The 283,282-nt window shown below is 48.2% G+C and overlaps 7 protein-coding genes across 29 annotated transcripts; 2 read left to right on the top strand and 5 right to left on the bottom strand.

Moving 5' to 3' along the window:
- Nucleotides 1–8,851: 8,851 nt before the first annotated feature.
- Nucleotides 8,852–31,770, bottom strand: SEMA7A (semaphorin 7A (John Milton Hagen blood group)). Its single transcript, XM_059180407.1, has 14 exons — nt 31,520–31,770; nt 18,719–18,870; nt 18,167–18,208; nt 17,719–17,811; nt 17,419–17,503; nt 17,190–17,300; nt 16,409–16,548; nt 15,605–15,789; nt 14,578–14,686; nt 14,295–14,493; nt 11,398–11,525; nt 11,047–11,201; nt 10,778–10,839; nt 8,852–10,548 (listed from the first exon to the last, which is right to left on the bottom strand). Exons 1-14 carry the CDS (start codon nt 31,695–31,697, stop codon nt 10,187–10,189), a joined length of 2,001 nt encoding a protein of 666 aa, XP_059036390.1. The 5' UTR covers nt 31,698–31,770; the 3' UTR covers nt 8,852–10,186.
- A 9,688-nt stretch (nt 31,771–41,458) lies between these two features.
- UBL7 (ubiquitin like 7) lies at nt 41,459–55,039 on the bottom strand. 2 transcript variants are annotated; one of them, XM_059180406.1, is made up of 11 exons: nt 54,953–55,039; nt 53,250–53,462; nt 52,426–52,545; nt 48,082–48,164; nt 47,225–47,309; nt 46,441–46,498; nt 45,585–45,718; nt 45,282–45,331; nt 44,882–45,049; nt 44,213–44,335; nt 41,459–41,706 (listed from the first exon to the last, which is right to left on the bottom strand). In XM_059180406.1, the coding sequence occupies exons 2-11, from the start codon at nt 53,431–53,433 to the stop codon at nt 41,569–41,571; spliced, it is 1,143 nt and encodes a 380-aa protein (XP_059036389.1). In that variant the 5' UTR covers nt 53,434–53,462; nt 54,953–55,039; the 3' UTR covers nt 41,459–41,568. The 2 variants fall into 2 exon arrangements, with proteins under 2 accessions (XP_059036389.1, XP_059036388.1); XM_059180405.1 differs by lacking the exon at nt 54,953–55,039 and adding an exon at nt 53,619–53,757.
- Nucleotides 55,040–63,511: 8,472 nt separating this feature from the next.
- On the top strand, nt 63,512–179,444 carry ARID3B (AT-rich interaction domain 3B). Of its 3 annotated transcripts, XM_059180380.1 has the most exons (13): nt 63,512–63,855; nt 103,992–104,145; nt 106,823–107,103; nt 111,330–111,670; nt 113,601–113,982; nt 127,119–127,750; nt 158,920–158,991; nt 159,197–159,269; nt 171,542–171,725; nt 172,801–173,078; nt 173,184–173,438; nt 174,842–174,940; nt 176,995–179,444. In XM_059180380.1, exons 5-13 carry the CDS (start codon nt 113,934–113,936, stop codon nt 177,156–177,158), a joined length of 1,806 nt encoding a protein of 601 aa, XP_059036363.1. In that variant the 5' UTR covers nt 63,512–63,855; nt 103,992–104,145; nt 106,823–107,103; nt 111,330–111,670; nt 113,601–113,933; the 3' UTR covers nt 177,159–179,444. The 3 variants fall into 3 exon arrangements, with proteins under 3 accessions (XP_059036363.1, XP_059036365.1, XP_059036364.1); XM_059180382.1 differs by lacking the exons at nt 63,512–63,855; nt 103,992–104,145; nt 106,823–107,103; nt 111,330–111,670; nt 113,601–113,982 and adding exons at nt 124,429–124,585; nt 126,239–126,310; XM_059180381.1 differs by lacking the exons at nt 63,512–63,855; nt 103,992–104,145; nt 106,823–107,103; nt 111,330–111,670; nt 113,601–113,982 and adding an exon at nt 124,429–124,585.
- On the bottom strand, nt 118,997–124,279 carry LOC131835785 (small ribosomal subunit protein eS4-like). 2 transcript variants are annotated; one of them, XM_059180403.1, is made up of 2 exons: nt 124,129–124,279; nt 118,997–119,871 (listed from the first exon to the last, which is right to left on the bottom strand). In XM_059180403.1, exons 1-2 carry the CDS (start codon nt 124,262–124,264, stop codon nt 119,078–119,080), a joined length of 930 nt encoding a protein of 309 aa, XP_059036386.1. In that variant the 5' UTR covers nt 124,265–124,279; the 3' UTR covers nt 118,997–119,077. The 2 variants fall into 2 exon arrangements, with proteins under 2 accessions (XP_059036386.1, XP_059036387.1); XM_059180404.1 differs by having other exon boundaries at nt 118,997–119,876; nt 124,129–124,269.
- A 2,888-nt stretch (nt 179,445–182,332) lies between the features above and the next one.
- On the top strand, nt 182,333–209,026 carry CLK3 (CDC like kinase 3). Of its 5 annotated transcripts, none has more exons than XM_059180385.1 (13): nt 182,333–182,520; nt 198,650–198,801; nt 199,405–199,621; nt 201,392–201,488; nt 201,764–201,830; nt 204,157–204,273; nt 204,964–205,130; nt 206,272–206,366; nt 206,462–206,591; nt 206,845–206,927; nt 207,440–207,519; nt 207,796–207,886; nt 208,537–209,026. In XM_059180385.1, exons 2-13 carry the CDS (start codon nt 198,650–198,652, stop codon nt 208,711–208,713), a joined length of 1,473 nt encoding a protein of 490 aa, XP_059036368.1. In that variant the 5' UTR covers nt 182,333–182,520; the 3' UTR covers nt 208,714–209,026. The 5 variants fall into 5 exon arrangements, with proteins under 5 accessions (XP_059036368.1, XP_059036371.1, XP_059036367.1 ...); XM_059180388.1 differs by lacking the exon at nt 182,333–182,520 and adding an exon at nt 194,913–195,047; XM_059180384.1 differs by lacking the exon at nt 182,333–182,520 and adding an exon at nt 195,102–195,234.
- LOC131835783 (uncharacterized) lies at nt 182,727–196,162 on the bottom strand. Of its 15 annotated transcripts, none has more exons than XM_059180395.1 (5): nt 195,546–196,162; nt 191,284–191,398; nt 187,649–187,973; nt 186,750–186,803; nt 183,995–186,101 (listed from the first exon to the last, which is right to left on the bottom strand). In XM_059180395.1, the coding sequence occupies exon 5, from the start codon at nt 185,072–185,074 to the stop codon at nt 184,112–184,114; it is 963 nt and encodes a 320-aa protein (XP_059036378.1). In that variant the 5' UTR covers nt 185,075–186,101; nt 186,750–186,803; nt 187,649–187,973; nt 191,284–191,398; nt 195,546–196,162; the 3' UTR covers nt 183,995–184,111. The 15 variants fall into 15 exon arrangements, 12 of the variants coding, with proteins under 12 accessions (XP_059036378.1, XP_059036374.1, XP_059036379.1 ...); XM_059180391.1 differs by having other exon boundaries at nt 187,649–187,947; XM_059180396.1 differs by having other exon boundaries at nt 187,649–187,917.
- Nucleotides 209,027–209,362: 336 nt separating the features above from the next.
- On the bottom strand, nt 209,363–271,013 carry EDC3 (enhancer of mRNA decapping 3). The gene is made up of 7 exons (XM_059180383.1): nt 270,860–271,013; nt 252,178–252,359; nt 248,236–248,555; nt 231,841–232,176; nt 217,149–217,302; nt 214,645–214,862; nt 209,363–211,741 (listed from the first exon to the last, which is right to left on the bottom strand). Exons 2-7 carry the CDS (start codon nt 252,339–252,341, stop codon nt 211,407–211,409), a joined length of 1,527 nt encoding a protein of 508 aa, XP_059036366.1. The 5' UTR covers nt 252,342–252,359; nt 270,860–271,013; the 3' UTR covers nt 209,363–211,406.
- Nucleotides 271,014–283,282: the final 12,269 nt, after the last annotated feature.

Genomic DNA, 283,282 nt, shown 5'->3' with positions numbered 1-283,282 from the left:
GTAGAGAAAACAGCCCCCGTTGCAGGAGGCCAGGTGAGAACATAGAGTGGTATAACCCTGTGGAGAGCCGTTTGGCAGCTCCCCCGAAACGAACCACCACGTGATCTGCAACTCGACCCCCAGGTCGACAGATAACCCCAGAGAATGGAAAACCTCTGCCCGCAGGAAAGTTTGCACACCAACATCCACACAACTCTACCCGCAAGAGAGTGGGAACACCCTGGGTGTCGGTGAACCGATGATGGGTAAAGAAATGTGGCAGGGGGGGCGCCTGGGTGGTTCAGTGGGTTAAAGCCTCTCCCTTCGGCTCAGGTCATGATCCCAGGGTCCTGGGATTGAGCCCCACGTGGGGCTCTCTGCTCCACAGTGAACCTGCTTCCTCCCCACTTTCTGCCTGCCTCTCTGCCTACTTGTGATTTCTCTCTCTCTGTCAAATAAATAAAATCTTTAAAAAAAAAGAAATGTGGCAGGGGCACCGTGGGCTATTACTCGGCAACAAGAGTGGGAGGAGGGTGCGAGTGACAGATACATGCTGCGACGTGGGGGAAGTTTGAAAACAATTACGGTAAGAGAAAGAAACCCGGGCTCAGAGGCCACATCGTATATGACTCCATTGATGTGAAATGTCCAGGATGGGCAAATCCCTGGAGAGAAAAGTAACTTCGTGGGGGGAGGGGAAGGGGGAGTGACTGCAAAGGCACAGAGTTTCTTTGGGGATGATAGAATGTTCTGGAATTAGATGGTGGTGATGGTCATGTAACATTGTGAATACACTGGAAAGCACGGGATTGTATACTTAAAATGTGATTTTTTAAAAATCTCAGTTAAATATACAATAAAATAAAGGCAAATGATCTCCCTAGGGATGAGTTGGAAGGCCAACTTGTCTGGCTGGCTGGTTTGTATCTGAAAACATCACCCCATGGGAGACTCTCTTTGCCCTTGGAGGGCCCCACTTGCTCACCGCACCCCTGCTCCCACGTCTAGCCTGGGAGGGGTAGGTGGGCAGGGCCCAGGGAGACCCAGTGGGCCTTGTGGTGGCATAGAGCCCTTTCCTTGTGTCTCTGGCTTTAGGACAATCACCCCCAAGGTGAGGGGATTTGAGGCATGGCTACAGTCTCCTCTCTGACACCGGCCCTGTCTCCTCCTTCAGGCAGCAGCAGTCTGCCTCACACGGTAGGCGAGGGTGACTGAGCCTGAGGACCGGGCCAACCCCCACACAAACGCCTCCCTCTGGCCTGCGTTCCAGCCGTATATGGACCCACAGTTGGAAGTTCTTCCTTCGGTCTGGCTGTGGTATCTGGCTTGGAGTCAGCAGTGGGCAGAGGTTTCCAGTGAGTCAGTCTGACTCAAGGTTACTCAGCTCAGGTCCCTATGGGGTCCTCACCCCACAATGTTCACTTCACCGTGATGGAGCAGGATGTGGGCTCCCTTCAGCCCCCTTAGCAGCTGCTTCCTGAGGGGGTGCTAGTGGGAACCATCGAAAGGGGAAGGCCAACCCACCCACCTGCAGCAGCCCCCCAGCCCCGCCCTTGGAGGATTCGCTGGCGGGTGGCCCTCCCCTCTCTGAGCCTCTTAGAACAGGTGGTCCCATCATCTTCCTCTGATGGCCAAGCCTTGGGTCCAAGCGGATGTCATGCGAGAGGTCCTGGCCCACTGAGGCTGCTTCTGCCCCAGGCGTGACCTTTATCATGTCACCAGAGGGACCCCCGTGTCTGCGTCTCTGCTGTGTACATCCTGTGTCAACCACAAGCCCAGCAAAGCAGAGGAGTTTAATAAGCAGCTACAGAATGTATAAGCGAGGTCAGATCAACTGGAAAGCATTTCTTTGGATCCCCAGAGGTGGATCCCAACCTCTGACATGCAAAGCAACTGAAACCCATTTCTTCCTTTTTTTTTTTAAGAACCATCTTTTTTAAAAATTTTTTAAAAAGATTTTATTTATTTATATGACAGAGAAAGCGTGACAGTGAAAGAGAGAGAGAGGGAACACAAGCAGAGGGAGTGGGAGAGGGAGAAGCAGGCTTCCCACTGAGCAGGGAACCCGACGCAGGGCTCGATCCCAGGACCCTGGGATCATGACCTGACCTGAGCCGAAGGCAGACAATTAACAGCTGAGCCACCCGGGTGCCCCTGAAACCCATTCCTTGAGCACAACACCCAAGGGCATGCTTTTCTGTGCAGTGTTAATAAATTACTTACCCTCTCTGTCCTTCAGTACCTTTAGCAATAAAATGGAAATGATAACAGTATCAACCTCATAAGGCTGCTGAGAAAATGAGGATAATTTCGTAAAACTTCTAGAATCGTCTCAGGCCTATGCATCAGAGATGATCTAGGGCCCCCACTATAACTGCCCGGAACACTGTCCTCGTGCGTGGCCTTCCTTGTTGAAGCTGAGCCAGGGCGCTGACTGACCAGTGCCTCTCTCCGGCAAAGAGGGAGGATAGAGGTAAGTCACACCTCTCAGAAGGACCTCTGGGCTCCACCTGGTCAGTCCCAGGCCTTGGAGGTGCTTTTGCTCCTGCCCCAGCAGGAACAGGGGCCCCCCTTCCCAAGGGTCCAGCCTGGGCTCCACCTGCCCCTTGCAGGTCTCCTCCACACACAGCCTGTGCTTAATGGGTGCTCAGGAAGTGGGCTGCTCCCCAGAGAGACAGGCCCTGGGGACCGCCGGGGCCCAGACTCCAGCATAGAGCAGGGCTTCCATGACTCCAGGGACTTCCTGCCTGCCCAATGTCCTCTCCCCTCCCCCCATGGGATCACTTTGACCCTGGGAGACCAGGGAGGCTAGGCATTCCAGGAAAGGCCTGACCCGCCCAGGAAACCCACGTACCTGGTAGGGCCTCTTCTGACCCATTGTCCTGAAAGGAGGGAAACCAAGGCCTGGGATACCATGAACCTCCCTCAGGGACTCTCTCCATGGGTGGGGTACATGTTCAGGCTTCCTCCCTGCACTCTCCTGACCCTGGGCCTTCCTACACTCCAGTGTTCCTCTGTTCCCAGCTCCCAGGTGGGCCAGAGGGCATCTCAGCAGAACCCCAGGGGAAGGGACATAAATGGGGCTGGGGCTGGGGTCCCTCTGGGCCAGTGTATCATTAATTCCAATGGCATCTTTGTGCCCTCTCTGCCCTGCTCTCCTCCAGGGCAGTCTCTCTGTCTCTCCGCAAGTGACATTGGCCCAGTGATCCCCACCTCTGACATTCCCCAGAGCTGGAGACGGATGTCCTAAAACTGACACCTCATGGTGGCTGATGTGCACTGAGGAGGGCCCCCATCTGCGGGGAATTGAACATAGCCGTGCGAGTAAGAAAACCTCAAGAGTCTCAAAACATCCCCAACACCTTTACCTTGGCCAAGAAGCGTCTAGATCACACCCACCGCTGCTTCCTTGCGGGCAGGTGCCATGCAAAGGTGAGAAGAGGCAAAAGTCTTTGGTTCTGGGCGAGGCTGTCATGGGCTATGCAGCTCTGGGCAAGAAGCGCTCCTCACAGCCTCATCCTCCCATCTACGAGGAGACAGTAATGCCTGCCCTGGCAATCTGTCTCCGAGGGCCTTGACCAGCCTGTCAGGAGAGGCTGGGGCAAGAAGGGGCTTTGGTAATAGGATTCCCGGAACTGGCTATGGGAAGATCCACCCTATGAACTCAGCATTTCCCCGATAGTCACTTTTCAGAAGAGCAAAAAGTGACTTCCGCTGCCTCTACTTCCTGTAGCTGGGAGTGGGGAAACCGTCGTGGGCCAACAGCGTCACCTGCTCACTCACTCTTGCCACCAGGAAGACAATCCTCAGGGTGGGCCCCGCCCCCCCCCCCCAGACTCAGAGCAGGTGTGTCCCCAGCAGCAATCATCCCACCACACAACGGACTGAGGGGCTGAGGCCTGGCAGGGCATCAAGGCACAGAGGTTTGGATTTTTTGGTTTTGGTCCCAGCTCCCGCAGGCACCCCCGATTGCCTTGGGGACCACCTCTCTCTGGGCCTCAGTAGGGAGTCCAGTCTCCCCGCCTGCTGCTTTATCAGCCAGCAGGACCCCCAGAAGCTCAGAGTTGGAAGGCATGCCCCTTCCCACAATCATAGATATGCATGGCCCAAATGCGGAGATGGCCCTGGCACTGGGAGCTCCCCCTGGGTTCTACACACAGTGGAGCCAGAAGCTACCCATGGGCTGCCAGATCTGAGAGGGGCAACCCTCTCAGGAGGGCTGGAGCGGGACAGGGACAGCTGGAGGACCCATGCAGGGGGGAGGGGAGCCAGCAGACTTCCAGTGCCCAGGCCCCACCACTCCAACCTGTTCAACCAGTCCTTCCATACAGCTTACCCTTTCCCCCACAGTGTTTTTGCACACTTCTTGTTTTTGCACCTGCTGGTTCCACTGTCTGGAATGCGCTCATCTTGTCTCTGTGTCCGGCCAAAATGCGTCCCCTCAAGAACGGGCAAGTGGGCAGGACAAAGGGTTTGGAGGTCCAGGGGGGTCAGGGCCCAGTCCGCATGGGAGGGCAGAGCCATAGGCAGAGCCTAAGCAGGCCCAATGGTGGGAGCACTGAGCTCAGGGTCCCCAGGGGCCAGGCTGGGACCGAGGCCGAGGATCCGGGTGGGGGGGTCAGTAGCTGGGGCAGCCTGCAGACAATCTGGGCTGTGGAGGAGCTGGCGGGCGCAGGGCCCGGCTCAGCGTGGGCGGCTGTGGGGGAGGCTGGAACGGCAGCCTATTTTTAGGCTCCTGCTGGATAGAGACACAAGGATGCTCCAGGCTATAGGCCTTGCTCACTGGGGAAAGACGAAAGTGGCCCCAGTTGCCCCTGGAGTTCCAGAGCTTCCTATTTTGTCTCTAGAGACCAAGGGCTGGGGCCAGGAAGTAGACTGGAAGCATCCCCTGCACCCCAGGGAGGCAAATTACCTCTAAGAGGTGATTTCCATATCATTTGCTTGTTGCCCTGCTTCTTTATCAGAAGGAACCAAAAGTTCCCTTTCAGAGGACAGTCAGTGGTGGGGAAGAGCTATCACCCAAGTCCACCTCTGGCTGCCACTTCTGGTTTTGAGAGAGTCCAGAGAAGGTGATCCTAGCTGTAAAATTGGAAAGCACCAATGGGGATTTTAGCACCCGGAGCTGTTGCGTAAGCTCACGGTGGCAAAGGCGTGCCATTGGATTAGTTGGCAGTGATTCCCTGAAGAGCAGGGTTGACAAGGATTTATTTGTTCATTCATTCTACAATTATTGAGCACCTACTATGTGCCAGACAGTCATCTAGGTGGGGATTTAGCTGTGAAAAAAACAAAAAGAGAGAGGGGTGCCTGGGTGGCTCAGTCGGTTAAACATCTGACTCTGATCTCAGAGTCACTGGGTCAAGACCCGAGTAGGGCTCTGTGCTCAGCATAGAGTCGGCTTGACATTCTCCCTCTCCCTCTGCCCCTCCCCCACTGGTGCTCGCTCAAATAAATAAAATAAAATAAATCTTAAAAAAAAAAAGATAACGTTCCTTGTCCTCACAGAGCAGATACTCTACAGCAGTGCTGTCCAATAGAAATATCTGAGCCATGCAGATACGTTTCAATTTTCTTGTAATCACATTAAGTAGAAATTAAGAGAAACAGCTGAGATTAACTTTTACAATAGATTTTATTTGAACCAATATAGCCAAAATGTTTTCACTTCCAAGTGTCATCAGTGTCACAATGCATTAATAACTTTTTTCCCCCTCTTACATCTTCAAAACCCATTATGTCTTTTAGACTTACAACACCTCTCAGTTCAGGTGAGCATCCCTAGGGCTCGGGAGCTCTTAAAGAATGTCATTCCGAGGTCACTGAGCTCAGGAGAAAGAAATGCCGCCATTGATTAGTAATGTCTGCTGTGAGCATGAGTCAGTGGGCATGAGCTGGATAAAATTGCAGGCTGTGCTAGCCCACATGTTCAAGGTTATAGGTTGAACCCGGAGCCTGTGTTCTGCTCCACCTAAGCCCTCTGAGCCCATTCTCGGGGCCCCACCTAACTAAACTGCCCGTGTGGGAGGCCAGGCCTTCAGGGACCTTATTCAGGTGCTGGGCCTGCAGTCCTGGCCTGGGCGCTGTCCTACAGAAGGGCACCAACCCGCCAGCAGGACAAGTGCTTCCCGGGTGTGGTTCTGTGCTCTTTCCTCTTGCGTGGGCTGGCCTATGGCCACTGTCAACCCTGGGAATGTGGTTCTGTTTTTGTTTTCTTCCCAAGGACTCTTCCTCCCAGAGTTAACCAATATCAACATTAAAGCGTTTCCGGAGCCTGAGTTAGCCACAGCAGCCCCACTCCACCGGCCCACGCCCACAGACCTCCTGGCTGGAACCCCAGCCGGGAGGGCCCCGTCCAGACAATGAAGGACTAAAACTGGGCTGCGGAGGCTGCTGGAAATGGCTAGGGATGGGAGAGGGGGTGGGAACTGGAACCCCAACAAGCCCCACTGATCCTCACCATCATTAGAGACATCATCACCCTTTCCCTGTTCAGAATCCTTCAATGGCTCCCTAGTACCTTCAGCGTGGAGCTCTAGGGCCTTAGCTCCCAGGAACTGACACTGAGAGAGTCATTCAACTGCACTTCCAGATACTCTCTCCTCTTATCCACAGATTCATCAAGAATGTGTTGCAGGCACTGTTCCAGGCACTGGAGACACAGCTGTCACCCAAACTCACAGAGGTCTCTCTGCCTTCCTGGAGCTCACACTACTCCAGCCGAACCCAGGACATTCTGGGCCCTTATACAGTCCCAGGCCTTTGTGAATGCTGTTCCCCCTTCCATTCTTCAGTGACGCTCCACCCTAGGGACTTCTACTTGTCCCCTAAGGCCCACTCAAACCACCTCCCAACCACGACCATGGGTTAGCTACCTCCTTCCTCAGATCATCGCCATCCAGCCCCACCTCGGCCTCCCCTACCAGGCGTTGAGGGTCTCAGGGGCAGGGGCTGTGCCTTCCTTATCCAGGACCCCAGGGCCCAACTCACACTAAGGCTTCATCTGCCCCCTCCCCATCTCGCAGCTCAGGACCAAGCAGGCTGAGGCATCGGGGCTCTGGTGGAAGGAATGGTTCAGGACCCCTCTGGAGAATTCTAAGTCGTTCTGAAATCTCTGCCTGGAATCACCTTACCCCTGGCATTCCAAGGGAGAGGCTCACAGGAGCAAAGGTGGGTAGAGGACTGAAGGAGGTAAGGATAGAGAAAACAGGGGTGCGTGGGGCTGTAAATGGTGGGTCAGGGACATCAGGCAGCAGAGAGACCAGAAGGCAGCGGCCTTCCTACAAGGGACATAGGCCAGCAGGGTAAACTTCAGTGGCCCTTTTGAGTTATAAAGGAGTCTCTCATTCCCTCTAGCTTTCCCAGCGGAGCTGAGCTTAGGTCTTTAACAGTCTTTAGTCTTTAGTCTTTGGTCTTTAACAGAAGAACAAGCCTGGCTCCTGCCCCCCAGCCTGGCCCCAAGAGGCTGATGTTGGTGCCCCGATATCATGGGGATCTCCATGCCTCTGGGCCCAGGCAAACAGCCCTATTGGTCCATAACCATCCACGGCTTGCTGTGCTTCTTGCTCGTGGAGTGAAAACAGGTCAGGAGCCTTGAGCCTGGCCTGCCCTCTCTCCACCAGCTCATTTACATGGATTTACAGGGGCTCGTTTCATGCCTCCATGCACACGGCTTCCTCCTGTCCAGCCCTGGGGGGTTCCTCTATAAAAACAAAAGAATATGTTCTGTCCCTCCAATCTTCTCCCAGAGGCCCATCCAGGTACTGAGAGCATCCTGTCTGGAAAGAGGGAGCCCACTGAAGTCCAGAGAGAACAGGGGCTTGAGCCCACACTTTCTGCACTGCCTGCTCCTAAAACCCACTCCTTCCTGCCTTCCCCCCATTGTGGGGCAGGTGGGCTTCCTGAGGGGTGAGCTCTGCTGCTAGTGCTGCTTGGCTGTGAGCTGGGAAAACCGACAAGGCCAAGACATAGACTCTGAGGTCCTCCAAGACAAAGGAAGTTGGACTTAGAACCCAGAACTGCGTGCAAGAGGGGTCCCACGGAAGCCCTGGCCCAGCCCGTTCTTACATATGAGGAGAATGAGTCTCGGGGAAGGCAAGATCTCCCCAGATCACAAGGGTAACAGCAGATCCACGTCTCTGCCCCCAGCATGGAGCTCTTCCGGGTCCCCCGCACACTCCCAGACTCCTGGCCCCAAACACCTGCTGTTGCCTTAGTCATCCTGGGGAGGCTGGGTGTGGGGAGGAAAGAGACAGGCAGAATCTTCAGTCGGGGGAGATGGCCCGGGAAAGCACAGGGCAGACTGACAGGGAGGGGGTGCCATGGGTGGTGGGTGATTCTAGTCCTGTGAGTGTCTGCCAGAGCCACCCCAAAGCAGGGCTCAGACTCAGAGAGGGGACCCGTCCCAAATCTGCCATGTCCCCCTTTCCAGCAGTTATTGCTCGGGACAATCTTCCACAGACCCCAAAAGGCCTGTGTCCCTACCTCCAGGGACAGGCGAGAAAGGAACGAAGGGGCAACAAGGTCCTGGGAGGGCTCCAGGTTTCCTTCTCTCTGCATCCCTCCCTCTGGGCGCCCCCATTTCTGGTCCTGCCCTTGTCTGGCCCATTGTCTCTCTGAAGAGCTGCCTAACTCCCTTCAGCAGCTTGGCAGGCAGGACGCTGCTCGGGAGATGTGGGTTCGGATCCCGTTTGTGCCTCTCATTAGCTCATTAGCTAGGAGCACTGCTGAGCACTTCCTGGGCTCCAAGGACAGAGACAGTAAGTGTGTGTGATGCTCACACAGGCAGGACATACTGGGTCCTAAACAGAAGCTCCACCCCCCACACCCTGTCTCCCCGACCAGGATGGCTTTGCAGGCAAGAGGCAGGCACAGGTAAATAAATAGTCTGTTTATTAGTAATATGTTACATTATTAAAGTGCATTGAGAAGAGATGCAGGGGCCAAAGCTGGAAGGCCGCCAGCCCCAGGCCCTGCCCTGAGCTGGCCAGACACAGCCAGAGAAGGGCCCGGCTCTCTGCTGAAATCCATGGACAGGGCTGGGGGCAGAGCCACGCACCTAGAGAGCTTGGCCCAGGCTGTCCCCACCGGAATTCACAGTTTAGCCTAAGTTATAACATGTCCTGAGCTGAAGGTGGGAGACTAGGAGCATGGAAGCACAGCCCCTGGGGAAGGGGGCTGAGGGGCGGGGAAGGGACCCCCCCACCCCCCAACCCCCAATGCCAAGGGCAGAGTCCTGGAACCTCCCCCTGAGGACCCGGCTCCTCCTTCTATATGAATGTGGTGAACCTAGGGCTCAGTTTCTCCTTCGTTCTCCCCTGTCTCCCTCACCCTACCCCCCCCGAACTGCCCCCCATACCGGGGGACTGGGACCATATTCCCCTCAGACTGGGATCCCAGGGCAGAGCCAGCTCATGCCACTCTCCGCAAACCCATGCCTGTCCCTAGACTCTTATCCCGTCCCCGGAGCCTCAGACTGGGACCCCCCACCCCAGCCCATGTCTTCCCCAGTCCCCTCCCTGTCCCACCCCACCCCCAGCATGTAGTTTTGGTATTTTCATACAGATGCAGTCAGAATTAGCTATACATGAAATAAGCCTAACATAAAAATAGAGCTTTTTCCGTCCTTCCGTCCGGAAAGCAAACATCCTTCAATAAACATGCAAGGCCGCTGCCTGGTGGGACCCAGGGCGGGTGAGGGAGCCGCAGAAGACAGCCCTGGGCCTGTGGGAACAGCGGCCACCCCCAGCCCACAGCAGGAGGAGGAAGGAGGGGGCAGTCGGGATATGGAGAGTCCAGAAGGACTCAGGCCTCAGCCCCAAGGTCCAAAGCCAGGGTCCCAGCTTCCCTCTCCAAACCCCGTTCTCTGGCCCACGGGCTCTTGGGCTGGGGACATCACTGCATTTAGTCAAGTTTGAGGAGGGGGTGTTGGAAAAGTATTCTCCAGAAGATAAAGTCTGAAGTCCTCAATGCCCCAGCTTCACAACAGCACCTTCCTTCCATAGCCCCCAGCCCCCGTGCCCCATGTGGGCCTAGCAGCCGCCTGCGGCTGGCTATCTCCAGGCCTGGTGTCCTTCATCAGGTGACGCAGTCTCCCTGGAAAGAAGTAGCGGGCCAGGAGCTCGCCGGACCCGGCCGGCTCCGGACGGGAGACTCTTCTGGGGTCCCCCGAGGCTGCAGGAACCTGCACCATGCCCAGCCCCAGGAGGTCCTAGTGGACCAGCAGGCCAAGAGCAAGTGTGGGCAGGACACCCAGCCAGAGGGAGGTGGCCAGGGCCCGGGCACGGCCCAGCAAGTGCTCGGCTGTGGCGCCATCCTCGGGCAGCAGCTCCCAGTGCTGAGCCTCCCGGAAGTAGGAGCCCTCCTGGGCCTCGCAGCGGTAGTGGCCGTACTGGCGGGCTGTGAGGTTCTCGATGAACAGGATGCAGTTGGGGCTCTGGTGGCCTGGCTCGCAGCTCTGCTCCACGTTCTGCTCATGGCGCCACGAGTAGGTGGCATGACGGGACTCCACAGGACAGCTCAGGTAGTAACGAGAGTTCGGAGCAAGGGAAACCTTCTGCAGTGGGGCACTATCTGGAGAGGGATGGGGGAGGCAGCTGTGAGGAGGGGGCCTAGGGCTCCCAAGGCAGACTGTGTTCTCCTCTGCTGACGAGGGCTCCAGGGCCAACGCTTTGAAATGAACACCTCCTCCCGACTCCCCCCCGCCTCCCTCACCATTCCCCTCTCCACAACCAGCCCAGACCAAAGGGTGCCCCCTCTGCAGGACTGTCCTGCCCCATCTCGGACGGGCCAGATTGGGTACCTGGTTTGGGGTTGGGGCACTCTGTGTGTGGCTCATCTGGATTAATGGACTGCAACACTGGCCTGGAGTTGGAAGGGGGAGAGAGGCTAAGCAGGCAGGAGGCCACAAGTCCGGCCCTTTGCCCATCCTCGTCCCTACCCAGGATCAGCAGCAGTGTCCCCCCGCCCCACCCCACTCACCCCTTCCTCCGCACCTCTTGCAGCCCACCAACACCACCCCTATTCCCGTGTTCACCTGCTCCCCGGGACAAGGAATTCGGGCCCACGTACCCTGGAGAGCTGTAGATGGAGACACAGCGGCCCTGGTCCCAGCCGCAATAGGGGTCTCGGGCCATGAGGCAGCCATGGCAGCCCCCACTGTAGACCTCACACAGATCCAGAGGCACCTGGCTTACCTCCCACTGGGAGCTCACGTAGAGCTTCCGCTAGAAGGAGAGCAGGACTCACGTCAGGCCGGGGTGCCCAGCCCCAGCACCGACTTCAAAGTCACCAGGCCAGCCCTACCTTGGCAGGCCCTGGGGCCCAGAGGTTCTTAAAAGGACGTGCAAATCACATGCAAAGGAGCTCTGTCCCCCATCCCCCAGGTAGCCTGGCTGGTTGTAGCGGGCAGGGGAGGCTCACCCGCTCGGTGTCCAGCGACATGGCCTGGATGGCAGCCGGGTGGTGAAAGGGCTGGATCTCCATGATGTTGAAGACAAGGCTGCGTTCCCCCTCCCTGGACTCCACCACTTTGTGGATGGTGCCCCTGTCTGGGGTGAGGGGCAGAGGGTCAGTGGGCCAATGGGCGGGCGTTCCACTCCAGAGCCGGGCAGCCTCCCTCTGGGCCGGGCCAACCAGCAAAGACATGTGGAGGATGGCTGGGCAGTCGGGGCTCAGGTGAGGATCACAGGAGTGGGCCAGGGCGGGGCGAGGAGAGTATGACTGAGGAGGGATGTGGGAGTCTGGGGGTGACCCAGGGAGCTTCGGAGGCTGGGCCGCAGAGGCCACCCCAGGAGGCCCAAAGCTCCCCAAGGCTGCAAGGGCAGCTAGGGCATGAAGAACAAAACCTCGGTACTGTCCACGGTACGTGTGGATCCTCTGTGCCTTAGCCTCGCGCACTGCTCAGTCCTTAAGATCAAACACCCTTAAGAGGCGGGTATTATCTTCCCAATTCCGGGAGGAGGAAATGAGGCTCAGAAAGGCTGAGCAACTTAGCTCAAGGTCACACAGCGGTGACTGGAACCCAGAGACGTCAGCACCCCACCCCTCCGCTCCTTCTATGACTCCCCTGCTTCCTGGACTCGTTAGGGTTGTTTGCTTTAAATACACTTTTCATTTTGGAATATTTTTAGCTTTACAGAAAAGTTGCAAAGATAGTACAGAGTTCCCGAATACCCTTCACCCAGTTTCCCCCAATGCTACTATCTTACATAATTGTGGTACATGGTCACAATGAAGCAATTGAGACTGGGACATTAGGATCACCTCAACGACAGACTTTATTTGGATTTTTGGGGTTTTTCCACTAATGTCCTTTGTCTGTTCCAGGATCCAATCTAGGACTCTACATTGCATTTAATCTTTGGGGATTTTATTAATTTTTATAAAATCCTTCATCGGAAAAGGATGTTAGATGCCACATGGAGATTCCCAAGGTCAGAAACAGGCTGCCTGCCTCTGAGGCTGTGCTGTCTCCATTCATACCTTTCGGGGACTAATGGGCATTCTGACCCCCAGGTCCTCCCATTCCCAACTCACCTTCTGTCCCAGTTTCGAGAATAGCCTCCCTCCTTCTCCCTCCTTCCCAATTTCCCAGGGCATCACTTGCCCCAAAAAAGCAGTCAGATGATCAGATGATCACCCGCCTAGAATGTTCCTCTATGTGTCTATGATCCCCCTCTGCAGGCTCTGAGATGTGCCCAGACACTGCTTTGTCCTGACAAGCCCCCAGCCTTGCCGCTGCCTTCACGCCCACACTGCCCTCCGCCGCCTCCGTGGCAGCCCCATGAGTGCCTCCCATAACTTCTCCCAGTTGTGAGAGCCTCCCACTCTCTGCAGAGGGCTCAGAAAGTTCTATTTCTTATCTGGCCCCCATCCTTCTTGCTGTAGGCTCCAAAATGGTACCTCTCCAATGGCCCTCACGGATAAACTGGGACAACGGCCTCATCCTGGGTCTGCAGGAGAGGAGTCCACGGCCCCATGCAGCTTTCCTTGTCCTGTCTCCTGCTCTCAGTTCTGCACTGTGTGACCCTTCCTCTCCTACACCCCAGTGCCCTGCCAGCCATGGCTGAGCAGAGCAGGGACGGGGTGCATGGGTACAGCCAGAATGAAAGGAGGAGTAAAAGAAGCGGGGTCGTAGGACCCAGAAGCCAGGCCCCTTGGGGAATTCCTCTCCCTGAGGCTTCCAGAAGTCAAACAGCCACGCAGGGCACCTGAGAAAGCCACAAGGTGAAGCAATAGATAGAGGAAGCCACGTGGGGGGGAGGTACTGAGGGCGGGCGCCTGAGGCCCTGACTGTGTGGCCCCAGAGGTGTGAGGCCCCTGGGGAGACCCTGCCCTTTCTCATGGCATCAGCACTCGGTCTCAAGGAAGGCCGTTGCCCCTGCCCACACTGATCTCTGTGCTTGTTCCCAGGAGCCCATCTGCCCACAGACTGGGACCAAGAAGTTGCCAGAAACTCAGCCTGGGCCTGGCTCGTTCACAGCTGGTGACTTCCCAGAAAACAGGGGTATCTCCCAGGGCTTCTGGGGTCAGCAAAACCCTGAGCCCCACAGAAGTTCCCTCTGTGGTTCTCTGCAAGACTCTGCATAGGGGTAGTGGCGCCTAGGTGGCTCAGTCAGTTAAGGATCTGCCTTCAGCTCAGGTCATGATCTCAGGGTTCTGGGATCGAGCCCCACATCCAGCTCCCTGCTCAGCCAGGAGCCTGCGTCCCCCTCTCTATCTGCCATGTCTCCTGCTTGTGCCCTCTTGTGCTCTCTCTCAAATAAACAAAATATTAAGAAAAAGGAAAAAAAAGCAATCGACTCTAAGTCTCTGCTGTCTGTAAGTCCTTTCTCGTGTCTCACCAAGTTCTTGGCATCCACCATCAAATGTTTCCCTGCACCTGCACAGTCCCACAGACACGGAGAGAGTCCAATTTCCTCATTCTGCCTGGCAGAGGCCCCACAGGATACCAGTGACCCAGTCCTTCCTCCTGATTTTTCCACATTTCTTCCTACCATCTTCCCTGGGTCAGACATCTGGACCAAAGCTATACCCATCTTGGCTCAGACTTGTTACATTTCTGCCTCTGAACCCTCACACTTGCTCTTCTCCCATCCTGGGAGACCCTCTCCTCTTCCATCTTCCCCCACCTCCTCCAAGAAGCCCTCCTTGCCTGACTCTTCCACAGCCACACATACTAACCCCTGACAGCTGTTGGTCAATCAATTCTCCCTTCCAGGTGTAAAGATCTAACCAGATGTTAGTTATGTTATTCTTTACGCCCTTCATACCCATTCTTACAAAGCAGGCCCGAAGGTCCCAGGGTGGCCCCTCACCTGTGGTTAGGTAAAGCACGTGGAAGGTCTCCCCACGGCTGGCCTGCATGCGGTGAACGACCACTTTCTGGTAGTGGTACTTGGAGTGGAACAGTGGCGCTTTCGAAGGCCCCATGGGCTCCACCCTCTGTGCCACCTCAGGGTGACTGTCAGCCACCTGGAAGGTGTCCGTGGGGATGGGCTGCCGGTCTGGGAGACACTGGGCAAAGAGGACAGGTCCAGGTTAGTGGTGCAGCTGGGAGATGGGTCTGAGGCCCAGGCCATTGTCGGGGGGTCAGCTTACCTTGCCAGGCCGAGGGTTGGGAAGGCTCGCATGGTAGCCCTTGAGTGAGGAAGTACGGAAGACCTTGTCAATGTCCCCAAGCGAGTACACACAGACGGCCGAGTAGTTCCTGGAGGACAGAGAGAACACCTCAGTGGGGGACCTGGGCCCTCCCCGCCTCCACGCACCCGGGCCAGCCCAGCCCCAGACAAGGGCATAACCAAGTCCCCCAGGCTGTGAGCTCTGGGAGGACAGGGACTATCCGAGGGGTCAAGCCTAATGCCTGAGATTCTCAAACACCAGTGAAAGGAGGGAGGGAGAGCAGGGGCGAAGGAAGGAGGGAAAGGAGGGAGAGAAGAGAGAAGGGAGAGGGGCAAGTTCAACCACGTTTCTTTCTGCTGTAATCGAAGACCCCAACCTGTGTTCTGTCACAGAATCACCAGGTTCAGAGGTTAACCCCCCACCCCTCGCCCTGGGCCATAGAAATCCCAGTGTGTGCCTTCCAGCTGGGTGGTCCTCCAGCCTCTCCGGGCCCAGCTGCAGCCTGCTGCCACCGGAGAAGGCCAGACTCCCGTCCCCTGCCCAGCCAGGCCAGGTCTACCAGCACCAGAGCAACAGAGCTTCGGCCTGGGCTTCCCAGCTCAGCCAGCACACACCCAACCCGCACTTGCGCCTGCCTGCCTTGTTTTCAATCAACCAGAGCGATTAAGAGGTGTGAATGATTGGGTGCAGGCCATGCCTGAGAAGGCGTGATAGCGCCCAGCTGCCTCTTCCCAGTGCCCCAGCCCCCACTCTGAGCACACGGCGGGGGGACACACAGGCACAGGTGCGACCATAAGCACGCCCACAGCACGTGCACGCACACCTGCATGCACAGACTCACAAATATGCCAGCATGCACCTCTCCCTGAGCACGGGCTCTCCCCTACCCGCCGCCCAGTAACAGCCCTGTGCACTCTTGCCCCATGAGCCTTCTCCTCAGCAGGGCCCAAGCCTTCCAAGCCCCACTGGCCGCTTCACCGGCCCGGCTCCGGCGAGGGTCACTCACCAAGGGTTGGAGAAAACGCCGTAAACTCGAGTGTCCCTCCACTGGCCGTTGGGGTCAGGGAGCAGAAAGACGTCCTGCAGCCTGTTAAAGTTCTTGTTCGTGGACGCATCGCTGCACACCAGCATGGCCTTCAGGAAGGTGTTCCACTTGGAGACCGACAGGGAGCTCTCACCACCCTGGTCTCCCTGAAAGGGTAAAGAGGAGGAAGAGCCCCTCAGCCCCAGCTCCGGCTGCCAGGAATGCCGGCATCCAGGCTTCAGAGCAGGCACGGAAGCCCTAAGAGGGGCAGCGACTCCATCCCCTGCCAGGGGCCCAGGCCTAGATGGCCTGTCCTCTCCAGCCGGGTGCTGGCACCAGGCGCCAGCCACAGGCCTTGCTGATCCAGGGCACAGGGCTGGCGGTGCAGACCTGCAGGCTCCAAGTGCCAGGTCCCCATGGAGAAGAGCAGCTCGGACATGTGTTTGTTGCACACACACACACACGCGCGCGCACGCGCGCTCACACGTGTGCCCCAGACACACATCCCAGCACCTTCAGTCACAGGAAACACACACATAAATGCACTTCCACACTCACAAACATGCTCACTCTCCACGTGAAGTCACACGTGTATGCTCCGTCAGGCGTGCACACAAGCCCCACCACCTCCCCTTCCCTCCCACCTCCCACACTCCTTCGTGCACCTTCCCTCCCACGCTCCTTCGTGCAAACATGTATGACCCCTGACCTGGGTGTGTTTTCACACAGTCGCTCGCTTCTCCATAGGCACAGACACACACTCTGCCCACTCTGCCACCCACTCACCCTGCACAGCTGGGCCACGCGGGACACATTGAGAGGGGCCTCGGGGTTCTTGTCAGGATTGTCCTCCCGGAAGAAGTAGTAGATCTTGTCATCGTAGGCTTGGTCTTGGTGCACAATGGTAGCCTTGATGAACTGCGGGTCTGCCAGGGACACAGGCGAATGGGTGTGAGGCTGGGGGTCTACTCGGAGGACCCACCCCTGTGTGCAGGTGAGCACACAGCTCCCCTGCATCTCTACAGACAAGCCCAGGGCAAATCAGACCTAGGAAAAAAACTCAGAACAGCAGGTCCAATAGCCCAAGGGACCTAAGACTACACCCCCAGCCCACACCTGTTTTGCCCTCTCCTACAAAGATGTCATCGGCCCGAGAGCAATGACTTCATGCCTGGGGACTGGGGCGAGGTCCCTGGGGGCCCCTATGTCACTTCTGCCTAATTGGCAGAGTCCTAATGAGGAGGGAGAAGGTGTCGTGCCCCAGCATGAGCTCAGCAGAGGGATACACTCTGGCTCCTGGGGACCCCACGCTGGCTCTGTGGCTTCCTCCGTTTTGCTCCCAGAGCATACTGGGCCCACCCCGCCTCCACACCACTGTCTCTGTTGTTCCCCTGCTCCCTTCCAGGTCAAACTCCTCAGCTCTGGCTACTCAGGCCCCTGGTTTCTTAAGTGGGCTGTGGCCTCAGCGGCCCTCATGGAGCCCTCCAGGGGCACAGGAGGACCCCATCTGCCGCCCTGGGTGTTCACACCCCTCCAGCCCCTCCAGCCCAGCCGGAGCCTGATTTACTTTGCATGACGGTGTCACTGGTGTACAGCTCGATCTCGCCCTGGATGCGGCGGAACCGGGGGATCTTCCCGTTGTATTCCTGCTTCCGGATTGTGGAGTACACCTCGTCCCCTGGGCATGGTGGGAGGGCCATGGGTAAGGGCAGACAGTACCCAGAAGTCCCTCCTCCGAGCCTGGGATGCTGGACATGGAGCTGTCCACCCTCCCCAGCCCAAGGCAGCAGCCCTACCGTCAAACAGAACCAGTGAGTTCTCATCTGGGCTGAAGGGGGCATAGCCTCTCTTCTCGCCAAGCGACTCCACGGTGCCATTCACCTGGGGGAGGCCAAGGAGGGTTAGACAGCCACGTGACCCCATGGCCACTGCCACTCACGGGCGCCAGCTTCCTAGCCAGGGACCCCCTCCTCCCAGGGATTCTACACAAAGTGGGGCCAGCCTCAGAGTCCCCCCAGCTCCTTCCTGACACAGAGGGCAGAAGCCCACCCAGACAGGAGTGAGCTGACCAGGTCTGCGGGGAGGGGCCCTCTTACCAGTCTCCAGCAGCTGGGGCGCCGGGCGTTGGTGCCACAGATGAGAAGCCCCTCGGCCTGCCTCTCCAAGAGCGTGATGTAGTTCTCGCAGTCCTGCCCGGGAGAAGGGGAGGGAGACAGGTTGGCTGGAGGTCCTGGCAGGCCTAGCACTAGGACCCTCGGTCTTGGGGAAGGAGTCATCAGAAGTCTGACTACAGGAGGCAACCTCCAAAAGGAGAGCCCAGAAGGGGGTGCTGCTAACTCCAAGAACAGAGTAAGGGCAGAGAGGCCTCAGAAAAGGACCACGTCTGACCCTCAGAACTGGGAATCCTGAGCCAAGGTTACCTCTCTCCTCCCAGACTGTGGCTCCCAGGGCAAGGCCAGGCCTCCTTCCTCAGACTCTCAGGGACTCCCGTCCCTTTTCCAAGGGAGTCAGCCTCCCCTCTGTATTGCCTCCCCCCCCACTCACCCGCTTGTCCAGGCAGGACCCCTTCGTGGAGCCAATGTTCACCTAGGGGAGAGGGGAAAGTGTCAGTCCACTGTCAAGGCCAGAAGCCTGTAAGTACTTTCCATGCATGTCTCAGGAAGAGTTCATTCTCTAGATGAGGGCCCTGAGAAGCTGAGTGATTTACCCAAGATCACACAGGCTGTCTGGCCTGATTCTCGAAGCCAAAGTCCAGAATCAGCCCAGAAATCTCAGAAAACAGGAGTGCTGGGGTTGTGGAACCCAGCTTCCTGTCCAGATCTCCCACAGCAGCCCTACCCACTTGTCCTGGGGGGCTAGTTCTAGGCCTTTCTCCTCACCACCCCAACACCCGGGCCAATCTGGAACCTCTCAAAAGGACTGTATATGGGATATCACAGGGGCTGGATCAGTTTAGGAAGAGAGCTAACGTCCACAGATTCCCTGAGATCCCAGAGGGGAGATAAGGAGAGAAATAGGGGGAGGGAAGAGAGAGGAAGGGGCTCAGCTCTGTTTCTGGGGCCAGCAGAGGGATCCGACAGAGGAGTCCAGGCTCACCGTGCGCACGGAGGCATTCTTGCCCTCAGGGAAATCGAAGAGGTAGACCTTGCCACGTCCGCCCACCCACACGGCAGAGCTGCCCGGCTCGTGGAAAAGCACTATGTGAGGCTCCGACAGGCCGAAGTCAACCCAGTCCTGTCCTGCGCGGCCTGGGGAGGAGGCAAAATGGGCAGAAACATTGAGGCTGCGCCCGGGGCAGCAAGAACCTTCCCCCTTACCCCCTGCCACCCCCAGGCACATCAGCACCTACCTGACAGCTAGTGTTTGGGTCTAGACTAGGGGACCACCAGGACTCAGAGCCATGAATAGAAGCGAAGGGTCCCCTGCTGGGATCCAGCAACCGGCTGTCCTTGCCCCAGAGCCATTACCCCTATCCTACAATATGTGTAATCTCAGAATGAGGGTAGGATTTAGGGGCCTCTGGGGAAAACAGACCACCGTCCCCCAACATACACACACATATACACACACACACATGCACACAGAGTCTGCTACTCCTAAGAAGCTGGGCTCAGGCTTTGGGACTCAACCAGGGCTCCCTGACTTTGGTCTGTGTGGCTCACCGCTGCCAGGACAGAGCCAGCAGCCACCTCTGTCCCCTGCGGGTAGCAAGGCCTCAAAGCAGTCCACCTAGGGTCAAGGTTTCCAGAGATCACATTGGTCACAACCCCAACCCCTCCTTTGGGAAGCCCTCTCCAACTCCCCACCCCTGGCCCTCCCTTTAGGGAGCAGGCCAGCTTAGATCAGAGCTAGAAAGGAATCTGAGTAGCACTCCTCCCCATTTCTATACATGGGCAAATGGAAGTCCAGAAGGAGGCAGGCCAAGGTCACACGGTCAGTGGCAGGCACTGAATGACAGCCCACGCCTCAGCCCCTCAGCTGCCCTCGGTGGCCTGGCCTGCTCAGGGCTGGCTTCACAGGGATGCAGGCTGGCCAGGGGCAGGGTGGGGGGCAAGATTGGCCCTCCCTCCCCAGCAGTTCTGGGACAGGGAGCCCTTCACAGAGCACAGCCTGGGCCTTTAAGCAGAAGGGCTGACCAGGGCAATTTTGCCCAAAAAAGAAACTGTAGCCACTACCTCCAGGGAGATGTTTCATCTCCGGTGACATTGCTGAGGTCGGCCCAGTTGCAGGACTAAATTACAGAGATGGGATGGCCTGTGGCTGGTCTTCTGCCCCGACCACTCTGGGGCTCACCCCAGAGTTCAGCCGACCTGCTATTTATTCAGCTGCAGCGAATTCTGGGGCAGCCAGCTTCCCAGGGACACAGACGACGCAGGACACAGCCCAGCCCACATGGAAGAGGGCTGCTGTTTCCTCCCTCGCATCTGCCCAGGGCCCTCTCTGTGAGCCATCCCAACTGAGGTTGCATTCAGCTGGGGTGGGGGGCACACCTTGTAACCCGAAACCCATGATCCCTTCCCTTAGGCTAGCACCCTGCACAGTCAGGTCAGTCCTGGAAGTGGATCTTCTCTGTCTTCACCTCCGTGGCAGCCTGAGCCACAGCACAGAGGAAAAACTCAGGGCCCCCAGGGGACACACTAGCCCAAGGTCACGCTAGGAGGGAAGGCAGACTGGCTCACGATACTGGTGCTCGGAGATGCCAGCACTGTGGGCCAGCTGAGAAACCGCTGAGCTTGCAGCCCTCAGGTTCCCCTGGCTCCCCTGGAGTGCTCCACGCACAGCCTGAGCACCTTGGCAAGTCAGGCCTCATCAACCCCCCCCAGGGTCCCCCTCTGCAGCCCTGGCCACGCAGGCCAGTGCCGAGAGCCCAGCTCTGCTGGGTTGGTGGCCGAGGGTAGGGCATTGCACAGCTAGCAGGTCCCAGCTCCCGGGCTCCCCCGCCTTTCCAGTGGGGGTAAAATTAGAGTGCTAGGGTCAGCTGCCCGGCTCCCCTTTCACAGGCAGCCAGCCAGGGATCCAGACAGTCTGCGGCTGCTCCCCCTTCTACTCCCCTGACCAGCTGTGGCCAGGAAAGGCTGCAAGTCTGTGTCTGGAGATGGGCTGGGGCCTGAGAGCTCAGAACCCTACCCCTCACAGAGGGGCCCGCGAGGCCCACCACAGCTCTGGTAGACGGGAAAGAGGCACCAGAGTGGTCCCCGGGGACAGTTCTTGTCTGGGGGCCAGGGAACAGTCCTACCCTGGGGAGTCAAGCCTGATAGGAGAGGAGATCTGGCTCTACACTGAAAACCAGACAGAGTGAGACTGTCACCGGAAAGCAAGCCTCCCCAAATCTCACACACAGAACTGTCCCAGCGCAGAACTCAGGGCTGCTCATGAAGTATCTTTGAGAACACAAAGGGAAGGAGGGGGAGGGCTGCCACGGCTGGGGTACAGCATGGGGGGCTTCCGTGCCAGCCCCAGGACAGTCCTGCACAGATTGGGAGCCTGAGTCCCACACCCTGCACTTCCCGGCTGCAGCAGCCCAGGGTAGGGGAAGTGGGGACTGTTCACCCCATTCTGCAGAAGAACAAGCAAGGTCCAGGCCACATGGCCTCCCTTGACCCCTAGGCTCCTGCCCCTCCCCAGTCTGCACCCGGTATGGGTAGGACGGCACCAGCTCAGCCCGAGGACGAGGACGAGGCCTTGGCCCATTCTCTACCCCAGCCCCAGCCTGGCTCCCGAGCTGCCCAAGGCCCTCAAAGGGCCTGATTGTGCCGGGGAAGTGTCTGAGCGGCAGCAGCTCGATGAATACATGAAAGGAAGCTTTGTTCACGTTGCCGGAGCGGGGGCTCGGGGGCTCAAGGGCAGGAGGGCTGCCTGGAAGTGAAGGCAGCACCAAGCCTTCACAGCCAGGCCCCGTGGCCCCATGGCACCATGACAGAGAGCTGGGTCGGGGAGGGGGCGGCCTTCAAGGCTCTGAGCAAGGCCAGAGTTCGCCCCTATAAAGGCCCAGCCGGGTGACGAAGTGTCACCTCCTTAAATGCGTCTTTTTGCTTCCCATCCCAGTGAATCCAAAGGGCTGGGGGAGGCGATCAAAGCTAGATGGGTCAGGAAGAGGCAGGAAAAGAATTCCAGACAAGGGCAAGGGCTGAACCAAGGTGAGGAGGCTGAATGGGGGGTGCCTAGACCCAAGGGCCCTGAGAGTGATGCCCAAGGATACTGCCCATCAGTCAGCAGTGTTGCCCTCCCCCCTCTAGGCAGGGCTAGGATCCGGAGAGCCTCCTCTCCTCCAGCATCCCCCCGGCTCTCCCTGCCTGACCAGCCCCCTCTGTTTCCCATCCTCGATGTCTAAAAGGAGCACCGTCTGGCACCGTGTCTCCCCCTTCACTCCCCGGCCTGACGCATTAGTGGCTGACTAAGTGGTAGCTAAAAGCTCCCAGAATAACCAGGGGTTCGGGCAGGGGAGGGGGCTAGGGGCCCAGGGCATGGCCCCAAAGGTGGGTCAAGGCATAAGACCCCCACCCCCCACCCCCATGTGATACTGAGCCAATCCTCGCTCCTTCCGTACTAAGAGAAAACACACTCAGGCTGTCCTGTTCCCAGCTGGCCTCCATGGTCCCCACCCTCCCCTCCTCAGGGAGGCAGGAGCTGCAGGGTGAGCCCCAGCCAGAGAGGAGGGTCAAGAAGATGGCTGGGTATGGGAGGTCAGATGCCATGGATAAGAATCAGACCTGACTGCTCTCACGGACACCACCCTTGATCCATTGTCCCAGTGGCCTAGTGGCTAGAGCAAGTGTGGGCCGCCAGAGAGTGGGTTTTCCTAAAGCAGGCTGGCCTGGAGGGCTATCATCCCTCCTCTCCTTCACTCTGGATGCTGTCACCATCTGGTCCCCACTGTCCCCGCATCCTCATTGTTAATGAAAGAACAGGGCAGCCCAAGGGGGGGATGGGGAATGGAAAGGAGGGGATGGTGTTGACCATGAAGGCAGAAACAAGGACAGGCCCCGCAGTCTGGCCTGGGCAGGGACAGCCTTCCAACCTGACCCAATGAACCGATGGGCCTTGAATGATGACCTCAAGGAGCCCTTTGAAAGTAGGCATTGAGGCAGGCTCTAGGAATGGCAGGAATGTGGGCACCCAGCAGGAAATGCCTGAGTCAGGCCACCCCGGGGAGGCCCAGGCACAGGGCAGGAGCCAGGCCGACCTCAGACTGGGGACCCAGCCTCATCCTCCCCCATCCCCATACCCCACCCTGCATTGCATTGCTGGGCCCCCCTCATACCACACCATACCCCCTCTCCTACCACACACACCTGGCTGAGAAAGAGGAGGGAGGGCCCATGTGTGACCCAGGAATTAGGGCGCAGCCTCTCCACCCTTTGCAACCCATACCCCACATGTCAAGGTGGAAGGGAGAGGATCTGAACAGTCACTGAGCTGAGGGGACACAGAGGCCAGACGGACTCTGCTGCTGACCCAAGGAAGCAGGGAGGGGCCAGGCCCCAGCATAGGACTTCTGCTACCCATCACCAGCTCTAGCCCTCCGGGACCGTATCTCGAAAGCCTCTTGCTTTACAAAACACTGTATGTGATTTCTCTCTACTTCCCTGGGTCCTCTCCTGCTCCCCATCCTTCCCTCCCTTGCCCGCTAGGTGACAACTTGCTGGGCTGAAGGGACATATCCTCCCACTGACCAAGGTCAGCTCTGGATGGGAGGGGAGCATGCCTCACAGGGGGGCTCCAAGAAAGCCTGTGCTCCTTGTGGCAGCCAGGTGGCTGGTTGGTTGTGACCAGGGCCTTCCAGGTTCAGTTTCCTTCTCTGTGGATCGAAGGGGCTGGTACCCGCTAAGGCCCAAGTTTTATGACCCAACCATGGTTCTTAGGACAAATCACACACATGATGAGTCCTGGAAGAGTCACAGACAATTTTCTGAATGGAAGTGGGGGCAGCAGAAGAAGCCAACATCCCCCTCAGCCTCCACCAACTGGCCTGCAAATTCCCCAACCACCCTGCCAAAAGGCAGGACAAGTGTCTGTATCCCATTTTATAAACAGGAAAACTCTGGCCCCTCCAAGTCAGCAAGGCTGTGTGCTCCCTTCATTCTGCCACTGTGCCCAAAGGACCAGCAGCCTGGCTGGTGGGGAGACCAGCAGGCGGGGTAGGGGGGAGGTGGGGGGAACGACGGTGAAGGCTCTGGGGAAAGGAGCAGTGTGGATGGCAGGGGCACTGGGGTAAGCCAGACTCAGGGGACTCTGTGGGGGAAGGCCCCCCTCCCGAGGCCCATGTGGACTGGGAGGAGGTTCCAAGGCCAAGGGAAGGCAGGAAACCCAGGATGGACAACATGTCCTGCCCACCTTCTGCCTGTTCTTCAGGCTGGGCAGGTTCTAAAAGCCCCAGAATGAGGTCAAGGTCAATGGGTAGCTCCTTCAAAGGAGAGGATGGGCGGAGGGGCAGGGCCTGCCTTTGAGCCCAGAGCCAAGGCAGAGGTGGGGGAGAGGGCAGAGGATGCCTATACCACCCCAGGGGAGGAAGAGAAGGCCCCCCAGCTTGGCCTTCACTGCGCCAGCACAGCCGGTGAGGGAGAGCGGGCAGGGCCCAGGCTGCCAGGTCTGCATCTCCCCAGAAATCAGAGATGACGAAGGAGGAGGTCGACAGCGATGGTAACGGTGAAATTCCAACCGCCTTACCCTTCCACTGCACTTACTATCTACCAGGCTCTAGTCTGAGTGCTTTTTAGATTCACTAACCCACTTCATCGTCCCTGAAGTCTTCTAAGGTGGGTTGTCTTAGGACCTGTATTCTACAGTGAAGGCAGCAAGACACAGAGGACTCGAGGAACTTGTCCAGGATCACTCAGCTATACAGTGGTGGAGTGGCGCTTGACGCTGAGGCAGATTGATTCTGGAATCTGTGCCTTATAGCACTGCGCTCTGTAGAAGGGCCCTTGGAAGCGTCCAAGCCAGTGTGTCCCACACAAAAGAAGAATGGGGACCAGAGAGGGTGGAGCCTGGGCAGAGGCCTCCTGGCACAGGAAGGCCTGACCTCTATCCACAATGCCCTAAAGAGGGTTTGTGTAAGTGAGTGTGGGTGTGCAGGCCTGAGGCATGAGGAGTGGGGGGTGTGTGTGTGGAAGGGATCTGGGGGTGCAGCACAGCACTGAGTACTGATCAGCATGACTAATGAGGAAGACAAATCTCTTGAGATCTCTGTCCAAAATAAAAAACACTGTGGCCTGGGGCAGACCACAGAGAAGGGCAGGATACACTCATGAACCCTTCCTCACTATCTGCCCAGCCAGGTTCTTACCCAACCAGCATCTGCCAAGGCGAGACCTCCACCTCTGACTCCTCAGCTCAAGAAACCACCATGGCTCCCAAATGGCCATCCCGGCAGGGCCCTCCCCCTCGACCTGGCAGTCAAGGACCATCTCTGCTTCTCTCTGCCAGAGCTCCTTCCCTCCTCCTCAACTTGGCTTGTGCTCTCCTTTCCCTTGATTGCCCTTTCCCCTTCTGTCTGTGCACACGGTCTTACCTGTCCTTGAACACCTGGCCTCTACCCCCCACCCCCAGGCTTTAGGAAGTGCTCCCAGCCGCTCCAGCTCTCACTGCTCCGTCCTCCCTCTGACCTTGGGCTACACACCATCTGGCACACACCATCTTCTCTCAGATCACACTGTCTGGTGGGATTTTGCCCGAACTGTGGTAAGGTAAAGGCCAAGCCTCCTCTCGCCCCATGGGCCCTGCCAATCCAAGGCTAACAATGGGCAAGTAAGGACAGCTCAGATAGTAGGGAGGGGTGGACGGGGGCAGGAGGACCAACCGCCATATGCCACGGGCGCAGACCTCTTGGAACAGGTTCCTGGGCCACTGACAGGGCACCGAGTTTATCGCCACAACCTTCTTCCTTGCTAGGGTGGGCTGAAGCCCTGGGTCCAGAAGATAACAGCATGAGTGGTTCTCCATGCCCCACTCTGCCTCCACCCCACACACCTGCCCTTCACTCTCGCCTGGCTCTTCTCCTTCCAAGGACATGTCCCCCACTTGTGAAACCCCACACTGACCTGTCACAGTCTTTGGCTACAGCTACCGGTTCCTGATCTCCCAAGTGACCTCTCCAACCAGGGAGCAGGTCCGCCTCTCCAGGCACCTGTGTGCAACCCAAGGGCAAACCCAAGCCTCCTCCTGCTCTCTGCCCTACAGTTGCTGAACACAGACGGTCCCAGGCATGGTGGCCGGTGCTGGCTGCCCTCCATGATGAGAGCTGCCCCTGAGGGCGTTAGCACAGAGCCCGATCCCCTGACTGCAAGCCAGGGGAGCAGGACGCAGGGCAGGATCAGCTTAATCCCAGGCTGCCATGACGGTTAAAACCAGATTAGCCCCAAGTCCTGACACAGGTCAACCTGCCCTCGAGACCTGAGGTCCAGCTGCCCTGAGAAAAAGACCAGAAGAGGTACATAGAGCCAGCCCAGCCTAAGGTCCTAAAGGGAGGATGATCATGGCTGGTGGAGCTCCCGGGAGCAGAGAGCACTGGGGCAGGAAGAACCTGGGCTCAGCTGAGGAAGGAAAGGCCAAGGAGGCCAAGGAGGCCAAAGAGGAAAGGGCTCAGGGAGCCCCAAGCCTGGGGAAGGAGCATGGAGGCCAAGAGCAGGCTTGGGCAGATGATACAGCCCTGGTCCCAGCTCTGCCTGTGTCATTGGATGACCTTGGGCCAGCCCCTGTCATCCCTGGCCTCAGTTTCCCCATCTGTGGAATATGTGGTTTGGTCCAGCTGATCTCTTGTCATTTGTCTTCTGACGTCCTAAGCTGTGCCCCACTGGGCTGTGGGCTGGAGTTATCCAAGGTTTGCTGGAGGAAGTGAGACAGAAATGGCAGAAAGGAGAAGGGTGAAGGGAGTGACAACCAGCAGGGCAGGAAAACGTGGGTGCTGAGGAGAGGTGAAGACAGATGGACAGAAGATAAGGTGGGTGCTGGGCATGGTCACCATGCCGTACTAGGGAAAACGGTAACTGTCACTGTGTGTTCAGCACAGTGACATGGAGGGGTGCAAGGGGACAGATCTCCCAGTCTCCCGTGACCTGGGCTAGCCAGGGGAGGAAGCGCCAATAAGGGACAACAATCCTCCAGGCTCTAGGAGGACCCCTTCCTCCCCCACCCTGGGAGGGAGGAGGCTTCTGGGGACAGACAGGCCTGGCCATAAAAGGAAACTAAGAGAAGGGGAAGCTTTCTGGCCCCAAAGCTACCCACCAGAGTAGAGGAAGTATGGTCAGTCTCTTGTGACATAGCCAGATGCCGTGCGGTGGCTGAAATGAGGGACACGGGGCTGGGGGTGGAGGACAGGACGTCAGATGGGACCTCAGCTGTCAAACTCCAGGACTACCCACTCCCACCACTGTCCCCATCCCCGCAGGCTGCTGGATTCCTTCCCCTGGTCCGAGCCTTGGCTTACCACCCATATGTTAGGGGCCCTGGCCTGGCCCTTTGCAAAGAAGTTTGCCCAATTCTCCCTGTTTCTCCTGAAGTATGCAATGAGAGAGGGGTGTAGAGCTTACATAAGCATACCAAACTCCTGCCCTCACCTGCAACCCACCCCCCCCTTGGCCCCTGGCCCAAGGAATGATCTACATACACACACACACACCCCAGTCGCAAGCAGGTGAAGGCTCCTGGAAGGGGGAAGCTAGTCACAGAAAGGACATCTGCCCCTCCCCCACCAACACAGCCTAGATGCTGCCAGCAGAAACTCTTCCCCACCATGGAGAGTCTCTGCTGAGATACAGGCTGCCTTATCTGGGGCACCCCGCAGTCAGGAGTTAGGCAGAAAGCTCCTGTCTCCCCAAACCCAGCCCTGGCTTCCCATCAGGGAGCTATGACACACAAGAGGCCTCCCCTGCCAGCCATGGTCCTTCCTCCCACTGGCTGTGTAAAGTCAAGTGGCCCAACTCAGATGTCCCCTCCTGCAAGAAACCTTCCTGAAGCCTCCAAGCCCTAGCTAACTCAGTGTCTCCTTCCTGGCTCAGAGCACCCACTCAGCTCCTCTCCTTTCCCTGGTCCTAGTTGCAAGTTTTTGGGTCTGAAATCCTGTCACACCAGGTACTTCCTCCTGTCCTTCCCCTCCCCAGCTGGCTTCTACACCTCCTGCCATCCCAACTTACCACCTCTTCCAGGAAGCCCTCCTTGATTAGGTAGACTGGGTTCAGTACCTCCTAAACCCCCATAGCTGCCCTCTGTTACAGGTCCTGCCGCATTTTATTGTAACTGAAGGTTGATCTGCCTGTCTCTCCATCTACACTGAGAAGTCTACAAACTTGTCTACTTTCTCATCCCTGGGACCCCAAGCCCTGCCCTGGGACCAGTACAAGGTGGGCCCCAGCAAATGTCAAATGTCAAACATGCTAAATCACCTCTGAGACTACAAATTAATGAACCACTTCTTCCAGCTAATCTTAGTCTTCAGCTCATGAGACAAAAAGAGAACACAACACTCAAGGATTTCCGCTGACTTCCCAGGTTTCAATTTCTCCTCAATGCTAAGGTTTGAACTGGCCACCGCAGCTTCTGCCCGTCCCAGAGAGGCAGGAATCCCAGGGAATGCATGCTCTGGTAAGTATGAGCTCACCCCCTTCACCGGCTTTGGACGTATGAGGAAACAGCCTTGGAAAAAGCAAGTACCTGTCCAGAGTCACACGGAAAAAGAGCTAAGACCTGAGCCAGGCGCCAGACCTCTGCTCTCTTTTCCCCACACCATGGATGTCTTAGGCCTATGCCGGCATCCATCCCACTCCAGCCTGCTCTCAGAATCTTCACAATCCAGGACAGAGGGGTCACACAGCTTGGCCGGACGCTCCCAGTGACGTCACCAGCTCAGGAAACCCCCTCTCTCCTCCTGGGAATTACCCCCCCTTCCCTGGTTCTGCAGGGGGAGTTCACCTTGAAGGTGATGAATACATCTAAGTCCCCCAAGAGGGCAAGGATTTCCACTGGAAATGCTGATGCTTGGGGAGCCTCAGCTGTGACCTCATCCCCCGGAGGAGGTGACAACAACACCCCCCTGGGGGGAGTCACCCCATAATGGCTCCCCCAGCAGCCGCCAAGTCAACAATAACATCCTGTTGTTTAATTGGACAAGAGAGAGGGCAGAACCTGCTGGGCAGGTGGAGATCAGAGACTGGGCTTTTTCTCCTTGTGGACACGCTGGCTCAACTCTGATCCTGGAGGTCAGGACTTTCCTGGGCTTCTCCATCTCCTCCAAGCAGGGATGGAATGAGAGAGGGGTGCCCAGCTTACATGAGCATGTCAACCCTCTGCCCTCACCTGAAACCCACTCCCCTCCAGTCCCTGCTGGCAGGGAGGTCAGGCCCACACTTTGCATCCATGACTGGTCCATGTGTCCCTGACGCCCTCAGAGAACAATCTTCAGAGCCCTTCCTGATCTGGTGGGCTCTGAGGGTCAAAGATAGGTGCAGAGTTCAAGGGCATCCGGCAGGTCAGTGCTGACACATCCGTCTCTCTCCGCGCCAGGCTTCATCAGGCTGGAAAGCCATCAACTTCCCCAACAAGCGCAGGCTGGGAATCTCCCAGAACTCTCTGATCAAATCTTTCCCTGAGGCTTAGGAGTCTAAGCAACATAAAACAAATGACAGAGAAGAGCCCCCTGTACCTACTCCCATCCCGAAACCTCTCCTGGCTGAAAACTAAAACCCCAATCTATGCCTCATGGAAAAGCGGCTCCAGAAACCCCATTATCTTTGGTCTAGTGGTTGCTGGAGGCCCACCTCACAGCACCCCATACCCTGGAAGATGGGGACCTAGGTCTACAGCAGGGCTGGAGGGTCCTCTTCTCAGCCTACTCCCCAATTTGCCCTGCCCAAGCCCATTCCTGTCCGACTGCCATGTGTCACCCCACAGGAGACAGGAGGCAGCTGTCAGCCAGGCATACCATCACCAGCTGGTGGTCCTGGGGAAGAGGCTGGTGGCAGGGTCTGTCTGGCCAGTGGGGCGCCTGGCACTGGTGAGGATGAGCGAAGACTGCCTTTGGACAAGATAGGTGAGGGGGTGGCAACTCCCAGCAGGGATCAATAGCGCATTACCAAGCGGAGGGCACGGCCAGTGCGGGCCAGCGTGGCACAGTCGTGAACTGTGTGCAGTGGAAAGAAGAGGTGGAGCTGGGTTGGGAGCTTTGAAAGTGGGTAAGAGGGCTGAAAGCATCTTTAAATAGCCCCAGGGTGGGGACTAAGTGCCCTGGCTGTGGAGGTTCACATTAAGTGCTCAGAAGAGGCTGTGCATTAAGTATGGGGGGAGGGGTCTTGGGAAGACTTGGGGGTAGGGGCAAGCAGAACCAAATGCAAGCAGTTTGGTGCAGGGGGAGATTCCAGAACACTCAGATATGGCCATGTGTCCTCTTCAGAGTGCCCAAACGCTGTGCTGTCCAGGACAGCCAAAGGGACTGAGGCAAGGCAAAGATAGCGGGAATGCAGAGAAAGCCTGGGCTGGAGCTGGTATGAGTGAGGGTGCAGGTGTCCACCATGAATAGATGGCCAGTGGGCTGCCTGCTCTACTCCCACCAGAAAGACCTCTGGCTGGGTAGCATAGCTGGCCCCCAAAGTCCCTCCTTTATGGCCAAAAAATTTGCTTAAATCCTTCTCCCCTCCCTAACTCAGAACTAGCTCTGGTCCTGTGCCAGTTCAGAGCCCCCAGTCCGCACTGTGAGCTCACACACTGCAGAGTGACCTTGGGCAAGTCACATTCATTCCCTCCACTGCAGCTGCAGATCGGGCCACTCGGTTTGTGTGTGGGATTTTTTTCCGCTCTCTGCTAAGAATACCTGCCCCAGATAATGCTCAGGCTCTGGCAATTCCTGCAAACCGCCTCAGGCATCAAAGGCTGCTGGCAGGGCCAGACCAGACCAGTCCCCCAACCCCCACCGGGAATCCACCACCACCAAAGGGGGCCGCAGTGCCCGCCAAATTTGGGAGACAGGGCCCTGATGGTCTAGGAGCAGGGAAGCATTTGTGTGCAATGCAGGGGAGGGGAGCTCGGTCCCTCAAGGCAGAAAGCCTCAAACCCCACCTAGCCCGCTTTCTGACCCATTGTACAGGGGTCTAAAGTGAGGCGACCCTGGGAGAGACTCTTCACATATCCATCGCCGCCTAAAATCTGCATTTCCGCCCGAGATCCGCCGCCTGGGGGTCCCAACGATCGTGCCCCACCCAACGGGCACTGCCCCCCACGCTGGTGCCGATTCCTGGTGACAACTGCCACGTGCGGACAAGGGGGGAGCGGCCGGTCCCGGCATTGCAGAGGCAGCGCCCGGGTGCCCCAAGCCTCCGCACCGCACCGTGGCCCGGCTCACCACAAGGTGCCCACCCCTTTACCCGGCCCGCGCTCAGGGCCGGGGCGGGGGCGGGGGCGGGGGCAGGCAGCGGGGTCTTTGTTCCCGCAGCCCGAGCGCAGCGGCGGCGGCAAGGGGTCCGCGCCCCCCTTGCCGGCCCAGCCTGCGCCCGGCGCGACAGCCGAGCCCGCCGCTCAAGAAGAGGAGACGTGGGTGGGGGTCCCGGCCAAAGAAAGGGTCCTGTACAGAGGTCCTGGCGCTGAAGGACCGAGAACGCCCCTCGGCTGAGAGAGGGGCCCTCTCCCTCCCCTGCGCTCCGGCGCTGCGGTTCCCGGCTGGGGGCGGACTTGGAGCGACTTAGCCGGGGCTCCGGCCCCCGCCGCTCGCTCACCGCAGCCCGCAGCGTTCCAGCCCGCTCCGGCGTGCCAGCGCGCACACTCACATACACTCACCCAGACCCACACGCTCCCCGCGGGGACAGCCCGGGACCCGCAGACGCGCGCACGCACTCCCTCCCGGGCCCGCACACTCCGCACACGCCCGGCGCGGCGTCCGATCCCGCGCCCCACCGGCCGCGCGGCGCCACCTACCTTTCCAGACAGCGGAGATGCGGGGTCCGCTCTTCGGGTGGCCTTGGGTGGCAGCGGCCGTCCAGAGCAGCAGCAGCAGCAGCAGCAGCCGCAACGGGAGCCAGGGCCGAGCCAGCGGACCGGGGACGCGGGTGCTCTGGGCGCCGAGGGAGGCGCATCCGGGCGGAGGCGGTGTCATCCCGCAGCCCGGGAGCGACAGCGGCGAGCAGCCTAGTCTGAGCCAGCGCCCCACCAAAAGCAGAGCTAAGGCGAGGAGGCGGAGTCAAATGCCTGACCCCACCCTCCCCCCTCCCCGCCCCCCCCCGCCGCCGTTCCCGCCTCCCTGCTGGCCAAAAGGGGCGCAGTGCCCACCGGCAGGGCACCTTCGTCACCCCCTCCTCGGCAACTCCAAGGGGAGAACCCAGGCTGCCAGGGACTAGACAGACTTGTGGTTTCCTGTGATCGGTGGCAGGCTCTGTCCCCTCTGAGCCTCCTCAGATCCACTTCCCCCTACTCCATAAAAAGGTTGGCCTGGAAGGACCTCTCCCAGGACACAGACAAAGTAACCTCACTAATGGCCAGCTAAGTGGTGTGGACCCTGAAAGCTGTGGTTCTCAAGAAGACAGGCTGGCTTGAGCAGACATAGTTCCCTCTGAGCCTGTAGGGAGGAGCAAGATGCTTTCCCCTAGGGGCAAGGTGGCAGAGGGTAGATGATCTATGGGGAGCACTCAGCACCCCATCATTGCTCTGCTGTGAGAACATGGAATTTTCATCTTGGCCTGACTCCCTCCCCTCTCCCTTCTCCTCCTTTCCCCAACCAGCAGCCTTCTGGGCTGCCTCCCCCCAGCCAGCTGGTGTATGCTCAGAAAATCCAAACTCATTTCCATGTGAGTGGAGGGGGATATAATTAAGAAGGTCCCTTTCCCAAGTAGAAGGAGAAGGGAGCATCCTGCGTTCCCAAGACTCAGTGTCCTGGAGGCAGGGTCAGACCAGCTGGAGGGAGTCTCTGGCCACGAAGTGTACCGGGCTCGGCCATGCAGGCAACCCACGGCCATAGCTGCGGCGCCGGGCAGGATCCAGACCCAGTCCCTCTGCAGTTCCGTGAACAGTCCACGCAGCTGTGCCATTAGCTCATCGCCTTGGAGCCACATGCCTGCCCTTTGTAAAGGAGTCTCTTCTCCCTCAGGCCAGAGAGGTCCCAGCCTCTTCCACCTCTGCTTGTGCCTGAGGGAACCACAGATGGGAATTTCACTTCTCGAGTGCTTACTGGATACCTTCTCCAGGTGGGCTGCAGTCCCCGCTGCCCGTCCCTATGCCTCAGTGTCCTGCCACATGGGCTTCTACCCTCTCCCTCAGTGAGGTCACTCTATGATGTGCGGCCTCCTCACTCTAGCTCTGCCCACCTCCCCATTTTCTAAGGTTTGTGCTAATACTCAGCTCCTTTTGCAAATAAGAAAACCGTGGTACAGAGAGGGAATGCGATATACACAAGGTCACACAGCTAGTTGGAGAGGTTTGGAGTAGCAGCTCGGGCCATCTCCCTGGTGCCTCCACTCATGTTCTAGACCATAATGATTTCCGTGCTCTGCCCACTGTTGCTGCTGCCTGTTGTGTATGGCTGGAGTCTGCAGCCAAGTAATCCTCAGAAAGACCCAGACAGGGCCCAGGTTACCAGGTGCCGGGCAGAAGGGCAGGCCAGCGCAGCCGGGCTCAGCCTCCCAAGCAACAGGGCAGCAGATGGAAACCGGGGTAGATGCCAGGTAAGTTTTTTTTTTTCCAGGCTGGGGTGGGGAGGACGGGGGTAATGCCGAAGACCTCGTGTCCCAGGGTGGGCCTCTGGCTGGGTTTCTCCATGCCCAGCTTAGCAGCTGCTGCACTCATGGGCACCCCCAAGCCGGCCAATCTAGGGGCAAAGGGCCAGATGGCAGCCCACTCCTGGTGGGCTACAGGCAGCCAGGGGAAGTGAGAACTAGGCCTATGATTGGGGCAACAGCTCTGTAGAAGGAGAGAGCACCTAGACTGTGGGCATAGAGGGGGGAGCAGCATAGGGAAAGCACAGGGCCAGGACTGGTGCTTAGGGATGGACTTCACTGCCTCAGGCAGCATAGGGAAATCCACTGAGAATGGTAAAGGTGGTGACAGGAGCCTGCCTTCCTCAGTGGGGGCCTGGAGCAAACATGGGGACATAATCCCCACTCACAGCAAATGGTGGGAAACTGACCAGCAGAAGCAGCCACAGATGGGAATGCTCATGGGCCTGAGGGAGGTGCGTTCCTGTCCTCCCGTTTCCCACAGCTCCCCATATGGGGGATAGGAGCTGGGGGGAGAAGGCTGGGACAAAGGAATGGTGCAGGGGCTCCTATCCTGGAGGAAAATACCTTGAAGAGGTGTTCCCTGTGGGTAGCTGAGGCATAGCCAAATCCACAAGGCCCCTTGGGGAGTCAGAGTAATGGACACATATAGACCTGAAGTTCAGAGCCCCGAAGCAGCACTGGGACCCCTCCCCAGCCTTCCAAGCCAAACCTTTCACAGCCCTACTCAGAGCATTCCTGCTCTCTTGAAGCTTTCTCTGTCCCCCTCCTCAGTCCTGATTCCACAGCTACGATTGGTCAAAGGAGTGACCCACCCCTCACAAGAGGGCAGCGGTAGGCACAAGGAGCCCAAGCGCCTAACATCCCACCATGCTGTGAGGCCTCAGAACTTGGTGTCCACCCAGGCCTGCTGTCAGCTCACCACAGCAGCTCTTACTGTCCCCTCTCCCAACACCACTAGCACCCATGGTGGGGGGTGGGGAGGCAGCAGAGACCGGGGAAGTCTGGAGAACAGTGAAGCAGACGGGGTGGGGAACACTGAACGGGCACAGGCTCTGTCTACTCAGGGAAGCTGCTACTCATCCCCGGTCAGAGGGACCACGGGAAAGCACACCCAGTCAGACAGGTAATGCGATATTTCAAGAGAAGCTGAAAATTAAATTTTTACTGAAACGCCCAGTTTTAAAACATTGGCAGAAACCTCAAAAGTAAAATGTTTATGGACATGTACAGCATGTCTGGAAATTCCAACTTACTGTGTGCTCACTGTCTGGCAGGCTTGTGACTATCTCACAGGCACAGGCTAGACACCACAGCCTTAGCTTCCCCTGGACCTGCTCAGCCCAACCCTCTGAAGACCATGTCAGGGCTTAGGGCTGGGCCATGTGAGGTACACACAGGAAACCCTTCTTGGCTTGTGCGGGCCCTGGTCCCACAGCTCAGCTTTCCCTTCGTGCTCTGCCTGCCCCCTAAGACTCTGCCCAGATGTGCAGGGTCTCCCCACCTATCCAAGCCCGACTCCTCCTTTCAGGCCCACTCAGAGTCACGACCTCCACATCCTCCCCCAGAGGGTCAGCATTTCCCAGCAGGATCCCATTCCTGCATCTCTGTTCTCTATCCTAGCTATTCTAGATGCATTTTTATTCATTTAGCTCTACCCTAAATTGCTAAGACTGGGGTCTGGCTTGCTAAGTAGGGACAAAAGTAAAAACCCACAGGGGGCTAGTCAGTGATGGTCAGGTGATTGGCAGGTAAGAGCTAGACCTTTTCTTCTTCCGTCGGGGCACTCAGCTCACCTAAAACATATCAGGTCCTGCCATGGCTTCCAAGGGGCAACCCAGAGTCCTAGCCCCAAAACTCTGCCCGCTGGGCACTGGGCCTGGGGTGGTAGTGCCACCTGGTGGCCACTTTGGAACAGAGCGAGTCAGCCCAAACTGCAGCTACAGATCGTCCCAAGACTTTCTGGAGACAAACTCCTCCTCCCTCTGCCCCACCATAACCCCACCGCCACCCCCATCTCTGAGCCTCTATTCTCAGTGCCCAAGGCCTGTGGTAGAGCAGGATCTCATGGGAGTCATGTGGCGCCCATCCAGACCAACGAAGTCTCCTGACTCGAAGTGGCTGGGAGGTCAGAGAACAAATCCCGGCATGGCCACTGACTCAAGTCAGGCAAGGCCTTGCCCCAGCCTGAGCCTCTGCTCCTGTTTACAGAAGGAAATAGCAGCTATGCTTCTTCTGGTTGATCTCCACTCTAGGCCACAGACCAGCAATGCTTTCCCATCCTACTTTCTGCCTGCCCTTCTTGTTTGTAGGTTGAGATGCACGTGCTTTTAAAACTAGCTCTGTAGGACAGGCGTCCCAGGACCCTCCCAGCTCTGATGTGATGTCCGAGCCTGCTGTGGCCACCTGAAAAAAGAAACACTTGCAGACATGTGGTCTCCCACAAACCGTGCCCAGTCTTCCATAGATACAGTGGTCTAAGAGTCCCAATTCTTGACATTTGGTTTAGCCTGGGAGTGCCTCACAGCAGCCCTGACAGAGGTCACACAGCCTCTCACATACCCCCAGCGACCATGAGCTCACCTCCAAGGCAGGCTCGACCACCTTACTTAGCTCTGATGCAGCCGTCTCCCCCAGGGGAAGACTCCTGCCCAGTGGTCCTAAATCTGTCCTCCACGTCTAATCCCTCTCCCTGGGATAGAGCCAGGGGATTTCAACAGGGGATTTCAACACGGAGGTCATGCCCTTCTAAATCTATTCTTTTTTCAGGGTAAATAACCTCAGTTCCAATTCAGTCCTCTCATGGGGTTTTGAGGGTTTTCTGTCATCCTGGCTGACTCCTAGGACATCGGCAGTCATTTAACAAATGTCTACAGAGAAGCTCTTAGGTGCTGGGGAGCTGGGTTTGTGCCCACCTCCTTCAAAAATAGGGTGGCAGATCAGAACACAACATTCAGGGAAAAGGCTGAGTAGCAAAGCGTTGGAAGACTGACTTCCCTCTTAACCAATCCCCTAAAGACACTGCCTTATTGGGCTGAGTGCTAAATGCTACTGATCTTAGCCCAGAGTCATCCTTGGGCCAATTCCTACCCACCAGAAGTGGCTTTCTGGAACACTGGTTGAGAAAGATGGTGAGTCTGAATCTGGGCCCAAGAGGGGGAAAAATGAGACCCCGTCGTCTTATGTAAGAGCAATTGGTTTTCTAGTCCCCACCACAGGACCTTAGACCATGCCTACTCCTGTCCCTCTTTTTAAAATTTTTTTATTTTTTAATTTTTATTTATTTGACAGAGAGAGAGAGACTCAGTGAGAGAGGGAACACAAGCAGGGGGAATAGGAGAGGGAGAAACAGGCTCCCCACTGAGCAGGGAGCCCGATGCAGGGTTGGATCCCAGATGACCCAAGCCGAAGGCAGACGCTTAATGACCAAGTCACCCAAGTGCTCCTATTCCTGTCCCTCTTATCAGGGTTGCCTCGTCAGAACGCTGACTCCATCTATCATCTAGAACATTCACTAGCCCAGTTCTAAGAGCCATGCCAGCTCTGATTCGCACATTATCAATCTCCACTCCAATCTTAGCAATTTAGATAGGAAGAAAAGATGTCAAGCAGGACACAAGGGAGCTCCAAGAGGTTAGGCTGTCTGTGGAAAAGACCCAACCCTCAGCCAGTCTCATTTAGAAGACTGAATCCCTTCTAAAAAGCAAGCTGCCACTTCCTGAAGGGATGAGTGCTGAGCAGGCCCCGCGGTGCCTCCCACGGGCTTCTAGGCCTGGCACTAAGGCACGAGACCCCAGGATATGGACCCCAGGAATCATGCCCATCCAGTCCCACCCCAGTCCTAGAAAGGTCAGTCTCCCAGCACGCCCACATCCCGTGACCACAGAAAGCCCTCATGTGTAAAAAGGGGGAGTATCTACCTCTCAGGGTCGTCATGAGGTTCAGCTGAGATGGCATCTGTGCGTGCCTAGCTCTGGGACTGGCACAGAGAGGGGGCTTGATAGATGAGTACTAGTGTTCCGCATCGCTGTCAGCCGCTTTGCCAGGGTACAGGAGGGCAGTGCCTAGATCTCTGCACGAGGCATTTCAAGCATACAGGAAGCTGAATTCTGTCAGTAGCAACTGTAGGGCGTGAAGGAGCCAGACAGGGCTGGGCCCAGGGAAACCAGGGGCATAGCCAAGCCGACCTAACCCCCACCCAGGCCCAGAGGGGGCTTGGAGAGGCTGGGTAAGCACACAGGGGCCCGGAGGTTGGAGAAGATTTAACCCCCGCCCTGACTTTCTCAGCAAACATGCGATGCCATGGCCTGTGGCAGAGGTGACAAGGGGCAAGCACAGGGTAGGGCTCTGAGAGCTTGGTCTGGGGCCCAGGCCAGATGGGGCCCATGTGCCCAGCAAGCTGTGCCAGCCCAGCCCATGCCAGCCCAGCCAAATTTGAGTTATATCAGGAGAAGGGATCTGTTCAGAAAACTCACCCATCTTTGCATATTTACATATTCTATTTTGGGGTCCCTTCCTTTTTTTTTTCTCCCCTTAGCTTCCTAGAAAAGTTCTCGTGAGCAATTCCAACTTCACCTCTGCTGAACTGCAAAAGCTCACTCTCAGTCTCATCTCCCCTCCAACTGCCAACCATCTTCCTCCAGCTACTCTGTCACAGGCGAGGTTCCCCCAGAGCTCTCCAACTTCCCTGCCTCTGCTGCCCCCATCTGTTAGGGCCTTGACCCCTACCGATGGGCTCTGGGTCCATGACAATATCTCTACAAGGTTGCCGTGGCTCAAGTTGACAAGACCAAGGTTACAAGCCCCGGTTACCAGATCTCTCCACGACGGCCCATAGCACCTGACCAAGCCCTCTTTTGTCCAGTTCCTTCCACTCTGGCAGCTATGACAACTCCTGGTCTCGTATTCCCAGAAGTGGCAGACACCCCCCTTCTATGTTCCCTGGCCACCCCCCTATACGGTCTAACTCCTTAGTGGGGATCCCTTTCCTGCTAGCTATCCCTAAAGAGGTGCATTCCCTCGTCACGTAACACAGTCCCAGTCTTCAACTTAAGACTTCCTGATCATTAGTATCTTCAGCCTCAGAACCAGCCAACTGTTTGTTCCACAAGACATCCTCACCTGGCTGCCCCACAGCACTGTGAGCCCAACATGTCCCCTAATGTGACCTGCATTCCCAATCCCACCCCTTATTTGCTGCCCCATCTACCCACGCCAACCCTGTGGTCCCTTCCCTCTCCCCCTTGTCCCCACAGCTAGCCTGTCTTTCACATCTCCCTTCCCTCCCCGCCACTCAGCCCCCCTGCTGCGGCTCTCCTCGAGGCCCCCACTTGAGTCCCATCTGCAGGCAGCAAGCCTCCTAGCTGGTCTCCTACTGCCAATCTCACTTCCCACAAATCCAGCCTCCACGCAGCTGTCAGGTTACCTCACAAGAATCTGGCTCCCCCACTGCCCTGCCTAAAGCCATCCAAGGAGCTCTCTGGTGTCAGGTGAAAGCCCAAGCTCCTCAGCCTGGTCAGACCCTGCAGCACCTCCCCCGCTACCAACACACAAACACACACTCACTCACCAGCCAGGGGCAGCAGTGGGAGGTACACCAGCTTTGGAATAAGACAGACCTGAGTTCCCAAGGCCAACTTGCCCAATGCTTAACTGAGACTGTGGACAGATTACCTCACTTCTCGACCCCGGTGTCCCCAGCTGATAACTGGGGGTAATTAAGTATGTTCCCCTTTCCCAAGATGCCATATGAATGATGATTCCTTGCTGTTAATTGGCTCTCCACCTGCCCTCCCCTCACACCGCCACACTGCCCGGTAAACCCATGGTCAGTGTAAGTGGATCACAGCTTCCTCACTGGCCTCCCTCCTGCAAGTCTGCCCTACTCCCCCACTTGTTCACACACAGCTGCCAGTGACCTCTCTAAAATGCAAAGCTCACTCTACCCTGATTCGAAATCTCCCACAATGTCCCAGTGTCCTTCAGAGAAGTCCAAACTCCCTATGACGTGGCTTACAAAATGACCCAGCCTCTGCCTGCCTCAAAATCCACCACCACATAGGGCCATAGGACCCCTGTTCTTCCCACTCCAGCCCACTCAAAACGTACTCCTTGGCGCCCAGTTCCTCCTCCCCCTCAGCTCTAGGTCGGGCACCACTCTCTCCAAGCAGCTCTCCCTCACACACATATCCCCACTCTAACCCAAGTGAGCTCCCCGTCCTAGGAGCCCCAAGCCCAGGGGACCTGCCTCACCAGCTCTCCCCAGGCCTTAGTGTAAACATCTATTTTTCTGTCTTCCCAGTGACGTGGCTCTGTGACAGCAAGGACCCTGTCAGGTTTACCTGGCACAGAGCAGAGGCTGGATAAATGTTTGTTGAAAGTGTGGAAGGAACAATGATGAGGAAGGAGGCCTTGGCCCATGGAAAGCCCCAGACTCCGTCGCAGCACTTATCAGACTCAACATATATTATTTAAAATGTGGCCAAAGGAAGCAAAGCCAACTTGCCAAGACCCTGGAGAAAAGAGCTGACAAAGAAGGGAAAGGGAAATCGTGGAAACAGTTCAATTCTGGGAAGCCCTACAACTGGTATTTCGGGGTCAGTTCCAGGGACAGAACAGGGTTACCCAAATGTCTCACAGCATAAAGGGGTAGGGGAGCTCCAGCACCTCTGAAGGCAGTCCCCAGGGGCAGAGTATGACTTGCCACAGAATGAAACTAGCTCTAGGCAGGCAGTAGCGTGGGGAGAGGTAGGGCTGTGTCAGGCCCATTGACCAAGTGGTCCCACGAGGATGGAAATGACCTTTGTTTCCACCACAAACAAGCCAGGGACACCGCGTGCAAAGACAGAGCTTTGTTCCCAAGCACAAGGAGGCAGATGGGCTCCAAGCAGACCACTGAGGCACAAAGAGGCCCGGCACCAAGAAACCGGGGTGAGTTCCGAGACTTTGCAGCCAATGCGAACACTTCTCAACTAGAACAGAGAGGGGAAGGCCGCAAGACTTCACATTTTCTGGAGGAGGGAAAGAACAATGTGCTATTGAGGCCATATCTGGAACCATGGGTCCCCCCTGAGTACCTCCTTTAAGAGCATCACTGATAAACCAGAAAGCATGCAGAGAGAACAGGACGCACCAACACTAGCATAAGCCAAAGGGCCAAGTGACTTGCCGTTTGTCTCCCTCACCAGAGCCCCACTAGCAGACCAGAGGGATTGGGGACTAAAGGCCAAACGCTCGGAGAAACAAAGGACAGAAGAAGCAATCCTTAGGAGCGGGGACACCTCTCGTCCCAGGAAGCGACAAGCACAAGCTGAATGACCATGACTGCAGATGCCGCGGACAGAACGTCTGCCAAAGGCCCAGGGCAGGAGCAGACTCCTGCGCTCCTTTCCACTGAAACACCATCTGAGGGGAAGGATGTGACAAAGTATTCAAAGCACACGAAACCCACTCGCTCAACTTGGACGTGTCTGCGACGCGGTAGGGAACACTGTGCCAAGGGGAACGAGAGCTCAGGCAGATGGAGCAGCAGCTTGGGGGTTGGTGCCCTCTCTTCAAGATGAAAGCTGAGCCCTGTTCGTGTTGGTGTTGTTGTTTAGTATTGTTATTTAACTGCTCTTGTATTTATGCCTTCAGGACAGAGAAGAGGGCCCTGCCTTCTGGCAAGGCTCTGAGGCCTGCAGTCTGGCTCTGGAGTCATTACAGCATCAGTGGCAAAGACTGCCTGAGGAGATGAGGCCAGGGGAGGGAGGCAGAATCTTCTAGAAGCATGTGGGAAGGCAAGCTGCCCTACCTGCTCCCAGTAAAAGTAGCCCTGGCTAATCCCCAGCCTGGGGTCATGTCAGAAGCACACGCCTCTTCTGGCCATAGCAGCCACACAGCAGCCACCCTGGACACTGGGTGGCAGCCTTGCTCCAACCTGGGGCATGTCGTGAGGCTGCCACACTCCAAGTACCAAAGGGTCTGGGGCTAGCATGGGAAACTTCTCCCAAAACAGAGTCTGGGCATCACACAACATCCTATGACTACAAATTTTCCACCCAAGGCTCAGAAGCAGGGCCGAGCCACACACCAAGACCCATACGCCCTGCTTGCCCCCCTGCCTCCACCAGCTCAAGTCAGCCAGACAGGCCACGCAACGGACAAGGCAGAAGGTCAACGATCAGATGTATTGGGGAGAGGAGAGATGAGGCACCTTCAGGGTGTCTCCCGGGGGCAGCCACCTTGGCAGTTTGCTGGGGGGTGAGAAGGAACAGGAGTTCATGGGGCTCCGCCGGCAAAGATGAGCTCCAGGGCCGCCTGGATGTCACCGCCCGTGGCCTGCAGGGCTCGCAGGCTCAGCTCGTCGTCCTGGATGCCCATGTCACGTAGCTGCTGCAGCTGAGGCTGCCACTGGCTCTGAAGAAAGAAAGGAGCAGGCAGAAGCTGTTAGCTGTGCTCCTCTGCAGACTCGCTCCGGTCTGCCCTCGCGGCGGGAGTCGGGAGAAGAACGTGGGTTCCCACGGCTTTCAGCAGAAGGGCAGGAGGGTTCAGAGAACGAACGAGCAATTTTTCCCAATTAAAAAAAGGGAAAATGCCACCGTAAAGATCAAGAGAAGGCGCAGATTACTCATAGTCTAAATTTCGAAAAATTAAACAACTTTCTTTCTCCTGCTCTATGTATAGATCAACAGACATGTACACATGGAATGGCGGGGGGAGGGCATACATTTTTAAATTAGTTTTATTTCTGAGCACAACACAGGGTGAAAAGTCTCACTCTATCCATTCCCATTCCCACCCCAGAGAACCTATTTTACTTTGAGAAAATACAAATATGTATTCTTAAATCCTTTTCTGAGACCCTTGTTCTACATTCAGCAACCCCTCCCACTTTTTTCCAACAAAGTTAATGCATCCCAGTGATCTCTCTATGCCACTAAGACCCTTTCATTTATTTTTAATTTTTTTTCTTAAGATTTTTATTTGAGAGAGCACGTGAATGTGCACATAGGATGGGGGGAAAGGGCAGGCAGAGGGAGAAGCAGATTCCTGGCTGAGCCAGGAGCCCAACTCGGGGCTTGATCCCAGGATCTTGGAACCATGACCTGAGCTGAAGGCAGATGCTTACCCAACAGAGCCACTCAGGTGCCCCTAAATAAAGATTTTTTTAATTGTACAATATTCCAAATCATGGACGTCCTGAAATGTATCATAACCAAGCTACTTCTAGTCTTCTGCCATCACAAACAATGCTACAGTGACTGCCTCTGTACAACTGTCACTTTCTACACACATTACCTCCATCTCCAGGATAAATTCCAAGAAATGGGGCTGTAAGGAATCACACAGCTTTAAGGCTAACAGTATTTCCTTTCCACAAAGAGTCTGCTATTGCCCTTTGCCCCTTTTTCTATGGAGTTCTTAATCCCAAATTACTAGAATTCTCCATACCAGGGAAGTTTTGCCCTTTGCCTGATACATGTTAAAGGTTTTTTTCCCAGTTTGTTCGGCTTCAGTCTTTGCTTGTTTTTTGTTTGTTGGTTTGGTTGGTTGGTTGGTTTGGTTTGCAATGCAGAAATCTTCACTTTTACAAACTCAAGATCTTTTACTCTTCATGTAATGGCTTCTGGATTTTGACTCTCAGCTACAAAAGGTCTTTCTACTATAAAGGTTTAAAGAAATTAACCCAAATTTTCTTTTAGTACTTTCAAAGCTTAATAATATCTCTACCTCATGAAGGAGGAAGTGCACGACTTAGGGGAAGACAATGTGCTCACCCGTGGGAAAGAGAAGGCAGTGGGGATGACACGCAAATTCAGAGGCGTGGAGAGCTTTTCAAAAACCACACAAACCAACTTGGCCTCATTTATGGGCCAGGTGGAGCCAGTGAAAGCTCCTGAGCTGGACAGCAGAGTGAAGAGGCATCTAGCTAGGGAAGATGAAGGAACGGAAAGGACAAGCTGTCCACGGGCCTGCTCCTGTTCCCCCTCACTGTCCAGTTTAGAGTTTAGAGAAACTCTGAAACTGTCCAGTTTTAGAGCTTAGTCCAGGTTTAGAGAAAACCACAGGACCTGGAAACCTGTCTTTCCCACTGGATGGCTTCATGAACCTGGAGAAGTTCCAGAAATGACACTCACCCCCAGATTCAAGTGAGGAGCAAAGGAAAGAGAAAGCAACAGACAGCTCACACATGCAGATGCGCAAGCAAACAATGGTACCTAGGACCTTCCACTTAGCTGCTAGGGTGACCTGCCCAGGAAGCAAAGCAGCAATAGTATCCTTCCTTGCTGAAAACCTTCCATGGCTCCCTGGTGATCGCAGAATCCAGCCTGGTCTCCTTACCCAGGAACTCCAGGCCTTCGTGCTCAGGCTCCTGCTCCCTTTTCACTGGCTCCATCTCAGGATCTTCTCCACAAGGACATTGCCCTCTGGCCCGCAGGCTTGGATATGCCACGTGTACCTCCACAAGTGGCTGCCTCTGCCTGGATACTGTCCTCCCACCTAAATACCTCCTTCTCCACCCGGCTAACCTCTAACCAACTCACTGACGATCACATCTCCTTGTTCCCCTCCATGGCAGGGATGATAATGGTTTGTCTCTACCCCAGGAGCTGGACCCAGGTCTGAAATATATGTACTCAACATTCAGTCAGTGCTCATGGAATGAATGAATGGCCCCTTGACTCAAACTGCCCTAAGTATCCAAGCCACACAGTCATGGAGGCAGACCACAATCACAGGGTCTGGGAGCGGAAGCCATAGGGACAACTACCCTTGCTGGGAACACCCTCTCCTGTCACACCACCATGCCCCAGCTGTTTCTGGAGTGAAGAAATCCCTCTGGAGAGCAGAAAGAAGCTGACTACCCAAAGTAGCTAAGAAGCTGCCAGTAACCAGGACACCAGGAGTAGGGAAAACTGACCTGAAGGCTGGGTTGCCCCGAGGCCTGAAGGGCATGCTGTAGGGCTTGGCTGAAGAGATCGTTGGTGATGGGAGTCCCTGACTGGACCCCAGAAGACATTGGCGAGGTCCCCGAGGAATGGCCCTAGAGACAAAGCAGCGGTCAGTGCCACCCTCAGAGCCACCTGAGTCTTCCAGCACATTACCAGCTGCTGTCCCAGCACCCTACTGTGAGGCCCTCGGGGACCCAACTATTGCCTCCCAAAAGAGACCTGCATGAGACGACCACAGAGGGGTACCTAAAAGCTCCAGGAAAGATTCCATCCTCTTTTGCTCCAGGGAAATGGAATCAAGCCCCTGACCTAGCCTAGGGCCCCAGCACTAGGAGAGATGCCCTTGGCAGCTACAGTGACCATTACCAGGAACGCTTAGGCCACATGGCTGAGCCCTGTCAGGGATGAAGAAGGGCACATTATGTGAGCTATGAAGAGAGGAATTCTGGACTGTACTGAACCCTGGAGGCTAAGCCTTAAAGCCTAGGGGTGAAGGGGAGGTCGACAGAGCTGTCCTGAGAACCCCACCATGGCTCTAGGCACACTTCAGCTCAAACCAGGTGGAGTACCGAGGCCAATACCGCTGGGGCGCCTCTCTCCTGGGGGCCAGCCTCCCTCTTCAGGCCCTCCCTTCATACCTGGGTGCCAGGAGTCGGTGTGTGAGAGCTGCTCTCCGGAGTGCTGGCCAGGGCTAGGGCGGTGGCCAGCTCACTCTGGGTGATGGGCCGGGGGCCGGCAGCTCCACTGTACCCCAAGGAGGCTGGGCGTGAGCTGGGTGTACTGCTAGAGGGCGTGGACCTGGAGCTCTGGAGAAGGGAGGCAACCAGAAGAGTGGCAGTGTAGCACTGTGACAGTCCCACATGGGCCCCGCCCCTGCTACAGGACCTGCCTGAACGGCTGCCAGGCTCAGAAGGGAAGAGTATGCCACAGATTGGCCACCGAAGGGGTTAAGACCACCTCCCAGCTTGGGTGTGCCAAGTCCCAGGGAGAGGCACGTCTCGGGCACCCTCTCAAGTGGCAAGCAGCCAGGCCACTTACTGGGTGAAAGTCGTCCTCGTCATCAGAGAGCCCTTCGAACAGGAAGCCACCTGGAGGAGGGAGAACAGATTTGGGGAGGAAGAACAGAAAGGCACAGGCGTAGCTCCAGAATCAGATACTCTCCAAATTCACATTTTCGTCTCTCCCCTTGGAAAATTACAGGACAGATGCACTCCCTGACTCAAACCGAGAGTTCCCAAGGAACGCCCTCTGCCAGGGCTATACATAGCTGCTGAGTAAAGCAAATCCCTGGGCTATTGCGGGCTCCCCAGGGGGCCGGCGTTACGCCGCCCTGGGGCCTACCGGGCATGTCCCGATATGAGCTGGAGGGTGCGCTCCGTGAAGAGGAGTCGGCTCCCGGCAGCGGGGTGCTGCCAGCCACCGAGTGCAGGACCAGGACGATGGCATTGACCAGGGCTGGGTGAGCAGGCACCAACCTGGGACAGAGGCAGAAAGAAACAGAGGGTGACTGGGAAGGACCGAGTACCCTCAGCATGACAGAAGTTCTGGGTGCCCTCCAGACAATCGCACTGCCTATACCCGCCTTTCAATTCCTCAGCACCTCCCAACGGCTGCCTTTGTCCTCCTACTGCTCTGTCCCCAGCAACAGCAGTAGGCTCTGTGCTCTGAGGGTCCCCTGCCGATGCTCCACCTGCCCTCCAGCAAGGCATGATGGGACATGCGCAGCCTAGGAGGCTCAGAGGCCCTTCTCCAGTCTCAACTCCGCAGAGACTTTCTTCCAGGAAATCTCTGGGAGGTCCCCTCTCTTCCTTCATGTGCAGAATAAGGGATAGGACCTTTACTGTATCCCTTCCAAATTACTCTAGAATTTTAGTGATCAGTGCACCTGCTTATTTCCCCATCCTAAAGTATTTCCAAGGCTCTCCAATATCTACAGAGAGAGCGGAACTGAACCAGGCCCGCAAAGCCATCGCCCTCAGAACCCTGCTTGTCTCCACATCTCCATGTGTCCCTGCCCTTGGACTTTGTCGGTCTACTGGTAGCCCCTGCTCTTTCTCACCTCCTGACATACTTCACAGGTGGACTCAGGGATAGCCAGGATCAGGCTCCAAAAGCAGAACCCAGGGCGACAATGAGGTTTCTGGGCCAACCATCTGGGGAGGGATAGGGGACCCTTTAACAAGATGGGTATACTTGCGTATCAAGCATGCTGGGATCAGCGAAGACAGAGAAGAGGTCCTTGTCCTGGAGAACACCTGAAGGAGAATAGGCCTCACCTCAGAGACTGGGAATCCAGCCAGATCCAGGAGGGCAAAGAGACTGTAGGCCTCAGAACAATCGGCTCAACAGGGACACAGGATCACAAAGCAGCTTCCACGAAAAGGTGGGGGAACAAAGCTCCAAGAAGCACAAGTCAAGTGTTCTCCATCTTGTGCCCCTCTCATTGCCTCCACTTAGGTCACATGCCTCAGACTAACAAGCCAGCCTCTCCTCCCCATATGTCTGCGTTCTTCCCTAAGCCACCAATGTGTCCAGGAAGTCTTTCCTGCAGGGGGCTAACTGCTGCCCCCCATTTGGCATCCTCATGTCTCATTTCTTTTTTTTTTTTAGATTTATTTATTTATTTGACAGAGATCACAAGTAGGCAGAGAGACAGGTGGTGGGGGGTGGGGACAAGAAGTAGGCTCCCTGCTGAGCAGAGAGCCCGCCGTGGGGCTTGATCCCAGAATCCTGGGATCATGACCTGAGCCGAAAGCAGCAGCCCAACCCACTGAGCCACCCAGGCGCCCTCATGTCTCATTTCTGATGTTAGGTAGGCCATGACTTCTCAGTGGCACTGACCACTTTTGGAAGACTAGGGACAGGGGGCGCATCTTGGTCTCTCTTTTCTCCCCAACAAGACCAGCGATTCTGGATAAGATGGGAATTGCCTTCCCCTGGTTTCTCCTTCTCCAACAGCTCCTATTTCTTCCGGCACTTACCAAGAGCAATAGGGTCACTGCTGAGGCCCGGCGTGGCCACAATGATCTGATCCAGAGACTCCTTATTGCCAAGCATCTTGAAGACCTGCAGGAGAAATGGGGAGGCTGGGCACTCTACTGGCCCAATCCACTCAGCAAACACCCACACGCTGCTGAAGGGCTTCCTCCCTCTACAAGCTCATGCCCACACACCACCTCAGTGGAACAGTAGCCCCAGGAAACTGACAAACCTCTTTTTGCTCTAACATTGTGGCTTACTGGAGGGTAAACAATTTAAAAAAAAAAAAAGGCAAGATCAAAGTAAACCTTCAATTTCTATTCCTTTCCCTCATCTGAGGTTCTAATGTTTCCAAAATAAAAGCTCTCTTTGTAAAGCCTGTAGCAAACATTCCTCTAGGTCCCAAAAGCCCTTTTCAACCTCTATAAAATTATCATTTTGTATGCATACATATGGGGAAGTTTGCAGCTCTATTAATTTGGCCTATCTATTCCCCTACAGAGACACATTAGCGTATCTGCCCAGTGAGGAAATCCAGGTAAGGCACGGTGGGCAGGTGACTCAGCAGCAAGTCCCAGAATGAGTTCCCGCAGAAACAGCATGTGGATCCACTGGCTGAAACTACATTCATTCCATGAAGCTGCTATCAGGAGAGGCGGGATCATTATCATTAGAGGGAATCAACAATACCTAGCTGAGAGAGCCCCTTTGGGGGATGAGAGGGCTCTACTGAGACCCACAGGCATGACAAAAACTCCCTAGGAACTCTCGGTAGCCATGGCGATGGGCTGCCAACTCCCACTCTACACCCCTCACCCACTATCCCGGGAAGAGGCTCCCAGCACAAGCTCGCACTCACCGCCTCCCTGTAGGACGAGCTGCTGTGCAGGGCGGTATGCAGCACCCGGAACTCCCTCAGGGCAGCCACTTTGTCCACAGGTTCTGGGATGAGACACTCAGTTACCCACAACCCAGCCTGGCCCTGTGATAGAGGCACAGCAGCATTTCGGCGCTTTCCCCAGCACCCCACCAAGTGGACGAGGGCCCCCATGCAGAAACACCACTGGAGCCCCAGAGGTGAAAACCACACTCTCTTTTAAGCATCTCTGGCACATAAAATGAAGAGCTTCCAATTTCCGGCAAAGGTGACTCTTGCCACACAGAAAAGAGAGCTCTGATCGGTCTCCCGCTGTGGGAATTCTAGACTTCTGACATTTGCAAGGGGGAAGGTATGATCAACTCAGCAGACTTTTTATACAGTGGTTTAAAATAAGTACCGAAAGCCATCTGAACAATATGGAGCGATGCTGACACAGTATGGTAAGGGAGAGAAATAGAACACAAAGTTGTACATATGTTTTCTAGTAAAACTGCGTAAAATGTGTCCATGTACACGTGGTCCCAGACTAGAAGGGTACAGAGGGAAGAACAGGACTTAGGTAGGGTGGCACAATCAAAGCTGATTGTTTCCTCTTTGGTATCTTCTTCCAGGCTTCTGTAATATTATTCTGGATTTGAAAAAGTATATATAAGAAGGACCAAGGAAACACACTGTGCTCCTAGGGTTCTTGATAACCTTGTATTACACACCCCATAGCAAGTGGCTCACTGAGACTCAAAGCTCCCTTCTGATCTTTGGACACTATGATTCAGTCCCATACATGGGAAAGTATAGCAGTTGTCTTAGTTTTCCTTGATTTACTTTACTATTGAGGACATCAGCCCATTTCATAGGGGAAGAAATCTGGATATAAGGAGAGGGAGAAGGTAGGAAGTCCACACTGGATCACACTTTGAAGTGTGGTTCTCCTCACCCAAGACAGCTACTTGTGATCTTACACACTGTGTACTGCCCAACTCCAGGGCCATCGGTCCCAAAGCAAGGGGAATAGCACCCGGGGTCTGGGGCAGCAATCATGTCCTTCCCTCTACTTCTAATCAGAGGTACCTTTCAACAAAGATTCATCTTAAGTGAATTACCCAATTTATTCATTCAACAAACATGAAGTAAGCCATTTACTCCAGGCCTGGTTTGGGGAAAGGCAGAGGAAGGCACAAAAATAAGACTCCCTACCACAGCAAGGAGCTCTTGGGACAGGAGAAGCAGCAAGACTAGATCAAAGCCACAAACACACAAGGACAAAGTAACAGGCTGAATGCTCCACAGAGATGCAGGTCCCAGTTAGGGCATGCGGAGCAGGAAGCAGACAGCCCTCACGGAGAGGGCGGGCTAGAACACAGAGCCGTCTCCCAGGGGAGACCATCTGAGAGGGTGCTCAAGGCCAAGCAGATGTTTACTGGGGGAGAAAGTCCTAAGCTTAAGTGAGAACATGTGCAAAGCCACAGAAGCCTAGAACAATGAAGGGCTTTGACAGAGCAGCAAGTTGGTTTTTTTTTGTTTTTTTTTTTTTTAGATTTTATCTATTTATCTGACAGGCAGAGATCACAAGCAGGCAGAGAGGCAGGAAGAGAGAGAGGAGGAAGCAGGCTTCCCGCTGAGCAGAGAGCCCGATGCGGGGCTCGATCCCAGGACCCCATGATCATGACCTGAGCCAAAAGCAGTGGCTTTAACCCACTGAGCCACCCAGGTACCCCAGCAAGTTGGTTTTTGTTGCTGGAGCTCAGGGTACACGTCGTCGCTGCTGGAACAGCAGGCTGAGTGAGATCCTGAGGAGACTGGTAACCTGCCACAGAGAACCATTAAAGAGATCCAGGTGGGAAGGAAGGGACTGAAAGGTTCTCCTCCTACAGGCGCTAATTGAGTGGGAGATCAAGAAATGTGCTTCCTTTTTTAAGAGCACTCAAGGATAAAATATCCAAAATGCCATCATGATAGGATTCCTTTCGGATATGAGTTTATTTTCACTCACAATAAAACGTGATTTTGTTTCAAAAATAAATCTCTAGGCCAAAGGGAGGAGGAAATGGACTCTTAATAGATTAAGCCCGCCATCAGCAAAGAGTTATGGTTGTCTCCAAAACATTCCGGAGCTAATCTCAGTCTCACTCTTTGGAAGTGGGAGACAGCCAGCCCGATGGAAAGAACGTGGGTTCTGGAGCCAGGAAAACCTGATTCACATCCCAGCTCTTGCACTCACTTTCTAAGTAGATGACCTTGAATGAATACCTTTTCTTTTTTCTTTTAAAGATTTTATTTATTTGAGAGAGAGTGAGAGAGAACGCAAGAGCACCGCCCACGTGCATGCCTGCAAGCAGCGGGAGGGGCAGAGGGAGAAGCAGGCTCCCCGCTGAACAGGGAGTCGACACGGGACTTGATCCCAGAACCCTGAGATCATGACCTGAGCTGAAAGCAGATGGTTAACCAACTGAGCCACCCTGGCGACCCAATAAATGCCTTTTCTAATGCTCCTTTTCCTCATCTATAAAACGCTAACGCTGTCATCTGGCTGGCAGGCCTAATGATGAAATGCGGTATCAAAGAGAAACAATCTAGCTAGAAGGAGCAACATATGTTACTTTCCTTCTGGCAGTGCCCTCCAGCCAGAAGACCAGAGGGGCACACCTGGGGTGGACCACGTTGGGGTTACAGCTCTGTACAGAGAGGAGGGTGCACACCATGGGAAGTGTGGACACCTCAATCAGATGACATCAGAGAAAACTGATAGGATTTGGGCTTTGGCTGTGATGTGGGGGGACATTTAAAGAAGTATGGTTTTGTTCTGGGTTGAAGGCTGTCAGGAAGTGGGGAGGACTTTATGACTGGGTATCTTAACAATTCATACTTACGGGCACCTGGGTGGCTCAGTGGGTTAAGCCTCTGCCTTCAGCTCAGGTCATGATCTCAGGGTCCTGGGATTGAGCCCCGCATCGGGCTCTCTGCTCAGCGGGCAGCCTGCTTCCCCCCCTCCCGTCTCTGCCTACTTGTGATCTCTCTCTCTCTTTCTCTGTCAAAAAATAAATAAAAGTCCTAAAAAAAAAAAAAATCCTTACCTAGAAGGAAGGAAAACTAGAACAAGGCCAAAGCTGTAACTGGTAAAAATGAAACAGTCAATCATGACAGCTGGACACAGGGGTATGTGGTCATTTTTGTGATGTGGACCATGTTCAGGGCTCTGTCTCTATTCAGAAATGAGAGGGATCTTATTGTTGCCTTGATCCATTACTTTCTCAGAGTGAGTGGCCTTATAGATGTTGGTGATCTGTTTCAAGGCCTAGCTGAGGGCCAGGCCAATCTCTGAATGTCAAAGACTGCCTTTCTCTTTCTCATTTCCCACAAGTGGACAAAAGAAGATCTTTTGGGGGCATCTGGATGGCTCAGTGGGTTGAGCCTCTGCCTTCAGCTCAGGTCATGATCCCAGGGTCCTGGGATCAAGCCCCACATCGGGCTCCATGCTCTCTCTCTGCCTGTCTCTCTGCCTACTTGTGATCTGTTTGTCAAATAAATAAATAAAATCTTTTAAAAAAAAGAAAGAAGAAGATCTTTTTGTCCTTTATGTTTAGAATTGAAAAGAGGAGAAATTTCAAGCTTATAATCAATCACAGCCATCATGAAAGTACAAAAATATGTCAAACTGCTAGTTTCACAAAGCTAATCTTTTCACACAGCTTAGTTTTATCCTTGGAAAAGCTTTTAAAACACAGATAGGAAAATTTAAATTATGAATTCTAAGCAGCGCCTTTTATTAATAAATCAAAAAGGCATTAAAGGTCTTGTAAGTTTACTCCAAGAGCTACTTTAATACTGTTATTCTCAAGCTTCAGGAAATTACACTACCAGGATAGCAGGAGGGATCGGGCTGAATAAATCACCACCTAGGGCCACTTGTGGGGAGATTTGCTAACAGAAGGACAAACTACATAATTACAGGAACACAAGGTGTCTCCAGCTTTTTTCTGATGAGAACAACAACAAAAACAAAAGATACAAGGTTCACTGAGAAATCCACTGTTAATCTAAAGGAGTTTAAAGAGACACACACTCCCCATTCCACTAGGAAATAGTGGGTAATGGACTTAAAAAGTAGAGCAACAAACCCCTTTCTGTTAGTGGTGTTGACAGCAAGTAGATCAAAACTGCCCTCTATTACCAAAGGGAGACTAATCCAGTAAGTAACAAAGATATCCTCCATCACCACCTCAGTAAATTGCCTCTTTATTCCACCCAGGCCATGCCTCAAGAACACACAGACCCTTTCTTTGGAGAGATTACGGAGGCTCTCCCCATCTACGGACCCCTACTCACCTGGTTTCTGATCAGGCTCGGGCCAGGACTTCCGCAGAACATGGACTGTGGAGCCAGGTTGAATGCCGTAGAAGTCAAGGGTCTGGTCATCTTTAAGCTTCCGGCCACAGTATATCAGATCTAAAAAGAGAATGGTCCACTTATATTTTGCTCCTCAAAACAATGTAGATGGTTTCTGCTTCTAAGAAACTTATCTTGATTGGACAGACAGCTGGAGAATGATACTTGCTTTAAAAAGTACTCTTATGTATTACATACATTTTAATAAAAATCATTAGCAAGTACCAAGTCCTGGAGACTGCTCAATTTAAACGAATGGGAAAATAAAACAACAAAAAAAGGATGAACCAATTGGATCCCTCAGCTATAACAAATTATGTTTATAATCTAATTTAATTCCTTCTTCCTCCACCTTGAATACCCTTGCCATCCTCCTTTCCTTTTTTATTACCTTCCCTCTAACCAACCAGGCAAACAAAAATCCTTCTAATCATCCCTCAAAATCCATCTGGAATACCATATACTGCGGGCCTCCCCCAACGATGCGTTCCTCCGTCTCTAGTCTACCCCAAATTCTTGCTCTTCCAAGTCATAGTTAAGGAACTCTGTGATAAGGATGCTCAGTTTAACGTACAACTGAAATGACAACCGACAGTTTTATTGCACAGTTTGTGTTTCTATTCACCCAACAACATTCACTTCCCTGGACTGTTAACATGATGAGGCAACAAATCCCAAACTCTTAACTTACCCTTGCAATTCCAGAAGTATCTCCCCAGAAAGAGATCAGAGTAGCAGCCCATTCCCAGTCCACAGAAACTCACCAATCAGCTCAGGGTCTGGAACTGACTCCTGGAGTTTGCCAGCAATGAGCTGTTTCAGAAATGAAATACTGTAGCCCCCCAGAGAGTATTCACCCAGCTCAGACTCTGGCAACTGGAGAATAGACTTTGGGGCAAGTGGCTGGTCAGCCAGCTTCACCGCCAGGTGCCAATCTGAGAGAGACATCCTCTCTCTTTCGCGCTCTCTCTTTCTCCCTGTAAAGAAACAAAGGCTCACTGGTTAAAGGGCCTACACCATCCCCACCCCACCAAGGGGTTGAATGAAAACTAATTCAGTCTGACACTGCTGGAAAAACACAGGATGCAACATTGGGAGGCCAGAACTAGAATCGGAGTCCTCTCCTTACTCACCCTATGATCAACAGCACAGAACTCCAGCTCTCTGGGCCTCAGTTCCTTCATCTTTAAAGTGGACATAAAAACACCATCTCATTTAATAGGAATGTTGTGAGGTTCAAATGAGATCATCTTTATGCTCCTTATTTCCAGTTTTCTTCATCAAGTCTTCTTGAACTGCAATAGCTTTGTAACAAGCTCCCTGCCTCTTGTCTATCTCTCTATCAAATACCCATGCTGAAAGCCAACGAATCCCTTTCTTTTTTTCAACTCAGTAGAGTTAACATACAGTTGAGTATTCCTTTCAGGTGTCCATTTAGCTATTCCACAATTCTGTACATTACTCACTGCTCATCCTGATTAAGTATACTCTTAAGTCCCATCACCTATTTCACCCATCCCTCCACCCAACTCCCTTCTGGGAACCATCTATTTGTTCTCCACAGTTAATCATCACCTTAGAACACAGACCTTACCAAGTTATTCCTCTGCTTAGAACCCCACCAATGACTCCAAACCACTGCTATGAATAAGTCGAAACTCCACAGCCTGGCATGATAACATCTTTTCTGTTCCCTCTGCCAGTCTTCCTCTCCCCAACCCCCCAACAGGGCCCTGCCCTACCCTAACCTCCCCAGCACTCACACTGCATATAATTCCTTCTCCCTTAGGTCTCTTAGCAAACTCCTAACAAGATCAACTCAAATACAACCTCCTCGACCCCCTCTCCCTTTCCTCTGAGGTTCTCATGTTCACTCAAGGCAAAGGGTAACAAATATCTATTTAATTCTCAACCCTCCACCCCAACCCATTCTAGGAGGCCCTGGAAAGCAAAGACTAGAATTTTTGCCTTTATTGTCCCACTGCTTGGCAAATGTGCCCAGAAAATGCATCAGGAACTCCGAGGGTGGAAGAATCTCATAGGACCAGGCAAGCCCTCGTTATAATCATTCCAAAGAGCATAACCTGATTCCAAAGCGGCCTCTAGTAGGCAAGTTAAAAAAAAAAAAAAATGCCGTGTGGCTTTGAGGCTGCACAGCAGACCCCAAGGCATCCTCAAGGTACCGATCTACTTTAATACTGCTCAGGTTTATAAGAATAAATACGTCTTTTTATATACCATATCTCATTTAATCCTCTCAATTGTTTCTTGAGGCAGGCATTATCATCCAGATAATACAGACGAGGGAACTGAAACTCGGAAAGGTGAAGTTGCTGGCCCAAGGTTATAGACAGCTAGTAGTGGGGCAGGGACACTATCTTTAGGTGACGACCCCACCGCTCCCACGGGACCAGCTAACTAGTAGACACACGCCTAGCCCGCGCGGCCCAACACCCGGCGCCCTCACCCGTCCCGCGGAAGGAATCCGGCCGCAGAGCCGCCGGTGTAAACACACTCCGGTCCACTCGCCGGAAGCCGGAAGCCCTGCGCTGCACTCTGGGAGTTGCAGTTTCTGAGGCAGCCCCGCCCCTTCTGAGGGGCCTGTAGGCTGGTGGCTCTGCTAGTGGCAAAGCTTCCGGTTGACGGGGAGGGCGTGGCTTCTAGGCCACTTGAAATTTGCCGCGCGAGGGTATCTACCGGGCTTTCGTGGGCGAGGGGCCTGGTACTTGTCTGCCTTCCAGGGTGCGAGTCGTGGGAGGTGGGCCTGGCGGCGTTCCAGGAAACGTGCAGAGTCCGTGGGCTACGGCGAGCTTTCAGGGCGCCGCCAGAGGGAAAGCTCGCCCGCATCCCCTCTCCCTCCTACCCTGGTCCCCCTCAGCCCCGAGGGCGCTTTCCCGAGCGGCCTCTTCAGACACAGCCCCGCGGTACGTCGCGGTCCTCACCCTAGAAAACGGCGTTCACCCGGGTGAAGTCAGCCTCTTCGGTGTGCCTCTCGTCGCCAGCCTGCCTACCTGTGGAGGCAGATGGGGAAGGGAAGGACGCCTCCCTCTAAACCATGGAGGGTTGTTACTAAGTGGAGTTCCTGACACCTCAGCACGCAGGGGCGAGGTTTATCTAACAGTCATCCATAGAATTCGGGGAGAGGAATTTCCACTGAACTGTCACAGAGAAACTGCATATTTTAGATGCACGGTTAGAACGGGATTGTTTGCACAGAAGTTAGAATTAGCGCTAAAATGTTGAAGAGGGGCAGCATCTAATTGGACTCCATTCGAGAATTAAGGACTAAGGAAAGCAAAAACAAACCAAAAACCAGGTGAAGTTAATGAGGTTGATCGTAGCAGTTGAAGGCTGATCTGGGGTGCACGAACGTGGAAGTGTAATTCCAGAACATTCCAACGTAGGCCCAGGGAGTGGGGTAGCCACTGAGCAGGATAGCTTGACTGAGGAGAGCAAACAGACTGCATGGTCTGAGAGGACCAAAGCATTGAGCCCCTCAGAGATCGCCCCTGACGCCACTGCATGAAATGGAAAACTTTGAAAAAAATTGCACCCTATGTCAAAGGGCAAACTGGAAAAACAAAACAAAAAACGATGCATCAGCGCTCAGAAGACAGGAAAAATTCTCTCTGCTAGGTTGGGCAGGACCATAAAAAGGGAGTTGGTGGTGTGAAAGAATAGTCTAACCTGAGAATCTGAAGACCCAGGTCTATACTTTGTGCAAGTTTGTGTTCAGACTTTCCCAGAAACATCCAAAATTGGTCCTAGGATCTGCGTTTTAACATAAACAGTAGGATATAATGTCTAAAGAATGGATGCAGAAACTGAAGCACTATTAGATTAAAGATTCAGTGGCAGGAGAAAATGTGTAGCTGGGTGGCTTTTGTGTGAGTTAAGTTGTTTTGGCTGAGGTCTGCTATGTAATAAGCTGGGGGAGAGGCAAATAACATCATTTGAGTGTCTACAATTAAAAATTTTTTATCTAATTTATTCTTCCACAGAGAGCAACAAAACCCAGGTCTATATGAATTAAAAAATATAGAACTGATGACGTAAGAATAAAATCAGGTAGAATGCTCAAAGTGTTATCGTATTAGTATTAGCTCGTTTTGTTAAATCCACTTTATTTAGAAAGAATTTATATATAATAAAATGTACATTTTTTAAATGGTCCTGGGGCTCTTGGAAGCAAATTTAAATTATTAAAGACATTAAAGAAGATATCAAGCCTTTAAGACATGATGAAAAAAGAATTTGAGAAGAGCCAAAAAGAACTTTTAGAAATAAGTATTGTCACTGAGATTAGGAATTGCACAAATGTGGGTCCTTGTCAAGAATGTATATTGTTGGGGCGCCTGGGTGGCTCAGTGGGTTAAGCCGCTGCCTTCAGCTCAGGTCATGATCTCAGGGTCCTGGGATCTAGTCCCGCATTGGGCTCTCTGCTCAGCAGGGAGCCTGCTTCCTCCTCTCTCTCTCTGCCTGCCTCTCTGCCTACTTGTGATCTCTCTCTGTCAAATAAATAAATAAAATCTTAAAAAAAAAAAAAAGAATGTATATTGTTATTCTCTCAATTAGTGGCTTGCTTTTTTACACTCTTATTGGTGTTTTTATTTATTTATTTATTTTAAGATTTTATTTATTTATTTGACAGATAGAGAGTGATCACAAGCAGGCAGAGAGGCAGGCAGAGAGAGGGGGGGAAGGAGGCTCCTTGCTGAGCAGGGAGCCCAATGCAGGATTAAGACTCAGGACCCTGAGACCACGACCTGAGCAGAAGGCAGAGGCTTAACCCACTGAGCCACCCAGGCACCACCTAATGTTATTTTTAAAACATTTCTTAGAAGTCTAATTTATGAAATTTAATATTGTTGATTGGTGCTTTTTATGTCTCATTTAAGAAATCTTTGCCCTGGGTGCCTGGGTGGCTCAGTGGGTTAAGCCTCTGCCTTTTGCTCTGGTCATGATCTCAGAGTCCTAGGATTGAGCCCCGCATCCAACTCTGCTCAGCAAGGAGCCTGCTTCCCCCTTTCTCTCTCTGCCTGCCTCTCTGCCTACTTGTGATCTCTCTCTGTGTGAAATAAATAAATAAAATCTTTAAAAAAAAAAAAAAGAAAGAAAGAAAAGAAATCTTTGCCCTAATTTTGAGTTATTTTCTTGTGTCATCTTCTGTAAGTTCTATCTTTCACATTTAGGTCATTAATTTTATTAATTTTTTTTCATGATTAACTTTAAATTAGTTTTTATGTACAAAGTGAGATAAGGAATCAAGGTTTTTTTTTTTTTTCCATATGAGTATCAGTTGATCCAGCACTCCTTTTTTTTTATCCTATCCCCACTGAATTTGTCATAAATAAGGTGACTCTTTTATATGCATCAATTTCTGATTATTCTATCTCAGTGATATATTTTTCTATTCCTGTGCCGATACCATACGACTTGATTTCTGTAGCTTCAGAATAGGTCTTGATATCTGGTAGTATACATCCTCCAGATTTGTTTTGTTTTAAGATGGATCTATCACTAATAGGTGATGATTGTTAACTTTCTTTATACTTCTAAAAATATAACTATATTGAATTAGATAAATGCGTGTATTCAACAAGATTTAGATTATACTGCATATGTTTAGTAAGCTAAATATTTCCCCATATGCTCATGTTTGAGAACATGACTTTTCTAGTTTTTTTTAAGATTTATTTATTTTGTAGAGGGAGAGAGTGCAAGCAGAAGTGGCAGAGGGAGACAGAGGGAAGCCGACTCCCCCCTAAGTGTGGAGGGTGATGCAGGCCTGGATCCCAGGATCCTGAGATCATGACCTGAGCCAAAATTTAGTCTGACACTCAACCAACTAAGCCACACAGGCACCCCTATTTTTATTTTTAAATAATTTGAAGTTTACAGTAAAGTTGTAAAAATAATAGAAAATAGCTCCCTTTTAACCTTCACCTAAAGCCCCAATTGTTAACATTTTACAACATTTACCTTTTCATTCTTTCTCACCCTCTCTAGATGTGGAAGCAGAGAGCCTGATGCGGGGCTTAATCCCAGGACTCTGGGATTATGACCTGAGCCGAAGGCAGAGGCTTTAAGCCACTTAGCCACGCAGGCGCCCCTCACCCTCTCTAGATGTATTATTCTTCTCCCAACGCCATCCCTAAGCCATTTGAAAGCAAGTTGCTAATACAATACCCCATTACTCCGAAATATTTCAGTGCCTCTTTACTGAAAACAAAGACATGCTCCCCTACATAGCCACAGTATAACCTATCAGAATCAAGAAATTAATATTTATACAATACTACCGTCTATTGTTAATCCACAGATGAATTTCAAATTTCAACTGCCCCAGGTAGATGGAAACTGATCATCTCACTGCTGTTTTGCTTTCTTTTTCTTTTCTTTTTTTTTTTTTTCTTTTTTTTAAGATTGTATTTACTTATTTGACAGAGAGAGACATAGCAAGAGAGGGAATACAAGCAGGGGGAGTGGGAGAGGGAGAAGCAGGCTTCTGCTGGGCAGGGAGCCCAATACGGGGTCTGATCCCAAGACCCTGATCTTGACCTGAGCTGAAGGCAGATGCTTCACTACTGAGCCACCCAGGTGCCCCAAGATTTGTTTATTTATTTGAGATAGAGAGAGAGTGATGCGGGCACAAGGGGGTTTGGAGGGAAAGGGCAGAGGGAGAGACAGAGGGAAAGAATCTCAGGCAGCTGAGTGAAAAGCCAAAGCAGGGCTCCAACCCAAGACCCTGAGATCGTGACTTGAGCCAAAATCAGGAGTCAGACACAACCAACTAAGCTACCCAGGTCCCCCCTCACTGTTGTTTTCATAAGTGATGAGGGAAATTTTGACAAAGTCTGTCCTATTAGTCATTAATCCAAACAGCTTTTTTTATTTTAGTAGAGAATCGTATTTAGGATCCAATCTGGATGCTAGGTGTGTTTATTACCACTGGGGTGGCATTATTTCCAGTCCATCTCAGTGGATAGACCTAGGATATATATGAATGTTTACACACACAAACCCATTTATTTGTATTTCTATTTTATACATATATAAAATATGTAAATATAAATTATACATGTTTTAACACCAATACTTCGAATTCTAATCCAACACCACAATTTTTTCTAGTCTCCTCCTCTATAATTTTACTGCTCTTCAAAATGGCTCCCATTTTCCACAGTATATTTACCTGTATTTGCTCATGTTGAAATTCATGGTACTATACAGTGAACCGTCTTCAACTTGAGGCTGGGTTCTTTTAACATATAATCCGGGAAGTTTTTGCTCTTTTCCATACTATCTGGCCTGAAAAGAGTTCCAGGCTCATTTTGTACATTTCCTGCCCCAGACACAAGAATGAACCATTCGTTCAAGAAGCTCAAGTGGTTTTTAGCGGGAAATTGTATTTCAAGACCACATTCGGCACTAGAGATGCTCACTGCTACCAGACTGATCATTATTTCTAAGCCGCTTTTGTGGTCAGAGCTAGAGAGAGATCTAGATATATACCTAATTTATATCTAGATTTATATTCATAGAGATAAAAAGTTTATATTGCTACTTCAAATTTAAGACGAACTGCAGGTTTTTTTTGTTTTTGTTTTTGTTTTTTTACAGTCTTTTTTTTTTTTTAAAGATTTTATTTATTTATTTGACAGAGAGAGATCACAAGTAGGCAGAGAGGCAGGCAGAGAGAGAGAGAGGAGGAAGCAGGCTCTCTGCTGAGCAGAGAGCCCGATGCGGGACTCAATCCCAGGACCCTGAGATCATGACCTGAGCTGAAGGCAGCGGCTTAACCCACTGAGCCACCCAGGCGCCCCTTGTTTTTGTTTTTAAAGATTTTATTTATTTATTTGGGAGAAAGACAGAGAGAATTTGAGTACAAGTACGAGGGAAGGGGCAGAGGCAGAAGGAGAGAGAGAAGCATATTCTCTACCGAGCAGGGAGCCTGATGTGGGGCTAGATCCCAGGACCCTGGGATCATGACCTGAGCTGAAGGCAGATGTTTAACCAACTGAGCCACCGAGGAGCCCTTGCAGGGGTTTTCTGTAACCTTTTCTACATTGCATGTTTATTTCCTGTCTTCCACACTGAGCATCCTAGTTCTCAAGAACGTAGTCAGGGGGCGCCTGGGTGGCTCAGTGGGTTAAAGCCTCTGCCTTCAGCTCAGGTCATGATCCCAGGGTCCTGGGATAGAGCCCCACATGGGGCTCTCTGCTCCCCAGGGAGCCTGCTTCCTCCTCTCTCTCTGCCTGCCTCTCTGCCTACTTGTGATCTCTGTCTGTCAAATAAAAAATAAAATCTTTAAAAAAAAAAAAAAAAGAACGTAGTCGGGATAATCCATAATTACTCATTTACTTTAACCTACATTACATAAATAGTACTCTCCAAAAACAATACAGTCATCACCAATGTAATTATTAAGAAATGTTTTTTTAAAAAAGAAAGAAATGTTTAAGGGGTGCCTGGTTGACTCAATCAGAACAGTTTGTGACTCTTGATCTCTGGGTCGTGAATTCAATCCCCACATTGGGCGTAGAGATTGCTTAAATTAAATACATAACTTTTAGGGGCACCTGGGTGGCTCAGTCAGTTAAGCATCTGCCTTAGATTCAGGTCATGATCCCAAGGTCCCAAGATTGAACCCTACATAGGGCTCCCAGGGAGCCTGCTCTCACTCTCCCTCTGCCTGTCATTCCTCGTGTTTGTGCTCTCCCTCTCTCTTTCTCTTGATCAAATAAATTTTTAAAATCTTAAAAAATAATAATAATAACTTGGGGCATCTGGGTGGCTTAGTCCCTCTCTTTTTCTCTCACCCTCTCACTCTCTCTCTCTAAAATAAATAAATAAAATTTAAAAATAAAATAAAAAATAAGTAAATAAATTAACTTTTAAAATTAAAGAGAAAAATTTTAAATGCTTTTGTATATACTTTTTTTTTACCGCTTCAACTCCTCTCCACTTCAACAGACATATTATATATTATTTGAATCTATATCATTAAATACTTTACCTTCTTCCTTTCAACACTTTTATTTTCCAAAGAATTCTGTGTTTTTACAGTTGCAACTCATTCTCTACTGGATTTCCTAGGAAGGGCTACAATATTCCCTGAGCTTTTTCATATCGGGAGTCTTTATATGTGAAAATCAGTTTTTTAAACATAAAATTCTTGGCTCTTGCTCATATCTCATTGGTATGCTTTCACTGTCTATAGGTCTATAAGTCTCCTTATTCTCTTCTTATAATAATCTTCTTTGAGATTTGACTTTCTTTACTGTTTTTATTATATATAGCTATCAATGTTTATGTTAAAAAAACAAGAAAGATCTCAAATCAGTAACTTACTTTACAACTTAAAGAACTAGAAAAAGCAGAATAAACTAAACCCAAAGCTAAGGAAGGAAATAATAAAGATTAGACCAGAGAGAAATGAAATACAGAAGAGAAATATCAATGGAACCGGAAGTTGGGTCTTTGAAAAAATCAACAAAATTAACAAACTTTTAGCTAGATGGACTGCAAAAAAAAAAAAAAAAAGAGAGAGAGAGAAGACAAGTTACTCAAATCAGAAATGAAAGTGGGGACATTACCACTGATTCTATGGAAATAAAAAGACTGTAAGAGAGTACTGTGAACAGTCATACTAACAAATTGAATAACATCGATGAAAAGGACAAATTCCTAGAAACAAACCCAAGACTAAATCATGAAGAAATAGATCTGAATATAACTATAACTAGTAAGGAGACTGAATCAGTAATGACAAATCTCCCAACATCTGACAACTAGATGGTGCTGAGAAGTTTTGAGTAACACACTTTGCTTGAAAAACAAATAAACCAACAAAGAAAAGCCCTGAACTGGTAAATTCTACCAAACATTTAAAGAACTAATACCAATCCTTCTCAAACTTTCCCAAAAAACTGAAAAGGGATCACTTCTTAACTCGGTTTACAAGGGCAACATTATACTGTTATCAAAACCAGACAAAGTCACTACAAGAAAACTATAGACCAATATGCCTATGAGCATTGATGCAAAAATCCTGGAAAAAATACTAGCAAATAATTCAGTAGCATATTAAAGGGATTATACCATGACCAAGTGGGATTTATTCCTGCAATGCAAAGGTAGTCAACACGCAAAAAAAATTTAATTTAATTTATAGCACATCAATAAAAGGAATTGGAAAAACTACATAAATACAGAAAAAGCACTGACAAAAGTTGACACTCTTCTAAGATAAAGACGCTTAACAAACTAGCAATAGAAACTACCTCCACAAAATAAAAGGGGGCCTTCTTAATTATATCCCCCTCCCATCACATGGAAATGAGTTTGGATTTTCTGAGCAAACACCAGCTGGCTGAGGGGTGGCAGCCCAGAAGGCTGCCAGTTGGAGAAGGGAGGAGAAGGGAGAGGGGAGGAAGTCAGGCCAAGATGAAAATTCAGTGTTGGGGCGCCTGGGTGGCTCAGTTAGTTAAGTGGCTGCCTTGGGCTCAGGTCATGATCCTGGGTGCTGGAATTGTTCCGCACTTCCGGCTCCCTGCTCAGTGGGCGAGGCTGCTATTCCCTCTCCCCCTGCCTCTCCCCATTTGTGTGCTCTCTTTCTCTCAAATAAATAAAATCTTAAAAAAAAAAAAAATCTGGGTTCTCACAGCAGAGCAATGATGGGGTGCTGACCCCTGCCCTCTGCCTGCCTCCTGAAGGGAAAGCATCTTGCTTATAGGCTCAGAGGAAGTGATGTGCACTTAAACCAGCTTGTCCTCTGAGAAATAAAACTTCCAAGATCCAAACCATTTAGCTGGTCATTAGTGAGATTCCCTGGTACTAGACTTGTCTGCTAGTCTGTTAAGACTCCTCAACTTCTAGGCCAGCCCTCTGGTGGGGTGGGGGTGAGTGGATCTGAGGCTCAGAGAAAGGACAAGGCCTGCCACCCACCACAGAAGTCCACAAGTCTGTCTTGTCCCCGGCGGCCTGGGTTCTCCCTTTGGAGTTGAGGGAGAGCCGACGGCGAAGGTTTTCCGGGTGTGTGTGTGGGGAGAGGGGGTTGCACCGCGGACTCATGGCGTGAAAGGCTGCGAGGGGCGGGGTGAGGTCAGGTGTTCGACTCCGCCTCCCCGCGCCGAGATCTCGGCTGCTGGGCTGCTGGCTACTGTTGCTCCCGGTCCTACGGATGTCACCGTCTCTGCCCAGATGCGCCTCCCGGCCTGCTGGCCTAGTCCCGGCTCCAGCTGCGGCGGCGGCGGCGGCGGCTGCTGCTGCTGCTGCTGCTGCTGCTGCTGCTGCTGCTGCTCTGGACAGCGGCCGCCACCCAAGGCCACCCGAAGACCGGACCCCGCATCTCCACTGTCTGGAAAGGTAGGTGGTGCCGCGGGGCCGGTGGGGCGCGGGATCGGACGCAGCGTCGGGCGCGTGCGTAGTGTGCGGGCCCCGGAGGGAGTGCGTGCGCGCGTCTGCGGGTCCCGGGCTGTCCCCGCGGGGAGCGTGTGGGTCTGGGTGAGTGTGTGTGAGTGTGCGCGCTGGCACGCCGGAGCGGGCTGGAACGCTGCGGTGAGCGAGCGGCGGGGGCTGGAGCCCCGGCTAAGTCGCTCCAAGTCCGCCCCCAGCCGGGAACCGCAGCGTCGGGGCGCAGGGGAGGGAGAGGGCCCCTCTCTCAGCCGAGGGGTGTTTGATTGCCTGTCTCCGTGCAGGAGCTGTCTGTTGCATTCTGTTTCCTTTGCTCCTCACTTGAGCCTGGGGGTGAGTGTCATTTCTGGAACTTGTCCAGGTTCGTGAAACCATCCAGTGGAAAAGACAGGGTTCCAGCTCCTGTGGTTTTCTCTAAACCGCGTGGCCCTGGCGGACAGTGAAGGGGAACAGGAGCAGGACCGTGGACAGCTTGTCCTTTCCGTTCCTTCGTCTTCCCCAGCTAGATGCCTCTTCACTCTGCTGTCCAGCCCAGGAGCTTTCACTGGCTCCGCTTGGGCCATAAATGAGACCGAGTTGGTTTGTGTGGTTTTGAAAAGCTCGCCACGCCTCACCCTTGCGCGCTCGCCTCTCTGAATTTGCGTGTCATCCCCACTGCCTTCTCTTTCCCACGTGTGAGGCCCTACTTGGAAGGAAGTCCTGACAGGTCAGTTTTAGGGTCCATACTGACTAGACTGCTCCAGTCCCTTCAGACCTAAAGTGGACTCCTTGCCTTTAGCCACTGTTGGAATGGGAAGAAAAAAAAAAAAAAAAAAAAACCAACCCTGTTTCAACTGCTGTTCTCAAAATGGTTAGACTTTACAGTGAATATTTGCTGACTATTTATACGAATTCCTATTCTCAGATCTGTGAGATGTCTCCTTACTTCCTTCTGCTTCTTTCTGCACAGATGCTAATATCCCGCAAGTCTGTGGTTACCAGTAGTTTGTCCTCACCAACTTATACTTTGGAGTTCATGAAATACCAGCACTTCATATATAATTCTCATAATGCTGCCATGAAAAAAATACTACAGACTGAGTAGCCTAAACAATAGAAATCTATTTCTCATGTTCTGGAACCTGGAAAGTCCAAGATCAAAGTTGAGCAGGATATGGTTTGTAGGGAGGATTCACTTTCTGGTTTCACGGTGTGCTCACCTGGCCTTTCATTGGTGTGTGTTCATGGAGAGAGAGAAAGAGAGAGATTTCTCTCTGATAAGACCACCCATCTTATTGTATTAGGGACTCATGACTTCATTTAACCTTCATTGCCTCCTAAAATCTCTATCTCCAGATGATGTCATTTTGAAGTTTAGGGTTCACTGTATAAATTTAGGGAGCAAACTGTTCATAACACCTAGTTTTGTTATTAATATTGTCCTAGGGTTTTTGGCTTTGACCCCAGTTGCTCTGTTTTTAATTGGGAATCCAGAGAGATTAAAAAGTGTGTCCCCCATTATGCTAACTGAAATAAGCCAGTCACAAAAAGACAAATATATGATTTCACTTATATATAGTACTCGCAGTAATTAAAATCATAGAGACAGAAAGTATAAGGGTGGTTGCTAATGTTTGGAGACGAGAGAATGGAGGGATATTGTCTGACATAGAGTTTCAGTTTTGTAAGAAGAAAATAATTCTGGATATGGATGATGGTACATCACAATGTGACTGTACTTAATACTGCAAACTTAAAATGCTTAAAATTTTATGTGTTTCCTGTAACAATTAAAAAAACGGGGCGGCGAGGACCTGGCTGGCTCAGTCATTGAAGCATGTGACTCTTGATCTCAGGGTTGTGATTCCAGCTCCATGTTGGGTGTAGAGATTACTTAAAAAAGTAAAATCTTGGGGCGCCTGGGTGGCTCATTGGGTTAAAGCCTCTCCCTTTGGCTCATGTTATCATCCCAGGGTCCTGGGATAGAGTCCTGAGCCCACCCCCCCACCATCCACATCTGGCTCTCTGCTCAGTGGGGAGCCTGCTTCCTCCTCTCTCTCTGCCTCCCTTGTGATCTCTCTGTCAAATAAATAAATAAAATCTTTAAAAACAACAACAACAACAAAATCTTACAAAAACTTTTTTAAAGGAAAAAAACAGGGAAGAATACCATCACCACCATCATCTTCCAGAATCCTCTCCAAGTGTCCAATCTTTATTTTTTTTAAAGATTTTATTTATTTATTTGAGAGAGAGACAGAGATAACAATAGAGAGCAGCTCGAGCAGGGGAGGAGAGGGAGAACCAAGATCTCCCCCAGGTTGGCGGGGTGTGTCCCAAGACTCTGGGATCATCTCCTGAGTTGAAGGCAGAAGCTCAAACGACTGAGCCACCCAACTTCCAATCTTTAAACAGTGTTCCACATCAAAACCCAGGAGCACCTACTCTTTACATCCTTTTTAACAATGAGTATTATCTTTCTTTAGTCCATGCCTATTGGATAGATTTAAATAATGAATTACATTAAAGTTTTAATTTGTCTTAAAATAATAACAAACAAAGGTATGTCCCTGTACTCTACTGGTCAGTGGTCTTGGTTCCAAACAACAGACATTAACTCTGCTTAACCTTAGCAGAATATATTATATATTATATATTATATTCCTAATATATTAGGAATATATTAGAATGGTGCTGTGAAGCTCCCAGAATCAATGAAAGTGGACATAAACATGAAGGGGACAAGAACCAACCTTAGAAATATCTTATGTCAGTCTACTTATGGCCTTCCACCCACAAGCCTAGTTTTGAAATCATGGTGCTTGCCACAGTCTGGATATTGTTCTTGAGGTTAATAATGAGGTTTGGCTTAATGTTTTATCCTGTTCCTAATTTCCTGGGCAGATTTATCCCCTCAGAAAAATAGTTCTTTTTTAAAAGTTAATTAATTATAACTAATTCATTAATTAAATTTTAAAATTTAATTCCAGTAAAATTAACATGCAGTATTAGTTTCAGGTGTACAATAGAGTGGTTCAGCAATTCTATACATTACTCCGCGCTCATTATGATAAGGGAACTCTAATTCCCATCAGCTGTCACCCAACCCCCCACTATCTCCTCTCTGGTAACCATCACTTTGTTCTCTATAATTAAGGATCTGTTTTGGGGTTTGTCTCTTTTTTTGTTGTTCATTTGTTTTGTTTCTTCAGTTCCACATATGAGTGAAATCATATAGTATTTGTCTTTCTCTGACTGACTTATTTCACTTAGGATAATACTCTCTAGCTCCATCTATGTTGTTGCAAATGGCAAGATTTCATTCTTATTTTATAGCTGAGTACGATTCCATTGTATGTAAACATCACATCTTCTTTATCCATTCACATGTTGTTAGACATTTGGGCTGCTTCCATATTTTGGCTATTGTAAATGATGTTACTATAAACATAAGGGTACATGTATCTTTTCGACTTAATGTTGAAATGTATTCTTTGGGTACATACCCAAGAGATGGAATTACTGAATCATAGGGTAGTTCTATTTTTAATCTTTTGAGGAACCTCCATACTGTCTTCCACAGTTCCCACCAACAGTGCACGAAGATTCCTTTTTTTCCACATTCTTGCTAACACCTGTTGATCCTTGTGTTGTTGATTTTAACCATTTGGACAGGTATGAGGTGATATCTTATTGTGCTTTTGATTTACATTTCCCTGTAATAAGTGATGTTGAGCATCTTTTCCTGCATCTGTTGGCCATCCGGATGTCTTTTACCCATTTTTAATTGGATTGTGAGTTTTGGTGTTGAACTGTTCTTTATATATTTTGGATACTGGCCCCTTACTGAAAAATGTCATTTGCAAATATCTTCTTCCATTAAGTAGATTGTCTTTTAGATTTGTTGATTGTTTCCTTTGCTGTGCAGAAGTTTTTTATTTTGTTGTAGTTCCAATAGTTTATTTTGCTTTTGTTTCCCTTGCTTCCGGAGACATATCTAGAAAAAAATGTGACAGCCAATGTCAGGGATATTGCTGCCTGTGTTCTCTTTAAGAATTTTCATGGTTTGAGGTCTCACATTTAGGTCTTTAATCCTTTTTAAATTTATTTTTGTGTACGGTGTAAGAAAGTGGTCCAGTTTCATTCTTTTGTGTGTAGCTGTCCAGTTTCCCCAGCACCATTGGTTAAAGAGACTGTCATTCTCCCATTGCATATTCTTGCCTCCTTTATAGAATATTAATTGAGCATACAAGTAAATCATGTGTTTGTTTCTGGGCTCTCTATCCTGTTTCATTAATGTATGTGTCTGTTCTTGTGCCAGTGCCATACTGTTTGATTACTTAAGCATTGTAGTGTATCTTGAAATCTGGGATGTGATACCTCCAGCTTTGTTCTTCTTCAAGATGACTTTGGCTATTCAAGGTCTTTTTTGGTTCCATACAAATTTTAGGATTGTTTGTTCTAGTTTGGTGGAAAATGCTGTTGGTATTTTGATAGGGATTGCATTCAATCTGTAGATTGCTTTGGGTACTATGGACATTTTATCAATATTTGTTCTTCTAACCCATGAGCATGGAATATCTTTCCATTTGTTTGTGTCATCTTTAATTTCTTCCATTGGTGTTTTATGGTTTTCAGAGTATAGGTCCTTTACCTCCTTCATTAAGTTCAGTCCTAGATGTTTTATTATTTGGCATGCAATTGTGAATAGGGTTGTTTTCTTAATTCCTCTTTCTGCTAATCATTATTAGTGTATAGAAATGTAATGGACTTCTGTATATTGATTTTGTGGCCTGCAACTTTATTGAACTCATTTATCAGTTCTAGTAGTTTTTGGTGGAGTCTTTCAGGATTTCTGCCTTTATGTCATCTGCAAATAGTAAAAGTTTTTTTACTTCTTCCTTGCCAATTTGGATGCCTTTTATTTCTTTTCATTGTCTGACTGCTGAGGCTAGAACTTCTAGTACTATATTGAATAAAAATCGTGGAAGTGGACATCTCTGTCTTGTTCCTGACCATAGAGGAAAAGCTGTCGGATTTTCCCCCATTGATGATGATATTAGCTTTTATGTACGCCTTTATTACATTGAGGTATATTCCCTCTAAACCTGCTTTGTTGAGGATTTTTATCATGAATGGATATTGTACATTGTCAAATGCTTTTTCTGCATCTATTGAATGATCATCTGGTTTTTATCCTTTCTCTTGTTGATGTGATGTATCATGTTTTATGATATTGAAGTATGTTCTCTCTAGGATCTTGATGAGAATTTTTGCATACATGTTTATCAGGGATGTTGGTCCATAATTCTTCTTGGTGGGGTCTTTGGTTTGGGGATCAAGGTAATGCTGGCCTCATAAAAAGAGTTTGGAAGTTTTCCTTCCATTTCTGTTTTTTGAAACAGCTTCATGAGAATAGGTATTCTTCTTTAAATGTTTGGTAGACTTCCCCTGGGAAATCATCTGGTCCTGGACTCTTGTGTGTTGGGAGATTTTTAATTACGGCTTCAACTTCTTTGATGGTTATCAATCTGTCCAGGTTTTCTACTTTTTCCCATTTCAGTTCTGGTAGTTTATATTTTCCTAAGAATGCATCCATTTCTTCCAGATTGCCTAATTTGTTGGCATATAGTTGCTCATAATATGTTCTTATAATTGTTTGTATTTCTTTGATGTTGGTTGTGATCTCTCCTCTTTCATTTATGATTTTGTTTATTTGGGTCCTTTCTCTTTTCTTTTTGGTAAGCCTAGTTAGGGGGTTATTGATCCTATTAATGCTTTCAGAGAACCAGCTCCTAGTTTCATTGATCTGTTCTACTGTTCTTTTGGTTTCTAGTTCATTGATTGCTGCTCTAATCTTTATTATTCTCTTCTCCTGCTGGTTTTAGGCTTTATTTGGTGTTTCACCAGCTCTTTTGGGTATAAGGTTAGGTTGTGTATTTGAGACTTTTCTTGTTTCTTGAAAAAGGTTTGTATTACTATGTACTTTCCTCTTAGAGCTGCCTTTGCTGCATCCCAAAGTTTCTGAGGAGCTGTGTTTTCATTTTAATTTGTTTCCATGAATTTTTAAAATTCTTCTTTAATTTCCTGGTTGACACATTCATTCTTCAGTAGGATGCTCTTTAGCCTCCAAGTATTTCTGTTCCTTCCAAATTTTCTCATGTGATTGAGTTCCAGTTTTAAAGCATGTGGTCTGAAAATATGCAAAGAATAATCCCAATCTTTTGGTACTGGTTGAGACCTGATTTGAGGCCCAGTATGTGATCTATTCTGGAGAATGTTCCATGTACACTCGAGAAGAATGTGTATTCTGTTGCTTCAGGGTGAAATGCTCTGAATAAATCTGTGAAGTCCTTCTGGTCCAGTGTGTTATTCAAAGCCCTTGTTTCCTTGTTGATCTTCTGCTTGGATGATCTGTCCATTGCTGAGTGGGGTGTTAAAGTCCCCACTACTGTTGTATTATTATCAATATGTTTCCTTAATTTTGTTATTAATTGGCTTATATAATTGGCTGCTCCCAAGTTAGCATAAATATATACAATTTTTAGATCTTCTTATTGGACAGACCCTTTTATTATGATATAGTGTCCTTCTTCAGCTCTTATTACAGTCTTTGGTTTAAAATCTAATTTGTCTAATGTAAGGATTGGCACTCCAGCTTTCTTTTGATGTCCATTAGCATGATAAATGTTCTCCAGCCCCTCTTTTTCAATCTGGAGATGGCTTTTGGTCTAAAATGAGTCTCTTGTGGACAGCATTTTCATGGGTTTTATTTGTTTGTTTGTTTGTTTGTTTTATCTAATCTATACCCTGTGTCTTCTGTTTAGAGTGTTTAGACCAATTACATTCAAAGTAATTACTGAAAGATATAAATTTAGTGCCATTTTATTACCTGTAAAGTCACTGTGTCTGTATATTATCTCTGTTCCTTTCTGGCGTTTGTTACTTTTGGGCTCCTTCTTCTCTGAAAGGAGCCCCTTTAATATATATATCATATTAAATATAATATATATTAAATATATATATTAAATATGATATATATATTTTAATATTTTATTTATTTATTTGAGAGAGAGAGCACATGAGAGAAAGCATGAGTGGAGGAGAGGGAGAAGCAAGTTCCCCACTGAGCAGGGAGCCCCACGTGGGGCCTGATCCCTGATCTTGGGATCATGACCTGAGCTGAAGGCAGACACTTGACCAGACTGAGCCACTCGGACACACATACCCCCTTTAATATTTCTTGCATGGCTGGTTTAGTGATCAGAGATTCTTTTGTTTTCTGTTTGTCCTGGAAGTTCTTTATTTCTCCTTCTATTCTGAGTGGCAGCCTTGCTGAATAAAGTATTCTTGGCTGCATATTTTTCTTATTTAGCACCTTGAATATATCATGTCAGTCCTTTCTGGTCTGCCCAGTCTGTCCACAGGTCTGCTGCCAGCCTTATGTTTCTACCCTTATGGGTTAAGAACCTCTTGTCCTGAGCTGCCTTCAGGATTTTCTCTATCTCTGAAATTTGCAAGCTTCACTCTTATATGTTGAGGTGTTGACCTATTTTTATGGATTTTGAGGAGGGTTCCCTGTGCCTCCTGGACTTGAGTGCCTGTTTCCTTCCCTGGATTAAGGAAGTTCTCAACTATAATTTGTTCAAATAAACCTTCTCTCTCTTTCCTCTTCCTCTGGGACCCAAATTATTCTAATATTGTTTTGCATTATGGTATCACTGATCTCTCAAATCCTCCCTTTGTGATCCAGTGGTTGTTTATCTTTCTTTTTCTCCACTTCTTTATTCTACATCATTTTTGTCATCTATTTCACTGACCCTATCCTCTGCCTCATTTATCCTAGCAGTTAGAACCACCATTTTTTATTGAATCTCAGGAATAGCCCTTTTTATTTCAACCTGATTAGATTTTAGTTCTTTTCTCCAGTAAGGGATTCTCTGGTGTCTTCTATGCTTTTGTCAAGCCCAGCTATATCTTTATAATAGTTGGTTTGAATTCTAATTCTCACATCTTACTTGTATCCATATTGATTAAATCCCTGGCAGTGAATACTGCCTCCTGTTCTCTCTTTTGGGGTGAGTTTTTCCATCTCATCCTTATGTCCAGAAAAGAATAGATGGAAGAGAGAAAAATACAAAAACAGCAACAAGACATCAGAAAAATATGCACTAAACAAATCAGAAGAGAACAGAAACAACAAAAAAGAGAGAGAGAGAGAGGGAGAGAAATTAAACAAGAAGTAGAACAGAACATAACAATAAACTAGATTCTGGGTGTATTTTGGTCTGTTTGTTAGAAGAAACTAGATCTCAAAATAGGAGAGCAAGAAAACTTACACAAAAATAAAATTGAATACAGTGAAAGGAAGCCAAAAATGAAAAATATATATATAAAATGTAAATGTAAAAATGAAAATTAAAAAAGACTTAAAAAAGAATTGATAAAATTAAAAAATAGCTGAAAAGAAAAAAAAAGGAAAACTGAAAGAGTAAAGAATAATGAGAAAAAAACCCATGAATGCTATATACTCTTTTCCCCAAGAGCTGAGTTTTCCAGCTTTCTATGATCAGTAAACTTGGTATTAGCTGATGTTTCTGCTGGTGTTCTGGAGGAGGGGCCTATTGCACTGATTCTCAAGCGTCTTTGCCCTGGTGGAATTGCACCCCCTTTGCCAGGGAGCCAGGCTCAGTATAAGTGTCTCCCTCCAGATTGCACTATATGGCTGTTTTGCTCTCTGAAGCAACAATGGCGGGGGTCGGGGGTGGTTGTGGTGGTGAAAATGGCGGCGTCCTGATCTCTAGCCCCAGAGCTAAAAGTTTGTGCCCCCTACTCTTCAGTGAGCCTTCACTGAAAAGCAATCACTATTGTCTCCCTGGTTTCTGTCAGTACTCTGTGCTTACCTAGCCTGGGACTGAGGACTTCTAGCTCAGTCACACGACCCTACTTCAAGTCTCCAAACCCTGCAGACTCCTGCACAGCCCACCTGTGCCATTCCTCCCGGGGGGGGGGGGTGTTTCTCTGTGGTTCTGCCTCTTGCTGGGCCCCTCCTTGGAGACCAGTCACCCCACCCTGCAGTGGTTTGCAGTTTATGACAACACCAAGCAGAAAGTTGGCACCTGGACTCGCTGTTTGCAGCTGGCTTCCCCACTCGAGTGCTTGGGAACTCTGCTGCATTCAGGCACCTGCATTCTTTTTGTGACCCCAGGGACCCTGAGACCATGCTGTCCCACTGGGATTCCATCCACTTTACCCCCTGAGCACTTTTCAGAGAGACTTCTAAAAGTTAGGATTTTGTGCTTCACTGCTTGTAACACTTTCTGGTACCCCGTTTATGGAGGCTTCCTCCCCCCCCATCTTTTATCTTCTGATATATTGTTTCAGTTTCATGTCTATACACCTCCTACCTTGCAAAAAGTGGTCCCTTTTCTATTTGTAGAACTGCAACAATTCTTTTCTCAGATCTCTGGTTAATTTCACAGGTGTTAAGAATGCTTTGATAACTTTCCAGCTGGATTCCAGGGACCAGATGAAATTAGGGTCCCTTATTCCTCCAACATCTTAACTCCTCCCCCTATAATGGTTGTCCCCTTGTTAGATTGTTCCCTTTATGAATACATAGTTTCCTCTGTCTCATTACAGTTGTCTTAGAGTCTTTTTTTTTTTTTTTTAAGATTTTATTTATTTGAGAGATAGAGCATGAGAGAGGGAAAGGCAGAGGGAGAAACAGACTCCCCACTGATCGGGGAGCCCAACGCAGAACTCGATTCTGGGGCTCTGGGATCATGACCTGAACCAAAGGCAGTTGCTTAACCAACTGAGCTATCTAGGTGCCCTCTTTTTCTTTTCCTTTTTTTTTTTTTTTTTTTAAGATTTTATTTATTTATTTGACACAGAGAGAGAGAGAGCTCACAAGTAGGCAGAGAGGCAGGCAGAGAGAGAGGGTGTAGCAAGTTCCCTGCTGAGCAGAGAGCCCGATACAGGGCTCGATCCCGGGACCCCGAGACCATGACCTGAGCCAAAGGCAGAGGCCCAACCCACTGAGCCACCAAGGCGCCCCTAGAGTCTATTTTTTCTGATATAAGTATTGCTACCTTGGCTTTCTTTTCACTTCTGTTTGCGTGTTAAATGCTTTTCCATCCTTTCCCTTTCAGCTTGCAGGTGGCTGTAGGTCTGAAGTGAGTCTCCTGTAGGCAGTGCGTAGATGGGTCTTGCTTTTTTATCCATTCCATCACCCTATGTCTTTCAATGAGCACTGAGTCCATTTACATTTGAAGTAATTATTAGTAGGTATGTACTTATTGCTATTTTGGTACTTGTTTTGTGGTTGTTTTTGTAGTTCTTCTCTGTTCCTTTCTTTTCTTACTCTCTTCTCTCACAGTTTGCTGGATTTCTTTAGTGATATACTTGGATTCCTTTCTCTTTATCTTTTGCATATCTATTGCCAATTTTTAATTTGTGGTTACCATTAGATTTAAGTATAGCATCTTATACATATAGCAGGCCATATTAAGTTGATGGTTGCTTAAGTTTGAACCCATTCTAAAAGCACTAAACTTTTACGCCTGTCCCCACCACATTTTGGGTATCTGGTGTCATAATGATTCAGGAGACTTTCAGCTACTATTTCTTCAAATACATTTTCTGCCTGTTTTTCTCTCTCTTCTCCTTCTGGGATCCCTATAATGCAAATGTTATTATGCATGATGGTGTCACTGAGTTCCCTTAATCTGTTTTCATTTTTTGTTATTGTTTTTTCTTTCTCCCATTCAGCTTGACTACTTTCCATTACTTTGTCCTCCAGGTTGCTGATCTGTTCTGTTTCCTCTAGCCCACTAGCTATTCCATCTCATGTATTTTAAATTTCAGTTATTGGTTTCTTCATCTCTGATTGGTTCTTTTTCATTTTTTCTGTCTCTTTATTGAGGGCCTCACTGAGGTCCTCCAATCTTTTCTCAGGTCCAGTGAGTATCTTTATGACCATTATTTTAAATTCTCTATCAGTCATATTGCTTATCTCTGTTTTGCTCTCTTACTGCAATTTTGTCCTGATCTTTCATTTGGGACATATTCCTCCGTCTTCTTCTCTCTAACTCTCTGTGTCTGTTTCTATGTGTTAGGAAAGTCAGCTACATCTCCCCTTGCAAGTTGTGGCCTTATCAGGCAATATCCCCTGTTTATCAGAACCTGGCTCTTCTGGGCTGTCTCCTACATGTGTTGTGTGTGCCCTCCATTTGTGGTTAAGACCCCTTTGCCTCTGGTCCAATTGTCTGCAACAGTTCTCTTTGCCTGTTGGGGGGCAAGGTTTGGTCCCTGTGTTGTTAGTGGGCCAGTCTGGGGACACCTTCGGCTTGAGTTGAGTCAGACCAAGTATTTCTCAGAGATGCAGTAGCACCAAACTTTAGAGCAATTTCCCTGTGTTGTCCCCCTGAAAATCTTTCACTGGTTGGTGGGGCCTGCAGTCAGACCAGATGTCTGCCCCCCAGCCCACTTCTAGGGCTACAGTTGAAATAATGTATGGTTATCTTCCCCCTTCCCATGGTCACGTGTCACTCTCCTCTAGTGCTGGCCCACCGAGGCTGCTTGCACACTCTCCAGTTTGTGGCTCTGCTTTGGATGAACTCCTGCTGAGGACATGTTGGATCAGCTAGGTCTGCAAGAGAATGTGGCTGTGGGGCACCTGGTGTTAACGAGGTCTGCACAGTTTGCTGTGGGAAGGGACGGATTTTGGAAAATTTCTTCCCAGGACATGTTGGATGGGGCAGGTCTACAGAAGAACACGGGGCAGGGCCTCCTGTTAGCAAGCCAGGTGAAGAGCGTTCATGTGGCACTGGTTCCCATACTTAGTGGAATTTGTTTTGCAGGTAAAAGGAGCCCATCACTTCACAATAGCCAAAGGTAAAGCAACCCAAGTGCCCATCGACAGGGGAATGGCTAAACAAAATGTGGTATATACATACAATGGAATATTATTCAACCTTAAAAAGGAAGGAAATTCTGACATATACTACAACATGGATGAACCTTGAGGACATTATGCTGATGAAATAATCCAGTCACAAAAAGACTGTATGATTCCACTTACATGAGGTACCTAAAACAGTCACATTCATATAGACAAAAAGTAAAATGGTGGTTGCCAGGGGCTGGGGGGCAGGGAGACAAGGAGAATGGAGAGTTATTGTTTAATGGGTACAGCGTTTCAGTTTGGGAAGGTAAAATTCTCAAGATGGATGGTGGTGGTGGTTGCACAGTAATATGAATGTACTTAATGCCATTGAACTTCACCCTTACAAAAAAGTTAAGATGGGGCTCCTGGGTGGTACAGTCGGTTAGGTGTCCAACTCTTGATTTTGGCCCAGGGTGTCATCTCTGGTTCAGGCTCTGCACTCAGCATGGAGTCTGCTTGAGACTCTCTCCCTCTACCCCTTACCCCCTCCCCTGAATGCACACATCCTCTTTCTCTAAAATGGATAAAGAAAATCTTTTTAAAAAGTTAAGATGGTAGTTTCATGTTACATATATTGTACCACAATTTTAAAAATTATTTATTTATTTGAGAGGGAGAGAGGGGGAGGGTATGCATGCTTGATGGGGAGGGCCAGAGGGAGAGGGAGAGAGAATCCCAAGCAGTCTCCTTCCTGAGTGTGGGGTCCAAGGTGGGGCTTGATCCCACAACTCTGAGATCACGACCTGAGCCAAAACCGAGAGTCAGATGCTTTTTTAAAAAAAGATTTTATTTATTTTTTTGACAAGGAGAGACATAGTGAAAGAGGGAACGCAAATAGGGGGAGTGGGTATGGGAGAACAGGCTTCCTACAGACCAGGGAGCCAGATGCAGGGTTCAATCATAGGACCCTGGGATCATGACTCAAGCCAAAGGTAAATGCTTAATGACTGAACCACCCAGGCACCCCCAAGAGTCAGACACAACCAACTGTGCCACCCAGGAGCCCTTATTTTATCACAGTTTCTAAAATGGAGAAGACCCCCCATCACCACACACCCATCCAAAAAAAGGAACACATCAAAATTTGAATGATCCCGTCTGTCAGTCACTGGGCTGGAACTCCTCCAACCCTTCACTTGACAGGAAACTATTCTATGAATAGAGATTATGAGCTCACTGAAATGACTATAAAATATAAAGATAGGTATTGCTGTGCATGTGGGTCTCTTCCTTCCTCTGGAGCCTGAAATAAATAGGACTACCTTTATGGCTGAACATTAATTTCACAAATGTTCAAGCGCCTATTTTATGCAAGGCATTATGCCAGCAGCTGGGGGAAAATGTGAAAATGAAGCACATACAAGAAGTTCATAGTCTGGAAGGGATAGGTCCATGCATAAATTTTTTCATGAATAATTTGAGTATGAGATAAAACATGAAACGTTCCCTTTTCTGTGCCCTTAAAGCACCCTGTACTTCTCAGTTATGGTATGTGTTCCACTGTATTGTCATTAGCTTCACGTTTCCTATTCCTACACTGTCGGAAGATTGTGTTCATCATCATCCCTGTCCCCACACCCTTCACTGCGGAACTGTGCAGCCAGTGTCTGCCCACCATGAGAAGCGTAACCTGCCAGCCCCTTGATTCTGGTTTCCACCATCTGACTTGCTTTGGCCAGGGGAATGTTAGCAACTGTGATGGCTTGATACGGACTTGAACATCAGGAGCTACCCTTTGTGCCTCTCTGCTGTCACTGTGAGACCATGCCTGCGCTGGCCTGTGGTGGACGACAGGTACACATTGCAGAGCTGAATCTCCTGAATTGCCCCCGCAGAGGCCAGCCCAGGCAGCTGAGTGCCAGATGAACCTCTAGACGTGTCGGTGAGGCCAGCCAAAAGAAGTGTACAAATGATAATTGTACAGCTTGATGAATTTTCACTAAGCGCATATGTCCATATCATCACCTCCCAGATCTAAAACCAGAACATTCACCACCGCTTGGGAGCACCTCCTTTCTAGTCATTATCCACATCTTCCTCCAAAGATAATCATTATCTTGACTTCTAACCCCAAAATTAGGTTTTGCCTGCTTTTGAACTTCTAAACGGAATCATACCGTGTGTAGTCTTTTGGTCTGGCTTCGTTTGTTCAACATTATGTTAATGAGATTTTCACTGGTTGCTGGGAACAGCAGTGGTTCCTTCATCTGCATTGCTCTGCAGTATAGATGGACTGACTGTATCACAATGTGTTTATTAATTCTACTATTTGTGTGTTTCCCAATCAAAGCTATTAGGAATGGTGCTGCAGTGAATATTCGTACACGTCTTTTTGGTGAGCGTACGCGTGTGTTTCTCTTATATACATAGAATTGCTGGGATATAGGATAAGTGTGTGTTCAGCTTCATACATGCTGCCAAACAGACTTCCCCAGTAGTTGTACCAGTTTATTCTCCCAGCAGAAATGTATGAGTCCCACTTTCTCTACTTTCTTGCAAACACTTGGTATTGTCAGTTCTTTTCATTTTAGTCATTCCAGTGGGTGTGCAGTAGTATCTGATTTTTGGCTTTAATTCACATATGCCTTATGACTAGTGAACATGAATACATTTAACTATGAGCATTCGAATGAACAGACACTTTTCTGAAGTGTCTGTTCATGTAAGATTCAAGTTTGTGCCTGGGAGAGACTTCTGCTACAGGATCAGAAGGACAGCTAGGCAGGTCATAAGGCTTTTGGCAAGAAATCCTGAAGATAAAAAAGAACTTTGCATCAGCTCACACCCAGCCTTATATACATTAGGAATAATACAGAGAGATTCCAGCATAAAACACTGAATGCTATGAAACTTAAATCAATACCTGAGAAGGAGGTGATGGGTTGGACACATAATAATGTGGGAGTCTTCAAAGGAACTTACTGGCTGGTTGCTGATAGACTCACATGTTTTTAGACATCTTGGAAACACCAGGACTTCGGGGTCTGATTCATAGCAACACAGGCTCAGAAAGGAGCTTTTGTCAACACAGTGGGTCAGAAATTAATATAAAAACCAGAAGGCTAGAAAGCCAAAGTTGGTGTCATCACAATTCCGGACTTTAAGCTCTATTACAAAGCTGTCATTATCAAGACAGCATGGTACTGGCACAAAAACAGACACTTAGATCAATGGAACAGAATAGAGAGCCCAGAAATAGACCCTCAACTCTATGGTCAACTAATCTTCGACAAAGCAGGAAAGAATGTCCAATGGAAAAAGGACAGCCTCTTCAATAAATGGTGTTGGGAAAATTGGACAGCCACATGCAGAAAAATGAAGTTGGACCATTTCCTTATACCACACACAAAAATAGACTCCAAATGGATGAAGGACCTCAATGTGAGAAAGGAATCCATCAAAATCCTTGAGGAGAACACAGGCAGCAACCTCTTCGACCTCAGCCTCAGCAACATCTTCCTAGGAACATCATCAAAGGCAAGGGAAACATGGGCAAAAATGAACTATTGGGATTTTATCAAGATCAAAAGCTTTTGCACAGCAAAGGAAACAGTTAACAAGACCAAAAGACAACTGACAGAATGGGAGAAGATATTTGCAAACGACATATCAGATAAAGGGCTAGTGTCCAAAATTTATAAAGAACTTAGCAAACTTGACACCCAAAGAACAAATAATCCAATCAAGAAATGGGCAGAAGACATGAACAGACATTTCTGCAAAGAAGACATCCAGATGGCCAACAGACACATGAAAAAGTGCTCCATGTCACTCGGTATCAGGGAAATACAAATCAAAACCACAATGAGATATCACCTCACACCAGTCAGAATGGCTAAAATTAACAAGTCAGGAAATGACAGATGCTGGCTAGGATGCGGAGAAAGGGGACCCCCTCCTACACTGTTGGTGGGAATGCAAGCTGGTGCAACCACTCTGGAAAACAGCATGGAGGTTCCTCAAAATGTTGAAAATAGAACTTCCCTATGACCCAGCAATTGCACTACTGGGTATTTACCCTAAAGATACAAACGTAGTGATCCGAAGGGGCACGTGCACCCAAATGTTTATAGCAGCAATGTCTACAATAGCCAAACTATGGACAGAACCTAGATGTCCATCAACAGATGAATGGACCAAGAAGATGTGGTATATATACACAATGGAATACTATGCAGCCATCAAAAGAAATGAAATCTTGCCATTTGCGATGACGTGGATGGAACTAGAGGGTATCATGCTTAGCGAAATAAGTCAATCAGAGAAAGACAACTATCATATGATCTCCCTGATATGAGGAAGTAGAGATGCAACATGGGGGGTTAAGGGGGTAGGAGAAGAATAAATGAAACAAGATGGGATTGGGAGGGAGACAAACCATAAGTGACTCTTAATCTCACAAAACAAAGGGAGGCTTGCTGGAGGAAGGTGGGTTGGAAGAAGGGGGGTGGGGTTATGGACCTTGGGGAGGGTATGTGCTTTGGTGAGTGCTGTGAAGTGTGTAAACCTGGCGATTCACAGACCTATACCCCTGGTGATAAAAATATATTATATGTTTATAAAAAATAAAAAAACATTAATTTAAAAAAACCTTTAAAAAAACCCCAAAACCCAGAAGGCTGATGTATTAGTTTATGCTGTGAGTGAGAATTGCCAAGCATTCTGGTCTCTGATTAGAGTACTCTCTCCCTATAAGAAAATAATTTGGGGGACGCCTGGGTGACTCAGTTGGTTAAGCCACTGTCTTCGGCTCAGGTCATGATCCCAGGGTCCTGGGATCGAGTCTCCTGCATCAGGCTTCTTGCTCAGCGGGGAGCCTGCTTCTCTCTCTGCCTCTGCCTGCCACTTTGCCTGTTTGTGTTCTCTCTTTCTCTAATAAATAAATAAAATCTTCTAAAAACAAAATTAAAAAAAAAAAAAAGAAAGTAAATAACTTGGGAGGTCGAATGCAATCAGAAGCCTGCATAATGAGCTGGAATCAGAGCACCAGAATGAGAGATGGGGGCTGGGAATAACAGGAGAGTGCTCCCAAGTCCTTCACAGGAAAAATGGACCTGCCAGTAGACCTGGACAAGATATGACCTTGGACCAGGCTTCTCTCTTCCCCTCCAATGCATGGATGGATGAATGCTGTCGATGTTACTTTAGAGACTCTCTCTTTTCTTGCTATTTCCAGTGCTAACTAATCCACTTTTTGATTGATTCCTTCTTTCTTTAGCTGTCCTGGTAGACATTTGTTGATTGTGTTCCTATCATCCATTTCCCTACCTTACTCCCCGGAGGCCCCCAACTCCTTTTTAAGAAACCATAGTTTCCATTTGGGAATCTGATCTGTGTAATTCCTGGGATGAGTCCACCACAAAACTCGGTTTAGAGCTTGCTACCTAGGCTGAGCAAATGAGCACATTCCATTCTCCAAACCCCGTCTTCGGTTGGGATTGTCAGCTGCAAATGCTGGGACCTGATAACCCTCTATTTGCTATTGGGCACGAATGACAAATCTTGTAGCCCTATGAGCATCTGAGGGTCAAAAGGGGAGTCAGCCTCAGATTATTTGGACACACAAGAAGGCAAAGTGGAAAGCTAGAGAGAAACCAGATTCTTGGTGATTTCATTAAGCTGTTGGATCAAGCTGTTGGACTTTTCAATTACTTGAGCCAAGGTATTCCCTTCCTTGTGTAAACAGTTTGCATTGGTCTGGCAGACCCAGTTGACTATCCAAAATCTATTCTCTTCTTCTTCCTTATTTACAGATCCTCCAGAACCTTCTATGACTAATAATATTTAGCTTATGGGACCCCTGCATGGCTTAGTCAGTTAAGCTACTGCCTTCGGCTCAGGTCTTGATCCCAGAGTCCTGGGATCGAGTCCTGCATCACGCTCCCTACTCAGGGTGGCAATGCAGCCAATAAGATGCAAGTGAAACTCACTGGGAAAATTGATTCTATAAAAGTGACGAACTTCCTGACTAAAAAAAGAGCGCAGATTCTCTGGCGCAAGCATTTTGCCTCCCTCTATCCCCTTCTTCCGGCCTGCAGAGCAAATACAACATCCAGAAGTGGGACAGAAAACTTGTGATCATAAAGCCAAAAGACACTAAGGATGGCCAAAGAAGGTAGAAGGAGCCTAATTCTGTGAACAGCTATGCCAACCCGGACTGCATATGCCAGACTTGTCCTAACATGAGAAAAGTAAAGTAAAAAAAGTTAGTCACTCTGTTGGGTTTTTGTGAAATGCAGCCAAATGCAATCACTTGGAGAATTCAGCCCATGAAACATGGACTTTGCTGCCTGGTAGAGATGGGGGCTTGGGCTGTGAGGGTGCAGACCTTACAGACTGGAACACCCACAGCCTCCTTATGCAGTGGTGAAACATTGGGTCCCTTTGTTCTCCGATGAGAGATACCCTACATGCAACCAAGTCTGTTGTGTCGGGGAGATAAAACTGGAATAATTCAGAATAATAGCACGCGCAGGCTGCTTTGCTCCACTTTACACCGAGTCCTGAGAGACATCCGTGCACTAGAGTGATCTAAAGGAAAAAGGGAAGGAAGTACTTGTTTACTGAGTTTCTTCACTAAGGAAAAACACTCCGCCTAGGGACCTTAAATCTTTGACGGAACCTCATAATTTGGAGATTTGCAGGGTTGGAAAAAGATTGTTCTTTCTCTTCTCTAAATAGGAGTGGTGGCTGCTGAGCAGTACCTTAGAAGAAGATAAGACTAGGGCGCCTGGGTGGCTTAGTGGGTTAAGCCTCTGCCTTCCGCTCAGGTCATGATCAGGGTCCTGGGTTCAAGTCCTGCATCAGGTTCCCTGAGAGCCTGCTTCTCCCTCTCCCTCTGCAGCAACCCCTGCTTGTGCTCTCTCACATACATTCTTCCTCTCAAATAAATAAAATAAAAATTAAAAAAAAAAAAAAGAGGACAGGTGTTCTAGAATTTTCCTAACCACCTTCCTTTAAGAGCCACCACTTGACAGAAGAAGTGAGGTCTGCAAAGCATTCTCTTCCCACTCCAGTCTTTTTTTTTCCCATTTGTCTAAAGTCAGTAAACATTAAGTTGAGGGCTTGAGGCACAGGCAGAACACAGGGGCCAGAAGGTTATAGAGGAGGACTTTCAGGTGTAAAGACCAGGGCTATGTGATGCCTGGGTGGTTCCTTTGGCTCAGGTCATTGTCTCAGGGTCATGAGATTGAGCCCCATGTCTGGCTCCGTGCTGGGGTGTGGAGCCTACTTGAGATTCTCTCTCTCCCTCTCTGCCCCTCCCCATTTGTGCTCTCTCTCTTTGAAAAAAAAAAAAAAATCGTGGCGATATAGGAACTTTGGCTGTGGCTATTCACACCTAGGACTGAATGAGAGGCAAATAGACTAAAAGCCTACAACATTTTTGAGGGAATCATATCATCAAAAATGAGAATTTAAGAATCTGGCCAGCAATACCTTATCATTTTTCAGCCCATTCTGCTGTGGGTGTTCAGGTTCCCAGAGTTCACTTCTGATATGCTTGAAGAGGACAAAGAACAAGAAGTCCTCTCCAAAGGACTTCGAGGACCGCAGAGCTCAGTCAAAGAGGCATATCCTCCCAGAGAGTAGGTTGGGGAGTAAGGAAATTACTGTCAGGGAGAAAGTCCTGGTCGCTCCTGTCTAGCAGAATCCGGTGTTTGCGGTGGATGTACCTCCCGTTCTTCCCCTTCCTTTGTGGGAGCTGTATTTCACTCCTTTTCCTCTTCTATATGGAAAATGCTGGGGGAAAATAACTTGCCTTTTAGTTTGCAGGTCACTGGACTCCGAAGCTTCCCATCAGGGTTACGTGAAGGAAACTACTTCCTGACTAGGGATCTGGGCTTTTGAGATGAATGTGATATCTGGGTGAGACCTCAGCACTGTCTCCATTGTTGTGGGAGTGGGTGTATCCTACCTGTGGGAGGACGGATAGCCCAAACGGTGGTCTGTGGCAGTCACTGCTTTTTCCTACCCAAAACAATTCTCCTTGTCTTCTTTATGAGCAGAACCTTAAATTTGTTTGGAAAAGCAGTATGCCTAGCTAAAAACTACACCAAGGTTTTCTAGCCAACGAGACATCAGCAAAGTTCTGCCAAGGATATCTGGAAATGCTTTGCTTTCTGGCTGGAAGTATCATTCCTTCTCTCCTTTTCACTTCTTCTCTTCTTGCCTGGAACCAGATGGAAATTTGAATCCACAGGAAGGAATGAGGAGCATTGGAATTGGCAAATATGTGGATAAATGTCAAAGACTACTTACTTTTCTTGGTTTTTGTACGTGCATGTGACTAGTTAAAAATAACGGAGGAGTTTCCCTTTTCTCTGCTCTGGAATATTTTAAGTAGCTTGGAAGGTTTAGGAGATTCTCCTATGAATCCATCTGGGTCTCGTGTCTTTTTGAGGAGTAACCCGTTCATGTTTTATGCTTACTGGGGTCAATTTCAGTGAATAATATCCTCCTGAAATCACAATTGGTTTTTTAATGTTTTGTATCTAGACTTGGGAAAAGTAGTATCTTAAGATTTTTCATTTTTCTTCTGTTTCAATGGCCAGTTCCCCATCACTTCTTATCTTTCCATATTTATACCTTTTCTTTTTTGTTCCTGATTAGGTTAGCTAATGGTTTGTTTGATTGACTGGATTGGATTGATTTGATTTTTTAAGAACCAGCTGTTGAATGGATTTATTCTTTTTAGATTTTTTTCCTGTTCTCTAACTCTTTAATTTCTGCTTCTATCTTTATTTTATTTTATTTTTAAAGATTTTATTTATTTATTTATTTGACAGAGAGATCACAAGTAGGCAGCGAGGCAGGCTGGGGGGAGCGGGGGAGCAGATTCCATGCTGAGCAGAGAGCCCGATGTGGGGCTGAATCCCAGGTCCCTGAGGTCATGACCTGAGACGAAGGCAGAGGCTTTAACCCACTGAGCCACCCGGCACACCTCTTTTTCTTTTTTCTTTTTTTTTTTTTTTTAAAGAAAGTAGTTTCTTTCTTTCTTTCTTTTTTTTTTTTTAAGATTTTATTGATTTATTTGACAGAGAGAGAGTGAAAGAGGGAACACCAACAGAGGGAGTGGAAGAGGGAGAAGAAGGCTTCTAGCTGAGCAGGGAGCCTGCTGGGGGGCTCCATTCCAGCACCCTGGGATCATGACTTGAGCTGAAGGCAGACGCTCAACCCTCTGAGCCACCCAGGCATCCTGCTTTTATTTTTAATAGTCCCTTTATTCTGCTTTCTTTTGGTTTACTTATTTTTTTTTAAGCTTTTGAATTGATGTTTAATTTTACTGTTAGAGGTAACTTCATGTAATATATTTTCTTCCAACAACCATTTTTGCAGTATTTCATAGCTTCAATAAACTTTTTTCATAATTGTTATTTCATAAAATTCTGCAGTTTTGGTTTGTATTGCCTTATTGGCCCACAAGCTTAATACAGTTGTTGTTTTTTTTTAATGGGTGGAGGTATCTTTTTGCTCTTAATTTTGTTATTACCATTTTTTTGACTTGTGATAAGAGAATGTGGCTTACATTATTGTTTGTTTGTTTGTTTGTTTGTTTTAAGATTTTGGTTTTTTATTTGACAGACTGAGATCACAAGTAGGCAGAGAGGCAGGCAGAGAAGGGGGGCGGTGAAGCAGGCTTGCCGCTGAGCAGAGAACTTGATGTGGGGCTCAATCCCAGGACCCTGGGATCATGACCTGAGCTGAAGGCAGAGGCTTTAACCCACTGAGCCACCCAGGCACCCCCATCACTGTTATTCTTAAAGTTACTGATGGGGCGCCTGGGTTAAGTGGCTGCCTTTGGCTCAGGTTATGATCCCAGGGTCCTGGGATCGAGCCCTGCATCAGATTCCTTGCTTGGTGGGAATTCTGCTTGTTCCTCTCCCTCTGCCTCTTCCCCCATTCTTGCTTTCTCTCTTTCTCTCTCTTATTCAAATAAATAAATAAAATCTTTTAAAAAAAATAAAGTTACTGAGATTTTCTTTTGCGATCCATTTTCACAAGTGTTCTTTTCGATTACCCAGTAGCCAGTGTTCTGATCCACCAGACTTCAGACCTGTCCTTGGTGCTTCCCCTCGTGGTATTGAGCCCTCTCCTTCGGAGGCTAGTTGGAGCTGATGTTGTTGGTATTGGCCTCCTCTAGGACCAGCTGTACTCCTCTCCTCTCTTCCACGCACCATCCCTACCCTCCCCCAAGTCCCAGTTCTGCTGTGAGCTCTGGAGCTGGCTCTGGAGTTCCAGATATGCATCTCCCCATTTACATGTAAATTGAAGTGTGAGGTATTCTCTGTCTCCTAGGATGCTGTAGGTGAGAGCTGGGGTGATTTCATTTGCTGTCATTGTTGATCTGTACGGTTTCAGGAGGATTGTGAAGGGATTTAGGTATTTGCCATTATTCTATGGGAATCAGGGAGCTCTGTGCTTTCCTTTTATCATATCTACCTTGCTGTTTCTTCTTCCAGTCCCGTCTTCCACTGGTTTACTCAAATATTCTCTTTTGCCCATTCCTTTTCCTGAACATTGAAGTCACAGTTCTATTTCTGTCCTCTGAGTGGTAACCGCGAAAAGTGTAGCACGCATATTCAGCTTAGCAAAGTCTAAAGTTAACATTACTGCCTTCCTTTCAAACGACCTAAGGACCTTGGGAGGCTTTGACTCCTGTCATCTCCCTCTCATGTTGCTTCTATTCTTGCCAGACAATTTGGAGTGCTTACCATGTGCCAGCTTGATACAATAATGAACAAATGGGGGGAGGGTAGAACTCCTGTTCTAAAGGATTTGCATTTTAGTGGGAAAGACAAACAAGATACAAATTTATTTTATTTTTTTAAAAGATTTTATTTATTTATTTGACACACAGAGAGACAGCTAGAGAGGGAACACAACAGGGGGAGTGGAAGAGAGAGAAACAGATTTCCTGCAGAGCAGGGAGCATGACCTGGGGCTTGATCCCAGGACCCTGGGATCATGACAGGGGCTGAAGGCAGATGCTTAACAACTGAGCCACCCAGGCGTCCTATAAGATACAAATTTAAAATATGTAATATGTTACATGATGAAAAGTACTACAGAGCAAAAATTAAGAAAGGTAGGGGAATATGAAATCTACACTGTGTGTGTGCACATGTGTATGTGCTTGTGTGTATGTGTGTGTAGCTAGCCATGCAGGTATCTTGGGGGAAAACATTCTGGCCACAGAGAATATCAGATGCAAAAGCCTCAGAGGACTTTTTTTTTTTTTAAGATTTTATTTATTTATTTGAGAGAGAGCACAAGAGGGGGGAGGGTCAGTGGGAGAAGCAGACTCTCCGCTGAGCAGGGAGCCCAACATGGACTCGATCCCGATCCCAGTACTCCAGGATCATGACTTGAGCTGAAAGCAGACGGTTAACCAACTGAGCCACCCAGGTGTTCCCGTTAGAGGACTTTCTGACAAAGAGGCCTGTGAGGCTGCGGGGAAGAGACAGAGGGAAGGATGGTAGGATTTGGGATCACAGGAGCTCATGAGGGGACCGAAGTAGAGCCTCACAAGGACTACAGTCTGGACTGTAATCATATTAGGGACTTCTGTTTTTATTCCAAGATGGGCCTCCAGTGAAGGGTGCTGAACAGAGGAACTACATGGTCTGGCTTATGTCGTACCAGGAGCACATAAGTTACTGAGAACAGATGGCTAAGCTGGGTCCATTAGGAGGGTACTGCAGTAAGCCACGTTGAGAGGTGGTGATGACTGGCCCAAGCTAGGGCACCAGGGGTGTGTGTGTGTGTGTGTGTGTGTGTGTGTGTGACAGGACATGGTTGTATTCTAAATGTATTTTGGAAGTTAAGCTGACAGATGACTGGTCAGTGTTAAAAACAAAGCAACAGACCCAAAATGGAGTCACTTATGCTAAGCCCTACATCACCAAATGGAGACTTAACTGAACTATAGTTCTGCCATCTCCCAGAAGTAAAATCTTAAATCTATTGATCAGGAATCACTCGGTCTGCACTAGTGAGGTAATCTCTCTGATAGACCCTTGCCATCCCCTAGGGAAAGTGACCTTACCGTCACAATCCACTATTTTGCTGGTATAGTTTCTTTATTCCCTCTCCCTTCTGCCTATAAGTCTTTCACTTCGTATAACACTTGGGGCTCCTTTCTCCTGGCCAGATGGGATGCTGCCTGATTAAAAAATTGCTGAATAAGGGGCACCTAGGTGGCTCAGTGGGTTAAGCCTCTGTCTTCGGCTCCAGTCATGATCCCAGGGTCCTGGGATCAAGCCCCACATCGGGCTCTCCGCTCAGCAGGGAGCCTGCTTCCCCCCCTCTCTCTACCTGCCTCTCTGCCTACTTGTGATCTCTGTCTGTCAAATAAATAAATAAAATCTTTAAAAAAAAAAAAAAAGAATTGCTGAATAAAGCCAGTAAGAGCTTTAAGATTTATTTGGTTGAATTTTGTTTTTTAATACAAATGAAGTGTAAAGAAAAGCAAGAGGACAAGGATGACACCCAAAGCGTTGCCTTGAGCAGCTGGAAGGATAGAGTGGCCACTAACTTCTATTGACTGGCATTTAGTCACATGCTGTAGAAGGCCAGATTCTAGGAATGCCCTCAGTGCTCTGTGAAATCTCTTCCTTAGGAGTGTGGGTATGATCTCATGATGTGGTCCTGTTATGTTACATAATAAAAAGAAGGCTACCCAGGTGGGCTGGTTCTAATCACAAGCTCTTTAAATGCACAGCTTTTTCCTACTGGTGAGCAGAAAGGGAAGTCAAAGATTCAAAGCCTGAGAAGGACTTGCTGTACTGATGCCATTTTAAAGATGGAGAGGGCACAAGAGGAGGGTCCAGGCAGCCTCGAGGAACAGAGAACAGGGGACGGGACCTCAGACCCGTGGCCCCAAGGATCTGGCTTCCACTAAGAGCCTGAGTGAGTTTAGAAGCAGGTTCTTACCCAGAACCTCCAGACCTGACACCTTGATTTTGGCCTTGTGGAACTCTGAACAGAAAACAACCAAACTCAGACTTCTGACCTACAGAACTCTGGGATAATAAGTGGTGTTGTTATAAGCTACTAAGTTTGTGGTAGCTCTTTACAGTGCAATAAAAAAAAAAAAAAAAAAAAAAAGCCTCATGGCCACACACGACTCTTAGGGAGGTCGGGAGATGGTGTCTCCAGCTGGCTATTCATATGTGTTGTCAAACTTGAGAGTGGGATGTGTCTATAATAAAACAAAGAGAAGAATGAATGCTGGGGAGATGATAAAATGTTCTTGCATAAGCTGTACACCTGCATTGTTCAGTAACAGCGGATATTAGCCACATGTGGATACTGAGCACTTGAAATGTGGCCAGTCCAAACTGAGATGTGCTATAATCACAAAATATCCACTAGCTTTCAGACTTTGTATGAAAAATAAGGAATGTAAAATATATCATTAAGTATATTTTATATCTACTATATTTTGAAATGATAATATTTTTGATATATTTGATTAAATAAAATATATTATTAAACTTGATTTCAACCTGTTTCCTTTTACTTTAAAACATTTGGTTACGTGTGTAACTGAAAATTTCAAATTACATATATGGCTCTATATGTGGCTCTAAAACAACATGTTATAGTTTTGTTGGACAGTGCTGCTGTAAACTCTTTTGTACATCTCAAATTTTCTTCACATGTCCAGGAATTAAATTTTTTTAATGTTGGTTTTTTTTTCTTTTCAGCATTGTAGGTTTTAAAATACATTGTTCTCATAAGAAATAATGACAAAGAACGAAGTTCCTAGTCATACTCGGCAAACCTGCTTTCCCAGACTACATGAGTATGCTAGCTGATGCTTGTACACGTGTAGGAGGTGGGGTTGATGGTTATGACATTAGGTGACCGCCATCATGGAGATGGAAATGGTGCTTATACCGTCACGATTCATCCCTTAAGGCTGGGCATACCAGGGTCCCAAATGATGTGTAAGTTCTAGCGGCACAGGGGAAGGGGTGGTAACCTTATCATTACCGGAGGGAGAAGAAAGGACCGGCTGTCTGCGCTTGGTCTCTTCAGGACACGTGTGTACTGCCCCCTGGTGGACGAAAGGGCACTTCAGTCAGGCAGCTCAGAATCCCCCACTTCTCCCCACCTCCACGGAGTCCAAGCCATCACCTCAGACAAGCATTATCCTAAGAGATTTCTAATAGATCTCCCTCCTCCCCTCTCACCCGCGCCCTGCCCCCGCCCTGGTCCAGCAGAATGATCTTTTTTCTTTTTTAAAAAGATTTTGTTTATTTATTTGACAGAGATCACAAGTAGGCAAAGAGAGAGAGAGAGGGATGCAGGCTTCCTGCTGAGCAGAGAGCCCGATGCGGGACTCGATTCCAGGACCCTGAGATCATGACCCGAGCCAAAGGCAGCGGCTTAACCCACTGAGCCACCCAGGCGCCCCAGAATGATCTTTTTTCTTAAAGACTTATTTATGTGATGTAAATATACAGAAATGCAATATATATATATATATATATATATATTACTAAAAATAATTATTTGAGAGAGACAGCTTGCACGAGCATGGGGAGGGGCAGAAGGAGAGGGAGAGGGAGAGAAGCAGATTCCCCTGAGTGTGGACCCCACAGAGGGCTCCATCCTGGGACCTTGACAACATGATCTGAGCAGAAATCGAGTGGGAGGCTTAACCTGCTGAGCCACCCAGACGCCCCCAGAATGGTCTTTTAAAACCTTCATCAGATCGTGTTACTCTTCTGCTCAAAACTGAGGAGCAACTTTCTTCCCCAGTTAGAGTTAAAGCCAATGTTCATTTTCCCTCCTACCATCTACCTCTTACTCCTTGCTAGCCTTACTGCGCTGCTTGCCCCTCGGCAAGTGTAACACACCACGCATGCGCGCGCCCTGGCCGCGCTCTCTCTTCTGCCTGCGACCCGTGGGTTTCTCTTTCACGGCTGCGCGCAAACCTCGCCATATCACCTTGTTGCCCTAAATTTAGAAAAAAGAAAATGACGTTCACCATTCTATATTGCCCCCTCAGCCAGATTCCTTTTTCTTTTTGGCCGTAGCACGTAATACTGTGTGACTTATTGCATATTTACTTGTTATGTGTATTATGTATTTATTACCGGTCTGCTCGGCTGGAATGTATACTTCAAAAAGGAGCAAAACTTATCTGTTTTGTTGACTGTTGTATCCCCAACATTTAGGATAGGGCTTAGCAAGTAGTAGGTGCTCGAAAATACTTGTTGGATAAATAAACGAAACAGGATCTGTTGTATGGGCTCATTGTTTTACCCTAGAATATGAAGACTTAATGTCACAAAAAAGGTCAACTTCATAAATTTATATAAAATTAATTTCAATTACAGTATCCACCAGGCTTCTTTTTAATGGTATTAGATTATCTTAAAATTCATTTGGAAAGAATAAATCACCTATGAATAGCTAATAATGTAGAAAGAAGTACACTAAACGTACACTTGGCTTACCAGACATTGGAAGACGCTGTAAAACTACCATGATAAAACCCATATGAAATTGGCATAGGAATAGACAAATGAGCCAGTGTAACTGACTAGAAAATCCAGGAATAGAAATGTGTTTAAAGGATAGAACATATGAAAGGTGAAATTCAGTGATAAAAGGATGAATATATAATAAATGAACTAGACCCCAATTTTATACCATTTACAAAAAGTGCCAAGTAGATTAAATACTAAAATATAGTTGGTACTTTAAGAACTTGAACATAAATACAGAATATTGTTAATTTTGTCCTCATGCCAAATGAAGACATATGGCTGATTTCATCACAGCCAGAACTTATAGTGCACATTCTTAATCCCTTTGCTTTAAAAATCCCATTTCATGACTGGGCTCAGAGTATTGAAGCCCAAGCAGAATGAAGAGGGAGTCTGCTGGGTAGTGGTAGATGGGTGGTGATCAAGAGTGAGGGGCTGGAGGCCAAGCACAAGAAGGTTTCTAGAGTGGGATGGGGACGTAGCAGTCGCCAGCCAGCTGGGATGTCAGCGTCCAAGCCAGGTAGGGAGAGATTTCAGGGAGGGGCAGAACAGTAGTGCTTCATAAGATACAAAGCGATTGATCAAAGAAGTAAATATGTCAGGGGTGATAGAATACTAGGAGCCAAATTTCTCACTATCAAAAATGAAAGGGGACGCCTGGGTGGCTCAGTCGGTTAAGCAGCTACCTTCAGCTCAGGTCATGATCCCAGTGTCCTGGGATCAAGTCCCACATCGGGCTCTCTGCTCAGTGGGGAGCCTGCTTCTCCCTCTGCCTCTGCTTGCCATTCTGCCTGCCTGTGCTTGCGCTTGCTCTCTCTCTCTCTCTCTGACAAGTAAATAAATTAAAAAAAGAAAGAAAGAAAGAAAGAGCAGGGAAAGAAAGAAAGAATGAATGGACAGGGGCACCTGGCTGGCTCAGTGGGTTAAAGGCTTGGCCTTCAGCTCAGGTCATGGTCTCAGGGTCCTGGGATGGAGCCCTGCATCTGTCTCTCTGCTCAGCAGGGAGCCTGCTTCCCCCTTCTCTCTGCCTGCCTCTCTGCCTACTTGTGCTCTCTCTCTGCCAAATAAATAAATAAAATCTTTTTTTTTTTTTTAATGAAAGGATAAATAAAGTAATGGAGAAGCCAGAAAAACCCTGTGGTGTTGGATTGGAATTGGAATGGTTTTCATTTAATATAAACAGGTAATAATGTATGTATAACTAAGTATATGTAGGTCTTTTAAAACATATATTCCCTTGATCTGTCCACTGAGAAAGACTGGGAACAACAGTATGCTGAAGCAAGTCTACTTAGCACTGAGATCTTAGATGCTGAGTGCTGAGAAGCATGCAAGAGAGCATCTTAACCAAGTAATCAAATTAACATCACAAGTAATGCACCAAATTGAAATTGTGCATCCCCTGATAAGATGCAAGGGGAAGATACTCCTGCCAGAGTGCATAACTTGAGCCTAGACATGACAACATATCAGACAAACTCAGATCAAAACACTTGGCCTGTCACTAACAAAAGTGATTGTACCAGTCAAGGAAAGACTGAGGAAGTATTCTAGTCTAAAGGAAACCAAAGAGAGATGAAAACCAAAAACAGGGTGTGATTCTGGGCTGGCTTCTTTTGCAAGAATATCTTTGGGACTGTTGGTGAAATTTGGATGAGACTTGGTGAAACCTGCTCTCTGGGTTCGATTGTTGTAAGACATCATTGCCAAAGTCCTGGTTTTGATGGTTGTGTTGTATGTATGTAAAAGGATGCTGTTGATTATAGGAAATACAAACAGTAAGTGTCACTGCAGGTGCCAGGGCGTATCACTAGCAACATACTCTTAAATTGCTCAGGGCAAAAAAGTTCTTTGCACTAGTCTTGGAATTCTTCTTTAAGTTCGAAATTATTTCGAAATTGTGGCTCAGTTGTTAAGTGTTTGCCTTCCGCTCAGGTTGTGATCCCAGGGTCCTGGGATCGAGCCCCTCATCAGGCTCCCTGCTTGGCAGGAAGCCTACTTCTCCCTCTCCCACTCCCTCTGCTTGTGTTCCCTCTCTTGTGTCTCTGTCAAATAAATAAATAAAATCTTTTTTAAAAAAAAGTTTAAATTATTTCAAGATGAAAAGAAAGGGAAAATTGTATTTTAACCACTGATCCCATAGAGGAAATAAAAGAACCATAAAGCAAAACTGCATAGGTACAATTTGAATTTACATCTTTGTGTACCCCTATACATACTTCAATACAACATAATCGGTAACTTCTAGAAAGAACGATTTGGTGTGTTTCTAGAAAGAAAGGAGTAATTGGCATAGAAAGCCAATCTATGGTCACCCATACTAGTCACCCATATTATCCATCCTAGCATAATTTCCAAATACCCATGGCGCACCACTGCCTTTATATTGATTCGATGTTCAATCGTTCTGTGTCCTGAAGAATGGCACCCTGTCTTTGCAGAGCATTGCCTCAGCTTCAGCTGTGATGTCGGCAGACTGCCCAACACTCTATGGGGCAAGCATTTCTCATATCAGATTAGATACAACACAGGACATGACCCTTAATGCCTGTTGTCCATTCAATTATCAAATGCTAATTTTTTTCTGTCCCTGTCTATCTGATTGGGATGGAAAACGTGTTTGCCAAATCAGTGGCTGCATACCATGCACCTGAGGCCAGAGTAACCGTCTCTAGCAAATGGGTCACATCTGGCTCAGCAGTTGTAGTCAGGGCTAGTGTACCCGGTTGAGCTCATAGTAGTCTATAGTCACCCTCCAGGATTCTGGGTTCTGCAGGGGTGAGAACTGTGAATTAAACAGATATGTGATGGAAACCAGCATCCCCGCATCCTTTATATTCTTAAGGATAGAACTAATCTCTGTTATCTTTATTCTCAGCACTTTTCTTTGTGGACCCCCAAGAACAAACCAACCCCTATTATATACTCAGGGACTGAGAAATGACCATTGATGGGTCCGGGAACACAGGAGACTCATTGTAAGCCAAACCTAAGACAGGATAGACAGGATTTTTGCTTATTACCTGGACCCATGTGCCTCCCCAGCTCTAACTGGGAGCAGGCAGATGATACTTCAGATGTTTAGTATCAATGTCAACACACACCCTGTACATGTCTGGGTATTCTCCCTTTCCCAGTGAAGTTACCCAAGTAAATGGTCATAGATCTCTTTGGGAAAGGATTGGGGGAATCATTAGCATATATTCTTGCTGTAATGTTGAGGATCCTTCCTCTTACAAGCCTGGCCAGTTCTTCAGTCATGGTCTGAAAATTGTCTCAGGTCTGGACTCTGGGAAGAGACTGGGACTTTTTCCAGGAGCTGGTGCCTCCAGCCTTCCAGTCACCTATCCTTAATATTTTCTGCTGGTACAAACTAAGTTGTCCATCTGTTTTGCCTCTAGGAACGCTTTGCTGGATTAACCATCTCCATAACTACCTGTGGGCCAGGTCCTCCTGGCTGCCACTCCAACATTACCAGTCATTATGAGAATTGTCATTCTCTCGATTCCAGAAGTTAAGCAGTGCCATTTGGCCTTTGTTGTTTTACGGTCCAGTTGTGCCCATTGTTCAGTGAGCCAAGTTCTGTAACAGTATCTTCCATCATCAGCCCTGGTCTATGGAGGAGAGCCACCACCTAACTTGTTAAAGATTCTGGTCAGCTTCTCACCAGCAGATTCTCATGGCCTTGGTAAATAGTGTGTCTTTTTGTTCTTTCCAAGGGACATAATTATCTGATAGGTCTTCTGGTTATCCATAGTCCATTCTGGCATACCCACTTCCCTGAGTCTTGTAATCTCACCTGCATCATCTTCCTTAGGAAGTCTAACACTTAAATTTTCTTTAGCATGGGTCATCATCACTTTTTCCATGCTTCCAGGATCCATCCTAGTGATGACATTGCATTATATCCTGGCACTTGCCAGGATACTGAATCCTGTAACTCAAGAGGGAGGTACCAAATTTATTCCTAGGTTGCAGGGGTGGTTCAATATTTACAAATCAATCAATGTGGAACATCACATTAATAAAAGAAAGGAGGAAAAACCAGATGATCATTTCAATAGATGATGAAGATAAATATTCAACAAAGTACAATATCTATTCATGATTTAAAAAAAAAAAAAAACAGGGACGCCTGGGTGGCTCAGTTGGTTAAGCAGCTGCCTTCGGCTCAGGTCATGATCCCAGCGTCCTGGGATCGAGTCCCGCGTCGGGCTCCTTGCTCAGCGGGGCGCCTGCTTCTCCCTCTGCCTCGGCCTGCCTCTCTGTCTCCCCCTCTCTGTCTCTGATAAATAAATAAAATCTTTAAAAAACAAACAAACAAAAAAAAAAAACAAAAAAAAAAAAAACAAAAAAACCTCCACAAAGTAGATTTAGAGGAAACCTACCTTAACATAATAAAGGCAAACATGAAAAACCCACGCTAACATCATCCTCAATGGGGAAAATCCGACAGCTTTTCCTCTATGATCAGGAACAAAACAGAAATGTCCACTCCTACCAATTCTATTCAACACAGTACTAGTAATCAGAAAATGAAAAGAAATAAAAGGGATCCACACTAGCAACGAAGCAGTAAAACTTTTACTATTTGCAGATGACATGATATTATATATAGAAAATCTGAAGAATTCCACCAAAAAACTGCTAGAACTGATAAACAAATTCAGCAAAGTTGCGGAATTCAAAATCAACGTGCAGAAATCTGTTGCATTTCTCTACACCAATAATAAAGCTGTAGAAAGGGAAATTAAGGACTCAATCCTATTTACAGATGCACCAAAAACTTATATAATATATCTAGGAACCAAAAAGTGAAAGACCTGTACTCTGAAAATATAAAACACTGATGAGAGAAATTGAAGATGACACAAACAAATGGAAAGACATTCCATGTTCATGGATTGGAAGGACAAATACTGTTAAAATGTCTATACTATTCAAAGAAATCTACAGATTTAATGGAAACGCTGTCAAAATACCAACAGCAATTGTCTCAGAACTAGAACAAACAATCCTAAAATTTGTATGGAACCACAAAAGACCCTAAATAGCCAAAGCAATCCTGAAAAAGAAAAGAAAATCTGGGGGAAAAAAAGAAAGAAAAGAAAAGCTAGAGGCATTACAGTTCTCGACTTTAGGGTATATTACAAATCTATAGTGATCAAGACAGTGTGGGACCACCTCTTGATTAAGTGTCCAACTCTTGATTTTGGCTCAGGTCATGATCTCAGGGTTGTGATCTCAAGCCATGGAGCCTGCTTAAGATTCTCTCTCTCCCTCTCCCCATCCCCCCTCTAAAAAAGAGGCAATATGGTGCTCGCACAAAAATAGACACATAGAGCAATGGAAGAGAATAGAAAACCCAGAAATGAACACATCTTTGAAAAAAGAGGGAAAAATATCCTATAGGAAAGAGACAGTCTCTTCAAGAAGCAGTGTTGGGAAAACTAGACAGCAACATCCAAAAGAATGAAACTAGACCACTTTCTCACACCATACACAAAAATAAGCTTACAGTGGATTAAAGACCTAAATGTGAGACCTGAAACCATAAAAATCCTAGAAGAGAACACAAGCAGTAATTTCTTTGACATTGGCCATAGCAACTTCTCTCTAGATTTTATCTCCAGAGACAAGGGAAACAAAAGCAAAAATAAACTATTGATACACATCAAAATAAAAAGCGTCTGCACAGTGAAGGGAACAATCAACAAAATTAAAAGGCAACCTACAGAATGGGAGAAGATATTTGCAAATGACATATCTGGTAAAGGGTTAGTATCTAAAACATATAAAGAGCTCACAAAACTCAACACTCCCAAAAATGAATAATCCAATTTAAAAATGGGCGGAAGACATGAATAGACATTTTTCCAAAGAAGACATACAGATGATCAACAGACACATGAAAAGATGCTCAACATCACTCATCCTCAGAGAAATGCAAATCAAAGCTACAATGACATATCACCTCACACCCCTCAGAATGGCTAAAATCAACAACACAAGAAACAACAGATGTTGGCAAGAATGTGGAGGAAAAGGAACCCTCCCTCTTGCACTGTTGGTGGAAATACAAACTGCTACGGCCACTCTGGAAAACAGTATGGTAGTTCCTCAGAAAGTTAAAAATAGAGCTTCTCTACTATCCAGCAGTCACACTACTAGGTATTAACCCAAAGAATACAAAAATACTAATTTAAAGGGATACATGCATCCCGACGTTTATAGCAGCATTATCTACGATAGCCAAAATATGGAAACAGCCCGAATGTCCATCAACAGATGAATGGATAAAGAAGATGTGGTGTATATATACAACAGGATATTACTCAGCCATAAAAAGGAAGGAAATCGTGCCATTTGCAGTGACATGAATAGAACTAGAGTGTATTATGTTAAGTGAATTAAGTCAGGCAGAGAAATACCATATGATTTCACTCCTATGTGGCATTTAAGAAACAGAAACAAATTTAAGAAACAAACAAATGAGCAAAGGCAAAAAGAGAGAGAAACCAAGAGACAGGCTCTTAAACCATAGGGAATAAACTGATGGTCACCAGCCAGGAGGTGGGTAGGGAATAATTTAAACAGGTGATGGAGATTAAGGAGTGCCTGGGTTGTGATGAGCACCAGCCGATGTATGGAAGTGTTGAATCACTATATTGTACACCTGAAACTAATATTACACTGTATGTTAACTACACTGGAATTTTTTTTTAAGGATTTTATTTATTCATCTGACAGAGAGCACAAGCAGGCAGAGAGGCAGGCAGGAGGTGGGGAGGGAAGCAGGCTCCCCACCAAAGCAGAGAGCCCGATGCGGGACTCGATCCTAGGATCACGACCTGAGCCGAAGGCAGCTGCTTAACCCACTGAGCCACCCAGGCGCCCCAACTATACTGGAATTTAAATAGAAATTTAAGGGGGCACCTGGGTGATAGTCGGTTAAGCCTCCAACTCTTGGTTTCAACTGAAGTTGTGATCTCAGGGTTGTAAGATGTAGCCCCATGTGGGGTTCTCAGTGAGGAGTCTGCTTGGGATTCTTTCTCCCTCTCCCTCACACCCCCTCCTCTTGAACACATAACTAATTAAAAAAAAAAAAAAAAACTTAAAAAAAAGTAAGTAGTTGATCCAAAGTTGGGTACATGTAAAAGAGAGAGAGAGAAAGGGGAAGGAATCCCAAGTCAATAAATTCTTCTTTTCCTGTTATTAGGTTCCTTCCCCCTCCAACAAGCACCCTCAGAATCCTATTCCACAGGTATCCCTTTGGCTCCTCCAGTTCATACTGGCTAGGTCTGGGCTCTCCTATGGGGTAGAGCCCCTTTCCTCCCCATGAGGCCATCTCGGGCCTTATCACTTCCATGCTGGGTTAGGCTGCAGCTAACCTCATAGAGCCTGGTGGCTAGGAGGAGAGGGAGCGGCAGATGCTGCCTAGGTATCTGTTGCTTTGTGAGGGAGAGGCTTCTGCACTGTCTTCAAGCTGAGGGGGAGCGCTGGCTCTCACTACGGAGAAGTGGGCTGCTTCTGGAAGCTCAGAAGACTCAGAGGAATTTGTGGAGATAAAATCTTCAGGAGCATCCACTCAGTATCACCACTCCATGTGTCAGAATCTCGGGTTTTTCCAACCAGGACCCTGACTTTGGCATAAGAGACCTGCCTTATTTGGGAACTTAACTGCCTTTGAAATCAGTCACTCAGACTACTAAATCCTGGGCTGAGTCCTCAGCTTCTCTGCCCTTCCCCTGCAAGAGACATGAGGCTTCTCTCTATGAAACAAAGATGCCCTCTGGTTTTCCTACCCAGCATTATCCTATAGCACATCTATGGAGCTTAGCAATACCTCTCCAGCTCCGTGATCCTTATACTTAGTATTTCTATGTACATCTCAAGCATCTGGATCGTTGTGCCTTCTAGAGAATTCTATTCTATGAATTCACTACTGGGTGTGCTCCCCCTCCAGTGTTGGGGTCCTTGTTGTCAGATGGGTGGTGGTCAAGTTCCCAAACTCCATCTTGTCACCAGCTTTCTCATCCACTTCTGGTAGCAACTGTCAGAAGGTTAGGTTTTTAAGGTTTGATGCTGAGACGGAATTTGGGGTGTAAAATGTTTGTTAGAGATCCACACCTAGGAAAGGAAGGGACCAAAGGCAGGATTGGGCTGAAGGAAATCTGTGCTGCTGGGTCACCAAAGACAATCAGCAGATCACCCTGGAGAGAGAGGTCCCATCAGGGTTGTCAAGTATCAAGTTTAAATGGCTAGAGCTTTATACCCCTACTTTTTTTTTTTTAAGATTTTATTTATTTATTTGACAGAGATCACAAGTAGGCAGAGAGGGAGGCAGAGAGAGGAGGAAGCAGGCTCCCTGCAAGCAGAGAGCCCTATGCGGGGCTCAATCCCAGGACCCCGAGATCACAACCAGAGCCGAAGGCAGAGGCTTCAACCCACTGAGCCACCCAGGTGCCCCTATACCCCTACTTTTTAAAGTCACCAGATGGAGCCGCAGGAAGAGCACGGCGTCAGGTAAGATGGCCCTCTGCAGGCTCTGAAGGAACTGGCACTGGAGTCTGTCTGCTGGCCATTATCCCTGCAGCTGGGCGGCAGATTCTTCCTTGAAGGGGGCTCTGGACAACACATCACCATGTCTCCCACAGTAGCATGAAAGTGCATAAATCCCTGAGCGTACAGCTTGGTGAACATCACCCAGCTCAGGAAATCACAAAAGCCCCATTTATCCCTCTTAGTGTTTCTCCTTCAAGGTAACTATGCTTCTTCTAACACCATAGACCCATTTACCTGCCTTTTTCTCTTTTTTTTACGTTTTTTTTTTTAAGATTTTATTTATTTATTTGACAGAGAGAGATCACAAGTAGGCAGAGAGGCAGGCAGAGAGAGAGAGAGGAGGAAGCAGGCTCCCTGCTGAGCAGAGAGCCCGATGCGGGACTGGATTCCAGGACCCTGAGATCATGACTTGAGCTGAAGGCAGAGGCTTAACCCACTGAGCCACCCAGGCGCCCTTTTTTAAAGTTTTTAACTGTGATAAAATACATATCACATAAAACTTATCATCTTAACTATTTTTAAGGGTACAGTTAGGCAGTGTTAAATACGCACTGTAGTGCAAACAATGTCCAGAACTCTCTTCTTCCTGCAAAGCTGACCCTCTCTCCATATGCATATATACCCATTAACAACTTCCTGATCTCTCCTTTCTTCACCCCTTTGCAACGACCATTGAGACCTTCTGTCTCTGCGATTTTGCTTACTCTAGGTGCCTCGGATAATGGGATCGTACAGTATTTGTCTTTTTGTGGCTGGCTTAGTTCACTTAGCAGAATGTCCTCAAGGTTCTGTGTTGTAGCACATGTCAGAATTTCCATCCTTTTTCAGGCTGAGTGATATTTCCTTGTATGGGTATACCTTGCTTTGTTTATCCATTAATCTGTCAACAGACACTAAGGTTGCTTCTACCTTTTGGTCATTGCAAATAATGTCGCTATAAAGGACTGGGCACCTTTATCTGCCTTTGGTCTTTATACAAATGGAATGCATTACATCACATATGTTCTTCTGTGGTTAGTGTCTTCCCTTCAACATTATGTTTGTGAAATTCATCCATCTTATTGCATTTAACCATAGGATACTCTTTCTCATTGGTATGTAGTAGTCCGTTATGTGATCACACCCAAATTTGCTCATACATTCTACCATTCATGGACATTTGGGTTGCTCCCAGGTTTTTGCATTGGTTTATGGAGAGTGCTGCCATGAATATTCTTGTTCAGGTCTTCCAAGATACACATGTATGCGTTTCTCCAGGTTCATACCACAGAGTTAAATCGCTGAACCATAAGTTATGCATGTTCAGTGTTACTACCTTCTGCCTCACAGGTGTCCAGTGAGCTGGGGTGAGCTCCCCTCTCCGGGGCACTGAATGAGAGTTCCAGTTTTTTCACACCAAGCAGCACTTGATACCCTCAGTCATTGTAATTTTAGCCATCCTCATTAGTATAAAGTCTATCTCATTGTGGTGTTGATTTGTATTTCCCTGATGACTAATGAGGCTGAAAAACTTTTCTCATTTATCAGTCAATTGCATATCCTCTTTTGTGAAGTGCTTGCTTATGTCTTTTACCCTTTTCTTAATTGGGTTGTCTTTTTTTTTTTTATTGATTTTTAGTTTTGTAGTATTTGTATGTATTTTCCAAGGACTGTTTAATTCTCCACTGTGGATGATATGGACTTGCTCCAGAACTCCAGGGATCTCTCTGAGGCTTGTCACAAATTATGCACTCCGTCTTCTCTCATTTCCCCTGACTGTGTGTATGTGAATTCTTGATAAGGGTCTGTTGTTGGAGGGCGCCTGGGTGGCTCAGTGGGTTGAGACGCTGCCTTCGGCTCAGGTCATGATCTCAGGGTCCTGGGATCGAGTCCCGCATCGGGCTCTCTGCTCAGCGGGGAGCCTGCTTCCTCCCCTCTCTCTCTGCCTGCCTCTCTGCCTACTTGTGATCTCTCTCTGTCAAATAAATAAATAAAAATCTTTAAAAAAATAAAAAATAAATTAAAAAAAGAATCTGTTGTTGGATACATGGATTGCAAACACAGTCTCCCTCCCTGTGCCTTTCCTTTTTGCCCTCTTTATGGTGTCTTTGATGAACAATAGTTCATCATCTTAAGAAGTTTGAATTATCAATCCTTTTCTTTATGGTCCGTACTTTTTGTGTTCTGCTTACTAATTACTTTCAAAATATGCAAAAGGGGGCACCTGGATGACTCAGTTGGTCAAGTGACTGCCTTGGGCTCACATCATGATCCCAGGGATGGAGCCCCATTGCTTCTCCCTCTCCCACTCCCCCTGCTTGTGCTCTCCTGCTCTCTGTCAAATAAATAAAATCTTAAAATATATATATGCATAAGAATAAACATGTATCTACTGAGAAAAGAATAATCTTTTGTGGCCCGCCTAAAGTTATGTTGTGTAGACCTCTATGGCCCACTGGATGAAACACAGACTGGCTCACGAGTCACATGATTGCATCCCCGCCAAGCCCCCAGGCTCCTCTCGCTGCTCCCTGCTCTGCACTTCTGCCTTCAGCTATTTGCTTAACCAACCACCCTACTCTTATATCAGCAATTCTGGAAACGGTATGTCAGGAACATAGCAAACGCTCCTTTTTCCCACTAGGGCCCTGATATTTTATATATTTATTATTTTTTAAAGTAGTCTCTGTGCCCATTGTGGGACTCGACCTCACAGCCCCAAGATCAAGAGTTGCATACTCCACTGACTGAGCCAGCCAGGCGCCCCCAAGTTCCTGATTTTGTTCGGGCATCCACCCTCCTCCACATGGCCCTGTGCATCCGGGGACGATGGCCCCACTCTAAACTACAGAGGGGCATCCTGATTCTCTAATCCAGTCATGGCTCCACAGTCCTCCTGCCATGGGTCCCAGTTCTGGCTAAGGAAATGTGTGCAGCTCCTGGAAAAGTCATCTTTGCTCCTGCCAAAGAGAACAGAAGGAGGGGCCCCATTTCTTACTTTGGAAGTCATTGGGTCTTGAAGCAAATTCCACACATGGAGCCTGAAAAAACCTGAACATTTTGTGATGTCAGGAACCAGCGATCATCTTGTGCCTGAAGAACAACTTCTGCCAGTCTGCATTTCCTTTGGATTTAAGCCCATTTGCATCAGTTTCAGTCCCTTTCCACTGAAAACACCTAGTGACCTTGGGTGAATGACTGAATGTGGACATCCTTGGTGGATTGTGACGTGCAGGGCCGGCTTCACCGGTGTATGATCTTGCTGTCACGTGAGGTTTCATGCTTAGTACCACCCAACCCCACTTGGTTTCCTGTTCTGCTGTTACTGTTTCAAAATTCTTTTTTTTTTTAAGATTTTTTTAAATTTAAATTTTAATTTTAATTGACAGACAGAGATCACAATCAGTCAAAGAGGCAGGCAGAGAGAGGGGGGAAGCAGGTTCCCCACTGAGCAGAGAGCCCGATGTGGAGCTTGATTCCAGGACGCTGAGATCATGACCAAAGCCGAAGACAGAGGCTTAACCCACTGAGCCACCCAGGTGCCCCTCCTTTTTTTCTTTCTTTTTTTTTTTTTAAGATTTTATTTATTTATTTGAGAGAGAGAGAGAGAGAGAGACAGATATTGACAGAGATAGCAAGAGAGAGCATGAGTGGGGAGGAGAGGGAGAAGCAGGCTTCCCACTGTGCATGGAGTCCAATGTGGGGCTCCAACCCAGGACCCTGGGATTGTGACCGGAGCTGAAGGCAGACACTTAACCAACTGAACCACCCAAGCACCCCTCAACATTCTTAATAACTTATGATCAAGGGGCCCTGCATTTTCATTTGCCCTGGGCCCCCCAAATTGCATAGCTGGTCATAGCAGCATGACATTTTTTTTTTTTTAAGATTTTATTTATTTGACAGAGAGAGAGAGAGATCACAAGCAGGGGGAGTGGCAGGCAGAAGGAGAAGCAAACTCCCCACTGAGCAAGGAACCTGATGCAGGACTCCATCCGGGACCCTGGGATCATGACCTGAGCCGAAGGCAGATGCTGAGCTGACTGAGCCACCCACGCGTCCTCGGCATGACATTTCCTATCTTCTTGTTTTTATTCATCTGCCTTCTCAAGCTTTGAATCTTCACAGCTTCATCTTTAAGACCCTAGTCCAGATGCTTCATCTGTAAAACCCACCAGCTTAACTGGAAAATGAGGATGTTGAGCTCATCCTTCTGGATACTTTTCCAGCACTGTTAAGAATTCAGCTTTCCCTCAACCCATTTTGGTAAGTAACAACTTTTCACTACCCAAAAGGGACCATCGAGGCAAATCCCAACCCCCTGGCCTAGCTCTCATCTTCTTATTCAATAAGCTGTTCCTGTCACTCGTTCAGCCTCAACCTCCATTGCTTTCCAATGGGAATCACCTACTTCAGTCAAAATGAAATCAACAGAGGTGCCTGGTGGGCTCTGTCGGAAGGGCATGTGATTTTGAATCTTCAGACCCATGTTGTGAGTTCAAGCCCCATGTTGGGTGTAGAGATTACTAAAAATAAATAAATAAATAAATAAATAAATAAATAAAACTTTGAAAATAAAAATAATTATTATAACAGTGAAAACAGTGCATGTGAATAGTGGTTTTCAAGCAAACACATATTACAGTCTATGATCTTTGCAATAATTCTGTGAGACACAATTTTTTAAATTACCTTATGCCTTTATTCTGTTACCAATAGAATTTGCTGACAAGTATTATGTTTAGTGCAAAAGTCCACAAACTTAATGAGTATAGTTACTTGTCATTTTTAACAACTTTTTATTTTCTTTTATTTTTCTTAAAGTTTTTATTTATTTATTTGTTTCAGAGAGAGAGAGAAAGAGAGCACAAGCAGGCAGAGGCAGAGATAGAGAAGCAGGCTCCCTGCTGAGCAAGGAGCTGGATGCAGGACTGGATCCCAGGACCCTGGGATCATGACCTGAGCCGAAGGCAGAGGCTTAACCGACTGAGCCATCCAGGCATCCCAACAACTTTTTATTTTGAGAGAATTTCAGACTTATAGAATGGTTGAATGAAGAATACAAAGACCTAACATATACCTTTTATTCAGATTCTTAAAATGTTAACATTTAACAAATTTGCTTTATCATTCTTTACCCCCATATGTATATATAAACATACACACATATATGTTCCTTTAGAGGTAAAAAGGCATAACTGTAATTTACTCTCAAATGGTCTACTTGCTCAGGAAATAATTATATATGTTTATATATTAAAAAATATAATATACAAAACTATATGTCATGTATTTATATATTAACATATAAATATATTATTTCTATTATATATATATGTATATGTTCCTTCAACCATTTGAGAGTAAATTGCAGATATGATGCCTTTTTACCCCAAATACTTGAATATTTCCTGAAACAAGGGCTTTTTTTTTTTTTAAGATTTTATTTATTTATTTGAGAGAGAGAGCATAAGCAGGGGGAGCAGTAGAGGGAGAAGGAGAAGCAGGCTCCCCACTGAGCAGGGAGCCTGATGCGGGACTCGATCCCAGGACTCCAGGATCATGACCTGAGTCAAAGGCAGACTCTTAACCAGCTGAGTCACTCAGGCACCCAACAAGGGCATTCTTTTTGTAACAATAGCACAATTACAAAATGTGAAAAATAACACTGATACACTAATACTTGCTAACCTACAAGCCTTATTCAAATATCATCAATTGTCTCAGTAACATCCTTTATAGCAAAAAGAAAAAAGTATTTTTCTGCTTCAGGATGCAATTCAGGATCACATGTTGTATTTCATCTATAAGTCTCCCTAGTTTCCTTCAATCTGGAATAATTGCTCAGTCTCTCTCTGCCTGCCATTACCTTGTCACTTGAAAAGTATAGGCCAGATGTTGTGTACAAAATCACTCCATTTAGTTTTATATGTGTTTTTTCCTCATGATTAAATTCGGGCTATGCATTTTTGTTAAGACTACTGCAAAAAATGATGCTGTGTTCTCGGTTTATTAAATCAGGAGGCATATGCTTTCTATTTGTCTCACTACTGGTGGTGTTAATTAACTTTGATTCCTAAGTTAAGGTGGCATTGGTTGGGTATCTATAGACCATATCCTATTCCTTATAAAACTTTCACCCACTAATTTTAGTATTCATTGACACTAGAGTTCCTAATTCTTTTTTTTTTAAGATTTTATCTTTATCTTTTTTTTTTTTTAAAGATTTCATTTATTTATTTGACAGGGAAAGATCACAAGCAGGCAGAGAGGCAGGCAGAGAGAGAGAGAGGAGGAAGCAGACTCCCTGCCGAGCAGAGAGCCCGATGCGGGACTCGATCCCAGGACCCTGAGACCATGACCTGAGCCGAAGGCAGCGGCTTAACCCACTGAGCCACCCAGGTGCCCGATCTTTAAGTATCTTTAAGTAATCTCCACATCCAACAGAGGGCTCAAACGCACAACCCTGAGATCAAGAGAAACATGCTCCACAGACTGAGCCAGCCAGGCGTCCCAAGTCCCTAATTCTTTTAACTGAAAAAGTACACATGACTCAATGGTTCAAAAAAATCCAAACCATATAATACAGTAAATAGTAGAGTGAAAAGTAAGTCTTCTGATATCAGATCCTGACTCCCTCCTCCTGTTACTTGTCTTTTTCTTTCTTTTTTTTTTTTAATTTTATTTATTTATTTGACAGAAAGAGATCACAAGTAGGCAGAGAGGCAGGTGGGGACAGGGGAAAGCAGGCTCCCTGCTGATCAGGGAGTCTGATGCGGAGCTTGATTCCAGGACCCTGAGATCATGACCTGAGCCAAAGGCAGGGGCTTAACCCACTAAACCACCTAGGTGTTCCTACTTGTTTTTTTCTGTGTCTTTGTGGAAGAAGCGATGTTACAGGATACTGAAGCCCATTTCATTTTCTTCTTTCTGGATCTGCAAGAGGAAAATACTTCTACCCTGTCCTGCAGTGAGGCTGTGCCCAGGAGGCCAATTTTGGCTCAAAGACTGTGCAGAGAAGTGATATGTGCACTTCCGGGTCAGAACATTTAGTTCCAGTGTACGATTCCCCAGCTCTCCCTTCCCTTGCTGCAGCAAGGGATTTAGATGGTGGAGTCACTGGACAGAAACAGCCTGGATCCCTGAGGCACCACATGGAGCAGAGCAGCCTTCCAGAGCTTACACCGGACACCTGTGGCTCAAGAAATATAAGCCTTTGCTGTGGTGAGTAACTGATTTCAAGTTCACTACTGTCGTGTCATCACTACTACACGATTGAGTTTATCCTAGAAAAAATGTCCTGAAAATCCCTCATGTATTAAAAATATGAATTTATGCCTAATTTTACTGTATGTAAATATATTATGAAATAGTCTATATCTTCCTTTTCTAACCTAACAACATCTTTGAGACTGTTCTACTTCAGAATAGGCGGCTCATTCTTCTTCAGAGTTAGAAAGTGCTCTGTTACGTGAATGGACACTAGGGTATTTGGAAGGTATCTGACTTTCATTTAAATTTCTTAAATAGGTACTACACACAGAGAGTTTAAAAAGAGTTCAAAGAGTATGTGTGAAAAATTCTCCCTCCCATGGCTTCCCTGAGCAAACACATTTCCCACCGAAGGTAACCAATATTTCCTGTTCCCTATGTATACTTCCAGAGATAGGTTACACGTAGGATGTTGAAATGAAGCTCACTTAGTCTGATTTGTCTCAGATCCCCAAACAATAAAGTCACGTTCCAAGTTAGATGCCAGTCCACCACCACAGGATTTACAGGGGAAGATGATAGAAACACAGCTTTTCATTCTTAGTTCACCACCCACCTCCAGCCTGTAAAAGATGTTGGAGAGGTTGAAAAATATAGGAGAGTTAAGGTTTTTAGAGAAAGTTATCCGTGTCCTGAGTCATTGCCACACCCCTAACCTCATTGTAAGAGTATGTACCCATCACCTCACACTGATGGGAGGAGTTTTACTGGGATCACCCAATAGTACATAATGCGTGTTCCTTCCAATTTGAGAGACAGAGTGGCCAGTGTCTGAGTTACAGCTGGAGTAGGTCAAAGGTGAAGGACTGCCTCAGGCCTCCCACGGGGTAGAGATGAGGCTATGGTTTGGGTTGTAGCCACACTCCCAAATGAACGTGTCCTTTGCTATGAAACATACATGCAGGGGGTCTGGAGAAGTTCAGTCTCAGATCCTTTTCGAGAACGCTGCCAGAAGTGACTACATTTCAGTGGGAGGAAGGTGGAGGCACATCCCCAGATGCCCAGAGTCTTGAGAAAGACTTATGAACAAACACCAGTAAAAGCAATGCCTTCATCTACAAGAAAGAAACTACAGAGATGTGGTCACCATTGATGGAATGATGGAGCTTTATAGAACTGAGGAATCCATTCCCTTCCCCAAAAAGAGTAGCATTAAATCTCTGCAAACCCCAGAGAATGCAGTTGCCACTCAGGACAGCACTAGTTAAGGGCAACTTGAGCTTCTGGCCCAGAACTTCATCCATATGCTCCACATTTAACAGACCTTACGGTTGTGCAAGTCATTCACTGAAACGCGTGCCTGGCTGTAGGTGCAAACGGGGCTCGAATCCAGCCTGCTTTCCAAGCTCCAAACCATATGCCCTGGCAGGGGGTTGTGTCTTCTCGGAGGAATTGCCTTTTTCTACTTCACACGGAGGCGCAGCCCTCTCCCTGTAGGATGGCAGGCATCCCCGAGGAGAACCTCTTTCTGACCTCCACCGAGGCAGCACATAGACTAGCAGACCCCCAGTGTGCAGGGCTCAGAGACATTAGCTAGCAAGAGGAAGAAAGGAATGGAAGTATTGAATGAGGGAGTGAAACCGGTCACATAGTCCTTTTCTGTGGGAGGTGACCCACCTCACAGAGGCCCAAGCTAGCTGCAAGGGAGGAAGAAGCCTCAGGGGTTTTCTTGTTATTTGGTTTTCAAGATTTCATTTACTTATTTGCCAGAGAGAGAGAGAGAGAGAGAGAGCACACGCAGGGGGAGTGACAGGCAGAAGGAGAGAAGCAGGCTCCCTGCTGAGCAAGAAGCCCGATGGGGCGCGATCTCAGGACTCTGAGATCATGAACTGAGCCAAAGGCAGATACCTAACTGACTTGAGCCACCCAGGCACCCCAAGAAGCCTCAGTTTTAAATCAATTTTAGAATGATGACTCTTACAGGGGGCTGGGCATTTTTGTTGCTTAACTCACGCTGTCTGGGAGACCAGTGTGACAGGAGGACTCATGAAACCTAAGAGTGATCAGCACAGTTGAGGGACCTGACCAAGATCTCCTCTAAGGGGGCAAGGGGAAACCAGAGCCCCTGAGAATAAATTTAAAAAGTCCACCGGAAGAGTTGTATCCTGTAGTGGAGACCTCGAGCTCCCTACTAATGTGCATTCCCTCCTTCAGGCACAAAGCCAGGCAGTGTTTCCTACTGTCCCTTGCAATTAGATAGAATCTTTAGACTCGATTCTCTACAATGGAATGTGAGCCAGATTAGGGTTAATCTGATGGGTGCCCCTTCCAGGACTGGCCTAGTAACAGCCACTCCCCACTTCCCCCACGCCATGAAACTCTTTTCTTTCCTCTTCTGCTAACTGGATACAATTGGTGACAAGGACACCAAGGATGATAGGCAGAAGGAACCTGGGTCCATATAAAATCCTTACTAATTGCAAAGGGAAAAAGAATAACTTTACAGTACAGAGAACTGGCAGACAACCACCTTAACCAAGTGATCAAAGTTAACGTCGTCATACCATATGCCTCCTGATACGATGCACTGAAAATAAATGGTACCACTTCTGCAGTGTTCCTTCCAGAAATGCATATCCTCAAATCTAATCAGGCAAACCTGAACTGAGGACATGGTACAAAATAACGGGCCTGTACTCTTCAGAAAGTCAAAGCCAGAGTGTCTGGCTGGCTCAGTCAGTTGAGCAACCTGACTCTTGATTTCGGCTTCAGTCATGATCTCAGAGTCATGAGATCAAGCCCCTACATCAGGCTCCATGCTTGGGGCAGAGTCAGCTTGGGATTCTCTCTCTGCCTCCCTCTGTTCCCCCACACGCATGTGCACACATGCTCTCTCTCTCTCTCAAATAAATAAATAAAAACCTTTTTTTAAAAAAAAAAGTCAAAGTCATAAAAGAAGACTGTAGATTATTTAAAGGAAAATAAAGAGATTGGACTTCCTTTAAAAAAAAAAAAGTGTTTATTTATTTATTTGGCAGAGAAGAGAGAGAGAAAGCAAGTACAAGCAGGGGAGGAGCAGGCTCCCTGCTCAGCGAAGAGCCCAGTGTGGGCAAGGAGCCCAATGTGGGCCTCTATCCCAGGACCCGGGATCATGACCTGAGACAAAGGCAGCTGCCCAACCAACTGAGCCAACCAGGCGCCCCAGGGCTTTCTTTTTTTCTTTTTGAATTTAAGTGGGCTCCACACCCATTGTGGAGCCCAGTGCAAGGCCTGAACTCAGGACCTTGAGATCAAGACCTGAGCCGAGATCGAGAGTCAGACATTCAAACAACTGAGCCATCCAGGCGCTCCCAAGAGATTTGACTTTTTTCTTTTTTTTTTTTTTTTTTTTGAGATTTGACTATTTTAAAATGCAGTGTGTAATCCTGGACCAGAAAAACAAGTTTTTGTTTTATTTTTTAAAATTTTTAAAAGATTTTTATTTATTTATTTGACAGACAGATCACAAGTAGGCAAAGAGGCAGGCAGAGAGAGAGGGGGAGGCAGGCTTCCCACTAAGCAGAGAGCCCAATTCAGAGCTTGATCTGAGGACCCTGAGATCATGACCTGAGCTGAAGGCAGAGGCTTTAACCCACTGAGCCACCCAGGTGCCCCAAGTTTTTGTTTTATTTTGATATAAAGGATACTTTGGGGACATTTAGAAAAAAAAGGAGTATGATCTGTAAGTTAGATAATAGTATCGTGTCAAAATTCATTTCCAGGGACGCCTGGGTGGCTCAGTCAGTTAAGCCACTGCCTTCAGCTAAGGTCATGATCCCAGGGTCCTGGGATTGAGTCCCGCATAGGTTTCCTTGCTCAGCAGGGAGCCTGCTTCTCTCTCTGCCTCTGCCTGCCACTCTGCCTGCTGTGCTCTCTCTCTCTCTGACAAATAAATAAAAATAAAGTCTTTTAAAAATTGATTTCCAATGAATTGTACAATGGTTATGTAGGAGAGTGTACTTGTACTTTTGAAACACACACTAAAATATTTAGTTTTAAAGGGATGTTGTATCTGTAAATTACTCTCAGATGGATCATAGAATAGAATAACATGTATACAGAGAGAGAAAGATGAAACAAATGTGGTAAAATGTCAACATTTGCAGAATATGGGGCCAATGTATATGGGAATTTTTGGTACTAATTTTGCAACTTTTCTTTAGAAAACATTATTACCAAATAACCTTTTTTTTGGACAGAGAAACAGCCAGAGAGGGAACGGAAGCAGGAGGAGCAGGGAGCTGATGTGGGGCTTGATCCCAGGACCCTGAGATCATAACCTGAGCCAAACGCAGATGCCTAACCACTGGCACCCCACCAAATAATTTTTAATTATATACACTTGAACACCTAGAGTGGAAAATGATGGCCAGTGGGACAGAAAACAAAAGCATGGGAAGAAAGACATGTGGCTGAGTAGTTGTTGGCTTTGCACTTCATACAGTCATCGGGTTGCTCCAAGGTTCTCGTGTTCAGTAGCAACTTTGAAGGATCATCTGCTTTCTGGCAGCTCTTGGGGAACCTCGATTTCAAATGTCTGGTAAGTGCCATTTTCCAATTTTTTGTTGTTGTGTAACAGATAATCTCATGTTAGCTGAGGAACATGAAACTGAAGATCAGTCCTTTGGAGTTTGACTGCTCTAAGGTCTTTTTCAAGCAAGGTTTAAGTTCCTTAGTTCCAAAATACCCAGTGCCTGATCTAAGGGCATTTAGAAGCTGGTTAGGTGGCTGGCAAGGGAATGTGACCTGTGCCTGTTACTGAGTAGACTCAGTAGGTCTGGTTAGTCCTTTGCAACATGCAGCCAGCTCTGCCTATAAGAGGTTAGAATCCAGTAGACTTCTGGCCAATAGAATCCAGTAGTATCTCTCTGGTGGAGAGATTCCTGGTTATATGGGCCTGCCTGCCAGTGACAAATTCACAGGGAGACAAGCTGTGAGTTCCTGAATGTGAAGAACTTGGGGTCTTATTTTTTTTTAAGATTTTATTTATTTATTTGACAGAGAGAGAAAGAGAGCACAAAAGTAGGGGGAGAGGTAGAGGGGAAGGGAGAAGCAGACTCCCTGCTGAGCAAGGAGCCCAAGGCAGGGCTCATCCCAGGACCCTGGGATCATGACCTGAGCTGAAGGCAGAGGCCTGACTGAGCCACCCAGGTGCCCTAAGAACACGGAGTCTGAAGTACCGAGGACAGTACTCAAGGCCATGGGAACTCAATTGGTATCCGCTAATTTAGCTCATTAAATTATCAATATTTCTTTTGTTCTCTCCACTTTTCTTTTTTTTTTTTAAGATTTTATTTATTTATTTGACAGAGACAGCAAGAGAAGGAACACAAACAGGGGGAGTGGGAGAGGGAGAAGCAGGCTTCCCGCTGAGCTCAGTTGTTAAGCATCTGCCTTTGCTCAGGTCATGATCCCAGGGTCCTGGGATCAAGTCCCACCTCGGACTCCCTGCTCAGCAGGAATTCTGCTTCTCTCTTTGCCTGCTGTTCCGCCTGCTTGTGCTCACTCTCTCTGTATCTCTCTTAACCTAATAAATAAATAAAATCTTAAAAAAAAAAACCAACTCGCTTTTTTTGGTGTCTGTTTTTAATAGGGACACTTGAAGAGGTAAAAAGAAAAAACATTCTCTTTCTTTCCATGGTTTTCTGAAGTCATGATCATGAGTCAGAATGTCAGAGTGTATTGGCAGCTCCTTGCTGTGTTTAACAAGATACCATAAGAGGCAAGCTCAAGCAAGAATGTCCTGGTTTGCAAGCTGACACAAAAAGGAACTGAGGGCGCTCAGAACTAGGGCCTTGTGCCCCAACAGCAGGAAAAAAGACTGAAAAGGTTATCCACAAAGATATTTCAGTTAAACAGAGGACTCCAGCACGAGTGCAAAGAAAAGTCTCGAGGCTTTCCTTCCTCCTAAGCCTTTGTTTCATATGGCTTCACTGTAACTGCCATTAAGTTGGGAGAGAGAGGCGTGGAGTAAAGAAATAAATGAAAGTTGATACTTCTATCCTGGAAAAAAAAAATCTTTGAGGCATGATTTCTGGTACAAGAAGCTGCTTAGAAGCAAATCGACCCGAAGATTCTGTACTGCCTCAACCCCACAAGCCTGGCCTGAGTAAATAAGGAAAGCCATAAAATAATACCTGGGGCCATACAGTCCCCAAGGAGGGCATGCCCCCACCTCACGTATAGCCAGGGAAAGCACTGGCAGAGGGCTGAACCAGGGCATAAGGAGAACAAGGACAAGAGAATTTTTCCTAAAGAGCAAAATTGGATCTCTTCTAGGTGCTTCCTTCACTACCGGAAAGGGAGTCTTCACGGTGTCCATCTAGCAGGATTCCATGATTGCTTTAGACATGACTGTACATGTTTCTCAATCTCCCTCTTCCAAAGTTTGTGTTGCAGTTTTCCTGTCCCCTCTGTCACTGTGTAGTGGGGTAATGGTGACGTGGCAACAACTTGGCTTTTAATTATAGGTTGCTGGATCGTGAGGAAATTCGTTCAGGCCAATTGAAGAAGACTGCGATCCAAATTTTCATATGGATGCCATAACTGGATAGGACTTCTTGTGGTCTCCCTTTGGGGAAGAGTGATTGTATTTGGTGACCAGAAAGACCAACTATAACAGAGATCTCTTGCTGTCTGCCAAAAGCCATTATTCTCTGCAGGCACACACCCCTTCCAATTCGGGAGTGGCCATACGACAAAGTTTTCTCCAATGTAATGTGACTGGAAGCAATGTGTACCACTTGGTGACTATGGGGTGGGACAGCACAAGAATGAAGAGCCTAGGCTCCTGAACACCAGCAATGAAAGACGACCATGTCCCTGACCTGAATATCTGCCCAGGACTGTCAGGTAAGCAAGAAATAAACTATCTGTGGGCGCCTGGGTGGCTCAGTTGGTTAAGCATTTGTCTTTGGCTCGGGTCATGATCTCAGGGTCCTGGGATCGAGCCCCACATCGGGCTATCTGCTCGGTAGGAAGTCTGCTTCTCTCTCTCTCTCTCTCCCTCTGCCCCTCTCCACTGCTTGTTCTCTCTCTCTCTCAAATAAGTAAAATCTTTTAAACAAAAACAAAACAAAACAAAAAAGAAACAATTTTGATGAGTCACATTTTGGATCTGCTTGTTGCAGTAGACCCCATAAGTCATACAGTATACCCCATGAGATATACCCCATGAGTCATGCTTGTTCCACATGATTACATACTCATACAAATGATGTACATACTACATCCTTTAAATCACAATTATTAATGGTAACATACTAATCACCCTTTAACAAACCTTGCTTTTTTTCATTTAATGTCTTGGGAAGTGTTCCATATCAGTCCATTAAAAACTTCCTCATTTTTTCTTTACTTTCTTTTTCACTTCTTGATAGTGTATTTAACTATTTATTTAACCAGTTCCCAACTGATGGGCATTTAGGCTGTTTCTGGTCTTTTGTTAGACACTCTCATGCTCACGTTCTTTCAGCTGGTCCTCTGCAAATGCAAGATACAGGTCAGCCTCATGTACAGAATGCTCTAGTTTTACTCTCTGATGTGGGACTTAGCTTCTTTTAGCCAAATTGCAAAGCTAATATGTGACATTACTGATTCTCTATGGCACACTAGGATAAATTATGTATTACAAAATAAACTCAGGGATGCCTGGGTGGCTCAATGGGTTAAGCCACTGCTTTTGGCTCAGGTCATGATCCCAGGATCCTGGGATCGAGTCCCGCATTGGGCTCCTTGCTCAGCAGGGAGCCTGCTTCTCCCTCTGCCTCTGCCTGTCACTCTGCCTGCTTGTGCGCTCGCTCGCTCTCTGACAAATAAATAAATAAAATATTTCAAAAAAATAAATGGTTACAAGTGAAATACTGACACTACTGGGAGGAACGTGGCATGGTGGTCACCAGCATGAATTACAGTCAGACAGCCCTGGTTTCAAATCCCAGCCCTGCTCCCTATAACATAACCTTGGGCATGTTACTTAACTCCGGTGAGCATGTTATCTCATCTGTGAAATGGGCATTATTGTGAGGATTAAATGAGAAGGTAAGTGAAGCACTTAGCACATAATAACTATCAGTTAAGAAGTACTATAGATTTTTCCTTAATATAGCATTTTTTTTCTTTTTTTAAAAGATTTTATTTATTTATTTGACAGACAGAGATCACAAGTAGGCAGAGAGGCAGGCAGAGAGAGAGAGGAGGATGCAGGCTCCCTGCTGAGCAGAGAGCCCGATGCGGGACTCAATCCCAGGACCCTGAGATCACGACCCGAGCTGAAGGCAGAGGCTTAACCCACTGAGCCACCCAGGTGCCCCTAGCATTTTTTTCCTATTGACCAAAGACAACAAAAGTTAGACTGGACTCTGAGGTTAGGGCATCCATCGTAATTATCTTTATTTTTAAGATGGGAATTGTTTTTCAAGAGATTAAATCATTCAAATTTTTTCTTTTTTGAAATAATTTTTATTTTACAAATTTTTCTGTAATTTGGTAGTTACTTTTAGAATTCTACCACTGGCATCTTCCCAAGTCAGTAGAAATTATGGACTTCATTGTTTTTAACGGCTATACCCATTTTGGAGATAACTTTTCTTTTTCATAAGGACAAAGGCCTCAAATTTTGTGACTGTTCATGAGTTTTCTATCAAACAATTAGGATTCAACTGTATTGGGTCAGGGCTGATCCCATATTACAGGTCCAGGAAATTTAGTCATTGTCAATGTTATCATTGATGTTAAAACAAATGACACAGAGACTGCTTTGGGGAGTGAGAAAGAATTGTAGAAAAAGCATGCAAATGTAAATGCCATTCTCCTAGCACTTGAATTCCAGAAGTGAAACTGGATGGCTGAACTGTCCATATTAGGAAATGACTGGTTGCTTGATGAGCACATAGTTAACAGTAGTTTGCTTTTCAGGAGGGTGTGGGTGGCATGGAAGGGAATTGGTCAGGAGGACATTATTATCAGATCAGTTAGTTTTAGAACCACTCTATTCTCTTCCAGCATAATCTCAGTGCAGTTATAAGCATTATAAAATCAAACTTTCACTTCAGTTGGAGAGCCTGAAAACCCAGCTCAGTTGGGTTTTCTTTGTTTTTTAATGCAGAGGGCTTGAACTCACGACCCTGAAACCAAGCCCTAAGCTGAGAACAAGTTTGATGCTTAACCAACTGAGCCACCCAGGAGCGCCCCCAGCTCAGTTTTTTGTTGTTGTTGTTGTTGTTAAGATTTTATTTATTTATTTGACAGAGAGAGATCACAAGTAGATGGAGAGAGAGGCAGGCAGAGAGAGAGAGAGAGGGAAGCAGGCTCCCTGCTGAGCAGAGAGCCCGATGCGGGACTCGATCCCAGGACCCTGAGATCATGACCCAAGCCCAAGGCAGCGGCTTAACCCACTGAGCCACCCAGGTGCCCCCCAGTTCAGTTTTTAAAGGTGAAGTTTCTGAATCAGATTCCCAAATAAGGTTATCTGTTATTCCCTGAAACTGCAGCAGGTGAAAATCCTATGTTAAGATTGGTTTGAATCAAAGCTTTCAACATATGCTCTTGCTATAAAGTAGTAAATGAAGGCACGGGATACAGATAAGCCCTTTCCACCTCTCTGGCATTGCATGTGGTTCACCTTAATAAAACACCAGGGGCTCCCTTTATACAATACTCAGTTTTCTTTAGCTAAGAATGAGGGCTAAGATAGCAGTAAGCGGGCACTGGGAACACGGCTGTGTCATGTGATTCATGGGGACAATAAAGATATGATGAGCCAGGCACCCAAACTCCTCAAGCCACACAAAGCCAAGTGCTTCCCACCCTATATTTGAGAAACTCCTTTCCTCCACCCTGTTTTTGGAAGCTTCTTTTTCACTGAAGTTTCTCTAGGATACTTCGCATCCTCTGAGCCCATGTTTCCAAAATACTTACTGTCCTAAATTCTCTATACTTTAGTCCTGAAATTGACAGTTGTGTTGTTGTTGTTTTTTAGTTCAGAGAGAACAAGAATCCTGGCCAACTTTAACAATAGAAAATGCATATTACTGTTCTTGATAAATCAACATTCAGTGTTGGTGCTTGGAAATAAATATTTTTTTTTGGTGGAGATAAAGCCCCCGGGCATGTGCAGGGGTCTGTGGACACATTATGGCAACTGGTTGGCTCCATGATTCTTCTAGCCAACCAAGCTCACTGCCAGCCCAGCTTCAACTCAGACTTCCTCTCCTCTTAGCCTCACCAGCACTTGACAGTGTCGAGCTTATCCCAGCTCCACTGGGTGGGGAGCCAGATGGCTTCCAAAAAGCCCCGACCAGAGGCATAGACCTATGACCAGATGTTGCATTCTGGGACAGATGGCTTGAAACACCTCCTGCTGCCTTTTGCTCTGACAGTCTGCGGGACCATTGAGTGTGAGAGCCATCAGAGAAATCTGGCTGGAGTTTGCAAAGACAGCTTTCAATAAACCATCAAGGAGAGTGAGACAATCTAAGGGTGAGTCAAAAGCAAGTCACTTTGGGATCAGTGAGTCACTTGTTAATTGCTTTAGAGGTTTGACTTGTTCTGTTCCTCAGTGACAGAACCATACAGTCAAGGCAGTCCATCAGGACGTTGGCCAATCCCAGAGCCACAGGCTGGAAAGGACCTTTGCAGTGAGAGTAGGTCGAAAGGGAATGTGGCAGGAGAGCAGCTACCTGCAAAAGAAGGCTGGCTACAGAAGAAGGGAGTCCCTGTTACTTTGAAGGCATTCTCCAAGCTCAACTTTGGGTCTCAGCCATTGGGTGCTGACAGTTTTCCCAGGTTGACGGGCTTGTGGAAGCTCACATGTCAGGTAACTCAAGTCATCAGACACCAAGTAACAACTGCCTAATTCAAAATATGAACAGGGCAGTAGAAGAAAGGACTGAAGCATCAGCCTGACGGGCTTACCCTCCCTGCTCCATGGGAAGGCACGCAGCACAGTGAAAAACCAGTCAGGCCGCAGGCAACATTACGGGTGCCTCCAGCTCCATGAAGAGGTCCCTTCAGGAATCTGTGGACTTGATCCACCACCTTTTATACCCCACCGGATGGTCACATTCCTTCTCTACATTTACTCGGCGAGGCTTTACACATGCTCAGAGAGGCTCCTGAGGCTATACCTTGACCTCAGGATAAGAGGAAACCCTAATCATCTGGTCACATTTTAATTTTCCATGGCATTAAAGGTTTAGTAACTGCAGGACAGTCCTTTCCTGACTTACGAGGCTAGTCAATCCTGCAAAACCTCTCATGGAACCAATGCAAGCTGAAAATGTCATCACCGGTAATTTCAATGGGAAAACATTTTTTGTTTCTTGAGTCCCCAAACTGATACTCATTCATGCTCAAACGTCAAATCTCATTGAGACAGACCCAATTACATGAATAATTAATACTGGCTATCATGAACGCAAATGGAAGCCATCTTTCTCTTAACTAGTTATGACTAAATTACATGATTATTCTATAATATGACCATTTCCCTGTTGTTTCTTAGTTTTTATGTCCTATACATGTAAGCTTAAATTTAAGACAAAACATACATACAAATGACACTCAATACTTACACAATTCAACCTTTAGTTTAAAAAAAAGAAAAAAAAATGAGCAATAGGGGCGCCCGGGTGGCTCAGTCATTAAGCATCTGCCTTAAGCTCAGGTCATGATCCCAGGGCTCTGGGATAGAGCCCCACATCGGGCTCCCTGCTCAGGAGGAAGCCTGGTTCTTCCTCTCCCACTCCCCCTGTTTATGTTACCTCTCTCGCTGTCTCTTTCTCTGTCAAATAAATAAATAAAATATTTAATAAATAAATAAATAGCAATAAAATCAGTGAAAACTACACAAATGATATTAGTTTTGTTGTTGTTGTTTTTTTTTTATTGTGCTGTATGACCTTTAATTAGGTATAAAGACTTCCAATCACGTCACCTAGGGACCATTCTACCCGCTGCTCTGTTTGGCCGCCAGTCTCTTGTCTCTCTCTTCAGCAATGGTGAGGCGGATACCCTTTCCACGGGGAAGAGAAATCCATGGTTTGTTGCCTTTGCCAATAACAAAAATGTTGGAGAGTCGGGTGGCAAAGCTGTTGCCATTGGCATCTTTCACGTGAACCACATCAAACGAACCAGGGTGTCTCTCTCTGTTGGTGATCACACCAATTCTTCCCAGGTTAGCACCCCCAGTCACCATACACAGATTACCAGTGTCAAACTTGATGAAATCAGTAATCTTTCCAGTTTCCAAATCAATCTGAATGGTGTCATTGACCTTGATGAGGGGATCAGGATAGCGGATGGTGCGAGCATCGTGAGTCACCAGATAGGGGATGCCTTTTGTCCCCACAAAAATCTTTCTCACTTTGCACAACTTGTACTTGGCCTCATCGAGTGTAATCCGATGAACAGCAAAGCGACCCTTGGTATCATAGATCAGACGGAAATTCTCTCCGGTCTTGTCAATGCTGATGACATCCATAAAACCAGCAGGGTATGTTATATCAGTTCGGACCTTGCCATCAATCTTAATAAAACACTGCATACAGATCTTCTTTACTTCATCTCCTGTTAGGGCATACTTAAGTCTGTTCCTTAAGAAAATGATGAGAGGGAGACACTCTCTCAGCTTATGGGGACCAGTAGATGGGCGAGGAGCGAACACACCCGTCAGTTTATCCAGCATCCAATGCTTTGGAGCTGCTACACGCTTCAGATGTTTCTTGGGACCACGAGCCATGGCTGCGCTAGGAACGAAAAGAGGCAAATGATATTAATTTTACTGAACAAGTTGAAATACAACGGACATGACATGTAAGATTACCCCTGCTGTAAATAAGCAAAACAGTGAGAAATCAGATGGGACAACATAAGATAACCTAGACTAGCCACGTGAAGGGGATGTATGGTGGCTCTCTTCTTTAGGTGCTAAGCAGCTCCAAGAAGTATATCCGACTAAATCCAGTCTATTAGATACAAAGAAATACCCTGGGTGTCATTTATCTTTTGCTGAAAAATTAACCCACCTCAAAATTTATTGCTTTAACTTTAGAACAATAAATATTATTTTTCACTGGTCTGTGGGTTTACTGGGGGTTTCTTTGGGTCTGGGCCAGCATAGCTGGACTTAGTCTACAGTGGCCTGGCTCACATGTCCAGGGCTTGGCAGGCTAATTGGTCTAAGGAGCCACACTCATATGTCTGGCAATGGGTTAGATGTCAGATGAGGTGTTGACATCCTTTCTCTCCTCACCCATCAGGTCAGCTGTGAGTTTTTCACAACGTGGCAGAAGAGTTCCCAGCAGCAAGAGAGAGCAAGCCACCATTTGTAAGCACTTTTTAAAGAATCTCTTTGTATCAGATTTGCTAATGTTCCATAGAACAAAGCAAGTCACATGGCCAAGCCTAGATTCAAAGGGAGGAGAGACTACATCTCTTGAGGGGAGAAGCTGGAAAATACCAAGGCTATTCTGTTCAATTCTATCATGGAAGCCAAAATAGAGAGATTGAATGATATTCCTTATAAACTGAACGGGTGATTTATCTCAGGGTTTAAACATATTTCCACTGGGGCGGGAGGAGACTTTTCTGTTTTAACGACTGAGGTCATCTAGTAAGGCTGCCATCTTGGGTCCACTACTGTACCCGAGGGAAAGAGTTAAAACCAAAGAGGAAGGCTACGGCTCTGCAGGCCACATGAAGAAATTTCAGTCTTGATCCCAAGAGCAACGGGACACCATAGAACATGTTAAGGAGAGATAAGATCACTTGGGCTATGGTGAGGATAGTAATTCTAGAAACTTTTCCGGAAAGGGGAATAGTGAGATAAGCCTTTCGTCATAGAATATGGGGTCAAGGGAAAGATTTTTTGTTTGTTTGTTTTAAAGCAAATATGGTTGAAACTAAAGCTTGATAGACTACTGATAAAATGATACAATACTGCAAGAGGTTAGAGGGAGAGCCCTGGGAACTGGGAAGGGAAACTCCAGCATGCATGAAATGTTTGGCTTACAAAAAATTATCATACAATAAAATTGACTGTATTTTGCTGTATCGTTCTCTGGGTTTCAGAAGAGTCCCATCTCCCCAAACCCTCCATTTTGCTATTTCTTTATACTCACTCCTTTACCCCTAACTACTGGCAACCACTGACTCATTCTCCATCACTACAGTGCTCATCTTCTCAAGAATGTCACTTTGAGATTAGCTTTTTTCATTCAGCAGAATGATTTTATTATTATGTTGGTATAATGCCAAGTTGTTGGGTATATCAATATTTCATTCTTTTATATTGCTGAGTAGTACCCCACTGGGGTCGGCTTCTGACAACATTCCCCAGCTGAGTATATGGCTTCACTATTCTATCAGTTATTCAGGCCAAAACCTTGGCTTCATCTTTGACTCGACTCTCTTCTTCAACCTACACATCCATCATTAAATCCTCAAGGCTGTACTTTCATAATTGACCTAGAATCTGACTTCTTAATACTTGCGCCGCTGTCATCAAGTTCAGGCCACCATCTTCCTTTGCCAGGGTAAGTGCTTCTACTCTTTCCCCTTGCCCTGCAGTCTGTTCTGCACACAACAGCTAGATTGAGCCTTTTAGAGATTTAGATCTAATCAGGCCACTCTTCTGCTCAAAACTCTCCAGTGGTTTCAGTGTTGACAATCCAGAGTTGTCACCATGGCCTAAAAGACCCACAGGATTGAGCCCCTAACTACCTCTCTGATGTCTTTTCTGTCACCATCCCCCTCACTCACTCTGTTTCAGCTCTAGGGGTCTCTTTGCTATCCCGTTAGTAAGCCAAGCATGCTCATGCCTCAGAGAATTTGAACCTGCTGTGTCCTCTGTCTGGAACACTCCCTTCGTAGATATCCACATGGCTCAGCCCATCAAATCAATTCCAGTTTCTACTTATCAGTCCCTCTCTAATATCTAAAATAGCAGCTGACACCATTGTCTAACCCCTACTCTGCTTTGTTTTTTGTCATAGCACACATATATTTTTCTGTCTCTCAACACTAGAAAAATCTTTTAGGATGAGGACTTTGTTCACTGCTTAACAAGCACCTAAACAGGTGCCCTGCTTGGCATATAGAGAGAGTTCAATGAATATTTTTTATTTAGTAAGTTATAGAAGGAAAAGACAGAATGGGAACACATGTTAATTTCTAGATCTTAGGACATTCTACATTTATTTCATTTTAATTTCAGTATAGTTATCATACAGCATTATATTAGTCTTGGGTATACAATACAGTGATTTCATAATTCTATACATCACCCAGTGCTCAAATGCACTCCTTAATCCCCATCATCTGTATCTTCCATCTCCCCACCCACCTCCCCTATGGTAACCATTAGTTTGTTCTCTATGGTTTTTGCTTTGGTTTGGTTTTTGGTTGTTTTTTTGGTTTGTTTGTTTAGATTTTATTTGACAGAGAGAGACAGTGAGAGAGGGAATACAAGCAGTGAGAAGCAGGAATCTAGGATCATGACCTGAGCAGAAGGCGGATGGTTAATGACTGAGCCACCCAGACACCTATTGTTTATTAAGTTCCACATGTGAGTGAAATCATATGGTATTTGTCTTCCTTTGCCTGACTTATTTCACATAGCATTATACTCTAATTCTATCCAAAGTGTTGCAAATGGCAAGATTTCATTCTTTTTTATGGTTAAATAATATCCATTGTGTATATATCACATCTTCTTTATACATTCTCCATTGATGGACACTCAGGCTATTTTTATAATAATCTGGCTATTGTAAATAATGCTGCAACAAATATAGGGGTGCATGTATTCTTTTTATTTAGTGTTTCTGTATTTGGGCAGTATAGGGCATTCTGATTTTTCTGTTACTTATTCAGTAAGATAATCAGGGGAAGGTGTATGGGAACTGTAGGGCTACAGATTTGCAGAGACAGTGAAAAGCAAGTTAACTAGAAAAATACTGCAATGAAATTTCCAGGCATTGTTCAGAGCCCATTTAAGGTTGAAATTAATAATTTAGTGATGCCAGTCTGTTCAGCAAGACAATTTTCTACAACAAGATACAGGCATGGAGAAGCATGTTGGTCCATCTAGGGGGGGAAACTTAGGTGGGGAAAAGAGTGGTGGGCAGGCTTAGGAGTAAGAGTAGGATTGTAATGGAATACCATCGTATTTAAAATGCATTAAGAGGGGAAGTGAAGGACGCCTGGATGGCTCAGTTGGTTAAGCAACTGCCTTCGCTCAGGTCATGATCCTGGAGTCTCCCGATCGAGTCCCACTTCAGGCTCCCTGACTTTCTCCTCGGTCATGCTGTCTCACTCTCTCAAGTAAATTAAAAAAAAAAAAAAAATTAAAAAGGAGGGGGTAGTGAAGAATGTGGACTAATGGGGGCTTTCAACGGATTAGAAGTACTTCTAAGCCTTTGAAAGTCCCCATTAATTAAAGTTTTAAAAAAGTTAAGTTCTTGAACAGTCAAGCTGAAAGGACATCAGGCTGTAACTGGGCAGAAGGATGTTCCAATTAGTAATCTGTGACGCGATAACGTTTCTGGTGACAAGGTCCAGGTTTTTATTTAAATTTGGGAGGCTGATGTAAGGGTCGCTAGAGATGAGGCCCAGACGGTAACCCGGCAGTTTGACTAAAATGATCAAGGAGGAAGCTAGAGGGGATAAAAGTAAGACAAGTAGCTGGACGAAGCAAGACGATCTGGAAGAGGCGGTTAAACAGGTGGCAAAATCTTAAAAGCGTTGGAGAAGCAAGGGTTTTTACAAGAGGTGGCCGCATTCGGTACATAGCTCCCCGACCTCCTGAACCTGAGGAGTGAGAATACTAATTCTCCAAGGGATGAAGTACCCTCGAGGGACAGCCAGGTCTCCGTCGGAGAAGTTCAGAGAAAACTGATCTGGAAGCGGGAATCTCGGAGAAAGAGCGATATGAGAGCAGTGAACTGGGAAGGGGACCGAAGCAGAAGAAAACACGGACACGCCTCGTCCCTAATTTACCTTCCTCCCAACCGGACGCTGCGCCACACCAAACCCGGCAACTAGAAAACAGGCTAAGAGTGGACGCCGACCGGCTCTTTCCAACTCCGCGCGGAAGTCCTCGCACCGGAACGCCGCGATGTCCGCGCTTTCCCATTGGCGGAAACTTCCGCCAGCGTCAGTCCGCTTCCGCCAACGACTCGATCAGGCGGGGCCGTCCCTCGAAGTCACTTCCGTTTGACCCCGCCCCTCGGTCCCTTTTTGGCCGCTTCCGGCCTTAGGCCCCGCCCCCTGTCCAATGTGGCCCCGCCCCCACCCCGCCCCGGGCTCACGGCTCCGGCCCCGCGGCGCCGCTTCCGGTGCGGGCCCCGCCCCGGCTGTGGCCCCCGGCTGCGGAGGAGTCCGAGACGTGGCTGCTGCGCCGGGGCCTGAGTAGTCGCCGCCACCCCCACGGGCGGATCCGGAGTGCCCTGCACAGGTAAGCCCCGTGGGGCCCGGCTCCCCCGTCGCGCGGGAGCGGGGGCTGTAGCAGGTGGAGGGGCCGGAGGGGAGGGGAGGCAGGTGTGTGGGGGGGAGACGCGAAGGCGCGGGCTGGCAGAGCACGGGGCCCGCGGAGGAAAAGTGAGAGCTCTGGGAGGAGAGCCGAAGCGCCCTGCAACCCTTAGGGTGACTTGAGATAAAGAGATGGGAAGAGTGAGGGCCCCCGGGAACTGAGAGGGCGAGGGTAGGTGGGGTTGGGGCGATCGAAGAAGAGCCAGCGGATTGGCTGGGAGGGCTTGATAGAGGTAAAAGTGATAGGGCTGGACTGGGGGGGGGGGGGGCTAAAGAAGGCGGCGGTGGGGGGGGGGGGGCTGGCGTAACCGGGAAGGAGGTATGGGGCCTCAAGGGGACCGGGGCCAGAGGGATCCCGGAGCGAAGGTAGCGGGAATGGAAGGGGAGGCCGGGCTCAAAGCTTCAAGGAGCCCGTTGCGCCGGGCAGGGTGGTCCGAGAACTTTAGGGGAAATGGGGGAGGGGGCCGCGTGAAGGGATGAAGTGGTTTAGATTTCTGAGACACAAGTTTTCGAACCGTAGGCAAGTGGCATTGTTGTTTGGATCTTTCGGCTTAGGGACGGCGTAGATGGGCTCTTTTGGGGGAGGGTGTGTGTATTGAGTTGTGGAACTGAGTCATCTCAATCTTACTAAAGAGGCAGTGAGACGCCTCCCCCTCTGCTGGGGACAGCACACTGAGAAGATGGTGCCACTGGACAAGAAGCAGTTGTTCAAAGACTGGCAGGACTCAGTTGAAAAATGATTCCTCTTGTGATTGATTGCTTGTAATGATTATAAGGAAAATTAAAATGACCGCTGAATTATTTGCTTTATTCTATTTTTAATTTTTTTTACGCTAATTGTTTCTATCCTAAATGAATACTTTTGCCAGCTGGATTTAATGTGGGTGTAAATCTTTTCATGTTACACTATAAAAAGGGCTAAAGCAGAATGAAAGCAGTGCGACAGGCATAACTCACACTTTCTCAAGTGCCAAGAGAGGAAGTAAAGGCAGTAAGAGGCAAATTGGAATTTGAATCTTTCACAGATTCCAAAAGGCAAAAGCAGTGCTTCTCAGATGAACAGACAATGAGAATTTTTATCTTTACTTTTTGCCTAGCATTAAAAATTGCACCTTTTCTCCCTACCCATTAAAAGATTAGTAAATGCAAGCGGTTTTTATTGTTGGGGATGTGATTCCTTCCCCGTGAACTTTTGAAGATGCTGAAGACATGTAGTGTTTTTAATCTTTATACTTAGTTCTAAAACAGTGAAACAATGCAAATATCAAGTCTCGACCTGTGCAGTGGAGCTTCTTTCAGGTGATGACAACATGGCACGCCATGTTGCAAGTCCTGTTCACCTAAAATTTGCCCATGCATAGTAATCCATTCAGTTATGGAGACTTGCTGAGGAAACATAACTCAAGTAAGATTTGTTGGGGCTGGAGCCCTGGAGAGGAGGAAGGGAAAGGAGGAGCTAGAGTGGAAAGAGGGTGTGAAAGGGGGCTGTGTTTGGAGACTGATTGGTATAAGAATGCTGATAAACCTGCCCCCAGAATACTTTTGGCCTGAAAGCCTTTTCTGTTTGCGTTTGTCCTAGAATATCATAGTAGAAGTGAATCAGAAGGAAAAGGGCTGTGAAGAGATTTACTTGGCTGTTTATGAAAAAGAGGTATTAGCTTGTTGTTTAGACAATATTGATATCTGTTTCAGTTTAATTAACTTTAAAATCTCCAGAGGAATCCCCCCCCCCCGTTTGTTTTTTGAGTGACCACTGCAATTTGAAACTCTTGCCTCCTTGCATGTTTCTTTCATGTTGTTGAAATTGGATTCTTTTTGAGGCCGTAATGTACAGTTAGCGGGGCTCAGCCTACTTGAAAAGCAGGCCGGCAATTCGATCTGGGAAAATCTGAAAAGTTTAAACCTAAGAGCAGTTTGCTGTGTTCTGCTTTTGTAAGAGCGAACTCATTCTGTCTGCCTGAGAGCTCTGTGTCTAGCTAGGACGGTACTTTCTTTCTCTGATGGGCCTGGGAACATAAGCCTCATTCTCTCTTTTGTAGGCAGGCTCTTCTTTCCTTCATTATTGTGATTTTTCATATTCACAACCTTTGTGCAGTGCAAACCTGGTTGCCTTTTCAGTAATAAAGAGGCCAGCGTTTGATAATGTCAAGATCAGGACACAGAGGTTCACAGGCTAGATGCCATCAGGATGTACTGATTTTTAAACCCACAGCTGTCCACCATTGTTGAGACTCATCCCACATTTCCTCTCTTAAATCCTGTTCTTCACACTGTTCCCTACCACTCCCCCTCCCTGCCCCCCCCCTTCCTCCTCCTAGAACCTGGGCTTTAGAAGCATATATTTAGTGTTCAGAACCCCAACCCTTTACCAGAAAAAAGAAAGTCTTTTAATACCTGTTTTACTATTGTTTTTTTCCCCCTTGTTTCTTCTTCTTTGTGGTTTCTGTTAATCACTTAAGGTTTAGACCCAGTGTGCCGGCCGGGCTGTCCCCAGCTTCAGAGCCATGCCAGTCGGCGGCTGAAGCTTGAGGCAGCGATGGAGCCCCTGGCACGACAGAAGCAGCCGCGGCAGCCACCGCCACAGCAGGCCCCACAACTGGCGCCTCTGCAGATGGATGCCAGAGAGAAACAGGGACAGCAGATGAGAGAAGCCCCATTCTTGTATGCCCAGAAGCTCGTCGCACAGCAGACTCTCCTTTCTGCGCCCCCCGGGAGGCCATCTGGCAGCCCTACCCTGGGCCCCCTGGCCAGAGGGCCACCGGCCGCTGCCGTGGCCCGAGTTTTTGAACAGAGCAACGTGAACTCCGAGCCTGAGGAGGAGGAGGGAGGTCTGGAAGATGAGGATGGGGATGATGAAGTTGCAGAGGTGGCTGAGAAAGAGGCCCAGGCCGCGTCCAAGTATTTCCATGTGCAAAAAGTGGCTCGCCAGGACCCCAGAGCAGTGCCTGGATCTGGTCTGCTTCCAGCACCAGCACTCCCACTGCGTGGCCAGCAAGCTAAAGAAGACCATACCAAAGATGCTTCCAAGGCCCCACCTTCAGTCTCCACAGCTGGGCAGCCGAGCTGGAATCTGGATGAGCAGCTCAAGCAGGTCAGTCTTCATGGTGCAGGGGGTCATTTGTTCTTCCTAAAGGCTGGGCGAGAAGAGTCCTGCCAGGGCCAGCTTCTCTGCCAGTCCGCACCTTCTCACCCCACCTCTGTGACCCGACAGCCTAGCCATGAATAGACTTTGAATTTCTTTTCTCATACTTGTTTTCTTGATTACAGCACTGAAATGTGCAGGTTACTAGTCCTAATATAGATTGTTTCAAATGGGATGTGAAAGAATGTCAGTACAGTCTTTTTTTTTTTTTTTTAAAGGAAGGATGAGGTTGCAACAGTGTTATGCGGGATATCTAAAAATGCAATGTGTGACTCTAATTACAGTTCTTTTAGTGAAAGAACAATCTTGCCTAAGACTGTTCCTTAGCTCCAGGCTAAACCAGGATCATGCTCTTTAAGGACAGTTTTGTTGTTTTGCAGTTACATATAGCTGACAAGAAGTGCTTGCGTTGTGTATATTTTCCAACAAAGAACATTACAGACATTTCACTTCACCCTTACACCATCCCCTTTGAAAGAGGAAGGGGTAGGGGCGCCTGGGTGGCTCAGTGGGTTAAAGCCTCTGCCTTTAAGAGAGAAACAGGGACAGCAGGTCATGATCCCAGGGTCCTGGGATTGAGCCCTGCATCAGGCGCTCTGCTCGGCAGGGAGCCGGCTTCCCCCTCTCCCTCTGCTTGCCTCTCTGGCTACTTGTGATCTCTCTGTGTCAAATGAATAAATAAAATCTTTAAAAGAAAAAAAAAGAAGAAGAAAGAGGAAGGGGTAGACCTCAAAATTCCCAGCTTAACCAAGGCCAGCTTAATTGGTTTTCAAACATAGGTGAGCATCACAGTCCTCCCGAGAGCTTTAAAAAATACAGATTCTAAGGTCTTAAAGAATTATATTGGGGTGGAGCCTAAGGAATCTGTGTTCTTAACCAGGCCTTTGGTTTCTAATTGCTCTTTCCCTTTCTGACCTGCTGTGCAGTTTTTCCTCACCCAGAGAGCCGGGAGTGCTGCTGATGGGTTGTTCCAGGTTAAGTGACTCATTGATGCTGAGACAGGGAGCTCATGACAAAGCTGGTAGTACCTGGATACTTCCTATAAATACAGGCTCTTCAGTGGCCCAGTGGTGCTCTTTGGAAATCCGTTGTGAAGAGCTGTGGGTTTTCACAGGGCGACTGAGAAGTCATCTAAGAAAGGTCCTTTGGAGCCTGAAAAATCAGCGTCTTTGTAGAAAGGAGCCCTGTGTAGTTGATCAGAGTTTTAGCGCAGTGGTATTTGCAGTGGATTCCAGAGCTTGCAAAGTGGGGTTCAGTTCCCATCTCTTCCAGTTATTACCCTTGTGATCTTTCCGGAGGGCTGTCAGTCTCTCTGAGCATGAGTCTTTCATCCCTGAAGTGAAAATGATGAAGTGTTCCTCTCCCAGGGATGGTGAGTGGTCTGACTGAGCTAATGTGTGGTCGGTCTTCGTGCTCCCTGTGCTCCTCTCTGCTCAGAGCACCATCCTCTGCTGCAGCCCCACAGATGGGACGGGCTGGGCTCAGAAGCAGGCAGAAGATGCTGAAGTGCCCTGGGGTTTTCCCTCGGCTCGCCCCGCGGTAGTGGCTGGGCTGGGACTTGGATCGGAGAGTCCCAGCTTCCACGACAGCAGCAGCCTGGCCGCCAGCCCAGACCCGCCTCCTGGCTGATTGCTTTAGTTTAGCAAAACATCTGTGAGTTGCCTGCAGCCCCCGCGCTGCCTTGTGGCTGGCAGAGTTCCATGCCGGCCGCTGAGTCAGCTCATAGTGGGATCCCGCCCTGACAGCACTGGGAAAGTTCAGGCCCGAGGCGGCTGGGCTGCCCCCGCCTTGGCAGCTGGCCAGCCTCTGCGTGTGTGCGGTCGTTCCTAGAAAGTGCAGCCGCGTGCGAGGAACAAGTGGAGCTCCAGAGCCTGTCTGTCTTCAGGAAGTGCAGCAGGTGTTGAGGTCAAGCCATTAGAGCTTTGAAAAAAGAGACTCTTCAGAAGCGGCGTGTGCACACACACTCGAGTGCACAGTGGCAGGCACCCAGCGCCGGGTTCTGGGCGAGTCGGCCCCATGACTACACAGCTCAGTGCTCAGGCGCTGGCTGCTGGTTTCTGAAACCCTTTGAGTTCATTTTAAGTTTCTGAGGTGTACCCACTAATTATAGACTGCCTGGCAGAACACCTGCCAGAATGTTTTATAAACACCAGCAGAGCTGAGACCGAATCTCACACCCTAAATTCCCCTTTGCCTTGGATTTGGAGATCGAGAACTGGGTTAGGGGGTCATTGGGTAATGGTGACTTTGAAATCTCTGATGCGCCCCTCCTTTTCCTTTTGAATTTAGTTTTACAAAATCGCTTTGGCCTATGCGCACCTCCTTTGTCTAATCCCATCTTTAAAGCAGTAAATAAAGGGCTCCTAGGTGGCTCAGTCGGTTAAGCATCTGCCTTGGACTCAGGTCATGATCCCAGGGTCCGGGGATCCAGCCCCATATCAGTCTGCCTCTCCCCTTCTTCTCCCTTCCCCGTGCTGGTGCTCTCCTGTGTTCTCTGCTCTCTCACACTCTCAGTGAATGAGTAAAATCTTCAAAAAAAAAAAAAAAGGAGCAAACAATATGCTTAGGGATTTTAAAAAAACCTTTTTTTAAAGTTGTGTGTATGAAGTGGGGCTGAAAAAATATCCCTGGAGAGAGCCTGTAGAAACCATTACAGACCATGAAACTAGCTTTTGTATTGTTGACAGTCTTTTGTTTCTTATGCAGTTAACTTGTAGAGAGCAGAAATGGAGTATTCCTTGCTCCAGCAACAGTTACAACGATCTTCTGCAGGTAATACAAAATGATCTCACTGTCAGTGTGTTGCGGTGTCCATTTTGTTTTTTTATATAACAGACTTTTACAGAAGCTTCTTTGGGCCAGGCCTGAGCCCCATGGACTAAGGAACTCACAGTCTAAGTAGCAGCCGTGTGGAAACCTTAAGGGGCATTGGGTCTCATTGGGTCTTGGGTTGCAGTAATTTCACTCTATCCTGAGTCAGATGAAGCCCAGATGCCCAGCCCTAGCTATGCTGCAGATACTTTCTTTTTTCCTTTTTTTAAAAGATATGTATTTGTTTATTTGAGAGAGAGAGAAGGAGCATGAGCTGGGGGGAGAGGGAGAAGCAAACTCCCCTCTGAGCAGGGAGCCCAATGCAGGGCTTGATCCTAAGACCCCAGGATCACAACCTGAGCCAAAGGCAGATGCTTAACCCACTGAGCCACCTAGGCAGCCTATGCTGCAGATATTTTAAAATAAGTTTTTGTTTCAGACATTCATATATCAAAGTAAAACATTAATTTTGTCTACAGCATAGCTAACATAGCTTGGTCAACTAATAGGAATTCTCAATATTTTGTAAGACTTGGGCAGGGTGTGGGTGCAGGTCAGCAGGCATCTGCCAACCAAAAAGCAAAATTTAAAAAGCTTAAGGACTCTACAGATTACCTTTTGTTTTGTAATCCCTTTCTTAGAACATGTGAAGTCAAAGTAATTTTATGGATTCTCTTTAAAGAAACTCTTAGAAAATAATTGCTTCTTAAGGCCCGGATCGTTAAGACAGAGTATAGTGTTCTCTGACACCAGAGTGATGGGAAGATGGATAATGCCATCGAGCCAGGCATTCTAAAGCCCATCAGATTTCGATGGGCAGAGTAAATAATTGTAAAACAAGGCAACAGACAAAGAACTGAGTGTCCTTTCTCTCGAGGGAGATCAGTAGAGCCCTGTCAGCATACAACCAAGTGGGGGGTTGTTGCTGGCCTGTTAGGGGTGGTTTTCTGTCCTCCTGGGAAGAGGATAGTTCAGGCAATACAGGCTTTGTCTGTCTTGAGCCTTTTAGTGGAGCCAGCTTTCTAGAAGGGTGTAGACTCCCTCCCGGAGAATGGAAAGATGAGCAATAGCTTGATAGGCATGGGAGAGCCAAAGTGTGTATGTTTGATTTTTTGCATACTTGGGTGTCTCCTCGGTCACTGAGTGTGGGAAGGAGGAAGGATGGCTGACTGCTTGGCCTCTGGAATCTATTAGCAAGAGTTTCTCTAAGTAGTAAGGTGCCGTTTCTTGGGGCTAGTCCAACTTTTCTTGGTTCATATTCCATGTCTTTGGAACATTTGTTGCTTTTTGTAAAGATTGTGTGAACTATTGCCTGAATAAAAATAAAGTCATAAACTTTCCTCAGTTTCTTTGTAGGTCTGTCTTGCATGTCCTTAGCTTCTATGGTGGAATCGAATCAGTGGTTCTGAGTTGAGGTTGATCTCCCCACCCTCCCAGCTACCCACCCTGCTCCCAGCTGTTGTTTGGCAGTGTCAGGAGACATGTTTGCTTGTTGAGACTGTGGTGGGGGAGATACGCTACTGGCGTGTAGTGAGTAGAGGATCTACTGGTAAACATCCTGTCCCACACAGGACAGGCCCCCACAACAAAAGAATTACCTGATCCAAAATGTCAGTAGTGCCGTGTTGAGAAAGCCAGCTGTACATTGTGTAATTAGAAAAAGAACATATGCCATCCTTTCATCAGACACTGCCCTAGACTCTGTTCCTTTGTATTTCAGTCTTGGTCACTGAAGACTTTGGCAACCTTGAGTTTTCGTCACATCTGCTTTCAATATCTGTGAACTCAATATCTTGAGTTCATGTCTTTCCCCATAGTCACCTGGGTGACCAGTCTGTCACTTAGGAGAGGATTGGGACCTAGAACTTGTGCTCTCTCATTTGGCTCAACCAATGGTGCTTCCAGCATAGCATTCCACGATGTCTAAGATGTCTGTGGTGATTTGTGACATAGCTTGGTTGCCCTTTTAGACATTAACCCCAAAAAGTTAAGGCATAAATCCTCAGCAAATGTGTTAATTAGTAACAGATTTAATTATTAAATCAACATTGGTTTTGGAGCCAGAAGATGTGGATTTAGATCCTAGCTCCACTGTCTGCTCGCTATAGTACTCAGGACAGGTGTCCTGACCTGGCACTCTGAACCTGTACTTGCATGTATCTCAGAGGATGGAAATCATAGTCTCCCACTGTGCTCAGGGAGCAACTGTAAAGTTGTTACCAAGGTGGAGGAAGAGTACAAGTATGAAACATCTTTGTAAATTTATACCATCATACAAAGGCTGAGTCAGATTGGCGTTAATGCTGAAATACTTTTTGAAGTGGTAATTCTTCAGTCTTTACTACTTTTGTAGGTAAGATGCTCCATAAATCCTAGACACTGCTCTGAAACAGTTCCTCTTCAAGTTTCGCAGAGCTGTGACCAAACTCTCTTATTTCCAGAATTCTCTGAAACATTTCAGGATTATGTGAGCTGAAACCACTGCCTTTTTTTTTTAAGTCAACACTTTAAAAGCTGCTTCTTTCCACGTTAAAATAGGGCTATGTGCTTGTTTCTTCTTTAGGTAGAACTAAGCTTTATTTACAATGAATTCTTTTTTTTTTTTTTTATAAAGATTTTATTATTTATTTGAGAGAGAGAGAGAGGACATGAGCAGGAAGAGGAGCAGAGCTCCTCCCCACTGGAGCCCGATGTGGGGCTGGATGCCAGGACCCCAAGGTCACAACCTGAGCTAAAGGCAGATGCTTAACCAACTGAGCCACCAGGCGCCCCGAATTTACATTGGATTCCTATAAATACATGGTCTTGACTTAACTGAGGTCCTTACCCTTCTTACCAAACATGATCCCACCACACACATCTGAGATCCCATCCCCCTCCTAATTTTCAGGGACTTGCTCCATCAGAGAAAGGCCTATTTCCCTGATTCTTCAGACCCACTGGCTTCTGAAGCTCCACCTTCATACATGTTCTGCTGTCTCCCACATTTTTAATGTTTTTTTTAAAGGTTTTATTTATTTGAGAGAGAGAATGAGAGACAGAGAGCATGAAAGGTGGGGGAGGATCAGAGGGAGAAGCAGACTCCCTGCTGATCAGAGAGCCCGGTGTGGGACTCCATCCCAGGACCCCAGGATCATGACCTGAGCCACCAAGATGCCCTGTCTCCCACATTTAAAAACAACAACAACAACAACAAAAAGACTCCTTTAATCCATAAATCTGTTTGGGTCATTTGTTACAAGGGAATTAGGAGTCATTTTTTAAGAAACTTTCCCTGGTGGACACATCTCCTTCCGGGTTAGTTCCCGTTGTTCCCCCAGCGGAGCCTCTCAGAGGCACTGTCTGCACTCTCTACCGCCACTTTGTCACCTCCAGCTCGCTCCTCAGCTCACTTCAGTCTAGACTCTGACTCTTACATGTTCCTGACGTTCCTCTTGGTGAGGCCTCCCAGTGACCACCATGTGGCCGAGCCCCGCCTACCCTCACCTCACTTGATTTCTCAGGGGTATTGAATACAGTAGACCCCTCTCCTTGAAACATTCTCTTCCTTTGCTTTCTGTACCCCCTCCGTTGCCTTATTTTCCTTTCTCTGTCTCTTCTGTCTGACCACTAGAACCCCAAGTTTTTTAGGGTTTAGTCTCCAACTGTCTTCTCTTTATCTCCCTCCCCGGGCAATTCTGTTCAGTCTCACGGTTTTAAATACTATCCACAAGGCTTTCGCTCCAGTATGCATTGTTCGAGCCCGCTCAGATATTTTACTGGCATCTCAAGTTTAACACATACAAACCTAAACTCCCTTACAATTACTTCCTCCTTTATTTCTCCATCTCTGTAAAGGACATTTCTGTCCATTTAGTGGTTCATACCAGAAGCCTTAGAGTTAACTGTCTCTCATACCACCTACTCTATCACTCCATCTGGTGGTATCCAGTCTTCACCAGGTCTTATCATTTCCCCCATTTTTTTTTTAATTTTTAAAAAAAGATTTTACTTATTTATTTAACAGAGATCACAAGTAGGCAGAGAGGCAGGCAGAGAGAGAGAGGAGGAAGAGAGAGAGAGAGCCTGAGCAGAGAGCCTGATGTGGGGCTCCATCCCGGGACCCTGGGAACATGTCCTGAGCCGAAGGCAGAGGCTTTAACCCACTGAGCCACCCAGGCACCCCCTTTTCCCCCATTTAAGTGTCTAGAATTCTGCCCCATCTCTCCTCCACTGTCATCTACCTAAACCAAGCTACCTACCTCCTGCTGGCGCTATCAACAAGTGTCTGTGTCTTCCCTCCCCCATTCTAATCCATTCTCTACACAGTAGCTAGAATGATCTTCTAAAACACAAATCAGATATGTCACTCCTTTAATGCCATCCAAGTATGATGTCAGTTGCTCTGATTGTAAAAGTCAAAATCTGCAAAATCTGATCCCTTCCTGTTTGTCAGCCTTATTTTTGCAAACATCCTCACCTATCACTGTACCCTGTACTACGCCAGCCACCCTGGCCCTTTCACATGTTGGTCCTGCCTAGAACACCACTCTAGGCTAACTCTGTCCCGCCTTCGGTTCTCCCCGGAAACATCACAAACATCACTCCCTCAGTGCCACTGCCTTCACCTTTAGTGCAGATGAGGTTATATCCTGTCAATGAACATTATCCTTTTATATTTGTGTGATTGTTTGGTTTGGTATCTGATTCCTGTACTAGATCGTAAACTCTAAGAGAACAGGGACCCTTCTGCCTTGCTTATCATGTATTCTGGTGCCCAGCAGAGTGATGGCAGGTGGTATTTGTGTCTTCCACTGTCTTTTACTTTCCCCTGTTTTTGTTTCTGTCATTTAACGCAAATGGCATCATTTCATTTTTTAAAGCAGTCTTAGATTCACAGCAAAACTGATCGATTTCCCACACCACCCCTGCCCCAACCTATGCGTGGACTCCCCCATTATCAAAAGCCCCCACTAGTGGGGTCCATCTGTTGCAATCGATGAACCTGCACTGACACATCATTATCACCCAAAGTCTATAGTTTATCTTAGGGTTCACTCTTGGTGTTGTATGTTCTGTGGGTTTTGACAAACGTGTAGTGCCATATATCCACCATTGTAGGATCGTACAGAGTAGTCTCACTGCCCTAAAAATCCTCTGTGCTCCACCTCTTCATCTCACCTTCCCCTTCAACCTCTGGCAACCCCTGACATTTTTTTTTCTTTTTATTGTCTCCATAGTTTTACCTTCTTCAGAATACCATATAGTTAGAATCATGTAGTATATAGCCTTTTCAGATTGGCTTCTTTCACTTAATAATATACATTTAAGATTCCTCCATGTCATTTCATGGCTTGGTAGCTCATTTCTTTTTAGCTTTGAATAATTTTCCATTATTATACCACAGGTTTTTTTTTTTGTTTTTTTTTTTTAAGATTTTATTTATTTATTTGACAGAAAGAAATTACAAGTACACTGAGAGGCAGGCAGAGAGAGAGAGAGAGAGAAGGAAGCAGGCTCCCTGCTGAGCAGAGAGCCCGATGCGGGACTTGATCCCAGGACCCTGAGATCATGACCTGAGCCGAAGGCAGCGGCTTAACCCACTGAGCCACCCAGGCGCCCCTATACCACAGTTTTTTTATCTGTTCACCTACTGAAGGGCATTTTCGTTGCTTTGGGAATATGAATAAACCTGCTATAAAAATCTGGGTACAGGTTTTTCAGCTCATTTGGGTGAATACCAAGGAACACAACTGCTGGATTATGTTAAGAGTATGATTAGTGTTATAGGAAGCTGCTAAACTGTCTTCCAAAGTGGCTGTACCATTTTGCATTCCCACCAACAATGAGTTAGTGTTCCACATCCTTGCCAGCATTTGGTGGTAGTGGTAGTAATGTTTGGTATTCCGGCCTTTTTTTTTTAAATTGAAATTATCATTGAGATAATTATAGATTCACTTGCTGTTATTTTTTTTAAAAGATTTTATTTATTTTACAGAGAGAGATCACAAGTAGGCAGAGAGGCAGGCAGAGAGAGAGAGAAGAGGAAGCAGACTCCCTGCTGAGCAGAGAGCCCGATGCGGGACCCGATCCCAGGACCCCAAAATCATGACCTGAGCCGAAGGCAGTGGCTCAACCCACTGAGCCACCCAGGCACCCTCACTTGCTGTTATAAAGAGAATAATTCAGAGAGGTCCCCATACACTTTGCCCAGTTTTCCCCAATGGTAACTTTTATTTATTCTTATTTTGGTTTTTTTTAGATTTTATTTATTTGACAAAGAGAGCACATGAGCAGGGGGGAGGGGCAGAAGGAGAGGGAGAAACAGACTCCCCTGCTGAGGGGGGAGGGAGCCTGACTCAGGGCTTCATCCCAGAACCTTGAGACCATGACCTGGGCCAAAGTGTCAGACACTTAACTGACTGAGCCACCCAGGTGCCTCCAGTGGTAACATTTTATAAAACTATAATATCACAACCTGGAGATCGGTGTCATTATCTACTGATCCTGTTTAAATTTTCCAAACTTTACTTGTATATTTAGTTGTATGTTTAATATATCTTCTGAAATTCTTGTTACTTAATAAATGCATTAGAAGCTGTAGCTTTCTCTCAAGGTCACACTTTTGCTGGACACCACAAATATTGGTATGTAACTTTTCATTGGTTAGTACTAAACATTTCATTATTTTAGTTGTCATTGCTTCTTTAATCCATGGATTATTCAGAATGTTTCTTAATTGCCAGATATGTGGGTTTTTAAAATATATTCATTTATAGCTTTATAATTAACCTCTAACCATTGTGGTTAGAGAGCTGGTATGATAATAATTTCCTGGAATTCGTTAAGATGTCCTTTGTGTTGGCTTTATATATGATGAGTTTCTATAAATTCTCCATGTGTGCTTGGAAAGAATTAAATTTTCCTTTTGATAGATGTGGGGTTTGTGTATCTGTCTGTTGGATCAAGCGTATTATTAGCTGTATTAATCAAATCTTCCTTATCCTTACAAAGTTTTGTTTGTGTAATCAGTTTCAAAGAGAGCTGAATTAAAGTATTCCAAGGTAGGATTGGCTTTCTTTTGATGAGTGTTAGTACTTTTTTTTTCTTATACATTCCACTCTTTATATCTTAAAATCACAAATAAAAGACTTACAATCTTTGCCTTTTTATTAAATTAATTTAATCCATGTAGTTAATTAGGATTGGTGGTACATGTGGGTCTATTTCTGCCTTCTGGCTCTGGATTTTCAGTTTGACTGAGGGTTCTCTTTGCTTCTTGTTTTGTCCTCTCCTGTCTTTTGTTCATTTGATTGAGGTTTTTTTGTTTTGTTTTGTTTTTTAATTCAGCCTTTGTCTCCTCTGCTGGTTTAGAAGTTACATTTCTGTTTCTGTTCTTTTCTTGGTTACATTTAGATTTTTACCTTGCATTCTTGACTTTCAAACAATAGTAGGACTGTAGAGATTCTAGTTTTAACTTCTGCTCCACTCCCATCTTCCAGTCTGTTGTGGCCAGTATTTTAGTTCCAGTTTGTTCTAACCCCTCCCCCAAATTAGTTTTTTCCCCTAATACTAATGGCAAGTCTTTAGACTTCTCAACAGGTGTATCTGGTTTTTTTGTTTGTTTGTTTGTTTCTTTCTTTTTTCTCTCCATGACTTCCTACAGCCCACTCTCTCCTTTTAGGCTTGGTCTTTATACTTTTTTACAAACTCTTTTAGCAGAGATTTATATACAGTAAACTTTAGTCTTGGTATGTCTGAAGAAAGTTTTTAAAATTATATCTTTATTTTTCTTTATTTTTGTATAATTGATCATAGCTTTTAATTCTAGATTGACACTGATTTTCTTTTTCTTTTCTCTTTTTTTTAAAGATTTTATTTATTTATTTGACAGATAGAGATCACAAGCAGGCAGAAAGGCAGGCAGAGAGAGAGGGAGAAGCAGGCTCCCTGCCAAGCAGAGAGCCCAATGTGGGGCTCCATCCCAGGACCCTGAGATCATGACCTGAGCCGAAGGCAGAGGCTTAACCCACTGAACCACCCAGGCGCCCCTTCTTTTCTCTCTCTCTCTCTCTTTTTTTTTTTTTTTAAGATTTTATTTATTCATTTGAGAGAGAATGAGCGAGAGAGAGCATGAGAGAGGAGAAGGTCAGAGGGAGAAGCAGACTCCCCAAGGAGCTGAGAGCCCTATGTGGGTCTTGATCCCCGAAGTCAGGGATCATGACCTGAGCCGAAGGCAGTCACTCAACCAAGTGAGCCACCCAGGTGCCCTTCTTTTCTCTTTTTTAAGTAGGATCCATATCCAGTGTGGAGCCCAACACAGGACTTGAACTCAAAACAGAGTCAGATGCCCAACTTACTGAGCCACGCAGGCACACCCCCTCCCCGCTTTTTTTTTACGTGGACTCTGATTTTTCTTAACATTTTGATGATGTGATTTCATCTCTCCTAGCTGCTCTTTTGCTGTTGTTAAGTCTGTTGTCTAATTGTCACTTTTATGAATGCTTTTTCTCTCTTGTGACTTTTAAGATTTTCCTTTTTGACTCTTGTTATTTTGCACTTGCACTTCTGTATTCTAGGTTTGGACTTACTTTTATTTGTTCCAGTTGGGCCTTGTTCTGCTTGTTCAACCTGACCTGAGTCTTTTTTTTTTCTTTGGCTCCTCTTTTTCTTTTTTCTTTCCCCCTGACCCTCTCATTCATTCTTCTCTGTATCTTTTATAGCCTTATCTCTCTCTGTCATCCCCCTGCATTCTGGAATATTTTCACATTCCATTTCCCAATCTTGAATTCTCTCTTCTGCTCTGTCTCCCCTGCTCAATAACTTAAAAAATTGTTTATCTTAATATTGTGTTTAATTTCTGTACTTTTTTTTTTAAACTTTTTAAAAATCTGCCTGTTTTTACCAATTGGTATTCCTTCCTTTAAGGTCTTTGAACATCTTTAACTTTTTAAAAACTATACTACGGAACTGTTAGAACTTTTTATTATGGACATCTGTAGCGTACAAAAGAGAGGATGGTAACGAGCTGCCTGTGTCCTTTACTCAGCTTTCAACAATTACCAACATTCTGCCATTCTTTAAACATGCTTATGTTAGAGATGCTTTTAGACGATTCTCTTATCATTCTTGGAGTGCAGGTTCATGTCATGTTACTCTCCCATGTGGTGGTTTATTACCTCTTGTGGTGTTTTTGTTTTTCCAGCATAAGCTCATTTTGAGTTGGGATTTGGTTCCATGGGAGTCCCATGTGCTAGATTATGGAAGCATTCCTAAGGGGAGTTTTGTCTGCTCCTCCACGGGGGCCCTGCAAGTTTAGCTGGTTGTCATCGTTTTGGAGTGTTATGAATTTGGAGTCTCCGTCTGTGCCTGGTGAGAACCTGGGCTTCTGTCTCTCACGGACCCTGTTTTTCCATGAGGGCCATGACAAACAGCCAAGTTCCTTATTTTTCCAGGCCAGAGGGCAGTTTTTAAAGCCCCAGTTAATGGGAGATGGAAGTGTAGTTCTTCTGGCCCTGACTTTATGCATTTATCTCAGTGCTGGGTCCTGGCATGCAGGGCACCTGCAGCCTGGACGCCTCCCTCTTGGGATTAAATCCACCATCCTCAGGCCTCAGATGTTAAGAACCGTATCCAGGTCCTTCTCCCTTGAGTCCTACAGCTTTGGCACCTGCTCACCGATGGTTAATTCCTTCTTGTTTCTAGCCCTGAGGACTCTGCTTTCTGTCTTGGTTTTAAGCTTAGCTATATGTGTAAGGAGTGTGGAGTGCTGGATTTTTTTTTTTTTTTTAAGATTTTATTTATTTATCTGACAGAGATCACAAATAGGCAGAGAGGCAGGCAGAGAGAGAGGGGGAAGCAGGCTCCCCGCTGAGCAGAGAGCCCGATGTGGGGCTCGATCCCAAGACCCTGCGATCATGACCCCATCCGAAGGCAGAGGCTTACCCCACTGAGCCACCCAGGCGCCCCTGCTGGATTTTTTCTAGCATTTCTGAATGAGGTTTTCTTTGGAGAGGGAAGGGAGCAGTGGACTTCATATCAGCCTGTCCTCGGTCATGGTTTTGTTTGCTGGGTTTTTTTTGTTTTTTATTTTTTTTTAATATTTTATTTATTTATTTGACAGAGATCACAAGTAGGCAGAGAGGCAGGCAAAGAGAGAGAGATTGGGAAGCAGGCTTCCCGCTGAGCAGAGAGCCCAATGCGGGGCTCGAGCCCAGGATCCCAGGATCACGACCTGAGCCAAAGGCAGAGGCTTTAACCCACTGAGCCACCCAGGCGTCCCAACTCCTGTTTTTGATTTTTTTTTTTAAGATTTTATTTATTTATTTGACAGACAGAGATCACAAGTAGGCAGAGAGGCAGACAGAGAGAGGAGGAAGCAGGCTCCCTGCTGAGCAGAGAGCCTGTCTCAGGGCTCTATCCCAGGACCCCCGGGATCTTGACCTGAGCCACAGGCAGAGGCTTTAACCGACTGAGCCACCCAGGCGCCCCCTGTTTTTTATTTTAATAGCTTAGGCTTTTGACCTCTTGTGTGCCATGTACTTGCCTTATTTCCCTGAGTTGTGTGAGGCACGCCCTGATATTATCACCCTTTATGTGTTTATTTTACAGATGAGGAAAGAACTGTCTTCCTTATGATCTCAGAGTTGGGAAGCTGGGCTATTAACCCAGGGGGTCTGACTTCAGCCGCCAGGCTTTGCCACCTCCTGTGTTCCCTGTCGCTCCATTCCAGATAGAGCAGGGCAAGGATAATCTTTTTTTTAATACTCACATTACTCTAAAAGTAACTTTGATTTCTTTTTTCTCATTGTCAGAGTAATTCAGACTTATTTTAGGAAACACGAAAAATAAAAACATTTGTAAAAGAGAAAATATAATCACCATAACCACGTAACTTAGATGTAACTGTAAATATTTTCTTGTGCAGTTGACCCTTGAGCAACATGGGTTTGAACTGGTTGGGTCCGTTGATATGTGTATTTTTCCCCGAAAAAAAAAGTACAGTACTGCAGATATGTTTTCTCTTCCTGTGATTTTCTTAAATAACTATTTTTTAGTTCAGTTTTCTGTAAAAATACAGCATATTATATATATATACACATACACACACACACACACACACATAATATGTGTTAATTGTATGTTATCAGTAAGACTTCTTGTCAACAGTAGGCTATTGGTAGTTAAGCTTTTTGGGAATCAAAAGTTACACTGAGATTCTGCACTGTATGCGAGGTCAGCACTCCTCATTCCTAATCCTGGTGTTGTTCAGGGGTCAACTGTATTTCCTTTGCGTTAAAAAAAAAAAAAATGCCTGTAGGAGCACCTGGGTGGCTCAGTTGGTTGAGCATCAGAGCCTTGGTTTCAGCTTGAGTCATGATCTCAGGTCCTTGGATCAAACCCCAGCTCAGGGCTCTGAACTCAGCAGGAAGTCTGCTTGAGATTCTCTCTGTCCTGCCCCTCTCCCGCAGGCCCTCCTCACAGTGCGTGTTTGCACTCTCTCTCAAATAGATATATAAATCTTTTTTAAAAATGCCTGTGATTTAAAAAAAAAAATGCCTGTGATTTTATGCCCAACTTTTGTCACCTAGTAGACCATGAGTAATTTTTATCATTAAAATATATTGTAAAGAATTATTTTAAATGTTCAATATTTTTAAAACATATTACAGAAGTTAAATTAACTTCAATAATTTTAGAAATATAGAAATGTATAAAGTAAAGACCTGACTTCCAGTTGGTCATTGTTGTTAACACTTGGTACTCTGTGTCTTTTCAGAACTTTCTTCTTTACAAATGCATTTTGCTTGTTTTTAACAAAAATAGGAACTCTACATGTTATTCTGTAAGGTACTGTTTTACTCAGTATTATGGCTGTCTTTCCCTGTGTGTTCATAATGAGCTACATACTAATATTTTTATAAGCATTTATCTCAGAATTATATAAGTAATATGAATAGATGCTCAGGAAAATTAAAGCCACATAGGAAGACACAGAATAAAAATTCCTAGTTTAAAAAAATACAGTGTCCTGGGGCACCTGGGTGGCTCAGTCGGTTAAGCTTCTGCCTTCAGCTCAGGTCATGATCTCAGGGTCCTCATCGGGCTCCCTGCTCAGCAGAGAGCCTGCTTCTCCCTTTCCCTCTCCCTCTGCCTGCTGCTTCCCTACTTGTACTCTCTCTCTCTCTGTCAAAAAAATAAATAAAATCTTTAAATACATGTATATACACACACTCATATATATGTATATATTGTTCTGTTGCATACTCTGCTCTCTTCCATCCCACCCCACCCTGTCTGGCAGGAGGCTAACCTTTCTGGCTAGCCAGCCATTTGGCATGAATCAGCCTGTAGGGCTTTTCCTATATGTTTACTTACTTAACTGTATAGTTGCAGAATGTGTTAGGGAAGAGAGAGAGTGTGTGTTTGTGTGTGGTGTGTGTTTAGTATAAATTAAACTATCTTTGTAAATGCTGTGTAACCCTCTACACTGTGTCTGCATTTCTGTGGTAGGTGAGATTATCCTAGAGATTGTGTTTGTTGTATCAGAGGGTATATGTATATTATATTATCTTTTCCTGTTTGCCTTTTTATTTGTTCTTGTCTTATCCTGCTTGTGGCCTTTTTTTTCCCTTTCTTTTTTTTAATTATAAAAACTACATGAGATTACCCTCCTAACAAAACTTTAAGTGTGCAGCACACATTAACTATAAACAATGTTGTCCAGAAGATCTCTAGAACTTTTTCAACTTGCATGATGGAAGCTTAAACCCTTTGAACAGCCACTCTTCATCTCCCTTCCCTGCCAGACCACAGTGACCACCATCCCCCTTTCTGCTTTGGTGAGTTTGACTATTTTAGTTACGTTATGTAAGTGGAATCATGCAGTATCTGTCCTTCTGTGACTGGCTTAGTTCACTTTCATTACATTTAACTTTTTATTGAGAGATTTACATTATTTAACATAATGCTCTCCAGGTTCATCCATGTTACCACATCTTATCCTGTAGGATTTTCTTCTTTTTAGTGACTCAGTAGTAGTCTGCAACTGAGTAGAGTTGACACACAGTGTTACATTAGTTTCGGGTGTACAACAGAGTGATTGCACAAGTCTCCACTTTATGCTGTGCGCACAGCAAGTGTAGCTCCCGTTGGTCACTATGCAACACTGTTACAATATCATCCACTAGCTTCTCCCTACTACACCTTTTATCCCCATGATTTACTCATTCCATAACTAGAAACCTTTCTTCCCCTCACCCCTTCACCCATTTTGCCCAACCTCCTATCTCCCACCCCTCTTGCAAAATCAGTTCATTCTTCTCAGTTCACTCATTGATGGGTCTGTTTCTGCTTTTTCTTTGTTTCTTTTGTGTATGCATTTGTTTTTTAGATTCCACATATAAGTGAAATCGTATGGGTCTTGTCTTTCTCTCTCTGACTTATTTCACTTAGCATTACAGCCTCTAGGTCCGTCCATATCGTTGCAAATAGCAAGATCTTACTCTTTTTTATGGCTGAATGATAGTCCTCTTCGTGTGTGTGTGTGTGTGTGTGTGTACACTACATCTTCTTTATTCATTCAGTCTGTCAGTGGGCTTTTAAGTTGCTTCCATATCTTGGCTCTTGTAAATAATAAATAATACTGCAGTAAATATAGGAGGGCATGTATCTTTTCGAATTAGTGTTTTCATTGACTTTGGGTAAATACCCAGTAGCGGAATTACTAGATCATACAGTATTTCTATCTTTAATTTTTTTTAAGAGTTTATTTATTTATTTGACAGACAGAGATCACAAGCAGGTAGAGAGGCGGGGGTGGCTCAGTCCCAGGATCCTGAGATTATGACCTGAGCCTAAGGCAGAGGCTTAACCCACTGAGCCACTCAGGCGCCCCTCTCTATTCTTTAATTTTTTAAGGAACCTCCTTACTGATGTGGCTATACCAGTTTGCATTCCTTCCCACAAACAGTGCACCAGGGTTACTTTTTCAGCAACACTTGTTATTTCTTGTCTTTTTTTTTTTTTTAAGATTTTTATTTTTAGGTAATCTCTACATTCAACATGGAGCTTGAACTCACAGCCCAAGTTCCACTCACACACTCACGTGTTCCACTGACTGAGCCAGCCAGGCGCTCCTTGTCTTTTTGATTCTGACCATTTTAACAGGTGTAAGATGATAGTGTGGTTTTGATTTGCATGTCCCTGGTGGTCAGTGGTGTGGAGCATCTTTTCCTGTGTCTGTTGGCCATCTGTACATCTTTGGGAAAATGTCTATTCAGGTCTTCTGCCCATTTTCAACTCAGACTGTTTGAGGCTTGGGGGGTGTTGAATTGTATAAGCTCCATATATATATTTTGGATATTCTTTATTGAATATGTCATTTGCAAATATCTTATCCCATTCAGTAGGTGGTCTTTTGTTGATGGTTTCCTTTGCTGTGCAGAAGTTTTTTAAATTTTGGTATAACTCCAATAGTTTATTTTTGCTTTTGTTTCCCTTGCTTATTTAGACATGTCTAGAAAATGTTGCTAGGGCCAATGTGAAATAAATTATTGCCTGTGTTTTCTTCCAGGATTTTTATTGTTGGAGATCTCACATTTAGGTCTTTAATCCATGTTAAGTTTATTTTTTTGTTTGGTGCGAGAAAGTGGTCCAGTTCCATTCTTTTGCATGCTTTTTGCTTTTTGCATGCTGTCCAGTTTTCCCAACACTACTTATTGAAGAAACTGTCTTTTCCCCATTGTGTATTCTTTCCTCCTTTGTTATAGATTAATTGACCATATAAACATGAGTTTATTTCTGGTTTACCACATCTTTGTTATTCATTCATCCGTCAATGAACACTTAGGTTGATTCCATATCTTGATTATTGTGAACCATGCTGCAGTGAGCATGAGAGTGAAAATAACTCTTCAAGATCCTGATTCTTGGGGCGCCTGGGTGGCTCAGTTGGTTAAGCATCTACCTTCAGCTCAGGTCACGATCCCAGGACCCTGGGATCGAGCCCTGCTTTGGGCTCCCTGATCAGTAGGGAACCTGCTTCTCCCCCTCCCACTGCCTCTTCCCCTGCTTGTACTCTCTGTCTCTGTCAGATAAATAAATAAAATATTTTTTTAAAAAAAGATCCTGATTCTTTTGGATAAATATTCAGAATTAGGATTACTGTATAATATGGTAGTTCTGTTTTTTTATTTTTTCAGAAACCTCCATACTGTTCTCCATATTGGCTGTACCATTTTACATTCCTACTAACAGTGCACAAAGATTCCAGTTTCTCCACATCCTCTCCAATACTTGTTATTTTATGTTTGCTCTAATAGTGGCCATCCTGACAGATGTGGGGTAATATCTTACTGGTTTTGATTTGCATTTCTCTAATGATGAGTGTTGTTGAGCATCTTTTCATGTGTCTGTTGGCCATTTGTATGTCTTCTTTGAAGAAGTGTTTATTCAAGTCTTTGCCCCCTTTGTAATTGGTTTATTTGGGGTTTTTTTGGCCATAAGTTGTAGGAGTTTCTTTTTTTTCTTTTTCTTTTCTTTCTTTCTTTTTTTTTTTTTTTTTTTGATATTTATTTATTTAAGGAGGGATGGGGAGAGGTGTAGAGGGTAAGGAAGAGGGAGAGAAGCAGACTCCCTGCTCAGCATGGAGCCCAACATGGGGCTGTGTCTCATGACCCCAAGATTATGACCTGAACCGAAATCAAGAGTTGGGTGCTTAACCAAATGAGCCACCCAGGCGCCTGTAGGAGTTTCTTACATCTTTTAGATATTAACCCTTAATCAGATATATGATTTGCACATATTTTCTTCCTTTCTGTCTGTTGCCTCTTGCTATGTTGACTGTTCCCTTGGCTGTGCAAAAGCTTTTTATTTTGTTAGTCCCATTTGTCTTTTTACTGTGGTTGCATGTGTCCTATCCAAGAAATCATTGCCAAGACTAACGTCACAAAGCTTCCATCCTATATTTTCTAACAGGAACTTTATAGTTTCTTTAAGTCTTTTATGTATGGTATAAGCTAAGAGTCCATTTTCGTTCCATGCAGGTAAATATTTGGTTCTCCCAGCACCATTTGTTGCAGAGACTACCCTTTCCCTGTTGTGTATTCTTGGTACTCTTTCAAAGATCAGTTAACCATATGTGTGCTCGTTATTTCTGGACTCTGTTCTGTTCCCTTGCTCTATAATTTATCTGTCTTTATGCGAATACCATAGTGTTTTGGTCACTGTGGTTTTGTGATTTTTTTTTTTTTTTAAAGATTCTTATTTATTTATTTGACAGACAGAGATCACAAGTAAGCAGAGAGGCAGGCAGAGAGGGAAGGCAGGGGAAGCAGGCTCCCATCCCAGCACCCTGAGACCATGACCTGAGCTGAGGCAGAGGCTTTAACCCACTGAGCCACCCAGGCACCCCAGTTATGTGATGTGTTTTGAAACGAGGAAGGGTGAGGCCTCAGCTTTGTTCTTTCTTCTAAGATTGGTTCAGCTATTCAAGGTCCTTTGTGGTTCTATATGAATTCTGGAGTTGTTCTTTCTATTTCTGTTTTTAAAATGCCACTGGGATTTTGGTGGGGGTTGATTGAACCTATAGATCTCTTTGGGTAGTATGGACATTCTAACAGTGCTAAGTCTTCCCATCCATAACCATGGAATGTCTTTCCATTTTTTTGGTATCTTCTTTAATTTCTTTCAGCAGTATTATAGTTTTCAGTATACAGGTCTTTCACCTCCTTGGTTAGGTTTATTCCTGAGTATTTTATTTGTTTGATGCTATTGAATATGGGATTGTGTTTCTTAATTTACTTCTTGGAAATTCCTTGTTAGTGTATGGTGATACAACTGATTTTTTTTTTTTTAAGAGTTTATTTATTTATTTATTTATTTGAGAGAGAGGGAGAATGAAAGGGGAGAGGTCAGAGGAAGAAGCAGACTCCCCACTGAGCAGGGAGCCCAATGCAGGGCATGATCCCAGAGTCCTGGGATCATGACATGAGCTGAATGCAGATATCTAATGAATGACTGAGTCACCCAGGTGCTCCACCTCTTAGTTCTAATGGTTTTTTGTGTGTGGGTGGGATCTTTAGAGTTTTTACATATGAGATTATGTCATCTGCGAATAGAGATAATTTTATTTCTTCCTCTCTAGTGTGGATGCTTTTTATTTCTTTTTCTTGCCTAGTTGTTCCAGCTTGGACTTCTGGTACTGTGTTGAATAGAAATGGCAAGAATAGGCATCCTTGCCTTGTTCCTGACCCTAGAGGAAAAGCCTTTAGTTTTTCACCATTGAGTATGGTGTTAGGTATGGGCTTTTCATTCATGGCCTTTAAAATGTTGAGGTAATTTGTAATTTACTCTGTTCCTAGTTTATTGAGTATCTTTGTCATGAAAGGACTTAAATTTTGTCACATTTTTTCCTGCATCTATTGAGATAATCATATGATTTTTATCCTTCCATCTGTTAATGTGGTTTATCCCATTGATTGATTTTTGTGTGTTGAATCATCCTTATATCCCATGTCATGAATCCCATTTGGTCACAGTATATGCTTCTTTTAATGTGCTGTTGATTGTGGTTTGCCAGTGTTTTATGAAGGATTTTGCATCTGTATTCATCAGGTAGTTTTCTTGTAGTGTCATTTTCAGGCTTTTGTTATCTGAGTAATGCTGAGCTCATAAAATGAATTCGGAAGTATTCCTTCCTCTTTAAGATTTTAGAAGAGTTTGGGAAGGATTGGATGTTAATTTTTTAAATATTTGGTAGAATTTACTTGCGAAGCCATCTGGTTCCAGGCTTTTCTTTGTTGGAAGGTTTTGGATTCTGATTCAGTCTTCTTACTGGTTATAGGTCTGTTCAGATTTTCTATTTCTTCCTAATTCACTCTTGGTTGGGGGTCAGTTTCTAAGAATTTATACATTCCCTCTAAATTAAGTTTTTTGCATGTAATTGTTCAGAGTAGCTTCTTATATAACCATTGCAGTATCTTTCTTTCATCTCTGAATTTAAACAAATATGAGTCTTCTCTTTTTTTTCTTAGTTTAGCCCGAGGTTTGACAGTTTTGTTACCTTTTCAAAAAACCAACTGTTAGGGGCACCTGGGTAGTTCAGAGGGTTAAAGCCTCTGCCTTCAGCCCAGTTCATGATCCCAGGGTCCTGGGATCGAGCCCCGCATCGGGCTCTCTGCTCAGCAGGGAGCCTGTTTCCTCCTTCCTCTCTCTCTCTCTCTCTCTCTCTCTCTGCCTGCCTCTCCGCCTACGTGTGATCTCTCTGTGTCAAATAAACAAAATCTTAAAAAAAAAAAAAACACCTGTTAGTTTTGTTGATGTTGTTTTTCTAGTGCCTGTCATATTTATTTCTGTTCTAATTTTGATTATTTCCTTCCTTCGTCTAACTTTGGGCTTAGTTTGTTCTTCCTTGTCTAGTTCTTTGATATGTAGAGTTAGGTCGTTTGACATTTTCTTTTTTAATGTAGGTGTTTACTGCTGTAAACGTCCTTCTTAGTCCTGCTTTTGCTATATTCCATGAGTTTGGTTTGTTGTCTTTTGTTGACTTAACCCATTTGTCTATTCTGTTACCTTATTTTATTGAGCTGTAAAAGCTCTTGCACATGGGCTTTTTGTCTTTTTTTTTTTTTTTAAGATTTTATTTATTTATTTGACAGACAGAGATCACAAGTAGGCAGAGAGGCAGGCAGAGAGAGAGGAGGAAGCAGGCTCCCCACTGAGTACAGAGCCCCATGTGGGGCTCGATGCCAGGACCCTGGGATCATGACCTGAGCTGAAGGCAGAGGCGTTAAGCCACTGAGCGCCCCAGGTGCTCCAAGGCTTTTTGTCTTTTATGTGGCAAGAATTTTTCACAGTTGCTGGTCTTTCATATTTTAATTCTTTCATCATGTAGGAGTTTAAATTTTGATGTAGCTAAATCAATTGATCTTTCCCTTCTTGGTTTCTCTAATATTTAAAAAGGTCCCCTCTCCCCAGGGCTATAAATATATATTATTATAATTTTATGATTACATTTTTATATGTAGATCTTCACTACATCTGGATTAATGGGAAGGATGTGAAGTAGGGACCCAGTGGTTCACAAAAGCAGGGCTTTCTGTGATTGGCTGGGAGGTGTTCTGTCCCCACAGATAGCACCTTCACGTGTTGCCTGTTGGCCTTAATGTCAGGTAGCTGGGCTGTTTCTAATTTTTTGCTGTTATAAATCTCTCCTGTATTTCTAGTCATTTCCTTAGGGTAGATTCATAGGACAGAATTACAAGATCAGGAGGAGACGGGACAGTGACGCAGTTACAAGCAGAGTTGTGTTTACCTCTCAACACCTCTGTTCAGTTGCTTTGCAGCCTTCTGCCAGGTGTTCCCTCATGCCTTCCTTGTGCTTTAGTTTTTTGGTTTGAAAAATGGGTGTCTTTATAGTAGCCCTTCAGAACTGTGCTGAGGTTTAAATGTTTAATACACGTGAAATACTGAAACAGGGCCTGGCATATAATAAGTTCTCAATTATGATCTGTTGTTCCTGCTGCTGTTTTTATAAGGATGGGCATTTTGAGGCAAGTGACTCTCTGGAAAGATATACCAATTTTACATTTCCATTATGGGAGTATGGGAGATCCCACTCCCCCAACCCTTGTTACCATTGAATCTTATCATTTTTCAAAGCTTGGTTAATTTGTAAAATTGAATATGCATGAGGTGCTCTCTCACTCTCCCTCCCTCTCTCTCTTTTCTTTTTAATATATAATTTTCTATTACCCTTTTGAACCTTAAAATTAAACTGCTGTCTTTAGGAAATGGTTTCTGTTGCCTTCTGGGTCCCTTTAATAGAACCGTATTTTTAGAACTCGAAGCCCACCTTCTTTTAAGTATTTGCTTTCCCCCAATTCATCACTTGGTGATCCTCCTGAGTTTATGCTCGGAGCTTGTTCTTTGGGTACTGACATTCATTTGGGTTGTGAGTTGAGCCCCACGTTGTGTGTAGAGATGAGTTAAAAATTAAACCCTTTGTTTAAAAAAATGTATTTGTGGTGGCATGGTTGGTTAAGTGTCCTACTCTTGGTTTCAGCTCAGGTCGTGATCTTGTGGTCCTGGGATCAAGCCCTGTCGGGCTCAGCAGGGATCCTGCTTCAGATTCTCTCTCCCTTTCTCTCTCTCTCTCTCTCTCTGCTCCCCTCTCCCATGCACCCTTGCTCCTTCTCTCCCTCTCTCTGTCTCTCAGAAATAAATAATTCTTTTATAAAAATATAGCTTGAAAAAAAAAGTTTTGTGAATTTTCTTGAAACAAGTTTCTGAAGCACTGACTTCGGGCAAGTTTCCTAACCTCAGACCTCAGTTTCCCCTTCTGTCAGATGAAGGTCAGATGAGGTGGTCTCCTCAGCTGTCCGCCGCTGGCCCTCAGAGTTCCGTGGGGTTAAATGGAGGGCCGTGGGAGTTCAGGGGCAGGTAGCTCACAGGGTGGAGTGAGCAGGGCTGCCTACTAGAATTCTGCTGGGAGCAGGAGCTGGGATTTTGCTCTGTGGCGGACTTAGACTTGGCTGGGCCAGTCGGTAGACAACACTTCACCAACACTGCACTTTAGTTTTTCTTCCTCCTTTTGTAGCAACTCTCCATTTCTGGGCAGTGTTCTTGGTTATGGCTGGGAGGGACTGTGTGTCTAGACAGGGAAGGTAGGACTGCTGTCCTCCCCCGACCCCCACACTTCCTCCTTTCTACTGCCTAATCAGAAAAGTGTCCCTTCGCTCTTTTTCCAAGCCACCGACTTTGAATTGAGCTTTGCTGCTTGTAAGGGGGTAGGGGAGTGCTTTCTGGTTCCTGCTAAAGTTACCTGACAGCGGAAGGTGTGCATCTGATAATTATAACTCTGTGCTTCCAAGGCCGGAGCCATTTAGCTAAGAGCAGTAATCCTGATCTTATCAGGAGGGTTTTGTAGTCCAACAGTGTTGCTTATAACAATATCTGTTTTACTTCCTGGGGCTCCGGTCGCCTTTTAGGATTCTTCTATAATCCTGCCCATTAGCCCCTTGTGCATGTCTCATTACCTCCTGGAATTGGTTAAAAGTGGTGGGAGGGCAAAGATGTTTTTCTTTCCTTCCTACCAAGATCTGGGAATTGGACTTTGAACATTACAGCGTCATCAGCCTGGCCAGCATCAGAGCAGTCACAGTATTGTAGAGGTGATGCCTAAAGTAGAGCCTGGGTCTAGCCAAAGAGAAGGTAGTTTATGGGTTGCTTATTTTTAAAAAGTTACAGTAGTAACAACAGCAATATTCAGCCCAAATACTTGGGTTACATTTTATATTTCAAAGCAATTAAATAGGTGCTCCCTTCGGCAGCACATATACTCAAAGCAATTAAATAGTATCTATGAGTTTGAGATCAGCCCCTTTGAAGTCTAGTTCCTTTGCTAATGACTACTTTGAGATTCAGGCCCCAGGAATTTGCCCAGATCCTTAACCTTGGGGTTCAGAATCTATTAGATTATAGAGTAGAGAGAACAGAAACAAATTACTGTTCTGTGTTTTCCGAGAATACTCAAGAATCTCTATAAGGGTTGTCAGTATGCGTGATGGTGTTTAGAGGTTTAAGAATACGGGGAGCCCAAGTGAGGAGTTGGAAGCTTAGCCTCTATACTTTCAGTCTGAAGGAAAGGGTTAACACTTGCCTTGGGGAGGAGTGAGGAATGGGAACTAAAATTGCTTTGGACATCTGAGCTGTGCTTTAATAAGATATTCCAGGTGGTCAAGGAGTAATCCTAAAATAGCCTAGATACTTAATTGCTTTTAAAGTCAGGCGCTCCTGTCTCTGGGGAGGTACGGCTCTAAGGAATGTAGTGTTGGCTCCTAAGATCTTGGAGGCGTGGTCTGGTTGTGCCTTTTTTTTTTTTCCCTTCCCTTCCCCAAATCCCAGTAAAAAGAAAGGCCCAACATAGCCTTCTTGGGTCAGGAAACACTGGTTGGATTTCTCCCTTTCTCCTCCCTAGAAGCTTGGCTCTTGCCACTGCCAGGTACCATAACCTGGCTTCTTCCAGGGTTGTGGGATATTCTCTCTCCCTCCCTTTCTCAGACCAGAGACAGTAGTCTGTTTTCATTAGTGCTCAAAGGCCTCCTGCTTGGTTCCTTGCCCAGCGTCTCTCCCTTTCCATCAGAAGGTACCTTTCTCATTATGAGATTCACGTTCATCCTCTTTCTCTTTTCGGCCTCTTAGTACGATTCTGTCATTTCTCCCTGGTCCTGCTGCCCCCTGTCCCACCCTGGATTCTGCATGGCTTCGGCACAGCCAGCCAGTGCCGGTGCTGGCTTTCCCTCTCTGGTCTTCTGTGCAGTGTACAAAAGTAGTATGTCGCATTGCAAGCCATTATTGAGAGCCATTCAAAGTAACTGTTGTTAAATGAAGAGTCATACTGCTCCCATACTGGAAAGACTACATATTGTGAAGGTGTTAGTTCACGAAATTGTTCTATCATTTCATTGCAATCCAGATTTTTTTCACTGGAGGCAAGGGAGAGGCAGGAGAGCAAGTGATGGGGCTTCACAGATGAGTCAAAGTTAATCTAGAAAAAATCAGCCATTTTCTTTTAATCATCTTTCTTTCCATTAAGATCCACAAGGTCAGAGGTTCGTAACTGGCTTGTTCTTTTTTCCCTTAGAACCCTTCACAGTATCTAGTATATCCTAGGTGATCAAATAAATATATGTGAATGAATATAAAGAAAAGTTGAAAAGTGAAAATCTTATTTTCAATGGGATTTAATCTTAATGCAAATGGTATCCACATACGTTTGTATATTTGGATTCTATTCTCTATTCTATTCTCTCTAAAGTAGGTCATTAAAATCATCTAAAACACTGGTTTAATTATTTATTTTTCTGTTCAGAAAACATCCACTGCCTCCCTCTGTTCACAGTTCAGAGTTTAAATTTTCTCATGGTATTCAAGGCATCTCACAGCCTGTTTCCACCTCAGCCACTCAGACTCTCCCGCATCCTCCCTGCCAAAACACGCCCTGTTTATCCCCCCATTCCATGCTCATTTACACTGTAAATCTCCCCTCAGCCCATTCTTCCAGGCGGGCTTTATCTCCACCTCTGAGCCGCCCTCCTTTCTTCCACCTCCTGGGCACTTTTTCGGCACTTTGGCTTGCTCTATTAAATGCTGTGTGTGTCTAGCTTGTTTTTCCAACCATGTGGTAAAACTCCCAGTGGGGAGAATCACTTTTTGGGGGGTGGGGGTATTCTCAGCAGCTTGCACAAGGCTCTACCTGGTGTGGATTCTCAGGAAATCAGCGTTGAATGAATTTGTCACAAGGTCTTTGCTTCTCAGAACAGAAAGGGCCCCTAGAGGCCCTCTCCTCCAGCCCGGTCTCATGTTGGACTCCACAGCGTGATATCCCAGACAGATGGCCTTCTAGGGACAGGAACCTGCCCCCCCACCTCCTGAGAAGGCCCCCTTCATCCCTGAACTGTTCGGATCGTTAGAGAAGTCCTTCTTCTGTCCACTTGAAATTGTCCTCCTGGCGAATTCTGCCCCATGACTCTAGTTCTGTCTTCCAGGGCTTTACAGAGAGAAGGAAAAACAGGACAAAACAAAACAAAAAAAACACCCTTCTTCTACAAAGGTAGCTTTTTAAATTTTTAAAGGAGTGAATACATTTCCCCTCTGTCTTCTTGATCTTCCAGGGTTGAGGTATTGAGGAAGCACTATGTTAATTTTGAGAAGCTGTCAGGTTAGACTGATTTATTGTTTTCAAAGGCCTTTTATGAGCGAGTTGTAGTGCTAGGTGCCATATTCCACCAGTCCTCCCAGAGGCAAAACCTACTTATCTCTCTTTCTCTTTCCCCTGATGCCCTGGCTCTGGGGGAAGCCGGGTGGGGGGTGGGGTGGTGGGGTGGGGGATCCTGCCCCAGATGTTCTGTTCTGGAAGTAGTGGTGAAAGGTTAACAATTTTTATTCCAGTACCCCCCAGCACCCTAGATAAGTCTCTGCTGATGATGTGTGAAGGCTGGTTTCCTGCTTGGCTGGCCTTCCCAGATGTCACCAATGAGATGAATCAGGGAATAAAAGAATCTTCCTATGAGAGGAACCCCGAGGGCCATGACTTGGCATTGCAGGCATTCTGTAGCCAGGAGGATTTTCTTCTCCCTCTCTCCTTTCCTGATGTCCCTGCGAGAACACCTTGTGCTCTTCTTTCTGCCCACCAGGCAGAGCAGTGTTAACAGAGAGAGCCAGACCTGGGTTCGTTATATGCTGTGCTGCCACCTGGAAGCTCTGTGACCCCTGGCCAGTTAAGCAGTTTGCTCTTTGAGCCTCTGTTCTCCCACCTCTAAATCATAGTTCAGTGAGAAAAGGCCTGCTAAGCCCCTGGCCCAGCCCTTGCTGCACAGGAGATACACAGACATCAGCTTGCTGCTCCCCTCTCTCCTTCCCCCAGCCTTCTTTTGCTGCCATTTTTGAGGGATTTAAAGGCACGACACTGTGGCTTCCCTGGGGGAAAGAAGCTGAATGTAGACATAGTAGCCAAAGCTAGTCTTGGGTTGGTATTTGGGAACAAACTGTCAGTTTCCTGTGAGCTCCTGGTGAGATCAAAGCAGTTAAGAGAGTTCTCAAGTAGGAGAGGCTGGGAAGGTTGTAAATGGCCGTCAGTGAGCACTGGCTGCTGCTGGCCTCCCTGTCACAGAGCCTGTTCCCCTGGGCCGTAAACTGAAATGTTTTTCTTGGGGACCCCTCAAGAAAGACCACTCAGTCTACCGCTCCCCAGTTGCCTCCCTACCATGGTCTGCATTGGCCACACTTGGCATCCAAGAAATAAATCATCCCTCGGCTTCCAGCAGTCACACCCACAGCCTGGGGATAGGCTAAGAAACCAGCGCACAAACTCCAGGTGCCTAAGGGGGCTGTGTTCTGCAGTAGTTGGTCAGAGCGAAAAACCGAGAAGATAGCCGTGGAAGCCTGTAGTCCTCCCTGTGAAAAGGGGGAGAACTGAGGCGTTGTAGGGTTGGAGATCGCTGCCTTTCAGTATACCTGTCTGCACTTTCTATGTGCTGGGGCCTGGGGATACCCCGATGGGCATGGACAGGGGACAGAGGCAGGGGCACAAGTCGCCAGCACACCAGGTGACAGCCCAGAGGAGAAAGGCGTGGATTCTGCCTGGTGGCAGAGGCGGGAGGCTTCCTGTGGGGGGGAGGCAACATTCCAGCAGGACTGTAAAGGGTGGGCAGGTCCAGGAATTACTCTCACTTCAGCTAGAAAATCCTGTGAAGCAGGGTTTAACTGCCCCAAGACAAAGAGAATAATGCACAGAGAGTGGACATTTCCCCACCAACCCCAGCTGAGTATTTTAGATGAAGTAATGGCCCATCCTTTCCTTGGACAAAAGAGAACACCTCCACTCATGGGAAACTCTTGCCCTGTGTTTTCTTTAAATCATCACTAAAATTCCTATCTGTGGAATGGGTCGAACTGTAGGATTGCCCAAAGAGTTGGATGCCCTCTTTCCATCCTGTTCTGGCAAATCTCCCTGTCCTCTGCAGTCACTGAGCCAAGGGTGCTTTATGCTAAAATCCCATCACTACGCAGATTTTTAAGTGTTTCCTATTTAGCAGGCCATAGCTAGTGCCAAGTCTGACCCTCCCGCTCAGGTTCTGATTCCATTTGATCAGAGCTGGAGAAGGCCAAGGGGTCCTGCTGGTCCCCAGACCCCCTCCCGACCCCCCAGGGCATTCTTCTCTGTTCCAGAGCTGAGCCCTCACACCTGGGTGTTTATTTTCACACATAGTCACATGGTGGTTGCACTGGTGTGCTTGTTTTGACGCTCATCTCCTGCTGTGGGAAGCGCTGTCTGGGTTCTGGGTTGTGGATTCCGACCTCCCCACCCTTCCGTCCTCCCCACCTGGCTGAGTGTTAAAGCATTTCTGAGAAAGCTCTGAGTGCCTGGAAGTTACTTGTAATTAGCAAAAAACTGTGTTTTCATCTCTCTTGGTCACCTATAGAGAAAGAAACCTCCTGTGAACAGAATCCGCTTCAGATCCCCAGCTAGAGAGAGCTGGGAATTGAGCTGCCACAGTAAACAGCTGACATAACAGAAGCGGCAGTGATCCCCCATTAAATGTCTTTCAGCCGATAGGGGCTCCCGGGATAATTGACTTTCCAGCAGGAATTACTGGCTCAAACAAAATCAGTGGGCATTAGGGCAACCTCCTGCATCCTTTGAAAGGGGGACTGTAATTCCGTCTGGTTTTGCTGACCTGACAGGCATAATTCATCTTGATTATTCATTGTGCTAGTTGCCACCAGATGACACCAGATTTCTGTTCACTGTAATTACAGTGTGGGGGTGAATCTTCGCCTTTTTCTTTATTCTTTTTTGTTGTTGTTGTTTAATAGTGTTTCTCCTGCTTGGTTATTGGCCTCCCTGAGCTGAAGAGCTGTAGGGAGATCTCTGGTGGCGTCTGCCTGGGGAGATGATGAGTGCACTTAGATAGCATTTACTGAGCACTTCCTCACACACATCTTTTACGAGATAAGTAGGGAAACAATTTGGTCTAGCCTGTTCCATTTCAGCTGACAGAGTGTCAGTTCTTCTTGGTTATACTTACCTCCCTGTGTACTAAATTGCTATCAGAAAGTAGGTCTGCATCTCAGAGCCCTCTTTGAGTAGGGGAAGCAAAGTATGGTCCCAAAATATGACTAAATAATAACCTCCGGCTTTCAGGCAAGCTTTGATTAGAGGGGGAGCTAGGAAGAAGGGAATTAGATGAGGCTTTTGTTTTATTGATGAGGTTTTATAACACGATCCCTGTGCAGTCCAAAGAATGTCCTCCCAAGAAACCTCTGCTCCCCATCCCCAGAGGCCCCTCCCCAACTATTTGCGCATGCGCCTGTGGTCCTGGGGGTAGAAATGAAAGAGTGACGGGCTCCATTCGTCCAGTCCCGTCTATGAGGTCCTCCACTGGACCAGCATGGCAGAAATGAACAGCAGACTTCTATAGACAATTCATGTTTCCCACTAGCAGAGAGCCTTTTTGACTCTTCTGTACAGTAGATGTGTGTGTGGTTTTTTTTTTTTAAGATTTTATTTATTTATTTGACAGATAGAGATCACAAGTAGGCAGAGAGGCAGGCAGAGAGAGAGGAGGAAGCAGGCTCCCTGCTGAGCAGAGAACCTGATGGTGGGACTCGATCCCAGGACCCTGGGACCATGACCTGAGCCAAAGGCAGAGGCTTTAACCCACTGAGCCACCGGGGCGCTCCTGATGTGTGTATTTTTAGAAGAGGTGCTTAATTGATACAAATAGCCAGTTACTGCCTTTTAGCAATGTTATAGTTCATCAAGCATTTACTGGGGCCTATTAAGTGCCAGGTGGTGTGCTCTTTGCTGGGGTTACAAGCATGAATGAGACACTTTTGTTCTTGAGCTTACAATGTGGTGAGGATGATGGATAATTCCAAAATATGTTAAGTTCTAACCTCAGAATATACAGAGATTGCTTCCAGAGTGCTTAGCACGGCTGGAGTGAGGGGAAGGCTTCCCCCAGAAGATGTTACCTAATCCGAGGAGTAAGAGTTATGCAACTGAATAAAGGCAGGAAGCAGGTTCCAAGAACATAAACAAAGGCATATTTGCCATTTGCTCCTATTTGGCTGAGTGGTGTTGGTTTAACCTAATCAATTAAATTAGCATTAGGTTTTCATTATTTCTCTAATGGCAATGCATTTCACCCCAGTGACACAGTCTCTGTACCTTGGAAAGAATGTCAGTCTCCGAGGACCATCCTTTCTCTAGACTTACGGCTTCTAGTGGGGAGGCTTGGCCAAGAGACCAGAACTTCAGGACCTGTGTCCTGCTCCCGGGACACTTTGCCCTCCATTTAGAGTGCCATAACGGAAGCTGGGCTAGGTGTCATTATAACATACCGTTTAGTATCTAAGCACACCATAAAAGTCATACAAATGCATATACTGTATAGAACCTAAAGAAGTACAGCTCAGAGTGATGGTTTCTGGAAGATCAGCTAGGGATGAGTAGGTTCTCCAAAAGTTGGGCCTTGGTGTCCTTGTCTTCTAGGATTATCAAGGAAAAGTAATACCCACCCTCCTCCAACAAATGGATGTGATTTTTCCACCTGACTCCCTCTTATTTTGGAATGTAATTGAAAGCAAAAGAAGAAGCTGTCCCATAGGAGTGGCAGAGGCAGTCAGCCGAGCAGTCTTCTATGGTCTAAGCCCAGGATAGCACAGTTGCTGAAGGTCTTCATCTTTGCCCTGAATGATTGCCCCTCCCTCTGCCACTCTGTCCTATTCCCTTCTGAACTCTGTGCTTTGTTCCCCTTCAGAATGGTGGTTTGGCCTGGAGTGATGATGCTGATGGAGGCCGGGGAAGAGAGATCTCTCGAGATTTTGCCAAGGTCTGTAATGTTTCCTTTGTGATAACAAAAGGGGCAGTTCTGCAGTGGGTTGTTGTATCTGATCCCCAAGGAGTAAGGACAGGAGTGGCCTGTGAGTCATATCTGTTGTCATACAGAGAGAAGATTGTGTATCTCTGGTGTGAGACTTCCTGCATTAGTTGGAATTTTTCACTGTGTTTTTTTTCTGGGGGGACCGGGATTGCAGCTGTATGAACTGGACAGTGATCCGGAAAGGAAAGAGTTCCTGGATGACCTCTTCATCTTTATGCAGAAGAGGGGTGAGTGTGCAGTCTACTCAGTTTTTCAACTCCGTGAGTATTAATTGAGTGCCTACTGTGCACAAGTTACTGTTAGCCATCCTCCATGCAGAGTGCCAGCGTCTTACTTAGCCCAGGAGAACAAGAAGCATTTCCTGATTATCGATTCTGGCCTTAGCAGAGGAATTGGCAGACAATGAGATCGAAATGGGCAGAGAGGGCCCTGGCAGAAAATGAATCCATCCAAATTTTGTCCTGCCTTATTTGTGATGCTCTCTTCTGATTAACTGGTCTCTAGGAGATAATTTCAAATTCAAAGGTACTTTTTCCTTAGCCTTCTAGCAACCTTAGACATCACTTTAAACTAGTATGTGGGGTTTCATGTTGGTGTACCTAGTCTCACAGAGACTGAGAAAGCCCAAGAAAAGGCTAGAATGATTGCCCTGAATGATTGTCCCATAGAATTTGGTGAGAGGGTCTGAGATGATCCATGAAAAGGGAAGGCTAACTCTCTTTTTCTTACCCATTGGCTCTTCGGTTTTTGCACCCACTGGCTCGGTTGGGGCGTTCTTGCAGTTTGTAGGTTATGTGGGCATCTGCTTTATAATGCACCTTCCCACTTCTCTGTCCATCTCTCTTTCTCACTTCCACCCCCCCGTTCCCCAGCCATCTCCACGTTGGACCCTGACGTGACTGAGTCTTGAGCCCCAGTGACTCAACTTCCTGGCTTTATATCCTGTCATAGCGCTGGGTTCACCGGCCAGGTCAGCCCTCAGGAAGCATGGTCAGAAACCCAGCCTCTCTAGGAGAAGGTCCACAGCAACCTGCATAGCTCCACCCTCATTACCCTTAGGACACAAGAGAGAGCTGTTCCCACCAGCCTCTAGCCTGGGACCCTGCTTTCCTTGGCTTCTGTGTCAGCTCCTTTATTGGGATCTGGGACTGAAATCCTCCTCTTCCTCTTAGGCTGAGCTTAAAGGCAGCCCCCAGCAGGTATTACTCTGTGTGAACTCCTTTCTTTCCCGCTCCTTCCTCTTCCTTTACATTCTAAATCCTCACTGCTGTCCTAGCAGTGTGCCCATGACAGCTGGTTTGTAACAAGGATGACTGAAAGTTTTGTGTCTCTGTGTCCTCCCATCGCCAGGCCTCTCAGAGCAGTCTAAGCAGCCTAATTAGTTTACTCCCCCAACTACTATCTGGAGCTGCATGTGTCGGTAAAAAATAAGAATATAATCCTGAAAGATAATGTGACCGGCAGCAGTGAAACTCCCTGGTTGCCCTGAGAGCGAAAAATCCACTTAATACTTTGGTCTCCCTTCCAATTACCTTTTAATTATTTACAAGCTCCACAAGCCCAGCTGGTGCAAACCCAGGAGCTGATCACGTCTCAGAGGGGCTGCCATAGCAGTATAGATTTTAATCAGCAGTGTGGCTCCACTGCTTTATTCTCTACTTTATTGTTCATCTCCCTTCCCAGAAGGATTTTTTTTGAAAGGAAAATGGAAGTTAGATCAGCCTAGCCAAGAATGAATCTCGGAAATGATTTATTTACTACTCTGTGTCCTCACTAGACTAGGCGCTCCTTGAGGACAGCCAGTTGGTTAGTTCTTTGCGCCCGCAGTGCTAGCACAGCACCAGACTGGGAGGTGCTCAAGAGGTGTTGGCCGTCTGAGCAGTCCTGTAAGCTTTCCTTACTCAGAAGGCCTGGAGCTGGCCCTCTTAGATAGCCACCCTATAACTGGAAGTCAGCACCAAAAAGCAGCGTGTGCAGACAAGCTGGCCACTCCGCGGTGGCCAGGTACTGCCAGACTGCTGTTGAGTGTATTTCTGAGTGACCCCAAAGTGGGAGTAAGGGACTCCCTTTGATCGCCGCGACAGATCTTGTTCTGTCCTCAGCACATAAGCTAGGTATTTCACTGTTTGCTGGCATCACCCATAGGAACAGAGGAGTCCATTTTGCTATTTGTTAGTTATCCGAATACGAGTTTTCTCAGCCTCAGCATATTTACTTTGGGGACTGGACAGTCCTTTGTTGTAGGGACACCTCCCAGTCGTGATAACCCAGAATATCTCTAGATAGAGTAAATGTCCCCTGGAGGACAAAGTCACACCCATCCCCCACCCCCCATTAAGAACCACTACTATGGAAGGATGGGAAAGAGGATGAAGGTCTAAAATTTACTTTGGAGAGATATTCTTTCTGGAAATCATCTTCCCTCCACCCCAGTAGCAGGACCCGAGGGCAGCGGGGGCCTGTGCCGAGCAGTATCACCAGCGCTCCTCCCATGGCTGAGTGCCAGAGGAGTGGGTGTGGGGACCCTGTCCTGGGCTGCAGCACAGGGGAGGCCTCTGAGAGGAAATGCACTTCCAGTAGGAGGTACCAGGAGTGGGGGACCCACCCAGGCGGCGGCAGAAGCATGGTTGCCCGTGGCCCAGGCCCAGCTGGCAGAACCGTTGTCTGTGGCCTGGCTGAGTCAGCTGGCACCCCACTGTGGAGAGCCGTGTTTGGCCAAGAAGTTAGCACTAGTCTGTGCCCATAGAATACGGCGATTGTTGCCAATGCTGGGCCTTCTGGAAGCATGCTGTGGCAAACAGTGTGTGTGCGCGCACACACACATGCAGTAGAGAGGGGAGAGGGAGGCACCGAGGCAGGGCTGGAGGGGGGTTCCTTTAAACCGGAGGGGATCTCTTCCCTGGAAACCCACATCTAATGGTCTAGCTTAGAGGGGGCGCTCAAGAGGGCTGTGAGCAGATCAAAGTTGTACTCCTGGGAAGTTTGCTGTCTTTGGTCTTCACACAGTGGTGAGCTCAAGGGCCCCTGGACATGGGTGATTGATTCTTCACCCCTGAATCAGAGTGTCTGCGGCACTCAGGAGCCAGATGTCATTAGTTGGGTCCGAGGAAAAGCCTCAGAGATGCCGGTAGCAGGCCAGCAACAACTCCTCCACAGCCAATGGGAAGGAGAAACGTAGATTTCACAGGAGCCACTGAAAACAGCCTGAGTTTCAGAGGCCTGGTGACTCCTGCCTGGGCCAGGAGTGGGGTTGGGCAGCTTTGACACTGCAGGCTGCACCGTAGAGGAAGACAACAGGGCTCGGAGGCAGTGGTCGGAAGGCTGCCCCAGCGGCCGCAGCTGCAGGTGATAAAATGGCTGTCCAGTGGGAGAGGGCCAGGCCGTAACTGCTGCTTTGTGCAGGGTCTCCTTCGCTTGTTAATGTGTTTGAGTGAATTGACTGCAACAGATGGGCCTTTCGGCTCCAGGCACCTTGGTTTCTGGGCCAGACCAGGGTGACTCCCACCCTGATGACTGCCGCCCCACTAGCAGAGCAAGCTGCCCTAGAAGGAGCCTGAGAAGAGGCCCAGGCACACCCCTTGGGGAGGCAGATAGCCAGGGAGAGTGCTGTGGACTGGGTACAAAGCTGGGTTCACATCCCCCCACCCAAATCTCCATGATCTGGAGCAAATCCTGCTTCTGGGGACCACAGTTTCCTTATATGTAAAATGAGAGGGTTCAATTAGAATTAATCTGGAAATTTCTTCCAAGTTCTGTATTACATCCATGACTGTGTCTTTTGAGCTTCCAACAGATAACGAGCCACCCTCGACCAAAAAGAGAAGAGAAGCCCCTCTAGCAATTCTATCCAAACAGTTATGTATAAACCATACCAAGGACCCCCAAGACCAAGTGCTTCTCCCCTTTCCTTGTCTAAGCCACACTGAACTAAACTAGTTGGTTTTGCTTCTCCTCCTCCCCACCCCCTGTTGCTCTGGAAAGATTGGTGAGATTTCAGAGTTCTGATGCCCCTTCTGGCTTCCCTTTAGCTGTGTGTGCACACGCACACATGTGTGTATGGAAAATACACACACGTTTCTTTGCCAAAAATAAAGCCAAACTATTGTAAATAAAATTCTCTGGCTAATTAAATTGACTGTGGATGGTTTCTGAGATATCATTCTGTGATAAATTCTCCAGGGGGCAATCTAGGTAGGCCAGAGGGGGACTAATTTGGAAGTCTGATAAGCAGAGGCTTATAAACAATTCCATTCTTCATCAGTGAGGAAGAAAAGCTTGTTTTCTTGTTTCCTAGGCCATGAAACAGAAAGAAATTGATTTCGCCGTTATTTTTAATATCCTTTGTACTTTAGAGATCCCTGTCAACCCATTTTCCAATCCCCTCCCCACAGCTCCAGCTCTAAAGGGGTAGAGAGAGCAAAGTTCACCAGGTTAAGGGACTAGACTAAGGCCACAGAGCCAATTTAGCATTTGTCCCCTAACTCCTGGGCAAGTGCTCTTTCCCTCTTCTGCCCTTGAGAAACTGGTCCCATAGTGCCAGCAGCTCCGTCACTTCCTGTTTGGACAGTGGGCAGCCTTGTCTCTCCTTGAGCCTTCTGAGCCCTGCGGAGAATGCTGGTCTGCCTCCACAGTGGGGTGTCCAGTAGGGTCTGCCAGCATCTGGCCGATTAACACAGATGTAGAACTCTTCATGGAAGAGGAGTCTTCATCTCAGGGTGAGGCCTAGCTCTCAGGGAAGGGCAGATGTGACTGTTCACAGTGGCGTGGAGGCTGCCATCTGTCAGGCAGGATGGGGTTGGGGCAGGGGCATAAGCGGCGGAAGCTCTGACACGTCGTGCGTGCACCCAGAGCACCTTCTCCTTGCCCCAGCTGGACACACCAGTGAATGAACTGCCTAGTGACACAGAGGACAAGTCTTGTCAAGACCTCACCCAGAGAGCTGCCCTCCTTCCCCCACTAGTTCTTTTCAAGGCTGCAAACTGACCTTGGTTTTCCCAAATGGATTGTTGGATCTGTTCTTGATGTGTATATACAAAGAATTTACTGTGGGAAAAGGGTTTGGTCTGCCCCAAAGTGCAATTTGAGTGTTTTTCCTTCTGTTGTGTGCTTATCTATCCATCTCAGGCAAGGAAACGTCCATGACATATATTGCTTTGCCTTTTGGTGGAGGCAGTTTCTCATATATTCTTTGTATCTTGAAGTAAATGGTCTGTGCCATGGACATTCTTCCTGATAGACTAAAATATGTTGGCTTTGTCAGATGAAATAGGCTTTGGGGCTTCATTTTCAAACTTTATCCCCAAATGAAAGTCTAAAATGCAAATCTTTGTCTCACAATTAGCCTTTGTCTGAGGCTAGGTCTTTTTCTCTCCCCAGGTGTTCCAACTACTATTACTTTTTTTATTATACTTTTTTCTTTTTTTCCACTTGTAATAGTCATTTAATACTCTATATCTGTTCAGTTATCCATGATAACAGAAGGGATCCTAGTTTTTGGAAGACATGATTAATTTGAAGAGCCCAATTTTGTCATTAAATTCAGCCTCTTTGGCATCAAATCTTTTTTTTTTTTTTTTTAATTTTTAAGATTTTATTTATTTGAGAGAGAAAGAGAGCATGAGCTGGGGAGAGGGGCAGAGGGAGAGGAAGGGGAGAAGCAGATCCCTCACTGTGCCGGGATCCCAGGATGGGGCTCAATCCCAGGACCCCAAGATCATGACCTGAGCCACCCAGGTGCCCTCCTCCCCCACCCCCCCCCGCACTCTTTTATTGATACTTTGATACTTTCAGCGCTTGGTAAAACGGAGTTGATAGTTTTGCCTTCTTTGTTCCAGGTGAACTAATATTTAGTACCTCAGGGTTGGTGCCAAAAAGTCTAAAGGAAGGCTTTGGTTACACTTAGACTTGTGGTGAAGCTAGTGCTGTGGTTTGACAATAGAGGACAGCCATGTACTCCCTAGGCCTGCTGGGTTGTTGTAGCTTTCCTAGCACACTATCCTAGGCCCTTGAGTTGTGCCTTTCCCCATCAACTTTTTGCCACCACTCCTGGAGACACTAGCCAGGTCTATTGATCAGCAGCAGTCAAAGCAGAAAAAAACCCAGTGGTTCACCTCCTCCTAACTCCTTGGCCAACTTCTCTGTACAGGGTTGGTTTTTGTTTGTTTTAAGACTTAAGATCTTAAGATTTAAGATTTTATTTAATTGACAGAGATCACAAGTAGGTGGTGGTGGGGCAGGCTCCCACTGAGCAGATAGCCCAATGCAGGGCTCGATCCCAAGACCCTGGAATCATGACCTGAGCCGAACGAAGGCAGAGGCTTTAACCCACTGAGCCACCCAGGCGCCCCTGAACAGAGTTTTTAAGCAAGGAGACAACACAGCCCTAATCTTCATTTGATTACTAGCCATAGGAGAACACAGTGTTTAACATTGACCTTCACCTAAAGCAATTAGTCTGAGCTAGAGTATCATGAAGAGTGAGGAGTTTAAAGGGAACCTCTCAGGTTGTGGTACAGCCAGTGCTCCCACGCATGGCTGCTAGGAGTATAAATGGGCACGAGCACTTTGGAAATGTACTTGGAAGGATTTACTACAGCTAAACACAGGCCGACTCTGATACCCAGCGACTCCACTGCTGGGCATATACGCAACAGAAGTGAATGCTGCGTTCACTGAAAAACGTCTCAGGAGTCTTCAGAGCAGTACTGTTTGTTAGAGCCCAAACTGGAAAGAACCCCAGTGTCCCTCAGCGGTGGATGGACAAACGGTGGCACAGTCCTGTAGGGAATTGTGCACGCAATAAAGAGGAATGAACTGCTGCTTTCACAGACCTAATGTTGAACAAAAGAAGCCAGACACAAGAGAGGAGATCCGCCATGGTTACAAGTACACAAAGTTGAAAAAAATCACCTGTGGTGATACAGGTCAGGAAAAGGGCTGTCGCCTAGGAGGGAAGAGGTGGGAGATGCATTTTGATTGGGTGGGGGCATGAGAATTTCTTGCAGCACTGGAGACCTGGTGTATTTTGATCTGAGGAGTGGTTATGGTTATAGGGGTGTCCGCAGAAGCCAGCAAGCTGTGACCTTCAGCTTCGTGCTCTGTAGCAGGTATCTGTCAGACCTGCTCCGTGGGAAATCAGAGGCAGAAGGCTTCAAGACACCTGTCAGCGCAAACTGGGGTATTGGGCCTCTTGCCTCTGCTCTGCTCATGGAGCAGTCGACTACACTCCACTGCACTGCACGCTGCCTGACGCGACTGCCCAGTTTCCTAGTGTGAGGTATTTTGTACGTAAACAGGAGGAAAATTACCAGTCATTTCTCTGCCTGTTCCTGGGCAGCAAGACCAGAGCAGGGCAAGAATTAATATGAAGAGGAATGGACAGGAAGCCTGTCTGTGCGCATTCCCTGCTTCACATGGGTCTTAACTCTTCCAGGCTCTCCACTCAGCTGCCCAGCTCTCTTGACAGACAGTGGAAATGATTAATGATCTTTTTTAAAGCCAAGAAAAAGCAGCGAGGGTCATTGGCAGGGCCATGTCCTGGGTCCTGGGCCCTCACCCCTGATCAGTGGGCAGGAAGGCAGCTGTGTGACTCTGTCTGGGGTCCGTGCCCCCAGTTGCGTCTGGTCTCATTGGAATGGGCCTATTCTCTGCGGTGGGGAGGAAGTCACCCTCCCTCCCACACTCCTGCCATCTCCCATCTTTGCCTCCATTGCCCAAGGAGGCCATCTACTCCGTCTGCCTTCACCCCTGCCCTAGCTCTGCAGTCTGAGCGGCAGGAAGGAGAGCAAAGTGCCAGGGAGCAGGATTTTTTTTTGTTTGGCTTCATCTGGCTGGAAACTTCTGATGACAGCTTTGGCCTTGCAAGTGCCAGTGCCCTGCGGCATTCCCACCACCCAAGGGTTAAAGTCCCAGGAGCCCCATAGCTTCACTATGAGGGTCCCTGGCCCTCATAAAAGCCTTTTCTACACTGTCCCTCGGGCTGCCTCAGGCTCCCTGGCTGAAATCTGATAAGGGCGCTCTTTGTTGGAACTGTCAGTCTCTTTTATTGAGGAGGGAACTAGAGACCAGTGGCATTTCTTGGGGTACAGATAAGGCCCTGGATTTCTGTCAGAAGGAGCATGATTAATTACCCTCTATCCTAGCTCCCGCTTTGATAGCAGTGACTGACAGTACGCAGGCGGCCGCCATCAGGTGCTCACACACCGCCCCACTCCCCAGGCACGATGGGGGACAGAAACTCAGCCTCCTGCTGCGCCAACACCAGTGACCCACAGAGCGTGTTCTGCAGTGGCTGCTTGCCTCCTTCCTGGTTCTTCGCAGGTGGCTTTTGCATTTATTGGGGACAGAAAACTGTCACCTCTCAGATGAAGAGCCTCCTTAGAGGAAGATGCAGTCGAGCCCAGAGAGTAGGCCAGAGACACTCTTCTTCCCTCAGGGTTGGGGAAAGAGGCCTACTGTGGCCACACAGCGGCCTTCCTAGGATAAGTTTCTAAACTGTCCATTTCAAGATCACTTGGCAACATTATTCCATAATTCAGGCAAGCTCCTAAAACCAAGTCCCCTTCCCTTCAGTAATAATCATGACTATCAGTTTTTGTTTTAAGTTTTTATTCATAGACTCATGGGACTGAAAGTCATCTAGTCCAAATTCCTCATTTCACAGATGGGGAAACTGAGAGCTGAATGTGTCGATCCCTCATCCCTAACCCCCTGTATGATATATTGGTTCCCTTTCTTGTTCAGAAGGTAAACTCAGCTTTTAAAAGTCCTCCTCTGCCTGCCCCCACCCCTTTCATAGCTGAGTCTCCTTGGGACAAAGGAGATGGGTGCCAGGTCCGTTAGGCACAGAGCAGACTATAGACAGACTGGCCTGAGGATCCAGCCTCTTTCTTGGTTGTCAGAATTGAAGCCAGGGCAAGTTTTGTATCTGGATTTTCTGGGTAATGTGAGAAAACCATACCATCATCTTGAGTTAGCACTCAGAACAGTCTCGACTTTGTTTCTGACATCCCCCCGGGGGCCTCCTGCCCTGGGAGCTATTTTTAGAAGTTCTGCAGAGGGCCAGGTTCTGGGAAGAACACGCCCAGTCTCCTTATCCACTGATCTCTGAACCAGGGTGCCTGGCTGGACCACAGAGCGGGACTGTGGGGGCCACCACCTGGTGCCATGTACCCCAGACCTGTGCTTTCTCCCCAGAGGGGCTGGGAAGAAGTCACTGTTGGTTAGATTTATAGCTTTGACTTAAAATGCCACTTTCTGAAACCTTCCTTGTCTTCTCAGCCCCCCTACCTGCCTGTTTCCCCCTCCTGAAGCAGTTCTCAGCCTTATGCAGTCACATTCTATGACTATAAAAAGGGGCATATTTTTTTTTTTCATGAAATTTCTACAGCTAAAACATTATGATCTTTCAGAGAAGCCACCTCAGATAACTAGACAGTCCAGTGATTACTCAGAGTAAATGTATAATTCCTCTCTAGGGACTTGCCTCCACAGGCAGTGTAAGCCACACCTGAGAACCTCTCACAACTCATCTTCAAATAAAATCCGTATAAACAGCCTGGTCACTTCCTGTTCTCCTGACTTCCTTCCAAGAATGACCATTTCTAAACGTAAAATACACCCTTTATGTTTGAAGGTTTACCACCATTGGAGATTCTAATGAAAATAACGCCAACTCAGAAGGCCATTTGCAAATGGATTTCCAAAACCGCACTGTAGCTGGTTCTCCAAGGTGATTGTTCTGGAGAAAGCGGTCGGCTGGGCAAGCCCCTGCCTGGTGCTTACACACGCAGCCGCACCCATCCGGGTCTGGCACAGACCCGGCCGCATTCCGCTCTTTAACCCCTGCTTTCCTCTTCTCTTCCACCCCACTGAGTGCAGTCGTAGATTCTTTACCTTCTTGAGGACCCCCAGCTCTCCATCCATTCTGCTGCTGCTGGTCCACTTTGCGTGGGACTTGGCCACAAAGAGTTTACGCACACTGGGCCTCTGTACCCCCAGGCTCTTTACTAAGGGTCGTGACCCTAATGAACCTGCTGGGACCTGAGAGGAGAAGGGGACTTCTGCTCAGGGCTGTCAGCCTCAGACACGTGATGCTGGGGACAGGTCTGGTGGGCACACTGCCAGCACAACAGACATGCAACTGAGGGTCCCCGTTGGGTAACCCATAGCTGGTTGTTTTGACTTTGAGAAACACCTTCTTTTTCCATGTGCACGGCAGTTTAATCTATTAAACACTCTAATACTTAAGGAGTGGTGAAGGAGAAGCAGTCTCTGTCTGCCTTCACAGAGGTTGCAGTCCTCCTGGAATGCCTGGTGAAGGTACGTGAGACAGAGACTAATCACCTGATGAGCTCGTAGGGCTTGTAGTAAGAAGTCTGAGAGAAGAAATCCCTCCAAACTGGGGTAGTTAGAAGATTCTTCCTGAAGGCCAGTGTGGAGAGGATTTGAGCAGAGGCAGGTCACGTGAGGCTTGATGAGGGAGAGCACAAAGCAGAGAGTGGAGTAGAAATGAGCCTGGTTTGGGGAGGGTCGTGAGGAGACCGAGCTAGAGAGTGAGAGAGCGCGTCATCAGGATGCTTGAAACACTTCAAAGGCAGTCATTCAAGGGGTGTGTGGGACCCGGGTGATGAGACTGGGTAGGCGTCAGGGTCTGTGGGTGTGGAGCAGGAGAGTGAGTGTTGTCGTGGCTGCAGTGCGCACGTAGAGTACGTGGGTAAGAGGCCGCCATGGGTGGAAAGGAGGGGCTGGCTTTGGGGATAACGGTGGGCTCAGGGTGAACGTTCTGACTTGGAAGTGAACAGGTCACCCTGAAGATGTCCTAGAAGTTTCTGGAAATGGGAGGGGACCTTGAGAGTGGTCTTCCAGAGTCTCCAGGTGGTGCCATGAGGATGTGACCTGGCCTGGGCCGTGAGTGTGCTCGGGCAGACGGGCCTCCCACAGGAGGCAGACCTTAGCCCTGTCCTGCCAGGAGACCAGCTCTGCCACACCAGGCTCTCGTGTTTATGTCAGGAATTCATTTTATCGTCCAGAGCAGCACAGGGAAGAGAAGTTAACCAACACAAGCTGTGTGTCCTGGCCATGTACTCACAGTATCTCCTAGTTTGCCTGTACCTTTGGGTCTAACACTGTGACCCCTTTGTGTTTGAGCCTCTGAGGACCAGCTGACCAAGACAGAGTTCTGGAGGACCTGCTGCTCCCTCCTCACACTTAGAAAAGAGGTCAGGTGCTGCCACAGAGGTCCGTTCCCCCTCCCCCCCACCCCCCGCCGTGTTCCTGCTGCTTGCTCTTCTTGGGACCCTTTGCTCCTTGCTCCGTTCCCTCACGTGAATTACCCTGTGAAAGAGCTGTACTAAGCCCGCATTTCAGGGCTGGGAAGAAAATACCATTCCATGACCAGAAAGAAAGAAGCAGGAGGAACTGAGACAAACCGCACTTCTCGAAAATCAAGCTGGCTTACCGGCCTCCAGTTAGTCAGTGAGGCCTCAGCAAGACCAGGGCGGTGGGAGGGGGCTGAGGCCCAGAGGAGCAGCCTGTGTGCAGTACAAGGAGTTTGTCATCAAAAGGCAACAAGTCTCAAACCCTGCCCCGGCCGGTGACCCTTCCCTGTGGAATTCTCCCCTCTGACCTCTGGATCATTAATCCTGAGGCTGCCAAATGACAGTCATCCATCACGCCTCCTGCCGAGCATCCCAGTGGCCTGTGAAAGGGCCCCGGGCCCGCCCTCCCTGCCGTCCCCTGGTGCTCATTAGTGGGCCTTCCTGCCTGGTGCCAGGCTTCCTAATCAAGTCCCCGGCTCCTCTCACTTCCCTTCGGGGCCAGTGTCGGAAGCCACTCTGACCCTCCCTCTTTCAGAGGCCAGGGAGGGATGGAGCGGTTAGTGGGGAGAGAGTCGTTCAGTGGCTTTTCATCCCCTGGAGACATGGTGTCCAGCAGCTCCTTTGACTCGGTGGAGACAAGGGAGAGAAAACATTTCTCTGTCCTGCTACAGGAGAGGAGGAAGCAGGCGGTATGCAAATGAAAACACTGTTACACTGTGTACACTGTTAAAAGGGCGCCAGAGCTGTGCATGTGGGGGCGGGGGCGGTGGAAGGTGTGGGGTACGGCGCAGAGCAGCATCTTCTGAAGGCCCCAGAGGAGTGTGAGTTACCACATCATTAGGAAAGAATATGGACTCATCCTGCTAGTAAAAAAAAAACCCAAAAAACAAAGCAAAACCCCACAACAACTCAACTTTGAAGCCATCTAGTGCAGCCCCGTTATTTACAGATGGGAAGACAGAGCCAGAGAGGCTCACAAAGCCTGTGAGTTGGACCTGTGTTTCTGCTCATCCCAAGGAGAACTGGCAGCTAGTCTGATAGCTTCCAGCTTTGGGAATTTGAGTCCGATTAAAGCAGATTCATGACCATATTTCCAACTCCGCAAAAGCTGGGCACATGCATATGTCTTCTTTCTCTGCTTGATGACACAACACTTTTTTTCTCTATTTGGACAATCCCAGGGACCCCCATCAACCGAATCCCCATCATGGCCAAGCAGATCCTGGACCTGTATATGCTGTATAAGCTGGTGACAGAGAAGGGGGGCCTGGTGGAGATCATCAACAAGAAGATCTGGCGGGAGATCACCAAAGGCCTGAACCTGCCCACATCAATCACCAGCGCCGCCTTTACCCTGAGGACCCAGTGAGTGGCTGGGGCCCTAGGGAAAGGAAGCTGATCTGGAAGAAAGGGGATGTTTTAACCTAGAGGAGAGGAAGGAAGGAAATTCCACTGTACAGAGGGCAAGATGGGAGGAATTCTCAACGTAGCCAGGAGCTTTCTGAGACGAATCCCTTTCTAGACCTGGGAGATCATGAGAGCCACCATTTCCCAAGTGTCTCCCTAGGCTACTTTGCTATTTTATTTCTTTCAGACCTCACCATCAACCCTGTGAGATAGGTGTTATCTCATTTTTCAGGAAACAGAAACAGAGTCTCAGAGTTTAGAAGGTTTGATCAAGGCCATACCAACTAGTAGTGGTAGAACTGAGATTCCCCCGTGGGCTTCTGGCCCTGTAGCCACTCTTTCCAGGACATTGTTTCTGATGAGACACCTCAGCCCTAAGCCTAGCCCCTCCTACCCAACACTCCGCCTGCCCAGCAACAGAGGACCTGGGATTTGGACCTATTTTCATCATCATCTGAGTTAATTATGGGGGTCATAGGAGCAAGGGAACCAAGAGTAGCATCAGAGAGTAAGGGCCGAGGGGAATCCATTCACTGCATCATACTGGGTGTTGCTCTCTGGAGACTAAGGAATGAGCATCAGTGAGGCAGTACGCTAGAAAGAAGGGCTCCTTCTCTCAAGGTTCTTGGATAGAGAAGTGCTTCTTACGATATGTGATGCAAAGAAGGACAGGAAACATTGCTCCTACCTGACCTGGTTGACTCAGAATGGTGAGGGCATCTAGGAGCCAGGAAGACATTGCAAAAACGTGTCTAAACAGCACCTAAAATGGTGCCCAAACAAACAGAAAACGGGAGTGAAGATGTCCTTTCTTTCTTTTAAAGAACAATTTCCTCCAGTTGGAGCAGAGTTTTGGTACAGTGTTGAGTAGCAGCTGGAAGGGCCTGGGACAGGGCATCCGGCCACCCTGGACCTTCTCTTCTGCCAAGTGACCCTGTGTCCCAGAGGCCTGTCCCACAGAGCCATAAACTTAAACTGGGTGGCCTCTGGTACCATTCTGGATTATTCTCCTCCCTTCCTTCCTTCCCTCCAGGTACATGAAGTATCTCTATGCCTATGAGTGTGAGAAGAAAGCTTTGAGCTCCCCGGCCGAGCTCCAGGCAGCCATTGACGGCAACCGGAGGGAGGGCCGGCGGCCTAGCTACAGCTCCTCCCTCCTTGGCTACTCGCCCGCTGCCGCCGCCGCCACTGCTGGGGCCCCTGCCCTTCTCTCCCCACCCAAGATCCGCTTCCCCATCCTCGGGCTGGGTTCCAGTAGTGGTGCCAACGCCAGCAGCCCTCGGATATCCCCAGCAGCCACTCTCAGGAAAGGTCTGCAGGGCCCGGGGGGAGGAGGGTGGGCAGGGCGGGAGTGGCAGAGCCCACTGTCAGGTGGGGAAGAGGGTTGTGAATTTGTGAATCTGGTGCCTTTGCCAGGTGATGGAGTCCCGGTGACGACAGTGCCCGTGCCAAATCGCCTGGCTGTGCCCGTGAGCTTGGCAGGCCAGCAGGCCGGTACCCGGACGGCCACACTGGAGCAGCTGCGGGAGCGGCTGGAGTCAGGGGAACCCCCCGAGAAGAAGGCACCCCGGCTGTCAGAGGAGGAGCAACGCCTGGTGCAGCAGGCCTTCCAGCGCAGCCTGTTCACCATGGCACGGCAGTTGCCCATGAAGATCAGGATCAACGGCAGGGGTGAGCGCTGGGCCCCAAGCAGGGCCTCCGCCGTTCTGGGTGCCGACATGGGCTCCCCTGAGGGGCCCGTTTACCTCCCAGAACCATCTTAGGGCCAGAAAGCCACATGGGGCTTCTGTGGCCACTGGGACCTCAGCTCACCAAGCTGACCAGAAATTGCCTCAGGCAGCACCCTGTTCTCCAGCCAAAAAAGGAGTTCTAGGAGGAGGAGGGGCCAGAGGCCCTCAGGGACAGCTGCTGTGCTTCTCTTCCTCACTAGCCTTTTGATCTGTCCAAATGAAAGGGCTTAGCCTTCCCCTGCAGTGCCTCCCCGGATGTAGATCTGGGCTGTGGGCAGAAGGCAGCATCTCCACAAGGAGGCCAAGTGCCTCAGGCCAGGTTGCCTGTGATCCTCCGAACCATGGGGAAAGAGGAAATACAAGTTTGGCAGCATCGTTGACATCCTTCCCTTCCCCTCCTCATTTTTCAAGTGCCCTGCCTTCTCCTCTCCAGAATCACACACTCCATGCCCCTTGTTCCTCCTTTCTCCCCCCAACCCCATGCACATTTTCTTTGCTATTCTTGCCCTTGATTCTATCGCAGAACAAACTTGAGCAAGCACGTGATGGGAAGAAGTCAGGTGTGGAGGGAGCTGTGCGTATTTGCTGGCACTCCCTGACCCCTGTCCCCAGCTGAGGTGCAGAAGGGCGCTGGCAGCAACAGCTCCGCTCTGTTCCCTCCCCTCTCAGGGCTGGTGCCTCTGGTGCTGCAGCAGTCAGACACGAAAAATAGCTCATTTGGAAGAATTCTTGGCTGCATGGTGAAAGGGCAGAGTCTGGGGTGAGCCAGGCAGAGGCCCTGGGTGCCAGCACCTGCAGCTTTGTACAGATGGTCAGGTTGAAATGCGTTATAGGTGCCAGCCCCACACTGGGTAGGCAGACCCACTCCTTGAGGACCCAGCCCACTTAAGGAGAGGAGGAGGAGGAAAGGCAGGTTCTCCAAGGTAGTGACTAGGTCTTCCTCATCTCCGTTTCCCCAGCCCGATGGGTAGTGGGTGCTTAGTTAGGGTGACCAAATCACGTTGAAAGTGTTAGTGTACAGCTGGGAGCTGGGTCAGTGTCTTACTGCCTGCAATCCCTTCCCTTGGACCCCAGAGGAGTAGGGGAGTAAGTGTCTCAGCCAAGAACGGAGAAAGCAAGTGATAGGCCATTGGCAAGCTTGGGTTCTCTTGCCAGATCTGACCCTCAGGAGAAGGTTGTAAGGATGCTTTCTGGATGTGGGAGGCCTCGGCCAGCGTGGCCGAGGAACAGCGGGCTCTGAGTGTGGTTGAAGCAGCCCCTGTGTATAGCCCCTGTCCAATGCGGAGAGGACACCGCAGTGCTAGGAGGCCTGACCAGGCCTGCTGTCTCCCTTGCCCCCAGCAGAAGACAGATCGGAGGCCTCGGCTGCAGCACTGAACCTGGCCACAGGCAGCATCGGGAGCATCAACATGTCTGTGGACATCGATGGCACCACCTACGCAGGTAAGGCTCTCGGAGCTGTCATGGGGGCCACGGAATGGTGGCCCTGGCTGGCCCTGCTTATCACGCTCCCATCTGAACCCTTTTAGGGCTAGCTTTCTTATATGTAGTCTCAAGGCTTAAATGGTTTTTCCAGCCTAGGAGAAGCTGAGGGTTGCTAATGGGATGACAGGTTCTCCCCCAACCAGCTTTAACAGAACCATAGAAACCCTCCGTCTGACCCTTTTGACCAATGGCTGGCTCGTTAATTGCAACTGTCCTTGAGTGTGAAGCTCTGTAATTTACTCCGTCCCCTTTCCCCAAATATCATGTCCTGAGCCACCTCCGCCACTGCTGTCAGGGTCCTGTGACGCCTCGCTCTCCTCTAACTAGCTCTAGCCCGCTCTCCCTGAACACCGCCTGTTGTTCCCTTTGTTCACAACTGACCAAGGGCTGACAGGCAGGCGGAGGAATCTGAGTGTGGCTGAAGCAGCCCCTGTGTATAGGATCCCACCCAGTCCTTCCCAGTTGTCCCTCTCAGTCTAGTTGGGCAGTGGTTTATTTGTTGGCTGGTGGGTTTAGCACCTCCACCAGGTCTTTGCAGTTGCTAGAAACCAGCCCTTTCCCCAGCCCCATGTCTTTGGTTTAGGTGTGCGTTTGGGAACGAGCCCGCCGACTCCTGCTACGAGCAGCTTGATGGGTGGGCCAGGGGAGCCCAGGCCTGCTGGCCTTGTGTTAGATGGCGGGCCCGGGACATGCCCCATGGAGGGTCTTAAAGCTGCACCTTCCATCACCCTGGGGCATTTCCTCAGTAAGTGCTCTGTCCTTTGAATGCTCCTCTTCTGAGCTGGGTGCAGGGCGCCCGTGGAGCGCCGCACTTAAGGCCTCATGCTCTGGCTGGCTCTCTGCTGGGCCACTGGCTCTGGGCCTTGGCGCTGCAGCCCAGGAATGGCCAGAGTTCCTGGAGGGCAGCCTGCAGAGACGCAGTAAGGCCAGTCAGATGGGGAAGGCCTCTGCCTGACATGGGGGGCCCCTTGAGGAGACCAGGCAAGCCAGCAGGCAAGACCTAGGTGTCCTTTGCCATCTGGTGGTGGTCGATGGTCTAGGAGTCTGGGAGGCTGTGAGTGGGTCCACGGAGAAAGCAGGGAAGAAGGGGATCTGTGTCTGGAGCTAATAATGCTGTCATCCTCTCTCAGGAGAAAGGAGGGAATAAATGCCTCCTTCTCTCAGAACGGGGAGCAGTCAGAAGAGAGCTGAAGGTTTCCCAGCCCTCACCTGCCTCAACCCCTGGTCCCCTGTTCCCACCTGTGCCCTTTGTCAGTGGATGTGCAAGTTGCACTGGCCAGGAACCAGGAAGTTGTCCCCGAAGGCCCCCAGAGCCGCTTGGACCCTGCTACTCTGCTCTCTGCCCCCTCTTGCTGCCTCGCACCCCACTGCCCCGGTTTGGGCCTCTCCCCGCTGTTGGAGTAGCTTCCTGGCAGGCCCCAATTCCTCCCAGCCCCACAGAGAGCATTTTAAAACACAGATCTCATCATGTCCCTCTTCTAAAAACCCTCAGGGGCATCCCTATCACCAAGGTGCAGGGTGAGACCCTTCCCCCAAGAGGCATACAGGCCTTCTGTCTCTGTGGCCTCCCCAGCGGGCACTCGCCTTCTGCACCCCTCCTCCTGCTCATGAGTCCCTGCTGCCAGGCAGCCTCCCCGCCACAGCCCTGCCTGGCCTCTGCTCTGCCTGGCATGACAGCCGTTCCTCTGACCATGCTTTCTGCCATCCCAGGCACGCTCTCCTCCTCCGGAGCCTTTCCTGACTAGCTAGGCCTTGCCTTCTGAGCCCTGCTCTTGGTTCCTTCCATCCCCATCTCACTGCACCCACACGGCACTGGGGACATATCCTCAAAAACATGGCTTACCTCTCTGCCCCCTGGCCGGCCCTGGAGCACCTGAAGGGGGAAGGTGGAAGGCATGCGGGACTTGGTCGGAGGCACAGGGTGCGGAGGGGCGCACACCTGCGGGGCCAGAGCGCACAGGCCCCATGTCTCCTCAGCTGCTCACACTCACTACCCCCCACCGCCCCTGCAGGTGTGCTGTTCGCCCAGAAGCCTGTGGTCCACCTGATCGCGGGGCCCACCCCCCAGAGCGTGGGTGGCAGCGCCAGCGGCAGCAGCAGCTCTCACTGCTCACCAAGTCCTACCTCGTCCCGGGGCACCCCCAGCGCCGAGCCCTCCACCAGCTGGTCCCTCTGAGGGGCAGGACCCAGCTCCCCATGCCCCACTCTCCTGTCGAGAGTGAAGGAGGTTGATGCACAGAATTTACCTCATCTCACGGAGCCCATGTCAAACACCATTTGGCCAGACTAGAGTTTGGACGTGTCCGTCTATCCAGGCTTCGTTCAGGTCCTGCTGTACTCTGGGGACAGGGAGAGGCTGCAGGGGCAGGACAGGGCAGCGTTGTCCAATCAGGGATCGTCCTGGAGAACCGGGCGGGGTCTGCCGGCATCCAGCTTCCTTCCTCCTTGGTTCCCAGGCCACCTCCCGTCCCGGGCACGGTGTATCGACAATCTGTAAGCCGGCACAGGGCTGGAGGCCCTCCACAGCCCTTCCCCTTTAATTTATTGCCCTTCCCCTTCCCTCTGTCATGACCCCAGGGTCACTGGCCTCTTCCCTTGCTCAGTCCTCCGATCTTTAACTCCCATATGGGGCTGTGAGAGCCGAAGACCATGCCTTTGTGGCCCTTCACTCCTGAGCATGGGATGGGGCCCTCCTAAACTGCCTTCCCTACCATGTTTGGTTCCAGGGGTGTGGGTCCCTCAAATTCAAGTCTTGAGACAGTTCTCAGGGCCCTATACTCCCCTTTTAGTGGTCCCAGGAAGGGGCACACGAGGGCAGTCCTCAAGGTCCAGGGCTTACTGGGTACCTGCTGAGGGAGAAGCAGAGCCACAGGGGGCTGCCCAGGCAGGCCCTGGCACCCGTTTCACACTGACCCTTTTCTGGCCCTCCCAGACCTCACGCCTTCACTCACCCTTGTTGGCCAGCTCTCCCAAGAACAGCCCACTTGTCCCTTGGGCCCTCCCTTCTCATGGGGTCACCTCAGCCCCAGCATCCCCAGACCTGCTGATGTCAGGTTCATTGAAATACCTCAGATTTGTAATTGTTGATGTTCTTCAGGAAGTATTTGCATCTCTGAAATCCTTTTTATATGTGTTTTGCTGACTTTTTTGTTTTTAATTTTTATTGTTGTTATTGTAGCACCAAAGAAATGAAAGCAGATTACCCCCAAAGCCGAGCAAACATTTGGTACCCCAGCCCCTCCAGCCCTTTGCTAAGACCCCAGTGAGGAGGCGGGGAGGCAGGCAGGAGAGATGACTCAGGGATCACAGTGGTGGGGAAGGCAGTGGAATAAGAGGCCTGTGCTCTCAAAGGTTGGGTCCTGAGACCACACAGTTCGGGAGATGGCCCCTGACCCATTTCATGCTAGAGCAGGGCTTGTCCCACACCCCTCCCTGGCTCCCCAGGATGGGGACAGAATGGTTGCCCTTCACTCAGCATTCCCATCTCAGGGTAGGGGCAGGACAGAGAGGCTGAGCCGCCCCAGGGGATAAGGGGATGCTCTTGGAAGAGGGGAGAACTCCGTCGTCCTCTGGGACCCTGGGCTGGAGCAGGCTGCTCCGGTGTTGGAAAGATGACTGATTGCCACGCAAGGCTCGCCTCTCTTTGAGTAGGCCCTGCAGAGCTCCTGGAACACCACCCACTGTAACGTCATCAGGCTCTGGTGGTGACAGGCCACGCCGCCTGCAGGAGCCCTCGCATGACTAGCATTCTGCCCTATGAAAGGAAAGGGAAATCAAAAGCTTGAGCACAAAACAGCTACCTCAGCCTGGTGAGCCGCAGCTCTGCTGGACTGCCATCTTCTCGCCCCTTCCCCGGCCTTCCACGCACTCGCTTTCCCACACACACTCTCACACAGCCCTGCCGCTGAGGCCTGACCCTCTTCTGGCCTCAGGAGCCTTCCCACCTTACCCACTCTGGTGGGCAGAGAAGGGCCTCTGGGATCTGGTGCCATGAAGGAGCCCAGTTGGCTGGCGCTGGGCCCACCTGAAAGTGTCGCAGCATTTGGCCAGTTTGTCTTTCTCAGGGGTTTGGTCACGAAGGATGGACTCTTCCCAGCCAGAGGATGCGAGGACAGCATACTGAGGCTTTCTGGTCATTAGATCCTCTCCCCTTCCCCAGGCAGCTTGAAAGCCCAAGAGTGGGGATGCCAGCAGGTGTCCCAGGAGCAGGGACCCTGGCAAGAGAAGCTTTCCCGGAAGGCCTCAGGGCAGGCCGTGGGCCAGGACTGCTCCGGCCCCTCCCCTCCCCTCCCTGTCTCTCTGTACTCTGGCCAGGAAAATGTGCTAGCACATGGGTAGCCTAGGCAGTGATAAATACCTCAGATGTCCTCTTGCAGCAAGTGTCTGTATATGTGGTGGTTATTTTCTATCCTACATGTTCTCGAATGTTTATATTTCAATAAACCTCTACCTCTTCACACAAGCAGGTCTCTCGGGTGCTTTCTGTGACTGTCCAAGACGAGGGCAGCAAGACCCCAGAATGCTCAGCCCTTTTTTCTGCCATGAGGCACATCCTGTGGCTACAGCTCAGTGTCGGTGCAACCAAAAGAAGTGGGGAGGGAGGGAAAGCATGGGGGATCTCTAACTGCCCTCCTCCGCAACAATGCATACCCCACCTGTCCGTGCAGCCCTCTGAGGCAGAGGGGGACCTCTTTGCCATTTGGAAGTACTAGCAAATGCGGGAGACACTGGGATAGCCTCGAGCCTCTCTCGCTGATTTCTAAAGACCTTTTGAAAGAAATGATGAGTCCTTTAGTGTTTTGTTTTGTTTTTTAAGATTTTATTTATTGATTTGAGTGAGAGAGAGAGCAGAAGTTGGAGAAAGATGGAGAAGCAGACTGCCCGCAGAGCAGGGAGCCCAACTTGGGGCTCAAATCTGAGCACCCCAGGATCACGCTTAACCAACTGAGCAACCCAGGCAGGTGCCTTTTTAGTGCTTTTTAAAAAAAGTAATCTCTACACCCAGCGTGGGGCTCAGACCCACAACCCTGAGATCAAGAGTTGTCTGCTCAACCGACTGAGCCAGCCAGGCACTCCAGTTCTCTAATAACTGGTAACCAGTAGTTGGTATCACACCTGACAGCTTCCTGTGACACCGCAGGGAACTGCCACGTGGAGCCGCAGTGGGCCTAGCCTACAAGGGCACAGAGATGAGGAGAAGCAGAGTCCAGAGACCTCCGAGGTGGAAACAGTGCACATGACTGCAGGGGTGGAGGTGCTGAGGGAGAAAGTGGCAGATGAGTAAGGCTCCTGACAGACCTGGAGAACCTAGAAGAGCAAGGCAGCAGGCCACTGCAGTTCTGTCCCATTTCAAGTTAACAAGAAAAAAGAGTATCTCAAACTCAAATTAGCCCCTCCAAAACACTACTGAAAGATACTGGTATTTAAAATGGCAAACTGGGGGCGCCTGGGTGGCTCAGTGGATTAAGGCCTCTGCCTTCAGCTCGGGTCGTGATCCAATTTGGCTCTGGGATCGAGCCCCGCATCTGGCTCTCTGCTCCGCAGGAGGCCTGCTTCCTCCTCTCTCTCTCTCTCTCTCTCTCTCTGCCTACTTGCGATCTTTCTCTGTCAAATAAATAAATAAAATCTTTTTAAAAATAAAAATAAATAAATAAAATGGCAAACTGGGGCTGGGAGGGTGGGAGATGCCTAGGTGGTTAAGCATCTGCCTTCAGCTCAGGTCGTCATCTCAGGGTCCTGGGATTGAGCCCAACCTTGGGCTCCCTGCTCAGCGAGGAGTCTGCTTCTCCCTCTCCTGCCTGCCACTCAGCCTGTTTATGCTTTCTCTCTCTCATCAAATAATATCTTTTTTAAAAATTCAAAAGATTTTTAAATAAAATGACAGACTGGGAGAAGGTGCAACACAAAGTGTGTATGTGTGTGTGTGTGTGTGTGTGTGTGTGTGTAAATGCTTACTGTTAAGTTAATGGCTTAGTCTTTAAGCATCTGCCTTTGGCTCAGGTCATGATCCCAGGGTTCTGGGATGGAGCCCGGCATCTGGCTCCCTACTAAGCAAGCCTACTTCTCCCTCTGCCTGCTGTTCCCCCTGCTGTGCTCTCTCTGTCAAATAAAATCATTTAAAAGGGGGGTGGAGTGGGCAAAAAGAAGGGCTGGGGAGAGGGGGCAAAGTCATGAACAGGTGTTTTTTAGAAGAGGAAATAAAAATGCCTGGACTTCATTGTGATCAAGGAAATCCACAGAAAACCATTCCATGCCATCAGATTGGCACAAACTTTAGTTTTACAGTACCGGGTCTTGGCAAGGATGGGGAGTAATGGAAACTCTTACAGACTGCCAGGGAGTGTAAATTAGTCTAACCACTTTGGAAAACACTTTAGCATTACCTAGTGAAGTGACACATGCCCAGCAATTCTGCTCCTAGTTTTATACCCCAAAGGAACTACAAGGGTGCCCCAGGAGCCCTGACAGCAAATTTCTGAAGACGTGTGTGCTGTTTAAATTCTTTGAATGAGGGGTGCCTGGGTGGCTCAGTAGATTAAACATCTGCCTTCGGCTTGGATCATGATCCCAGGGTCCTGGCATTGAGCCCCACATCAGGCTCCTTGCTCAGTGGGGAGTCTGCTTCTCCTTCACCCTTTCCCCTGGCTTGTGCTGTCTCTGTCTCTGTCTGTTCTCTGTCTTAAATAAATAAAATCTATAAAAAATAAAAAAGCTGTTTGCATGAATTAACTACTTGGATCCTCTACACATTTATGAGATGGGACTATTGTTCCCATTTTACAGAGCAGGAGACTGAGATGCGGAGAAGTTGAGTAACTAGCGTGAGGTCCTTTAGCTCCTGAGAACTTGTAGAGGGGTTATAATTCAGTGGCGACAGCGCCCAGAGCCTGCCCTCCCAGGAACGGCTAAGCATTCTATACACATTGTCACATTTCCACTCCACCCACAACCTTATGAGGCAGTGAGTTTGTTCACTTTACAGATGAAGAAACTGAAGAGCAGAGATGTGGCCAAAGTCACACATCTGGTGAATAGCTGGGCGAGGAATGGACTCTGATCAGCTGCCCTAACTCCTCGTGCATGTTCCTCTCTTCAGTGAGGGGCAGGGGCAAGCCAGCCCGGGGACAGAAAGAAGCAGAGGTTGAGGCGGGGCGGGGGTTAGGTGTCCCAAGTCTCCGTTCTGCCCACGTGCCCTTTGCACAGCCGGGAGTCGCCTGTCACAGGCGGCCACTAGCAGCCCCAACGTTCTCCAAGAGCAGCGGCCCGGGTTCCGCGCCGCAAACTCCCCCCATCTCATTGGCCAGAATTGGTCACGTGTCCCCCACATAGCCAGTGGGTGCGAGGGAGCGGAGCAGGGAGGGAAGCCCGGACGCCGGCTGCACCTTCTGCCGGTCCCTGCCCAGAAGGAAAGGGGAGTCGGTGGCTTGCGGCCTCTGGAGGGAGGTTCGGAATCACCACCGGAGGGAAGGGAAGAAGGAACCGACCAGAGAAGCAGGACCGGGACGAGTGGGGGCCCTGCTACGCTTGGAAACAGTGAGGTACAAAGCCGACCGCTGCTGGGACACAGGGACCGACAGGAAGGCCGGGGCGGGGTTGCGCTGTGCGCCCGGAAGCAAACAGGAGCGGGTCTGGGCGGTGAGCCGGTGCCGGGTGGGTTCCTGGCCGGAGGGAGGGCTGTCCAGGAGCGCCGCGCTCTGGAGCGCGCTGGGTCCTTAGCAGGGGACCCAAACCACTCGGGCCCATGTAAACAGAAAGGAGAGGGATTTATTTTCGGGGTGTGGAGGAGCCCAAGGACAGCGGGACCTGGGCTGCCCATGGAAGGTACTCCTCTCCTGAAGACCAGCCCACCCTGCTGCCCAGGCCACAGAGCAACATGACATGACCGTCCCAAAAGTCAGGTTTATGTCTTCTCCATACATGAGACTTCCTGGGCTGAACCAAAATCTCTCCATCCCAATTCCACTTCCTGGAAATTGTCGGCTCCATTTGCTGTCACTGAAATGCAGCTTTATCCACTGTGAAAAAGAGCAGTTGACACTTCCCAACTTCTGTGTCCAGTTTTCAGCCCCGGTGAGAACTGATTTTGTCTCAAGTCTAGTGATCAGGAAGGGGCCATTGGCTCAGTTGGGCTCGGGACCCCGTGCTGGACACATCCACTGAGAACTCGGCAGCCCCTACAGCAGTGGTGTGAATGGCAGGGAGGGCAGAGAACATTTTGCAGATGACACTGGAGAAGCAGTCTCAGAGGTATTCTGTCCTTCCACCCTGCCAGAGTCCCCCTCTGCAAAACTCTGCTTCAGTTAAGTCAGTAGATGGAAAGAGTGTAGAGCAATAGAGTTGAGTAGGGTTTGGATTCTGGAAGCACATGGCCCAGCTGACAGAGCTCTGTAGGGCAAGGAAACACACAGCAAAGTGGGGAAGGAAGTTCAGAAAAAGAAAATGAGGGGCGCCTGGGTGGCTCAGTGGGTTAAGCCTCTGCCCTGGGCTCAGGTCATGATCTGGGGGTCCTGGGATCAAGCCCCATATTGGGCTCTCTGCTCCGCAGGGAGCCTGCTTCCCTCTCTCTCTCTGCCTGCCTCTCTGCCTGTTTGTGATCTCTGTCAAATAAATAAATAAAATCTTGAAAGAAAGAGAGAAAGAGAAAATGACCAGGTGACTTCGAGGGAGGTTAACTCTAGGCTGGCCTTGCTTGTAGCCATTGAAGATGACCATGCTTTCAAGCTTGGAACCGAGAAACCACCTTTTCTGGGACAGGTTAGGGGAGCCAGGGGTCTTAGATGCTGTTCTGCTATGTGACTTTGGGCAATTTACTGCCCTTGTCTGGGCAGTTTCCCTATTGTAAAATGGGGACTATAGAGTGATCTGAGGCACAAGTGAATCAGAACTCACTTTGAAAAGTCTAAAGCCCAGTGCCCAAGGCCTTCACCAGAAAGCAGAAGGTCTGTAGTCATCATTCTGCTGACACCAGAGCAGTGAATGGACCAACAAAGCCCCACAAGGACACCAGGACCAACAAAGCCCCACAAGGACACCAGCACCCCACTAGCCACTCTCTGCCCAGCTCCTAGCCACAGGATCCCCCTGAGAAAGGGCAAGGGGCCTCATGCACTGGCAGTCAGGGGCCTTGTGTCAACATGGGCATTTCAGGCCCTGTTGCAGGCTGGGGACAGGGAGACCTCTGACTGCAGCCACCTGTGACAGGTCCCACCGCTCAGACCTGACAGAAACCCCAGCATGAGGGGATAAAGGCATAGTCTTACAGGCCTGCCCTCTCCCCAGGGAGTCCTTGCCCACCCCTGGTCCCTGAAGCCTGTCAGTCCACTGTCCCCTCATTGGGGGCAAAGGGCTGACCTCAGTGTCTTGTGTGGCAGAGTGAGCTGTGAGCCTCAGTCTCCACACCACCTTTCTCCCCCAGTCAGGGCACTGCCCTGGTTGCCAGCTTTTCTCAGACCTCTCTTCAGTGGCTCTTGGGCTTTGTCTGACATCTGGGGACAGAAGAAGCAGCATCTGACCCCACAGAGGGCAGAGAGGCAGGCCGGGTACCAGTGAGGAGTAAACTCCAGCTCTTCCCAGGGAGGGGAGGTGAACTGAGAAGTCCTTCCAGAACCAGCAAAGGCCCAACTGGAAGGACCCTTTGGGCCTTCTCCGCCCCCAGCTTGCAGATGGGGAGATGAAGGTGGAGAGAGTAACTGGGCCTGGGTCCCCTAGGGAAGCAGGGCTCACTCCGCCTGCCCCTCTGGAGAGTCCCCAGCTCTTACCTTCAGGCTCTGAGAGGTGGCTGGAGGTCCCTGCCCTCCCTGTGCTGGAGTGCTGATGCTCAGAGCTCCAGCTCCTGCCCTCTGGGGACCCGGTTCTCAGCCTCAGGGTCAGAACTCTTGGCATCTCCCAGGTCCCAGGTACAGGTAGGACCCCATTCTCTAGGGGTCCCCGGAGAGCAGCTGAGGCAAAAGATAGGAATCCCCACCCCACGAGGCTCCTCCATGCAGAGTGAGAAAGACGAGGCCCTCCCTGGTATTGAAGTGTAAGACAGGACTGTCCTGGGCAGTGGAACTTGCTACATTGTCCATCACCGGCAGCTGCACATGACAGCATATGGTTTCCTGAGTTTATTAACTGTAAATAATGGCTTGTGGACGAAATACTGGATAAACAGACATTGTGACTAAAGCTCTCTGTGCAGGTGGTCTTGGGCACACATCCATGGTTTTATAACCTTAGTTCTGACTCCCCCTAACTGGACCCCAGGGGAGACTCAGGGCAGCAGGCACTGAGCCAGGGGCACCATCTCATGTAATCCTCACGCCAATCTCTGAGGTAGGTAAGGTGGTATCCCCATTTTGCCGATGCGGAGACTGAGGCCTCGAGAAGGCAGACTTGCTTATTGCCCACTGAGCTGGTCAGTGGTGGAGCTGAGGCGAGCACAGGACTTCTTGGCTCTAAAGGCCACTCTCCTTTCATTCATAACCCCAGGCCCAGGAACCCAGATGTCCTAACTCCCTGTGCCTCCATAGCCCACCTAGCCATGCCTCTCCTGCTTCTGCCCCTGTGCCCTCCTCCTCAGAGAGAAGGCCGACCAGGAGATGATACATCAAGTCCCAGGCCTGGCACTGTTCTGCTCCGCCCCCCAGCGCCCCCCCAGGGATGAGAGGGCTCTCTTAGCATGTCCCCAGATGCCCTCACCTGTCTATCCCAGCTTCTTACGGGAAGGGAGGAAGTGTGAACACCTCTGTGAGGGAAGGGGATTTCTCTCCGCAGAGCCCCTCAGATCCGGGTGCCCTCACTCCATGGTCCTCACTTTTCTACCAGCTGCTGCTCTAACCCCAGCTTCTTGGCAAGGCTCTCTGCCACCTTGGGGAGGAGAGCAGAGGGCAGTGAGTGGCGGGGAGGGGTTTGAGTTAATCTGGGAAGGGCAGGTCAGGGGCACAGGGGATTGGGCATAGGGGACTGTGGGCTCCCTGGGCGTGCAGGTCCAGCAGAGGCACAGAGGTGGAGGGGTGCCGAACACTGGGTTCTGGGGACCTTCTGGGGCTGGCTGCTGAGCCTCTCCAGTTCTGGATCCCAGATTTTCTGGAGTTCAGCGCACATCCAGGCCAGCTCCAAGCCCATCCTACAGGGAAGTCTGGGGAAGGGGTGTAGAGAGAGGGGGTCATTGGCTCCTGACCTGATCTGGTGCTGCAGGACATCACCCCACCCCTGCTCTCGGAGGCCCATTCTCATGGGGGCCTGCCTGGGAACTCTGCCTTGACCCAAACAAGGGGTATAATGGCCGTCAGGTGCTGGGAGGCTGACAGAACAGCCCTCAGGGGAGGGAGCAGGATGGCCTCATTCTGCTACTCTACTCTGTACAGGTGACTACAGAGTCCCCCAAATCCAAAAATACGAATGGGTGGTACTCCCTTAGTGCTCCCTAGATGCTACACCACCCAGCCTCAGGGCTCTCTGAGAGCAGGCCATGTCTCCAAACCCTCCCCATTTCCAGATCCTCCCTCGTCTCCGAGTGAGGTCCCTGTGCACCAGGCCCGGCCTACAGAGGCTCAGCCCTGATGCACTTTGTACAGAGGAAGAGCTAAGCACGACAGCCAGGGCTACCAGGCCACTGCCTCATCCGTGTGCTTAGGAGCCCTGTCCTCCCTGCCTCAGAGGCCCAGGGAGGACTCCCCAGGGCCCTCCCCAACAGGCTGGGGAGTAGGCTTGACTGGTGCCTACTCATCATGTGCCAGTCTTGTCCCCAGACCTCCACAGGGGGCTGAGAGGGTGCGGAACTCACCTGCCCTGTGCAGAATCTGGGGGCTTGTGGGGGGTGCTCTGCCATGGCCTGCACCTGTGGGAAGAAGGCGGGTGGTTAGGACTCAGGGACACTGGCCTCCCTTCCAGGCTGACTGGACTGTCCAGGTTCTCCTTCTTGTTCTGGGCTGGGGGCAGGCCCAGGCCACACTGACCTGAAGGTACCCCAGGCAGCCTCCAGCTCCTCCCCACCTTCCACCTCTGGATCCTGGCAGGCATCTGATTTTTCTTCCCCAGAGCCTGCCTCTTGCTGTGGCTGGTCCACCTGAGGGGACCCCCACCCCATCCTCTTGTGCCCAGAAACACACACACAGGCTCTTGGGTCTGGGCAGGGCCTGGCCTGCAGACAGGAGCCGGTGTCCAGCCTGGACCTTGGCCTGCCCGGGGGCTCACTGAGCAGGGCCCACCACTCCTCACAACGGCCCGTCCTGCGGCCCCTACGGTCTTTCTATAGCCATGTCAGGGGCCTGGCGTTAAGTGAGGGCAAGAGCAAGACAGAACAGCTGGGTCCCCGAGATCTCCAGTCAGATCCAACCCACCCAACAGGAAGGTAACAGGAAACAAATTGGGAGGCGTTACAGGTTGAACTCTAGACTCCCCCCAAAAAGGTATGTTTGTGTTCTAACCCCTAGTATCTCAAAATGTGACCCTCTTTAGAGATAAGGTCTTTGCAAGGTAATCAAGGTAACACGAAGCCATTATAGAGCACCCTAATCTAATCTGACTGGTGTTCTTCTAGAAGGAAAATTTGGACACACACACCCCTGGGTTCGCTCTTTGTCAGGGCAGCCCTAGCACACTACCTCAGAGTGGGGTGAGACAGAACCCCCTGCGGCAGCTCCCTGGCCCCAGCAGGACCCTGACTGGAAGGGGGCCTCTCACCTCCGGGCAGCCGCGTGTGCGGTGGCGTGAAGCGCGGACTGACGGGAGCGACGCTTCTGTGACTGCGAGCCATGTGAGCCTTTTCCACGCTTGCCGGACGGAACCCTCATATGCAGCTGATGGAGAACTGCAGCTGCTCTCGGTGTCTGTTTCTTTGTTTACAGATGAGCCCAGAGAGGGAGAGTGACTTGCCCAAGGTCACGTAGTGAGTGCTCTATGGGGGCCTGGTTTGTGCCCAGTATTCAGGCTCCAGAGTCCACCATCATCCACTAATTTGGGAACAGCGAAGAGCAGAGAATCTTGGGATTGAGCAGAGGAAGACAGACTGAGGTAGAGCCCAGGAAAGGGTCAGGGTAGAAGGAGCTTGAGGTTAGGATGGATGGAGGTGGAGGGTGCTGGTGGCCCTGGGAGCCCCTTGCACCCTCTTGCCAGCCAGCTGTTGCCCCCTCTCCCTCAGGGCCTCCGCCCTGCTGTGACTTTGGCCATTTGGTTGTTCCCCACAGTACCCCTGCCAATGACCCAGGGCAGAATCCTAGGCCACCCTCCCTGGACAGGCACAGAGCCCAGGACACCCACTTGCTCACAGAAGATGAGTCCTGGGCAGGCCTCCCTGGGCACTGGAGAAAAATGGCCTACGCTGTCCCTGAGAAGCACAGGACTGGAAGGCCCTAGAGTTGGGGCCCACGTGGACACTGGTTTGGGGGTCCTTTGCATGTTGTTTGCATAGTGCCCCCCCACACCGCTTCCTTCCAGGCACCTAAATCTGCCCAAGGGCCCAGCTTTCTCCCTGACATCGTCCACTGCAGACCCCCATCTTGACCAGCATGCACCCCAGAAAGTGTAGACTCTCTTTCCAGGCCCTGGGGAGACACTTCCATCCTCAGGGGTCTGGATCAAGAAACAGACAAAAACTTGAGATTTCTTTCCGTACAAATTCACAATCACTGTCTGTATAAATATACAATCACGGTTGCAGACAATCACAGCAAATACGCTGCCTTGCGGAACTAACAGCCCTCTCAGAGCAAAGCTCCGGACCCCAGCTTGAGATACACTGATTCAGACCAACCCCACATTTTATGAGGCTCAAGGCCAGCTAAGCAGGACTGCCGAGACCCTCTCTCATGCTCCTTCCAGCTGGACCAACAGATCAGCCCCACTGCGGCAGAGCGCACCCCCAACCTGGGGCTCTACATCTCTGCTTCTCCCAGCCACCTCCTTGCTGCCTCTGTTTCTCTGTGTCTGTGTATGTGCATCTGGGAACAGGTGTGTGTCTCTGGGGCGGGGGCAGGTGTGTGTCCACCAGTCTGTCTGCTTGTGCACATAAACGTTTGCCCTGGAGACTAAGGGAGGGCACCAGCTGGAAGGAGGCAGTCACTAAACGAGTTCAAGTCTGGTGGATAGGGCCCGGGGCACCCCAGCCCTTACTCTGGCCCCTACTGCATATTTTAGCCCCTTACCCGCTCGGCTTCTCAGTTGGGGCAGGGACTGTTCACAGCACTGCCACCTTCATGCCTCTTGTCTTTGGGCCTTTGCATGTGCTCCACCCTTCTTTTCTTTGCTGAGGATGCCTGTTCATCCTTCTGTGACAGTTCAGAGGCTCAGAAGTCCCCTTGATATGGAGGACTTACCCATCTGCAGCACATCCCCCCACCTCCCACAATGCCTGTCCCCAGACCCCCGGGGCAAGCATCAACAGCTGCTCTGCGGGAAGATTGTGTCCTGAGCCTGGGCAGGGGTTAAGACTCCACCAGGGCCCCGAAGTGCTTAGGCCCTGTCCCCACCCCACCCCTGCAGGCCTGACACCAGCATCTCCTGCAGGTCCGCTCAGTCCAGGATCCCGGGGTCTCCTCACAGCCTCCAGACCACACTATTTTGACCCTGAATGAGTTCCTCCCCACCCTCGGGGCTTTGTTTTCCCATCTGAACCAGGAGGGGAGTTGGCTGGGTAATGGCAGGGTCTTCCCAAATGATGGGGGCAGGGTTGTCCCTCCCTGGGTTGCACAGAAATCTTTGCATGCCTCTCCCTCCCTCCCCAGCTGCTACTCCAAGAATGAAGACCAGAGAATGAAGTAAAGGCAGGGCCAGTCTTCGGGGCCCTGCCCATGCACCCACTTAGAGGAGGCTCTAGGCCAAGGGGCTGTTGGCTCCTCTGGTCCAAACACAGCTGGCCTTTTCTACTTCCATCTGCAACAGCAGAATCCTGCTGGACCTCTTGCCACTAGGCCCCTCCTGCATGACTGGCACCCTGGTTTGTCTTCTGCGTCCTGGTCTGGCCTCCTCCACTGCTGTCCCTGGGACCCCTGCAGCTGGTCCCCCTCCTGCTCCAGGTGGGCCAGAAAGCATTCCTCCTGCTGCAGGGAGGGCCAAAGGCAGCGCTGAGCCCCTGGAGAGGGCCGTCCCTGCCCCTAGCACAGCAGTGCCTGCAGATTCTGATAAAGCAGGCTGACTCCACCAGGTCCTGCTGGCTCCCACCCACTGCGATAAGCCCACCAGGGGCCCACCTGCCAGCCCAGCACCGACCCATGTCCTGGCCTGTGCACAAGGGACGCAGCTCCCAGGGAGTGCCCAACTATTACCACTACGGGCTCCAGATGTGTGACCCTCCACCTCCAGCTGGACCTAGGACATATCAGTTGCTGATGGCTTTAGAGCCCCAGCAGGAGGACCAGGGACACTGTCGTGGAATGACAGCTGTCAGGCAGGAGCAAACAGGCTGTCAGGTGAGTCCCCAGAGTCACCCCAGGCACTGTAAGGAGCAGGAGTTCTAGGAGGGGCAGCTGTGGGCTGAGACCCCCATGTCACTAAAGGCTCAGATACCTAGACCATCACAGGGTGGCCGTGCCTGCCACGTCCTCACATGGGACAGGGGTGCTGGATACCTCCCCTAGAACCCTCAGCTTGCATGAACCATCGCCTTCCTCTCTTCCTGGGGACTGCAGCTTTCACCAGGGGCAAATGGCCCTTGAAGGAAACTCCTCTTTCTGCTGAGCTAAAACCAGCCCCTCCCTTCCTCTGACTCTCCCTGGGGAGCCACAGGGACCCAGGCCCTTCCTTTGCCTCCAATCAGCGCCTCTAGCCACACCAAGCAATGCTCTGTGCACCTGCAGAGGGCGCCATTCACAGAGATGACACTTCAGCACAGCAGCCTTGTTGGGGACCCACTTCCCATCTGTCCCCTTGGATGCCCCAGACCTTGACAAGCCTTCCCGAGAACATGACCCCAGATGTGAGCACCAGCCCCGAGCCCTCTGGACTTCTCAGTCTGTGAAGAGGACCTTGCTAGCTTAGGGGACCTCCCTGAGGCTACAGATAATCAAGGAGAGGATGATGGGACCCTAAACCTCACTTTCTGCTCCTGCATGAGGAGGTTGCCCGGGGCCCTGCCGAGTCCCAGCTCACATCCCTGCCTCCACAGCACCTGTGCTCGCTTCACACAGCCTCCAGTGATGCCCGCAGGTGGCCAGCCGGCTTGGCCCAGTGCTCCCAGCTCTCTGCTAGCTGTACCCACACAGGGCCTTCTCTGAGGGCCTCCCAACCTACTCCAGGGCTCTCTCTGAGCACCTGCTAGGAAAGAGGAGCCAGGCTTCAGCCTGGGCCTCAGGAGCTGCCATGCCCACCTTTCCCAAACTCACCTGCACCCTCCGGTGGCGCTCAGTGAGCAGGCACAGACCAGTGGCTAGAAGTGATAGGAGTGCCGTGGGGGCAGGAGGGGAGGCAGGTCCATGGGGCTCCTCCACAGTGCAGTTCCTGAGAGCGGGACAGATGGGAGACCCTGGAGCTAGGGCACCAGCTTCCAAGGCCCCTCTTCAGATAGGGAAACTGAGGCCCCAGCACTGAGCCTGCACAAACCCGACAACACCCTGGCTCAGGATCTTCCCTGGTGATTCAGATTTCAGATAAATGTCTGCCCCAACCCCGCTGAACAGTTCTCAGTTCCAACAGCTTCCATGAGCTTTGGTGCTGACCCTGGCCCAGGCACCTGCTGAACAGCCAAACTCACCTGGCCCTCCCCGGCTTCAGGAGGGGGCACAGAAGCCTGAAGGGGATGTCAGTTGCCCCAGGTCATGAAGGGGGCCCACTGCAAACTGGGCCCACACTCCCCAACCCCTGCTGCTCCCCTACCCAGTATGGGAGTCTGGAAATTGCAGGGGACAGGGGAACATTTGGGGGACACTGTAGATTAGCTCCAGTGTAAGAAGTCAGAAACCCTTAAACCAAGTTACTGCTTCAGTTCCCCTTTGGCTTCCATAGCTTTAGCTGGAAGATGGGGGACCTGAGCCCTAGGCCCCACCCACTTAACCTCCAGGGACTGAGCCTCAGAATCCTACCACTATCTTCCCACCCATGCACCTGGGCACCAGGCACCCTGCCCCAACTCTGTATGGGCACAGGGAGAAGATACCAACTGAGCTACTGGGCTGAGCTCCCCTGGACCCCTAACTGACTTGTTCACTCCTCACATTCCCAGACCTGCTCCCAGCTCAGGATGGCACTACTACCCACCAGCCCTCTCCCTGTAGACACCTTGACGTTCTCCTCTCTGGACTCCAGGCTCACATTCTTGCAGCCACTTCTGAGCTTCTCTCTCCACATTTCACCACCATGCAAGGCCTCTCCAAGATGGTCTATGATGACGGTCTGCTGCCCCCATCTCCCACGCCCTGGCGCAGCCACCACAACTCCACTCTGGCTGGGTACTCAGTCTTCCCATTAAAAACAAGTCCTGGGGCGCCTGGGTGGCTCAGTGGGTTAAGCCTCTGCCTTCGGCTCGGATCATGATCTCAAGGTCCTGGGATCGAGCCCCGTATTGGGCTCTCTGCTCAGCAGGGAACCTGCTTCCCTCTCTCTCTGCCTGCCTCTCTGCCTACCTGTGATCTCTCTCTCTGTCAAATAAATAAATAGAATCTTAAAAAAAAAAAAAAAAAAAAAAGTCCTCCCCACCTCCCCACAGACCGCCCCCAGCGCTTACTGAGAACCCAGACTACCTAACTTGGGTGTAGGAGGGCTCCTGGTCTGTGGGAGTGGGGAGTGGCACCAGCCAGATGTTGAATTCACAGAGCCTGTGCAGAGGAAGGGGCAGCCCTCAATGCTGCGGGAGCACAGGGGTAGGGAGTCCGGTTCTCCTCTGGAGCGTCCAGGAAGGCTAACCTGCCCCTGGAGCTGAAGCTCAAAGGTGAATTAACTGCCCCAGAGGAGCCAAAGATGGATGTGGCAGACTAGAGAGAGCAAGGGCAACAGGACAAGGAGGGGATCAGAGGGCCTGGGGTCTGGAGAAGGCATCGAGCTGAGCCAGGAGCCCAGCAGGGCAAAAGGGAGATCAAGAGGGACGGGAGCTGCCGTGGGTCTCAGGTGGCTGGGAGCAGGGCACGGGGCAGGGCATTTCCCTGGTGCCCTGGAACTGTGTTGCAGTTCTCAGCCCGCACAGCAAAGGCTTGGTGGGTATGAGGGTAGAGACCTGGGGAAAATGGTGGGTCCCAAGGGGCTGGGGGTGTGGAGCAAGGGTCCTCTGAAGGTGGCTCACCGCTTGAACTCCCCAGCTAAGAGCTGCCAAAGCTACAGCCTTCCAGCAGTGGCAGTAATGAGATAGGAGGGTGTGTGTGTGGGGGGGGTACCTGTACCTGACCTCAGGTTAGATCTTTTTCCAAGTGCCTATCTGATACTCTGCCTCTTTTTCTTCTAGGTGTGAGTTCTTTCAGGAACAATAAAGACAGAAGAAGGAAGCTCTAATGATAGAATCTGAGGCACCAGACAGCTATGGAACTGCTTTTGGAGAGAGGGCTGGGAGATGGCTCCTGCCCCATTTCAGAGAAGGAGAGCAGCTTCCTTAGCCGGAGGCAGGGACTCCTGGGTCCCCGATGTGGGAAGATGCGCCTGACTTGCCCCCTCGGAGCCCAGCGCCCAGTGCAGGGCTAGAAGACAGGAGCCTCCCCCAGCTCCTCCACCCTCAGCTGCCCATGCAGTCCTGGCTTCTAGGAGCCATGACGCTTGGGGTGAAGTGGGGGGAGACACCTTTCATCTTGTCTGTGTGGGTGAAACCCCGAGATGAAACCAGGCTAACGCAGGCCGTGGCCTTAGGCCACGGACAGCGCCCCGGGCCAAGAATGGCAACTCATTACCTCTGGCTCCGGAGGCAGGATCCTAAGGGAGGGCGACCGAGGGGCGGGGACAGCCGGGCTCTCGGTCACCCACAGCACACTGGAAGCGCCTTCTGAATTTGATTGGGAGGGGACCGGGATCCGTTCTTGAGGCCGCATTAGCATAGAAAGCCTCGGTGTTGCCTTAGCTTCTCTTGGTTACTTCGGGTGGCGTGGTGGAGCTAACAGAGAACTGGGGGGCGGGAGGTACTAAGCACCCCGCTCAGGCCACGCCGTCGGACCTCGGTTTAAGCGAGAGCCAGAGACCAAAGACCGAGGGAACCGCCACAAATCCGGAGGGAGCGGATGCGCCCGCCGCGCGCCAGCCCGGGCGGGGAGTGGACATTTCGCGTCGGGGGCGTGCCCAGCCCTCATTGGGGGAGTGGGCGGCCCGCCCCCGACAGAGCGGTCCCGGGAGAGTGCCCCGGCCTCCAGCTCCCGGCCGCGTAGCCTGGTGGTTACCAGCAAGAGCCGTGGGGCGTGAACGCTCACAATCCCTGAGTTTCCCGCAAAGGACCCGACCTTGGCTTTCTCCTGTGGAAAGTGGGGTCTCGTTATCCCGCCCGGGCCAGGGGCGGGACGGGCCCCGGCGATCCCACCCGCGCAGCCTCGGCAAAAAGGGCGTCGAGTGGCTGGGAGGAATGGCCCGCGCGGCCTGACCGCGAGAGCCCGGGGTTCATGAACTGAGACACAGTGCTGGTCTGCGTCCGGCGCTGCTCAGGGAAGAGGGGGACATCCTTGCCCCCAGACCACGTCCCTCCAGAAACCCGCCGACATGGCTCTCGGGTATCTTCCCCGAAACCGTTCTGGACGCACACGGGAACGGGGACGTGTCGCAGATCTTTAATAGAAACCCACACAGAGAGTTGCCTCTCATTTGCGTCTTCCCCTTAACCGGGAGTGGCGCCCGCCTTCCCGAGCCTAGCGACACTAGCTTCCGTCATCTTTGGCGCCCTCCGGGGCCAAGGGGACGCTCAAGGCCCGCCCGGTTTTCACTGAGGCAAAAGCGAAACAATGCCCGCCCCTCCACGAGCAGGAAGGGGTTGGCGGGCACGGGCGGGGTCGAGTCTGTAGAGCAGGCAGGGTCCCCCGGCCTGGTCGGGGCTGCACCTCCGGGCGCCCGCGGCTTGGGCCTGCACCCACGTCGAGTCTTGAGGCCTACGTGCGGCGCGATACGGCGGGGGTGGGCCGCGGCCGGGGACGTCCCCTCTGCCCTCCCGGAACCTGTCTCCACTGCTGCCGCCCGGACCGGAGCGGCGAAGGTGGGTCCTCCAGAGCCTTCGAGTCGGGGGCCAGAGCGGCCAGGCCACCGACCCGGGTCGAGCCGGGACTGGCGACGGCTGCGTCACGCGAGGGGCGGGGCCGCCGCGGGCGGAGGCCGGAGCCGGAAGCGGAAGAGGCGCTCGGAGTGGGGAGTGGGGCCTAGCCGCAGCCGGATCCTGGGAGACGGTGAGTGTGGGCCCAGGCCCACGGCGGCGGCGGCGGCAGCGGCGGGGGGTGAGTCGGTAGGGCGGGCGCAGTGGGTGCGGGTCTCCGGGCTTTCGGTTCCGTCTCGGTCTAGTCTCTTTCTCTCCCTCGGCCCGCTTCTGGTCGCGGCCCCGACCTCTCACCCCTGACCCGCCGCTTCTCCCCCGGAGGAGCGGTCACCGCAGACCCCGACCTCTCGATCCCCCGGTGTCGGAGTCTGAGCGGCGGCTGAGGCCCCTGCAGGGATCCAGATTCAGCCCTGCACCTCCCGCGGAGTGGGGTCGGGGTCTTACCTGGGAGAGCCTGGAGGGGCCTTCAGACTCCTCCCATACCCTCTGCTCGAGGCCTGCAGACTCCTCCTCCACGCGCGGCCTGAAGTTTGATTCTAGCTCAGGCTGGCCATCCGCCTGTCCCCCGGGTAGCCCCTCGCCGCCGCTGGCGGCGGTTATGGGGGAAGGGGCTTGGATCTCTGAGACCCAAGGCGCGTCAGGAAGGGACGCGAGCGAGGGCCGCAGGCCTCCAGCCTGTTTTGTTGTGATGATGGAGCCTCTCCAGCCCGGGGGAGGGGCCGAGTCAAGCTGACACTACAAATGCCGGAGCTGTTCCTTGGTCCGGGGGAGTCTTGTGCTTTAGTTCCGGGTGCGGGTGCCCTGGTGTGGAGCTGGAGTGGGAGTTGCCTGAGCCAGGCCCCCGTCGAGGCGGAGTTGGCGGCCTTCCAGTTTCCCTCCTCCTTGCCCTTGAAAAGGAGGAGCGTTTCACCCGGTGGTGGCGGCTTGTAAGGTGGCAGGTTTGAGGTTGCAGCGGTGGGGCCGCGTCAGCCAAAAATAACCATGGGGCTCTGGAGTGGCTGGGATCCGGTAGTGCAGACGCTGACCTGGCTGGCTGCTCTTCTTGTCAACCCAGTTCTCTGGCCAGGAGCTGCAGATGAGAAGCCGACTAGGCCCCTGCACAGAAAAGCTGGCATCCTTGGCCTGGTTTCCTCTACATTATCTCTTTCTTCACTGTGTAAGAGCAGAGCCTTCTTGAACGTAATTGTGACCCTTAGCTTCCTTGAATAACCTATTTGCTGGGGTCTCAGAGCTTCAGAGATCATTGGTGAGAAATGGGATCTGGAGCCCTGGCTGGGAAGATAATGAGGAACATCTGGTATTCCCCATATTTCCCCTGTCTAGAAAGTGTTGAAGCAGAGGTTATCTCCTCTCTGATTACCTTGTGTGGTACTCTGTAGCTCTCATCCTTGTCATCTCCATTGCCAAGTTGGCTGGAGGGTGTTTTTTGCAATTTTCAGGTATGGCGACCTTAGAGTCATGAGGCCAGTAAGTGGAGCACTGGGAATTAGTTTGGGATTTTCTACCCAGGGCTCTCACCCCCACCCTTTGGAAGGGATTTATAAAATATCCTTTGTGTCCTAACTTAGACCCAGAGGTGTTACCTAGAATCTTTTTAACCTTGTTAATGAAATGACCCAAAGGCGTGTGCTGGGCATTACTAAAGGAGTGGCATAATTTAATCCTCACAGAGCCTTATAAGAGATTATTATTCCCTTGTTGCAAGAGGAAGTTGAAGGTCAGAGTAGTTTAATAACTTGCCTGAAGACACACAGCTAGAAGTGGCAGTGTTGGGACTCAACATCTGTCTACTCTGAACCTCTGCTCCGCCCTCTCGAGTACGGTGGGGGGGGGGGGTGCATGGGAACCCTCCTGGTCCCTGGAGGAGTTGGCCTGGTGTAGACCAGACCATGTGTCCAGCTCTGGAACTTTGCCTGCCTGGCCACCAGAGCATCTTCGCTGTCGCTTAGGGAGATGTGACATACTGCCTTCATTCCATAACTCGGGCACCTGACCCGGGTAATTGCAGGAAAACCGTGAAACATTCATTAGTCAGCTGATCGTCAAAACAGAACAGCAGTTTAAGCTCTTGAGGAGCAGTTGGTGATTTTACATGGTGTTTACCTCCGAGGGTTGCTGGGGCCTGGGCTTCAAGGTAGATATGGGGAGAAATCTACTGGTGAGGAGATCCGGAACAGAGGATTTCTCAGGTTTTCCAGGGGTTTAGTCAGATAGGCCTGGCTGCCTGCCCATCCACAGGAGCTGGTTCACTCTGCTCTCCTGATGGACCCTTCTCGTGAGCTGGGGCAGCCTCGGTGGGTTTGTCCAAATGTGCTGAGTAAGGCGAGCCCAGCACTGACCACTGAAGGCTGGAGAAGGCCAAGTAAAGGGTTGGGAGGAAGGCTGGCCACGATCCCTGGCCCAGCCTTCCAGCGGAGGCAGTGTCCGGGTTCTGGGTGTGGGTGGAACCGGGAGCTGGCCTCACATAGCCTTCTTCCTCAGCTCGTGTCTGATCCAGCCTGGCGGTTTCCTGTGGTGGATTTTAAGTCCCTGCCAAACAGGCACGGTGAGGTAGGGCCCTTTGGGCAGGCCTCTCCAAGCACACAGGCTGCCAGACACTCGGTCCTCTGGCTTCTCCCAAGATGAGCATAGGAGAGGGGACTGGAACTTCGAGGTAGGATCTAGCAGATCTAGCAGAGGGTCTAGCAGATCTAGCAGGGGATCTAGCATAGGGGGTAGCGGTGGTACAGTTGGCGGCGAGGCGCTGCCTGGCGTGGCACTGCAGGTGGGTGGAGGGTGCCCTGGGTGTCTTGGTGAGAGACTCACTGCCCTGAGGAGGCTGACGTCAGTTTATTGGTGCTGAGACAGAGTATGGAGCAGCAGGGGCTGGACAGACCCCCAGGTCTGTTTGGTTGGCCCGTCGGATCGGCTAGGGAATGTATGTAAGGCCCTGTGCACCTCCTTCTCTAAAGGCTGGTCTTCTCGTTTCTGCCCATGGCCCCTGATACGGAGGTGTGGCCTTTGCTCCCTTGAGTGGGGTCCAGTTCAGGGCCTCAGTCAGGCAACCTGGCCTCAAACTTGAGGGCTTTCACCCTTTGCTCTTGTGTGTTTGTTCCCTGCCAGCAGCCCTTGGGCCTCTGGCTTGATAGGCCAGTCACTTCATAGAAGCCCACAGACAGGAGGGGATGGTGGCCAGGAGGCTCTCCTCTCTCCTTGGCCTTGGTTTTCTGGGATGGTGCTCACCAGTGCCCCCCACCCACCCATTCTGTTGCTGCACCTGTGCCCGCTCGCCGGGTGACCTGAGCGCTCAGGTCCCCAGGCCCCACGATGCCGGGGCTTGTTTGTTCATTGGCACAGAAGGGTGTTGCCCGTTGTGTGCTGTTGGACTAGTGTGACCTCAGAGCTCTTTTTTGCTTCATAAACCCCTGGGAGGGGCTGCCCCCAAACACAACAATGGGCCTCTTCTTCAGGAGCGCCTGGGTGCCCCGAGCAGCCCTGGGGCCCGAGTGGCCAGAGGTGACTGGCTGCCTGGCTCCCCACTGAGCGGGGCTCCCTTTCCCGTGGCCTAGATGCATCACTGTAAGCGATACCGCTCCCCTGAGCCAGACCCGTACCTGAGCTACCGATGGAAGAGGAGGAGGTCTTACAGTCGGGAGCATGAAGGGAGACTGCGGTACCCGTCTCGAAGGGAGCCTCCGCCCCGGAGATCTCGGTCCAGAAGGTGACAGGGGGCTAGGTGGGAGGAACGGGCTCCATCCCTGGGCAGGGCTGGGGAGACAGTGTGGAGGCTTGGGGCAGCCCTGGGCTCCTTCAGCACCTGCCGCCTCTGCCCACCCCCCCCCCCATCTCAGCTGTGTTCCCGGGCCTCTGTATTCACTGCCATCCTGCTGCCCCTTTCTCTGTCCTTGAGTCTTCCTTCTCCAGACTGGTTCCCCGTTTCTAGGCCAGCATCTCCCCTGCTGACTTCTGAGCCTCCCTCAGTGGGATTCATAACACAGCCTCTGTCCTTTCTGGAGGTTGGCTCCTCATCCTGTGTTAGCAGCCACAGGGAGTCTTGGGGTGATAGGACCCTCCAAGGCCCTTCACCCTGCTCACCTTCCCCCGTGCATTGCCTCCTGTCTGGAGGGGTGCTGCCAGCAGCCCGGGTTCTGGAGGTGGGACTTCATGCACATGCATCCCACCCCCATCTGGATGCCTCTGCTCCAGCGGGCCCCCCCATGAGCTTTTTGTGGGGGTCTCGCCACACGCCTTTTGCCCAGAAGCAAAACCGGGCTGGTGGGAGGAAGTACCCCATCTTACTGGTGTCCTCACCCCCTCCCAGCAGCCATGACCGCCTGCCCTACCAGAGGAGGTACCGGGAGCGTCGGGACAGCGACACGTACCGGTGTGAAGAGCGGAGCCCGTCCTTCGGGGAGGACTGCTACGGGTCTTCGCGTTCCCACCACCGGCGGCGGTCGCGGGACAGGGAGCCATACCGGCCCCGCAAGCATGCCCACCACTGCCACAAACGCCGCACCAGGTCTTGTAGCAGTGCCTCCTCGGTGAGTGGTGGCCGGGGTGTGCTGGCTGGGGCCTCAGGGCCCTGTGGCTTTCTAGCCTTCTCTCAGGCTGGCGGGTCTGGGTGAGTACCGCCAGCCCTGCGCCCGCGTACTGGGTGTGTGTGCCTGTGTGTGTGTCTGTGTCGTCTGGTCCAGGTGCAGGGCCGAGCCAGAGGCCTGGCTCCTCCATCTTCGGGCCACTGTGCTGGTGGCGAGAGGGGCTCTGGCTCCAGCGATAGCCACCCCCTACCCCCACCTGTCTGTGTCTCCGCGCTGCTCCGGGCCACGTGATGTGCGTGGCCGGGGACATTTAGGGAACTTGATAGGGCTGCTGGTGTGTGGTCTGGCGACGTGTGGCCCGGTCTCTCAGGTCCGCAGCCCTCCCCAGAGGCCCGGAGGCCGGAGTGCCCACGGGTAGGGGAGGTCTGCCCGTCAGCTCAGACCGGGAGCGGCCCCTCTGACCTTGATCTCCGGCCGGGCCCTCTGCAGCCTCGCCTCTTCCTGGGAGGGGCGGTCAAGATGAGGGGACAGGCTGCCCATGTGATGGGGCGCATGGACGAATGGCAGAAAGGCCTGCGGCCCAGGCCTCTTCTGCTTGCTGGCCAGGCACCAGGTGCAGGCCCTGGTCGTGGTGTTGGCACGGATGGAGGCGGTCTCGATCTCGGCCGAGGCTGGGAGCCCACGCGGCACTCGGGCCCCTCGTGCGCGTGTCAGGGGACCTGCTGTCTTCTCTTCTCCTCCCCGCCCCTCTTCCTTCCCGCCGGCCAGGAGGCCCCTGAGGATTAGTGGCGGACCCAGTGCAGGGGCCAGGCATCTCTTCTGCTCAGCTTTCCTGCGACTTCCTTGAATGGCCACAGGTTGAGGCTTGACCGCGACCACCGAGCATGGCCTGGTGGCCTCTGTGCCCGCAGCCACACATTGCTGCAGGATGGCAGTGCAGGGCTGGGGCTCTGCTTCTTCTCTTTCTGGTGCCCTCTGTCGTCATGAGGCTGTCGCCTGGGCGCCGAGGCCAGGGCAGGAGCTGGCGTGGGGCCCGCGGGGGCCGTTGTGGTAGGAGGCTGCCTGGCCCAGCGGATCCCGGGCTCCTTCCCTGCTCAAGGCCGGCGGCACGAGGGCCGCCGGCAACAGGCCATTTGTGGTGGTGACGTGACGTCTGGCCGCGGATGCCGTCTAGGGGCAGGTGGCAGGCGTGGCTCTGAGTGGCAGCTGTCGGGCCCGTGCAGGGCTGCGTGTGCGCAGAGAGGCAGGCAGGGGTGGGCCAGGCGTCCTGCTGCTCAGGCCGGAGTGGCCTCTGGCCATTCCGCACGACCGGCCGTGCGCTGAGCTGGCCGCCTTCTTGTGCCGTCCTCAGCACGGCTTCAGCAGCAGGGGCCGTCTCGGGAGGGCCCGGGAGGGGGACGCGCGGTGGCGAAGGGAGTCAGGGCTGTGGCTCTCAGCGTGGCCCAGCCCCTTGGCAGCAGAGGCTTGGTGGTCTTTCTGAGCGCTGGCGGCGCCCTTCTCTTAGATAATGTCCGAGTTTTCCTTACATACCTGTAGCTGTTTTTACTTTTCTGTTTTTGAAGTCAGTTTGTGTCTTGACGTGTCCCTTGCAATATCCCTATCGTTATATATGCTGTGTGCCTTATGAAATGCTGGGATCTGGAAAATCCAACCAACCAACCCGCCGGCTCCTCACCGTCTCCACCTCTGCCTTTGACTGACACCTCAATCTGTCAATCGGAACCGCCTACCATGCGATGGGTCGGATGGCGTTTCGGGGGGCGGTGCATGCAGAGAAGCCAACAGAGCAGTAAGCGCAGCAGCCGGAGTGTGGAAGATGACAAGGAGGGCCACCTGGTGTGTCGGACCGGCGATTGGCTCCAGGAGCGATGTACAGCCACCTTTCGTAAAACTTTACCTCTCTACTTCCTCCCCCCTGTTAGACGAGACCTCTCCTGCCCGGAGGGGCCTCTAGTGCGCGTGGCGCCTTAGCGGGGCCACCAGTAATTGCCTGAATGACGCAGACGCTAGCAACTTCTGTTTTTAAGAGTGTAGCCGTGAGAGAGAAACCTTTTTTGTTTTTGAGAATTTGAATGCTGTGAACTTGCAGGAGCTGCCGGCTCTCTGCCCTACAGGCCCTCATGCCCTGCTTCTTTTCTCTCCTAGATGAGATCGTGGGGAACTTGGGTGAAGGCACGTTCGGCAAGGTGGTGGAGTGCTTGGACCACGCCCGGTGAGCAACTCTGCGCGATGGGTGGTGGGCATCCTAGCGGGCTCATGGCAGGGGTCCGGCCTGCAAGTGCTGAGCTTCTGCTGATCCCCTGAGATAGGGAGCTGTCCCGGGGCTCCGCAGCCAGGTGGCCTCCCTGCCCATGAACTGCTGGCTGGCGAGGGGTGCAGCTCTGGTGACCCTTTGGCCCCAGGACTTGGTGGTGGCTATCGGCACATGGCCAAGGCCCTGGCCCTTCTGTGGTTTGGGCCCGCTTCCTGCCATCTTGTGTCAGGTTGGGGCTGGGAGGTGGGATGGGAATACTGCAGAGCCCAGCCTGAGCAACCCCTCCCTGGCTCAGGAGGTCTGTCTGAGAGGTTGGCCACCCCGCTGTCCACCCTGCTGGCCAACTCCCTTTGGACCCCCTAAACCCAGTGCATGGCTGGGTTGAGAGGAACCAGGCTCAGGCTCTCTGACCCTGCTGGCTGCTGCCCTCTCCCACATGGCCAGGCTGGACTGCACGTCCCTCTGGGTCATGCAGGTAGAACGGGGCTCCTCCGGTGTGTGTTTGGGGGTTTCTGGGGATCCGTGCTGCCTTCCAGGCTGCGCAGTGAAACACTTCTGTTCCCTCACCATTCTAGCAGACCAGAACTTGTGCCCCTCTGCCTTAGGCTGGGAGGCCACCTCCCGGGAGCCCGCTGCCTCTCCTCTGAGGGCACTCTCATTGGTCTGATGCCTTAGCTACCAGGTGCCCTGTCTCTCCTGTCCCACTGAGCCATGTGCTGCCCATCACTGTGCTCGGGGTGAAGGGATAGGACCCATGCTCCCCTGGCACCGGGCCACCATGGTACTGGGCGCTCAGAAAGGACAGTTAGACCTAGCCATCCAGCTGGCTAAGGTAATGACAGTGACTGACAGGAAATCTCCCTGGGCTCCCAGCTCCCATTTAAACACCCCTCAGACCCAGTGTGGCCCCCGAGGTTAGGGCTGGGGCCGGTGGGCATAGGGATGGACATGTAGACCATACTGGGACCTGAAGGTGGGAGGCAGACCGGCAAGCTGTGACATGTGGGGGCAGCTAAGCTATCTGGGCCATGTCCCCCCACCCCCCACCCCGAGTAGGTGGAGGGGAAGTGAGTCTCTGAAATCACTAAGGGGCAGCCACAACACTTGGGGGACTTTTAGGGGATCCAAAGGTAGTTGGCCAGAAGGGTGGTAATGAGGGGGGTAAATTGACCTCGGCCAAAGGGCAGGCCTGATCCCCAGTGCCATCCAGCCCAGGCTGTGGCTGCCTGCGGGAGCTGTGAGCTCTCTGCTGAAGGTGAGAATGCCATTGAGGGATCCTGCCCTAGGAACCTGGAGTGAGCAGCCTTTCCTCTGAGGTCTTTCCCTGCCCTGAAAATCTGGGAAAGTGGGATAGGGAGAGAAAAACAGGTTATTTTCCAGAAGATGCCTTTGCCCTGGGGCTTGTGAACTTTTTCCTTAGGCACCACGCCAGCTTCCCAGGGGCCTCAAGATGCCACATTCTTGTGGGCCAGTGCCGTCTCACTCCTGTTCCCCCGGGCTTCTGAAGTCTGGCTGGCCCTTCCTGCTGGCCGCTGGGCCTGGCATTCGAACCTCAGCGTGGTCCCTGCTCTGTGGGCATCCTACAGGCAGGCTGTGGGGCGGGGCTGGCGGATGGGAAGCACAGAGCAGGGATGGGATTCTTCAAATCCTTACTAGACCCTGAAGAGGCCTCCTAGCACTCGGGGGTCTCCGAGAAACGCTGTGGCTGGTTGGTTGGCAGGCGGCTAGAGGAAGTGTAGTAAAGGGAGGAAGCCGGGGACGCCCAGCGAGAAGACCCTACTGCTGGCACCCTCACCCTCTTGCCAAAGCTTTGTCTCATCCTGGAACCCCCACCCCAGGTGGAGCCATTTGCCCAGACCTGGAGATGTGCTTTAGGAAGGTCAGGAGGTGCTGTAGGAAGGTTCTAGGTGGGATGGTCTGGCCAGGGTCAGGGCTGGCTGGCCTGCAGGTCAGGTTCCTAGGGGAGTTGGTGTTGGTGCCGGCCGGCAGGCTGGGCCTCTACTCCTTTGCCTGCTGTCTGGGGAGCTGGTAGCGGCTGGCATCAGCGAAGTCCAGGCTGGCCCTGACGCAATAACTCACAGATGCCAGGGGAGCTGGCAGGGCGGGGTGGGGGGGATGTTGCCTGGGGACAGGCTGGGGGCCAGGTATCTGCGCCCTCTGAACAGGTGCTGTTCCTGGAGTCCTGAGCACGGTTTGCCAGGAGCTGCGAGATTGGGGTGGAGGGCGGGGGGCAGGGAAGGGCTAGGGCACTTCTGAGAACCTCTGCTTCTTTCCTGGCTCCCAGAGGGAAGTCTCAGGTGGCCCTGAAGATCATTCGCAATGTGGGCAAGTACCGGGAGGCCGCCCGGCTAGAAATCAACGTTCTCAAAAAAATCAAGGAGAAGGACAAAGAGAACAAGTTGTGAGTGTCTCAGGGAATGAGAGGGAAGCTTTCGGTGGGGACGGTGTCTGCTCCGGCTGCAGTTGCCCGGACCCCCGGCGGAGCCGTGGCCCTTCACCCAGTTGGCGTGCAGAGCAGCACGCCCAGGCCCTGTGAGTCCTGCTGGAGGAGCCCTGGGTTCGCAGTGCAGGCTCCACCCCAAGGGTTCTGTGCTCCGAGGCGGCCTCCTGGGCCCGCTTCCATAAGTGAGGGCCTCGTGGGTCACAGCAGGGATCAGAACAGATGCAGCCCCGGCAGCTGCTGCAGCGCTTACACAGTCGGAGGGCTCCGAAGTCGAGCCACCCCGGTGCACTCACACTGAGCAGTTCCTCTCCTGCCAGCCCGGTGCTGAGCCCCGCAAACTCGGGAAGCTCAGTTAAGGGAGCTGGAGAACGGCAGGCACAATTCCATCTCTTTCCAAGGTGCAGGGATTGTGGCCATGTCTTAAGTAGACAGGGCAGGATGCCTTGGACCAGAACTTCCCCTGTGGCAGTAGGAAGTTTAGTCCTTGCCCTGAGCTGATCAGGGTGGTCTCTGATGGGAGACATGCTTTTTGTAATTGAGGGTTTTTCTTTATGGGCATGGGTGACCCAGTGGCCTGGGGGTGGGGACCGGCCTTATCTGAGGGAGGGGCAGAAACTGAGCCCCCCCCCCTCCAATCTTCTCCTCTAGCCTGTGTGTCTTGATGTCCGACTGGTTCAACTTCCATGGGCACATGTGCATCGCCTTTGAGCTCCTAGGCAAGAACACCTTTGAGTTCCTGAAGGAGAATAACTTCCAGCCTTACCCCCTGCCGCATGTGCGGCATATGGCCTACCAGCTCTGCCACGCCCTCCGATGTAAGTGTCTGTGCCCGCGCCCGGTGGCGTCCTGCTCCCCCGCTAACACCAGTGCACTACCAACCATCATGCCTGGCCCCAGAGGCACTGGGTCCCCTTTGGCTGAAAGGCCTTCAGGGAGGACTGTTTGGGAGGAAGGAGAGGCTTGGTTCCCCTCCGGGGGGCCCCTGAGCCCACCTATGCCACAGGCACTCAGGAATAAAGATCTTCCCCTTGTCCCTTTTGCCATCCTACGGAGGATGGGAAGGCTGAAGCCTGACTGTGGATTCCAGCCCCAGGGACTGCCCGCACAGATGCCCTTCGTCTGACTACCCCTTCCCATCTGCCCGCCGGCCTCTCAGAGCTGCTTTTGGTGGTGTGGGGCTTTCAGAGGTGCCCTGAAGGGCATGGTGGTCCACACAGGACAAAGGCTCCTTAGAGAGGAGCCTAGATCTAGTCTGTTCGGGTCTACACAGATGGTGCGGGGGCGGGGAGGCCCCGGGGGCCCCAGACCCCGGCACGTGCTGAAACTCCCTCTGAGGAAGCAGGGTCCAGGCTGGAGAGAGGTGGGTCACCCTACGGGCCGGGTCTTGACCACCAGCTGGGAGCGTGGAGTCAGAAGGTGCTAACTGGGTGCCAGCATTGATGGGACAGGAGCTGGAAGGAGAAGGTAGAGGTCTCTTCCCAGGCTGAGGGATGGGAAGAGGTAGGGCCGGCCTCAGGTTGTTTCAGGGGCGGCCCTGTGGTTATTCATTGTTCGCTCGCTGCCAACTTAACATTCTTTGTGACTCCTGAGGGGACCTGCGTGTTCATCTTGTCCCCGGGCCTGCAAATCATGCAGCCGGTGCTGGGGAGAAGGAGCCCCCAGGCTGATGCTGCAGCCTCAGCCAGAGACCGGCTGAGGAAGAGGAGGAGGGAGGTTTTCTATACTGGATGGGAAGAGTGTCCCTGCCCCCTTGTGAAGTATCAGAACTGGCCACGGCCCCAAGCACCGAGCACTCAAGAGGGAAGCCAGTATGGAGGCAGAGTCCACTGTGCCTCCTGCAGAGGCTGGGGGGATCAGGGTGGCCGAGAGACCAGCTGTGGGGTTGCAGTCTCGTCTCGCACCGGCAGTGGCCCTAGAAGCAGCCAGGGTTCTCAAGGTTGTTTCCTGCCTCCCCAGTTCTACATGAAAACCAACTGACCCACACAGACTTGAAGCCAGAGAACATCTTGTTTGTGAATTCAGAGTTTGAAACTCTCTACAATGAGCACAAGGTAGGGGTTGGGAGAGGGCAAGGCCGTGCTCTGTGGTAGGTCACCCACTGGGACCTACCTGCAGGCTCCTGACCTGCGCACCCTCCTTGCCTCAGAGCTGTGAGGAGAAGGCGGTGAAGAACACCAGCATCCGAGTGGCTGACTTCGGCAGTGCCACCTTTGACCATGAGCACCACACGACCATTGTGGCTACCCGTCACTACCGCCCACCTGAGGTGATCCTTGGTGAGTGACTGGCTAGCCCCCAGGCCTTGATAAAGCAGACCATTGTCGGGAGGGGAGGACTAGGGGCGGGATGTGCCTGCCCCCAGGGGCCGGTGTCACTGTAGCGGCTCACTTGGCCTTCCCTGAGAAAGGGCCTTCTGTTGGGGTTTGGGCTAGGGTCCTGCCCACCAGAGTGGCAGCTATCCTTTGACATCTGGGCTGGGAGCAGGGGGCTGAGTTGAGTGTCACAGTCTCCTCCCATGTTGGTTTTCAGAGCTGGGCTGGGCACAGCCCTGCGACGTCTGGAGCATTGGCTGCATTCTCTTCGAGTACTACCGGGGCTTCACACTCTTCCAGGTAAGGCCTCCTGCATCACGGGGCTCGCCTGAGCACTGCTCCTTGGGTAGGCTGCAGGGGCTGACGTGGGAGAGCCCTATGACCACCCCGCGTCAGCACGCTGGAACACTCAGGCTCCTGAGGTCGAGGAGTGGAGCGCCCAGGGATTCTCTCGTGCTCAGCCTCAGCGTGGAGGACCATAAGCAAGAGGAGCGAGCATTTGAGGCAGGAGCACAACCTGAGGGAGGAGGGTGCAGAGAGGGGCACGTTTTGGAAAGAGTGAGGAAGTCATTGGAGAGAGGTGTGCGGTGATGGTTAAATCCACCTGAAAGGCTAAGGAGAGTGAACGTGACCTTGAGAGAATGGTCTGGCAGGCTGCCACCATGTCAGAGGCTGGGATTACTATTCACCTGGTGGGTTCACATCTCTTGGGGCAAGGAAGGCACCTGCCCATCTTTTTGGGTCCCTTATTTTTTTGAGGGGGCAGAGGCTGGTACTGACTCCTGCTTGCTCTATCCCTGACCTTCCAATAGACCCACGAAAACCGAGAACATTTGGTGATGATGGAGAAGATCCTAGGGCCCATCCCCTCACACATGATCCACCGTACCAGGTAAGCAGCCGTGGGGACACCTTCAGGGGTGGCCATAGGGGCCTTTCCCATCTTGGCCTTGGGTCACAAGCCAGTCTCCTGGGACACCCTGGCTTCCCCAGGCTCCTAGCAGCCTTCCCTCCCGTACCGCACTCTGAGCTGGCAGACACTCGCCCAGACCTCCCTCCCCTGCTGTACTGGGCCAGTTAGCATCCCCGGTGGCTCTGCAGTCATTCCCCAGACTGCCATGTCTCCCCCAACCCCTGAGGCTTGACCCCTTCTTTCCTTCGCTTCCAGGAAACAGAAATATTTCTACAAAGGGGGTCTGGTTTGGGATGAGAACAGCTCTGATGGCCGGTATGTGAAGGAGAACTGCAAACCTCTGAAGGTCAGTTTCTGGCTTCCCCCAGCTCGGCTCATGCCAAGGAGGCCCCAGGCACTGGGCAGACACACAGCAGAGACCGGCCGGGCAGCTACAGGCTGCCTCCTCGCTCCGGCTCTGTGGGAGGCCACACCCAAGGCTGCTGGGTGCGGGCTGTGGGGCTGCTTGCCAACCGCCCCCCCGAGGGGCCCTTAGCCCCGCCCCTCCCCCACAGGGTGGCCATGGATGTAATGGGGGAGCACCAGAAGAGCCCGATGTCAGAGACCTTGCTGCCTCCGGTGCTCCTCTTCTCTCAGTTTTGGGAAGAACTAGGCAGGACTGAGGTGAGGGGGAGGGAAGATGTAGACATGGCCTGAAATCCTCTGTCGACGGCATCTGGTGCCCGGACCAGTGAATTCTACAGAGGGGACACTGCCCACCTGTCGGGACGTTGCATGCAGGGGCAGAGGCACCAAGCCAGCGAGACGCTCAGAGCCAAAAGCTCTACGCGGGCATGCAAGGAGCAGAGCCGCTCGCGGTCCAGGAGGGCAGAAGTGGTCCTCCGGGGGGCAAGCACTGGCTCCTCGAGCCCTGCAGCAACGCCTCCCAGAGGCCCGGGGACCCGCGGTGGCCCCCAGCCCCGCCGTCACACTGCGGCACCTTGTGTCCCTGAGCAGAGCTACATGCTCGAGGATGCCTTGGAGCACGTGCAGCTGTTTGACCTGATGAGGAAGATGTTAGAATTCGACCCTGCCCAGCGCATCACACTGGCGGAGGCCCTGCTGCACCCCTTCTTTGCCGGCCTGACCCCTGAGGAGCGGTCCTTCCACACCAGCCGCAACCCAAGCAGATGACAGGCGGGGCCCCCCCTCTGGGAGCTGGACAGCGGAACGGGGCTGCCCGGCTTTCTCTCCACCCTCCACCACCAGGCCCCAGGGCCAGAGCCACCCAGCGAACAGTGCAATGTGAAGGAAGGCCGGAGCCTGCAGGGGACAAGACTGGATGCCCAGCTGCCAGAAAGCACAGATTTGACCCAAGCTATTTATATGTTGTAAAGTTATAATAAAGTGTTTCTTACTGTTTGTAACCCCTGGTACCAGTGTGTCCGTCTCCAGGCTCCTTGCCTTCCCTTCCCACCTTATTAATAAAGACTTTCTTAGCAGTTCAGCTTGTGGAGAGCTAAGTGTGAACTAGGCTGGCACAGAAGGGCTAGCCAGTGACCAGACAGAAGCCGTGTGTCCCTCTGGGCCACGGAGAAGAGCCTGAAGGTGGCAGGCCTGCTGGAAGGCAACAGTTTCCCTCAGCCCCCATGGAATCCCTGGCCGGTCAGCAGCTGATTTGACCTCTGCCTCTGGCCCCATCACCACCTGCCACTTCAGGCCGTGCCTGCCCAACCACCTGACTGCAGGTGGGCAACTGTGAGGAGACCCTTCTGGGCTCCTGGGGTGGGGTGGGGGGGCACCTCACTGCAGCCTACAGAGCGATTTACCACAGAGCCCAGGACTCTGTCATTCAGCTTTATTTTAAGTGCTGGTTTTTGGTTCCCCAAGAGCTGCATGAGTGACAGTCCTGACCCCCTGACTGGGGCCCCCTGGGGACAGGATGCCTCTGGAAGGAGCTGAAGGCAGAGGAATCATGCTGATGTGAATACCACCGGGGAAGGCCCATGCTGAGGGCAGGAAGCTGCTTCAGAGCCCCCTGCGGGGAGAAGCCAGGTTCAGGCACAAGCTCCCAGTGCCCCTCCACAAGGCCCTCACCCCCAAGGCCGCTGCAGCTCACCCAAGTCAGCAGTCTGTGGCACCAGGGCTCCTAAAGCTGCTCCCCTACCGTACCCAACTTGGGGGGCCTTACTGCATGGCCAGGCAGGCATCCAGAAACTATGCAGTGGTTGCTTACTAAAATGCCTATGACCCAGCACTGCTCCTCAGACTACGGCCCTGAGTGAGCAGAAGCTCAGGGAGGATACACACAAGGCCCTGGGCCTCAGGCCTCTGGCCTCCTCCCACTGCTGGAGACGATCAGACCTTCAGGGAGAATGGGAGAAAAGGAGGGACCAGCCCTCTGCCTCACCTCATCTGCTCCTGGCTATGTTCCTATAAGAAAAGTGATAGGCAGCCTGAAACCCATGGCAGCAGGGCCTGTCCTGTGTCCATGATCCCTTGCAAGCCGTCACACTCACCCCCTTAACCAGAGTGGGTGGGGAGAAAGCAGAAGCTAAGCCTGAAGGCCTGAAAAAGGCTTTAAAGCATGAACTTTTTGGAAGAGTCCCTGTGAAGGACTCCCAAGGCATGGCTCCTGCTCTGAAAGCAGCCTCCAAGGCCTAAGCCTGTGAGGTCCGAGGGCTTTCCCGCCTTAGGATCTGAACAGCAGCATGTTCCTGTGGCTGAGCCCTGCCAGCTAGCTCTTCTAGAACTAGCCTCATTTTGGCATCTTTTGAGATAGCATGCTGGCCCCGAGCCTACTCATCTCGAGTGGACAACCATAAAGGGTTCAAAGCCCAGACTGTAAGAACTGGGGTGGAGCACAGACAGGGGAGGGACATGCGCCCTGCTCTGGGATGACAGCTGCAGAGGACTGTTTGAGCAGGAAGATGGGGCAGGGACAGAAGAAAGGAGGGTACATGGGCAGGCAAGGAGGCAGGAACGGGGTGGTAGTGGCCTAAGACAGAAGCACCAGGGAGCCTCTTCTGGCTCAGCACCAGGCTCCCTCAGGGACCTTCCCAATACTGAACATTAAAGCTGCACCCTGAGGGCTCCGGCCCCAGCTAGAGAGGGTATGGGGCGGGGGCACTGCTGGCAAGATGGGCACTGTGGTTCTACAGTAACATGACCTTGTACTACCTATGCTGAAAACAGAAAAACAGTATAAAATCCCCATACAGTAAAACCATCCTGATGCCACCCCCTTCCCTGCCTCTCAGAATGATGGAGTGGAAAGGAAGAAGGACCCTTGAGAAAAATCCCAGCAAACAGTTTGCATCAGCTCAGAAGAAAGGGTCAAAAGCCCCCAAACCAACTTGTGGGGGGGCTCTGGGAAGGCCTCCTCAGAGCTCTGGCAAGGAACAGAGTGAGAGTCTGCCCTCTGGCGGGCGGCTGCAGCACAGCCAGTTCGACATGATCAGAAGGGCTGGGGGGGTGGGGGAGCAGAGGACACGGAGCCAAAGCAAGTACAGGCCCCCAAATAGGACCTGCCCCACCCCGCAAGGTGCTTGCCCAGGCCCCAGTGACTGTAAACCTGAAACACAGTCTGTGAGCTGCCTAAGTCTGTAAACAAAGCCCCACCCAACCACACAGGGGGCCAAGTGTAGAGATGCCTAGAGCCACTTGGCCTGCCGCCCACCCAGGACACCCAGTGGGAAAGCCTTCCCTGGCTATCGGCAGGTGACAGGTCATTTTTAAATATGATCTGTTCTCTCACAGAAGTAACAAATCCAAAAGTGAAAAAAACTGAAGGTCCATGAAGCTTCACATCCTTAAGGCGTTCGTTGTCAAGTTCAGTGTGTCCAGAGCAGCGGGGGACTGCAGAGTCCAACTCGCCCAGAGTCCCTCTAGGCAGAGTGTAATGGAATGACAAACTTGCAGCCAAAGGGTGAGTGGTAGCTGATTCCTACCTCCTGGAATACCTGCTGGGGGAGGCCAATGTCGCACAAGTAGACGCGGCCCGCGCGCTCCCCCAGGGGCAGAGGCAGGCCCAGAGCCAGCGACCACTTGGCGTCGATACCCTGTTCACCTTCATGCACGGGAGGGTCAATGCTGAGCACCGGCGCCCGGTTCCGGTTGGCCCAGGCCACGGCTGCCTTGTACCAGGGCTGGTCCCGCAGGAAGGCATTCTCGGGGCAGTCCAGGCAGTTGATCACCAGGTCCACAGGACTAGAGGGCAGATCTGCAGGTGGGAAGAGCACCACACAGGAATCACTATAAGGAGAGAGTAGCCCAGGTGGGGACTAGGACCCAGATGGTCCCAAGGGGGGTCTTGTTCTGACACCACTCTGTGGCCTCACCACAGGCTGGCTTTCTCAAGGCCACGACCAGCCCCAGGACTTCCAAGGCCAGGCTGGGCTGGGCACCAGAGACAAAGGGCATGTCAGCCCGGTGGACCAGTGTCCTCATGGAGTCTCCCAAGCTGAAGCCCTGTGCTGCAGGCCGTACAGGCTGTCTCCGGGGACAGCAGACACACATCCAACTAACACACAGGGTACACACTAGGAGATCTGAGAAGGGGGAGCTGACTGCCGCTGAGTTAGCCCTCACAGGGAGCTCTGCCCACACCCTAGCAGAAATGGGCTGACTGCCACGTGTGACTAGCCGAACAGCAAGCTGGCCAGAACCTTGGGCTAGCCTCCTCACCCGACCTGAGCCAGCCTGGCCTTGCTGCATCATGCCCCACGTCTATCTCATAAAATAGGCTCTGCTTACAGCCCAATCTGAAGGATGGAGAGGAAACTGACCACTTCTTCAAACACTTTACATAAAAAGTTTTTCTGCTCAAACCAAGCCTCTGGGACAGCAGAAGAACAGATGTCTCAAAAGCTACGTTAAGCCTTGACCAGCCTAAGAAAGTAACTTGAGAATAGGAGAAACCAGACCAAATTCAAGGTCAGCATCCTCAGACTTGGCTCCTGGAGTTGAAATTGGAAGGCTTTTAGGTAGCCAGAGGAAGAATTACCTAAAACAGAGCATCATGTTACAGATCTCAAGCAGGGGAACCCAGAACAGGCCTGTTTTCCAGCTCCAGTAATGCTAGTTCTCAATTAGGGATTCAGGGCTTCCGTACTTAGATATGACCACCATGATGAGGCATTGCTGGGGACCAGTAGGCTCTCAAGAGTAAGAATGGGGTCTTACCTTCTACATGTACACAGGAGCCAGAGGTTCTGGTCCAGGATCTGGCCCCAACTTGCCATCTGACCCCTGGCAAGACCCTTCCTTCGTATTTCTTCTCTCTTCTCCCCTGCTCTCACTAAAACCCACTCTAATCACTTTGTACCGCGCCCCCATACATCGCCACTGAGAAACTGCTCTGGTTGAGATCCTCACAGGGCTCCCACACAGATCTAGTGGTCAATTCTCAGCTTTCATCTGAGCCTAACTCAGAGCGGCTTGCTGGCAGAGCTGACCACACCACACCTCCCAATTCTCTTGCCTTCCAGGTGCCAGGCTCCCCTGCTTCTTCCACCCTGTCTCCTGAGCTGCTCTCTCAACTCCCTGACTTGTTTTTTTGTTTTTTGTTTTTAAGACTTATTTATTTATTTGACAGAGAGAGAGAGAGAGATCACAAGTAGGCAGAGAGGCAGGCAGAGAGAGAGGAGGAAGCAGGCTCCTCACTGAGCAGAGAGCCCGATGTGGGGCTTGATCCCAGGACCCTGAGATCACGACCCGAGCCGAAGGCAGAGGCTTTAACCCACTGAGCCACCCAGGCGCCCCATCAACTCCCTGACTTCTAAAAGAACTTAGACTTAACAACTTCCCTACCTCTTCCTAGAAGATAGCTTATCCAGGTTTATTAGGGCTCATTCCTACCTACATCCTCAGCACCCAGACCAGACCCCTGCCCCTACCTGCAGACTCATCTGCATCAGTCAACATTTCTACCTGCATATTCAACAGGCACCTTCCTCCCCAAACCTCCTCCCGCAAGTCTTCCCAGCTCAGGATGGCACCTTCATCCTTCTGGTCACTCAGGCCAAACACCTTGGAATTGTTCTTAACCTTTCCCTGTCACATCCCTTATATCCACTCTGCAGCCTCTAGCTCCAAAACTAACTTAGAAACTAACTCCCTGGGGCACCTGGGTGGCTCAGTGGGTTAAAGCCTCTGTCTTCAGCGCAGGTCATGATCTCAGAGTCCTTGTGATCTGTCAAATAAGTAAATAAAATCTTAAAAAACAAAAAACCTAACCCCCCCCTTTACCTCCTCTACCACTATCACTGTCTCAGCCACCAACATTTCCTTCTGGTTTCCTGCAACTGCTTTTTTTTTTTTAAGATTTTATTTATTTGACAGAGAGAGAGAAATCACAAGTACGCAGAGAGGCAGGCAGAGAGAGAGGGTGAAGCAGGCTCCCCGCCAAGTAGAGAGCCCGACGCGGGACTCAATCCCAGGACCCTGAGATCATGACCCAAGCTGAAGGCAGAGGCTTAACCCACTGAGCCACCCAGGCGCCCCAGCACAACAGCCTCTTAACACTTCTCTTTGTAAATCTCTAGTTTACTCCCAAGCAGCAGCCAGGGGATCATTAGGAATCTGAGCTGGCCTCTGCCTTCCTTTGCTTGTTCCTCCAGTGACTCTCCATCACAGTGAGTGTGAAAGTCAAACCCGTACAGCGAACCGCAGGCACTTTACCACCTGCACCTCCCTAACGCAACCCTCTGACCCTCTCTAGCTCCCTTCCCTCCTTTGTCTCATAACACCACCAACTGGCCTAACAGAAAGCTTCCTTATCTGTCTCTTCTCTGTCCTAAACAGAGTGTAAGCTCCATGGAAGTACGGATCAAAAAAACGATCTACTGCCACATCCTCAGTGTCAGCAGTGGTGCCTGTTCTGTAAACGTTTGTAAAGTGAACAAGTGGGCCCCCAGCTCTCCATCTGAGTAATCAGAGAGGGAGAACAGTGAAGGGGTGGGAAATAACCAAGTCAACAACCAAAGTATTTCCTCTGTGTACAAAGACTCCAGCAGGCAGAGCAAGCCTTACATCTGTGATGTTCCATCTGTCGCCACTGGGCGGCAGCACCGGACCATCCAACTACAGGAGGAGGGTGCAGGCCTGCCCTAGGCGAGTGCTCACCTTTGAGGTTAGATACTTGTTGGCCTTGGGTCTTGCTGAAAAGAGATAGCTCATTGGTGATGGACTCCAGCATCTTGACAAAGTTGGGCAGGAAGAGAATGACCTGGACATCATGGTTAGCCAGGTGCCTTCCACAGCTGATCCCCTGAGCCCCTTTCACATGGGGGCCACACAGCAGGGCCACTGTGGGCCTCTGGTGAACATTTTTGGGATTCAACCTAGAACAGAAGGCAAATAAGTATTAGCAGCTGCAGACCTGCCAATCCCTCCCAGAGGAGGTGAAAAGCCACACACCCCAGGGCTACAGGGTGGCATTCCCATGGTCCCACACCCCGGTGTCACTTCATCTAGTGGGTCCTCTCACAAGGCAGCTCACCCACATCTTGAGCCATACAACACTGTTGCCGGAACATGGCTCTCCGACCAGAAACACGGAACTGTTTCTGAAAGGCTCTTCCTTGCTTCTCCTCAGATGAGGTCTCCTGCACAGAAAGCCCTTCGCTTGGCAAACTCTCACCCACCCTTTCTCTGGAATCCAGCTCAAGCCTCACCTCTTCCAGGGTTACTCTGGCTCAGCTCCTAAGAAACTCAACAGCAGCAGCAAACAGGGCCGTTCTAGATCGTCCTCAATCAGGTGCCAGGCCAAGTGCTCCTCACTGAGCCACCAATAAGTGGAATAAGGGCAACACCAGATACAAACAAGACCTTTTCCACAGGATGCTGTGTGTCCACGCACGCACAGCACTCAGAACAGGACTGTCACATTACATCGCAGGTCACAGAGGCAGCAGGCAGGCCTTCCTGGGCTCCTACGCTGGCAGCTCCCTTGGCTACCCAGGTCCTGATGAAGTCACTTCCAGCTCCTGTCATTCAAAGCTGAGCCACAGGAGGCCTGGATTGACTGGAGCTGTTCCCAACTCACAGGCCATACGGCTTGCCTCAGGGGCAGAAGGCAGGAGGAGATGGACAGCAAGAAATGGGCTTAGGTACCTCCTTAGCAGTGAGTCACTTACTAGTCTCCCGAAAGGAGGCAGATGACAGATGCTGTTCCAGTCAGAGAGGAAGCCCCTATGCTCCAAGTAAATTTGGGGGCATTTAGCAACGTACTCTGCATATATACCAAACCACTCATTTCCCCCACTACGTGTGCATCTAAAGGAAATATGGTGAGCGCCTCTCCCCTCACACAGACACTGCTGCGTCGTGGCAGCTGCCTCACCCACGGCTGCTCCTGAAGACTCCTGCTCTCACAGAGGCACCGCCGTCGGAGGACGCAGACCCTGGCATCACACAGCCGACAGTAAGGGTCAGGGACCAGACACTGGAAACACGCCTGTCTGGACAGGAGACCTGGCTCCACCACATAGCGGCGGCACCAAGTTGGGCACGCCTTTCCGCTCTCGGAGCCTCAGCGGGCTCATCCTCAAACATTAGGCTACTATTCACCTTCGAGGTGAAGCCACAAGGCTCAAACTGAACGGGCTGTGAGCACAGTGAGAACTGCATGGGACTGGACACACATGAGGAAGATTACTAGCTGTGGCAACCCTTCTCAAAGGGGCTGCAGGAGTTGGCCCTTTGGAGAGGTCAGAGGCGGCAAGAAAAGCCAGGCCCACAGACAGCTGGCCCCAAGAAGCCAGCTAGAGGGCACTGTGATGGGGTGAGGACATTCACATCCTGCTCCCACAAGGCTGTTTCTGAAATCCCATTGGCAGCTCAGCTCCCTACTGCGCAGCTGAGGCAAAGCCCGACTTCCCAGCCCCACAGAAGGACGTCACAGATCCCAGCCACGACCACGCTCTCCATTCTGTCCGCCCTCAGCGCAGGCTACTCCCCAGACCTGGACCCCCCGCCCTGCCTGCTGGCCTGTTAATGCCTCCTCAGCCCCCGCAGGACTCTGTGTGGATGCTGCTGCGGCCTCCTCGGCGATCCTGCTTCCTCTCCTGCCACGGTGTACCTTCCGGACACCTCACTAGCCTTCCAGAGGGCAGGCGCAGTATTCTACTCTTCTTTGTGTGCCTAGTTCTAGCACAAGGACTGGCACACGATACCAGTAAGTGACCACAAATAAAATTAAGCACTGCTCTTGACACAGAGGCCCAGAAAGGAGGTAGGAAGGCACCGACCTCCAGCTCTCCCAACCCCAGTTGTCAGGGTGGTTCTAACAGTGCTCAGGTATGGAACTTGGGCTAATCTGTATCTCAGCCCCTCTGAGTGAAGGACAAGTGCCAAAGGCTGAGTCTCTGAAGGCTCTTAGAAGGCAGGTCTCTGGGAGCCAGCAAGAGTGTCAAAGCCAGCAGTTATCAGGAAAGAAAGGGTCAAAGGGCAGCTTGTCTAGAGAAGAATGAGGACTTCCGGGAGGGGGTAAGAGGGGCAAACAACACCCTCAGAGCACCCCAGGGAGGGACTTCACACTGACAGACTCCTCTGGTGGGGGCGCGGTGGTGCCTCGGCAGGGCAGCACCTCCCCACCCGCAGCCCCTGCCCAGTCCAGAGGCGTTTACCTGTTGGGTCCTCCAAGCAGGGTCAGGGCCATCTGGCTGGCGCACACTCCTGTCATCTCCAGTCTCCGCTCCAGAGTCAACCCGTGCTTCTCAGCCACAGACAAGAGCTTTTTGTGCAGTTCATAGGAAACACTTGGGACAACCAGGCCAGAGTCTGCAGTTCAAAAGGAGATGGAGAGAGAAAGAGAAAGAGATGACAGGAAACCATACCAACAAATGGACATACTCGATCCAGGATTCTGTGACAGCCAAAACTCTAAGACTAGCCCTCCCCTGGCCTAGCTGCCTATGGTGGGATAGAGGTGTACCATGGAGCCCTCCACAGCAGCAGCTGGGAAGTAACACCTTGTGCCCATTACCAAAGAGCAGGAGCTAGCTTAAGCTCTCTGAACACTTTATTCTTTCAGGTTTTCTTTATGAGAGAGAGCGCATGAGGGCAGGTACCCACGAGGAGGAGTGGGGTAGCGGGCAGAGGGAAAGGGATGAAGAGTCCCGCTGAGCAGGGAGCCCAACACATGGCTCAATCCCAGGACCCTGGGATCATGCCCTGAGCTGTATGAAGTCACTTAACCGACTGAGCCACCCAGGCGCTACTCTCCTAACAGTTCCAAATCCAAACAGATCTACCAAGACCTATTTGGTTATTACAGAGAAAGGGCTGGCACAGCGTGGAACAGCAACTTGTGGGCCATGTCAGAAGAGACCATGCTTTTCCCAAAGTGGGGGAAATGATATCCCTGGCAGTGGCACCGTCCTCAGGAGCAGACTCCTCCTCCTTCCCCACAAGAGGAACAGACACTGACTAAGCCTCCTGACCCTCAGGTCCTGGCTGGATGGTGTGCTGACCCCGTCTGCTCCCCACTTTCTCTTCTACTCAGCCCTTCCTCTTCGCTTAAAAAATTTAATTAGCAACTTGTTTTCTCAAATAATTTATCATTTTCTTCCACATCTGGGGTGAATGTAACCTAATACTCAAACCTCAGGGCAAGAGCACATGGAAAGCAGCCTGCTCAGAAGAATCTTGAATATTTTATTTGCCATAGAGAAAGGAACTCTGTAAAGGTTAGGGAGAGTTAGTCGCTGCAAGTACAGCATGGAAAATACTTGGTTTCGTAAGGCCAAAGTCTGCAGCAGCTGGGACACAGGCAAGAGTCTCATACACATCAGCACCAACACACCGGGGCCATTTCAGGGCCAGAAAACCAGGACAGGAAAGAAACACCAAAGTAAAGAATTGTGATCTGTAACGAGCAGCTCGTCTTGACAACCAATGCCATCTTACAAATACCAGAAGCCACTGGACTGGCCCCAAGAGAGACCTTCACGCACGAGCCCCACCTGGCCTCACTGGCGGACAGACGAACGCACACAGACTCCAATCAGCAAGCTGTCGTGGGACCGCACCTAACGGGTTTTGTCAGACTGGATCCGACGCCTTCTCAGATACTGCGTCTTCATCTATACTGGACTATACACTCCTCTGAGCAGGGAAGTAAACCTTTTACTCCTTTGGCCCCCATCTCCTCAACTTGCTTCAACTACATTTATCAACAGAGGCGAGCTCTCATCAAGTCCTCAAACACATAAATGATGCAAACCTGGTGCTATTTCTGGTCTGGGAGAAGTTTTCAGAAGTTCCTCACTTATCCTAGATAATGGATAAATTATCCATTAGAAAAACTTGTCTTCCTCCTTTATCATTTCAGGAATAATTTCTTGAAGTTCTACCAGATATCCAGTCCCGCCTACACAGACTCTTAAAACCACACAGAACAAGGCTATGGTGGTACACATGAACAACAGAAATCCAAGCACAAAGACTGAACCGAAAACACCAAGGTATACATCCTCTCAAAGGAAGGCGAAATAATGACTTACTGTAATAATGACAATAAAAGACATCTACACATCAAAATTAACACTATCTTGTTGATTAGCTGAAGCCTTCTACCTACCAGAGTCCTAGTCCCACTCTGGCACAAACAGTGCCATCAGGAGCAAGGTCTCCTCTCTCTTTCTGAAATACCAGTCCTAAGCGCTAACGCTGGAGGCTGCAGCTTGACCTTGCATGTCAACAGCTGATTCTAACAGCCATTTTTATGGCCTGCTCCAGACACGCACATATAATCAGAACTAATTAGGAATCACTGATAGCAGTGTGAAAAGGCCAAAGGAATTCTCAGAGGAGTCCTAAGCCACTAACAACCCTAAACCTGTCAGACAAGTCATGCCTACTTCCAAACCCTCTTTCCCTGCAGAGTCACGCAAGAGAGCGTGTTCCCTTGACCCTGTGCATTTCTTCACCCATTTAACTGCTTTCTGTTGAATCTGAAACAGATCCAGACAGGGAGTCCTGAGCACACCACCCTTCAGAGCAAGCATTCTTTGTGGGTCTACATTTTGTGCTGTAGGTACAGGCACCCAGCCCCCTCCCATTCGGACAGCTCTCTGGAGGCAGGCTGAGCGTTTTCTGCTACCTTTCTCCTCACAGTCCTGAAGGGTACAAAACTCGCAGTACAGGGAGAGGAGAGCAGAACCCACACCCTGGCTGGCTGGCTGCTACAGCTGGGAGCTGGGTATCCGTCACCAGCCCCTCACTGGTGGCAGGGGCACACTGATGAACCCGCACACTTATAAAGCCTAAGGCAAGACAAGGCTGCACCCTTTCTTCCCAGCCTGCCAGCTACAGGACTCTGCTGCACCTACTCAGTTTCTCTGGAAGGAATGTGCAAGCACCACAAAATGTTCCTTTTCAACATTTACACACAAAGTTCCACCAGTCAGACTGCTTATCAGAAACAGGCAGAGGGGATAAAATAAACTCCGAAGGAAGGGAACCAAGAACATAGCGTGTAAATGGCAAACAATAACACTGCCAAAGCTTGAACATGAGCCAAGCTTAATTATGTTTGAGCTGGAAGGTAGATCTTTATTGTTCTGGAACCAAGGCAGTAAAATCAGTCGGTAGGGTTTCTCTCAATATGTATTTTACAGCTGTCGGTGGAACAAGAAAGGGAGATAGAATTCCAGTCAGTTCGTGACAAGCAGAGCACATCTTGGGATCTGATTAACCTCAGGGTATCCAGGAAAATGGCTTAAGCACACTCTGTATGGGCTCGGAGGGAAGACTCCTCCCCACGCAGCACACTCCACAGCAGGCCTGGCAAGCTCGCAGGCCAGCCACCACAGTGCCTGCTGCGGCTTCAGCTTCTCTAATCTTTCTCACTGCCACACAGCTCCTTCTAGCACATACACCTTAAGGACTCTACCTCTCGTGTGGACATTTACACACGTTCTCACACCCTCAAGCAGCACTATGTCCAAGCCTCCTCTGGCAGCCTCTGCATGTATATCCCTCCCTGTCCCTTAAACCTCCCGGCCTTTTGGTTGTGTGACAAGACTCCCACAATGGAATTTGGGGTGCCTGGGTGGGCTCAGTTGTTAGGCATCTGCCTTCAGCTCAGGTCATGATCCCATGGTCCTAGTATCCAGCCCCCTGCCTCCAATCAGGCTCCCTGCTCAGCGGGAAACCTGCTTCTCCCTCTCCCACTCCCCCTGCTTGTGTTCCCTCTCTCACGGTCTCTGCCAATCTCTGTGTCAAATTTAAAAAAAAAAAAAAAAAAAGACTCCCACAACAAAGCATCAGCTCAGATCTAAACTCAATCCTCACACAGACATGGCCCTTTAGTTAGAAAGGCTGTGCGCACCCCATGTCTTACCAACAAGAAGCATAGCTCACTGAAGGTTCAATGCCTCAAGGAGGGCATGTTGAGTTCTCTAGGGCTATGAATTCCAATTCTATTCTGTGGAGGATCACACCATTTCAGGGAGATACCACACTTTTTTTTTTTTTTTAAGTTTTTATTTTTAATCACCTGGTGCTCATCAGGACCAGTGCCCTCCTTAACCTCCATCACCTACTTCACCCTCCCCCACAACTCCCCCTTGGTAACCACCAGTTTGCTCCCTATAGTTAAACACACTGATACCCTTAGGTTAATCAGATCCCAATTCATATCCTAAGATCTACACAAATGAAATTTGGTGTCACATCTATCTCTGAAAGAAGGATTTGTTACAAGAAGCCTAAATACTCAATACTCTTTATTAGGGCCCACAAGGCCCCCATGATCTGGCCCCTGTTTACTTCACCCCCTTCACCTTGAACCCCAAATCCCAACATGCTCTAAGGGACCTTGGCTGCCTTCTGGTTTCTAAACACTCCAAGTCCCTGCTGGCCTCAGGAAGCACGTCCCCTCTCCGGGGACTCTCTTCGCTCTTCCAGTGCTCTACCCACACTCATGGCTGGTCCCTCCTTCTTCTGTCCCTCTTCTTAACTACCTATCAGTCTCAGCACGCTGATTTTCTTCACTGTACTGAACACAACTTGTAAATAACTGTTTTTCTTTCTGGACTATCTACTTTGCCAGACTGCAAACTCCACAAAGGCAGTGACCACGTCTGTCTTGTTCACGGCTCTACCCGTTCTTCACGGTGCCTTCAGTGTTAGCGAAGGGCCTGGACGGTCTACAGAAATACAGGTGCAATTAGTGAATGAATGGTAAGGAAACTGATAAAACTTCCTCAGCGCGGTCCATTCTGCCAGCTAGGTAAAAGGCCTGCTGTAACCTTTAAAGATAAAGGGAGAGGGAGAGGTTTCAGAATGCTTCCTCACCTTTTCCTTCCCCTATTCGTTACAACTAGACAAACCCCCTGCCCACCATGAACTTTATTCCTTCAGGTTAAAGCTCCACTGGAACAAGCTGTGGACTCAAGGGGTGAAGGACCTGCTGACAAGACTTACTAATTATGAAGGGAAGAAGTATCTTTACAAAGGAAAAACCCAGTGGACAAAACCTTACCAAGTGATTAACCCGGCCCCAATGGGGAGACAAAACGACACTGTTTATTTTTATGATGTGATACCCTGAGACAGACAGATCCCCCCAAAATCTTGGGAAACATGTTTAACATGAATCACCTGGAACATAAATCACATGAATCAAAAGGAACAATCAGTAAATAAAACTAAGGCGCATTCTGCAAATCAACTGGCCTAGACTCTTCATAAATCTGTCACAAGAGATGACAGAAGTTGTAGGAACTCTCCTGGTTAAAAGAAACAAAAAAGAGACAGCTGTGTCTCAACTACATCTCATTCAATGTGATGCACAACTGTCGACTAAAAATACAGCTATAAAGGACACAACTGGGACAACCGGAGAGCCACGGATACGGAGTGTGTGTTAAATAACACTTGGTGCTAGCTGTACGTCTCCTGAGGGCAGTCTCACTGCGTGGCTGTAAGAGCAACATCCTGTGGACTGCACAGGAACGGGACGAGAGCAATGAACCCTCAGGTGGCTCAGGTGTGCTCCTGTGTGTCTGTATTTAAAAGTAAATGTGGCAAAATATTAATAGATGAATCTAAATGGAGAGTGCATGGTATTCATTATACTATTCTAGCAACTTAAAGTGTAAAATGGTTTTCAATATAAAAAAGTGGGGGGGGGGGCATCTGGGTGGCTCAGTCATTAAGCATCTGCCTTCGTCTCAGGTCATATCCCGAGATCCTGGGATCGAGCCCCTCACTGGGCTCCCGCTTGTTGGGAAGCCTGCTTCCTTCTCCCCTTCCCTCTCCCACTCACCCTGCTTGGGTTCCTTCTCTATGTCTCTCTCTGCCAAATAAATAAAATCTTTAAAAAAAAAAATACAAAAACCAACCCTGTTTCCCACAGTCTTACAATCTAGCTGAAAACAGAAAATATATATATGCAAATACCAGAAAATACACACAGTAAACTGTTATCCCCAGGAGCTCGAGGCAATGTTCAAATTCTCAAACTGAACTGTGCCTGGAAAGGCAGACAGGACTGTAGTCAGAAGGACAGGAGGGGGAGAGCCCTCCAGGTGGGGGTGGGTGGAACAATGAACAAAGTTCCACAGGCTAGAATCTGGGTGACTGTGCAGATGCAAATTCCCTGCTGGAACCCGGAGGCTGATGTGAAGGCTATGCTGACTGGGCTAGAAAATGAAGAGAGGAGGACTAGGTAGAACTGATGTCAAGGGACATAGGAAACCCATAGATAGGGTAGCAGGAGAAACTAAAAAATCATAAGCATTTCAATGGTGACCAAGTAAGGAGTTAGAAAGCCCCAAGCCAGAATGAACAGAGGATAAAGGAAACTCCTTGCCAGGGCTGCTATAGAAGGAATCACTATATTTGCTATGAAATTAGAAAAAAAGGAGGTCAGGGCAATCTGGCTGTGGCATCTGTCACCCCATTGATCACCAGGGTTCATTCGGCTGATCTGACTGGCTAAGTGGGTGTCGCCTTCCTCCCTCACCATTCCGTGGGTGTCCCTCCTAAAGCTGCCTGCTGGTCAAAGAGGAAACCGTCCCCAAGACAGGAGGACTGTTCTTCCATCAAGGGTACACGAGTAGCTGCACTCCCCTGCTTAAGAACTCTACACAAGCCTCAAAAGGTCAAGTTTAGGAGGACATAGGGTAGGCCAAGCTTCCAAAGCTCCGAACACATCCAAGTGAGGCTCTGCATGTGGCATGAATTTATATGAGAAGGAAAAGGTAAAGGTGGCTGCAAAGCTTAACAATGGCGACTGCATTGAAAGAAACAAGAATGCAAAGAGGCAATAATACTGCCAGAACTGGCGGGGGGGGGGGGGGGGGTGGCAAGGAGGAGATGTTGTGCTGACTGACTTAGCTGCTGCAGTGTGTCGACTTTAAGGAGGATGGTGCATACACTGAAATCAAACTCTTTCCTCATCCTCACCCTGGCTAGACACCTGTGGTTCTGAAATGGCAAGATGATACATAAGGGCAAAGTGGTCCCATTTCGAGTTTTATCAAAAACTCAGGTGGGGGAGGCAGCAGCTGGGTGGCTCAGACAATTAAGTGTCTGATTCTTGATTTCAGCTCAGGTCATAACCTCAGGGTCATGAGACTGAGCCCTGCATCGGGTTCAGCAGCACTGAGCCCGAGCAAGGAGCCTGCTGAAATTCTCCTTCTCCCTCTGCCCTTTGAGTGTCCTCTCTTTAAAAAGAAAACACTCTCTCACTCTCTCTCTCTCAGGTGTCAGGCCATAAAGTACCAAGGCTCCACATCCTCCCCCACCTTAATTTGAATTAAAAAAAAATTTTTTTTAAGACTTTATTTATTTATTTGACAGACAGAGATCATAAGTAGGCAGAGAGGCAGAGAGAGAGAGGGGGAAGCAGACTCCCCACCAAGCTGAGAGCCCGATGCGGGGCTTGATCCTAGGACCCTGAGATCATGACCTGAGCTGAAAGCAGAGGCTTAACCCACTGAGCCACCCAGGCGCACCCCCCAAGACACCTGTCTTAACAATGTAGCCCTAAAACCTCTTAAGACTACCAATGAGTTCAACCAAGCCCTTCAGGTCTACAAGTATCCATCTGATTATCCAGGCCCAGAAACTCCAAAGGACACCACATTAAAGGGACTGTCTACTCCCTCAACTCCTGGCACTGGGAGAACTGCTTAGAACCTGAGGTTCCTAAAATCAACCAGGTCACTGTCAAGGAATTTTGCCTGCAGACACCATTTCAGAAACTTGGTTCATTACCTCTGTTCCGTGAAAAGTTACATCAGAACCTGCTCCAGCACAAGTGTGACAGGGCAGATGTTCTGATCCAGACCATCTCCTAGAATTTACTTCCCAGTGCATCTCTGTGGCTCTCAAGACCATGATTACTGAAGGAGGTCTCACCACCTGAGGGTAAAATTCTTCAATGGACACTTCTAAACTCAAAGATTTATTTCTTTCTGAATTCCTGCTGAACATACATACAAACCCAAAGCAGATTTCCTGATTATCTGTTCTTCAAGAGATACGAATATTGCTGGTCTTAAAAGCATGTGAATATTTCTTAAGGGACTCTTGACAAGAAGCAAGAGAAGGCAGCCAGAGTTCAGAGGCAGAAATGGAACACTAGCTGTGGAAGACAATTGCCAGCCTCAAAAGTGAGTGAAGGTCAAGCTTGTCCTGAGGGCAAGACACATCCCCACTGAAGTTCAAAAATTTAGCTAACCAAGGTGGGAAGAGTAAAGAGGGAAGCCATAAAGCAGCAGGAATAAACCAACCGTGGCTTCACCAGCAACTCCCTCCAGAGAAGGAACCATGACTGCTCTTACCAAGAGTAACAGGCATGTTTAAGTGATGCCAGACTCAAAGGGAGCTCAGGCCAGAGTGCCTCACTCAATCCCGACTTGATCCTTTTGCAAGACAGTAAATAGTAACTCTACCTCAGCTCATCCTCCTCATATACTTGCTGCTCCCCAAATCTCAGCAGGCAGACAGTATTACGGCAAAAGAACAGCCTTCGGGCAAAGCAAATGGGACAACCGCAGCCACTCACTGTCTGCATCAACAGCACCCCGCTGCCTCCCATCTGGGCTTTTGAACACTTGGAGGCAGAAGGAGGCTACACAGTGGAACACAAATGGCAGAAGTTAAATAAGAATTCAACCCAATAGGAAGGATTCTTGAATAAATATACCTAAGAAGAATTTATTAGCATTCAGGAAACGAACAATTTGAGACACTTTTTAAAGTCACTCCTGGTTTGAAAGGCTTACTGGATCACTTAATGCCAAGAAAACAGGGATAATAACAAAATGGGGAGAACAGTGCAATCTCATAGATACGCCATGAAAACTGTGACAAACGTGAAGTGCTTAGAATGGTGCCTGTGACACAGTAAATATCCAATGAACTTTCAATGCTATGACACTGATCATAATAATGTTTCTTCTCCCGAACCAGGCTCCCACCATCCCCTTGCTGCCACCTCCAAACCCTGCACACACTGCTGTAATTTGGTTACAGAGTAGTCTGTAAAATTACTCTGTAACATTTGGCTCCTCTGTAAGGCCCCTGGGATGACAAGAACTTACCCAGAGGATCTAGAATGCTACCTCACACACAACAGAAATTTTACAAATGTAGATGCTTTGAAATAACCTTACTGAGGCCACCTCTGCAATTCATATTTGAACTCAAAAACTGACTAACAATCATAAACTGGGCATTGCACTAGCTGCTTTTCCACATGATCTCATTTAGTTTACAATTTTATCCCACTTTACAGATAAGGAAACAGGCTCAGTAGCCCTCATTTGGCTATATAACTCCATTCTTTGATTCTACAGAAGCTTCCTCATTGAACCTTTTAATAGCTCTCTGACCTCTCTCTCAGTGTGGTACCTCTACTATTTGCTTTCTCCGAGCTCAACCGCAGAGCACCACAGGAGGGAAATCACAAAACCATGCAGACTAGGCCTGCTGCAGACTCAGGCAACCTAATGACAACCAGACTTTCACTGCCATTCTTCCTGCCCCACAGGTTCAATGCCTTTGAGTCCTCCGCTCACTCAACCCTTTTCCAACTGCTCTCAACTATCAATTCCCTTTGTCATTTCTTTCAACACCTTTTCTTCCTTTCCATTCAGCAGTCCAAACCTCTGGTCCATTAGTTACGTCAGGAACCTAGTCTTCCTACTCCGGTCTCTCTCCTCTCATTCCACCCTGAAATCTATGAGACCAGTCTTCCTCAAGGCTCTAAATCTGGGGCAGGGAGGGACAGGGTGGCTGGGTTACAGACATAGCGGAGGGCCTGTGATATGGTGAGCGCTGTGAACTGTGTAAGACTGATGATTCGCAGACCTGTACCCCTGAAGCAAATAATACATTTTATGTTAATTAAAAAAAAAAGAGAGAGAGAGAGAGAGAGACTCTAAATCTTCCTGGGGCACTTGGGTAGCTCAGTCAGTTAAGTGTCTGCCTTTGGCTCAGGTCGTGATCCCAGGATCCCGGGATGAAGCCCTCCATCAGGCTGCTTCTCTCTCCCTCTGCCTGCCACTCCCCTTGCTTGTGTTTTTTTTCTCTTTCTGTCAAGTAGATAAATAGAATCTTTATTTTAAAAAAAAAGTCTCTAAGTCTTCCTAAATGAGATTGGGATCATGTCATTTTCAGAATTCTTCAGTTGTTCCCTATGGCACAGGACAAGGATAACGTACACACATAAGGCTCTGTGTTCTTGTGGTCCAAGGCTTATTTAATTCCTGCTACTCCCCCACACAAACACTCTCTGGCCTGGCCAAACCAGCCGATGGCCAATTTCCCATAAGGCCCTTTACTCTCACTATTCACCAGCACCTACCAGCCTATCCACATATTCCCTCTTCCTCTCTGTCTGGTGAAACCCTGCACATGCTTCAAGGCTTCTGTCCTGCTCCCTTTGTGAAGCCATTCCTGATCAGTCCAGCCTTCAGGACCTCTTCTGCCTCTCAACATTTAGTACAATTAATGTCCACACTCACTGGACTCCAGGCATATATGGTACATATATGCTGCTTCCTAATGCATCTTTTTTTATTATTATTATTTGACAGAGAGAGATCACAAGTAGGCAGAGAGGCAGGCAGAGAGAGAGGAGGAAGCAGGCTCCCTGCTGAGCAGAGAGTCTGATGCGAAACTCAATCCCAGGACCCTGAGATCATGACCTGAGCACTGAGCCACCCAGGCGCCCCTAATACATCTTTTTAAGATTAAAAAATATAATGTATTTATTTGAGAGAGAGTGCACGTGAGCACATGCGCATGGCAGGGGGTGGGGGGGGTCCTCAAGCAGATGCCCCGCTGAGCACGGAGCACCATATAGGGCTCAATCCTAAGATCAGAGCCAAAATCAAGACTCAGATGCTTAACTGAGTCACCCAGGCGCCCCTTCCTAATACACCTAAATAACAAATACAAGATCTTAGAGTGACTTACACAAAATAAGCAACAGTATTTAGACTAACCTATTTGTCTTAGAAGAATATGAATGTCGAACTAAGATTCTTCTTTGAAGCCTTACGGCTCTCCTAACCAGTGTTCTTTGAGAAGCTCTTACCCACTGAATGGAGTGCTCACACACATCTCACATTTTACAGCCAAACTTAATAGACAAGTATGTGACCACTGGATATTATTCAGCAGGCTAAATCCAAGCTGGAGGAATGTCTGACAATCCACAATTGTTGGAGACAGCAGCACTGTCAAAGGACTCAAAAAGGCTTTCCAGAGAGAAAAGATTTGGGTTAAACAAAGAGCTGAATTTAGTTGCTTCCTGAATGTGTTTTCCCAATCAACAGACCTTTTATAACACTGCCCCGTAACACACACACACACACACACACACACACACACAGAGTTGGTAGAGTACTGCCAAGAGGAGTGTGAGCAATTACAGCATATTGGCTTAGAAACTGCTGACACCACTTAGCATGCAGTCGACGTGCTGAATAGCAGCAGCAAGCTGTCAGAATCCTGAGACCCAAGCCATCACACCACATGGGTAGTAAACATGTTGTTCTTTTGCTACCCTGGGGATTAGGAGAAAATAAGATTTTGGGGTTCTAGAACATGAATGCCAAAAAGCTAGCTGGGAAGCTATCCAAGCTAGCCTCCACAACTGCTGATCTAAACTGGTCCGTTTCTGAGGACACTAAAGAGAAACAACTGTGGTCTGTTGTGCCATTACACTATCCTTCTCCTCTGATCCTACGTCCTTCCTCCTCCTCAACTTAGCCACTTTCCAAAAGTGAAAGGAAATGTGATAAAGAAGGTTTGTGAGAGTCATTATCTCTCTGGGCTTCAATGTTCTCATCTGCAGAATGAGAAAAATCATACTAAGTGATCGAGTAACCTAACACTAACATTTGATGGTCTTAGGTTGTTTCCCCATGTATTCTAGATAGTTTGCCTTACTCTGACTGTAACATCTGCATAGAAGACCCAAGTGGAGGGGCGCCTGGGTGGCTCAGTGGGTTAAGCCGCTGCCTTCGGCTCAGGTCATGATCTCAGAGTCCTGGGATCGAGTCCCTGAGCAGAGAGCCTGCTTTCCTCTCTCTCTCTGCCTGCCTCTCCATCTACTTGTGATTTCTCTCTGTCAAATAAATAAATAAAATCTTAAAAAAAAAAAAAAAAAAAAAAAAGAAGACCCAAGTGGAAAAGTGTCCCCAGCCAGACACTCTCTGGGTAAGAGTAGAAACCGACTTTGAGACTTGTGTCTTGTTGCTGGAGCAGAGATAAAAACTTGATGTAGGAGAAGTTACTCAGCAAGGCCAACAGCTTACTTGCTCTATTTCCAACACAGACCCTTCTTGGGAAAAGGGCTTCATTTGCACTCCTATCACTTCTGCGGACAAAGAGGAAAACCAGATGGCATGAAGCTGCAGGGCCTCCCATCCTGTCATGCCTCAATGAAGTGCAACTGGTCGCCAGCACATAAGCCGCCATACCTGAAGGCTTGGCTGAGGACCAGCTCATGTGTCTGCTGTAAGCTTATTAATGGCAATTCTGGAAAAATGGTTTCATGCGAGAGAAGGGGACTTTTTACTTCTGTTGTTAAATTAAGGTGTGAAAATCAAGTTGGGGAGGAGGAGTGTGTAGCGGGAAAAAATTCCCACCCTCCCCTTTGTCTACTTTAGCAATGTTTTCTTGGGCTCTTTTAGATCTGAGACTCTTTGAGTCTACTCTTCTCTTCTCTTTCCTTCCCTGTAGCCACGTCCAAGGCAGGCTGTATCTCCCCAAGTTGAGGAATTTCAGGGAAATGAACTGCTGCATACTGGACCACCTCAGCTCAAGAGGTCCCACAGAAGCAGCTTATTTTGCAAATGAGTATAGTAAAAGAGGGGAGCAGTGGGGCAAATGAATGACAGGAACTGAGTGTGCTACCAGACCTGCTGGACGATGGATGCCTCTGAAAAGCTAAACACCTGGCAACTGAATGAAGCCTGACTCTGAGTTGGGCTGTTTGCCTACACACAGGTGGTAAAAATCAGAGGAAGTCACACTGTCAGTGCCACTTAGGGAAACTACCTTGGTAAAGAGGTATCCCCACGAGTCCCCCAGTGAACGATGGAAAAATAATTTGGTACGCTTAGCCTGACAGTCTTATTTTTTTTCCACATGGAAAGCACGTGCAAACTTCTATATTCAGCAAACTAAATACAGAACAGCCTTACTGTTATCTACAAAAAAGCCACACCATATCTGATTTTCTTCCAAATGTAATTAAGCCATCTCCATAACACTTTCTATAACTGCTACTACTGTTCTAAATTTATATCCCCTATATTCAAACCCTCAAACCAAAACGAATATTGTACTTAGTTCCTTTCTACTTAATTAAAATGATTATGATTCCTCCTTCAGCTCTTTAAGATTGTTCAATAAGAATAGTTTTCAAGGGGCGCCTGGGTGGCTCAGTGGGTTAAGCCACTGCCTTCGGCTCAGGTCATGATCTCAGGGTCCTGGGATCGAGCCCCGCATCGGGCTCTCTGCTCAGCAGGGAGCCTGCTTCCTCCTCTCTCTCTGTCTGCCTCTCTGCCTGCTTATGATCTCTCTGTCAAAAAAAAAAAAAAAAAAAAAAAATCTTTAAAAAGAATAGTTTTCAAACTATTTGAAGCATCTCAGGTAATAATGTGGTTTAGTGGGAAAGGACAGGGACAGGGATGAGGCAGACCACCTCTCCCATAGCTGTTTGTTTGTTTTTTAAGATTTTATTTATTTATTTGACAGACAGAGATCACAAGTAGGCAGAGAGGCAGGCAGAGAGAGAGGAAGGGAAGCAGGCTCCCTGCTGAGCAGAAAGCCAGATGCAGGGCTCGATCCCAGGACCCTGGGATCATGACCTGAGCCGAAGGCAGAGGCTTTAACTTTAACGCACTGAGCCACCCAGGCGCCCACCCTCCATAGCTGGCTTTATCTGCCTCTAATGCCATGTCTTTTTTTTGTGCATGGGTTTTTTGTTTTTTAAGATTTTATTTATTTGAGAGACAGAGTGAGAGAGAGTGTGAGAGAAAAGAGTACGCATGAGAGGGGGGAGGGTCAGAGAGAGAAGGAGACTCCCCACTGAGCAGGGAGCCCAAGGCGGGGCTCCATCCCAGGACAGTGGGATCATTACCTGAGCCCAAGGCAGATGCTTCATTGACCTAGCCACCCAGGTGCCTCTCTAATGCCATGTTTGAAGAAAAGATCCTAATGTTAAAAAAAGAAGCTTAAAAACCACTGAGGTAATAGACTAGACTATCCTATACAATGGCCGACGGAAATACCAAGGCACTACTTTGTTACGTGAGAAATGGGACTAGCCAAACCCTCTCTGACCAGGGATAGGAGGAGATGAGGACACTGTAGTAAACAATTTATGGAAACCCCAATTTTAGCCAGTGGTTTCAACCGTCCATCTCTGACTGTTTTTAACCCCAACAAACAACGGGAAACTTCTGGTGAAATGTACAGGTCGTAGCAGGCAAGCCACAGTGAAAAGGCAAGGATCTGATTATGTGACTCTAGACAGATGGCTCCTCTGCCTTTCATGGCTAATCACGACACACTAAATAAAGAGCAGACCAGAACCTGTCAGATATGGGATATAAACAGACATGAAATCAGCCCCCTACGCCACACCCCCACATCCCTGTGGTAGCTAGGATGCCATAGTAACCACAATTCCCAAGAGACAATAATAATAGCCAACCACAAAGCCACTTTACTGAGTTTAGTGAATTCCTACCGCAACACTCCGATTCAGAATTTAGGTCATTCTCTTTCAAGCATAACAGAAAGCAGAGAGAACCAGTGAGATGGGCTGGTGCAACTCACCCGTGCAGAACTCCTTGCTCACGTTGTGGGGCACTGTGATCCGACGATAGACAATGGGCTCTGACTCCAGGATGTTCTCATCATGGCGGTACCGAGTTGGCCTTTCATTTGGGATGCCCCGGGAACGGGTACCGCTTCTCCTCTCATAGGTATCAATCTCTTCGAACACAGCTGCCTTGTCAAAAAGGGCCAGATTCCCTTCAAAATCAAAATCTGTGTCTGGGATCTCTTCGATATCATCCCCGAAGCACTCATCATCTTTATTCTTCATTTGGCCATTCTTTAAGCCACTTTTCTTTGGAGTTGCCTGATTTGGGTGTCTGCTACTAGATGACCCTAGAGAAAAGACACGGACTAAGGTAAATGTGCCCACAGGAAGCACTCAGTAGAAATGGAAAATACATTAGTATTTTATGGAGAGTGTTAAAGGAATCAAAGTGAAGATGAGAAAGGTAGGCTATTCCTAGATCATATTAAGTAGCACAAACTACCACAAATCTCATGGAATAATAGATTTCATATATTAACCAAGTAACAGTGAAGATAAAATAAGTACAACTCCTGGAAATCTTACCAGTTCTATCCTTCATAAGGAAATTAGTAATGACAGAGGCTTTTTTGGCAACTGAGTAACAAAAAAGTGGAAGGACAAGAGTACAACAGCTTCCCACAGGTCTGGATTTTTTTTTTTTAAGATTTTATTTATTCATTTGACAGAGAGAGATCACAAGTAAGCAGAGAGGCAGGCAGAGAGAGAGGAAGGGAAGCAGGCTCCCTGCTGAGCAGAGAGCCCCATGCGGGAATTGATCCCAGGACCCTGAGATCATGACCTGAGCGGAAGGCAGCGGCTTAACCCACTGAGCCACCCAGGCGCCCCAGGTCTGGATGTTTTGATCTTAACTGTCCAGCAGCAGTGAACAGAGAAATACCCACCCCCTCGCTGTAAAATAAGGCCAACTCCTCATAACCTGAAGCTCAAAGGAAGAGAATACTCAACTGACTCCTAATTCTCTGCTTACCAAGCAAGCAACCTTCTGATTTTTAATTTGATCTCAGTGTAATAGACACCAGCCGGAGACAATCTCTGTTTAAAGAGATTCCAGATCTTGAGCCAAGCATACATCTATCACTGTTAAGTTGGTATTTTGATTTATAAACCTGTTTTTAGATCTCTTAGTTCATGTGATCTCTCTTCTCAGAACTTAACACGTGTCGGTAAGCAATTTCTGAACCATCAAATATGACAAGTACCACACTGACCTGATTCTGTCATGACCACACCAAGATGCACACCAGCACCAAAAGCAGCTACCCTCCACATGGCCACCACACATCAATTAACGAGTCTTCTGGCAGCCAAGACAGAACACCCCACAAAACTCTACAAACCATCCATTCCCAGGGAACCCTGAACTGAGTTTATGCTCTGACCTAATACGACCACCCTGAAAGGGTAGATCAGGTTATTGGTAGGCCAAAAGGAACCTCCAATATGGTTTAAATAAATGTAATGTGCTTCCTTTTGAAAGACTGAGCTCCTCAATTATTAAGGTTAGAGGTTAGAATGATCACAAGGAAACCCCCTCACCCCCACACTCATATCATTCCAACTACACTACAGTAGCTTCTCACAGCAACTCCCTTCTCTGCCCTATAGACCAGCCAGAAGACCTAGGATCTAGCTGCAGTTCTCATTACCACATTATCTTACACCTGTCATTCAACCTTTCAATCTCCTTGTATGTAAAATACTCACTGTTGTATCCCCAGCGCAGTTCCTAGCACATAGTGAACAGTCAATATATATTTAACAAATTCACCAACATTGACAAAATTAATTACAATAACTATTCTGAAAGAGGTGTACTGGGCACCTGGGTGGCTTAGCTGGTTAAACATCTGCCTTTGGCTCAGGTCAAGATCCCAGGGTCCTGGGATCGAGTCCCGCATTGGGCTCTCTGCTCAGGCGGGGAGTCTGCTTCTCCCTCTGCCTGCTGTTCCCGCTGCTTGTGCTCTGTCAAATAAATAAAATCTTTAAAAAAAAAAAAAAGAAGAAGAAGAAGAAAAGAAAGAAAGAAAGTAAAAAAGAAAGATGTACACCATGTAAATAGAACTCGCATCCAAGTCTTCCTAATGTCAAATATTGGTATGGAAAAGGGCTGAGCTAGAAGATGAGATTTAGACCTCAGAAAAAAACTAAGGCTGGCCAAAATTATGAAGTAGAGGAAAATCTAGCTGAGCCACCAGAAATAGCCTGATTTAAGAAACAATGACAAGCTCGTCAAAATCTGGGTTAAGTTCTAGTTCCAAAAATCTGACAAAAACATTTAGTGAAAGCATGCTGTGTGCCACAGCTAGGTGCTAGGAATACACTGTATAAACGCAAGACATGCTACTCAAAAGGAAGGAGGAGAGCTATAACAGCTAGTAACTGAAATACAACGTGGTAAGAATTATACTGTAAGTTTATATCAAGTATCACAGAAATGTGGATGAGAAAGCAGAACTGAATTAGGAATGGAAGAACAGGCAGGAAAACACAGGTCAGGATAAAACCATCAGCAATATAAGCAGGGAGAGGAACAACCAGAAAAAACGTCCAGTGTGTAGGCCAAATGTTTTGCCTCAATACGAAATCAAGGCATCTTATTAAAAAACAGTCTCTAGCCCAGTGGTCTCTCTCCAGTGAGTGTGTGCAAACCCAGGAGTGTAAAACATGATCCACTGGGATGCAGGGAAAAGACACTAACTAAAAAGAGTAGAAAAATTAAGATTTATGAATTTAATGTATGGACAGAAACTGGCACCCTTATGAGGTTTCATGCCAGTTGATCACTGCCAGTATTCCAGGTATCAGAGGAAAGAATGATGTCCATGCAAGTAGACGTAACATCAATTCTTTTTCATCATGGTAAAATATATATAACAAGAAGCCCAGCAGCAGTAAGTACAGGCACACTGTTGTGCAACTGTATGAATTTGTAGCTATTAGAGCATAATAAAATAAGCGGCTTAGAAAGATTCCTATAAAGAAACAGTATTATTAAAATAATACTAATAATGCAATCACAACTGAACAAGCGCATGGCACAGCTAACACTTCCCCTATTCCTCTTACAGGCATTCTTTAGCTAGGATGAAGTGCTTACAAAATTCATCAGATCTAAAGAAGATGGTCTCCCAAATTAAAAAGTATTAAGGTTATTCCAAACATGAATGCATACGGCCTATCACTGACCAACCTCACAGTAAGTGAATATTGTACATCAGGACTCTACCAACTATTCCGACTCTGCCAAATCCAGTCCACTGCCTGCTTCTGTAAGTGTTTTACTGGAACAGCCACACTCATTTGTTTACATATTGTCTAAGGCTTCCTCTGTGCTAAAAAAAGCAACAAAAAGTACTTAAGTCAGAGACCTTACAACCTGCGAAGCCTAAAGTGTTTAACATCTGACCTTTTACAGAAGTTCGCTCGCCCTGCTCTCCATCATGCCTCTCAGAAGTATTCTTTTTGGTTACTATAAGTTTCTTTTTTTCAGCTAATGACTCTTCAGGCACCAAAATTTTAAAATTTTTAATTAACTGAGCCCAGGATCAGTCCTTTGAACCTCTGTTTCAATAATAATTAGTAAGAATAATAATAGTGTTACTAAACTACTGTCTTTTGTTAAGATTTTATTTGAGAGACAGTGCATGAGCACAGGCTGGGGGAGGAACGGTGAGAGGGACAATCAGACTCTCAGCTGAATGCAGAGCCCAACTTGGGGAGCTCAATGTGGGGTGCTCAACCCTGAGAGCATGACCTGAGCCCCAATCAAGAGTTGGAAACCTAACCGACTGAGCCACCCAAGTGTCCCTAAACTACTGTCTTTCAACTCTACACTCAATCTTCACAGTGCCAGGCTGGAACTCTAAAAACTACAATTTTCTTTCCTTAGCTGGCTGTCGGTTAGCTTCCACTACCAGCAGTAGTTACCTGAAGAGAATGGAAGGAGAAAGGAAGGAGGAATGAGAAGGGACTTCCTCCTTGTTTGCTTGCTATCTGCACCAGCACTGCCCTGCCAGCTGGTTCCAGTCTCCAGTTTTTCTTTTCGGCTGGTGTAGACAGAACAAGCTTCACTGCAACTCCCTGAAGAACCAGGGAAGAATCTGGGAAGCCCGTTCTCTGAATGTCCACGTTCTGACAACAGAATCTCTTCCCGGCTTCCTCTCCCTCAATGTCTCCTTTTGCTTCTTTGGTATTCTGACACCTACTTAACCAATTCTATTAAATTTCATCTGAAATAACTAGCATGGTTACTATTTTCTTTAGTGGTATATCAAGATCTAAAAAATTAATGACTCAGAGCTAATTACTCTTCTAACCAAATGTTAATGTTTAATGAGCAAAAAAGTTCTGAACCATTAATAAAATATTACTTCAAAAATTGTTATTTAATCCTTTTTAATTTGTAAAGGTAAAGAACTTTCTCAATTACAGACAGACATGAGAGAAATAGCACTTACAGCTCCAATTCTAAAGTCTCAGACATGGGCCAAGAGTAAACACAGACCAGTCTAGAGGTTAAAGAGCCCATCTTCTCCCAGTGTGGATGGAAGTCTTAATTGACTGGAACTCAAAGTAGACAAATAGACAAAGAGAAAAGATTAAAAAAAAGACTAACCTACTTCTCTGTTAACAGTCTCTAATTCAACAAAGTAGATATCTAGAAAACATTAATCCCCTAACAGAGGTCAAGTGATCAAACCATAAAGGCAAACCCCTAATCACTGCTGCTACCAATGAGGGGGAACAGCTTAGCTATAAACAATCCAAAAATGAAGACAAACACAATATTAGTCAAAGGGGAAAATACTAAAGAAACACAAAGAGTCTACTGCAGCTCTGGATTCATCCCTGGGAACCAAGAAAAGATGCAGCCAGGCTTGAGCTGCTCAGAAGTGCAGCACTGATTTTTATTTTTACAGCTTTACTGAAGTATATAATCAGTATACAAAAACCTGCACATACTTCATGTATACAATTTTAGAAGTTTGGACATATTCAAACACTTGCTATACCATGCCCGCAACCACAATAATAAACCTATCCATCACCTCCCATCACCCCCAAAAAAGTCAATGACTCACAGTTATTCACTGTTCTAACTAAATATTAATTTTTTAATAAGCAAAACATTTTGAACCACTGAGCCAAATTTAAACCAATATCACTGTAAAGGTTTACTCCGTGTTTATCTAGTCTTTTTTAATTTGTCCTTTTGTGTCTTGTATCTGATATATACATATAATATGTATATATGTATGTATGATAGAAAACAATAAATTGATGAGCCACTTAAGAGTTGTCAATGTCACAGGAATGTTTAGTTTTAAAAGAGGAAGCACAAGAAACCTAATGAAATAATATTATGAGTCAAATATTTCATGCTTATATTTTTTAAAGATTTTATTTATTTATTTGACAGAGAGAGAAAGAGCACAAGTAGGCAGAAGAGCAGGCAGAGGGAGAAGGAGAAGCAGGCTCTCTCCTGAGCAGGGACCCCAATGCGGGGCTCAATCCCAGGACCCTGGAATCATGACCTGAGCCGAAAGCAGCTACTTAACCAACTGAGCCACCCAGATGCCCCCACTTAATGCTTATTTTAACGCACTATATAGGCCAACGCGTAATTTGTCTGAAGCTGAATATAGTTTATCTGAAAGACACAAATGGGGGGGGGGTCTGCATAAGTATCTTCATTTCCGCAAACTGCACCTATAATCATACCACTGCTTACTGAATCCAAAACACATTTCGCAGGGCACCTAGGTGGCTAGGTCATTAAGTATCTGCCTTCAGCTCAGGTCACGATCCTGACCTTAGTCCTAGGGTCCTAGGACTAAGCCCCACATTGGGCTCCCTGCTCAGCGGGAAGCCTATTTCTCCCTCTCCCACTCCCCCTGCTTGTGTTCCCTCTCTCGCAGTCTGTCTAATTAATTAATTAATTAATTAATGGGGGCGCAAATTTCACTCAGGAAAAAATTCTGATCAGCATTTTTCTTTATTTGTTCAAAAATGTTCATTAAGCATCTGCTGTCCACCAGGATCTGTGCTAAGTGCCAGAGAGTCAATGGTGAACAATATAATGTGACCCCAGTCCTCTCCTGTTACACTCAACCCCCCTCACGATCACCCCCAATCACTTCTGCAGACCCGACAGTCAAACTGCTCACATCTTCCACCATGTACTTTCAGTAGGCCCTTGCCACAGATAAGCAATTTTAGAGTTTTGCCCTGTAAGCAGACCCTGCTGTTGTCTACCCAACATCCATACCTCTCTACCCTCAGAACAAAACCCATTTTTGTTCAGATAGATACAATGCCCTCCTCTAAGGTGAAGGAATGGATTAGTTTCTGAATCAATCATGTGGTGCTCATGCCAACAACTGATTTAAGCATGGGCATGAGAAGAATACTGGTCAAGTAGACAGGACTGGGGGAAGGGCAAAGGGCAGCTCTTGCAGCGGGTTGTTATTTATTTATTTATTTATTTATTTTTTAAAGATTTTACTTATTATGTCAGAGAGAGAGCGAGCGCGCAAGCAATGGGAAGGGAGAAGCAGAATCCCCACTGAGCAGGGAGCCCGATGGGGTGCTGGGTCCCAGGGCCCTGCGATCATGACCTGAGCCTAACGCAGACACTTCACTGACTGAGCCACCCAGGCATCCCCAGCAGTTTCCGATAAAGGTTTTCTCACTCCTAAAGAACTTCTGATTCTTGATCAGGGGCAATATTACCCCCATGGGATATCTGACAATGTCTAGAGACATTTTTGGTTATGACAACTGGTGGTGGTTGGGGAGTGCTCCCGGCATCTAGAAGGTAGAGTCCATGGATGCTGCTAAACATTCAACAACTACATAGGACAGTCTCCCACAACAACAACAATGATCTGGCTCCAAATGCCAAGAGTACTGAGGTTAAGAAGCCCTGCTAAAGAGGATACCCTGGAAGAGACAGTGTCTTCTCTCCTTCTAAAGAATCTGGATGATACACACAGAACTGCTGGACCCAGCTAGTTTCAGTCTGAGAACAAAGCCAACACACAGAGGAGAGCTTCAGAGAAACAAGACTGAAGGCCTGATTATACTATCCCTGGAAATGTCCCAACTCTGGACTTCACCTATGACATAATTTCTCTGTTATCTGAGCCATGAAGTAGGGTTTCTATTACTAAATCAGAGCACCCTGATATAATCCACTTGTACATGAACATTTACCACGAGCTTTTTCCCAAAGAAGACTTCATTGTTACACTTTAAAGTATCGTTAAGGTATTAGAAAGGCGAGAAAATAGTTAGGATGATTATTACTGTCTCCCTTTACTAGCCAAGAGCAGAGGAAGACACTAAGGACTCACTCCACTTGTCATCTTCCAGAGCCTATGTACCTGGCACCATCTTAGGCTTTAATAGACACATTTTCTCAGTCTGTCTTCCAAACAACCCGATTAAAATCAGCATTCTACAAATGAAGAAACTAAGGATGCTCCAAACTGATAATGTCTGAGTTAGGTTTTGAACTCTGAGCTGTCAGATTCCAAATTCCACACAATTGTGGAAACAAGTAGGGAAACCACAAAACTCTGATAGACCCAGGCAAAGTTAAAAGAACGAACAGACGATCACGTCTAGAAAATGAGCACATAAGGTAAAGGCAAAAAACTTCTCCAGTATAGCACAAGGCTAAAAAGGAATTCAAAACGAACAGGAAACAAGCATTCCTTTTTTAAAAATAACTTTTCGGGGGCGCCCGGGTGGCTCAATGGGTTAAGCCTCTGCCTTCGGCTCAGGTCATGGTCTCAGGGTCCCGGGATCGAGACGAGACCCACGTCACATCAGGCTCTCTGCTCAGAGGGAAGCCTGCTTCCCCCTCTCTCTCTGCCTGCCTCTCTGCCTACTTGTGATCTGTCAAATAAATAAATAAAATCCTTTTTAAAAAAAATTTTTTAAATAACTTTTTGTTAACAAATGTTCATAGTAATGCATAAAATATATAGAAAATTCCAGATACTTAACATTTTGACATGTTTCCTTTTAGTCAAAAATATGCATCCATCTTTTTTTTTTTTTAAGATTTTATTTATTTATTTGGCAGAGAGAGAGATCACAAGTAGACAGAGAGGCAGGCAGAGAGAGGGAAGCAGGCTCCCTGCTGAGCAGAAAGCCCCACTCAGGGCTCGATATGCACCCAATATGCATCCATCTTACAAAACTTTATACCTTGCTTTCTTGCGTAAGAGCTTAGTTCTGGGGAACGCCTGGGTGGCTCAATTGGTTAAGCAGCTGCCTTTGGCTCAGGTCATGATCCCAGCGTCCTGGGATCAAGTCCCACATCGAGCTCCTTGCTCAGCAGGGAGCCTGCTTCTTCCTCTGCCTCTGCCTGCCATTCTGTCTGCCTGTGCTCGCTCCCCCCCCCCCGATAAATAAAATCTTTAAAAAAATTTTAAAAAGAGCTTATTTCTGTTTCATGAAAGATTTCTCCAAATATCTTTTTATATGATTTTTATAGGTTATACCATATTGATCTACACCATTCTTACTGCTGAGGGGTTTTTTTATTTTTTTATTTTTTTTTTCCTTTTTATTTATTTGATAGAGAAATCACAAGTAGGCAGAGAAGCAGGCAGAGAGACAGGGAAGCAAGCTCCCCGCTGAGCAGAGAGCCCGATGCGGGGCTCGATCCTAGGACCCTGAGCCCATGACCTGAGCCGAAGGCAGAGGCTTAACCCACTGAGCCACCCAGGCGCCCCCCTACTGCTGAGTTGTTTGTTTTTTTTAAAGATTTTATTTATTTATTTGACAGACAGAAATCACAAGCAGACAGAGGCAGGCAGAAGAGAGAGGATGAAGCAGGCTCCCTGCTGAGCAGAGAGCCCGATGTGGGGCTCGATCCCAGGACTCTGGGATCATGACCTGAGCTGAAGGCAGAGGCTTAACCCACTGAGCCACCCAGGTGCCCCTACTGCTGAGTTTTTAAGCTATTTCTCACTCCTATTGTTACAGACTCAGCCCAAACACACCACGCTGATCACTGCAGCTGAAAGATCATCCCCACTGGACTGCCTGCAGCGGTGCAGGTGCCTTTCAGCTGGCACTTGACTTATATACCACCCACTCTGTTCTGCAGTTATCTGTGTTCTTACTCTAACTCCCCAAGGACACCGTAAGCCAGCAGAGGGCAGAACCGTATCATTCAGACTGTCACCCAATTCTATGCCTAGCCCACCATAAATACACAAATCTCTGAATAGAAACAGCTATATCAACACACACACACACAAACAAACCAAAAAACACCCCGCAAAACCAACAAAAGTTAGGAGTCTGAAGAGGTCACAAAAGAAAAGCCATCTTGAGATTAACTATGGGAAAGAAAGGGATCAAAACTGTGCGCAACTGAAAAGGTTAGGAAGACGAAGTTGTCAACAGTAATACAAGAGGGAGCATAAGGCAGGGGCTTCAGAGGAAAGGAGTTCAGCTGTGCCCACTAGGAAGTGACCATGAACTATCCTGGATCTATCACAACAACAGATGAAAATAAGCAATTAATCAATTTAAGAGAAGGCAGGGTAAAAGCAGCAAAACGGGAAGCCATTTTTGGCTCAGCCTAAAGGCTCTACAAACACCACTTCCAACCAAACCAGAGTTGTGCCTTTAGAAAGGTGTTTTTCCTCATGCTGTCTCAAGACAGACCTTACATTCACTCGTTTGACAAATATACACTAAGGACCAGCCATGTTCCAAATACTGTCCGGAAAGCAGACAGTGGAAAAAAACCTCCAAGAGGAAATACTGACATCGTAGGTCAGCAAAAAAAAGAGAAGACAAAATAAAGTAAACGAAAGGCAGGTCAATATGCTTAGTTGTCTTCCTATTCTTCCTCTCGCTCACAGTGAATACAAATATTACGAAGTCCCGGGTGAATAAGTGGTCTTGATACTTGGGTTACTCAGCCCAAAGGTCTTGGCTCTGTATTTAAAATGGCCTCTGGCTACTAAGAGAGAAAAGCACTTCCCTTGGAAAAGATAAACAGTGCTTTGCAGATTTCTTTACCTTTCAATTGCAAGGGCCAAATATGTGTTAAGACTAGAGGCTGGCCGCCTTCCTGTGCCATTTTGCTGCCAGCCTCTGGCACAAAAGCCCTTTGGCCAGGATAACTTAACAACAAACCCATTGTTGTGTAACCCTCACTGCCACTTATTTATTGGTTTTTGTCACACACATATTGTGAAGGGAAACTTTGTCCTGCAGTTAGCACGCTAAAGGGCACCTGAAGGTCAGACTGCAAATCTTTTAATGTCAGACTCAACAGGCTTCACGAGGAAGTGACTGAGAGCATCTGGGACCTTCTTTTCAACTCCCCAAATTCCAGGCCTTAGTAATCAGTCAACTTCTTGGGCTCCAGCAGCAGCACCAGGGTTTTCAAGCCTGTTGGATGAAGCACACCCAAGGAGGTTAAGTCACAGTAGGACCTCAGTAGGACCATAAAAACTTTCTAACCTCAGATGGTGCGGTCCCTGTTACACTGAACACACTATACACAGACCTGTATCCTTAGCTGGTCTCAAATGGTTTTCCCTCTACTCCACAGCACTCATGTTCCATTCAGCTACATGACAAATACTCTCAGTGGTCAGTTCAATGGCCAAGGCCACAGGAACTATCCTCCATAACCACCCCACATATACACACAACCTAAAGAAGAGATTAAAATCTGCTTGTGCTAAATCTCTCATCAATGTTGGATTAGGTAACCAGAACCAACAAATCCTCTACAACTCATCATTAACCCTGAAAGAACACTAAAAACCAGAGAGATTATTATATTCCTATACTTTATCAATCTACTAGTCTCAGTATCAATGCACATAGACCAGAGAAAATTCTACTTACATATCTCTAATGAGAAAAATATTTAACCTTCATTTCTCCATTCATTGATGAGAAAAACACTGATAATCTACATTACAACTACGGTGGGAAGAAACCACTCTATTTTCTTGGAATCCTTAAAATGCCACATAAAATGCAAAGTCTCTGGCAGACCAGTCTACTAAGTAAACTCAGGGTTCACTGAACAAATAAAGGCAACTCTACCTTCCAACATAAACCAATTCTCAGCCACATCTCATCATCAGATTCCCAGGCCACAGACATTTTCCACACTAACCTGGATTCAAAAGAAGTTCTCTGAATTAGAATAACACTTTAGGGCCATGACCTCTTTACCTTATTTATGTGCACTTGAACACCAACCAGCAAAAGCAGAAGAAATATCTACCAGGGAATGCTTTTGAGAGTGATCCCACTATTTTACCAGTGACTTAGTAAAGATCAAATAAATTATTTGTTTTGAACTTAACTGCACTCTTTCAAGAGAGTTGGTATAATTGTTGGTAAGGGGGGGGGGAATTAGAAAGATACTCTTACTATAACATCCAGCAATCATACTCCTAGGTATTTACCCAACTGATTTGAAAACTTAAGTCCACACAAAACCCACACACAAATGTTTATATCAGTTTTATTCATAATCACCAAAAGCTAGAAGCAACTAAGATGCCCTTTGATAGATAAATGGATAGGCAAACTCTGACACATCCATACAGTGGAATATTGTTCAGCACTAAAAGGAAATGAGCTATCCAGCCACAAAAAAACATGAATGAATCTTAAAACACACATTAAGTGAAAGAAGCCTGTCTCAAAAAGCTATATACTGCATGATTTTAATTATGTGATATTCTGGAAAAGGCAAAACTGGAGAAATGGTGAAAGGATCAGCAGTTGCTGAGGTGGGGGAAAGGTCGTGGAGGATAAAGGGGAAGGACTGAAATGGTGAAAAAGGCATCCTGTATAATATTGTAATGATGGATACAAGGCACTGTATTTGTTAAAACCCAAAGAACTTAAGAGCACAAAGAATAAGCCCATGGGACACCTGGGTGGCTCAGCTGTTTAAGCGCAATCCCTGCCTCGGGCTCCCTACTCAGTGCAGAGTCTGCTTCTCCCTCTCCTCCTCCCCCAGCTGATGCTCTCTTTCTCTCTCACTTTCCCTCTCAAATAAATAAAATCTTTAAAAAAGAATTAGCCTTAGTGTATGCAAATTTTTAAAATACCATTGAGGAGGTGGGAGGATCCCAAGACAGACGGCAGAAGGGGACAAAACAATCTGCTACAAAGTACAAAAAAGTCAATGAAGGGAGTGTGGGTGCAGGTTGTTAACTCTGATAGTGCTATAACCATGCAGAATGGAATCATTTAAGCTAATGGATGGCAGATAGTAGGAGACAGGTCTCTCATTGTTAGAGTGAGAAGTTACACATAAAAAAAGGAGGCAGCTAGAATGAGGCGACATGGTAATGGGTTAGAGTTGGACACAACCGTATGAACTCACATTAACTTAATATAGTACAGAAAGTCATATAGAAAATAATAGATACACATCTATACATGTATACAGATACCCATTTCCTTGCTCTGTCAGCCAAAAGGCAACACTCAGTAGCAATGAGCACATCTAGCACCCAGACAGTGGCTTGTAATACCATTCTCCAATAAAAGAAACAGGGCTCCCTAAAGACATTGTTGATTCTAGGGTAGGGTAGGAAATAAACAAGATAAACCTGGAGCATCTTGTACTGCCAGAAAGTAGAGTAGTAGGGACCCCCCCACACACAAGAATGGGGGAATGTCAAAGGAACACAGGAGCTAACTAAAACAGCTACCAGTTGTGAAAACAAACAATTTCAGCACTAAAATAAAGCAGTGATGAATTATAACCCAAGGTAGAAGATAACTATGAGTCCTCAATGATAAAAAATACTTAACTGAGTCAACAGGGGAGAAGAGACAAATCTCTGACGTAGAAGAATTCCGAATAATTTATGCAGATACACTGCATATCTTTCTACTCCTTAGGTATGGACACAGATGTCCTTTCAATATGGAAGGGGGTGGGAAAACCTCTAGAGTAGAAATTTGACACACACATTCCCTCAGCCCCGATATCAAGGTCAACATCAAGTCATAAACCATACTGATATCACATGCCCTTAATACGATGTGATGAAAATAACTTATCACCTTGGTCTTCCTCCCCCAAACACATAACCCAATCTAATCATGAGAAAAACATCAAATACCAATGGAAGGATACTCTACAAAATACCTGACCAGTACTCATCAAAATAGTCTAGGTCACCAAAACTAATCAGAGTCTGAGAACCGTCAGAAGCAAGAGGAGATTGACTACTAAATGTAAGGTGGTGTGCGGGACAGAAGTCTATGACAAGAACAGGTAATGAGAATGAAATACTGATTTTAATTAATAATAATATATCAACATTGATTCATTAATTATAACAAATCTAGGGACGCCTGGGTGGCTCAGTTGGTTGGATGACTGCCTTCAGCTCAGGTCATGATCCTGGAGTCCTGGGATCGAGTCCTGCATCAGGCTCCCAGCTCCATGGGGAGTCTGCTTCTCCCTCTGACCTTCTCCTCGCTCATGCTCTTTCTCACTGTCTCTCTCTCAAATAAATAAATAAAATCTTTAAAAAAAAAAAAAAGTATAACAAATCTACCTTAGTAAGATGTTAATAACAGGCGGAAAAAATATTTAGGAAAAAACTGCTAATGAAGGTTGTCTCCAAGCACATGAGACTATAAACTGCTTGAATATTTGAACTTTAAACAAACAAGTCCATGTTTTTGGTAAAGAAAGAATTGGGTTTTTTTTTTAGAAAGATTTTATTTATTTATCAGATAGAGATCACAATAGGCAAAGAGGCAGGCCGAGCCGCTGAGCAGAGAGCCCGATGTGGGGCTCAATCCCAGGATCCTGAGATCATGACCTGAGCCAAAGGCAGAGGCTTTAACTCACTGAGGCACTCAGGCGCCCTAAGAAAAAGAGCTTTTTAAAACGGGCACCTACGTGGCTCAGTCAGTTGAGCACCCGCCTCTTGGTTTCTGTTCAGGTCAGGTCATGATCTCAGAGTCCAAATTCTGGGCATGAAGCCTGCTTAAGATTCTCTCCCTCTCTGACGAACCATAAGTGACTGTGGACTCTGAGAAACAAACTGAGGGTTTTGTAGGGGAGGGGGTGGGAGGTTGGGTGAGCCTGGTGGTGGGTATTATGGAGTGCAAGTGTTGCATGGAGCACTGGGTGTGGTACATAAACAATGAATATTGGAACACTGAAAAAAATAAAATTACAAAAAAAAAAAAAAAAAAAAGATTCTCTCCCTCTCCCTCTGGCTCCTCCTTCCTCTCATCCTGCACACACAGGCACGGGCAAGCTCACTCTCTAAAATAAATAAATAAACGTTTTTTAAAAATTAGAAAGGGAAAATAAAGCGAAGTAGTGAGGGTTAAAGTTGAAATGGAAAGAACAAATTTTCTACCCAAGCATTCTACGGTTTTTTCCAAGGATATGAAAGTAACAATTCAATTTCACTCTCAGGTTTTCAATTATTGTCAATTTAGACAGTTTTTTTTTTTTTTTTTTTAAGATTATAGTCATTTGAGAGAGCGAGAGGGCACATGAAAAAGCAGCAGGGAGGGGGAAAGGGGGAGGCAGATTCCCCACTGGGTGGGGAGCCCAATGTGGAGCTTGATCCTAGGACCCCAGGATCATGACCTGGGTCAACTGCAGACCCGTAACTGATGAGCCACCTAGGTGCCCTGATTCAGACAGTTACCTAAGCAATGAAGGAAAATGTCCAGAATTAATTTTTTTTTTAAATTTCCAAAAGTTTAAGATTTTTATTTATTTGACACAAAGATCACAAGTAGGCAGAGAGGCAGGCAGAGAAAGAGGAAGGAAAGCAGGCTCCCCACTGAGCAAAGAGCCTGACGTGGGGCTCAATCCCCAGTACCCTGGGATCATGACCTGAACCGAAGGCAGAGGCTTTAACCCACTGAGCCACCCAGGCGCCCCTTAATTTCCAAAATTTCAATAGCTTGTTCACAAAATCAAGGCATCTTCAAAACTTGAAACTGTTGGCCCCTTAAGACAGACACCATACAGATTTTGGTGAATGTTAAAATTCACTTTTTTTTTTTTTTTTTTTAAGATTTTATTTATTTATTTGACAGAGAGAGACATAGTGAGAAAGGGAACACAAGCAGGGGCAGTGGGAGGGGGAGAAGTAGGCTTCTCGCCAAGCAGAGAGCCTGATGCGGGACTTGATCCCAGGACCCCGGGATCATGACCAGAGCCAAAGGCAGACACTTAAGGAATGAGGCACCCAGGTCCCCCTATACTTCACTTTTTATAACATTACATATAACATAACTGAATATGCTAAAGAGCAAACCACATTCTAGTGAATTACCTATGGTTCCATGGTGATTGAATGGCATTCAACAATTTGTTAGTGCCAAACAAAACTGGGCCATGAATACACCTGTGCATTTCCTCCTTGATGTGTCAGTAAGGACAGGGAATACAGCAAATTCAAAAAACTGTAGTCTGTTAGAAACTGTCTGATCACAGAGAGGCATAGGCCAATCCCTTCCTTTTTTTTTTTTTTTTTTTTTTTTAAGGATTATTTATTTATTTGACAGAGAGAGAGAGGAATCACAAGTAGGCAGAGAGGCAGGCAGAGAGAGGGGGGAAGCAGGCTCCCTGCTGAGCAGAGAGCCCAATGTGGGGCTCGATCCCAGGACCCTGAGACCATAACCCAAGCCAAAGGCAGAGGCTCAACCCACTGAGCCACTCAGGCGCCCCGCTTCCTGTCTTCTTGAGGATGGAAACCAAATCACAAGTTACTCAAAAATGCCCTCGAACAGCCATGTGCTCAACTCAAACATCACTACTTCCATCAGTTACCAGATTGAAGTTAATAATGACTTCTGTCTATGTGAACTCCAGGCAGGTCACTGGCTTTTCTTGAAGGAAGTTAAGTGGAGGGAGAGAGTAAGGAGCTGATGTGAGTCACTAATAGCTTATTTTCTTTCCCTTAATATCCTGAGGGACTAGCCCTGCATGAAGTCGATCATGCTCTGCCAGCATCCTTTTTTATGAGGGTAATAAAGAATTTTTTTTTTTTTTTAAAGATTTTATTTATTTATTTGACAAAGAGAGGTCACAAGTAAATGGAGAAGCAGAGAGAGAGAGAGAGAGAGAGAGAGAGAGACGCAGGCTCCCTGCTGAGCAGAGAGCCCGATGTGGGACTCGATCCCAGGACCCCGAGACCATGACCTGAGCTGAAGGCAGCAGCTTTAACCCACTGAGCCACCCAGGCGCCCAATAAAGAATTTCTTTAAAGAACAGCAGTGGGTAAGAGCTTATAGGCCTGAAACACAAGGTTAAGAAGATACATCAACTTGATTCAACTTACAAGAGTTGTGCCGACGGCGGAAACTTTTGGACTGACTCAGGGACTCCGTGTGCCTGTCCACATAGCTCTTTGAGCACTGTTGCTGCTGTGGGGAAATGGCAACATCCTGACTCTTCATGTCTGTCCTCTTAGGGATATTCTGAGGGGCACTGCTGGAAGAGGTTGGCTTCTTCACCAGCTTGCCCGTGCCATTCTGATTGATACCCACTTGGTACCCAACACCAGAATGGCCTAATTCTGTCTGATGAAGGTCTCCAAAATGTTGGTTTTCTCCAGGACCTGGTATCTCCAAAATTTTTAATTCCGTAATGTCACCTGCCCTGAAATACACAAAAGAATCCAAGTCTCAAAACTGTAATGGTGTCACAACCAATGTTCATAATAACATACTTCACAATAACCAAAAGGTTACAATAACCAACAAACCCAAGTCCCCCCGTAAGATGAATGGCTAAACAAAATACGGTACAAACACACAGTAAAATATTTACTCAACCTTAAAAAGGAGGGAAATTTTGACACATGCTACAATATTGAAGACACTATTTCTAAGTAAAATAAGCCATCACAAAAGGACAGTGATTAAATGATCCCAATTATATGAGATATCTAGAACCATCAAATTCATAGTGAAAGAAAGTAAAAAGGTGGCTATTAGGGCCAGAGGAAGGGGGACTGTAGTTAGTTTATAGGGTATCAAGTTTCAGTGTGGGAGGATGGAAAAGTTCTCGAGATGGAGAGTGGTAATGGTTGCCCATTATGTCAATGTACTTAATGCCACTGAATTATACACTGAAAAGTGGTTAAAATGGTAAATTTTATGTTGTGGCCACCTTACCACGTTAAAAAATAATACAGGCAATGTAAAACACACACACACACACACACACACACACACAAAGTCTAACAGTAATAAAAATTATGAAACTGGGATCAATAGCAACCAGCTACACTTTTGCAGACCTGTGGTTTTTTGTTTTTTTCCTAACTGAAGTATAGTTGATGTACAATATTGCATTAGTTCTAGGTGTACAACATAATGATCTGATATTTACATATACCATGAAATAATCACCACAGTGAGTCTAGTGACCATCTGTCACCAAATGAAGTTATTTTATATGCTATACTTTACATTCCTATGACTTACTTATAACTGGAAATTTGTACCTCTTAATCCAGGGCTCCATTCCAGTGAAGTATAGAGGCAAAAGTGAGGAAAAGTAGTAGACTACTTAAAGACAAGGCTCAGCAACAACAGTCAAGTGACAGCACTGGCCTTTAAAGAGACCTATTATTAATCACAGAACTATCACCAGCATATTAGATTTTCAGAATGCCTAATAGATTTTTTTCATTCATTCACTCACTTTGTCATTCCACAAGTGCATATACAGCACTTACCATATGGTCTGCCCTGTGCTAAGAATGGACTAGACAGAGACAAAAACCAACACATGCCCAAAATGAACAGTCTGGTCAGTGGAAAAAACAAGCAGACAATCAAAAGTGTTAAATACTGCGACAGAGGTGTGTATAGGGGGCCAAAGAGCCCAAAAGCAAAATATGTAAGCTACTCTGGCAGAAATCGATGAGACATTTAAACAAAGCCTGAGCAGGGAGGGAAAATAAGAGCTGGCCCAGCAGTATGGGGGCGGGGAGTACTATCACAAACCAAGACTCAGAGACTGAGAAAATGCGGCACACCTGACAAAGTGCCAACATCATGTTGTTACTAACGGGAAAGATGCTTGTGGAAAGCCACCAAGAGGTAAGGCTGTGGAGGTAATCAGGGACTAGATCATAATCACATTGAATTTTTCTGGTGACTATAGAAAAGGTGGAAAACTAGAGGGAAAAGCACCCAATAGGAGACCAGGCGAGAAATAAAGAGAGGATGAACAGGACAAGTGACAGTGCAAAGGGAGAGGAGAGGATGAACCCAAGAGACATTTGGAATCCATAGGGTTTGGTGACTAAATGAATATGATGAACAAAGAGAAAGAAGGATTTACAATGATTCTAAGCTTCTAATTTGGAAAGCTGTCATTAGCCACCAATTAAGGGCAGACCTTTGGAAGAAACCTGCAGGTGATATAATGAGCTCCGCTTTGAAATTTTTTTTTTTAAAGGTTTTTATTTATTTGACAGAGAAGTAGGCAGAGAGGCAGGCAGAGAGAGAGGGAGGAAGCAGGCTCCCTGCTGAGCAGAGAGCCTGATGTGGGGCTCGATCCCAGGACCCTGAGATCATGACCCGAGCCAAAGGCAGAGGCTCAACCCACTGAGCCACCCAGGCGCCCCTAAGCTTTGAAATTCTTAAATCTAAGATATTTTCTGGGATATCCACCTGGAAATGGCCAATAGACAAAGTAAGTGTCTGGAGTTCAGATAATGGGTCTTAATTAAAGATCTGGAGTCTCTGCGGGGTGCCTGGGTGGCTCAGTGGGTTAAGCCTCCGCCTTTGGCTCAGGTCATGATTTCAGGGTCCTGGGATTGAGTACTGAGTCAGGCTCTCTGCCCAGCAGGGAGCCTGCTTCCCCCTCTCTGCCTACTTGTGATCTCTCTCTCTCTCAAAAAAAGAAAAAAAAAAAAAAAAAAGATCTGGAGTCTCATTAATGTGTAAGAAGTACACATGAAATGGTCTAGGGAGATTACAGACTGAGAAAAGAATAAAAAATAAAACCTAAATAAACCAATCTTAAAAAGTGAGAAGAAAAGGAATCTGGTGCTGGGGGATGTAAAGGAATGGAGGAATACATGGAAAGAAAACCCAAAGGGGTGACAGAGAAATTAAAGAGGGCACTTCAACACTTAGGGAGCATCTGACTAAGGTTAGCATTAAAACACTGCCACTGAATTTGCCTACTCGGTCATTTGCAACCTTGGCAAGAGCTCATTCAGCAAGATGATAAAGTTAGAAGAAAGATAATTGTGGGGTTAAGGAAGGACTAGAGAATGAGGCCACAAAGGAAATGAAAGCAGACTGTTTTGCTCTGAAAAGAACTGTGGGTATAAAGAGAAGGGAAATGACAGGGCAACACCTAATGGTAAACACCAAGATGTGGCAGGTGTGTAGGTATGCGTGTGTGTAAGTGGATGTGGGTGTGTAGGAGGGTGTGACCTGTGGGGGAAGGCTGGGAATGTTAGAATGCAAAGAGGAAAATGAGGTATGAAGGTTGAAAATGAAGACACAAAAGAGTGTCAAAGGAGACAGAAAAGGACAGTATATAAAGCATATGGGATAAGGGTAGCCCTAAACACAGAGGGCATGCCTTCTACTGAGTCTTCAGAAGGGCTAAGACATTAAGAATGGATACTCCTAGAGAAAAGATTAAGTGAAGGTATTGTTCAGAAAGTCAAGGAAGTTCTTGCCTGACTGTTTTGTTGTTGTTTTTGTTGCCATTTTAACCTAAGAATGGAGATTTTGTGACAAACTGGTGAAAAGAGGGATGTGAAGACAAGTGAACTTGAAATCTGCAGACAAACACTAAAAAACACATGTTCCTGTAACTAAGGACATCAGCTATTGGTGACAGTGTGCTTCTAGAGATAAATTAAGACACAAATCTACAAAGAAAGATACATTAATGTGGGGGGTGGGGAGATCAGTAAAGGCCTTAGATATAAGAAAACACAAATAACAAAAGCCAAAGAAAACAGAAAGCTTATTCCAAATTTGACCCATTTAAATAAGAATATTAAGGGCTTGCCAGAGCTAAGAAAAATGTTTCACAAACCCTGATTCCTGGCTGAAAGCTAATTACCACACAAAGTCTATACTGAAACAACAGCTAGACTATGAAGGTTAAGACTGCAAAATCTCACCCCTGACAAGACACTACTCAAAAGCAGCCCTATCCAAGAGAATGTTGGCAACTAGACCTAGATTCAAGCTCCACAGACCACCAGACTAGATTTGAAGAAATCAGTCAGGACACTCACCTGAAGGTGACTTCTGGCACGAGGCACTTCACTCCATTGTGGAAAGGCCGGGTGAGAGAAATGGTCTGGCTGATCTGATCCACGGCTGACACTCTTCCCTGATAGACACCCAAGCTATCTCCGCAGTTGATGGACACAATACTGCCCAGCCAATCTGTAGCCATGTTTCTGATGTAAGACCACTGTAGAGAGAAGGAGTCATGCAAATCTTGAGAAACAGAAAAACCTTTCATTAAATTCAGCAAATATTATGTCAGGATCTGAACCTTAATACTACATATTCTGGGGGCACCTGGGCTCAGTCCATTAGGCTTCCGACTCTTGATTTTGGCTCAGGTTGTGGGATAGAACCCGGGGTCATGAGATAGGACTCTGCATTCAGTCCGCTTGGGATTCTTTCCTTCCCCCTCTATCTCTCCCCGCCTGGCCCCCCTTTCTGTGTGCATGCACGCTAATACATCAATCTTCTTATTTATTTTAAAGATTTGAGGAGGCACGCACACGCACGCATGACTGGGGGGTAGGGCAGAGGGAGAGGGAGAAGCAGACTCCCCACTTAGCAGGGAGCCTGAGACAGGGCTTGAGCCAAAGGAAGATGCTTAAATGACTAAGTGACCCAGGTGCCCTAACACATAAATCTTATTAAAAAAAAAAAAGAAAGAAAGAAAGAAAGAAAAAATAATGCATATTCTGTCACATCCTTAACTGAAGTAGTAAAGTATAAAAAATAAAACCTTTGGGGCATCTGGGTGGCTAAGTCATTAAGCGTCTGCCTTCGGCTCAGGTCATGATCCTGGCGTCCTGGGATCGAGCCCTGCATGGGCACCCCTATTAGACAAGCTTGCTTCTCCCTCTCCCTCTGCCTACTGCTTCTCCTGCTGTGCACTTTCTCTCTGTTAAATAAATAAATAAAATCTTTAAATAAATAAATAAATAAATAAATAAATAAAATAAAACTTTCGACAGGAATGCAAACTGGTGCAGCCACTGTGGAAAACAGCACAGAGGTTCGTCAAAAAATTAAAAACAGAACTAACCTATCTATGATACAGTAACTGCACTACTCAAAGAGTAGGTATGGGTTACACACACACACACACACACACACACACACACACAGAATATTACTTGGCCACACACACAAAAAAAACTGAAATCATGCCATTTGCAACAACATGGATGGAGCTATAATGTATAATGCTAAACAAAATAAACCAGTCATGGGGCACCTGGGTGGCTTAGCTGTTTAAGTGTCTGCCTTCAGCTCAGGTCACGATCCCAAAGTTCTGACACTGAGGCCCCTGTCTGGCTCCTTGTTCAGCAGGGAGTCTGCTTGTCCCTCTCGCTCTGCCCTCCACACCCCATTGCTCTCTCTTGCTAATAAATAAATAAAATCTTAAAAATAATAAATAAATAAGCCAGTCAGAGAAAGACAATTACCGTATGATTTCGATCATATATGCAATTTAAAAAAAAAAACAAACAAGGAAAGCAGAGTGGAGGGGGGCGGAAGAGATCAGATCAAAAATAGACTCTTAACTATAGAGAACAAACAGACGGTTGCCAAATAGGAAGTGGGTGGGAGATGGGTGACATAGGTGAAGGGATCAATAGTACACTCATCTTGATGAGCTCTATGCATAGAATTGATGAATCACTATGTTGTATTGTATACCTCAAACTAGTATAACCCTGTATGTTAACTACACTGGAACTGAAAAAAATTTGTTTTACTTTTTTTAGTAGAAGCATGCATATTAGTGAATAAAAATAACACTGAATTTTATAAATGCTTTAAAGAATAAATAGTAAAGATAAAATTTACCTAGACATCAAATCATACAAACTATGCAACTATTTTATAGCTAAATCAATTCTGACAAGAAAATGGGAGGAATCAGTCTATTCAATTTCAAGACTTATTATATAGCTATAGTAATCAAGACTATACGGTACAGGTAGGAGGACAGATATATAAATCAATGGAATAGAAGAGAAAACCCAGAAATAGACCCACACAAAATAAACCCTGAACTAACTCTGACAAAGTGCAAAAGTAACTCAACAAAGATGACACAGCTTTCACAAATGGTGTTGGAGCAAATGGATATTCATCAGTAAAAATAAACTTTGACTTAAGTGTCATAATTTACACATTTACTAAAAGTGATTATAGACTTAAATGTAGTATGTCAACCAATAAAACTTTTACAGAAAACATAAGAGAAACCTTCAAGATCTAGGGTGAGGCAAAAGATTCTTAAGATACCAAAAGCATAATCAATAAAAACACAAACTGGTACACTGGAATTCTTGTAAACTAAAAACTTTTTTGTTCTGTAAAAACCCTGGTAGGAAGATAAAAACAAAAACTACAGGCTGAGAAAAAATATTTGCAAACCACATATCTGAAAAAGACAAAGAATATCTAGTATAAAGAACTCTCAAAACCCAGTAGTTAAAAAAACCCAAACAGGGGCGCCTGGGTGGCTCAGTGGGTTGGGCCGCTGCCTTCGGCTCAGGTCATGATCTCAGGGTCCTAGGATCGAGTCCCGCATTGGGCTCTCTGCTCAGCGGAGAGCCTGCTTCCTCCTCTCTCTCTCTGCCTGCCTCTCTGCCTACTTGTGATCTCTCTCTGTCAAATAAATAAAATCTTTAAAAAAAAAAAAAACCCAAACAATCCAATTTTTAAAAAGGTCAAAAAACACAAGAAGACATTTCAACCTAGAAAACAAACAGACACCAAGCAAGCACATGAAAAAATGTTCAACATCATTAACCATTAGGGAAAGGCAAATTAAAACTCCTCCCGTGAAGATCACTACACACGCACCAGAATAGCTAAAATAAACAAACAGTGACACCACCAAGTCCTGGAAACAAAGCGGAAAAACTGGATTCCTCATACATTGCTGATGAGATTATAAAATGATGTGGCCATTTTGGTAAACAATTCAGCCATCTATAAACAAAACAAAACAAAAATCATGAACGTGCAACCATTACATGACTAAGCAACGGCACTACTGGTCATTTATCCCAGAGAAAGGAAGTCAAGTTCACAAAAATAGCCCCAAACTAGAAACCCAGATGACCTTCAGAGGGTGAATGGTTAAACAAACTGGTACCTCCATACCATGGAAAAAAAGTTAAAAAGTTGCATTCCGCAGGATTCAATCTATGTTAACATTCTTAAAACTACAAACTACAGACATGGAGATGAGTGGTTCCCAGGGTTTAGGAAGGGTGTGAGGCAGGAGGGAAATGAGGATGGCTATGAAAGGGACAACACCAGGGATCCTTATAGTAATGGGAATATTCTGTATCTGGACCACATCAATGTCAGCATCTTAGTAGTGACACTGTATTACAGTTTTTGAAGATGTTATCAATGAGAAAAACTAGGATGGGTATATGGAATCTTTCTGTATTATTCCTTACAAGTGCATACAAATCTAAAAGTATCTCAAATAAAAAGTTTAACCAAAAAAATCCATGCCAGGTGCCTGGGTGGCTTGGTAGCTAAGCGTCGCCTTTGGCTCAGGTTACGACCCCAGGGTGCTGGGACTGAGCACTGCACTGGACTCCCTGCTTAGCGGGAAGCCTACTTCTTCTCCCTCTCTCACTCCCCCTGCTTGTGTTCCCTCTCTCACTGTGTCTCTGTCAAATAAATAAATAAATAAAATTTATGTCTTCTACCACGTTAACAAAATAAATAAGGAAATCATGTATAAAATCAATAAATGCGGAAACATACGGGTGCCTGGCTGGCTCGGTCAGTAGAGCATGCAACTCTCAATCTCAGGGTTTTGAGTTCAAGCCCCACATTAGGTGCGGAGATTACTTAAAAATAAAATCTTAAATTAATAAATAAATAAATAGGGGCGCCTGAGTGGCTCAGTCGGTTAAGCATCTGCCTTGTCCAGGTCATGATCCCAGGGTCCTGGGATAGAGCCCCACATCAGGCTCCCTGCTCAGTGAGGAGTATGCTTCTCCCTCTCCCTCTGCTACTCCCTCTGCAGCTCCCTCTTCTTATGCTCTCTCACTCTCCATCTTGCTCAAATAAAATCTAAAAACAAAAAACAAGAAACAAAAAACAGGGGCTCCTGGGTGGCTCAGTAGGTTGGAGCCTCTGCCTTCGGCTCAGGTCACAGTCTCAGGGTCCTGGGATAGAGCCCCACATCAGGCTCTCTGCTTGGCAGGAGGAAGGGAACTTCCTCTCTCTCTGCCTGCCTCTCTGCCTGCTTGTGATCTCAGCCTGTCAAGTGAATAAATAAAATCTTTAAAAAAAAAAATGTTTCTTTTAAAAACACACACACACACACAATGCAGAAAGATAATCTGACAAAATTCAACATCCACTTGTGATACCAAAAAGGGGAGGGTAGTGGCATCTACAAAACAATTCCAGCTAACATCATATTAATGGTGAAATAATGACTTCTTTACTCCACAAGACTAAGACAAGGCAAGGATGTCCACTTTCACCATTTCCACTTCTATTCAACACTGTACTGTATGTTCTACCCAGTGCAATGTTGCCTTTGACCCAGGTCATGATCCCGAGCAGGAAGTCCTATGCAACATTCAAACCCAGGACCCAGAGACCATGACAGAAGCTGAAGGCAGAAAGCCAACCAACTGAGCCATGGAGATGCCCTGAAAATGAAATTTTAAAATATCATTTATAATAGTATTTAAAAACATCAAGTACTTAGGAATAAATCTAATGAAGAATGTGCAGAATGCTATAATGAAAACTACAAAAGACCCCTGAGAAAAATTAAAAGACGTAAATAAATGAAGAGATAATGTCAATTCTCCCCAAACTGATCTAGGGATCAAACACAGATATCAATAAAAATCCCAGCTGGAGGGGCACCTGGGTGGCTCAGTGGGTTAAGCCTCTGCCTTCGGCTCAGGTCATGATCCCAGGGTTCTGGGATCGAGCCCCACATCAGGCTCCTGCTTGGGGGGAAGCTTGCTTCTCCCTCTCCCACTACCCCTGCTTGTGTTCCCTCTCTTGCTGTGTCTCTGCCAAATGAATAAATAAAATCTTTTAAAAAATAAAATAAAATAAACTGTATATGGAAATGCAAAATACTTAGACTAGCCAAAATAATCATGAAAATATAAAACAAGGCAAAGATGTTTTATACCACCTTATTTCAAGATATACTATAAAGCTAGAGAAACCACTGAGGTGTTGGGGCACCTGGGTGACTCAGTAAGCTGGGCAGCTAACTCTTGGTTTTAGCTGAGGTCAGGATCTCTGTGTCAAGAGGTTGAGCCCCAAGTTGGGCTCCATGCTCAATACAGTCTGCTTGTCCCTCTCCCTGACCCACGCCCCAACAAATAAATAAAATCTTAAAAAGGAAAGAAATCAATATGGTGTTGGTGCAAGGATAAGCGAATAGATCCATGGACCAGAAGAGTATCCAGACACAGACCCACACGGACTACTGATCAAAGCACCAAGATAAATCAATAAAGAAATCTAAGTATTTTTCAACCAATGGTGCGAGAAGGGTGCCTGGGTGGCTCAGTAGTGATGCGGCTGCCTTTGGCTCAGGTCATGATCCCAGGGTCCTGGGATCGAGCCCAGCATTGGGATCTTTACTCAGCAAGGAAGCCTGCTTCCCCCTCTCTCATTCCCCCTACTTGCATTCCCTCTCTCGCTGTTCCCTGGGTCTCCCTGTCAAAAAAAATAAAAATCTTAAAAATAAAATGGTGCTAGAACTGAACATATGAGGAAAAATAACCTCCTATTCCTATCCCACACCAGATACAAAAAATCAATTTGAAACAAACTAAACATAAAAGATAAAACTAAAGCTACTACAAAAACAAAAATTGGAGTATCTCAGTGGCCTTAGAGGAGAGAGCTTTCTTAGAGAAAACACAAATAAGTACTAATCATAAAAGAAAAAAATCCGATGAATTTGATTTCATCAAAATCTAGAGGTTTACTCATCAAGGGGACACCTGGATGACTCAGTCAGTTAAGCATCCCTTGATTTCAGTTCTGGTCATGATCTCAATGTTGTGAGACTGAGTCCCCCACTGCGAGAACCTCTCCCCTGACTAAAAAGTAAGTAAATAAATAATAAATAAATAACAAAATAACAGTAATGTAATAAAATATTTAGGAAGGTATTCCACATTACCAAGCCACATCCCAAAATTACCTCAATAGAGACAACCTCCCAGGCAGCCAAGTGAAGTACTTCAAGAAGCAAAAAGAAACTTCTGCCCTCTTCTCTATCACCCCAAAGCAAGAGGGGGAAAAAATGGGTCGAGCAAGTCAAGAAGAAAACATTCACAATCGATACATCTGATCAAGGACTTATATCCGGGGCGCCTGGGTGGCTTAGTGGGTTAAGCCTCTGCCTTTGGCTCTCAGGGTCCTCGGATGGAGCCCCGCATTGGGCTCTCTGCTTAGCAGGGAGCCTGCTTCCCCCTCCCCCGCTGAGTGCATCTCTGCCTACTCATGACCGCTCTCTGTGTGTCAAATAAATAAAATCTTTTTAAAAATTAAAAAAAATAAAATGAGCAAAAGAGGTTATCTGAATGACCAATAAACACAGGGAGGGCTGCTCAACATCATTAATTATCAGGGCAATGAAAACTAAAACACAATGCAACAACTCCAATGTCCACGATGGTTGAATGGAAAAACAAAATGTGGTAAACACATACAGTGGAATATCATTCAGTCTTAAAAAGGAGTTCTGACCATATGTTACAGCACAGATGAATCCTGATATTATGAGAAGTTAAATAAGTCAGACACGAAAATACAAATCGTGTATGATTCCACTTGCATGAGGTCCCTAGAGTAGTCAAGAGACTACTTATCACAAGAGACTATTCAATCAGAGACGGAGAGTAGAAGGTGGCTGCCACAGCTGCGGGAACAGGGAATGGTAAATTATTGTTTAATGGGTACAGAATTTCAGTTTGGGAGAGCATGAAAAAGCTCTAGAGATGGGTGGTGGTGATGGTTGCACAACAACTTTAGTGTACTCAATGCCATGAACTATACACTTAAAAATGGTTAACTTTTTTTTTAAAGATGTATTTATTTATTTATTTGACAGACAGAGATCACAAGTAGGCAGAAAGGCAAGCAGAGACAGAGGGAGAAGCAGGCTCCCTGCTGAGCAGAGAGCCTGACATGGGGCTCGATCCCAGGACCCTGAGATCATGACCTGAGCTGAAAGCAGAGGCTTAACCCACTGAGCCACCCAGGTGCCCCCAAAATGGTAACTTTTATATGTATTTTACAACAATAAAAAAATATTAAATTGGCAAAAAACACTGAAAGATACCATTTACACCCACTACAATGGCTTAAAATTAAAAAGGGCTGGTAGGTTACACCAAATGGGGGATGACGTGGAGCAACCGGAACCCCCCCTTACACTGCTGACCATGTAAAATGATACAACTCTGGAAAAGAGTTTAGCGGTTTCTTTTAATATTGAACACATGCTTATGACCCAAAATTTCATCCCCAGGATTTACCTAAGAAAAACAAAAACATATTCACAAAAGAACTTGTACACAAATGTACGCAGCAGCTTTATTCATAGAGCAGGAAAACTGGGAACAAGGAGAAGAGATAAACAAGTCATGGTATTATACAACAGAATGCTACTCAACAACAAAAAGGAATAAAAGACACTACAACAAAACTCTATGAAAAGCTAATTCTATCTTGTCTATATGGTATCTAAAATGTCACCATCCCCCAAAGAGGCCTTCCCTGGCTACCCTAATCTAATGTCACTACTCCCCATCGCTCTTCAACACCTCACCTTCGGTTATGATCTCAAAATTCATCACTAAATAAATTATCTTTTTGGTTTATGTTCTATCACCCCACTAAAATGTAAGCTTCATGAGGGCAAGAAACCTTGTCTTGTTCAGCCAACAGAGTGCTTACAATGAGAAAAAGCTCAAAATATTTATCTAATCAATGACTGAATTACACATAATAAATCTGACAGAAGTTAATCGCTGAAAATCTAGAGTATCTATTTATATCTAAATGTTGTGGCCCTTCTTGGAAATGGTTCTAAAATCATAATACCCTTTATGCAAAATCCTATATAAGATATGGAATCTAACACTGCCCTATACACAGAAGGAAGTCAGGAGATAGCACATGAATATAAATATACAGTATTAAGTACAAAATGAAATATTGCTTAGTGTTCTCCATGAAAAATAAAAAATAGCATTTCGAGCTGGTTTCAAATACCAATTTCAGAAATATACCTACATAAGGGGCGCCTGAGTGAGTCAGTTAAGCTCCTGATTCTGGGTTTGGGCTCAGGACATGATCTTGTGGTAGTGAGACTGAGCCCCACATGGGGGCTCTGCGCTCAGTGTGGTGTCTCTACACACCCACCCTTGGTCCTGCTCACTTGCTCTCTCTCAAAAAAAATAAATAATAAAAAAAGAAGAAACATACCTACATAAAATATAGAGTCTAATGAAGGAAAAATTTAAAAAACACTCTTGTCAGGGGGAGAGTATGACCCATCAGAAACACAAAAACCTAAAGAGAAAACTCAGGTTGTTTTCCAGTGATCCAACTAAGCAGTATCAGAAAACTACGCTGACAGAACAGAAAATAATGCATTAGCAGACTCAATCATAAGACTCTTTTTTACATTTTATGAAAAATTTCAAACATATACAAATGTAGACAGAATAGCATAATGAGCCCCACATACCCATAACTCAGCTGCTACAATTAACAATATAAGAAATTAAGAAATCAGGTCAATTTCCAATACAGCACTGATAATGGTAAAAGGCAAAAAATACACTTTAGGCTTATTTCCAATGTCCTCACAAGACTTTGTCTACTTAATATCACAAAAGTATGAATTTCACTTCCTATCACTTATACTCCATCACAATCCTACTCTGATGCCTTTATTAGATAGATGAAGAAAGCCATAATAACAAGAATTTTTTTGAATACCAGAAATTAATCAGATGTGAAAAAGACTTTTACTTCTTCCTCATTCAACATGTATCTTCAAGACTAATGATAAAGGGTGCCTAGGTAGCTCAACTGGTTAAGCGTGACTTTGGCTCGGTAACGATCTTGGGAGTCCTGGGATCGAGCCCTGTGACATCTTTCACGCTCAGCAAGGAGTGTGCTTGTCCCTCTCCCTCTGCCTCTCCCTGCATGTGTGTGTGCTTTCTCTCTCGCTCTTAAAAAAAAAAAAAAAAAAAAAAGGCACTTATGTTGAACCAAAATAAAAAGCTTCTGCACAGGAAAGGAAACCAACAAAAGAAAAAGGCAACTTACTACTGGGAAAATATGATTGCACATGATATATCCAATAAAGGTTTAATATCCAAAATTTATAAAGAACTTACACAACAAATACAAATAATCTGATTCAAGATGGCCAAAGGGCCTTAACAGACATTTTTCCAAAGAAGACACAGATGGCCAACACATGAGACATCACTAATCAAAATACAGGGAAATACAAATCAAAACTACAATCAGGGTGACTACTACCTGGGTGACTCAGTTGGTAAAGCAACTGCTGGCGTCCTAGCATGGAGTCTCCCTGCTCAGCGGGGAGTCTGCTTATCCCTCTGCCCCTCTCCAATGCTCATGTGCACACACATTTGTTCTTTTCACACGCACACATGTGCACATGCAAAAATAAAATATTAAAAGATAAAAAAATAAATACTGTACAATCCAATAACTCCACTACAAGATACTTACCCAAAGAAATGAAAACATTAACTTGAAAAGATACATGCAGGGCACCTGAGTGTCTCAGTCAGTTAAGCATCTGTCTCGGGCGCAAGTCATAGTCCCAAGGTCCTAGAATCAAGCCCCACATCAGGATCCCTGCTCAGTAGGAAGCATACTTCTCCCTCTGACCCTCCCCAGCTCATGCTCTCTCTCCAAATACATAAATAAAATCTTAAAAAAAAAAAAGGGGGGCGGTACCTGGGTGGCTCAGTTGTTAAGCATCTGCCTTCTGCTCAGGTCATGATCCCAGGGTTCTGGGATCCAGCCCCACTACAGGCTCCCTGTTCATTAGGAAGCCTGCTTCTCCCTCTCCCCCTGCTTGTCTTCCCTTTCTCATTGTCTGCCAAATAAATAAATAAAATACTTAAAAAAAGGAAAGACACATGCACCCCTATATTCGTTGCAGCATTATTTACAATACCAAGAAATGGAAATGAACCGGGCGCCTGGGTGGCTCAGTGGGTTAAGCCGCTGCCTTCGGCTCAGGTCATAATCTCAGGGTCCTGGGATTGAGTTCCCCATCGGGCTCTCTGCTCAGCGGGGAGCCTGCTTCCTCCTCTCTCTCTCTGCCTGCCTCTCTGCCTACTTGTGATCTCTCTCTGTCAAATAAATAAATAAAATCTTTTAAAAAAAAATGGAAATGAACCTAAGTGCACACCGAGAGATGAAGATAGAAGATGCAATGTACATCACAAACCCTGGAATATTATTCAGCCGTCAAAATGCATGTGAACTTGCCATTTGTGACAAGAGGCTATTCTGCTAAATGAAGTAAGTCTGATAAAGACAAGTATTATATGACTTCACTTGCATGTAGAATCTTAAAAAACGAAACAAATAACAAACAGAAAAAGAATCAGAGAACTGGTGGCTGCCAGAGGAGCAGGAGTTGGGATAGGCAAAATAAGTGAAGGTGATTAAGAGGTACAAAATTCCACTTAAAAAGTAAGTAACGGATGAAAAGTATAGCACAGGAAATATAGTCAATAATATTGTAACAATGGGGACGCCTGGGTGGCTCAGTAGTTAAGTGTCTGCCTTTGGCTCAGGTCAGGGTCCCAGGGTTCTGGGATTGAGCCCCACATCAGGATCTCTGCTCAACAGGGGCCTACTTCTCCCTCTTTCTGTCAAATAAATAAAATCTTAAAGCAAGGATAATCACAGTAATATTGTAACAATGTACAGTGACAGATGGTACATATACTTATGGTGTGCATAGTGTGATGTACAGAATTATCAAATCATGGTGCTGTACACCTGAAACAAATATAAAATTGTATGTCAACTAGAATTTAAAGACACTGATGTTGGGTGCCTGGGTGGCTCAGTGGGTTGTGCCTCTGCCTTCGGCTCAGGTCATGGTCTTGGGGTACTGGAATCGAGTCCCACATCGGGCTCTCTGCTGAGCAGGGAGCCTGCTTCCCCCTCTCTCTCTCTGGCTGCCTCTCTGCCTACTTGTGATCTCTGTCTGTCAAATAAGTAAATAAAATCTTTAAAAAAAGACACTGATGTTGTACATCCAGGTTTATACTGTTAATAATTGAGCAGACTTTTTAATAGTTTCAACATGTGGATTGCCAGTTCTACAATAGAAACTTTTAAAAAAGTATCTACTCAGGGCACCTGGGTGGCTGAGTGGGTTAAAGCCTCAGCCTTCGGCTCAGGCTCAGGTCATGATCCCAGGGTCCTAGGACCAGCCCTGCATTGGGCACTCTGCTCAGCGGGCAGCCTGCTTATCTTCCTCTCTCTGCCTACTTGTGATCTCTGTCAAATAAATAAATAAAATCTGTAAAAAAAAAAAAAAAAAAAGTACTCAACCTGTAACAAACTTCCCTCTATGTAAAATACAACATTAATGCATTATTCAAAACTCATCAAAAAGGTTTATTCTATAAAGAAAATTCCTCTATTAGGTGCCTGGGTGGCTCAGTGGGTTAAAGCTTCGGCCTTCAGCTCAGGTCATGATCCCAGGGTCCTGGGATGGAGCCCCTCATTGGGCTCTCTGCTCAGCAGGGAGCCTGCTTCCTCCCCTCTCTCTGTCTGCTTCTTTGCCTACTTGTGATCTCTGTCAAATAAATAAACAAAATCTAAAAAAAAAAAAAGAAGAAGAAGAAAGAAAGAAAGAAACAAAGACAGAAAGACAGAAAGAAAGAAAGAAAATTCCTCTATTAACTGAAAACCGTGAATCTAAAACAAGTGTCACCATCTGGGTTCCTAATCAGATGAACACACTAAGGAAAGAGCCTTCATTAAGGAAAGAGCCTTCATTAATTATAGGGCTAACACCTTTATGTTAAAAGAAGAGCAACAGCTGAAGCAGGAGATTTAGGAGCCACAAGGAGACCAGCCTTTGATGCCTTTCACATTCTACCTTTCCATCAAGGTATACTATAAAGTCTACATATTATAAGCGTATAGATGAATGAATTACTGCATACTAATTCACCCATATAACTACCACCTAAATCAAGAGACAATTTTTTTAAAAAGATTTTATTTATTTGGGGGTGCCTGGATGGCTCAGCCGTTAAGCTTTTTCCTTAGGTTCAGGTCATGATCCCACCGTCCTGGGATCAAGTCCCACATTCAGCTCCCTGCTCAGCGGGAAGCCTACTCCTCCCTCTCCCCCCCCCGCCCCCCCCCCGCTTGTGTTCCCTCTCTTGCTGTGTCTCTCTCCGCCAAATAAATTAAATCCTTAAAAAAATATATTTTTTATTTATTTATTTGACAGAGAGAGAGAAACAACGAGAGGAGGAACACTAGCAGGGGGAGTGGAGAAGGAGAAGCGACTCCCCACTAAGCAGGGAACCTGATGCGGGGCTCGATCCCAGTTTTTGAACTTCACGTAAATGGGATCATAAAGGTTTTCTTTTTAAATGTTTGGCTTAGGGGCACCTGGATGGCTCAGTGGGTTAAAGCCTCTGCCTTCAGCTCAGGTCACGATCCCAGGGTCCTGGGATCAAGCCCTACATTGGGCTCTCTGCTCAACGGGGAACCTGTGTCTGCCTTTCTCTATCTGCTTCTCAGCCTACTTGTGATCTCTGTCAAATAAATAAATAAAATCTTTTAATAAATAAAGAAATAAAATGTTTGGCTTCTTTTGCTCAATATTTACCTGTGAAATTCATCCTTGTTGTTGCAGGTAGCAATAGTTCATTCTTTCTCATGGCTACATAGTATTCTGTAACTATACTTCAATGTATAAACCCATCCTACTGTTGTTGGTTGTTTTTTTGTTTTTTTTTTAACATTTTATTTGTTTGAGAGAGATCACAAGTAGGCAGAGAGGGAGGCGGCAGGGGGCTGGGGGGAGCAGGCTCCCTGCTGACCCAATGCAGGGCTCAAACCCAGGACACTGAGATCATGACCCAAGCCAAAGGCAGAGGCTTAACCCATTGAGCCACCCAGGCGCCCCTCATCCTACTGCTGATAGACAGTTGGGTTATTTCCAGTTTGGGGGGCTATCAAGAATAAAGAGTTAAACATTTCTGTATTTGTCTTTGTGGGAAACAAACGTACCCATTATTCCGGCCATATTACACAGGAAGTCATAGAGTATTATGGACTATTTGCTCAAATGCTAAACTACCACTTTTTCCACATTAAGGATGTGTTCTGAGAACAGAGATGATATATATTATATCATATATATATTATAGAATATATTCTATTATTAAATTTTATTTCAAATGTCTCCTTTTAGTGGAAATATTGACTGGATAAGGGACTTGAGTTAAGGCCCTAGAAAATCATAGTATGAGGGCCACTTCCATTCTCACCCAAACAAAACAACAAAAATGCAACTACAAAAACAAATTCTCTACATCTTGGAAATGAAGTTCCAATCTTCAACTGAAACACACACATCTTTAGGGGTACACGAAGATATGCAAGCAAGGGAATCAATTTCCATACTCTTTTATAAACCTAAACAGCCCACACAATTGGATTATCAATAAAATATTTTTAACCTTAAATTTATTACTCCTAAAGTAGTATGTTTTCAGACATGAGTCTGAAAACTACAGCCATAAATTTATTACTCCTAAAGTAATATGTTTTCAGACATGAGTCTGAAAACTACAGACCGTGGGCCAAACAGGCCCCACTACCAATTAAGGTGAATCAGAACACCGCCACACTTGGAGTGCCTCAATGGCTCAGTCAGTAGAGCCTTGGACTCCTGGACTCCCTTTTGGCTGGGGTTGTGAGCTAGTGTGGAGTCCACTTGAGATTCTCTCTCCCTCTCCCACTCCTGCACTCTCACACTCTCTAAAATAAATGAATCTTTAAAAAAAAAAAAGAAAAGAAAAGAAAAAGGAAAACTATGAAACAGACAAATCCCCAGAATAATACAAATTACCAAAAATGACTCAAGAATAGAAAATCTGGATGGACCTGTATCAAGCAGAGAAACTTAATTAGCGGGGTGCCTGGTTGGGTCAGTGGGTAGAGCATATGACTCTCGATCTCGAGGTCCTGAGCTCGAGACCCATGCTGGGTGTAGGGGTTATAACAAACGAAGCGGGGGGTACCTGGGTGGCTCAGTCAGTTAAGAGTCTGTCTGCAGCTCAGGTCATGACCCCAGGGGCCTGGGATCGAGCCCAGCATTGGGCTCCCCGCTCAGCGGGGAGCCTCTGCCTGCTGCTCCCCCTGCTTGTTCTCTCTGCCAAATAAATAAAATCTTAAAAAAAAAAAAAAAAAAAAAGTGGGTTGCCTGGGTAGCTCATTTAAGCCTCTGGCTCTTGATTTCAGCTCAAGTCATGATCTCAGAGTCAAGGGATGGGGCCCTTCCAGCTCTCTGCTCAGTGAGGAGTCAGCTTGATATTCTCTCTCCCTCTCCCTTGGCCCCTTCCCCTATGCATCTACTTTCTCTCTCTCAAATTAATCAATTAATTTTTTTTTTAAATGGGGCTCCTGAATGGCTCAGTTGGTTGAGCATCTACCTTCGGCTCAGATCGTGATCCCACGGTCCTAGGATTGAGCCCCACATCAGGCCCCCTGCTCCACAAGGAGCCTGCTTCTCTCTCTCCCTCTGCCTGCTGCTCCCCCTGCTTGTGTTCCCTGTCTGTCAAATAAATAAATAAAATCTTTTTTAAAAAGGGCACCTGGGTGACTCAGCTGGTTAAGCGGCTGCCTTCACCTCAGGGGTCACGATTCCAGGGTTCTGGGATGAAGCCCTGCATCGGGCACCCTGCTCAGCAGAGAGCCTGCTTTTCTCTCTTGCTCTGCTTGCCACTCTGCTTACTTGTGCTCTGTCAAATAAATAAATAAAATCTTAAAAAAAAAAAAAAAAAAGCTCAGGCTCCAAAGAGTCCACTGATAAATTCTACCAAACATATAGAAAAATAAAAAATGCTACACAAACTCTTTCAGGAAACAAAAGAGAAAGTAACATTTCACCACTGTTATGAAGGTACTATCACTCTGATACTAAAGCTAAAGACATCATAAGAAAACCTCAACATCCCTCATGAGCACAGACATGAAAATCCTTAACAAAATTTTAGCAAACTAGGGGCGCCTGGGTGGCTCAGTGGGTTAAGCCGCTGCCTTCGGCTCAGGTCATGATCTCAGGGTCCTGGGATCGAGTCCCGCATCGGGCTCTCTGCTCAGCAGGGAGCCTGCTTCCTCCTCTCTCTCTCTCTGCCTGCCTCTCTGCCTACTTGTAATCTCTGTCAAATAAATAAATAAATCTTTAAAAAAAAAAAAAAAATTTTAGCAAACTAAATTCAGCAACATATAAAAAATATATACACCATGACTAAGTGGGGTTCATTCCAGGAACAGAAGATTGGTTTAATATCCAAAACTCAAGTAAATACACCATTTATACATATCTTAGAAGAGTTTTTTTTTTTAATATAGAAAAGGTTATTTGGGGGTGCCTGGTTGGCTCAAGAGAGTTAAAGCCTCTGCCTTTGGCTCAGGTCATGATCCCAGGGTCCTGGGACCAAACCCCGCTATCGGGCTCTCTGCTCAACAGGGAGCTTGCTTCCTCCTCTCTCCCTCTCTGCCTGCCTCTCTGCCTACTTGTGATCTCTGTCAAATAAATAAATAAAATCTTTAAAAAAAAAAAAAGTTATTTGTACATTTTTAAAACATCAAGGGGCTCCTGGCTGACTCAGTCAGTAGAGCATGTGGCTCTTGATCTGGAGGTTGTGAGTTCAAGCCCCACACTGAGTATGGAGCTACTTTAAAAAATAAAATAAAAATATCAAATTGTGTATTTAGATAACTTTGTATTTTTTATTTTTTTATCTAGAGACTTTATTTTTCACTTGACAGAGGTAAAGAGGGCACAAGCACAAGCAGGGGGAGGAAAAGAGGGAAAGGGAGAAGCAGGCTTCCCACTAAGCTGGGAGCCCAACACGGGGCTCCATCCCAGGACCCTGGGATCACGACCTGAGTCGAAGAAGGCAGAAAAAGGCAGACGCTTAACCAACTAAGCCACCAAGGCACCCTTTGTATTTATTTTTTAAAAGCCAATATTTACACATCAAAAATTACATCCTAAACTATTAAAACTACTTAAATTCATGATGAAAAATTTCAAATGCCAACTTAATGTGTAAGAAATACATAGATTTTCTAATGTTCTGAACACTAAAAAATGTTTTAAGACCCGAGTAACAAGGGAAAAAGAATCATTCATCCCAAAGCAACTCCATCCTATCTTCACACACACACAAAAATTATTTTTGAAAATTTGACGAATTCCAAATCCTTTTAACTTCTACCCCCAAGTTAATTTATTTGTGTAGAGTACCCAGACATACACCCAATACTCCAGGACGGAGTCAACCAGTGCTAGGGTCAACCTTCCTTTCTTCTAGATTCTACATTCGCCTAATGTTATCTACTACTGTAGGGCACGTCAGCTCTAACCATGTGACTGATTTAGAAGACTGAGACTCTACTCGAGCCCCTAAGTCACATCTCTACCTTCATTAACTGGTATAACTGCATTTTTTGGACCCAACTGAAATTTTTCACACGTATATGACCCTTCCATTTCATTAAACTGCACTGGACAAATCTTGAGATTAACCAGATGATATCTTCTCTCTTCACTTCATAAAGGCAACAAATCTAATAAGCACACTTTCCAGATAAAGCTTTAAATACATACTGTATATAAAGAAAGTGATGCAGCCTCAACTCACCAGAATCCCAACTGTAAGTTGTATCCATAAATCAAACCCCTCCAGACACTGATGCTCAAAACCAGGATTCCATCTAATTTTACCCCACTCTAGCAACTTCCCCTATCTCATCCACCAAGTCCTCATAAAAGACTTACCAAATGCCTTGCTAAAATTCTGACACACTATCACTACATTCCTTTGAGATACCAATTTGAATGTCCTGTCCTGTTGTTCTGACAGAACTTATAACTCTAGTACCCTTGCTCCTCTGCCTATAAAGGACAGGAAAAAGACACATTTCCCAGTTTGTTTTTCAAACTAGGGGTCTTTAGCGGTCAGACATATAGTCAATTTAGTGAGTTGCCATCAACTTTTTTTCTTTTAATGAAACAGAAAGTGTCAAAGGGGATCATACGCAGAAAGGGTAAACTTTTGGGCTCTGTGTGTGTGTACTCTGCGTATGCTTGGAGCACATTAAGTCATAATGTAAATGTATCTAACCGTGGGTCCCAGTCAAAAAAAGTTTAATCACACTTTGCTAGTCCCACAGCCCTACCCCCACAAGGAAGCTCCACCAAAGAAATTCTTAGTAATCAAAAAGTTATGTTTGTAACCATCTTCATTTCATACAGAGAAACCAACAGGAATTTTGAACTCGGTACACCTAATCTGCCATCATTTAAAAAAAAAAAAAAAAAAAAAAAGCCTAGAATCCACCTGAGGTTTCCAGTTGAAATACTAACCTGCTCAGAGACAGTCATTTATGTTCTGAATTGGTAGAAACACCTCTATTTGACAGGAGACTGAAATCTGTTTAAACTGGCTAGGGAAAGGGACGCCTGGGTGGCTCAGTGGATTAAGCCGCTGCCTTCGGCTCAGGTCATGATCTCAGGGTCCTGGGATCGAGTCCCGCATCGGGCTCTCTGCTTGGCGGGGAGCCTGCTTCCCTCTCTCTCTCTCTCTCTGCCTGCCTCTCCATCTACTTGTGATTTCTCGCTGTCAAATAAATAAATAAAATCTTTAAAAAAAAAAAATAAAAATAAACTGGCTAGGGAAGAGAACAAAAATCATTCTGATTTCTCATCAGTAACCATAGGAGAGTTGTTAAGGACTCCTCCTAGCTCTGGAATTGGGAGAGTCACTTAAAACTGGCCAAGCAGGCGAGAGCTACGCCTTGCACACCACAACACTTGAACCGCTCAACAAGCCAACTACTGAGAAATTCAATCAACAGCACACAAAGAACACTTGAAGAAGCTCAGACATAAACTACAGCTGAAAATAATCAAGAAGCTGCGCCCTGGCAGGTATCCTTAATTTCTCAACCACCTTCCCTTTCAGACCCCAGTTCACCTCCGTCCTCAGGCTATCGGTCACGGCTGGGGCACCCGAGGTTTTCCATGCCACCCTATTCCATTGTGCAAAAGGACACTGAGGCAGGGAGCAAACAGTGGGCGAACTGCAGCGGCCATCAACGAGGCGAAACCAAGAGCCTAGGCCGCTCATGCCTCACAATTCATACGATTCCCGGTTCATTTAGAACTGCTGCCCTCAGTCTCCCACCTCAAACCATACCCCCTGACGCAAACCCTAGGACCCGGTCCCCAGCTCGCGCCGGCCTTGATAAAAATGTCTACAAGGCCTGGAACCCCAAAGCCTAAAAGCAAACCCGCCTAGCAACCCCGGAAGCCCCCTCCCCCAAGCACCCACAGCCCAGTCGCCGCCTCGCTCCCACCTCCACGCCGTCTGGCCGCCGCCTCCTCCGCACACCTCGCCAAGTCCACCCCGAAACAGGAGAAGACCCGGAGGCTGAGGGTCTTCTCCACAACCCAACCCCACAGCGGCGGCCGGAAGCGCCCCGCGTCTCCACGCCACCGTCGTGAGGTCACTTCCGGCGCGACGCCTTGGCAACTACAGGGCGAGCGGTTGGGGGGCGGAGCGCCCGGGAAATTTGAGAGGTTGGGAGACAGTGGCGAGCGCAGGCGCTGCGGCCTTCCTAAACTGCGCATGGGCGTCCATTCTGTGAACCCCGCCTACTGTTGTCGCGTAGAGGTTTGGTTGGAGCTGGGGTCCTGCCCCACTCTCCGGCTCAGAGACCTGGGGGATGAAAAGTTCCCGCTTTCCCTCTACACCCCTTGGGCTTATCCCCAAAGAAGAGCTGAGGACTTTAGAGAGGAGAGAGTGGATGGTGACGTGGACCCCATCCTTGATCAGTTGCCGATGTGGGACGTAATAAGTCCAGCAGCCCATCGGGCTCTTTGCTCACCCGGGAGCCTGCATTTCCTCTCCCTCTGCCTGCCACTCTGCCTACTTGAGCTCGGTCTCTCTCAAATAAAATCTTTTAAAAAATAAAATTGCAACAGAGATAACACAAGCTTATCTGACCTTCAATTCTTGGTTAAATGAAAGTTTCACATTTAATGCTGATAACTCTAAAAGACAGGGCTACCTTAATTAAACCAAAAACTTAAATTAGTTTAAATACCGAACTCTGTTCCACCTGGATTCGCTTTTAAAAGTCGTAAGTTTGGGCGCCTGGGTAGCTCAGTGGGTTAAGCCGCTGCCTTCGGCTCAGGTCATGATCTCAGGGTCCTGGGATCGAGTCCCGCATGGGGCTCCCTGCTCAGCAGGGAGCCTGCTTTTCTCTTTCTCTCTCTCTCTCTGCCTCTCCATCTACTTGTGATCGCTGTCAAAAAAATGAAATCTTAAAAAAAAAAAAAAAGTCGTGAGTTTGCTCCCCATTGTTAATTTTTACCTGAGACACTGGTGGAGAAATTGAAGTGCGCTGTGTTAAATCCAGAGTATGCTCTCTGCTCCTGGGAGGAGGAGGAGCCAAAGGTGGTAAAGACACTGAGGACGGTCTAGAAGCCACTTAGGCAGGCTGCACCCAAGGCGGTGCAGAAACACGAAGGGAAAAGGGAGACTGAAGAGGCAAAGTATGGCCAGAGGCAGAGAAAGGGTTCCCAGTTCTAGAGGCGATCAGCTCAAGAGAGGAGCAGATGCCATATTTTCCTGCCAAAAAGAAGGAATAGGCAGTCCACATCTGGCTGGGGAACACAGAATTATTCCAAAACAAAGGGAGTTTTGACAGCTGCTTGAGAATATTCCTTTTAAAAAAAAAGATTTTATTTATTAATTAGAGAGAGGGAGAGCACAAACAGGGGGAGCAGCAGAGGTAGAGGGAGAAGCAGGCTCCCTGATAGGCAGAGAGCCTGACATGGGGCTCAGTCCCAGGACCTTGGGATCATGACCTGAGCCAAAGGCAGAGGCTTAACTGACTGAGCCACCCAGGTGCCCCGGGAATATTCCTTAAAGCCCATATCCTGAGGTAAACTAACAGACAGTCGTTTCCAACTATAGCCATTAACCTGGGAAATGAATGAGAGAGAATCTAACAGGAGAACAATGAGAGGCAGCATCCCCTTTGTCAGGGATGGCCTGTGTTTCTTCCCATCTGGGTTTATTCAGAAGAGGCCTGTTTAGATCATTATCACCCAGTATATCAGGAAGAAGTTTACTAGTCTGGTTATGACCAAACACATTCTGCAAGAGGTATTTAGGTCTGGGTCCTGATTTAGAACCCCAAAGGTCTGGAAGGACCTAGGCTACCTCCATCTATTTGCCCCGTTTCCTGCAGAAGAGACCTAACTGCTAGATCCTCCTGAGGCCATGCAGTACCCTTCTTAAATTTTGCAATCTGAATTGTTTCCAGTGGGTTAAATAGGTATCCCAGTGGAGTGTCCTTGGGGACTGATGAGAGAAGGTCCATTACCAAGAAAACCACCCCCTAACGTGCACCACTTGGACCCAACTCCCATCCCCCGACCCTTGACCTCCAACTCCCAACTCCTGGGTGGAGTCCTACATGCAGGATTTGTCAGAGATTCCTAGTGCCAAAGTGACCCAAGGGATCCCTCAAATGAAACTGCTGTGATCACCACCTGCCATAAACGCCCTGTAGGATGAAGGCCTGCCCACCTCTACCCCTGCCGTCCCCCTTGCTCCCCCGCTTTGCCACTGCATTCTAAGATTTTATTTTTATTTATTTGACACAGAGAGACGCAGTGAGAGAGGGAATACAGCAGGGGGGAGTGGGAGAGGGAGAAGCAGGTTTCCCGCCGAGCAGGGAGCCCAATGTGGGGCTCGGTTCTAGGACCTCCGGATCATGACCTGAGCCGAAGGCAGACACTTAACAACTGAGTCACCCAGGCACTCCTAACCATTGCATTCTATTCTATGATGGGTGCTGATGTATGGACCGAGTTTGCTTTACTGTGAAGGCTGCACCGCAGCTTGGCTAGTCTTGCTGAAGGCCCCACTGTGAAGGCCACAAAGAACCGGCTGTTTTTAACCCATGGAAAACACTAGAAAAGGTTTTCAACTTAAAAAAAAAAAAAAAAAAAAAAAAAAAAAAAAAAAAAGCTTTTCAAGAGGAAAGTATCCAGTTTTGTAGCTTAAGTAGTTACAGGACACTGACAGAAAACAGTAAAGATAGAATTCCATCATGGCCTAAGCGACATTCCAACACATGCAGCCTTCACAGCCAACTTCCTTGGAAAGGGTGCCTAGTTGGGTTTCAATTCAATCAGTTACTGGTTTCAGCCGGCTCACAGTGGAGTTCTCGTGGCCGGAAGAGGTGACACCAGGGATGTGGAGGGGATCACATTAGACCAATGAGGAGGAAACTCACACAGAAATCTTAAGATTAGCAACTGTCCTGGTGATTTAGGTGGCTCTCCCGTGCCCAAGACAACTTTACAAAAGAATAGAAATAAAGAGAGGACACAATTTCGGGTCATGTTGATGTGGGAAACAGAAGCAGAAGAAAAATTATTAAATTTCCTTACCTACTGACAAGCCCTTAAAACAGGCAGAGTGACTCTCCTCTAGGGACTCAATCCTAGACTGACTGAACCCCTATCCCCAACCAGGATCCTATTAAGTCTACTTTAACAATTCTTTTAGAAACTTTATCTCTAAACCTCCAAGATAGTGTCGACAATCATTCCCAAGCGGATGGCCCACTGATACACATTAAAGGGTCTCACGAGAAGCTTTATTACTGGTAATGAATAAGCTTTTCCCCCAGACAATAGCTAGCCCCTCAAGGTCCTAGAAACCTTGCTTCCAAAATTCCTTAGAGACTTACATCATCCTTAATCCCCTTCCTAACTTAGAAGTACATAATAGGCCACTCCTCGTCCCTGGGGCAGCAGCTCTTTCTGCTCACGGGTCCTGTCGCCATGCTTTAATAAACCACCATTTTGTACCAAAGATGTCTCAAGAATTCTTTCCTGGTCATCGGCTCTGGACCTCACCCCACCAAACCTCACCTGTGTTCTAGAACTTCATCAATATTACCACCATGGGTACTAACTTCCAACCAAAAGGCAGGCTTTCTCCTCCCAATAGAATAGCCACAGGCTAGACGATTACAGCCTGAACAGCTGATGTGACTGTGCCAACTCCTTAGAGGCACCTGGGTGGCTCAGTGGGGTAAGCCTCTGCCTTGGGCTCAGGTCATGATCCTGGGGTCCTGGGACCGAGCCCCCCATCAGGCTTCCTGGTCTGCAGGGAGTCTGCTTCTCTCTCTGCCCCTACCCTGCCCCCACTCAGCTTGGACTCAAACTTGACTCTCTCTCACAAATTAATTAATTATTAATTAATTTTTTTAAAAAAAATTAAAGAAAACTCCTTTAAAAATTAAAAATTTTTAAAATTTTAAAAATTAGGGGTGCCAGGATGGCTCAGTGGGTTAAGCCGCTGCCTTCGGCTCAGGTCATGATCTCAGGGTCCTGGGATCAAGTCCCGCATCAGGCTCTCTGCTCAGCAGGGAGCCTGCTTCCCTCTCTCTCTCTCTCTCTCTCTCCTGCCTCTCCATCTACTTGTGATCTCTCTCTGTCAAATAAGTAAATAAAATCTTTAAAAAAAAATTTTTTTTTAATTAAAGAAGACTCCTTTAAAAGTCCCTGAGAATAAAGGGAGAGGAAAGTACTCAAGCTTGCTGGTGGGAACATAAAATAGTTGTGAAAAATGTGAAAAAACACTCTGGCAGTTCTTCAAAAAGTTAGACTATCCACATGACCCAGCAATTCCACTTCTGGGTATATACCCCAGAGAACTGAAAACATGTCTTGGAACAAGATTTTGTACACAAACGGTCATAGTAGCATTATTTTCAATAGCCACAGATGGAAACAACCTAAATGTCCATCAACAGAAGAACAGATAAATGTAGAGACAGAAATTAAATTAGAGCTTGCCTGGGGCTTGGGAGAGGGGCAAATGGGGAAACGGCTGCCATGCATAAAGGGGTGGGGGGGTTTCCATAGAGTCACCTATTACAAGACAGGTTAGTGGAATCACACAGCATGTGGTCTTTTGTGACTGGCTGCTTCCAAGATGAGAACAAAGGCTAAAGATATTTAGGTAAAATTAAATTTCCTTAAAACTTGCAGCCCAGGGGCACCTGGGTGGCTCAGTGGGTTAAAGCCTCTGCCTTCCGCTCCCGTCATGATCCCAGGGTCCTGGGATGGAGCCCAGCATCGGGCTCTCTGATCAGCAGGGAGCCTGCTTCCCCCTCTCTCTCTGTCTGCCTCTCTGCCTACTTGTGATCTCGCTCTGTCAAATAAATAAATAAAATCTTAAAAAAAAAAAAAAAAAAACTTGCAGCCCATTGATAAATACCTTACGGTGGTTGTGTATTCCTTGAGGACGGTCAGACTCTGCCTGTCTCAGGGATTTGTCAATGGGCTGTAAGTAGTTTAACGATGTGGAAAACAAAGGCAGAAGAAAAACTATTAGATTTCTTTACTTTCCGTGGCCCATTTGATGAAGTTCTAGAACCTAGGTGAGGTTTGGTGGGCTGAGGTCCGGAGCCGATGACCAAGAAAGAATTCTTGAGACATCTTTGGTGCAAAATGGTGGTTTATTAAAGCACAGGGACAGGACCCGTGGGCAGGAAGAGCTGCTGCCCCGGGTTGTGAGGGATGGCAGGTTATGTACCCTGCTGTTGGGGGAAGGTGAGGGGAAAGAAGGTTTCAGTGGAGTTTTCATATGCTAAAGAGGGCCTACAAGGTGCCAGGATGTCCCAGGCCTGCCGGAGGCCTTGCCCTTGCGGCTGGATCAATGTTGTCTTTAGACCAGCCATTAACATTAAGATAGTTGGGAGACTTTTTGGTGGGGGATCACAATCCTGCTATCAATCATCTTTGTTAGTGAGATTTAGAACATTTGTAAGCCAAGGGAGACTCCTGTCTAGCAGGACTGTGAGCTCTGCAAGTTAACTATTTGCTTATTGTTCGTGGCAGTCAGGGCTGCCTGAGGGATGCTACACTTATGGAGGGGAAAGGGTGAAGAGGGGGTGCAAGGCGCCAGCTCCTGCTTTGTCCTCAGCCAGCCTCCTGCTCCCTCATCACATTGATAGGTCCTTGAAACAGGCCGAGTGACATTCCTCTAGGAACTCAGCTGCCTGCCTTAATATCAATACTTTGCTAGGGGCACCTGGGTGGCTCAGTGGGTTAAGCCCCTGCCTTCGGCTCAGGTCATGATCTCAGGGTCCTTGGATGGAGCCCCACATTGGCTCTCTGCTGAGCAGGGAGCCTGTTTCCCCATCTTTTACTGCTTGCCTCTCTGCCTACTTGTGATCTCTGTCTGTCAAATAAATAAATAAAATCTTTAAAAGAATATATCAATACTTTGCTAACAGCAAGAGGGAATCTGGCCGGAGGAGGGAGCAGAAGGCTAACTGAGGACAAGGCACAGGCTGACACCCAGCAACCTCCTCCCTCCCCCACTCCTGGGTGGGATTTTCGTGACATTCCTCCAGGAAGCTCCCAACTGTCTTAAAGTTAATGTCTTACTAGAGGGAAAAACAACCTTAGCTTGACCAATAGCAAGGCCTCCAGTATCTGGTAGGTCCTCTTTAGCATATGAAAGTTCTTTCAAAACCTCCCTTTTCCTTACCCACCCCCAATTCCCAAGTATAAAACCAGCCACCCCTCACCACCCTGGGGCGGCAGGTCTTTCTGCCCACGCGTCCTGTGCCTGTGCTTTCATAAAACCACCATTTTGCACCAAAGACGGATCAAGAATTCTTTCTTGGTCATCAGCTCCAGACTTCACCCCACCAAACCTCACCTGTATTCCAAAACTACATCACCACTACACCTCTTTGCCATACCCTGTGATCCTTACCTTCTCTTTGGCCTTCTCTGTCAAGCTCCTTTCCTGATGTCTATTTTTTTTTCTTTTTTTCTATTTTAAAGATCACAAGTAGGCAGAAAGAGAGGAAGGGAAGCAGGCTCCCTGCTTAGCAGAGAGCCCCGATGCTGCACGCAGGGGCCGGGGGTGGGGGGGCTCCATGCGGGGCTCCATCCCAGGACCCTCAGATCATGACCTGAGCTGAAGGCAAAGGCTGTAACCCACTGAGCCACCCAGACGCCCCCTTTCCCGATGTCTAATGAAAGAATGCTTTCATTTTTTCAATAAGGCAGGGATAGATAATGAGCATAAAGAACCAGGGTAAGGTAGAACTGTGCTGGGTAATAGGGGAGGGTGTGTTTTCTGTTGGAAACGATGTCCAGGAAGAGAACAGACAAAGGTCCCAGCTGAGGCCACAGACTCCCCTCACCTAGGATGTGGCTCCCAGCTGCAGCGGTTCAGCTTCCTGTCCTCCCTCCCCTGTCCTCCTGCATCCTCCGAGGTCCACCGGCCCAGCAACAGTTTGCCTTTCATTTTTTTTTTTTTAAAGATTTTATTTATGTATTTGACATAAAAACACACAGCAAGAGAGGGAACACAAGCATGGGGAGTGGGAGAGGGAGAAGCAGGCTTCCTGCTGAGCAGGGAGCCCAATGCCGGCAGGGGTCCTCAATCCCAGGATCCCAGGACCATGACCTGAGCACAAGGCAGATGCCCAACTACTGAGCCACCCAGGCTCCCCTACAGTTGGCCTTTTCTTTTCTTAAGATTTTTAAAATTTATTTGACAGAGATCACAAGTAGGCAGAGAAGCAGGCAGAGAGGGGGAATCAGGCTCCCTGCTGAGCTGAGAGCCCAATGTGGGACTTGATCCCAGGACCCTGAGATCATGACCTGAGCTGAAGGCAGAGGCTTAACCCACTGAGTCCCCCATGGGCCACCTACGGTTGGCCTTTTCAAATGGTGTTGCTGACTTACCATTTCCTGCTTGGCCTTAGAGTTTTAAACAGTTTCAGGAGTGCCTGCTTCCCTTCACAGGTTCCCAGGCAAGCCTTAAGGGCTTTGCAGGGGTGCACAGGTTTGCAATTCTCCTCACCGGAACCTGCAAGCCTGCTATTAAAGTACTCAGGAGAGAAGATCTCACTACACAGGTACAGAGCAGGACCCAGTGGAAGTTCAGAGGTCAGCAGGGAGGGGGTTGCATGGAAAAAAACCTCCTAGGTCATTCTGGCAGATGGCCCAGACGGTGAGCTCCCTTTTGGCTTCATTGTGCTCCTGGGGACCTAGAAGCCAGCTGTCCTCCCCCAGCATACCTCAAGGGTTAAACTCGTGGTGCAGAATAATTGAGTTCAGGACACCTCTGGGTGCTCCCCACAGCCCAAATGGGTGATGACTACAGGTTGTATATCTCCGTGATGCCTTATTGTCTACTACCACTCACCTGGGTACTACATCCTCAGATCACTGACATTTCCCCTTTAAGAGAAGTGCCAAGTGGGAAATCAACGAATAGTTTCACATGCAGGGTAAGAGCCTTTAAACAAATTTTGTGATAAACCCAAGAATTCAATGGCCTATTTCATGAGTCTACATTTTTCTTAAATAGACTGAGTCTAATTGATTGAGTCTGCTCAGTGATTTGGGAAATGAAGGCAGAAGAAAAGTTATTAATTTTCACTACTACTTGCAGCCCACCTGAAACAGGTAGAGTGACATTCCTCTAGGAACTCAGCTGTTTTGATGTTAATACTTTGCTAAGGGCAAAAGGCAATCTTAGGCCCAATCCCCAGGATCCTGAAAGTCTACCTTAACACATAAAAATTCCTTTGGAAATTTCCTTTATCTCCAACCCCCAAGATGCATTTTGGCAATCATACTCCAAGCATATGACCCACTGATACACATCTGAAGGGTCTCATGACTGAGTTTTTACTAAATAGTGATAAATGACCTTTTCCTAACAATAGCTAGCCCCACAGGATCCTGAAAACCTGTTTCCAAAATACCTGGGAGGTTTGAGCTATCCTTAAGCCCTCCCAACTTCAAAGTATATAATAGGCTATTCCTCATGACCCCAGTGCACCTCTTTCTGCCCATGGGTCCTGTCTTATGCTTTAATAAAACCACCTTTTTTCACCAAAGACGTCTCAAGAATTCTTTCTTGGCCATCGGCTTACACTCTAACATCCCTCCTGCATCACTCAGGAACTCGCACACCTGGGTGGCTCAGTTGACCGAACATCAGACTCCTGATTTCCTCTCAGGTCATGATCTCAGGGTCATGAGATCGGGCCCCCTGAGAGGCCCTGCGCACTGGCCATGGAGCTTGCTGAAGATTCTCTCCCCCTCTCTGCTCCCTCTCCATTCTCTAAAAAAAAAAGAAAGAAAGAAAGAAAGAAATGCTCAGGGAAAAAGCCCCAACAGGGCAATATACATCTTTACTTAGTCATAACCCAAGCCTGTGGAAAAGCAGACAGAGGTGTAAACAGGAGAGAAGTAAACCTAGACAAGCAAAATAAGGGGCTCCAACTCACCCAACCAACAGAGAAAGTTATTAGGGAAGAAATCAACAAGGATGTATGGAATGGCAACCTTGTGCTCATCCCTGGCATTAAAAGCTAGGATGGAGGCAACAAATAAGGCCTGCCATGAAGAAGCTTCTTGTTCAACCAAGGAAACCAAATTAATACACTGTATCAATTATTTATTGCTATGTAACAAACTCCCCCCACCAAATTTAGTGGTTTAAAATTAACAACCATTTGGGGCACTTGGGTGGCTCAGTCCATTAAGTGCCTGCCTCCGGCTCAGGTCATGATCCTGGGGTCTTGGGATCGAGCCCCAGATAGGGTTCCCTGCTCAGCGAGGAGACTGCTTCTTCCTCTGCCCCCTCCCCCCATTCATTCTCTCTCTCGCTCTGTCTCAAACAAATAAATTAAATATTAAAAAATAACAATGATTTATTAGCTCATTAGTTTATGGATTAGTTGGATAGTTCTGCTGATTGGGCTAGGAGTGGCTGATCTTTTTTTTTTTTTTTTTAAGATTTTATTTATTTAGGTGGTGCCTGGGTGGCTCAGTGGGTTAAGCCGCTGCCTTCGGCTCAGGTCATGATCTCAGAGTCCTGGGATCGAGCCCCACATCGGGCTCTCTGCTCAGCAGGGAGCCTGCTTCCTCCTCTCTCTCTGCCTGCCTCTCTGCCTGCTTGTGATCTCTCTCTGTCAAATAAATAAATAAAATATTTTAAAAAAAAAGATTTTATTTATTTATTTGACAGGCAGAGATCACAAGTACATTTCATCATCTCAAAGGAAACCCCGCCCATAAAGCAGTAGCTCCCCATTCCTCTCTCCCTACAACCCCTGTCAATTACTAATCTGTCTTTTGTCTCTAAGGATTTGCTGACTCTGGATATTTCATTTAAATGGGATTAGTACAATATGGGGACTTTGTATCTTCTTTCATTAGAATATTGTTTTTGAGATTCAACCATGTTGTAATATGTACCAGCACTTCATCCCTTTTTATGGCTGAATAATATTCCAGGGCGTGAACAAACCACATTTTGTTTATCTATTTATCTTATGATAGATATTTGAGCTGTTTCTTCCTTTTGGCTACTATAAATATTGCTGCTATGAACATTTATGTACAAGTTTTTTTTCGAACACCTGTTATCAGTTCTTTTGGGTATCTATCTAGGAGGGCAAATGTGGGGTCATACGATAATTCTATGTTTAACTTATTGAGAAACTGTTTTCCACAGTGGCTGCTTTTTTGTATTCCCATTATCAATATACAAGGGTTCGAAATTTTTCGCACCTCACAACACTTTTATTCCTCCTTTTTAAGATGATGATTATTATAGTTATTCTATTGACTGTGAAGCAATCTCATTGTGATTTTTTTGGTTAAAGACTTTATTGGACAGACGGCGAGAGAAGGAACACAAGCAGGGGGAGTGGGAGAGGGAAAAGCAGGCTTCCCTCTGAGCAAGGAGCCCAATGTAGGACCCTGGGATCATGACCTGAGCTGAGGGCAGACCCTTAACAACTGAGCCACCCAGGCACCCCAAAAGATTTACCTTTTAAAGAAAGGCTTAAGTTGTTAACAATGTATCTTTTAGCAGAATTTTATTTTTTTTTTTTTTAAGATTTTTTATTTATTTATTTGACAGAGAGAAATCACAAGCAGTCGGAGAGGCAGGCAGAGAGAGAGGGAAGCAGGCTCCTGGCTGAGCAGAGAGCCCGATGCGGGACTCGATCCCAGGACCCTGAGATCATGACCTGAGCCGAAGGCAGCGGCTTAACCCACTGAGCCACCCAGGCGTCCCTCTTTTAGCAGAATTAAAAGGTAAATCACTAGCATTATTTTTGGGTATTGATCTTGATTGAAAAGTCTTGGGGTGGAGCTGTCTACTTTCATGAAGACCCTGTTTCTGGACTAAAAAGGTCTGAAAGGTCCTGGCCTGGTCATTTAGTATAGTCTGATGAGTGTCTGTAATGGTTCATTGTTGAAGCTTTTTGATGTTCCTTCTAGAAAACTCAATTTCTGATCTATAACTTGTGGTAGTGTAAGGAAGAAGACAAGTGGTTGGCTTGGGTCATGATCCTGCTTTGGGCTCCCTTTCTCTATGCCTACTGCTCCCCCTGCTCTCCCTACTGGTGGTCTCTTTCTCTCTGACTGATTAAAAAAAAGATTGGCTCAGTCCATTGTCTGCCTTAGGCTCAGGTCATGATCATAGGGTCCTGGGATCCAGCCCCAGAAGCAGGGAGTCTGCTTCTCCCTCTCCCTATCCCTCTGCCCACTGCTTTCCCTGCTTGAGATCTCTCTCTCTCTGTCTCTTTCAAATGAAAAAATAAAATCTTTTTTTTTAAGATTTTATTTATTTATTTGACAGAGATCACAAGTAGGCAGAGAGGCAGGCAGAGAAAGGGGGGAAAGCAGGTTCCTTGCTGAGCAGAGAGCTCGATCCAGGGCTCGATCTCAGGACCTTGAGTTCATGACCTGGGCCAAAGGCAGAGGCTTAACGCTCTGAGCCACCCAGGCACCCCGAATAAATAAAATCTTAAACAAAACAAAACAACAAATCTACTTGAGCATGGTAAGACTGAATGGCTCTGATCTATGTTAATATCAACAATACTGGAACGAGGAAAGTGGAAAGCTTTCTTGAGAATAATACACATTCAGTCTGCCTCTTACACCACAAAGTTTTCCTTTTTTTTTTTTTTTTTTTAAGATTATTTGTATTAGGGGCACCTGGGTGGTTCAGTGGGTTAAGCCTCTGCCTTTGGCTCGGGTCATGATCTCAGGGTCCTGGAATCAAGCTCACTGCTGAGCAGGGAGCCTGCTTCCTCCTTTCTCTCTGCCTGCCTCTCTGCCTACTTGTGATCTCTGTCAAATAAATAAATAAAAATTTTTTTAAAAAGATTATTTATTTTAGAAAAAGAGAGGGAAAGAGGGAGAGAAAGCACGGGGGGAGGGCCAGAGAATCCTAAGCTACTCTGCACTGAGTGTGTGGAGCTGACATGGGGCTTAATTCGGGACCCAAGATCATGACCTGAGCCGAAATGAAGAGTCAGGCAGTTAACTGTCCCACCCAGCGATGCACCACACTTTTTCTTCTGATTATTCCCAACTGAAATGGATGTTTAAGCCCAGTTGTTAGGGTTTCCTAACAATCTAATCTAATACTGTTCTTTTTTTTTTTTTTAAGATTTTATTCATTTATTTGACAGACAGAGATCACAAGTAGGCAAAGAGGCAGGAAGAGAATCAGGTGGGGCGGGGGGAGGGGCAGGCTCGCTACTGAGCAGAGAGCATGATTCCGGGCTCGATGCGGGGCTCGATGTGGGGCTCGATCCCAGGACCCTGAGATCATGACCTGAGCTGAAGGCAGAGGCTTAACCCACTGAGCCACCCAGGCACCCCTCTAATACTGTCCTGTGGTGATG

This window comes from Mustela lutreola, chromosome 7 (genome assembly GCF_030435805.1).
Source record: "Mustela lutreola isolate mMusLut2 chromosome 7, mMusLut2.pri, whole genome shotgun sequence".
NCBI lineage: Eukaryota > Metazoa > Chordata > Mammalia > Carnivora > Mustelidae > Mustela > Mustela lutreola.
Note: the sequence above shows the minus strand (reverse complement) of the source record. Positions and strands in the feature narration are given on the sequence as shown.

Coding starts and splice junctions, on each gene's coding strand:
- SEMA7A (XM_059180407.1), bottom strand. CDS start 31,697: ATGACACCGCCTCCGCCCGGATGCGCCTCCCTCGGCGCCCAGAGCACC. Junction 18,209..18,718: donor AGAATGCCTCCGTGCGCACG/GTGAGCCTGGAC, acceptor CCTCTCCCCTAG/GTGAACATTGGCTCCACGAA. Junction 14,494..14,577: donor CCAACCCTCGGCCTGGCAAG/GTAAGCTGACCC, acceptor CTCTTTGCCCAG/TGTCTCCCAGACCGGCAGCC.
- UBL7 (XM_059180406.1), bottom strand. CDS start 53,433: ATGTCTCTCTCAGATTGGCACCTGGCGGTGAAGCTGGCTGACCAGCCA. Junction 52,546..53,249: donor TCCAGACCCTGAGCTGATTG/GTGAGTTTCTGT, acceptor TTCTCTTTTTAG/ATCTGATATACTGTGGCCGG. Junction 41,707..44,212: donor CGGGGCAACCCAGCCTTCAG/GTCAGTTTTCCC, acceptor TTCTTTCTTCAG/AGCCAGTGGCAGCCTCAGCT.
- ARID3B (XM_059180380.1), top strand. CDS start 113,934: ATGAAAGACGACCATGTCCCTGACCTGAATATCTGCCCAGGACTGTCA. Junction 113,983..127,118: donor TATCTGCCCAGGACTGTCAG/GTAAGCAAGAAA, acceptor TAATCACTTAAG/GTTTAGACCCAGTGTGCCGG. Junction 127,751..158,919: donor TGGATGAGCAGCTCAAGCAG/GTCAGTCTTCAT, acceptor GTTCCCCTTCAG/AATGGTGGTTTGGCCTGGAG.
- LOC131835785 (XM_059180403.1), bottom strand. CDS start 124,264: ATGGGAAAGCGCGGACATCGCGGCGTTCCGGTGCGAGGACTTCCGCGC. Junction 119,872..124,128: donor AGCGTCCGGTTGGGAGGAAG/GTAAATTAGGGA, acceptor TTCCTAGCGCAG/CCATGGCTCGTGGTCCCAAG.
- LOC131835783 (XM_059180395.1), bottom strand. CDS start 185,074: ATGCTGTCATGTGCAGCTGCCGGTGATGGACAATGTAGCAAGTTCCAC.
- CLK3 (XM_059180385.1), top strand. CDS start 198,650: ATGCATCACTGTAAGCGATACCGCTCCCCTGAGCCAGACCCGTACCTG. Junction 206,928..207,439: donor GGGGCTTCACACTCTTCCAG/GTAAGGCCTCCT, acceptor ACCTTCCAATAG/ACCCACGAAAACCGAGAACA. Junction 207,887..208,536: donor AGAACTGCAAACCTCTGAAG/GTCAGTTTCTGG, acceptor GTCCCTGAGCAG/AGCTACATGCTCGAGGATGC.
- EDC3 (XM_059180383.1), bottom strand. CDS start 252,341: ATGGCTACAGATTGGCTGGGCAGTATTGTGTCCATCAACTGCGGAGAT. Junction 217,303..231,840: donor GAGCAAGGAGTTCTGCACGG/GTGAGTTGCACC, acceptor TTTGAACTGCAG/ACTCTGGCCTGGTTGTCCCA. Junction 214,863..217,148: donor CTGCTTGGAGGACCCAACAG/GTAAACGCCTCT, acceptor CTTCTGTTCTAG/GTTGAATCCCAAAAATGTTC.